Source organism: Diabrotica virgifera, chromosome 1 (assembly GCF_917563875.1).
Source record: "Diabrotica virgifera virgifera chromosome 1, PGI_DIABVI_V3a".
Classification (NCBI taxonomy): domain Eukaryota; kingdom Metazoa; phylum Arthropoda; class Insecta; order Coleoptera; family Chrysomelidae; genus Diabrotica; species Diabrotica virgifera.
The window spans coordinates 157,484,614-157,772,971 of record NC_065443.1 but is presented as its reverse complement, the minus strand read 5'-3'; the positions used below and the strand labels follow the sequence as shown (position 1 = coordinate 157,772,971).

At 33.7% G+C, this 288,358-nt stretch overlaps 2 protein-coding genes and 1 long non-coding RNA gene across 5 annotated transcripts; 2 read left to right on the top strand and 1 right to left on the bottom strand.

Moving 5' to 3' along the window:
* The first annotated feature begins 52,380 nt into the window (after positions 1–52,380).
* On the top strand, positions 52,381–90,476 carry LOC126878796 (histone-lysine N-methyltransferase MECOM). The gene is made up of 5 exons (XM_050641691.1): positions 52,381–52,560; positions 70,889–71,186; positions 79,685–80,040; positions 84,355–84,659; positions 90,239–90,476. Exons 1-5 carry the CDS (start codon positions 52,390–52,392, stop codon positions 90,399–90,401), a joined length of 1,293 nt encoding a protein of 430 aa, XP_050497648.1. The 5' UTR covers positions 52,381–52,389; the 3' UTR covers positions 90,402–90,476.
* A 21,618-nt stretch (positions 90,477–112,094) lies between these two features.
* Positions 112,095–252,508, top strand: LOC126878793 (UDP-glycosyltransferase UGT5-like). Of its 3 annotated transcripts, none has more exons than XM_050641688.1 (6): positions 112,095–112,448; positions 119,410–119,841; positions 124,994–125,166; positions 126,582–126,801; positions 139,300–139,519; positions 143,382–143,693. In XM_050641688.1, exons 1-6 carry the CDS (start codon positions 112,229–112,231, stop codon positions 143,665–143,667), a joined length of 1,551 nt encoding a protein of 516 aa, XP_050497645.1. In that variant the 5' UTR covers positions 112,095–112,228; the 3' UTR covers positions 143,668–143,693. The 3 variants fall into 3 exon arrangements, with proteins under 3 accessions (XP_050497645.1, XP_050497646.1, XP_050497644.1); XM_050641689.1 differs by lacking the exons at positions 119,410–119,841; positions 124,994–125,166; positions 126,582–126,801; positions 139,300–139,519; positions 143,382–143,693 and adding exons at positions 193,059–193,490; positions 217,518–217,690; positions 218,720–218,939; positions 231,052–231,271; positions 252,209–252,508 and having other exon boundaries at positions 112,126–112,448; XM_050641687.1 differs by lacking the exons at positions 112,095–112,448; positions 119,410–119,841; positions 124,994–125,166; ... (1 more) ...; positions 139,300–139,519; positions 143,382–143,693 and adding exons at positions 179,785–180,061; positions 193,059–193,490; positions 217,518–217,690; ... (1 more) ...; positions 231,052–231,271; positions 252,209–252,508.
* LOC126878795 (uncharacterized) lies at positions 181,732–182,292 on the bottom strand. The gene is made up of 3 exons (XR_007695784.1): positions 182,226–182,292; positions 181,966–182,135; positions 181,732–181,865 (listed from the first exon to the last, which is right to left on the bottom strand). It is a non-coding gene; the product is annotated as an uncharacterized LOC126878795 (long non-coding RNA).
* Positions 252,509–288,358: the final 35,850 nt, after the last annotated feature.

Here is a 288,358-nt window from a genome sequence, read left to right as displayed (position 1 = left end):
ATTATTCGTTTTCTAAGGGGGGTTCTCCCTCTCCACTCCTTCCGTAAACTAGGGCTCTGTAGGCTGAACAGGCCGTCCTGTCCATCCTGTGCCCCTCCTCCTTGCACACTAAACAAAAGGCTTTGTTTGTGCAATTTACTGCCGTGTGTCCATTTTTCAGGCAGTTGTAACAACAAGCTGCTCTACTTTCTTCTTTGCAGTCATATGTATTATGACCGAACTTAAGACACTTGTAGCACCGTATCGGGTTGTGCCTCTCCATGACTGGGCATATCACCCAACCTACCTTTATCAAGCCGTACTTCCTCAACTCCTCTGCTTTGGAGGGTCGTACGGTTATTGTGGCTACTTGCTCCCCATATTTATTTGTTCTAAGGACTCTTACATCAACTTCCTCCTCTGGGATGCCCGTGTAGCTTCTTATGGATTTTTTTAGGCTTTTTTCACTAACCCCCGGATCTAAACGCGTTATCGTGAAATACGTTTCTTTTCTACGTATTGCGGTGTCCATACCAGTCATTTTTTGATCCAACTCTGTTCTTAATTTTTGTGCTGCCCCCCTCCCGTTTAGTTTTACTAGTAATCTCCTCCGTTTGTTTTCTTTAATTTCTCTACCTGTAGGCCCATTTTCCCTATATCAATTTTTTCTCTCATCTCCGTTAAGACTTCAGTGTACTTCCTCCCTCCCATCTTTATTAGGAGGGCTTCCTCTTGCTCTCCTTTCCTCTCTACACCTATTTCCTTACCTCTTATAATTATTTCCCAGGAAATATCCTCGCTTTGTCCTGCGTACTCGAGTGCTTTTCTTACTGTTTCTTTGTTCAGATCGTTTCCAATTACCACTCGTACGACCGTTGGGATTTCGCTTACACGTTTAATTGCTTTTATTGCCTTCTCTGCCATGTCGTATAGGCTTCCTCCCCTCTCTTTCCCTATCCTGACCACAAAGGTGTACCAGGTTGTCTTTTTGTTATCTCTTTTCTTGGAGGTCTCTAGTGCTCTATTTCTCCTTCTTCACCTTTTTCTAACATATCTGCTAGGTCCTCCCCTGTCTCCTTTAAAATGTTTTCGATCCCTTTATCTTTAGCATTTTGTTGGATTATTATTAAGCTAGTTTTCTTTTCAACTGACTCCAGTAGCCCCCCTTGTTCCCATTTTGTTTTCGTAAATACCTTTTCCTCCCATTTACTATCGCATATGCTTAGGAATATTCTTTTCCCTCCCCCCATATGTAGTGCCTTTGTAATTCTTTCTTGTTCTTCTTTCTGTTTTTTTCTTTCAACTTTTAGTTTACATTGTTCACATTTTGTGTCTTCATGGGTTTTGTTGATTTCGTCTATGCTGTCGTCTATTTTATTGTTGGTAGATTTTATAATCCCAAACAGCTTTCTTATTTCAGTATCCATTCCCTCCCCTAGTTTATTGCTTACTTTCTCGAATAGTTCCTGCAATTTTCTATTTATTTTTTCTTTTCTTGTTTCGTTCGGGAATTTTATACTTTCCTCTAGTCTTTCCCTCTTGAGGTCATTTATCCTCTCTATGCTGTCCCCCTTTCTTTTCTTTGTGTTTATACTTACTCCATTTCTTTCTTCTTCAAGCAAGATGGTGGCTAGCACACTCTGTTGAAGGGCATTTCGCCATCCTTCCTCCATTTCTTCTGCATCCGCCTGCGATTTTTCCTCTCCTATATCTTCCTTGTCGTTCTCGCTGTCTTCTAAATCGATTGTCTCCCCGACTAATGTTGACTGCTTTTGGACAGTCGACCTATTCATTCTCCTTCGTTCGCTGTGTGTGCTTAAAAGTTCTTTTTCGAAACTGTTCATTTCTTCTTCTTCATCCTTTCTAAAGTCGTCTAGCGACTGTTCTCCCCCATTCGGTTTTGAATCGTTTTCCTTCTCATTTTCCTGTATGTTTTGCCTGTGTTCGTCTTCTTTGTCCCCCATCGGTATTTTTTGTGTTGGTCTATCCATGTAGTTCCCACGAGTCGGGACGTGCTACACGTCCGACGCGGCAGTGCGCCCTTACCGCGTTAAGGCTAGGTTACTTCGGGAGGTCGCCAGGTATTCCGAAGGGATCCACACTATACTACTTAATCTACATACGAGATTTTCTTACCACTAACAATAAAACAATCGATGCATACTTATCCCCACATTGCAACTGACGTGTATGGATTAGGTGACTAGCGTCATCTGGCAATTGAAAGGTTAAGTTTTCAATCCTAATAGCAACATTAATATTATTGAAAGATATTAAAAATATTACTAAAAGATTTTTAAATTGAAAACTTATCGGTCCATTTCCCTGGTGACACCTCCAAGGCTTCTACAATATGCAAGCCAGATGGATGCTGCAGTGAAGACAAAAGGGAAGGAATTCTACACTATGCAATTCACAACCCCCGTCTGGGATTAGTGGAGTTAGTGGATTTTCCCAGTACACCCACGATATATACTTCTGGTTTTTATATCACTTTCGGTTAAAAATGTGTAACCGGAAGTGCCATATTATAGTCGCAAGAATAGTACATATTTTAATCATCGCGCATTAAACAGTCATGCTCGAATTTGTATTTCCGGTTAAAAAGTTATGACCGGAAGTTTGGTAAAAATGACTCAAAATTAATGATTAGCTTTGATCTGATTTCAAGTTAAAACAATATGAAGTTTGGGAAAAAGTGAACACTAGGACTTACGAAGTTCAGTTGCTTGTTAAGAATATTAATTTTCTGTATTTTATATTAACCAACATATCTTTGAACATTTATATTTTATAAATCCGCATGTGAATAAAATTTCAAAAACACTTGCTCGCCCTGCATCCACCACAAACTTCTATAATCAGTAGATTTATTCTTTTATACTCGCCGCCCGGATCATACCAACTAAATAATAAAATATGTCCCCTATAAGCCACTCGCTGACGCACATCTGCATAACTAATTTGATTTTTTTAATCAAAATGCCGATCTGAAACCCAAACAACCAAACAATAAAACCCTCTACAATGCCCTGTAATTATTCAGATCCAAATCGGACTTGAGAGGTCAGCAAACCATGAAAATATCTCTTTAGGTTAGTTTTGATAAGAGACGCACCTGTACTTTCAGAACTGGGTGAATCCCCACTGATTTTTTATTAGATTAACACATAAGTAAGTAAGGGTGTACCTACAATCAATTATAGCAATCAAAGGTATTCAGATTCGATAATTATACTTTGTTTATTGTATTTATTATAAAAATAATGAAAGATATTCGAAAAGACATACAGCAACATAACATGAGAAAAGTGACAAGGGTGATAGAGGAAAATAGAAGTCTGAAAGTTGTAAGACACGACATGACATGTCCACAGGAAAAAAGAACATACATAAGTTAAAAAATAAACAAGACGACTTTGTGACTGATAAGGAAGAAATAGTGAGGACAGTATCTAGTTTCCCATCTTAGATTATTTTGTACAATATGTGACTCTCCAAGCTTAAATATATTTAAAAGACAAAATTACAAATTGATCAAAAAATCTAAATTACTAAATCAAGTTACTAAAAAACTAAATGACAATTTGCCTGTTTTCATCGAGACTTATGATCTATTAACTAAAAATGACGGCAAACCGGACTGTCTTATGAAAAAAATTGACGAGATCTGCAAACTAAACAACCTGCTGAATCCTGAAAAGGTGTTAAAATCGCTAAGGCAGATAGAACACGACATTTTCAATATATCGTCAGATTTTTTCAGCTCTTCAGATGAGACTATCAAGGTTGAAATCCAAGACACAAATTCAACTGAGATTAAGTTGGGATTAGAAAGGCTCTCTTCAAATATCGCTGAAATTTCAAATCAAATGAGCAGTCTTACTAAAAATCTATCTACTATACCAACTAAAAAAGAGATATTGAAGAAAAATACATCTTATGCCACCGCAAGTACCCAAACTGAAGAGCCCCGACATTTCGAACCAAGTCCAGAGCAAAAGCCAAAAATTACAGATGATAAATGTCAGTTTGTAGTTATTAGTAACTTGACCCCAACGTACACCCCTATACAAGTGGTTCACTATATTAAAGAGAAGCTAGGCATTAAAGAATATATTAGATGTTACGCACTCCTTAAAGATGCCGACACAACAACTGACTCTTCGTTAAAAATAGGTATAAAATCTAAATCATCTATTAACTTATTATTTAATAAGGAAATTTGGCCACCTGATGTTAACATTAAATGGTCTATAGAATCTTTCTATTCTGAACCAAAGCTTGCATCTGAGTCACATAAGAATCCGAAGAATCTCAGGAGCCCTGTCACCTTGGAAAATCCAATTAGCAATTCTCGCAAGAACAAAGATGAAGTAGAAAATACAAGCATACGTACAGACAAGCAAGCCATCGAAGTTTGTGAATCTAACAATCCGTTCCATTCGCCTATAAATTTCATTAAGAAGGATACTTTAGAAACATCGATAAATCTGGATCCTTTGACCCCACCAAGAGTTAGATTAACCAATAACTCGAATAGTCGATATCTTGTAGCCAGATTAAGGGAACCGGATATCTTAAAAGCCATTAAACTTCATCTTTCTTATCTACATGACCAACCAGCTTCAGTGTTTTACGATGGATTTACCAACACAAGCGTTAAACTCTTTTTGGCTTCCGAGGGACTTCCCACTAAGACTGATGATCTACGACAAATTCTGCTAGAATTTAACAATGCCTATGGAATTGGTCCAGATGAGGTGGAAGCTGATCTTGATGCTTATAGGTCCTTTCTCACTTCTGAAAGAATTATACACCTGCAAAAATCAAGAGAATGTCACCGAAATTACTATTCCGCTGCCTCTCCAAAACTAAATTTCTAAACATCACGACGTGTTCTGAGGGACTAGAATCCTCAAATTGTTTTAGTGATAACAACTTTAGCATGGTTCTGATTAATATTCGTTCTATAAGATACAAAACTGATGAATTATTTTTGTTCCTAGAGGAATTAGGATTTCCCCCGGTAGTTGCGGTTACAGAGCACTGGCTTGAAGTCAACGAGCCTTTTTTTGTAGATAAATATACCACAATTGTTAGGTATTATCGTCCAAGCTCAGCTTATGGGGAGACACTAATTCTGTCTACGAGTAATGATTTTTCTTTGGTCACAAAATATGACTTTTTGTTAAGTGAAGCCTTCTTTGAGTTTTCCTTAGTTTACAATAAGAATCTTAATCTTTATATTATTTGCATTTATAGATCACCTGACTCTTCCGTGAAACTATTTTTTCAGAACCTGCTAAATTTGTTAGATGACCTGCCCAATAAAAGTAGAAAAATTTTATGCGGGGACTTTAACATTGATTATGCCGCTGCTTGTGCTACACAAATATCCTTGGTCAACATATTTGAATCGTATGGTCTAACAATGCACGTTGATTCTCCTACAAGGATTACAAAAACTTCATCTACCATAATTGATTATACTGTCTCAGATTTCTCTCCCCTTGATGTCCACTCTACACTCTACAATTATTAATGCTGGACTATGTGATCATGAAGCACTTTATACGAAGTTTAATATCTTCAGCAAACCCTCCTCGAAAACCCGACGTTTAGGCAGATTTTTTTCCACCCGGAACTTTCGTAAATTCCAAAATTTATGCTTAACCTCTGAGTGGCGCTTTCCTGCTATGGACGTGGATAATAATTTCAGTGATTTTTTAGATAAGCTTGTCTGTATCTTCAATAAAGCATTTCCTTTAATTGCAATTAAGCCGAAACATCGCAACCCTGGACTACTAAAGGTATCCAAATATCTTCCAAGAATATGCGTTCTCTTCTCTATATCAAGAAATTTACTACCAACGTCTCTATCACTGAATATATCACCAAGTACAGGGCAACCTATCTTAAACTTATAAAATCAGCTAATAAAGTCTACTACCATAACCGTCTGGGAAGCTCCAAAAGTATTGCAAAAGAAACTTGGTCCATAATAAACGATCTTCGAAATAAAACCCACACTGCTCAAACAGTTTCCCTTCCAGACCCTGAAAATCTAAATGAATACTTTGTTAATGTGAGTAAAAATATTACATCAACTATTTTGCCACAACAAGATCCCATTTCCTATCTCCTTAATTCAAGAAAGGTCTCGAATTCATTCTTTATAAAACCAGTCAATAAATCTGAACTGATCCAAACAATCAATAGTATCAAAAGCAAATCTGCCTGTAGTACTGATGGTCTATCGATAAAAATGTTTTCTAATCTTCCAGAAAATGTTTTGGAAGTCCTCATCTCACTAATTAATGATTTTTTTGAGAAAGGTAAATTTCCAGAGTGCCTGAAGACATCCATCATTATTCCTCTTCATAAGGGTGGTGAAATATCTAATACCTGCAATTATAGACCTATTGCACTACTACCGGTACTCTCCAAAATTATTGAGAGACTCATAAAAGCCTGACTTATGTCCTTTATAGTTGAAAACCACATTTTATTACAAAATCAGTTCGGCTTTTTAAATAATAAATGCACCACTGATGCCATGTTTTCTCTACTACATGAGGTTTATCAAGCACTGAACATTAATCTTCACACTGCCACCGTTTTACCACCGTGACTACGCCAAAGCTTTTGATTGTGTAAATCACAACATTTTGATAAAAAACCTAAATTCCTACGGAATTCGAGGTATTCTTTTAGATTGGTTCCAATCTTACTTGGATGATAGAAAACAACTGGTTAGAGCAAATGATACAGACTCTAGTCTCAAAAACATATTGTATGTGGGGTACCTCAAGGTTCAGTATTGGGTCCTCTACTTTTCCTTATCTTTACTAATGACATCACTAGTTTAAAAATCGATGAAAAAATCTTTCTTTTTGCTGATGATACCAGTATCACTTGGAGCAACTCAAACATTACAACTCTTCTTGCTACTATAACTTCTGATCTACTTACAATAAAAACCTGGTCTGACTCTAACTTACTCTCATTTTTTAACGTAGATAAAACAGTAGCATTGTCTTGTAAAGGAGCTCTTCAACCCTTACCTCTTAATAACAGCCAGATCAGTACCGTTGATTCTGTAAAATTTCTTGGTATTTTTTTAGACAGCAACCTTAAATGGTCCCTCCATATCGATTTGTTAAGAAAGAAACTATCTTCAGCTTGCTATGCTATAAGATCTGTTTCGAATGAACCCAATCTAGCATCTTCCAAAATAACATATTTTTTTTGTTCGAGTCACATCGTCGTTATGGTCTTCCTTTTTGGGGTTCTGGTACAGCTGCCCAATTCGATGTTATTTTCAAATTACAAAAAAAAATAAGGTATCTGTTTGGCCTCAGAAGAACAACACATTGCAGAAGTTACTTCAAAGATCACGGAATTTTAACCCTTCCATCTTTGTATATTTTAGAAACTGTTTGCTTAATTCGTAAACATCTACATGTCTTTCCACCAAGACCTAATCATGACTACTTCACGAGAAATTCTACGTTTAACGTCTATTTGCCGACCCCGTCCTCTACAACCATCTCCCTCTACAACTTAAATCTGCAGCATCTTTCCCCAAATTCCGTAAACTGACAAAATCCTACCTATCTGAAAGACCATATTATTCAGTAGAAGATTTTCTTAATCAATAACTAAGAAATTACAGTACCGTTTGCACAAGTAGTATTTTTATTATTTTTTTATCTATATTTGGGTGTCATATGCAGCAGCTTAACTCTTAAAACTTTTTTTATTAATTACTAGGTAGACTATGCATTTGCAATTTATTTTAAATTTTGCAATTGATTTTGTGTTTTACTTCATTATTGTTATTATTGTTTTAAATATATTGACGATTTATATAATTTTAGTAAATTGGATGGTTATTGTTTGGTTTTCTTGACTTTTATAAGCTTTGTCGATAAAATTGTAAAATTTTTCATGACAATAAAGCATATTTCTATTCTATTCTATTCTATTCTATTCTATTCTATTCTATTCTATTCAGTATAAGATTTCTACAGACAACTCTATGAAACAAGTGACTCCGATGAAAAACTCCCCTTACCAAAATTAGAGAATCAAGGCTCAGAATTAATGCCGAACATAACTATTGACGAAATTACAAATGCGCTTCAAAAGATAAAGAACAATAAATCCCCAGGTGAAGACAAAATAATGACTGAAAGCCTAAAACTAGGAGGAAATAAACTCTTACTGGCACTTGCTAAATTATTAAATAAATGTCTGTGCGAAGCTATAACACCAAACGGAGTGGAATAACGCGGAAATCACCTTAGGTACTTCATAAGAAGGGAGATATCAGCGACCTTATAGAAACCACCGTCCCATTAGCTTGTTGTTACAAGTATATAAGTATTATATAAGCTCTTCACAAGAGTTATTACCAACAGGCTAGGAGGTAAGTTGGATTTTTATCAGCCAAGAGAGCAAGCAGGTTTTAGAGCGGGATGGCACAAACGATCATCATTTACAATTGGTTAAGAACTTGATAGAAAAAAATGTTGAATACAACAAGCCATTAGTCCTGATATGTGTTGACTATGAAAAAGCTTTCGACACAATAAGTCATCAAAAAATGTTAAAAGACTTAACAGAAGGCCGTATAGATCATCGCTATATAAACATGATCAAATACATGTATCAAAATGCAACAGCAAGCATGAAACTGGCAGATAAAAAGACCAACGTATTTAAAATAAAACAAGGAACGCAACAGGGAGACACAATTTCGCCAAAAATGTTTACAACCTTATTAGAGTATATGTTTAAAAACGCAAATCTGAGTGAAAAAGGAATTAATGTCAAAGGAGAAATGCTTAGTCATTTTAGGTTCGCTGACACCATCAATGAAGCAGTATCGCAACTGGAGAAACTATACCTAGCCTCCCTACAAGTTGGATTAAAAACCAACCACACAAAAACACAAATCATGACAAATCTTGTGTTAAGCGAAAAGATGTCAGTAAATGACATGCATATCGAAAAAACCACCTCTTAGAAGTACTTGGGGCATAAGATACGCATAGGAAGAAATAATCAAACGTGCGAACTAAGGGCTTGTCCATATGAGGGCGGTTTGCCTATTTTCTCCTGTTTTCCATGGTAACTTCAAAGGCGGCATTAGGGTGAGATCAAGTAAAACAGGTAAACCGCGCAGTGGACGTTGGCAAACTGCCCACATATGGACAAGCCCGAAGCCGCCGCATAGGTGATAGGACTCACTTGGGTGGCATTCGGAAAGATGAGCTATGTCCTGAAGTCAGAACTGCCTACGTGTCTCAAAAGAAAAGTCTTTTTCTACAACCACTATTCAAAGTGCACTTGCACGGTTTTATGTTAGCAAACTTGATATTTTCTCACAGTATAAGATATTTGACATTAGTGTGCAGAAAAGTGACGTTTCTGTGCCGCAAAGTTCTTTTCTGCACAGTTGACTACCTCATTCTGAGTAACGTTATATTCTGTTTACATCCGTGGACTACCGCATTCTGCAGTGAATAAATAAACATCGTACTTCAACAGCGTAGGTGAGAACATCGTTAAAGTATAGAACAATTATTAATAGTGTAGTAGTAATATTAATTATTATTTAATAAATATAGTTAGAGTTATAAGGATATTGTGAGTTCCTAGTGCATTTATATGGAGGTGGATACTGAGGGGAAACCCCCTCCTCAACCAGATCCTGGAGAAAATATAGATCCTGTAAATCAGATAAGTGGTTCAAATAATTTAAATTTAGTTATAGATTCTCCTTTAATAAATAAACATGCAAATGAACAAAACAACAAAAATCAGTTTGTATCGAAAGAAAAGTTTGTAGATTCTAGTTTAAATCCAACACCGAGTTTATCGGTTTCTAATGACAACGATAAAAAAGATAAAACAACATTATTTTATCAGTCTACGGACACGGCTCCTTTTCAAATTTATATTGAAAACAATACGGATAATTATACAGGGCAGTTAAATGCAATAAAAATTGGAGAAATAATATTAACATCATATCCGCAATTAGATAATAAAATAAAACAAATACAGTCTATAGGGAAAAATCGTATTCGGGTATTGTTGAAAGATTATTTAAGTGCTAATATATTAATAAAATCACACATTTTAAAAAATAAAAATTTGTCTGCATACATTCCTAAATTTTTAATATTTCGTTTGGGAATTATTAGACACATTGATAAAGATTTACCAGTTGATTATTTGAAAAATAAAATTAGGGCCTATGATTTTCATCGTAAATTTGAAGTTGAATTTGTTAAAAGAATGAATCGAAAAATAAAAAATTCAAATAACGAAATAGAATTAATACCCACAAGTACCATTTTGGTTTCTTTCAAAAGTCAAACTCTACCTAAGTATGTAGAAATAAATAAGGTTCTTTACGAAGTAGAAGTTTATAAACAAAGGGTTGTAATGTGTAATAATTGTTATCGTTACGGACATATTGGTAAGCAATGTCGTTCTAAAATAAGATGCTTGAAATGCTCTCAGAATCATGACACAGTAACCTGCTCATCAGAAGAAGTTACAGTAAAGTGTTTTTCTTGCAATGGAAACCATTTTACAAACGATTTTAGTAGATGTCCAGAATACAATAGACAAGAAAAAATTAAACAAATTATGTCACAGTCAAATTGTTCCTTCAAGGATGCAAATAGTAGTGTTCCTAAAAAAAGTTACGCTGATATAGTATCTAAGCATTTAACTACAACCACAATTGATAATAAAATAGTTAATTCTAATCTAGAACAAAATTCATTATTAAATTCAGTTAATGTTCATGTACCGTCTACATCGTCCAAGTCATTTCCACCAATATCGTACCAGTCCAATACGCGACCCATTTCTCAACGATCAAATCCACATTCATATTCTCAAGCACAATTAAATAGCTTTCCAAAAAAAAGTAAAAGATCGTATCCTTTATCTCCCGATCCTACATTGTCAGAGCACCAGTCCATTGTTAGTTCAGTCAACCTTCCGTTTAAAAAAGGAGGAATTTTGAGCACAGAACAATATCTTTCCAATATCCAAAAAGAAAATAATTCAGAAAACGAAGGTAACGAAATTTCAAACTTAATTTTTCAGATAGTTTTATCAACCATAAATATAATAAAGAGCAAAAATAAATTCGATATACAAGAAAACGAAATTACAAATATTATTAAAGCTAGTTTAAATAACCTTTTTGAACATGGATCAGATAACTCTTTGTCAATGGAATCTTAAATCGGCAAATTCAAATAAAGAAAACTTACAATATTTGTTAAATGAGAAAAACATTGATATAGCTTGCTTGTCAGAAACTAGATTTACATCCAATAAATATTTTAATCTTCCAGGCTACAATATTGTGAGGGATGACCGTTTGGACCGCAGTGGTGGTGGAACGGCCATCCTTATTAAGTCGAAACTTTTGTATACGGAACTACCGATCTCTGTTCTCCTACCTAATTGTAATCAAACATCCATTATTGTAAAATGTAATGATAAAAAATATATTACTATTGTATCGCTATACGTTCCACCAAAAACTAAAATTTCTTTGCATATTTGGGATAAATTCTTCAGTTCTTTTAAGCCACCTGTAATCTTTACAGGAGATTTTAATTCGCATAATATTGCTTGGGGTGGGCCAAACACAGACTGCTACGGCATAACACTTATGAAAGCCCTAGATCGAAATAATCTTGTCTATCTAAACGATGGAACAGCTACATTTATAGGAAATTATTTACAAACTCAGTCAGCTATCGATTTGACAATTTGTTCTCCTTGTATAAAACATTTACTACATTGGCAAGCATTGAAGGATCTTTACGGGTCTGATCATATTCCATGCATTACACAAATATATATGTCTCCCAAAATTAATAAATCATTATCTTGTAGAAAATGGAATATTAAAAAGGCTAACTGGGATCTATATTATATGGAGTCCCATGAACAGTTTAGTAAAACAGAAGTTGGTGATTACAATTCTTTTATACAAATTGTAGAAACCACAGCAAACCTTTCTATACCTAAATTTAAATCCAATCAATGTTCAAATAAAAATAAACAATGGTGGAATGAAAAATGCCAGTATTTAGTACAGAAACGAAAAAATAGTTTTCATAAATATATGAATAATCCCACATTAGATAATTTGTTAGAATATAAAAGAACTGATGCTATAGCAAAAAAAACTTTTAAGCAAACTAAAAAAGATAGCTGGATAAATTATTGTAAATCTCTCAATAGATCAGTACCCCTTAAGACTATATGGAAAAAGGTAAATAACTTTAAAAATCGCAAAATCTCTAATCAAACTCAATCAGATCAAGAAGAATGGCGAGCGGAATTTCATAACATTTTAACTCCTCCATATGTATCACCTGATCCAATATTTCTTGACTGTCCAGGGGTGACAGAACATCATAGTAGTGTCAATTATCTCACCAATCAGTTTTCAAAACAAGAATTAGATATGGCATTTAAAAAGTCTGCCAATACAGCCCCAGGTTTTGATAATATGCATTATTCTATGTTGTTTAATCTTTCTAAACCAGGAAAAATTTTGCTTCTAAATCTACTAAACGATATTTGGTTAAATAAAATCGACATACCTTCACAATGGAAAAACTATATTTTAGTTCCCATACTTAAGCCAGGAAAACCAAAAAATCAAGCATCGTCATATAGGGCCATTTCTTTATCATCATGTGTTTTAAAAACATATGAAAGAATGATAAAATCACGACTAGAATTTTTTTTAGAATCTAATAACCTTATTCATAGTTCTCAATTTGGGTTTCGAAAAAAAAAATCGGCATATGAAAACCTGGCCAATATTGTTACAGATATTCAACTATCACTTTCCAATGACCAGTCAACATCAGCTTTATTTTTAGACATAAAAGGGGCATATGACAACGTAAAATTAGATATATTATATTTAAAAATGTGTCAAATGGGAATTCCTCAAAGTCTAGCTAAACACGTATATATTCTATACAACAACAGAAATCTATTTTTCAGAGAAAATAACTCATTCTCTGAATGCAGACAAACATCTATGGGGCTGCCACAAGGTGGTATATTAAGTCCTATATTATATTTAATTTACTCAAGTGATTTAATTGTTGACATCCCACAAAATGTATCTATTTTGCAATATGCCGATGATATTGTTATTTACACTCGTCACAAATCCATTGAAATAGGCCATAAGCAACTTAATTATGCAGTAAAAAATTTAGACAATTGGACTTTCAATAATGGCTTATCAATTTCCGAAGAAAAATCAGTATTAGTTACTTTTACAAGAAAAAGATTTCGTTGTCCTTCTCAAATAAAGTTATCAAAATATGTATTTCCTTACAAATCTTCTATTAAATTTTTAGGAGTAATTTTAGATTGTAAATTAAATTGGAAAGAACACATAAATTATGTAATCAAAAGAACAGAAAATAGTGTAAATTTATTAAAAACTTTCAGTCATTCCTCCTGGGGAGGAGATCCAAAAATAATGTTACTGTTTTATAAAACACTTGTCAGATCTATTTTAGATTATGGTTCTTTATTTTACCATTCAGCAGCGGAATCAAATCTTAAAAAAATAGATCAAATAAAAAACAAATGTCTTCGACTCAGTATTGGATACTTGGGAAGCACGCCTATAGACGTCATGGAAGCTGAAACATGTGAACCACCACTGAACCTGCGTAGAAGATTTTTGTCTGACAAATTCGTATTAAAGTTAAGTTCTCAGAAATCTAAGGTGTTGGCTAAAATATCCAGTTTAGCCAGTATGGTTTTGACATATAAATATTGGGAGAAGAAAAAAACACCGTTATTAGTTGAAAGTTTTATTACCAATGTACACAGATATGAACAACTTTATCAATCCAATGGTATCCCTTTATGGAATTATCCCTATGAAATGTTTCTATATCCAGTAAAGACTCATATTAATGTTAGATACTTGTGTCAAAACAGTGATATTATACAAAAAGAACATTATCGGGAATGTACAGTTAAGTGGAAAGAGTATGGAAAAATTTATACTGATGGATCGAAATCGGAACATGGAGTTGGTTGTGCCGTTTGTTACCCTTCTAAAAATATTAAGTTAATATACAAACTACCAGAAATGTTGTCAATTTTCAGTGCAGAGCTTATTGCCATAAAACTAGCAATTAGTATGTGTTTAGAACAAGAAGATGATAAATTTGTTATATTCACAGACTCTAAAAGTTCTGTAGAAAAACTTAAAAACCTTTGTTTAAATCCTAATTTAAATTATATACTTCTTGATATTTTGGAATTGTATCACAATGTATTAAGTATGGGAAAACAAATTTATATTTCATGGATCAAAGCCCATTCAGGTATAGAAGAAAATGAAGAAGTGGATTCTTTAGCAAAAAATGGTGCGAAAAAGGGAAGAATACTCGGATCAAAAATACCAGAGTCTGACTTTATTCCAATTTTTCGAAAGGAACTAAAGGAAAATTGGCAGCTAAAATATGAATTAGGAGAGAAGGGACAGTTTTTTAAGAATATACAACCAAAAATAAGGGACAAACCATGGTTTGAGAATATATGTAATCGTTCAATAATTCGGATTATAAGTCGAATGCGCTGTAATCATGCCTTATTTCCCGTGTATAAATGTAAAATAGGTTTGTTAGATAATAATAAATGTCTTTGTGATGAAATTGCCGATTTACAACATATTATTTTAGAATGTCCTTTAAAAAAATTAGAAATTGACAAGCTTTATCAAAATTTAATATCTTACAATATGAAATTTCCAATAAATGTTTCAAATCTATTGACATTAGAGGATAATAGTATTTATAATATTATATATCAGTATGTAAAATCTACTAACATTACATTGTAAGCAGTATTGCGACAGACAAAAAAAATTTTTTCATTGTAAGCCTAAACCGAAAAAATAATTAAAAAAATAAATAAAAAAGACAAACAACAAAATAAAATATGTACTAAAAAATAAAAAAATAATAATAATATAAAAAAACAAAACAATAAAAAAATACATAAATCCTAAAAAAACGAAGAGAAATAAAAAAATTAAAAAAAAACCAAAAAAAAAAAACAAAAAAAATACATAAAAAAATAATAAAAATATGCACACAAAATCATTAGGCATTTACTAACATACCAATATTGTATTGTATACAAATTATTGTTACTCAATGTACCACGTATATAAATGTAAGTATAAGTAAGCAATGGTTGATAAAACTATAAGAAAACATGACTGGCCTTTTGGCTACGCCAGTGCCATTAACTTAGTTAAAAAAAAAAAAAAATACCGCATTCTGAGTAACGTTATATTCTGTTTACATCCGTGGTTAAACTTTAGACAAATATATAACCTATAAGACAATTATTATATTTAACTATAGCATAGAAACTAAATTATGGATGTTACAACTGTTTTATTTTACAATTTTATTCTCATTAAACATTTTATAATTATCAAATAACCAATAAGGATTTAGAAACCTGTGCAAGAGACGTCGAATGAAGTAGGTTTTGTGTAAATCCGTGACTGCATAAATATAATGTCAATAATGTGTAATAATTGTTTAAATTGAAACAAATTAAGGCAGTGCATTAATTTTTTAACTGATTTCTGTGCAATTTATTAGGTATAAGGAATTTAAATTGATTAGTAGGTATTAATTAAATACAGTTTAAAATTTATCACATAGGTACCTATTATAATTAATCGTCGTTTGGAAATTGTGATTTTTATTTTTAGGAAAAACTGTGCTTGTAGAAAAAGTATAGTGTGAAACACGTGCAGAAAGGTAATTTCTCACTCGTTTGAATTGCGGCACTCGCTTGCGCTCGTACCGCAACTTTTCAAACTCGTGAGAAATTAGTACCTTTCTGCACTTGTTGCACAATATACTATTAATCAGTGCGTGTTGCTAGTATTTACATATGGTGCAGAAACTTGTTGCGTTGATTCCCGTCTTTAGTTTTTATCTTTTTCTATTGCATATTTTCTATTTCATAATACAAGATAAATATTTTAAAGATAATATGATGGCCAAAATTGAATGTTTATGGTTGATTAGATAGGTAGCTCTGGCAATTTGTTTATCAATAAAATACTGTAAAATTGTATCTCTTCGTCTGACATCCAAATAACTATGAAATAGGTATAAAAAATCACGAAGTCGGTGACTGTCGCCAAATAGTTTTACAGTAAAAAGAAACGGTCCTACAATTATTATTCTTTGAACACCGTAATTGAAGTCACAGTCGTGGAACGTAAAATATATGTGGTGTGTAAATAATCATAGATCACGTGACAAATTTCGAACTGAAAAATTTATGAAAGCCATCCTTACGTAAAGTGAGTACAGGAATCTATTAGAAACCCACATAACGCTAACAACATCCATTGTTTGATGTAATTGTTACATATTTTTATTAACAATAGTATATCGTTTAGCAAGAAGGTTAAATAAATTTACAGATTTTTTAATATTGCTTTACAACAGATTTATATTAGGCTTTATAAAAGTGGTGTAAAAATATTTGACACACTTTGTATTGTTATGAAATTAAATATGTGTCATATTTTGGACAACTTTCTTAATTCAATGAAAAACAATTTTTAACATTTCGAGAAATAAAATAAAATCCCAGGGAATGACAGTTCCCGTTAGTGGCGCAAAACCCCCCTACATGCGACACTATATTATTATGTACGCGAATTTTTCGATTCTGTCAACCTGACTGAATGGAAAAATGGGCCAAATACCCTTTATATGTTTAGGACACCACCCGCCAATTCCATATAATAATGTAATATTATATGTCAACCATTCATTTTGGTCCAAGGGTGTGGGTTTTAGGGCCCTCCCCATTTGAGGTTTGTTTTTTGTCCTCGTCCCAAAAACTCCCAAAAATTTCGATAATTTTTGCTAAGTCCGACCTCTATGGCTTCTGATAGTAGTGATCAATATCTTTTCAACTCATGTCTAATTTTGAAAATCGGTTATACCATTCAAAAGTTACGGAGCTCGAAATTTGACACAATGTCTATTTAAATAGGGGAAGCACCTATTTAGGGCAGCAACCCCTAAAATGATGTTATACCGACAATGAAAATCAACTTTGAGGTGAATGACGCTTTTTGGTAATTTTTTGTTTTCGAGGTTGCTGAATCCGAATATGAAGTTTATGTTTATCTACAATTGGTGGAACATGTTATAAAATGAAATTTTATGCAAAAATGCAAAAAACAAATTTAGATGATTTTTCAACTTTAACTTGAAGTATTTAAATAAGAATGAGATTTTTCCGACATGTTTTAACTTATTAAAAGAGGAGTTGTTAATTTTTAAACATTTTGTCGTCAGATTTCGTTAGTTTCATGTTTACTTAAAAAAGATGGGTGATAAACTTTTTAGTTTATAATTTTAACCAACACAGCAGTAAATCATGTAATGAAAAAGTTTTCTGGAAAACTTTAAGTCCAAATATGCAATATGAAAAAAGTTATGTGACTTTACAGACGAGTGGCACTCCCCCAAAAAAACGCTTATTTCTCGAGATACTGACCCTGTATGTGAACGGCTAATTTTGGCCCTACTTTATGTTTTTGAGTAAAACGATGGTGCTGAAAACGAAAATGAGGTATATTTTGAATTTTAAGTGGGGGAACATTTAGACCTGGATCCCGCGTACCAAAAAAAGATTAATAGCAAGCTGAAAATTTGTCAATACCTTAACGGTGTCTAGTCGGACAAACTTTGATGTATGGGAACACTGGAACAGGAAAAGTTTTAATTGTGGAACAGGTTAAAAATTTGGAACGTCAGACTACGAAAACGTTCCATGTATTTTGTCGGACAGAACTTCCAATTTATTTGTTACCATTTAATCAAATTCTTATGCAAAAATCAGACTGGTGTTTATCACCAACTGGGGATTTTAATAAGTGGAACACGAAGAACATGTCACACGACAGGAAGTATAAGTATGTTGGTTAGTAATAGCAGTCTGATTTTTGCATGAGAGTTTAATAAAAGGGTAACAAATCAATTGAATGTTCTGTCGGACAAAATACGTGAGACGTTTTCGTAATCTGACGTTAAAATTTTTTTTAAACTTTTCCACAATTAAAACTTCACTTGTTCCAGTGTTCCCATACATCAAAGTTTGTACGACTAGACACCGTTAAGCTATTAACAAATTTTCAGCTTGCTACTAATCAACTTTTTTTTGGTACGCGGGATCCAGGTCTAATTTATTTTACCCTAAAAATGAAAACAAAAATTAAATTACGTTTTTTGGCGTTTAACTCGCTACAACTCTGTTCCATAGTAATTTTTTACTGAAATTATGTAGTATTATATTTCTCACCTCTCTGAACACAATGGGACCTGTTTCAATCTTTCAGTCTTATTATAATAAAAGTTATGAATTTTTTAAAGTAAAAGGAGTTCCTGAATTGCAAAGATTAATCGCAAAAGTTGAGTGACAAAATTTGAAATTTAGCTTTTTAATCAAGTTTATGCTGAAATATAGAGTACAGAGAACAAAATGTTTTATGTTGTTCTGAAGCTATTTCCTTGTGGCATTTTTATGATTAACTATTTAGATGGGAAATAAGCCACAATTAAATTGAAAAATTAATTTTATTAACGTTTCGGGTGTCGTTGTCAAAATACAAAATACTACTGAAATATATAATTATATAAAATACGAAACGTTAATAAAATTATTTTTTCAATTTAATTGTGGCTTATTTTCCATCTAAATAGTTAATCAAAATGTTTTATAGAAAAAAAAATGGTGCAACTTTTATCTAATTTTAAGAAAAACGTGATTTCATTTTTTTATTTTTAGGGTAAAACTCCGATTTTGACAATGTTCCCCCACTTAAAATTCAAAATAAACCCCATTTTTGTTTTCAGCACCATCAAAAACATAAACTATGACCAAAATTGGCCATTCACCACACCGTCGTCAGTATCTCGAGAAATAAGCGTTTTTTTGGGGGAGTACCACTCGTCTATAAAGTCACATAACTTTTTTCCTGTTGCATATTTTGACTTGAAATTTTCCAAAAAACTTCTTCATGACATATGTTTCAATGCTGTGAGGGTTAAAATTATAAGCTAAAAAGTTTGTCACTCAATTTTTTTAAGTAAACATGAAACTAACGATATAGGAGCAAACGCGGACACATACCATTTTCTATTAATAGGAGAAATCAAAATGAAGATAATTAAAGCAGAGAGAACAAGACAAAACAAAAGAAGATGAAATCTGGAGAAGTTAAAAGTACAGGAACTAAGATAACAATATGAGACAACCCTAAAGGAAAATCTAATAGAAGCAAATAACACAGAGGACATATGGAAAAATATAAAAGAATCCATTCTGGATTCAGCTGAAGAGGTGCTACGACTCAGGGAAATAAAAAGAAGGAAAGAGTGGTTATTTGATGCAGAATGCGAAATCAAAATCAAACAGAAAAACCAAACAATAGATAAATGGATATCAACTAAAGAAGAACATCATCGAAAGGAATATAAAGAACAAAAGAAAGCAGCTGATAAATGTTGCAAAAACAAAAAAAAACTGTGGATGGAAGAGCTGTTAAAGGACCTAGAAAAGAATAGTAACGACAGCGCCAAACTATTTAGATACCTAAAAGCTCAACAAAGAAAAGGCAGACCAGTCGGTAAAATTGACAATAGATCATGGGAAACACACTTCACAGAACTATATAGATGCAAAGAAAGCCCTGAAGAGGAAGTAGGCGCAATGGAAGACATTAGAGATAATGAAATAGAGATACCAACATATGATGAATATTTAGACATCATCCAAAAAATGAAACAGAAAAGAACACCTGGCCCAGATGAAATTCCCAATGAGCTAATTAAAAACCGAGGGGAAAAGTTATTAACAAGCATCTATAACCTAATAGTTAGAATGGGCATAGGTAAATTGAGTCCCGTATACCTGAATTAAGAAGGGTCAAAATATTTAGATGGTCGAATTGAGTCCCGGGCATCGTAATCCTTCTAGTTACCTTTTAGTAGCTTTTTAATTTGTAAGTATTTTATTGGTTCTGCATTTATGGTAATCCAATACACAAAAGTATCTAATATGTACCTACACCACAAAATATTTATTAGAGTGCAATGTATCTGTACATATACGATACGGTGTTAAGTTGATTGTCAAAATGAGTTATGTGATAATTGTTCTTAGTGAAAAAGGAAAACAACAACATTGATTATGTTGAATGGCTTGGCTTCAAATATCGTTTTCACAAATCTTTAAAAAATGACGGCAAGCGTTGGATTTGTTGTGCGCAGACGAAAGAAAAATGTAGAGCATTTTTAAAACCCAAGGGGACAACTTAGTGACGGAAATTATGAATGACCACAATCATAGTGAATTAAACGAAGATGTACTCAATTGTCAAATGTTAAGTAACTTCTTGAAGCGAAAGACCGTAAAAGATATCAGTGAACGACCTATAAAAATAAGTGATATGAAAATTTTGCATGAGGAATTACGAAATGGCGATATTAGTACGTTGACTACCAAAGATGTGGAATTGGTCCGAAAAATATGTGTATAACGCCCGACGATCTCTTCTGTTTAAATTGCCAAAAAGTATGGAAGAAGCTCATGAACATTAAAACATCTCCAGTGAAAACCAACAAAAACGAGGATTTTCTAATGGTAAACGACATAGAAAACCGAATTATTATGTATTCCTGCAACAACAATTTACAATTTTTAGCAGGTTTGGACATCATTTATATACTTAGATGGAACTTTTGAATATTACATTACACATTTATTTGAAAACAAAAACATACATGTACATAGATTGGCAATTAAATACCTTACTTAGCATGTAAATGTATGTTATATTGTTTACTGTAAATATTTTAGGTATACATTTTTGTAATAAAATTATATGTTATAAAATAAATTATTATTTTCTCATTCCTACAAATCATTACGTACACCGACTAAGCCCCAGGTAGACACGGGATTCAATTTACCCATCTTCGGGACTTAACTCGGCTATTGGAAAGACGGATTATAAATTCTGGGACTCAACTAGGTTACTCCGGTTAGAATATGGGAAGCAGAAGAAATGTCCGAGGATTGAAAAGAAGGCAGAATTATACCAATATTTAAGAAAGTAGAAGTAACAACTATAGAGGAATATCTCTACTGAGTACAACATATAAAATTCTAACAGCCCTCATCAAACAAAAACTCGCTCAATTCACAGAGAAAAAAAATTGGGGATTATCAGCAAGGATTCAGAGAAGGAAGATCCACTACAGATGCGATCCACATAGTTACACAAAAAATCGAAAAATGCCACGTACACAACATAGAACTCCACATCCTCTTCGTAGACTTCAGACAAGCCTTTGACTGTATTGGAAGAAATAAATTATTTATTGAAATTAAAAATCAAGATATACCAGCAAAATTAATCAGATTAACAAAAATGACCATGGATGGATCTCGAGCTAAAGTAACAACAGAAGAGGGTAGCACAAAATCAATTGCAATAGAAACAGGAGTGCGACAAGGCGATTCCCTGTCAACCACATTATTCAACATAGCAGTTGAAGGAACAGTCAAGTCCAGCAAAATTAAAGGAAATATAGCCCACTCCTCAACACAAATAGTGGCATATGCAGATGATTTAGTTCTTATAGGAAGAGACAAGGAAATATTAAAAGGAGCAGTAACAATCCTGGCAAAAGAAGCACGGAAAAGAAGTCTAGAAATTAACGAAGGAAAAACAAAATATCTACTCTGCTCTAGAAGAGAAGATAACAGGGCGGAAGAAATTAAAATTGAAAACTACACTTTTGAAAGAGTCCAACAATTTAAATATTTGGGAGTAATAGTGAATGGCAAAAACAAGAGAAGTGAAGAAGTAACGGAACGAATACTAGCAGGCAACAAAACATACTGGAGATATCATAGGCTTCTGAAGGACAAGAACTTATCCAGAAATACAAAACTGAAAATATACAGAGTTTCAATCAGACCAGTAGTTACGTACGCAGCTGAGACAAATGTGCCTCACGGAAAAAGATGAAGAAAAGTTGAGAATATTCGAAAGGAATATCCTCAGACGGATTATGGGCCCGATAAGAATGGACAACGGAGAAATGAGAAGAAGAATGAACCATGAACTAAGAGACATAATGAAGGGAGAGGATATAGTTAGATTTATTAAAGCACAGAGGCTGAGATGGCTGGGACACATAGAGAGAAAGAAAAACGACCTACTGATTGAGAAGATCACCAGATGGAAACCAGAAACTGAATGACCGGGAAACTGGAAGACCCAGAGAGAGATGGGAGGACCAGGTCATGAGAGATATCAAAATTCTAGAAGTGAGAAACTGGATGGAACTATGCACATATCGAAATGAGTGGAAGAAAATTGTAACGAAAGCCAAGTCATACAACAAACTTTGACAACATACAAGTGGAATTCGGAGTGATTTACCGCAATAAGCGAATCAGAGAGCTCTAAGTAAGAGCGGCAAACATTCCACCCGGAATGAAAAGCTCTGATGATGATGATGACACTAACGAAATCTGACGACAAAATGTTTAAAAATTAGCAACTCGTCTTTTAATGTTTTTAAACATTTCAGACAAATTTAATTATTATCTACATAATTCATAGATGATACAGTAAAATTCTCAAAAGGAAATATTTACAGCGACCAAAGATACCTACAGTGAGTTAAACTTGAAAAATCATCAAAATTGATTCTTTGCATTATTGCTTAAAATTTGATTTTTGAACCTGTTCCAGCAATTATTGTAGATAAAAATAAACTTCACATTCGGATTCAGGGACCTCGAGAACATAAAGAATGATAAAAATTTGCCATTCTCCTATCATGGTCGCTTTTTCGATTTCTAACCGTCAAATTAGGGGTGTGCCGCTCGCCTATTTGTGGATGTGTACATATTTATGTATATGGAAAAGTGACACCGTTCTGACATTTTTTTCTACGTTTTATTAGGGTGTCGGTGGCGATTCAGAACCGGTGTGGATTGTGGCATTTGACCACCCATAAGCCAGGTCTGGATCATACGACTGGATAGGTTCAACAGGATATATTTTTGGGTGAATGTATCTCAGGTCCAAAGAGAGTTAGGAAAAACGGAAATCAGTAGCTCTTGAGTGCAGCTTTCAAACGGTGACCAATTGGTCAGGATCGGGTACATACACTACTTAGTATAGCCGAAATTGTAGTAAAAATTTAAGTTTGCGGTGTAAACATTATATCTCGAAAAATTACTGTAAGTCCCATTAATGTGATCAAATCCATTTGCTATAGGATAAAACTGTTTTTTAAGCTCACTAAATCCTCTAATACCTTCAGACATCAAATTTGATCTTATCTTCACCAGACACTACTTGTCAATACCTATCAAACGCGTCTTTAGTGATCAAAGTCGGTTAAACCGTTTAGAAGTTATCGAGCTCCAAAATTTACCCAAACTTACGACGCTAAACTTGTGATCGGGCAATCTGAGTTCATTTCCCAGCCATCAAAACACAATGATGAACACAAATACGAATAAGATTGAAAAAATAAACGTTGGGATGGCTGGGAAATGAACTCGCATTGCCCGATCACAAGTTAAGCTTCGTAACCACTAGACCATTTCAGCGATAATAGTTTAGCGGTTTATAACGTTTAACGTGTACTCGAGAAACATTACTTTCAAGTTCATATATTTAATTAAAAAAAAAACTTAGAAAAACTCCTGATACAAGAAAAATATTACTAAACGCGATAAAAATGTTACGTCATGTGTTAAAATATTACGTCGCGCAAAAATGTATTTTCATTTCGATGGAAAATACAATTCAATTTTCGTTTTGAACGATTTTTCCGTAATATTTGTTAATTTTGAAGTGTCTCAGATATAGTTTGCAGTTTGAGGCTCTTTTGCAACGCGTTTTAGTTTAAATTTAGCAAAAATGTTAAGGAAAAATCCCTCAAAAGAAAACTAGAATTTTATTTTCCATCAAAATGAAAATAAATTTTTGGGACACGTAATATTCATATCAGATATTTTGCAGCTGAAATATTTTATTTAGCGGTTTTTTATTCTTGTGCTAAAAATATAGAACCTAGGTACTTTTACGTTCTGTCAATTTCAATAATATAGTACGAGTTTCTCGTTAATAGAACCATTTTGCTCAGGCGTGTACCGAGCGGTTAACATCTGAATGATTTAGTGTTCTCTTATAATCTTCCTGACGTCTTCATTGCCGAATTCTCCACCATTGTCACTAAATAGTTCCTTAATCTTATGTCCTTGAGGTTTAGCATGGGCGATCATAGTTTTCAGAGCAAAGTTTGCTTATGATTTTTGCCTTGCCAGACATTTCAAATGGATCACAGATGTCGGTTGACATTAATTCTCCAGGTGAAGTTACAGCATCGCTTGTACCAAAAGGGATACGGTGGGCTTTACCATAAATGCAGGGCTCGCATGCGTATCTTTCAAACTTGGCGTTTATCTTATGCCGGATTTATACTTAGCCATTGCCACTGCTAATGCCGCTGTCGGAAATATTTCGAGAAATACGATATCGACGTGAGTGAGGTGTTCACATCAGTTCCTCCCCAATGTCCTCACAACTCATTACCGAACGACTCACAAGAATGGAACGTGACGACAGCGTCGTCTTGCTCACTTACTCACTTGCCGCTTTGCCAGCGGCAAGTGAGAGGGAGAGTAGTTGAATGTGAATACCCACTCGCGCTCGCGCTGCCAGTCTTTTGGCTTCCATCTCAAAAACCGACTTTTGAGAGAGCGCCGTGCAATGGCATTAGCATGAGGAGCAGCAGCGCGAGTTAGCTATTTACACATTCACGCTGCCCACTTCCTTGCCCAATTTCCTGTCCAACAGGACTGAGTATAAATGCGGTATTAAGGTTACTCTTGAGATTTTCTTGCACATGTTTCACATCTTGATGTCCCGATCGCTCATGACACCGCTGCAGCAAAGAACTAGCATTGACTTCTTCAATGTTAATCTTATTCAATATACAGGGTGTCCAGAAACTCTACCGACAAACGAAGACAGGAGATTCCTCAGATAATTTTAAGACAATTTAACCCAATTCACCTAGTTCGAAAATGCTTCTGAAGGGAGCTAGAGGTCTTTGAAGATGGCGTCATGAAATTAATTTTTCTTAAATACCTCCAGAAGGCTTCTATTTAGAAAAACGAAAATTGGTATGCATATTTACTTTTCAGAGATGAATCGATTCCATTAATTGCAAATTTCTAGTACTGGTCATAGGCGTCCGTTTTGGTAGAGCAACGGGTATTTTATCGTATAACTTTTTTGTCCTTAACTTTTATGCATTTTTGACACCGGATTATTAAATTGTGAGGTATTCTAGTACTAAAAGGTGCTCTTGCTTTAAGTCGGTAGGATGCACCGTTTTCTAGAAAAATCGATTTGAAAGTTTTTCGTTTTTGGAATTTGAAAAAAAATTGAAAGAACTTTTCAACAAAAAACGAAGTATTTTACCAACATAAAGTAAGAGTAACTTTTAGTACTCGAATACCTCATAATTTAATAATCTAGTGTCAAAAATGCTCGAAAATTCAAGACAAAAACATTATGCTATAAAATAACTGTTGCCCTACCCAAAACGGACGCCTATGATCGGTACTAGAAATTTGCAATGTATGGATTAGATTTATATCTTGAAGATAAATATGCGTACCAATTTTTGTTTTTCTAAATAGAAGCGTTCTGGAGGTATTTAAGAAAAACTAATTACAAGACGCCATCTTCAAAGAGCTCTAGCTCCCTTAAGAAGCATTTTCGGACTAAGTGAATTGGGTTAAATTATTATAAATTTACCTGAGGAATCTCCTGTCTTCGTTTGTCGGTAGAGTTTCTGGACACCCTGTATATGTGTTGTACCGGGTGTCCCAATAAGAATGGCTCTCGGCCATATCTCAGGAACGGTTTATAGTAGAGCTTTGAAATAAAAAATTTTATAACAAAAGTTGCCTCAGGAAAAGCCTGGAAATTATTTTCATAATTGTGGGTCTACCGCTAGAGGGCGTAATTGAATATCAAAAATAAAAAAATCTAAATTTTACGAAATTTTCCTAATGAAGGGGCACTGGAAATCCGATTATTGTATTCTTCATCAAATTCTGCGCATATTTGATTTAACAAGTTTAACTCTACCTTTGCAAATAAGAGGTGGGGGTGAGTGGGAACCTTGTTATGAAAAAATGGCTGTAAGTCCGGTTCTGCTAAATCAAATTTTGAAAACTGGGTCTTGTTGAAGACAGATCTTTTTCTTCAATGTAAGCGTGATAATTTTGAACCATCCTAATAAGTAATAAGCCAGCTGGGAGGCGTTATTTAATTTTTTTCAGAAATCTAGTTTTCTTTGGAAAATATTAAATACAAGTATGCATTTTAATCATACTTTATAAAATTAGATTAAATTAGCAATAGAATAGCGAAAACCGCATGTCGATACCTTTTGTCTATCTCAAGATATCTCGAGAAACGTGTAAATTTTATACATAACTGTTACTATCACCGGTAAACTAAGTTAATGAAAAGTAGTGTGCTGTGGAAAAAAACAAAATAACATTTTCCAGATGTCAACGTATAAAAATATAATTAATTAAAACAACAATATAAAGAGAAACAATACTATTCAAATTAAATATAACACAGAACAAAAAGAACTACTTAGTGACGACCTAAATATTCAAATTGTTGCCCATCATACACTACTCTAGAATACATTATCCAGAGAATACTAAACGCCATTCAAAGCATATCGAGAGCAGAAATTGAGACTGCTGTTCAATCTACTCTTGAAAGAGTAAATGTTTGCAACGAAAATGATGGGCAAAAATTTGAACGTTTATGTCATCACTAAATAGTTGTTTTTATTTCTTTGTAATAGGGCTTTTCAACGCTTCTCATTTGTTTCGAGCCTCTGTCATATGCCGTATAATCCGTGTATAATATTAATATACGAGATATGCACGAGGCTCGAAACAAATGAGAAGCGTTGAAAAGACCTAATATACGTTGACAGCTGGAAAATGTTTCTTTGTTGTTTCCATAGCACACTACTTTTAATGAATTATTTCGTTTACCGGTGACAGTAAGAGTTATGTTTTTAAATTTACACGTTTTGTAAGATATCTCGAGATAGAAAAAAGGTATTAACATGCGGTTTTCGCTATTCTGTTGCTAATTTTGTCTAATTTTGTAATATGGTATTAAAAATGCATGTTTGTATTTAATATTTTCCAAGGAACACTAGATTTCTGAAAAAAATTAAATAACGCCTTCTAGCTGGCATATTACTCAGTAAGTTGGTTCGAGATCATAACTTTTACATTGACGAAAAAGATCTGTCTTCAACAAGACCAAGTTTGCAAAATTTTATTAAGCAGAACCGGACTCACAGCCAGTTTTTCATAACAAGGTTCCCACTCACCCCCACCTCTTATTTCCAAAGGTAGGCCTAAACTTGTCAAATCAAATATGCGTAGAATTTTATGAAGAATACGACGATCGGATTTCCAGTGCCCCTGCATTAGGAAAATTTTGTAAAATTTAGATTTTTTAATTTTTGATATTCAATTACGCCCTCTAGCGGTGGTCCCACAATTATGAAAATAATTTCCAGGCTTTTCCTGAGGCAACTTTTGTTATAAAATTTTTTATTTCAAAGCTCTACTATAAACGGTTCCTGAGATATGGCCGAGAGCCATTCTTATTGGGACACCCGGTACCTACAATAATTTCTGCTTAAATGGCACATATGAATAAAGTGTCTCATAATTCTCTTGTTACAGTAATAACAATAATTTCTTTATTATTTTCCAGTTGACAGTTTGCAACAGTAGATCTAAAAACATCTTTTGGATTTTTGTCTTCAGTTGCTAGTACTGAGAACAGATTTTTAGAAATTTGAGGAACGTACCAAACGTCATTGTGTTTAATGATTCGTTATTTATGATTAGGAATGAATGATTTCATTTCAGTAGTTCCTTTTCCTATTGCTTTAAGAACTCTTTGTCAGCTGCTTTAATATTAGTAAAGGATTGAAACTCTTCATAACTAACACAATATTGTGGTGAATTGGTTAAGTACATGTCTTGTTACTCCATTGTCAAACCACCAAGCATATTTTTCACTTACAATATAAACCTTTCTTCTGAAACTATCATCAGGCTTATTTTGTTAGCGTTTTCTTGGCTGAATTCTAATATATTACATAGTAGATATCCATAATCCAAGAAGATAATATTTTCTTCATGGACAACATATTATTATGTCACAAAGTTGCAATAAAATTAATTTAACTTTTAACCGACACCATACTATTACCAGAGAACGGCGGTTCTCGTCAGTGGCGCAGAACCCCCCTACACGCGACACTATACACGAAAATTTTGATTTTATAAATTTGACTGAATTGAAAATTGGGCAAAACTCCCATCTTAAAGTTCAGGAAAAGACTCACTCCCATATGTCAAACATCCATTTTGGTCTAAGGCTGTGGATTTTACGGCCCTTCCTATTTATGGTCTGTTTTTCGTTCTCGTCCCCAAAACTCCCAAAAATTTTGAAAATTTAAGTCCGATCTTTACGGCTTCTGATAGTATTGATCATTACCTTTCCAATGCATGTCTAATTTTGAAAATCGGTTATACCATTCAAAAGTTACCGTGCTCAGAAGAATGAGTCAATTTTGATTTAAAAAGGGGAAAATGTTTGTGGATATGTATGTATGTATGTGTGTGGAAAAGTTACACCGATTTGATTTTTTTTTTCTGTGTTTGAAGAGGGGTGAGGGTTGAATTTTGGGGGTATATATCTTCGGTTCAAGAAGAGACAGGAGAACCGCAAATACACCAAATCAATAGTTTTGAGTAAATCTTTCAAATGGTGTCTAAGCCGCCAGGATCAGACATACACACGGCTTAGTAAAGCCGAAAAACTGAAAAATTAAACTTTGAAAATTTGGTTTTTCGACAATTACTCAAAATTTCAACCTAGGAATTGCGCCAATAACTGAGCGTTTGTAGAAGGACTCTAGACGAATCTAACGGTAATCATATCCGGGAAAATTCGAATTTTTAAGTTATGGGCTTCATAAGTATGATCAAATCTATTTCCTATGGGAAAAACGGTTTTTCAAGCTCAATAATTCCTGTAGTAGCTTCAGTTATCATACTTGACGTTAAATGCATAAGATACTACTTGTCAATACGTTTCAAACTCATGTTTAGTGATAAAAATCGGTTAAGTCGTTTGGAAGTTATTAAGCTGCAAAATTATAATCCAATTAATGATTATTCCCGAAATGGTTTATGTAGTTGTAGTGATTACGACGCTAAGTTTGATCTGGCAACGAGCAATTCGAGTTCATTTACCGGCCATCCCAATATTTTTTTTTTCAATCTATTTCGAATAGAAAAATAAACTAGGGTACATTCGATGGACACTAGATCATTTGGGAGATAATGCGACAAAGGCGACCATTTATAAAGCTTACCGTGTAATCGAGAAACATTGCATTCAACTTCATGCATTTAATTTATAAATAACTAATAAGAAAAACTCCTGATACAGGAATAAAAAAACCGCTAAACGCCGTAAAAATGAGTGGCGCATACAATATTCCAGCTACAAAAGATCTGATATGAATATTACGTGGCGCGAAAATGTCTTTTCACTTTGATGCAAAACAAAATTATAGTTTTATTTTAAAAGATTTTCCATAATATTTGCTAAATTTGAAGTAAACGCGCCACAAAAGAGTTTCAAAATTCAAACTGTATCAAAGTTACTCTTTTGTGGCGCGTTTTACTTCAAATTTAGCAATTATTATGGAAAAATTTTTTAAAATAAAACTAGAATTTTGTTTTGCATGAAAATGAAAATACATTTTCGCGCCACGTAATATTCATATCAGATCTTTTGTAGCTGGAATATTGTATGCGCCACTCATTTTTACGGCCGTTAGCGGTTTTTTTATTCTTGTAAATAATACATGGTGGTACCTAAAGCATCTTATTACTTATAATTTCTACTACGAACTATATTAATATCAAAAAGCCTCAAAATTTGCGAAAAACATATGCAACTGAATTGTATCCCTAACCTCCCTCCACATAAATAGTAAATGGCTTTCTGAATGTGTCAATTAGAAGCACTTATGACAACACTTGTTTCCAGCCAGGACACCTTGCACACACAAGCCGGTCACGTGCGCAGTTTCCCTAGCACGTGTCGGTTCCCACATCACTTGCCCATACAACAAAAAGGGCATTTAAAGACTCATTCTTCGCTGCCTGAGGCCGCTATGTAGTGGGGCTTATTAAAGGGCCCGAAATATGTATTGTGAAGTGAATGAGAATTATCTTTAAGTTATTTTGGGTTTCTGATTTTTTTTTATTTTTTTTTAATAATAAAGTTGGTTCGGAAGCTACTTTTTTGTGCCATTTTTATATCTTAATCTTTATTGGAGATCAACCACAATTTAAGTTGCAAATACGTTTGTATTATTTTATGTTTCGATTTCTACTTCAGAAGTTTTTATTCATAAAAAATAATTTTTCTACGGCTGTGCTAAAAGAGCCACTTTCACGCACGTATTTCGTTTCCGAAAGTTGCACTTTCCCGCACGGCGTGCGTGAAAGTAAATTTTCCCGCACGGCGTGCGGGAAAGTAAAATACCTTGTGATATGGCATTATAATATATTATAATACATGCAATAAACTCATATTTGGATATTATTTACTAATTTATTTCAAATTTATCTTATTGTGTTCATGTTTTAATGAAATTAGCGCGATAATTCGATGAAATAAAATTATTTTGACATAATATGTAAAAGTCAGATCAGTAGACAATTACAATGGTTTTGAATCGAACTCAGGTCTGAGGTCTGTTTTATTACTAAACCAACCAAAATAAAGGAAAAGTCAAAAAATAAGGGGTGCACGTAATTTTCCCCTTGTTGCTACATTCTAATTGAAAAAATAAATAGAGAATAATCAGACTTTTTTAACATGCCATGTCTGTTACAGCAAGCATTTCATTGGCTGGAGTTAGTGACGAGTTAACATGATATCATTATTACATTTGGTGAGATTGGAAATTGTAACTGACATGTGTCATAATGTAAAATATTGTTTTCAAATAATCGGGGAAGACGAACTACAGATACATTACTGTTTTAATACAATTCAATTAAAATATCCAACAATTTGAATCAAAATCAAATAAAGAAACTTAAGTAACAGCATTTAGTGTGTAAACCGTTTTAAAATAAGACAGTTTATATTTTAATGAACTTCTCCACATCTGTAAACACAAATCTAACATAACCTCCTATAATACAACATAAGTTTGACATTTATAGTACATATATTTATCTTTGTTTCTCACTCTTAAAGACAAAGAGAAACAGTATAGCCGATAGTTGCTGTGGTAAAAATAGATGCGTTTTTTACATAGAGGTATATATTAACATAGAGGGAACCTACCTTCCGTGCTTCCTGACGACAAGATCTCAGGGGACTGGTTTGCTGCATCTCCTTCTAACACATTGTATCGAGAATCTATAATGACATTCAGTGTGAATATAGGCACGGAAGAGGAGGACAACTGTAGCAGCTTTACTATGCGTAAGAGTGAAACAGCACTAATCCAAATAAAAAAGATGGTGTCGTCACTTCGCTCTGAATGACACTCTCTCTATGCTAATATTTAACTCTATGGTTTTTTATTAGATAACAGCGCTTTCCTGCTACTTGACAGTAGCGAAAAAAACTAATATAGTCGGTTGGCTAATCTTAGACACAACTGTCTAGTAATTTTAGTAATAATTTTTTGCGAAGTTAGTTACATTTTGACAGACTAGACGGGACTGGAAATTACTAGATATTACATTTCATAAAAAAAAATTTTTTACGGCCGTGCTTAAAGAGCCACTTTCACGCACGTATTTCGTTTTCGAAAGTTGCACTTTCCCGCACGGCGTGCGTGAAAGTAAATTTTCCCGCACGGCGTGCGGGAAAGTAAAATACCTTGTAATATGGCATTATAATATATTATAATACATGCAATAAACTCATATTTGGATATAATTTACTAATTTATTTCAAATTTATCTTATTGTGTTCATGTTTTAATGAAATTAGCGCGATAATTCGATGAAATAAAATTATTTTGACATAATATGTAAAAATCAGAACAGTAGACAATTACAATGGTTTTGAATCGTCGTCATGGAAACCAATATCGTCATCGTGGTAACCCATTATATTGAAAGTTTGGTTTTGACAACCTTGTCAAAGAATTAATTTGTGTATTTTCACTTCTAAATAAAAATTGACACAACTCTATTTTTTGTGGCTTTTTTCCACACGTACGGCCCTAGAAAAAATATTGTTCCTAACTCATGCGAAAAGTCTCTTCCCCGCACTCGACTGCTTGCCCGAACTCCGCTATCGCGTCGTTCGGGTCAACGGCAGTCTCGTGCGTGAAAGTATCACTTTCCGCACTAGTTAGGAAAATAACTATTTTATGAAATGTTAGCCACAAATTATACAGAGGAATCGCGGAAAAAATGTGTGTATGATAAGCTTTCAATAAAATGATGCAAACTGGTAATCAAACTTCACAGCAAAGTATTCAAATAGTCAAAACTTCACAGCAGACATTCGAATTAAACTTTTGAATTGTTTTGCATTCTTCAACCGCAACTCAATTACGAGAGCTTAACCGAGTCCCAAGTGAATCCGATGATCCGCCCATTTTCTCATCCAACACTTTTTTTTCACGTTTTTTTTTTTCGTTTCTGCGCATTTATAAAAGCTAGTATACGCAATTATAAAAGCTAGTGCGTGACGCGAATCCATTTTGAAGAATGAAAATATGTAGGTATGTCCAAAGCTGTGGGTGAAAAATAGGTTGATTTCAGCATATAATTCAGGAATTTTTGAAACCTATCAGGTGTTGTTAAGGACGATGCCAGGAATAACTTCTACTAAAATGTAACCAAAAATTTTTGGAGCTTTTTTATTTATGACGTTTTTCATTTGTTAAATTTGCAATTTTTAAATATTTTTCACTTTGCACCTTAACATATACATTTTAGAGAAAAACTTTTAAATAGAAAGTTATAGTAAATGAAAAAATCTACAATAATTGAGCCATGGCAAGTTTATATTCGTTAATTAGTTATTGCAAAACAGCCTGCTAAAGGTCCAAAATGGCCGTTTTTGCAATTGCATTATTTATTGTAAAAGTAACTTTCTTTTATTCTTTATACCTTTAAAAAGAAGACTCTTCAATTCCAAACATAAAAAAATTGTAAAGCCCGATTGATGTGATTGTTGCTTAGATATTACAAATTGTTTATCTCGAGAAGTCAAAGGTCGAAGGCTATAACTGATTGAAAAAAAAAATCGTAGAGGGTCATTTCTAGATCCATTCTCCTTTTAAAGACTTATATTTTCATATTCGGATGTAAATAAATGCATAAAACATTGTTCAACCTCTTATTTCGGGTTTGAAAATAAGGGGGCAAATTTCGTTATAAATATTTAGACCGGAAGCGGCCCCTGTACAATACTGCACATCCGAGTTTCTAACTTACAGATTACTCTTGCTGAAGACAAAACGAAGATTTAAAACAAAATAAAAATTTTATACGACCAACTGAAGAAGAGATAATGGTTTTTGTTTTCTTAAATCGTAGTGACTTTAATTATAACAATTAAGAAATTATTTCTCAGTCATTGACTAAAGAAAGACTTATATTATCGTAAAATAAAAATTATTTTACAGAAAATTACATTTAATTATTAAAAATTATTTTTATAGTGGAGGTACGATTTATTTTTCTTTACGATTGTGATTTATTGTGTCGTTTGCCCTTAGCAACTAATAGTACATTGAATCACAGTGTTTGCTAAACATTTTAAAGAACCGCTTAGATTGACATGAAATTTGGCATACACATACATAACATGTCAAAGAAGAAAAGTGATATTGGGCCGATGTGTACTTTTGCCCTGAAGGTGAGTTTCATCTCTTATGGGTGATGAAAAAATATACGTTTAAAATAAGTCCGGAAATAGATAAACTGAGTAATTCTAAGTATCTTTTGTTCTATAGCATTTTTTCACCAAGATAATACTTTTCGAGTTATTTGCGAGTAAATATGTTCATTTTTAACAAAAGAAAATACGTTTTTGGACGATTTTTTGCAAATAACTCAAAAAGTAAGTATTTTATCGAAAACAAAATTCATAGCCCATAAAAAACTGAAAAAAAAATGGTGTCTGTATGAGATCCCTAGACCCACTAAAAGAAGAATTCTATGTAATGAAAAATAGGTTCATACCCGCCAAGTTCTAAATCGAATATTTCAACGTGAAATAACTATAAAATGAAGCACTTTTTGAAAAAAATTCAACTTTTTTAAAATTATTAAAAAATATTTATTTTTGTTTTTTAAAAAAGTTTCTAGCATTAAATGTTCTACGTCCAAAATAAAGTTGGTCCCTTTTTTTGTCAAAATATCGTGAAAATCACCCCATAATTAGCATCCCAAATGAAATTAATCGTTACCACTTCACAAGTTGCTTTTCTCGTGTATGTACTATTGTTTATATGATCTGTAAGTTTCATCGGTTCAAAGTGATTAGTTTTGAAGGGGCTGTAATTGATAGGACTTGAAGTAGTTAATAATTATGAGCGTATGCAAATTTTGAACAGACATATCTTCACCAATTTTTATCTTACAGAAAAACAAAACATCCAAAATATTCAGAAAGGAAAAATCTACATTTTTTTACTCTTTGCGATTTTGGTATAACTAATAAATTTTAAGTCATTTTGAAAAAAGCATTTTTTTCAAAACTTAAAATTAAAAAAAATATTTTAAAATCAATTTTTTTTAATAAGCCCTTTGAACCGATGATACTTACAGGTCATATAAATAATACACAAGTAAAGTAACGTGTAAAGCGGTAACGATTATTTTGATTTAAGATGGTAATTGGGGGTAAACTTTTCGTATTTTTTTGACCAAAAAAAAAGGACCAACTTTATTTTGAACGTAACTTGTTTACTTTTGATGATAGAAACTTTTTTTAAAAACAAAAATAAAGCATTTTTTAATCACTTTAAAAAAGTTGTAATGAGTTTTCTACAAAACGTGTATCATGTTTTGGTTATTTCACGTTGAAATATTCACTTTGAAATTTGACGGATTTGAACCTATTTTTCATTAGCTACAACTTTGCTTTAAGTGGGGCTAGAGAGTTCGTACATCCACCACTTTTTTCAGTTTTTAATGGGCAATATTTTTGCTTAGATGTTTTATGTTTTTTCGGTAAAATACTTACTTTTTGGTTTATTTGTAAAAAACCGCATAAAAACGTGTATTTTTTTGGTGAAAATTTTTGTTTTTACTCGCAAATAACTCGAAAAGTATTAACTTGGTGAAAAAATTATATAGAACAAAAGTTACTTAGAATTAGTCAGTTTATCCATTTCCGGACTTATTTTAAGCGTATATTTTTTCATCCCCATACACATTAAGGGCAAAAGCACACATCGGCCCAATATCACTTTTCTTCTTTGACATGTTATCTATGTGTACGCCAAATTTCATGTCAATCCAAGCTGTTCTTTAAAATTTGGAGGAAAAACCGTGATTCAATGTACTGTTAGTTGCTAAGGGCAACCGACACAATAAATCACAATCGTAAGGAAAAATAAATCGCAACTCCAATTTAAAAATCATTTTTATTAATTGACTATAATTTTCTTTAAAATAATTTTTAGTTTAAGATAATATAAGTATTTTTTTAGTCAATGACTGAGAAATAATTTCTTAATTGTTATAAATAAAGTCACTACGATTTAAGAAAACAAAAACAATTATCTTTGCTTGAGTTGATCGTAGAAAATTCTTATTTTGTTTTAAATCTTTGTTTTGTCTTTAGCAATAGTAATCTGTAAGCTAGAGACTCATAGGATGTACAGGGGCCGCTTCAGGTCTAAATGTTTATAACGAAATTTGACCCTTATTTTCAAACCGGAAATAAGAGGTTGAACAATGTTTGCAATGAGGCATTTATTTACATCAGAATATTAATGAATTTATGCATTTATTTACATATAATATGAAAACATAAGTCTTTAGAAGGAGAGTGGATCTAGGAATACCTCTCACTCTCACATTCACTTATCGAGATAAACAATTTGTAATATCTAAGCAACAAGTTGACCAATCGGGCTTTACAAATTTTTTTATGTTTGTAATTGAAACGTCTTCATTCTAAAGGCATACAGAATAAAAGAAAGTTATTTTTACAATAAATAATGCAATTGCAAAAAACGGCAATGTTGGACTTTTCGCAGACTGTTTTGTAATAACTAATTAACAAAAATAAACTTGCCATAGCTCAAATTACAGGTTTTTTCATTTAATACAACGTTCTGTATAAAAATTTTTCTCTAAAATGAATATTCTAAGCTGCAAAATGAAAAATCTTTAAAAATTGCAAAATTAACAAACGAAAAACGTCATAAATAAAAAACCTCCTACAATTTTTGGTTACATTTTAGTAGAAGCGTTGATTGAGGTATTAGATATCTCAATCAACGGTAGAAGTTATTCCTGGCATGCATCGTCCTTTAACACTAAAAAGTCGGGTTTAGCTTACCTACCTAGAAAGCCGGAAGCGATCATTTTGGCCCCACATTATTTAGTCAATTAAAACTCAGTTTAAAAGAAATTAAATCTACTCTAGACGATAGAATCTGATTTTTTTTACTTTCATTGTTTAACACATTCGCTGCCTATCAAAAACATTCGAAACACCATACAGTTTGCAGTTTTTGATATTTGCCACACATTGCCTTGTTACAGCCGCGGCAATGATTGGAAGTACGATTTCCTTTATAAAATATGTTCAACTGATATTTTTGTCGTTTTTGGATAGTAACAGTGATAGTTGTTGGTAGACCTGGTGTTGCTAGGCGTAGTTCCAGATTTCGGGAAGCAAGGTATAGGGCCCATAATTCTTCACACAGCCGAAGAATAAACTTACACAGACTGAGTCTACTTATCTATTATCCATGCATTTATTGCTTCCAAGTCAAGAGTATTATAAAATACGTACATAGGCCGTCGTCTTGAAGTTACTTTTGTAGTAAAAAGACGCGTCATTTGGTCCTCTACACCCACAATTGTATCTTTGTGTTCACTACTTGTGTTCACCAACAATTTTAACTTTATTACGTAGATGGTCAGTACCAGTATAATAGTAACCATTTACAATAAACATACATAAATATAATTTTACCCATCCGACAGGAATTTAAAAGAAAAGCCGAATTTCCCAGAAAACGATAATAACTTACACAGGGCCAATTTGGCCCCTTTAGACTTCTATGGTAGATTTGTTATAAAAACCATTTAATAAATTTAGTAAACAATATTTTTTTGTGCTAAATAAGTCTTTTTATCAAAACATTAAAAGTCATAAAATATGAAATTATTATTGCCTCAAATAAAAAAACTACAATAACTTCAAATCGCAACAGGGGCCAAATTGTCCCTTCCGACTTTCTAGTGTTAAACACCTGATAGGTTTCAAAAATTCCTGAAATATAACACGTTTTTTCACCCAGCCTGGGGTAACAGGCGATACGTGATGAAGTCACACAGTAGCCTGTGGGCTGACTCTCTAGTCGACACGAAATTGTCTTGGTCTCCAGACTAAAGTCACCAGCAAGTCTCCCATGCCGATCTCGAGACCGCAAGTGATCTCAAATGAACAACATCCAACATCTTGAGGCTAATCTCAAGATTTTCTCTCGAGATTTTATCTCAAGTAGACAGTTAAGGCAGAAAAGCATTAGAGAGTCACGGAAGCGACTCGTCGCGAACAAGACAGTAGACCACTTGAGATTCTCATTAAAGATAGAATCAAGTCCAAATGCATTCATTAAGATTAAAAACAGCGTAAAGAATCTGAGCTAGATTAGTCCGCGACGAGTAGAGTCGCGTCCGCGACTCTCTAGGTGCATTTATTTTTTGACTTTGGATTTATTATGTTTTTCATTACTTAAATTTCATTAACACAATGACATGGAATTAAAAACACAATTATGATAATAATTGCTGTAAATTAGGTATTTATGGTAAACCGAGCAGATTAAGAAATAAATTAAGTAATCAATCAAATTACTATCATACACCACAAATTCTATAAACATCTTACAAAAAATGGAATAACTGTTTAAATAAAAAAAAATGTAAATACTATTTTTGTGTAAAAATAAGAACAATGTTAATTAAGTTACATTCCTGCTTGATTACGGTTGGTTCAAAGACGATCCGTTTTACGCAAGATAATATCCTTCAAAAGTTTTACTTAATTTTAATTTTTCATCAAGATTATACCACCAATTTTCCTTGTTTACTGTTTGTTGTGTTTTCACTTTTATTATTACTTTCTCTATTTATATATAAATAAGTTCTATGCATTTTTTGTAACTGTACGTGTGGCATGTAATTTAAAATCTTATAATCTGAATAATCTACTAAACATGTATTTGGTGCTATGCATGAGTGGAGTTTCTTTTCAAGGTTCAAGATGTCTCCCTAAGAAAAAAAAAGGATTGTTGAATTAGTTGAAAACTGAAAAATGTTAATCATTGCACAGAAAATAAAACAGAAACATTTTTGGTTTTAGAAAAGTTATCTTTTTTAACTTTAAAGCTTAGTAGGTACCGGATGGTATTGAAGATTAAATATGAAAGTTCTAAGAAAAAATGTTGTTCGAAACGTTAATAAATTCATTTTTTAGTAAAATTGTGGCTTATTTCCCATAGAAAATACTTAACTAAGAAAAAATGTTTTCATAAGAGAAAAGTTAATAAATTTTTTTATTTTATTTTTCTATTACCGTTGGCTTTTTTTTATTTTTCTATTCACCGACCGGGGCTTGAACCTCGATCGCATATCCTCTAGATTTGTCGATCGGGCGCCTCAGATCACTATTCTATCTGACCGAGCGAAAACTATGTTATTTTATAAAAAAGTTTATGTAAAAAGTATAAGACTTTTTAATTCAATATATAACACCGGAGTCATTCCCATAGATTGGCCCAAATCCAGCTTTGTCGCAATACCTAAAAAACACAATGCGAGAAAATGCTCAGAATATCGATTAATTAGCCAAGATTTTCCTAAGAATACTTCACAACAAAATTAGACGCAAATGCGAAGAAGATCTCGAAGATTTTTTTTAGAAATGCTTTGGGAACCAGGGAGGCACTTTTTGCGCTTAACATCCTATTACAAAAATGCCGTGACCAAAAAAAATATGTATTTGCATGTTTCGTGGACTTCGAAAAGGCATTCGATAAAGTACAGCATGTAAAATTAATGCAAATACTGAAAAATATCGGAATAGATGACAAGGATATTCGTGTCATTAAAAATTTGTACTGGAATCAAACTGCTATCGTAAAAATTGGAGATAACTACACCGATGAAATCTCCATACAACGAGGAGTCAGACAAGGTTGCATATTGCCGCCAACATTGTTCAATGTTTACGCGGACCAGTTATTTAAAAAGGCACTTGAGAGACAGCCATATGGAATAAAAATCAACGGGGAACTACTTAATGTGATTAGATATGCAGACGATACAGTAATTCTGTCAGATAATATTGAAGGTCTCCAAATTCTGCTTGATCGTATTCACGAGGTAGGAGAGGAAATGGGCATTAAAATAAACTCAAACAAAACCAAATTTTTAGTGTTTAGTCGTGACCCACATCCCGATGCCAAGCTTTAATTAAACGGAGTCTAAGTTGAGAAAGTTCACAAAATGACATACTTGGGAACTGTGATAACGGACCAACTAGATCCAGACAAAGAAATAAAACGTAGAATAGCAATGACTAAAACTACTTTTATGAAAATGAAGTCATATCTTTGCAATAATAATCTCAGTTTAGAACTAAGACAAAGTCTGGTTAAGTGCTATGTTTGGTTCGTACTTTTGTATAGTGCAGAAGTGTGGACGCTAAAAGTATCGATCATGAATAGAATTAAAGCATTGAAAATGTGGATTCATAGACGGATGCTGAACCGGACAACAATAAAAACTAATGAAGAAGTACTAAGGAGGGTCAACAAAGATAGAGAACTGCTAAAGACTGTTAAACATCGAAAAATGTCTAATCTGAAACATATAGTGAGGGAAAGTCCATATAAAATATTACAACTGATCCTTAAAGGCCAAATAGAGGGCGGTAGAGGTGTAGGAAGCAAACAAGTTTCTTGGTTAAAAAACATTCGAGAATGGACTGAGATATCAAATGCAGGACAAGTATTCCATATTGCAGAAGATCAGGAAACCTTCGCAATGGTGATCGCGATCGCCAACGTCGGATACTGCTGATATGGCACGTGAAGAAGAAGAAAAAGTCTATAATAATATGTATAAAAGTATAAATATGTTTTATAATAGTATAGGTGTATTGAGATTTGGTATAAAAGATGCAATAAAATAAAAAGCTATAGCCACGTACGGGTGTATATATTTTAGGCTATATCATAGCTAATTAGTGAAATATACTATACAGTATGGTGCAAAAGTATGGAATATGGTATTATTTCAGAAACAGACAAGAATTTTAACTTTTAAATTGCTATACGTATGTTGGACATTAGGTACGTCATCAGTGTTGGCATAATGACGAACTATTGCTATTTTTTAAACAGTAAACATTAAACGTTCAATTTCTAGCTAGTCAAATATTATGTAGGTAAAATTGAAAAATCATAGTACAAATAGATGGAGAAAAAACATACTCGTTCAAAAGAGCCAAAGAAATTATTTACCTGGGAGCCAAAATAGATGAAAATGGTCATGAAGAAGGGGAGATAAAGGCAAGAATAGCTAAAGGAAATAAAAAATATGGAGCATTACGCACATTATTGAAATCCAAATACGTATCAAGAAAAACAAAAATAAGAATTTATAAAACTGTTATCAGACCTACAGTAACAAACGCATGCGAAACATGGGTGCTCAAAAAGTCAGAAACAGACCTTTTAGAAAGATGGGAGAGAAAAATGCAAAGAGCAATATATGGAGGTGTGAAAATAGAAGGTCAGTGGAGAAGAAGAACCAATAAAGAATTGGAAGAACTATATCAAGAGCCAACGATCACGACGACGATCAAAGCACAGAGAATACGATACTTGGGGCACATCGAGAGAATGGGAAGTAAACGAATGCCAAAAATGGTACTCTCACGAAGACCAATACAAAAGAGGAGGAAAGGCAGGCCAAGCAAAAGATGGAAGGACAGTGTGTATGAAGACTTGAAGAAAAGTAACTTTGAGAGATGGAAAGAACTAGCATTGGACAGGAGGAGATAAAGAGAGGTGGTGAAGGAGTGTATAAAAAGACTGAAGTGTAATTAAATAAAATGTGTAAGTTTTATCAGTTATTTAAGTTATATTAAGTTATTTATTTATTTATGTAATCAGAAATGTAAACATTTTAGCCCTAGGCCTACAAGGCCTGTTGCGCTGAATATATATAAATATAAAATTGAAAAACGAAACTTTTATTGTGTACCTATAATTTTTTTATAGATATAGATATTTGTTTATATCTCTCGAGTTATAGGCGAAAATATACGGGCACAAAAAGCAACAATTTTTATCAAAAAAGGGACTCCTATGGAAAATGTCCATTACCTATGGTTTGATTTTCGACAGTTCCACCCTGGACTATTATAGGTCTGGATCTCGCGTTTAGAAAAAAAGTTTATTAATAGCAATCTGAAAATTTTTTAATAGCTTAAGGGTGTCTAGTCGGACAAACTTTGATGTATGGGGACGCTGGAACAGGGGAAGTTTTAATTGTGGAACAGGTTAAAAATTTGGAACGTCAGACTACGAGTGTGAAGCCACGAGTAAGTAAAATCAGTAAGAAAAAGTGGATTTCCCGCTTCAGTGCTCTACATTAGCCTTATTGTATATGTGATATTATACATAAATGATACCTACTTAAGTCTATTACCCGTTAAAAAAATGATAAAAACAATATAATTTAATAATAAAATAAGAGCGATGACATAACTAAGTTGTAACCTAATCTGCAATCAACAAAGCCACCCCAAAAATCAAAATCCAAATGGTCCGCCCCACGTGCTACCCACCCTCTATTGTACCCTCTATTGCACCCTGTATGCACAACAAGTGTATATTCACCGTAGGCCTTGCATTAAAGACGCATTAACATGGGGCGGAGCGATTTAAACACTGAGTTTATTTTGCAACCTGATAAGGTCACACACTTACATTGCAAACAGGGCCGTACTCTTAATATGAAAGTTAAAAAATAATTGACAAAAGAGACGTGTACTAACAGCAGCAATATCTAGTTTGTTATCTTCTTCTAGAGCGCAGAGTTCGAAGATATCTTATACCGACCATGTTACTTATCAGAACGTTTTATTAAGAATACAAAAAGAAAAAGAGCTGTTAACCACAATAAAACAGCCAAAATCGAATACCTCAGTCACATCATGAGGAAGAGCGAGAGATATCGATTACTGCAACTAATTTTACAGGGAAAAGTAGAAGGAGGACCAGGAAGACGAAGGATTTCCTGGCTGAAAAACCTAGGTACGTACGTGATGCAACACAATCACCACAAGTTTTTTCAGAGCAGTATGGTGTAAAGTACATATTTCCATGACCAACATTCGAAACGGATATACAATACAAGAAGTAAGGTAGTTCTATTTCTCTACTTCAAAATCGTTTACTTGTCAATTCTTCTTTTGCTACAACTTCTTTTTTGAGCACAAATATTAGCATAAACAGAATAAAGCCAAATTTAAATATTTATCATGTAAATCATGACAAACAGGAATAAGAGAAGATCTATGATAACTAGTGTGTACATTGTACATACTAAAGAAATGATATAAAGAACAGAGATAAAGGAGTTCAAATAGGATAAAAGTCATATGGATAGTCAAGATATCTAGAAGAGAAATGATATTTTGTGCTTTGTGTAATGTTAATGTTTTGTTACCATGAAAAGACGACATAATCAATTCTTTTTCTTGATGTGCCTATCTGTGACGAATGTTGGTTCAACACAACATCTGTGCAGCTTTTCCGCGCTACTGCAGATAAGATAAAGATTGCCATGACGATTGTTGGCGATCATCATGGCAATCTTTATCTTATCTGCAGTAGCGCGGAAAACTGCACAGATGTTGTGTTGAACCAGGTTCTAAGGTTCTTCAACCAGGATGTTCTTCATTTTTTCAGAAAATTTTTACTTGCATAATGGCTTGTAGAAGAATTCAATAGAATTTGGATTCATTTCGCATAATTTGTCTGAAGTATTGTAACTTTCGAGATTTGATTGTGGTCAGTACTTTTCGGTTTTTATTCATTCTTCTGAGGACCTCCTCATTTTTGACTTGGCCAGTCCACAGGATTTTAAGTATTCTCCGATATAGCCATATCTCAAATGTTTAAAATATTCTGCACATATCTTCGTTCAAGGTCCACGATTCAACACGTAAAAAGGACAGAGAAGACGTATCATCGCAGCTATTTTACTTTTATGCTGCTACTAAGAGATGGCATTATCAATAACCAGCTCAAAATTTTAGTATTTATTTGCTTGCTACTAATCTATATTATCTATTTAAACACAAATAAAATAAAAATCAAAAGAGGCGTTAGACAGGGCTGTGCACTGTTTAATGCATACTCAGAAGAAATATTCAAAAAAGCATTAGAAGAGGAAGTAGCAGGCATAAAAATAAATGACCTACCCATATGTGAAATTAGATACGCCGATTACACAATACTAATAGCAGAAACTATTACAGATCTACAAAGAATTTTAGATAAGGTTGTTGCAACGAGTGAAGAATTTGGTCTGTCACTAAACATAAAGAAAACGAAATTCATGGTTAGATCAAAGAAAAATATTAGAAACATAAATCTACACGCAAATAATAAGACGATAGAACGAGTTCAGAATTATAACTATTTAGGGACAAACATTAGTGAAACAAACGATTATACCAAAGAAATCCGAATTAGAACAGATAAGGCTAGAAGTGCATTCACTAATATGAAAGAAATATTATGTAGTAGAGACCTCAGCCTAAATCTTAGAAAGCGAATACTAAAATGTTATGTATTTTCTGTTCTTTTCTGTGGTGTGGAGACATTGACTCTCAATAAATAATGCCCCAATAGATTGGAAGCATTTGAGATGTGGACGTATCGAAGAATGCTGATAATCTCCTGGACAGACAGACTAACCAATGAGGAAGTAGTAAGAAGAATACAGAACAGCAGGGAGATACTGGATTTCATTAAAATAAGAAAACTTCAATACTTGGTCATATAACACGTGGTGAAAGATATGAACTCCTAAAATTAATTATGCAGGGAAAAATTCAAGGAAGGCGCAACATAGGTAGGAGAAAAATGTCCTGGCTGAGAAATCTCAGAGTATGGTTTGGATGCAGCTCAACTGAACTCTTTCGGGCTGTAGTATCAAAAGTGAGAATAACAATGATGATTTCCTAGCTTCGTCGCGGAGATGGCACGTAAAGAAGAAGACTAATCTATTTAGTTTCGTTGCTGTTTTTGTAAATGTTTTTCTAAATATTAGTTAGAAAAATATATTGCTGTTCCTCCTCCTAAGCGCCTTCTCTATTGAGGTTGGCGATCAATATGACAAATTTCTCTCTGTTCTGGGTTTGATTAATTAAGTCATTCCCTGTTGTGTGGGTCCAATCTCTGATGTTTCGGAGCCAGGATTTTTTCTTTCTTCCTTTACCCCTTTTACCTTCGAATTTGCCTTCTAATATTACCTGGAGCTGCTCATATTCTCTATTAAAAGGTAGGGGAGAGGCTTGTACCTTGAACCGGACTATTTCAAAGCTCAATTACTTTTAAGATTTTAAATTTTAAGAAAAATTTTTTAGACTATCTTGTAGCTTATACAGCATAGTATACTATATTCAAAGGTTATTTTAATTAAACAAAACCAAACACATTTTTTAGAATTTTATTTATTAGAGTTAATTTGGTCCAAGGTACAAACGAGTCCTGTACCTTGAACCACGTAGTCTTGAACGTTGAGCCACCCTTAAATCTTTCAAAATATGTATATACAAAAAATAATTATGTTATTCAACATTGAGAACCTCTTAAAATCTAATTGAAACACATGTACTCCTTTTTGCCTTTCAGACAACCCAGCCTCACTTGGTGGTTTAAGTTTGAGCAAGACATCTTCAATGTCAGTGTCAAATTGTTGATCACTTGGGCCAGAAAATGTGTTGTTGTTCAGAATTCTCTTCACATACTAGACCATTAAATAGGGACTTACAGCAGTTACTTGTGCAACATAAAAATGTGTCTTCTTTTTTCCCATTAATTTTGTACGGCCTAACGTACAAGACGTGATAGCAGTCCAAGGTACAAGACTTGGCCGAAAAGAAACAAATGTGAATTTCACCTAATAAAACGGTTTTGTTATATTTCTCACTATGTTTTTTAACTACCTGTTAGTATAGGCATACACACCCTGTGATTTAATTTAAGATATCTGTTAACACAAAAATTAAAAAAAAAATTATCTATCCTATAAATAGTTACTTTTCACGAAATAGAACATTATATTTTTACGATAACCGCAAATGATTTCTAATCACGTTCAACAACTAACTACAGAATGACAACGATTGTAGAAGAACTTGAGATAAGAAACACAGACAGTTCGCGCGCAAAATAAAAGAAAAATCGGGTGGCCCATGGTACAAGCTGGCCCAACGTACAAGCCTTTCCCCTATATTATATTAAATATCAAATCGATAAACCACTTAGACGACTAACAGGATGAATAAATAATCCAATATGTAAGAACGATCAAGTGTCCCAAAAAGATCGCAATAAACAGAACTACCATTAGGTCTATGATTAAGGTTTTTTCTCAGGGTATGCACAAGAATATGCACGGTTTTCCTTCTCTGCATTCCGTTCTATGTTCCATTAACTATTACATAAGTCCTCGTGACTTGTGTATCATCATCATCATTCAACCCGGATATATCCACTGCTGGATATAGCTCTCCCTCAGTATTTTCCATGTATTCCGGTTTTCTGTCGTTATCCGTTTTATGTCATTGGACCATCTTGTTGGCGGACGACCTCCACTCTGATATGCTCTTGTCTTGGTCTCTAGTGTATGATTCATTCTTCTGAGGTCCTCCTCATTAGTGACTCGGTCAGTCCACGGGATTTTAAGTATTCTCCGATATAGCCACATCTCAGATGTTTTTAGGCGTAGGGATAAGGCGTCTCCACCGCCCAAAGGTGTTTAACCGTTTAGCCTTTGCAGTCAGCAAAAAGTAGCAAGTAGATACTCTTCTATGACTCCGGTAGAAGACAGATCTGCTAAAGGGACGCAACCCTGCAAGTAAGCCTTGATTTTCTACACAGTCCCCTACCAAGGAGAAGTCATGTCCTAACCAGACTTTTCCATCAAATTCGTATATATCCATTTCACATCTTAACCCACTGCCACTACCAATACGCACTGGCCTGCGCAGTAGTGAAACGGCTAAACCCCCTTCCTCTGTTCATGTATGGACTTGAGCATAATATATCTATTATAATATGTAAGTTACCAGGCAGCACCCTTTAGATTTTTTATTTCTTCCAGTGGCGAATCTACGGGGAGGGAAAAAGAAAAAATTCCCCCCCTCTAACAAGGTTCAAAATTAAAGAAAAAAATTATTAAAACATAAAAATATATTAGCTGACATGAAACTTAAACCACAGACAGAAAAATGAAACCCAATAAACACGCTAGTTAGGAAAATTAAGAGAACTTAATGCATATAAGTTCTTATTTACGTCTTTTATGTAGTTTTGGTTTCTCTTTTTATGTCTTTTGGTTGGCGTTTCATTTGAAGTTCCCCCACCCCGAGGCAAATTTCCCCTCCCAAGGCAAATGTCTAGATCCTCCACTGATTTCTCCTGCTTTTATCCAACTCTCCTTTTATCCAACTTTTACTTTCTAAAGTAAGTGTATCCAACCTAAACCCTATCCAAGTTTATGCTCCTAAGTCCAAAGTACAAGAAGACGAAATCAAAGACTTTTAAAACCTCATGAAGACAACAATAGTTAAAATCTCAGATCGAGAAATTATTAGAAAATATGAGAAACAGGAATGAGCGAGAGGAGAAGAACTGCTGTAATTTTGCGATAATAACAACTATGTAATTACAAACCATATCATTCAAGAACATATACGAAGGCTGCAGACCTACCTATTACTTTAAATCAGTGTTTCCCAAAGTGTGGGTCGCGACCCACTGGGGGGTCGCAATGAGGTACTAGGAGGGTCGCCGGAAATTTCCAAAATAAGACAAAAACACTACTTTGTTAAATCATGTATTTTTATTTTAATAAAGCCGTAAATAAAAATTAACAATTAATTATCAAACGAAACATAAAACTAAATATTAAAAGTCCTTAAAAGTAAAAGAAAAAAATAAAGTCAAATATTACAATGTTAATGAGACCCATGCGCCTGTTTTTTTTTTTGAAACTAGTCTTTCAAATCTAGGCTTTGTATTGGAGACACACACAATTATATCGTTTTCAAGTACGAGACGATTTCTCACTTTTGTTTTAATGGCAGTCATAGACGAGAAACTTAACTCACATAAATATGATGTTACAAATGGAACCAAACATTTTACAGCTTCATTCGCCAACTGAGGGTATTCCTGCATCTTTTTGGTCCAAAATTCGTCCGGGTTCTGGGAAAAAAATTGGAGCTTCAACATTCCATCACTTGATATTTCAATAAGTTGTTCTTTCATGTTTATTGGTATTTCAGCATATTGGAAGGAATCGGCTAAAAACGGATTCAGTATCTATCTGCAACTGTCGTAACTGTTTTGAATTTCTTCGGGGAAATAATCACAGAGCTGTTGTTTTAAATTAAGTAAAGTAACTTGCATGGCTGCATAAACTTGTTCAAAATTTGTAGCACTGCAACATACATTTTCTATAATTTCCTGAACGCACTGGAATGAATCGAGCTGCTTTTTACCAAGTGAAGTTGACCATAAATCGATTTTTCTTATAAACCCCTTAATTTTATCTGTGGCTGTAATTATATTAATGTCGCGACCTTGCAAATTACTGTTCAAAATATTTAATTGTTCGAATATATCAGCAAGGAAACCTAGTTTCAAAAGCCAAATAGGATCGGAAAATTGATTTTCATGTGGGGACTTCTCATCTTTCAAATACATTAAAAGCTCTGCTCTTAAGTCAAATACTCTTTTTAAGACGTTGCCCCTTGAAAGCCACCTTACTTCGGTGTGATAAAGAAGATTTTGAAATATAGCACCCATGTCTTCGCAGATTTTTCGAAAAATACGGGTCTGTAAAGCTTTTCCTTTAATGGAATTTACAACTTTAATGATGGATTTCATAACACAGTCCATTTCAGGAGGTAAAGCTTTTGACGCCAGAGCTTCTCGATGTAAAAAACAATGTCTCCGTGTGGCATTAGGCATTATTTCTTGTAATCTGACGACAAGACCAGATTGATGTCCTGTCATAGCTTTAGCGCCATCTGTGCATAGAGCAATACATTCTCCCCAGTTAATAACATATTTACTTGTGCGTTTCACAAAACTGTCGAATAAACATTTTCCAGTGGTATTGGTCTCCAATGGGGAACAAAATAAAATATCTTCTTGAATGACATTATTTGTATCATATCTTACAAACGTAATAAATTGGGCACAGTTAGATATATCCGTGGATTCGTCCATTTGAAGAGAGAAGTACGTGCATTTATTAAGATTTTCCACAACTTGCGCTTGAATATCTTCTGCCATATCACTAATTCTTCTTTGGATAGTATTATTTGACAGAGGTATTGTTTTTAACTTTGCAGACTCTTTTTCACCAATCATTATATGTACCATTTCAACAGCTGCTGGCAAAATCAGATTTTCAGCAATTGTGTGCGGATTACTAGTTTTGGCAACGCGATAAGCAACTTTATAACTTGCTAATAATGCTTTTTCGTTAGTAGTGGTTGCCAATTGAAAAGTATCTTGCTGTTTGTGAAGGACGTTCAGCTTTCTTTCAAAGAATTCTACGGGTTTGTCTTTTTTATCTGGATGTTTGCTATTTAAATGTCGAAGTAACTTTGATGGCTTTATGCTTTCGTTTGACAATACTTCTCCACAAATAACACATTGTGGTTTATTGGAAATAATGGTAAAACCATATTTAAGATATTCATCACTGTAAAGTCTGTTTTTCTTTTTATTACTGCCACTTTCAGACGTATATGGTTCTGAACTTCTTTTTAAAAACTTATCCATAATTTGTAAATTATCGTAGACGTAAATACGTAAACGGGAATACGTAAGTCGCAAAATATTTACTCATTACTTAATACCGCTGCATTCGCCACAACGTGCTGTTTCGAACTGAGGTCTCATTGCACATCGCCGCTTATATAAAGCCAAAACGAGGCTACGAGAACGTTCCAGAGTGCCATCTAGTAGCGAAGTAAGTAGTAGAGCCTTCGCGAATATCATGGAAAAGTATTGCGATGTAGACACAAAGATGTCGCGGTGTACAATGTGCAGTCGACTTTTTATTATTTATTTTTATTGTAAATGCTACTCTGGCAGACGTACTACTAGTGTACTAGTGGGACAGATCGCAATTATTAAAATAATTGTTGAATTTTTTAAATGTATTTAGTTTGAATTTAAACAGTAAAGTAAAATAAAATTTGAGAAACCATCAGTTGTAAATTAGGCACGCTATTTTTGTCGCTATTTTGGTTTGGGTGATGAGTAGGGGGTCGTGAACAATTTTTTTAACAAAAAGGGGTCGCGCTTTAGATAAGTTTGGGAAACACTGCTTTAAATGGTCGTAAAAGAATCAAATGTATATTGTATTAGTTCAAAACCGATAGCGTATATCAATTAAGTCGTCCAAAAATAATGCAGTTTCCAATAGTGACCACAGATTGCTGCTAAGAGAGTATAAATCCAAACTTAAGAGGGTAAAGGTAGTAACCACTAAAAAACTCCCCAAAACAAAGAGTCCTTATAAACAATGTCGAAAAAACATGTCTCCCATATTTAGTCAGAAACGCCAGATTCCTTATCGCAAAGATGCTCTTATGCAAGCAATGAAAACAACACCAAACAAACATCATATAAGTGCTCCTTGATACCTGGAGAAACGTTATAATTAATAGAATTGCGAATCTCATTAAATGTATCCCTACCATATAAGGACTCTTAATACAGGGGCATGCGTTGGGGGCAGTCCCTTAAAAAAATCTATCCTTAGAACAAATCGAAAACGTCAGATTAAGACAAGGTAAGTATACGAAGAACAGTGTCTAGTTCAAAAATCTGACGATGAGAGGGGCGTAAGGAAAATGAGTCGGTCATAAAGTTTCACAAAAAAAGCGAATATTTCGCGAAATGAACATCAAATCGAAAAACTGAAAATTACGTGTTCAATATTTTTTAACAATCTATCGAATGACATCAAACACGACTCCTCATGGAGGTGGGGTGGGGTACTTTAAAATATTAAATAGGAACTCCCATTTTTATTGCAGATTTGGATTCCTTACGTAAAAATAAGCAACTTTTTTATTCGAGACAATTTTTCTAATTATGTACAGATGGCGCTATAATCGAAAAAAAAAAACGATTTTTGGAAGTGGAAAATTAAATTAAAAAATGGAAAATCGCCACTTGTACGGATATATTCCCAATATTTATATATGCCTCTGAAACGTGGAAAATCCGAACAGCAGATAGGAAAAAATTCAATGAATTTGAGATGTAGTGTTGGAAAAGAATGCTTCGAATATCTTGAACATCTAAAACATCAAAATATATGTCTTCGTGTCGAGGATTATAATCCAGAAGTCTCACCAGTTTTGTATTTTCAGAAATATTAACATTTTTCGGAGATATAACAGGTATCGATAATATGGAGTTTTAACTCGGACGAGCTAAGATGACATGTTGTCAGGCATATACCACCAAGGCTATAATCTCCCCAAGTTCGCATGCTCTTCACTTTCCTCTTTGTACTATGCATCCTTTTGGCAGGATAGTGCTATAATGTGTGTATTTTATTTTGTATATAACCATTAGGATGTCGGCATCACTAATCCGTTTTATCTTGTTTCGTTGATCTAAACAAATTTATCGATATTGGGTTAATTTACTCTCATACATCCTAAAGCCAGGAATTTGGTCATTTTTCCAGTTTCTCTTCTCCCAAATCTTTGATTCAACGGTGAGCTGTAAAAGTTTATATTTTTTATTTCTCATAATATGGTCGAAATACCTATTTTTTCTTTGTTTTTTTTTAAGCTGATTAGTTCTTAGGCTTTTCATTTGAAGCATTTTAAGTTTTAAAAAATAAATTTAAAGAAATATGCTATCCGTAAGGCTCGGTGAATTATTTTTAAAAATATTTCATTAATACATATTATACTCATCTTCTGTTAAAATTACTGCGTCTCCTGCGAAAGCTGGTTTTTATTTAATTCGTTCCGTCCTAAATAATTATATTGTATTACTATATTGTTTCTGTTTAATTTTGTATTAGGGATAGGTTTGTGTATTCTCTATTGCAACTGGCTGAATGACTAATGTCTATACCATTAAATAAAAAAAATTATATTTTATTGCTCAAATAAATATTAAATATCTGTTACAAATTGTTTTATTCTTTTAAATCCACAAGCGACAATCAAAAAATATAAACTGAAGGGAGGTTTGACTACCGAGTCCAACCCCTGCCAAAATCAGAACCGGTCCATCACACAAGTAAAGAGGGATGATGATATACGGGGTAAATCCTTATTTTAACCACCTATACATAGTGGTGGGTGGTTAATAGAGATGAACTTGATTTCGCAAATTTTTATCAGTCAGACCCTAACCAACTCCACTCACTGACAGACCAGTGACCAGTAAGTTCAAAAGTTATTATTACTAAGTTTGTAAAAACTATTTGCATAGAAACGTCATAACGACGTACGTCCTGCAGGTAAAAGTCAGGTGAAAATTGAACAAAATGATCTCGGGGTTTTATAGTGTCTCGTCTGCTAATGTTTCTTGTTACGTTACGGGATCCTCAGATTTGTTAGTGCCAGGAAGAGTCACTGCTGTGAGTAACATACCACAAGGTTCGGTTACTCAATCTATTGACCCTACAGCACTTGTGGGACAACCTGATGTTCAGCAGGTAAGGTTTTTGTTAGTTTTTTTATAAAGTTCAAAATCATTATTTGGCCTTTTTCCGTAGTTTGGAGATTTTAAATATTTTTAAGTCATATATGTATAATTGAATAGTACTGTTATTTTTTTATTAATTATATGTCAAAATAAACTACAGGTAAAAAATATTACCAGAGACCGGCAGTTCTCGTCAGTGGCGCACACACACACCTCGCTACACGCGACACTATATTATTATATACGAAATTTTCGATTTTCTAAATCTGACTGAATTGAAAATTGGGCCAACTCCCATCTTAAACTTCAGGAAAAGACTCACCATTCATATGTCAACCATCCATTTTCGTCCAAGGGTGTGGATTTTACGGTCCTTCCTGTTTAGAGTCTGTTTTTCGTTCTTATCCCCAAAACTCCCAAAAACTTTGAAAATTTAAGTCCGAGCTTTGCGGCTTCTAATAGTACTGGTCGTTACCTTTCCAACGCATGTATAATTTTAAAAATCGGTTATACCATTCAAAAGTTACCGAGCTCAGAATTATGACTCAATTTCTATTTAAAAAAGGGAAAATGTTTGTGGATATATGTATGTATGTGGCTGGAAAAGTTAAATCGATCTGAATTTTTTTCTTCTGTGTTTGAAGAGGGGGTCAGGGTCGATTCAGAACCGGTGTAGTTTTGTAAATTTTTACCAACCATAAGCCAGCTATAGGACTTGGTAAGTACAAAATGGCATATTTTTTGGGGGTATATATCTTCGGTTCAAGAAGAGACAGGAAAACCACAAATACACCAAATCAATAGTGTTAAGTTATTCTTTCAAATGGTGTTTAAGCCGTCAGGATAAGACTTACACACGGCTCAGTATAGCCGAAAAACTGAAAAACAAGCTTTGAAAATTTTGGTTTTTCGACAATTACTCAAAATTTTAACCTACGAATTGCGCCAATAACTGAGAGTTTGTAAAAGGACTCTAGACGAATCTAACGGTGTATACCTCATATCCGCGAAAATTCGAATTTTTAAGTTATAGGCTTCATAAGTATGATCAAATCTATTTCCTATGGGAAAAAACGGGTTTTCAAACTCAATAATTCCTGTAATAGCTTTAGTTATCATACATGACCTTAGATGCATCAGACACTACCTGTCAATACGTTTCAAACTCCTGTTTAGTGATCAAAATCGGTTAAGCCGTTTAGAAATTATTAAGCTACAAAAGTATAATCCAATTAACGATTATTCCCGAAATGGTTTATGTAGTTGTAGGTTACGACGCTAAATTTGATCTGGCAACGGGCAATCCGAGTATATTTACCGACCATCCCAATATTCTCTTCAATCTATTTCGAATACAAGTTATTAAGCTACAAAAGCATAATCCAATTAACGATTATTCCCGAAATGGTTCATGTAGTTGTAGGCTACGACGCTAAATTTGATCTGGCAACGGGCAATCCGAGTATATTTACCGACCATCCCAATATTTTTTTCAATCTATTTCGAATAGAAAAAAATCTAGTGTACATTCGATGGACACTAGATCATTTGGGAGATAATGCGACAAAGGCGACCATTTATAAAGCTTAACGTGTAATCGAGAAACATTGCATTCAACTTCATGCATTTAATTTATAAATAACTTTGAAAAACTCCTGACACAAGAATAAAAAACCGCTAAACGCCGTAAAAATGAGTGGCGCATACAATATTCCAGCTAAAAAAGATCTGATATGAATATTACGTGGCGCGAAAATGTATTTTCATTTTAATGCAAAACAAAATTCTAGTTTTATTTTAAAAGATTTTTTCATAATATTTGATAAATTTGAAGTAAACGCGTCACAAAAGAGTTTCAAAATTCAAACTGTATCAAAGTTACTCTTTTGTGGCGCGTTTTACTTCAAATTGAGTAAATATTATGAAAAAATATTTAAAAATAAAACTAGAATTTTGTTTTGCATCAAAATAAAAATACATTTTCGCGCCACGTAATATTCATATCAGATCTTTTGTAGCTGGAATATTGTATGGCCACTCATTTTTACGGCGTTTAGCGGTTTTTTATTCTTGTAGTAATTTACGTAACAAGTTCCGAAAGTGACATTTTACGAGACGAGTAGGAAGTTTCCAGGGCGAGTCGTAGGCGTCCTGGAATCCTGCGAGTCTCGTAAAATCACTTTTGGATCATGTTACATACAATATTTTTTCTGCAGTTGTTTTGTATGTTGAAAAGTATATATGTAATATGGATAAACTTTACTTATGAACTTTTAATCAAAACTTTAAAGTTACTCTCGTGAATTCAACATTAGAAAAATCTACTTATGAATATTAATAACACAGTTATATCAATTATTTACATTGATATTGTTAGGAATATTAACAGAAGTGGCAGTATTGAAATTGTGTCAGTACTTTTACTATTTTTTGAGATATTAACTAATATAAAACAGACACGAATCTTAAATGACAAGCGTTGTAATAATAAAATACAAAGTTAATGTTATTGTCAAATGTTTCGGTCGACAGATCAGAAGTTGTTTTCGATATGTAAAACCAAGAAATGAAATAGAGACTTTATTTTGCAATTATGTTTCCCTCCTAGCTACACGTAAATGATAAAATACTACGATACCACAAGGAAATAGTTAACGAACAATGAATTTGTATTACTATTTTATTATTGTAGTTTTCTGTTTATAATTTTCTTATTTCTATATTCTATTCCTTATTTTATGTTAGTTGTCTATCTTTCTTGTTATAGCGTGTCTTTAAAAAGGCATCTTCTAATCCTTTAAATTGTAAATTGCGTTTATAATCTGTAAGTTCACTGCTGAACATAGGCCTCTTCCTCGTGTTGCCAACCTTGTCTATCTTGCGCCGCTCACATCCAGTTTTATTTAGCCTTCTTCACCCTCTTTTGCCCAAGCAAAGAAATCCTAAAGCCATGATAATTTCCTTTTAGCATTTTATTGTTTTAGGGCCCAATTAAGCAACAATCATATTTAAAATTATTTCCGCCCTTCCCCACCCACATAATGCTGCCCAATGTGAACTGGAACATACATTTTATAAACGTATATTGCAAATAAACCAGAAAGTATTAGTGCTAAAACTTGTAAATAATTAAATTTAAATAACATAATAATAAGTCACTTAAATAGGTTTTCATAAAAAAAATTATTAGAAAAGTAACAGTAGGTAAACTGAATTACCGCTAGTGTCCGCTTGTGTTGATGGCTTGAAAAACACGCACACTCACAGAACAAGAAAATAAATCAGCATAACTTATAGTCCGGTCGCCAGTAGGGGTACAACGGCCTCCTTAATTCACATGGACTTACTCAAGTTTTCTTTATGTATTTTGACCCGTAGAACACGAATTTGTTGGGTAACAGTCGATCCGGATGTCGATAAGATTGTTATAAACAAAGAACTTGAGGAATTTTTTTGTATTTTTTTGGGTCATTCTAAGCAAAAAATGTTTTTACAAGTTTTTTCGTAGGATGCATAGTTTTCGACATAAACGCGCTTGAACTTTCAAAAAATCGAAAAATTGCAATTTTTGAACCCGAATAACTTTTGATTGAAAAATAAAATAGCAATTCTTCTTATCGCATTTGAAAGTTCAAGTTAAATTCTATCGGTTTTGATTATTTTCATTGCCAAAAATTAATTTTTTTATTGTTAAACAAAGCTATAAACACATAGTGATTGAATGATGTTTTCAATGCATTTCTAATTTGAAATCGAACGAGTAGGCGCGCATACAGAATTTCTACGTATATTACGTACATTAAAACGCATGCATTGGGCACGGGAAACACTCTGTGTTTATAGCTTTGTTTAACAAATAAAAACTTAATTTTTAGCAATGCAAATAATCAAAACCGATAGAATTTGACTTGAACTTTCAAATGCAGTAAGCATAATTGCTATTTTATTTTTTAATCAAAAGTTATTCCGGTTCAAAAATTGCACTTTTTTGATTTTTTGGAAGTTCAACCGCGTTTATCTCGAAATCTGTGCATCCTACGAAAAAACTTGTCAGATCATTTTTTGCTGAGAATCATCCAAAAAATACAAAAAAATGTTTTGTTTTGCCAAAAATTGCTGCTATGTAATTCCTCAAGTTCTTTGTTTATAACAATCTTATCGACATCCGGATCAACTGGTACCCAAAAAATCATGTTCTACGGGTCAAAATACATAAAAAAACTTGGTTAAGTCCATCTGAATTAAGGAGGCCGTTGTACCCCCCCTGGCGACAGGACTATTAATACTTTGAAACCGTTTAAATCAAACAAAGATAGCCAATTATATAGAGAAAGAACAGCTGATTGTGACAAACAAGGTTTGAACTATTGAAAAATCTCGCAATATTTAAAAAATCAATTACAAAGTCATGTATCTTGTGAGATACATTGGGCTAAAGAGGGTTAAATTCTCAGTCCATCGTGTTAGGTGGTCGACCGAAGATTTTCTTGTGTCTTCCTTTGGTTTCCATTCCATTCCATTCCATTACCTTATGCGTTGATTATGTTTAAGGTAAAGCTCGATTGTGTATTTTTGGTTTCTATCTTTCTGAAAGATATGGTTTTAATTTCAGGAATACATTTTTATATTGAAAATTATAAACCATTGTTATAAGTTTAACTATACCAATCAAATGCAAAGTACAGTAGAACAGCCATTGAGTATGTCTTGAGACTTATTTTATTATTTATTTTATATTAAAAATGTGGAACGTAGCAAGACATCTGATGAATTCTTGAATAACGTTTTGTAACATATCAGATTTAATTCCTTGAATTTCAGTTCGAATTCTCCCTTTAAGGTATTTAAAATTGGTGTAAAGTAAAGTGGACGTAAATCTCTAAACTAGATTATACACAATAATTACTAAAGTAATTCAGACACTACTAAGGTAGGAGAAACACGTCAATAATGCGGCCTCAACTTTATAATAAAGTTTATGATTTTTAGTGAAAACCATATTAGGCGAGCGGCAGCAACCCCTAAAATTACCTTATACCGACCGCGAAAATCAACTTTAAGGTGAATGAGCCATTTTGGTGATTCTTTATGTTTTCGAGGTCGCTGAATCTGAAAATGAAGTTTGTTTTTATCTAGAGTTTGTGGACAACTAAAATTAACCTAGAACTTTGATATTTCATCTAAAGTTGGATATTCGGGTACTTAACAAACCCTCAAAATGTATGACCGATCCATCAATTAGTTTAAAATTGTTCTATTTGTTTATCCCAGAAACATCTTATTTGCAATGACATAAGACTAGAGCAGTGGTTCCCAACCTTTTATGTCTGGCGACCCACTTTCTGATGTTTTTTCATATTCGCCACACATCCCTCACCCATGATGATACGCTATTCTGTACTCTGTACGCCACTCAGCTACTGTAAGAGCCACCCCACGACCCACCTGAAGTCTGTCCGCGACCCACTAGTGGGTCGCGACCCACCGGTTGGGAAACGCTGGACTAGAGAATAATAAAGATAGGATAATTTTGCCGGTGCCAATTGCAAAACAAGAAAATTAAAATATCTCGGACATATTCGTCGAGGTGTGCGTCAGGGTTGTGTGCTTTGTCCACTACTATTCAATATACAGTGAGCACGTAAAGGTTGGAATAAATTCATTTTCTCGAGAATGGACGACTTTGGAAAAAAAATCACGAAACCGGTCAATTTTTATTTTTAAATTACGACTTTTTGGCATATATATCATACTAGTGACGTCACCCGCCTGGGCGTGATGACGTCATCGATGAATTTTTTAAATGAGAATAGGGGTCGAGTGATAGCTCATTTGAAAGGTAATTTAATTCTCTATTCAGTAATATAAACATTAACATAATTGTTTATACAGGGTGTCCAAAAAAAAATTTTAATTAAATTTATTGACATAAAAAGAAGAATGTGTGTAATTTATTTAATTCTAAATACATTTTACTGCTATTAGAAAAAAGGAAAAAATGTTAATTTGATAAATAAATATTGTTTTTTTGCTTAAATTCAATACGGAAGCAGCCATCCACTTGCCTCTTGACAGTTTGAAATTTAACTTAAGCGAAAAGCAATGATTATTTTTCAAATAAACATTTTTTTTCTGTTTTCTGTGAGCAGTAAAATGCATTATGTCAATAAATTTAATTCAAAAAAAATTTTTTTGGACGCCCTGTATAAATAATTATGTTAATGTTTATATTACTAAATAGAAAATTAAATTACCTTTCAAATGAGCTATCACACGACCCCTATTCTAATTTAAAAAAATCATTGATGACGTCATCACGCCCAAATATGTGTTGTCACTATTATGATGTATATGCCAAAAAGTCGTAATTTAAAAATAAAAATTGACCTGTTACGGGATTTTTTTCCAAAGTCGTCCATTCTCGAGAAAATGAATTTATTCCAACCTTTACGTGCTCACTGTATATAGCAAAACAATATGCCAGGAAGCGCTCCTAGAGCAAAACATTGGTATGAACATTAACGGAGAGTTAATTAACAATATACAATACGCTGATGATACACTAATAGTAACAGATAACCGAGCAAATTTACAGTATTTGCTGGAAAACATAAACACTCATACCAACAAGTAAGTATGGTCTAAAATTGCACATCAAAAAGAGTGAATTTATGATTGTATCGAAGAAGCTATACACCAATGTGAACTTAACCATAAATAATAAGAAAGTGTTAAGAGTTACGTCCTGCATATATTTATTGGTTTGGTTCACTACAAAGACAAGAAAAATTAAGGGACGAATAGAAATAGCAAAACAATCATTTATCAAAATGAAAAAGTTCCTAGGCTGCCGGGACATAAATTTGAAATTAAGAACGAGAATGTTAAGGTGCTATGTTTTCTCCGTACTGTTGTACGGCATGGATGCTTGGACACTGAAAAATATAAACATCAAGAACATTGAGGCAAGCGAGATGTGGTGAATGCAGGAGAATGCAGGAGAATGCTACAGGAGAATGTGGAAAATACCATGGACAGATAGAGTAACAAATCAAGATATTTTGCTGAAGATGGGGAAGGAATGCGAAGTCATAAAAACAATGCAAATGAAAAAACTGGAATATCTAGGCCACATAATGAGAGGAGAAATGTACTCCCTGCTAAGGCTCATAATCAAAGGAAAAATCTCGGGAAAGAGAAATATGGGGCGTAGAAGGATTTCCTGGTAGCGAAATGTAAGTGAGTGTTACAGGTGCAGTTCAATACAATTGTTTAGAGCTGCAGCCAACAAAGTTAAAATTGCTAAGATCAACCTTCGATAGGAAAGGGGATTGCAAGCAAGCAAGCAATTTGATTCAACCCGACAGGACATTCGGGTGTAACAATTCATTGGGGCGAGGTGTTTTGGCCCAAGTATAAATACAGGGATCACCCCACCTCGCTCCAATGCCCCAGGCCATCCCTTTCCCCCTATAGCACGCTTATGCGCGATAGGGGCACAACTAACAGCCAAATGCTCTTCACAATGGAACCCTGGGTAATAGGATTCCAATGTGATACCCTAATCGAATGCAAAACTAGGCCAGCGTTAAGCGCTCTAAGCCTTTTATCCTCTTATTTACTTATCCGCGGGAACTAAAATTGCTTGCTTGGGCTCCAAGCCATTGTACTGAGTCCTAATGGGCTCCGTCCAATGGCTTGACGCTCTAATTTTATGTTGGTTTTTTTATTCTGTGTGATTTTTTTGGTGGCTTACGCCTTTTTTATGATTTTTTTTAATTGTATTGTGGTTTTACCTGATCGTCTGTCTGGTACCTTGGATGGTTTCCTGGACTACCTTGGTCACTATGTTGGTGACTAGTTTGACCAGGTATTCTTCGTCTGGGAGGATCGCTGTGGTGGCTTGTTGGTTTTCGCCCTGCGTGACTTTGGCATAGGAGACTCCGTTTGCCTGTTGTCGTCTGTAGATCTGTTGTTGTGGCCTCTGTTGTGGTGGTCTATACCAGGTTGGACTTCTCGGGCATCCTCTGTAGCTTGCGGGGGGTGACTTCCTTTGCAGTTAGCGCAGGTTGCCTTTGTTTCCCTGGGTCTTTTACAGGTCTTCGTGTGGTGGTCTTCTCCGCATTTCACGCATTTGGGGTGTTTGTGGCACGCGTTCTGCGCATGGTGGAAGCCTTGGCAGTTGAAGCACTGCGTTGGCTCTGTCGCTTTTCTTAGGTCTACTACATCTATCTTCATGTGACACAGATTGGTGATCAGCTTAGCCTTTTCTACGTCCTCACGATTCAGAGTCAGTACGAACATCGGTAACTGCCTTTTGGGACCGACTCTTGTGGTCATATTCTTGGCTGCTTGGCAGACTATTTGGTGTCTTGCTTCCATCTCTTCTTGGATTTCCTCCTCGGTGGTATTTGAGGGCAATCCTCTTAAAACCACTTTGGGTTTTTTATCCTCGTCTACTGGGAAGGCTACTCATTGTAGCCTTTTGTCCTTGTGTGCCTTTGCGTATTCTTCTATTACCCTCACCATTTTCTTGTAATCTTCCAGGTTTTTCGCCTGGATGAGTGTTTCTTTACCGCTCCTGGAGATTTTTTTAGTCGTATAGACTTTTAGTCTTTATGCTATGGTGAGGATACGCTCTGTCTCATTCACGCTCTGTAATTTAATTACAGGCGGCTGTCTGGGAGGTGTTGCCTGTTGTTCGGGCAGCACGGTGGTATCTTCGTTTGTTACCATGTCCTCTGTCTCTAAATCGTCAGATCGCCCCAAGGCAGGCGTCTCATCATCTGTGCTTGGTCTTCGTGACAGTGGTGGGAAGTCTTCTTTTGCCCTCGGTTTTTTAATCGGCGGTGGCTTATCGATCGCTGGGTTATTTTCTACCTTTGGTATGGGCTTTGCCTGTTGTTGGCGTTCTAGCATCAGGTTTTTCTGGGCTTCTCGTAGCTCTTTGGTCAGTTCGTTCATCTGGCTCTTCATCTTTATCATCGATTCTTGTAGTTCCGCACTTTCGGTCTTTTGTCGGGCTATTTCTTCGTCCTTTTCCTTCAATTTCTTCGCAAGCTGGTCTTTCGTCCTTCTCATCGATTCTTGTAGTTCCGCTCTTTCGGTCTTTTGTCGGGCTATTTCTTCGTCCTTTTCCTTCAATTGCTTCGTGAGCAGGACTGTTAGTTGCTCTGCCCTTATTCGATCTTCTTTTTCTCTTTGAAGTAGCATCTCGGTTGTCTCTAGGATGAGTTTGTCTGCCGCGATTGTTCTCTTCGCAATTTTTGTTTCCCAATCGTCTTCTGAGTCTTTCTCTGGTTTCATCTCGGTATCTTCTTCGGTTTTCTCTTCGCTGTCATCGGTTTGTTGTTCCTGTAAAAGGCTAAGATCCACTTTACGTGGATCTTCATATGTTGGCGGAGTGGCCATAGGGGGGGGGGGTGATCGAGACTTAGCTCGATCAATCGTCTGGGGGGGGGGAGAGCCCTAATCTTGACGAACCTTTTTTTCCGCCGACTGGCCCGACACCAGCTCGGCTTCAGGGTTGGTTTCCCTACCCCTATCGCGGTTGTTCACGTACCCAGACAGAACTGGGTACGGGATCCTCTTGATGTTCTCGTTTTTACTGACCTAGGGGCCGGGGCTGCCCGATGTAGGTTCCATAGAACTACACCTTGCAGTGTCTACCCTTACGGAGGCACAGTAAAAATCCCGTAGCGGGCTCCCGTCGAGCCCGCTTTGCTTCTTCTGCTAACCGATCTCTAGCTGTGGCGTCTCAGAGAATCCAATAAAATCAAATTCCCTAAGTTTCACCACATCCAGTCGATCGGCCTTTGCCTCTCCTTCTTGCCTAAGGCTTTGAAGTGCACGATTTCGCTATCACGCTTACATTCGTGATGGAATGAAAATTCCTGCTAGTCGTACAACTTCTTCCACCGTTGGCTCCTCGTCGTCTTCTCGCCTCTGAGAGAGTGAAAACGCTCAACTGCTGCCTCGCTTACATTCAAGGCAGGACTGAAAAGTCCACAGCCGAGCTATCCCCACTTCTCGTTGGTTTCTCTTCTCTGCTGCTGTTCCGCTCTGCTCGCACGCGTGTTACCAGTCCAGTGGTCGGCACCAGACACTAGGAAAGGGGACTGCAATAAGAAGAAGGACATATTACAGGCGGAGAGAGGTACAGCTTGCAATATCGTGGCTGCGCAACCTAAGTACGAGTGCACATCAAATGAACTTTTCAGAGCAGCCGTCTCTAAAGACCCTTTAAAGTCCTAATAGCTGCGATGATTGCCGATCTCCATTACGGGGATGGCTCTTCAAAAAGAAGTACAAAATCAAGAAAAAATATGGAAATAACGTGAAACTTTTTATTTTGAAATTTTGCTTGACGCGAAAAGTGACAATTTAATTATTTAATTAATATTTTGCAGATATGTTTGTACATGGTGAGTCATGAGGAACTGTACATACTCCTACCTCGTATAAAGGCTCCTATGGGGAATAACAAATGATCATTAAAAAGTGTCTGCTCCCATTGTTTAATAATATACTGGGCGAGTTTCGCATTTTGACGGAAATTTGTATTCGCCATAATTTTTGAACAGTCAGATCGATATGTCTCTTGTTTTGGTCAATCGTTACACTATTACCACCTTATCAACTGATTTATTCAAACTAGAAAAAAATCAGGTCCGGCTTCAAAAAAATTAGTTCGTTTGGGTCTTAGAAAAAATTTCACCCTGTATACGCTTTTTGAAAACTGTAATATGAATTTTATAAATTAGACAAATAAGCAATTAAAATGACATATTTATTTTTTCCCCACACGATTACTTAATTTTTTATAAAAAAATCAAATTTGACTATGAATTAAAAGTTTGGTAAAGTGAACCATAGATTAAAAAAAAAAATAACTTTTTTTACAAAAATTAATTTTTTTTGAACAAATATTTAATTTATGTTACCACCCAATCAACTAATTTATACAAACTAGAAAAAGATCAGGCCCGGATTTAAAAAAATAGTTCATTTTAGTCTTAGAAAAAATTTCACCCTGTATACGCTTTTTGAAAACTCTAATATGAGTTTTAGAAATTAGACAAATAGGCAATTAAAACGGCGTATTTATTTTTTCCCCACACGATTACTTAATTTTTTATAAAAAAATCAAATTTGACTGTGAATAATTAAAAGTTTGGTAAAGTGAACCATATTTACTAGAAACCAGATTTAAATAAAACTTTTATTACAAAAATTAATTTTTTTTTAACAAATGTTTAATTTATGTTACCACCCAATCACCTGATTTATTCAAACTAGAAAAAAATCAGGCCCGGATTTAAAAAATTAGTTCGTTTTGGTCTTAGAAAAAATTTCACCCTGTATAGGCTTTTTGAAAACTCTAGTATGAATTTTACAAATTAGACAAATACAAATACAAATATTTATTTTTTTCCCCATACAATTACTTATTTTTTTATTAAAAAATCAAATTGGTCAAAATCGGAATTTAACTTTATTTAATTTAAAGCTTCACCATTTTTTTTTCTATACCACGTCTAGATCTTAAACCTATAACACTTCTTTTTGGACTCTATAGTTTAACATAGACGTGATGAAATAGATAAATTTTAAATTTTTTCACTTAATTTTTGCGATTTAACTTTGCAATTAACGAATATGCACCTTTCATTTTTAAAAATTAGTAACTTTTATGAGACTATGTTGAAGACTGAAAGTCTACAACAATTTTCATGGTCTTCACAATGGTAGGAGATATGTGCTGTAAAAATTTCAGCAAAAAAAAATATTAAACCGGAACAGAGTTGTAGCGAGTTACACCGTGATTTCATTTTTTTTTCATTTTTGGGTTAAAATTCCGATTTTGACAAATTTGATTTTTTAATAAAAAATTAAGTAATTGTGTGGGGAAAAAATAAATAGGCCATTTTAATTGCCTATTTGTCTAATTTCTAAAATTCATATTAGAAATTTCAGAAAGCGTATACAGGGTGAAATTTTTTCTAAGACCAAAACAAACTAATTTTTTAAATCCAGGCCTGATTTTTTTCTAGTTTGAATAAATCAGTTGATTAGGTGGTAACATAAATTAAATATTTGTTCAAAAAAAAAATTAATTTTTGTAAAAAAAGTTATTTTTTTAAATCTATGGTTCACTTTACCAAACTTTTAATTCATAGTCAAATTTGATTTTTTTATAAAAAAAATAAGTAATCGTGTGGGGAAAAAAATAAATATGTCATTTTAATTGCTTATTTGTCTAATTTGTAAAATTCATATTATAGTTTTCAAGAGGCGTATACAGGGTGAAATTTTTTCTAAGACCCAAACGAACTAATTTTTTTGAAGCCGGACCTGATTTTTTTCTAGTTTGAATAAATCAGTTGATTAGGTGGTAATAGTGCAACGATTGACCAAAATAAGAGACACATCGCTCTGACCGTTCAACAATTATGACGAATACAAATTTCTGTCAAAATGCGAAACTCGCCCTGTATATTATTAAACAATGGGAGCAGACACTTTTTAATGGTCATTTGTTATTCCCCATAGGAGCCTCTATACGAGGTAGGAGTATGTACAGTTCCTCATGACTCACCGTGTATGTTTTTTTAATGTATAAACTGTTCTTTTGACGTGTGCAGAGTTGCAACATCAGAAAAAGCTAACAAAAATTAAAAAAATATATACAGGGTGTTTGGTAAAGAATGGGCCATAGCTTATCCTTAGATTTCTGGGCTTAAAATAGGTCGATTTAAGCTAACTTACATTAGTACAAAATTTGATAACCGAAATACAGAGCATCAAAGTTAACTTTTATTTTATTTTATTTTATTTTGGATACTTCCTGACATCAAGGGATAATAACACGAAATTTGGTAAGCGCGGGTTTTTTAGGACGAGAAATCTAAATTTACCACCAAAAATAATGTACTACCCAGAGGGCGCCACGTAAGTTTTCAACGCTCATTTAATACGTTCAATTTTTTTTTATCACCCACTCTACATACTTTTTGAATCGAAACTTTTATTCTCTCAGTATTTTTACTTAATAAAGATATACTACATTCATCTCCCTAAACTCAACCGTTTTTGAAATAAATGCATTTTAAGTCTGCGATGCAACACAATTTTTTGCATAATATCATTGTAGAACACCAGAAAAATAAAATTAAAACCATAGTAATTTCCAAAAATGTATCGAAAATTTCTTTAAATGGAATTTGCGATGCAATGACATAAACATGAGAACTTGCGCAATTATTATTGTTTCAAGTTTATTTTTCGGGTATAACTGCAATGATATAATGCAAAAAATTATGTTGCATTGCAGATTTAAAATGCGTTTATTTCGAAAACGGTTGAGTTTAGCGAGATGAATATAATATACCTTTTTTAAGTAAAAATATTCAAGGAATAAAAGTTTTCATTCAAAAAGTATATAGAGTCGGGGATTAAAAAATTGAACGTATTAATTGAGCGCTGAAAGACGTATGTGGCGCCCTCTGCGTAATACATAATTTTTGGTGACAAATTTAGATTTCTAGTACTAAAAAACCTCCGTTTACCAAATTTCGTGTTATTCTTCCATACCTGTCAGGAAATATTCAAAAATAAATGAAATAAAAGGTTAACTTTGACACCCTGTACTTTGGTTATTATCAACACCCTGTATATACTATACTAATATTTATAAGCCAATATAGCACCTATGTGCAGTATAAAATACAATAAATTGAAAAAGTCAGCTATAAATTGAAACATGTAGGGAAATTCTCAGATCCAGTTATTCATGAAACACAAAGCGGGATAACAGGATTACAAAAGAAATTAAACATAAGAAGCAATATACATAAACCTTGAAAATATAAAAAAAAAAATCAGAAAACTATAAAAACGATACGACGCTTTGAAGAACCGCATCGATTCCAAATGGATTCCAGATCCCAAAAAGAAAATCCTAAGATTTCAGAAGTAGACTTAGTGTGTATTCAATATTATAGGCAATAAATAGAAAATTTAGGTACGGCAAACAAGCAAAAAATAATTTCATACGACAGCCAATTTCTAAAATTTACATAAAGGATTTTAGATCACAATCACAAACATGCAAACATCATTTTATAATCTCACGTATTCATTTAATATAGGATGTTACCAGAAAGCATTCCAAGAAAAGTTAAGAATTAAATTGTTATTTATTATTTTTAATAAATTTTGCCTCTGGACTTTTTATCTTTTCATTAAGAGATGTCGCTACAGAGTCCTAATAGTTAATTACAAAAATGATTTTTATAATAAAATAAAATCTGCTTACATACACAGTTTGGTTTCTTTTGGTTTCAGATGTGTTCAGGTAGGTACTGAAGAAGTCTAGGGACAAAAACTAACAGCTGCCTGGGGATGCTGAATCGCCTCTGAATCGAAAGGAAACACAATCTGTCTTTGATTTTTATCTTTGCTCAGTTTTAAGTACTAGGAACTAACTTTCGCATCTTTTCCTAGACGGATGAAGTGAAATGTGACTGCATATTGTAGAGTCTTTTTCGTCTTCTTTATTCGTCGACTCTTGTCTTATAAATTGTAAAAGTGAGAGATTTAGGATGTTACCAGAAAGTAGTTTCACAAAAAGGACATCTGGACTTTTCATCTTTTCATTAAGGCTATGGGTACATAATTCGCAAATACTTTACGGCTATCCCTACTTTTTCTGTCTTTACACGGCAAATTACGTGTAGTAAAATTCTCACTGGTATGGAAACTGCAGATGTAAACATTAGGTTGACAGTGACATTGTCATTAGAAAGGTAAAGATGGCTATTTCGGTTTCGTTCAGTTTTTGAATGTTCTTGGATAACATTTACTTGTATAAATGATAGGATTATTTTTTCACTAATTATGTATTCAGTGGTTACCATTATTTATATACTATACAAATAGTCGAAAAAGAAAAAAAGTTGTAAAGTTATTTTAATAATGTACTATTACCATGGAAAGCTTAGATAAGGTTTGAACATGTGAAGAACTACGTTGTATAAATGTAGTATTACTCAATTAATTTATAAAGACTTTATTTATTTCTTTATTTGCGTAAATTAAAATATGGGACGTTGTTACAGGAAATGTGTTACTGAAAAGCGAAGAAATAGAAATAGAAATAGGCGAAGAATAGAAAAATGAACAATTGTTATTTGTTAATTTTCTTCAAAACTATTAAATTTTATTTAATAAAAGAATGACCCCAAAGATTAAGAATCTTCTTTTTAGTTTGTAAATTTTTCTATGACACATTCATAAATGATGCCATATTGTAACAAAAAATATCTACGCCGAAGACGTCCACCCACCAACTTCACTTAAACTGAAAAGCAAAATACTACTAAACAAGCACATACTTCAAAAGCGTAGTACATTCTTCTATGTAGGCTGGTAAATAGTAGCAAATACTACGGAGAAAAGCAAATGCTCTTTATGTGTAGTGAAATCTTCAAAAATGTAGTACGTACTTGAAGCATTAGCATTTACTACATTTTATGCCATCATAGACACTTTACTTTATAGCTAAACCCGTACCTATTTACGGTTATCGGAACAAACTCTTATAAAATAATACTTTTATTTGAACTTTAATGACTTGAAATACTTGGATTTTTCATAAATAATAAATAAACAATAAATAACTTTTTATTAATTGTACGCCTTAAACCAATTATTATTTTTCAAATACACTATCAATACTATTTAATATACAACTCTTTGATTGATTTTATTATCATCGTAAAAGCGTTAAAAATCAGTAGCAGAATGAACTGCTATATCAAAATAGCGGGTCGGACACATTTCTACTTGTCACTGTCTTGAGTCTTGTCATAACATTATATTCGAATGAGTGCGTTGTATGACAAAGATAGCGAATGTTCGATTTCCACGGACATGGTGTCCATTTTTTTCCGAATACTATAAAAACCAATACATATTTTTAAAAAATTTAAACACAAAATGAAAGACTAAATTATTATCGAGGGCCGAAAGTCCCTTAGAATATATAAGAAGTTTCTTTCGAATGAGATATTTGAAATTAAAAATCACACTACATTTTCTCTTAGTTTTTCACCCCTCTAACTTATTAAAATAAACATTACAGAAGTTCTAAGGGACTTTCGGCCCTCGCCAATAACGTAATCTTTCATTCTGCGTTTAAATTTTTCAAAAATACTTATTAGTTTTCTCAAGATTCGAAAAAAATGAATCTCCATTTGAATAGCATTGCAGCCGAAAATACGTACCGATCCTCTTAAGAGATGTTGTTACAGCAACATTTTATTTCATTTCATTTTAAGAGATGTTGCTACAGTGTCCTCATAGTTGATTATAAAAATTATTTTTATAATTCTACTTATACCGGGTGGACCAAAAGTCAGCTAACGCTATCAAAAAAGTCACGCGCAAAAGTCTCCAATAAAATATTCAGGGGTGGCCAAGCTCCCTGATAATCTGAGCCATTTTTCAAAATTTGAAATTTTTCGCGAGCCGCAATTAAACAATTCTTTAAATTGAGAAAGTGTAAAAAAGGTATAAAATTTTTCTCTCAGTGTTTGGATTTTACGAATTTTAAATTGAATTAAAATTGTTCAAATCGTTGTTTCAAATATGGAAATAATTCTATAAGCAGCCTTTACTATTTCAGTGTATTTAGATTCTTCATCATCCTTCCATCTTTTTCTGGTACGGCCTACTGACTTCTTTTACCGTCTCTCAAAAAACACTGTCTGTAACACTCTGTCTTCCTCTGATCTTACCACTTGACCTGCCCATTTTATCTTAGCTTTTATAAATATGTCTTACGATGTTTTTAGTACCATACAGTCACCAATTCAGTGTTGCGGCGCCTTCTCCACTCTCCTGTCAATTCATCTCCATGAAGGCCAAATATCATTCTGAGAATTTTGCTTTTAAAACCAGCAGCATATTTATTTTCCGCTGATGTAGAGTCCATGTTTCACTTCCATATTATGTAACCATTGGGCGAATAATTGGCATGTACAGTATTATTTAGAATGTCTTTTTAGCAACTTGGATCTTAACAATGATGATAGGGAGTAAGCTACTCTATTCACCGCAGCTATCCTTGCCGAGACCTCTATTTATATGTGGTTATGATTACCGCCCCCAGATATTTAAACTCTTTTACTACTTCGAAGTTGTAGTCATTAATAGTTATGTTCCGCTATGTTATAGTTATGTTGGTCTTGGATTTTTGGTTACTAGCATGTATTTCTTCTTCTCTTCATTTATTCGAATGCCAGACTACCTGTTTCTTCCTCGAGTTGTGAAAACACCTCTCTCACGTCTCTTGTAGAATAAGCAACTGCACCTAGATCACCAGCAAAGGCCAACAATAGTTTTGATCATCGATTCGCAAATACCTCTGTCATCTCAGATGATATTTTACTTATTACATATTCTAACGCCAAATTGAATAGCAACGGTGATAAGGGGTCTCCTTGTCAAAGTCCTGATGTTACACTTAGTGTTTTATATTTTTTGTTGTCAGTAATAATTACTTACTAAACTTATTTAAGACATTTTGAAAGAAAATGTTAAAAGTACTTCAGATATTTATTGAGAGCCACAAATAATCCTTCAAAGAGCCACATGTGGCTCGCGAGCCACAGTTTGGCCACCCCTTAATATATCATGCTTTGTGAAGGGCCGTACATATTCGATATTTTCAGCAAGACAGTGCATCGCCTCATTACGGATTGCAAGTTTGTGAGTTTCTAAATGACTAAAATGACCAGTTTAGTGATTGGATAGGGAGAAGAGACACAATTGAATGGCCCGCGCGTTCGCCAGATTTGACGCCCTATGATTTTGCCTTGTGGGGAGTACTGAAAGATAAAGTTTTTGCCAATTTGGAGTTCTTCGTGCCAACTTGGAAGTCTGTAGAAAGACTTGTTTTACTGTGTATAAACGTTGCCAAAAATGTATTGATGAAGGTGGTTTACATTTTGAACATAAAGTGTAAATCATGCACTTCTTTGCATGAAAACGTTTTTTTGTTACTTCAGTTATTTTTGCTTTAATTAATATACATAACGGTTAACTGACTTTTGGTCCACCCGGTATAAACAGTTTGGTTTCTTTTTGATTTAGAGGTGTTCAGGTAGCTACACTGAAGAAGTATAGGGAGAGAAACAGCTGTCTAGCGATGCTGAACCGCCTCTGAATCGAAAGGAAACATAATCTGTCTTTCACTTTCATATTCATTTAATAAGTACCTATTTAATTTATTTTTCTCTGTATATTATGAATTAATTATATTTTTAATTTCACAGATTTCGGTTAGAATATCACCTAATGGTACAATCGACCTGGATGATCGATTTAAGTCTATATGGTCACCAACAACTCATTGGATAAGAGCATTGCGCCTCTCTGATGATTGCCATAGTTATAACTTACAACTTAAGCTTTACAAAAGCTCAACTGTGAAAATAGATAGTAATGAACCACCAAAACTTATTTTACAAGCAATACGGCCCATTGAAATGGGCCAAGAATTATTATTGTGGTTTTCAGAAGATATTCTGGCGATGTTGCAGATGACTTTTTTAACTCCTGCTAATATACAAGGTACGTTATACATTTATTTCCTACTATGTTTATTTTTTACTGCTTACCAAAAAAAAAATAAGTTAAATTGTTTACATATTTATTTATATTAGCCCAGTAAATGAACGGGAAATACGGCGAGACCCTGTAAGTTTCGGGGTCAACTCCGAATTGCATGAAAATTTGGCTGTAGGTTCTACTTAACCTCCACTTCAATGTTGAACTTGTGCTGTTGGTTGCTTTTACTTGGAGAGTGACATTCACCCCTTCTCGGGGTTGAAAAAACGCGCGTTTAAAATAAGTCCTGAAATAGATAAACTGGCTAATTCTAAGCAACTTTTGTTCTAGAGATTTTTTTAAGTCAATACTTTTCGAGTAATTTGCGATTGAAAATGTTTATTTTTTGACAAAAAAAAAAACAAGTTTTTAAGCGGTTTTTCGCAAACAACTCAAAAAGTTAATATTTTATAGAAAAAATATTCTTATGAAAAATGTACCTTATAAAAAATGAAAAAAATTGTGAATTGACTTCATTAAAGTCCATAAACCTAGAAAAAGCAAAGTTATAGCTCATGCAAAATACGTTCTTATGCGTCAAATTCCAAATCGAGTATATCAACTTGAAATAACCAAAATATTAAGCAGTTTTCGGGAAAAGTTTATTAAAACTATTTAAAGTGTTCAACATAGTTATTTATGAAACAGTTCGTGAAGTATGCTTTTTGCGAACGCACACGATTTTTAGAGCACGAGCGACAACGGAGCGAGTGCTATAAATCGCGTAAGTTCGCAAAAAGTACTTCACGCACAGTTTCATACAATATTTTATCTACGATAAACAAATAATAAAAAAGCTGTAACTCTTCGTCACTGAAATTGAAAATGGTTATTAATTTTTGATTTACATTTACTCTGTGTGGAGTATGAAGGGAACCATTATTGTTGGAACTTTACCGCGCTGAGCAGATGGGACGTGAATTGCAAATTGTAGAATTCCCTCATCTTCCTTAGTCTCAGCATCCGTATGGCTTGCAAATTGTAGAAGCCTCGGAGGTGTAACCAGAGAAGGTTCCCATTGTTTTCATTCTGGTGGGGTGTAGAATAGCATTATGTTGTTTTATATGCCATTAGAGTGAAAACTTAGTCTTTTTGCTAGCAGTTGCCGCTAGGGCATCTATGCCATTTCGTTCGTTGCAATCCGGGACTGCACGCTGGGGTTTGTTTTGGTTGGATCGGGGAGAGCAGCATATGTGCCTCCTGATGAGAGACTAATAAGTTTCGAAACCGGTAGGGGTGCTTGCAGCACTCTCTGATTGGACTAGAATATGGTTCGGCTGTGTTTTCGTTTTGCAACGAAATTGAAAGTGGTTATTGATTTTTGATTATAGAAGTTCTTAGGGATTTCCGGCCCTCGCTAATAACGTAATCTTTCATTCTGCATTAAAAATTTTCAAAAATACTTATTAGTTTTCTCAGGATTCGAAAAAAATGAATCCCCATTTGAATAGCATTGCAGCCGAAAATACGTATCCATCCCCTTAAACAAGTCACTAATCACGAGTACATAGAATACAACCTTTGAACAGCCATATCTGAAACAATTTTTGTCTTACAGAAAATCAAAACAAAACTAGTTTGCTTATAAAAGCAAAATCTACATTTTTTACTTTTTAAGTTATTTTGAAAAAAAAAGCATTTTTCCAAAATTTGTAGAAAATTTTTTTCTTACTATAAAACCAATTTTTTTTTTAAATTAGCCCTTCGAACCGGTTAAACTTAGATATTATATAAATAATACACATCTACATATTAAATGGTAAATCTATAATGATTAATTTTATTTAGAGTGCTAAATAGGGGGAGATTTTCACGTTTTTTTTACCAAAAAAGGGGAAACTTTGATTTGAGCGTAACTCGTTTAGTTTTGATGCTAGAAACTTTTATAAAAAAAAATAAACAAGCCTTTTGTTTAAACAATTTCAATAATTTTAATATTTGTTTCCGAAAATTGCTTAATTTTTTGGTTATTTACAGTTGAAATATTCGATTTGGAATTTGACGAATAAAAACATATTTTTCATGAGCTACAACTTTGCTTTTACTGGGTTTATTGACTTCATTACTACACAATTTTTTTCGTTTATTTATAATCTACATTTTTTCTAGGATCATTTTTTCGATAAAATATTTACTTTTTTGAGTTATTTGCGAAAAACCGCCTAAAACGTGTTTTTTTGTCGAAAAATAAACATTTGCATTCGCAAATAACTCGAAAAGTTATTTGCGATTAAATAATTATTATAAAGTCGTTCCAGGAACGCAAATCACAAATATTGGCAATATTATTTTAATGTCTTTTACTTTAAAATGTATAGGTAATATATCTCTGAATTGCCGATATAAATGAGTTTTTTATTGAATAAATTATTAGAAGAATTTTTTACTAAGCAACAACATTTTTGTTTAATTCGACATCCGATTTGGACGTCGAAACGTTAATAAAATCATTTTTTTAGTTAAATTGTGGCTTATTTCCCATTTAGATTAGTTGATTATCTCAAAAAGTATTGACTTAAATAAAAAAACTCTGCAGAAAATGATTAAAACCACCCAGTTTATCCATTTCCGGACTTATTTTAAAAGCACTTTTTTTCACCCCCGAGAAGGGGTGATTTTAACCCTCCAAATAAAAGCAACCAACGGCATAAGTTCAACTTTTAAGTATTCTTTAAGAATGTTCCCTACACAAATCCGAGGGGTTCCTGGCGAAATTTTTGGTTAGAAGGTTCAACAATCACCTTTTTTGCTCCGGAAAATATTTTTTTTAGGTTTTTAGGTTATTGTGAACAGTTTCTTGTCATTTTACATTAAGACATTTTATTAAGAATGGCCCAAAAAATTTAATATTTTTTTACGGAGCAAAGCAAGGTTATTGTTGAAATTTATTTTAAAAAAATATTTAAACAATTTTTGCCGAAAAATTTCGTTAGGCGCCCTCCTGACTTGTTTAAATGGGACAGAGGGGAAACAGGAATCCGAAAATAAACCGGACTATTATCGATTAGAAGATATTATAATATGTGATAGACTACAAAAAAAGTATTAATAATTTCCGTAAATCTGAAAAACATTTTGATGAATAAATTCAAAATTGCCGCCAGACACAACAAAAATAAATATATAGAAATTTATAAACAAAACTTGACAAGTTAAACTCAAATATTAACATCAATAGAAAGACGAATAACTGTCTGATAGTTATGTTTACTATCTGATCATCTGATTAACAATTATTTAAAGTATTTTGCTCTTTAGTTTGACCAATAATATCGTCCGATAATATTGTTACCTATTAGCAAATAAATTATCTCAACTATAATTTTATACTGAATTACTGAATACAATAATTATTTATATTCAGCCTACTTGAAAAATCGTTACTTTTGTAATTTTGTTCATTATTAAAATAAATGTACTGTAACGTTCATGTTTTCTTTGGAAAAAATTTCTCACTTGTGTTCAAAATTTTTCTGATGGGTGAAAGGAGTGTGTAACGTTACAAACGTCACATCTTTGTTATTTTATTTTTAAATAATTATGTCAATTTATTTTCTTTAATTTACATTATCTTTACTGATATCCTTTTACTCACCGTATTATATTGATTATTATTACCTTACTTTAGGTACTCGTTATCTAGAGTCCCAACGTGGGGCGCCAGAGAAGCGAAGCACGATAGACTACCCCAGATAATTGAAATACTATTGGAAAATAATATTTCAACCAACCAAGATAGCTATCGCTCACCTTGGCCTAGCTCAGTCTCCCAAGGAGTGTGTTCGTCTTGTCCTAATCTTAAATACTTATGAACTATGAAAATTCAGAATGGAAGCAAACAAAACAATATTTTAACTAATCAAGTTTATTGTTCAATAAAGATATAATAAAAATATGACTTAGTAAATGCATTAACAAATATATTTAAATTCTTGCCAAAAACTAACAATTTCTGGATTATACTTATGGCGTTTGGTATTCAGTGGTAACTTCTTGATGTCGAATGGTTTAGCTGTCGACTTGGTGTAGACCTGGGCAGATGTTGTGGCCCTAGGTCACTCCAGTTCTAGTTTGATGGTTGTCTAGCTGTGGCAACTACAGATGGTGGATAGCTGCTGAATGCATCTTGTTGTCGTTCTTAGCCTTAAAGTGATAAAAATTTATTTATTCCCAAAAACTAGAAGATATACACGACAGAAACACGACCCGACACAGAGAGGACAAAAAGATTGCTCGAAACAGCGGAGATGAAAACCCTTCGAAAAATCGATGGTAAGACTCTATGGGACAGAGCTAGAAGTAGAGATATACGACGGAGATGCAAGGTGTATAACATTAATAACTGGGTAAGAAACAGAAAAATAGAATGGAATGACCACATAAGCCGAATGACAACAAATAGGGTAGTCAAGACAAAGAGAGACGGTTCCTCAATAGAAAGACGATCAGTGGGAAGACCACGAAAACGATGGAACGACAACTTACTAGAGGCACATTAAAAAACAGACAGAGTCATGTCTATATAAAAAGAAGAAAAAGAAGAAGAACTAGAAGACAAAACACATATCAACCATCAAGAAATAAAAAACAAAAATGTACCTCTGCCAAATAGTATCCAAAAACTAGCAATTGGCAAAGTAATAAAATAAAATTAATACTGACGGGACTAGTTAAATAATTTGATTACTAAACGCATATTAATAGATGAAAATGAAATATTCAAAATTAAGATATCAAGACACGTGGAGAGTCGAGGTTAAGTATAGAAACAAGAAAGGTTATAAAAAATTAATACAGGCTTAGAAAATTTTTTACAGTGATGGTTAAAAAATTACCCCGAGAGAATTAGTCTAGGCGCCAAATAGAGTTCACCGTGTTCTTTTCAATTCTGATGAACAAACTCAACGGTTTCATATGGATTTTTGGCTGCTGATTACGAATTTCGAGGGTGGAATTCGATCCGAGTGATCAAAAAATTGTTATAAACAATTTAATTGTTTATAAATGGTTTATAAGGCTCTGACTCATAAACTAAAAGAGATAAAACATAATGTTTTAAATAAAATTTGTGCGTTAATAAAAAACGAAGAAAAAAACGTATACTAAACTTAAATCCAACAATTAGAACTCAAGATATTGTAAAATTAGTGCACAGTGCAAATTGCAAAGTAAGTATTTTTCGAAGCTTTATCGATCGTAACTCGGCTTCTACGCATGAAAATGAGCCTTAGAAGGTCTCATTTTAAAGTTTAATGAATATGCTTCCAAACAAAGTTAGTTAAATTACTTTGTCTTCATTTGTTTTAAAGTTATATCCGTTTGAAGTTAAAATTTTCTTAAAAAATTGCACATTCATTTGTTTATAAGGGTTTCAAGCAAATTTGAACTGTAAACATTTATACTTTAATTAACTATAATGATAAAAGAACTCAAAAGGAACATTTTGAGCTTAAGAAAATGTTCGTATGTTTATTTTTGGCCAAGATATCGATATTTTAATAGCGCGCTCTGAGACGCGAGATGTGCTCACCACGTAAAGGTTCACGCGCTAACTTCTCGATGCAAATTATAATATCTATGTATACAGAGAGAGTCTGTAATTTGGAATAAATTCAATATCTCAAATACTAATTGTTTTATTGAAAAATGCTCAGACCCGTCGATTAGTATTTTAAATTGTCATTTTTGACATATAATAATAATGTATACAGGGTGTCCCAATTTAGAAATATGATGTCATCGTTGATTTTCTTAACTGGCAACACTGTCATTTTAATAGCTATTTTAATGGGGTGTGTAAAGTTATACATAACCGCAAAATATTAAATTTTTATTCTCTACCATTTACAAGATAATAAAAAATATCAAAGTTATGTCTTTAATTTGGAATAAATTCAATAATTCAAATACTAATTGTTTTTTTGAAAAATACTCAGACCCGTCGATTACTATTTCAAATTGTCATTTTTAACATACAATAATAATGTATACAGTGTGTCCCAGTTTAGAGATATAAGGTCATCGTTGATTTTCTTAAATAGCAACACTGTCATTTTGATAGCTATTTTGATACGGTGTGTAAAGTTATACATAATTGCAAAATTTCAAATTTTTATTCCCTACATTTACGTGATAATAAAAAATAACAAAGTTATGGAAAACAAGTATGTAATCAAATAATAATTGAATTTAATTATTTCAATTAAGAAAATGCTCATAATGTTGCCCTCATTTATTGTCAAATAGTCAATGGGCAACATTATGAGCATTTGCTTAATTGAAACAATTAAATTCAATTATTATTAATTTGATGATGTACCTACTTGTCTTTCATAATTTATTTTTTATTATCTTGTAAATGTTAGCGAATTAAAATTTGAAATTTTGCAGTTATGTATAACTTTACATACCCTATCAAAGTAGCTATCAAAATGACAGTATTGCCATTTAATAAAATCAACGATGACGTCATATCTCTAAATTGGGACACCCTGTATATATTATTATTGTATTTCAAAAATGACAATTTGAAATACTAATCGATGGGTCTGAGCATTTTTCAAAAAAACAATTAGTTTTTGAATTATTGAATTTATTCCAAATTACAGACATAACTTTGTTATTATTTATTATCTTTTAAATGGTAGAGAATAAAAATTTGATATTTTGCAGATATGTATAACTTTACACACCCTATCAAAATAGCTATCAAAATGACAGTGTTGCCATTTAAGAAAATCAACGATGACGTCATATCTCTAAATTGGGTCACCCTGTATACATTATTATTGTATGTCAAAACGGACAATTTGAAATACCAATAACTAAAAAGTAAGTTGATATTATTTATTAATACTATTTTTACAAACATTATCTTTCATGCATCTGCATCGAGATATACAGAGAATCTCAGCTTTTTTACATCTGCATAAGTTCTTAGAGCTATTTTTACAGTTACATGGTGGTACTAAGTCTGTTCTTGTAGGCAGTAAAACTAAAACTTTCTGAGCCTTCAGAGTCTAATTATCTATATGATATCTATATGAAGTGGATCTAGTTCTTTTGCAACATCAGAAGGCACGTAAATTGTGTGTATGCCGCCATAACATAAATGCTCGTCTTATATGCAATGATGATGCTGTAAAAGAACTCGATTTATTTTTATATGGATATCACATATTGGCTCATTTGCATGCGTAGAAGCCGAGTTACGATCGATAAAGCGTCGAAAAATACTTACATACTTGACTGTGAGCTAATTTTGCGCCTCATAGCGCGCCATTAAAAGATCGATATCTTGACCAAAAATAAACTTACGAACATTTTAAAAAGCTCAAAATGTTCCTTTTGAGTTTTTCTATCATTATTGTTAACTAAAGTATAAATGTTTACAGACCAAATTTACTTGAAACCCTTATAAACAAATTAATGAACAATTTTTTAAAGAAAATTATAACTTCAAACTGGTATAACTTAAAAAAAATAAAGATAAAGTAACTTAACAAACTTTGTTTGAAATCCTATTAAAGAAGCTTTAAAATGAGGCCTTCTAGGTCTCATTTTCATGTGTAGAAGCTGAGTTACGATCGATAAAGCTTCGAAAAATACTTATTTTGCAATTTGCAATTTGCATTGTGCACTAATTTTACAATATCTTGAGTTCTAACTGTTGGATTTAAGTTTAGTAAACGTTTTTTTATTCGTTTTTTATTAGCGAACAAATTTTATTTGAAACATTCTTTTTTACCCCTTTTAGTTTATGAGCCAGAGCCTTATAAACAATTTATAAACAATTAAATTGTTTATAACAATTTTTTGACCACTCGGATCGAAATCCACCCTCGAAATTCGTAATCAGCAGCCAAAAATCCATAAGAAACCGTTGAGTTTGTCCATCAGAATTGAAAAGGACACGGTGATCCCTCTGGCGCCTAGACTAAATATGAAAGTCTGGAAATAAATGAAGGTGCTATGGGCTCATCTCTTTAAATAAATTAATTTTACCACCTCCTACCTCCATTGTGAGAATTGTCACTGTCATCGAAATGACATTTAAAATGACGACCACATAGGTATGAAGTAATGAACACAGGACACATGGTTAGATGAGATTCTTAAATGTAAAGAGAGTTGCCTATAGAACGGGCGCCAAACAGGTTTTTAACGAGAAAACAAGTTAAACGAATACAGAAGATAATTATTAATGAAATATTAAAGAAAATGAAGTGAAATAATTATTTAAAAATAAAATAGCAAAGATGTGACGTTTGTAGCGATACAGTACTACTGAACTCAAAGAATTCAAGAACTCAAAGAGTAGGTACTTCTGATATTTCTGGTTGTGAAAAACATTTGAAAATAAATAGTTCGTTAAGTTTTGATCCTTATTCTCTGTATCAAATGTTAATTTGAAGTTAAAATACACTTTAAAAAAGTAATGTATGAAATAATTAACTTTTCAGGTCAAAAAAAGTATGTTTGCAACAGATGTTCCACGCTCTACGAATCTCCAAATCCTTTAAAACTACACATTACACTAGGATGTGGAAAGATGTCTATTTCAACTCTTTGGGAAAGACTTTCTAATGCTTTGAATGAATCCCGTCAGACATTTGAAAAAGAAGACACTTTTAACGTCCAGTTGAACCTTAAACATCAATCAGTTAAACAAAAGTCTGCTATTGACTTGACAAAATATGCAGAAAATGTGATGCCCTTGGAACATAGACTTTATAGACCTTACGAAAAAGAGCCGAGTGCTTTTAAACCATTTAAGAAAGATGAAAATTCCTCTCAGGCTTTTGATGAGTACTCCAAGGTAAATAATAGAAATAATATTGCTATATATTATTGTCGTAAGTAAAATTAGTAACGTGCCGTTTGCTGATCTAATCAAGATAGACAAGAAGTAATCAGATCAGTGTTGCCAATCGGCGGATAATTATCCGATTTGCATACCTTTTTGAGAGTTGTCGTATCTTCTTCCTATCTTTAAATAAATCGGATATTTGCGTATATTTTCAGTGTATCTACCATCTACTAAAACTTTCTCATCCATATATTCCCAACACCAACAACACAATAATTTTCTTTGGTTCCACCCAAATTTTTATACTGGATGAATGTTAGTGACATCCGATACTTTTCATCTTTTGACAAAAGGAACATATGCCAATTCTTTTGTTTAGAATTTAAATGCACAAGTGCGTCCACTTAAGGCATACTAATCCAATTCAAATTTCAAAAACCGTCTGCCGTCCGATGTTATTTATGAGTTTTTAGTTTTTAGTCTTTAAACTTATGAAAGCTAATTCAGGCACGATTTAGTTTTATTTTCATTTTCTGTAGTGCAGTGCTTAAGTAAACGTATGTTGAAATAAGTTTCGGTTTGTGAAAATACTTTCCGGCACAGAAACGTCACTTTTCGGCACACTACTCTCAGTTATTCTGTGAGAAAATATTAAGTTTGTTAACATAAAATTGTGCAGAAAAATGCATTTGGAATAGTGGTTGTAGAAAATTCTACTTATTTGAAACTAGTAATATCTAGATATCTACTAATTAACTCAAAAATTCTTCAAATTTTTTGCCTATAAAAATTATTTAGTCGGGCATTAAACGTTGAACGCACCACGGGTATTATGGATAATAACCTTGATATCTTAATAACTGTCAAATACATTTCTATTGTTTTAGTTGTAATAAATCTTTAGTTGTTAAAAGAGCGTAGGCGCAAAATTTTGGACCAATAATCTTTAAAAGTATTCATTTTCTTCGAATCCTGAGAAAACTGATAAATATTTTTGAAAAATTTGAACGCAGAATGAAAGATTACACTATTACCGAGGGCCAAAAGTCCCTTAGAATAAACAAAATATTTCTTTTAAATGAGATATTTGAAATTAAAAATCACACTCAATATTCTCTTTTCCTTTCAGCCCTGTAACTTATTAGAATAAAAATTATAGAAGTCTTCAGGGACTTTCGTCCCTCGGTAATAATGTAATATTTCATTCTGCGTTTAAATTTTTAAATAATACTTATTAGCTTTCTCAGGACTCGAAAAAAATATTGCATTTTAAAAGCATTGACCAGAAATTTTGCGCCTATGCTATTAATGTAGCTGTGTTTTTTTTATATTGATTTATTTATTATTTATTTTTCTAGTACCTAGTTTTAGGTAGTTATTACGTTTTAATAAAATAATATTTAAAAGTGTTTTATTTAACTTAAATAATTATAATAAATATAACGATCCAAATAATGAAATATTTAGATTTATTTATTTATTTAGAAGTTAACACTTACGATAATACAAAATACGAATAATATAATAATTGTAAGTAAATAGTATTTACATACATGAATTAGGTAATCAGCTAGGATACGAGATTTTCATCTATAAACGAAAATTTTTAAACTGTGAAACAGAGAATCCAGTAGATTAAAGGGCCGGTTGTTCGAACGCTACTCAGAAATGGAATCAACTGATCATTATCAAATATTTAATTACTGTCAATGTCAACTTTGATTGGGTTGCTGAAAACATAATTGATTACAATTATGAGATTAATTGATTAATTAATAAATTATGATAAATGTTGTTACGTTAATTGATAATTAATAATTAATTAATCAATTAATTATGTTAATTATCATAATGGTAATTGACTACAGTCAACTGATTGGCGTACGAACAACGGATTTTATTATTTGATGGTTGTTAAGGGGACTAAAAGAATAACATTGGCAACATTGATTTTAATAACAGAATAATTTTTGATCTAGCGTACCTTTTCGCGACAAATCGGATATTTTTCGAGCGATCATCAGATAATCTAGAATCTAGAGAAATTCGATTGGCAACACTGAATCAGATAGACAAGGAGTAATTTTGTTCTAATCTAATTGAATTAAACTGAATTTTGCATGTTGAAGCAGCCATTGTTGTTAACTACTGGTCATTTTATTCTCAGTTTCGGTTAATAGTCTCTAGCAGCCATTGATGGTAACTACTAGTAATTTTATACTTATTCTGCTATTGACTTGATAAATAGTCTTGACTTGGTTAATAGTCTCTCCATTTAAAGGTGCCGATGTATGTCACTGTTAGACAATAATAGGGTGCATCGATGATTTTTCTTAGTACCTTTTTTTGAACTCTGTATAATTTCTCTCTTGGACTTTCTAGCATACCCCTCCAGTTTTGTGCTAGAGATTCAGATAGGCTTTAATATTTGTTTATAGAAGAGCAGATTATAATATGTTGTTAGGTAACTTTGAACAATCGGCACCAACGACAACATTTTCATTTCTAAACAAGTAATTGGACTTCGTAAGTCCATGGTTTTCACCCAAAGTGATCGAAAGTATAACCGGAAGTCGATATTTGAACTCTTCGTGTAACGTTGCGTCGATTGATATAATATTTCACTAATTTTGAGTCATTTTTACTAAACTTTATGTGATAATAATTGTTTAAACGGAAGTGACTTCAAATCCGAAACTTAATATTCAAGCTCGACTTTTCAAAAAGCTTCGATTGATATATCACATATGTTCTATTTCTACGACTATAATATGGCACTTCCGGTTAGAATTTTTTAACAGGATATGATATAAAAAACCAAAATTATACACTTGTTTTCATCTTGCTAAGGCAAGTCGAGTAATATGTCGCTTATACTATTTCGGTGACTTTAAAACAGTACTTCTGATTTCAACTCAAAAACCGGAAGTCCGCGGTCAAATTTCTCATCTTTGGGTAATAAGTTTTCATTTGACACCTCATTTGTCATTCTATCTGTATTAATAAAGGAGGAGTTATATTCGCGAACGGACGGACAGACTTACAGACAGTCATAAAACCGGAAGTGTATATTTGTTCTCGCCTTGCTAAAGCGCGTCAAATAATATATCGCTTGTACTATTCAGGTGACTTTAAAACAATACTTCTGGTTGCATTTCTAAAACCGGAAATCCGAGGTCAAATTTCTCATCTTTAATACCATCCTTGGATAGATGGACAGTCATGAAACCGGAAGTATAAACACATTTGTTCTCGTCTTGCTAAGGCGCATCGCTTTTGTACTATTTAAGTGACTTTAATACAGTACTTGCGGTTGTATTTCTGAAACCAAAAGTCCTAGATCAAATTTCTAACCTTCAGTACCATCCTTGGATTATAATCTTTCATTCGATACCTCATTTGTCATTCTACCTGGTATAATGATGGAGGAGTTGTGTTTACGGACAGACAGATAGACAGACAGTTAAACGGACAGACGGACTTGAAAACAATTCAAAGTTTTCACATTTTTTTTTTTCAAAATTGAGTGAAAACAAAAATAATAAAAGCCGTTCTGCCTGGGCTAGTATGCATCGACACTAGCTACTTAAAACAGGGTTAAACAAACAATTATTGAACTTCGACCTAGCAGCTAGTACATTTTTTTATTTAATTCCAAGTTCCCCACGTTACTTTTTGACTTGAGATTTCCAGCTGACTGACATCAAGGGCCACGTTCATGTGTTGTCATGTCCGATAATTAAACTTGTTTTATTAGCAAGTGGCTCACCTTAAATCGAAATTAATGGGTGGGAATCAAATCATTATCTTTTATTAGTGATTTTATTCCTTTGACAAGTAATTTTTCACAATGCTTCGAAATAGCTGGAAGTAACGAAATACGTCTGTCTATAAGATTCCCAGGAATAGGTCATGGGATGGTTTTTTCAGTTCTTCCTCTTATAGCGCCATGCACCTATAGTGCGTTGGCGAATTATCTTACTTTGCGGTATGACAGAGCTCGTCACTGTTATTTATGCCTTTCCAGTTCTTTATTTTCCGTAGCGACGACATTTATTGTGACTTACTTTCTTACTTATTTTGAGAACTTTTCTCCTCAGTTTTCCTCGGATAATTAGTTGAATGATTGCATATATTTTTTCTCTCAGGATATCTTGATCAAGTTGAGCAATCATCTTTTAGTGCTTTTAGTATTTGCATGACTTAAGAGTATGGTATGCGGAACATTCGTTACAAGATTCGAATTTCGAGAGACTTGTAACTCATTTTATTTTAATAAAAAAAATGTTCAGCTATTTTTTCAGTTTTACTATTTTCTTTCAGATTGTGGATTATAATGTTACGCCTCCACCTACAGTACTTCCATCTTGCTTTGATTTACGTCATCAAGGATATAGCGACGAAGCTCAAATTGAAAGTCTCGTTAGCAGTTTGGGAAAGTCACGACAAGGACACATTTGTCTTTACTGTGGAAAGTGTTATTCTAGAAAATATGGATTAAAAATTCATATAAGAACTCATACTGGATACAAACCTCTGAAATGCAAATTTTGTAATAGACCCTTTGGAGATCCGAGTAATCTGAATAAACATGTAAGGCTACATGCTGAAGGAAATACGCCCTATAGGTGAGTAATATTACAAGCTTGATTAATGTCAAGCTAGTAGGTTGCTTCTATATAATCCAGATTGCCCTAGTCTGCGAATAACTGCATGGTTGTGTATTAACTACCGTTATACGAAAAGGATTTCCTTACCTTGTCTTTCAAACAAGATCCGACTGAAGAGCTAAAAATACCGAAACACCTGTCACGGAGTGGCGAGTTAGACGAGGTGTAAATATTCCCTTTCGTATATTATTTATACATTGCTTTTATCATCGTCATCATCATCATTGGCTCTATAACAGATAGTGGATCTTGGCCTGTTCTAGAATGAATCTAGATTCATTCCATCCTATCCTTCGCCTTGGTTTTTCAATTTCGTACTCTTAATACTTGTAAGTCGTCTTCCACCAGGTCATTGAATCATGATCTGAGCTTGCCTCTTCTCCTCACTCCATCCGGTCTTTGGTTATAAATTTGTTTCGACTGCTTCATGTCATTTATTCTCTCTAAGTGGCCTAGTCACCGCAGCCTTATTTATTTTGATAGAGCTACTAATACTGGGTCACTATAAAGGCGGTAAAACTCAAAATTAAAGCGGCTACGCCATAATCCGTTTTCCTGCACGCCTTTATTAATATGCCTAAGGGTAAGAACAGAACAAGTGGGTCGAGGTGGAGGTGTAGGTCGCGGTGGATGCTACTAGTTATGTCGCGGTCGATATCGACAGCACATAGCAGGGAGGTCACCTGCGCTGTCAGTCGAGCAAGAACCACTATCAAGTGAAGTAGTTTAACCTTTAACTACCCGCGCATCAAGTTATAACATAACTACACGCGTGGCGTACTTTATACGCCACACGAAAATACACTTAAAAACAGCGGATTTGTTTATTTTTTTTTTTTTAAATACACAATACTGTAAATAATCAGATCCTCCTTCTTATTTCAAAAATTTACTGAATTTAATTACTTTAGAAATTCAAAAATAAACTGAATACAAAAAATGGATTATATAAAAAGTATCAACTCAGATAGCGCAGGTAATGACAACTTGGCTTCGAACGGACCAACCACAGGGAAGCATCCTTGTAGGCCGTGCAGTAGACATTCATGTAAAACAAACTCAGTTTGTTTTCAAAAGCATCGATGTAAACCTCCTGGATGGCATCGCGCTAAACCTCCACCGCGACTTACCTGCTCTGTTCTCTTCCATTCACTACAATGTGTTTGTTTTACATGGATATTGACATCGACCGCGACCGCCACCTACAGCTTCACCGCGACCCACTTGTTCTGTTCTTACCCTAAAGATTTTACGTTCAAAACAGCCTAACCGTTCTTCATCACTTTTTATTATCGTCCACCTTTATGACGTGTAAGTAAGGACGGGCTTGATTAGCGTTCTGTATATCAATATTCATTCTTTAAACTCTTCAAAAAATAAGCTTTAAATTATTCCAATTTGCTTGGTTGATCCATATCTAATCTGATCAGAGCGTAATCTGTATGTTAGTTAGTCCAACGTTGTGGTAACTGTTAATTCTTGGTCTGCTGGTTATATGTACCTTTTGAAAGTAGTTTTGTCAGTTTTTGACTGCCTTAGAGTTTTTTTTTCTAGTTTGATTTGATCAAATATACTTCCACAAATAAGAGTCGGTAACTACGGAGCTTCCATTTTATAAAACAGTTTGTAGTATAAGGTCTACCGTGAAAGCAATTGCAGCCTGTTGGCTACAGTAAATCGTTTGTGATATCGCTCATTTACCAGAACAACGTGATATCACGAAAAGTACAATTTTACAGGAGAGCACTTTTTATGTTTCAAAAAATCATAAACTGGTAGGTAATGACTAAATTAATTTGCTTGAAATTGTAATTGGAGTATAGATTAACTAGATTAACTATTAGCTTTGAATAAAATTAATCATTTTACCCAGATTTTATCAATATACTTATAGAATTTAGACATGCAAAAAAAAATTAACATATATACCACATTCTTTCGGAAAATGTAGAAAGAAAATAATGCAATAAATTAATTTGCAACATTGTAGATGATAAAATTTTCTGGTTTTAGGTAACTAAAATAAATAAAACACATGGTCCTTATTCATAAGTTTATTGAAAGTTATAAAATATTTTAAAATAAATTGTGATAACAATCATTCATGAATATTTTTTGAACACCAGAAGTAAAATATTGCTGTAAATGATCAATTAAGTAGATCATAGTAAGCATTATGAGTATTAATAATTAAATCAACTTTCGGTATTGCTTTTAGAACTCTCTAACTCCATTCTCCATGTTTTCATCGAACTTCTATGATTTCCACGGCAAAAACCTTCATCGAAGAAATATTAGTATTTTTATTCTTTTTTTCTAAAGCTGTTTTGATTGGACGGTTGTTAATACTGAAAGTGTTTTTAAAAAAGGTTTTGCATACTCTAGTTTTCACACCAGATACAGATAAAAATAGGCATTATTATTTTTACGCTTTGGAACAACACATCCATGAGAGTCAACTTTGACATAACGATATTTTGGGACAACTGTTTCGACGTTGTTTGCTAAGAATGGACAATAATTATTGTTTTTCAATGTCCCCCAGAGCCCAGTATTGTGCTAAAAGTTGTTGCCGCTGACTCTCTGTGATTTACTTGACATTTGAATGTGCAGGTATCTTTGCATGGTGGCTTTAAAGAGCGTTCCAGAAAAATTTTACTGGATTTTGAGAATTGGTATCCTTTTCCACTATTTCTTAATATTTTAACATTTTTCTTCCATTCACTTTTCTGTTTTATTATCATATTTTCCTTTTTCGTTACTGTTTCATAGATTTCTCTCGACTCATGCCGCGTAATAGCTACACTTTTCTCTACATTAGTTGAATGTACATTTTTTAAGTTGTCCTGCAACGTTTTATCTTCGTAAGTACATTTGTATGTATGAAGTGTCAATAGTAATCGATGTAGAAGGAGGAATTTTTGTGTACTTTGTCGAATATAAAATGTTGTCACAGCAGTTTTCAATATCATCTTACTTTCAGTCTTAGGTTCTGGCTCTTCTAGTCCATAATTCGGATTTCGGATCATTGACAGAATCATCACTATCTACAAAATAAAAAAAAATATGTAGACCAGTGGAAACAGTAACAAAAATCTACTTAATTCATATTGTTATGCAATATAAAAAAACTAATAACAAACTATACTATATTCACAATCAAGATGCACTAGAAGTAAACAAACCAAGTCACGTTAACTGTTACAAGAAGCACTCCTGAATCATGACTTACAATGTATATACATTGTAAATCCCAAATGATAATTGACAAAGTTTATACATTGTAAATCATTCGGGACTTCGGGAGTGCTCCTTGTAACAGTTAACGTGTCTTGGTATGTTTATTTTTAGTACATCTTGATTGAGATTGTTGTATAACTTTACCAATAAAGTACTTACCTTCGTGGAATAACGAGATATTCTTAGTAGAACTACTTAATGATCTACTAAATGAATTGCTGCTACTTGTCGATTCGCAGCGATAATGTTTTCTGGGATTAACGACATTAATTATTTACAAAATATTTATATCAATAGCAAATAATAAAATTTATAAAATTCTCATTTACCAAAAACATTTTAAAAATCAGAATTATTGTTTAATATTAACAACCTTACTACCTAACGATCCAGCAACAGCACTCTTATGTATTTCTAATGCTAACTTGAGAATTTTGTTAGTCCGCGATCTCATCTGCAAAAATAACGCTCATTATGAATTTTTATTAGTATGTATAACGTGATATACTGACATAATAGACTGTGAGATAATATAATTTTTCTGGAAAAAGTGCACAACAACAAATAATCAAAACAAAAATATCCAGTTTATCATCAACACTGGTTCTTCTTGTGATATTACCTATGAAAAATAATATTTTTACAACAAGAACGTGATATCAATGATTATTTTTTTCACCTGTCAAATTCTGACGTTTTTACTTTTTCAGCCAATCACCACGCGTCGTTCTAGCCAATCATTGAGTGTAATACTGATAAAACAGCCTCTTCTTTGATAAAACAGTATCTTCCCTGATAAAACTTAAGGTACCCTAAAGGACATCGCACACATCTTATGGAAAATATAATGTCACTCAAATTCAATAAAATTTATACGAATAGATACGTTTTAAATTAACGGTAAAATCTTATCATTGCGCCAACTCTATATTTTCAATAATAAGAGCAGAAATTGATATAAATAAATCTGAAATCAAATGGGTACGTACATAAGTTAGAGAGAGAAAAAATATTTTAAAATACCCAAATTGTCGGTACTCCATAAATCAGCCGATTAGTTTCACTAATCCGCTTAGGCCCAGCGGGGTTTAAGCTCCTTTTGAATAGCACCCAGAGCAATAGTGACACTTTTACTGACTCCAAAAATGTGATTTCGATAAACTTTAATTGCAATTTGCGCCGTAATTAATCATAATTAAGAGTTGGCGCAATGATAAGATTTGACCGTTAATTTAAAACGTATCTATTCGTATAAATTTTATTGAATTTGAGTGACATTATATTTTCCATAAGATGTGTGCGATGTCCTTTCACATAATACGTACATACCTATAACTATAATCTATAACCTACTTAAGACATTGATCCTAGTTGTCTTAAAAATATTTCACAGATGCCCGTATTTACTGATAATACATATTGGTTCACAAAATAATCTTTTCAAATACCACTCGTCCTCTAAATTTTGCTTGATAAATTTTTTCGTTTTCATACTTAAACTTCTTTATTTAGGGTAAAATCACTCAAACAAACCGAAATGGATAAAATCACTCGTCCTAGTTTTCGTGAAAACAAAAAAATGTATCGATAAAATTCAGAGGACTCGTGGTATTACCTTCGGTAAGACTACTTCACATGTTACTGAATTTTTTCTAGATTAACGGGTCAAATACCTTTGTTACATTTTAGAAATAAAATTAAACATTTGATTGCAGCTTACCTCTGCAATAACAGGGTGGTATGGTCGTGATGTCACGTTATTTGTGAAAACAGAGAGCACTTTACCCTACGCCAAACAGATCACAACTAATATGTCACACTATTGAAAATAACGAGGTGTCCAAAAGAAACAACGCTACAAGATGAGTTGTCACATCATTTCTGTCTTTGTCCCTCCAAAGCACACTTTACTTTTAATTTAAAGATGTCATGTTTTTGCAGTATATAGAATGAAATACGGCGGATTTATTTAACGGATAATACAAAAATCAGATATTTTGAAATATCACGTTGTTCTGGTAAATGAGCGATATGTAGTTATTTTCTGACCGGCAACTGCCATGTAGCTTTGGCCAAGATAAAATACGCTTTTACGTTGTTTATATTATATCGGTCTTTTGGCAACAGTTTACTTGGATCAAGCGCCATCACCATATCAAGGTGAAACAATTCGATGGACTGCGTCTAATCCTTTTACAAATTATTTAAAAAGTAGACCACAATTTAGCAATGCAAATTTAAACAAATTGTTTATATTTTATTTAACCATTTATATACTTCATATTTTATTTTTTTAGATGTGAACTCTGCGGAAAAATTTTGGTAAGAAGACGTGACTTGGAGAGGCATTTAAAATCTAGACATATGGTAGAAACCCACCCTGGCATGAATATCATTGTCGATTCAACCGATGAAATCAAAAGTGAACCAAGTGACGAAGAATCGAAATCTATGAAATGATATTATATTTTGATAATTTCTTATAAATGTGTTTATTTGCTGATGTTTATTTTTGAAAATATAAATGTTCTGATGTTTTGGAATTATAAGTGATTTCTCTTATATTCATTTGTGTTTATGGGCTCAAAATATTGATTTGACCCAAATTACTTAAGAGCAGCCAAAGTCCGAAAATTGAATTTTTTAAGTTTTTTGGGGTATGATGTATAGTTGAAAATTATTCTCTGAAATCTTCTCTTTCCAACGAAATATAACATTTTATAGTATAAAATATCCATGATTTTTTTTTTTTTCCCTGGAAGCCGTCTGTTGTGAACCGGTTGTACTGCAGCCGCTTGGCTTATTGTACATCTTCCATTGTTTATGAAACCCATTCCAGAATTCTGGAACCCTGTACCAGCTTGTACAGGTCTAGTGGGTGGGTGCCATATAATTTTGGAGTCATTTCGATGTCTCCGAAAAGTGTTTGCCGCCTCCGATCCAATGCCTCACAGTCATGCAAAATATGGTTGACTGTTTCAGGTTCTCTCTTACAGAGTCTGCAGCTCAAGTCTCCATGAAACAGCCCCATTGTATGCAGGTGACCCTTAACTGGCGCATGTCCAGTGAGGAAACCTGTTATGACTCTGAGCTGATTCCTGCTTGTTTTCAGCAGTAACTCAGCTCTACTAGCACATGTCCGTCCGATATACATCTTGCCATGTGTTTGACCGGGTACACTCTCCCAGTGTGAGTTGTGTTGGCTTCGGATCCAGGCTTTTTTTCGTTCGCGGACGGTGCTTTTTGGCACTCCCACGGCCGGCTCTGGACCCAGGTATTTTGTAGCTGATGCTCTCTTGGCAAGTGCATCAGCTCTTTCATTGCCGTATATGCCCCGATGACTTGGAACCCATACCAGTATAACACTGTTATGTTGTGCCAGTCTATCAAGTTCTTGTCGACATTCCCACACCAGCCTAGAGTTCACCTTAGGGCTTATAAGAGCCCCAATGGCTGCTTGGCTATCTGTGCATATGTTAACCCGCTGCAGTTCGAATGCCCTCAGGTTGTTTTCTCTTGCACACTGCAAGATTGCAAAAATCTCTGTCTGAAATACGGAGGTACATTCTCCCAGTGGAATAGAAATGTTGAAATTTCCACCACTATAGAATATTCCTGCGCCCGAACCGTCTGCAGTTTTAGACCCGTCCGTATACCAGGTGCAACCCTGCAGTCTGGGTCGAGAGTTTCCTCTGTCCCATTCGTCTCGTGGGCAAATGTCCACTTGAAAAGGTACTTCAGACATATATCTTGATGTCATATGGTCAGAAATCATCATCCATTCGGCATCATTAATTTCATTCGTTATTTTACTATGTCCTGATTTAACTGGTACGTTGCTCAGGTTTTCTCGCAGTCTATAATAGCCCATTCTCGCCTCACCTCTGATTGTTATATGTAAAGGAGGGAGATCCAGTAGTGCCTCCATAGCTGCCGTAGGTGTGCCCCTCATAGCCCCCGTGATCCCGAGACAAGCAAGTCTTTGCACCTTGCTTAATTTGATGATGGCACTTTTTTGCTGCACTTTTGGCCACCATACCACTGATGCATATGTAATTGTGGGTTTTACTACCATGTTATAAGTCCAATATACCATGTCTGGTCTCAAACCCCACATTTTTCCATGAGTACGTCTGGCTACCATTAACGTAGATACCGCTCTCTTCGTTATTCTTTCTATCTGCTGATTCCAAGTAAGTCTTGAGTCTAATATTATCCCGAGATACTTTACTTCACTCACCAGATTTAAATGTATACCATTTAGACTTAGAGGACCCAATTCCTCTGAATTCCTTCTTTTAGTAAATTTCATGATTTTGGACTTTAGAGGACTGATGTTAAGCCCTACATTTGAAGTCCATTCTGTAACTACTGTCAGAGCCTGTTGCATTCGATCTCTGACTGTACCATTAAATTTTCCGTGGGCTAAGATGACTAGGTCATCCGCATAGCCCAGGACGTGATGCCTATCGTTGTCGAGTCTAGCTATCAGGCCATCCATGACCAGATTCCACAATAGAGGAGATAAGACTCCCCCCTGTGGGCAGCCTCTGGCTACCTGAGCTGACACTGTATCCCCTAGCAACGTAGCATATATCACACGGCTTCTCAGCATGCAGTCTATCCATCTACAGCTTGTTTCGTCTATTCCTTTTAGACGGATCGCCCTTGTGATCGCTTCGTAAGAGGTGTTGTCAAATGCTCCCTCAATATCGAGAAATGCACCCAACATCACCTCTTGGTTTTCTAGAACGTACTCCACTCTCTGTACAAGATGGTGCAGTGCCGTTTCTGTGGAGACTCCCGCTCGATATGCATATTGTCCCCGATGTATCGGACTTTCAACCAATACACCATCCCTGATATGCCTATCGAGCAGTTTTTCTAAGGTCTTCAGTACGAATGACATCAGACTTAATGGCCGCAGAGACTTGGCCCTTTCCTGTCCGATTTTGCCAGGTTTGGGTATAAAAGCCACCCTTATCAGCCTCCATGCTTTTGGTATGTACCCCAGCCCTAAACTAGCCTGCAGTATCTTACACAATTTTTTGAAAAGAAGGTCGTTTCCCTTCTGTAGAAGTATTGGATAAATCCCGTCCGGACCCGGTGATTTATATGGCTCGAATGAGTTTATTGCCCATTTGATTTTGTCCTGGTTTATAACTTCTTTTGCCACATGCCAGTTTTCCCTAGAACCATAATTCATGATATCCAGTCCGGTTTGCCATGTGTCTAGTGGTATCAGTTTTGTCTCAGACTCAGGAAAGTGCACCCTGAAAAGCTCTTTCAGGGTGTCTTCACCATTCTGAGTGTATTCACCTGACTCTTTTTGGAGCGAGGGAATACTTATCTGAGGGTCCTTTGAGAGAACTTTATGGAGCCTTGCCATTTCTGAAGTCCCTTCTATCTCTTCACAATGCCTTCTCCACGATTCTCTTTTTGCCCTTCTCAGTTCCTTATTGTAGTCAGTCAGAGCTTTGCGATAATCGCCCCACTCGCCTGACCTTTTGGCGAAATTAAATTTTCGTCTAACCTCTGTCCTTTGATTTGCAAGATTATGATTCCACCAGGGAACTTTCCTGTTGGAATTCCTGACTATCTCCGGACAGTTGTCTTCGAACGCTGACGTGACAATCTCTTGAAATTGTTCGGCAGCCATGTCTAGGTCCAATGTATGCCTTATCTTCCCGTTAATCCTGCCTAAGCTATATTCTATGTCTGCTTGATATGCTTCCCAGTTTGTTTTACGAGGATTACGGTAAGTTTCCTTGATAAGCTCATTGCCTGTCATTTCAAAACAAATGTGTCGATGGTCTGAAAAGGACACCTCATCTGACACATGCCAGTTTTTCACAGTTCTAGCCACGTTAGTCGTGGCAACTGTTATATCAATCACCTCCTTCCGTCGTGAAGTCACGAAGGTTGGTTTGTTTCCTACGTTTAATATGTCTAAATTATGTTGCATTATAAACTGTAGTACTGACTCACCTCTTGCATTGGTGTTTGTACTGCCCCAAGTCAGATGGTGCGCATTCGCATCACAGCCAATGATCAATTGCAATCCATTTTTCCTGCAATCTCTCACTAGCTGCTCCAATTCCCTTGATGGTGGTTGTTCGGGATCATCATATGGGAGGTATGCTGATCCTAAAACTATCTGCTTCACCCCTCCTCCATCTATGATCTTCATCTTTACCGTGGTTAAATCCCTGGAACAGTGATTTATCAACGGCAGTGTTTTGATGTTTCGTTTGACTATTATGCAAGTTCGCGGGACATCGGCAGACCGGCTATATATAAGCTCTCCACCAATACCCGATAGACCTCTTATTTTGCCCTTGTAAACCCAGGGTTCTTGTATCAAGGCTACATCAAACCTTCTCATGGCGACAGTAAGTTCTGCCGAAGCTGACTTACTATGCTGGAGATTCGCTTGCAGGATTCTGATTGGAGCCATCAATGCCTCTGATGGTTTTGAAGGATATCTTTTCAAGTCTGTAATACGCCTTGAAATTTGCAGCCTTCAATGTTTTATAGGAGACCTCGTCGATCGTGTATACGAGGATTTGCATGTCCTCTCCGACCTTCCGATTTTTCAACAACCAGTCTTCCGTCTTAAGGTCTTTATTTTGCCTCTCTAAACGGGTTCTGACTGTTGATTCTTCAGCCTCTTTCTCGGGGATGCGGGCGAGGACCATAGGGCGTTTTGGCATGTGGCTGGGATCGACCACATTTAAGTCGACTCCTTCCCACAGGCCCTCCATAGTCCTTACCACCTCAGTAGTCCATTTTTTGGTATGTTCGTTAGCACAGTTTACCCACAGAGTACCTGCGCTAAACGATGTTTTATGGAACTGTAGCAGTTGATTTTGACTTCCAACAGGAGCCTCATCCACTGCTAGCTTTAGTTTGTTGATGATCAGGTCTGCGTGAGCCTGATCTAGTTGAGTATCCGGATGGTGCCTGTGTGCCACCGCTATCCTGAATACTTTTGTGACATTGCTGTATGACCTAGTCTGCTCATGAGAGCTCCTTGGTCTCTTAGCAACCCTTTGTTGCGGGGGGGTAATGGTATTCTCCCGCGGTCTCTTTTTACCCTCGGGTTTTACCAGTACTCCCGTTTTGTTTTTATGGGGATTTGCTGTGGTCCATGTTCCAGCAGCCATTTTTGCCTTTTTCGTCATCTTTCTTTTTTGAGCTCCAGAAAGGCGTTTTTTGCTACTTTGTGCAGAGTCTGTTCCGCTTGGAACAACTTCTGGCTCAGTATTTGGGACAGATACAGAATCCACGACTGAAGTCGCCTCTGTGTCCGTTCCCGTTTTTGTGTTTGTTTTTTCAATCTCGTTCTCCATATTTGTTCCCACGAGTTGGGACGAATTGCTGTCAGGCACGGCAGTGCGCCCTTACCGTGCTAAGGCTATAATCCCCCAGAGTTCGCCATCTCTCTAGGGCATCGCTTTAGATACACTTTACTCCCTGTACCATGCATCCCGTCGGCACGATGGTGTTACACCTTAGGATTGGGAGGATGGATCATTTGGCGTTACCCAGGGTGCACCACGTGGAGGCGATCCATCGCTACAACCCCAATATCCATGATTACAAAATTATTTGTTTTTTGAACGTCTGCACTGAACTTACCGTGTACCGGTAACTTTATAGCCTAGGGGTGTAATGCTAGTTCGCCTCCATGTGGTGCACCCTGGGTAACGCTAAATGAACTAGCAAAAATTTGGCGGCAGACGAACGAAAAACAAAAACAATATCCTGCCAACATCATAGATCACAAACAGAAATCTTATCTATACGTAAACATACGATGGGAACAAATAAAGGTTCTTCTCAGAACCAACTGACTAGAGATCTCGGACCGTGTATCCGAGTCTGTCACCTTAACATCGAGGGCATAAGCCAGGCAAAATGCCAAGTGTTGCAAAAAATCCTACACGATAACGACATTGACCTGGTTGCCATACAAGAGACCCATACTGAAGACAAAGTCCAGCTTAATTTAAGGGGAAAGATACCTGGCTACGATTTACTGGGAGCCACCTATGATAAACATTACGGCGTCGCAACCTACATTCGCTGCAATATAGAAAATGGTTTCCTACTTTCTGCTTCCAATGAAAATAATATACATGAAGTAGTCACCCAGATTGGAGATATTACCGTAGTTAACATATACAAACCTCCAGCCACTACATGGAACCCAGAAGTGCTAAAGACTCATCCACATCCTACTATATACATCGGCGACTTCAACAGCCACCACGAAATGTGGAAGTACACCACGAATGATGAAAATGGGGAGGCACTAGTAGAATGGTCCGAAGAGCAAAACACATATCTAGTTTTTGATGCCAAAGACAGAGGAATATTTAAATCAGCTGCATGGAGAAAAGAATATAACCCAGACCTATGTTTTGTCTCAAAAGATACCAATGACAGACCACTAACAACTGCGAGAAGTGTCCTTGCAGACTTCCCACATACTCAACATCGTCCGGTGCTTATCACCATCGGAATATCAATTCCAATAATTAGATCATATCCTCGACCCAGGTGGAATCTTAGAAAAGCAAACTGGAAGAAGTTCTCTGAACAACTAGACCGAACCTTGAGCTGGGTCCCTCCAACCAGTAAACATTATGAGAGGTTTGTGGGCGCAGTAATAATCACTGCCAAGAAAACCATCCCTAGGGGGTATCCCAAAGAATATGTGCCTGGATGGACTGAAACATGTGAAGACTTATACACGAAGTTTCTCGAAAGTGGTGACCGAGAAATAGCCGATGAGCTTTTACACAACATCGATACAGCTAGACGCCAAAAATGGATAAAGACTGTCGAAAACCTTGACTTCAAAAAATCAAGCCGGCAGGCATGGTCCTTGTTGCGGAAAATTGGAGGAGCTAACCAGCTGCAATCCAGAGAGTCTAAAATGTCTCCTAACAAGGTTGCCTCCCATATAGTGTCTCTATCCAGAGCTCCACGAGATCGAACACATACTACCAACGTGAAAAGAGACTTAAGGGCATTAAAACAAATGAACAGAACGAACTCCGAATATTCAGCAAGAATACTTATTTCTGAAATCACACATGCGCTGAAAGAAATGAAATCAGGTAAAGCACCTGGCTTTGATGGTATCCATCCAGAGTTCTTGATACACAGTGGTGCATACACGAAACAGTGGCTTGCAATGTTCTTTAATGATATACTTCAGTCAGGTAACATTCCTTTCTCACTTAAGCGAACAAAGATAATTGCAATTCCGAAACCGGGCAAATCAAACGATAAGCCAGAAAACTACCGCCCCATAGCTCTACTCAGCATGGTATATAAACTATTAGAAAAGCTTCTCCTCAACAGAATTAGTCACAGGATACTAGAAAATGTCCCCATTGAACAAGCTGGCTTCCGCCCTCATCGAAGCTGTACGGACCAAGTGCTGTCATTAACAACTTTTATAAAAGCTAGTTTTCAAAAGAAACAAAAGACAGCAACAGTATTTATAGATCTAACAGCAGCATATGATACTGTTTGGAGACAGGGATTAATATATAAACTGGCCCGCATTATCCCCTGCAGAAAGATAATTAACCTCATTGACAACATGCTGACCAACAGAGCCTTCCAGGTTATAATGGGAAAGGAGACGAGTAGACAGATGAAACTTAACAATGGTCTTCCACAGGGTTCTGTCCTTGCCCCTTTACTTTTCAGCCTCTATATTGCTGACATGCCTGAAACCGAATCTCGGAAGTTTGGATATGCTGACGACTGGACCCTTGCAACAAGCCACCAATCTTTAGAAACTACAGAAATCACTCTCACGAATGACTTATCCATCCTCAGCGAATACCTTAAGAAATGGAGACTACAGCCAAGTACTACAAAAACTGAAGTATCAGCTTTTCATCTAAACAACAAGTTGGCAAACAGAGAATTGCGAGTGTATTTTAATAACAAGCTGTTAAAACACAATAAATACCCGAAATACCTTGGGGTTACTCTAGACAGAACGCTCACATTCAGAGAACACCTGACTAAAAAAGCAGCAAAATTGAAAACACGCAACAATATAATACAGAAACTCTGCGGCACTACATGGGGGTCCACAGCATCAACATTAAGATCCTCTGCTCTTGGCCTGATATATCCGGTGGCAGAATACTGTGCTCCAGTGTGGCTAAATAGCAGGCATACCCACCTGGTCGACACCCAACTAAACCGTACTATGCGTATGATAACAGGCACAATTAAGCCCACCCCTACAATGTGGCTACCTACCCTTAGTAATATAGCACCACCCAACCTACGCTGCGAACATGCATTGGTTAAAGATTATAACAAAATAATGGACAGTCGCCAGCTTCTAGTCCACAACGACATCCCCGATATTCTTGGAAACCGTCTCCGATCCAGGTTACCCCCTCTACAATCTGCTCAAGCGCTGCAGCAATCCAACTTTGACTTAAATACCCGATGGAGAGAAGATTGGGAAAGTAGGACAGATCCGCATTACCATAGTCTACCGGACATCATAGGGAAACCTGGCGAATTTGAACGTCCCCGTAAGATTTGGGCAGCCCTTAATCGAATTCGAACAAACTGTGGAAGATGCGCCGACTCCCTCCACAGATGGGGTAAACTCCCCTCGCCTTCTTGTGACTGCGGCGCTGCAAGACAGACGATCAGTCACATTGTTCAGGACTGCCCACGCAGAGCATACACAGGCCACCCTATAGACTTTGTAATGGCAACCGAAGGGTCAATCGAATATATAAAAAAATTGGACATCTGTTTGTGATGCATTGTATAATGCATAAATCTAAATATATTCTGTGATATACTTAAGCCATACGCTAAATAAAATAAAAAAATAAATTTATAGCCTATTCGAGTGTTTTATGTTTTTGCGATTTCCCGAATACTAGGTTTTTAACTTTGTAGCACGACAGATTAAACAAACATAAAAATATATTTAAACAGTGTAATTAGGTCATAGGCATGACATTCTTTGTGCTACGTAATTTTTCGGGATGTCCCGGTAAGCTACTGTCCCAGAGATTGAAAGGGATCTTAAAATAACATTTAATATTAAAAAGACTCGTTTAAAATTGAACCATGCTCGCTTTCCATCTCACTTATATAAAATTGAAATACTTAACTCTCCTGTCTGTAGTTGTGACAATATATCCATTGGTGATCTAAATCATATATTTCTAGAATGTTCTCTGAACTCTCAATCTTCTTCAATTCTGTATCAAGAACTAATCAGGGCCGTAACTACCATTGGGGCAACCGGGGCAGTGCCCCGGAGCCCCCGGCCAATGGGGGGCCCCGCAGGTGCCCCTTTTTGACCGTGCAAAGAGTTTAACGAGGAAAATAAAAATATGTATTTTAAAAGCCGATCCTAACGAAATATTTTCAAATGACACAATTTTAAAAAGACCTTACAGGGGCACCCTAGAATTGAACATAAAGTTTTAATTTTTCACTGGAGAAATTACTATTTTCGACTAAAATGCAATTGGAACAGAACCCTTAGAAGGGGCCCCTGAGGCCTGAGTTGAGCTGGGGCTCCCGAGACCTTGTCATAAAATTTTAAATTAATACTTGGGAAATTAGTTATTTCGGCGTAATAAAACCTAAATTGCCATTGGAAGAGGGGCCCCCGAGACCTTTCGTATAGATATAAATTGTTACTGAGGAAATTAGTTATTTTGGTGAAATAAAAACTAAAATGCATCCGGAATAGCGGACCCCGGTCCCAGCTACTTTCTCTTAACCAATTTACCCCAGACCACATTTTGGTACCACCTGAACGGAACCACATGGTACCACATATTGAAAAGAAAGGTAAGGGTAAGATGGAATGAGCACATTGGAATCAGCCCTACCAGTACCACAGCATAATAAATCTTACAGCAGTGACGGTATTCGCCTTCGAGAGTGTCACTACTGAAGGTACTGGATATCGTTTTCTAATATCCTCGTCAAATATGATTCTGCTCTCATTATGTCTGTATACAATTACTTCCCAACGGTTTCCTCCTTTTTGACATTTTCCTATCTCCGTCAATTTTTCGTCCACTTTTTCATATCGAATTTTACCGCATTCTTGAATTTTTTTTCCACCTTTTCAGTTTTCTGTATCTCCTCAGCAATTTGATTTACCTCTTCCTGCATTTTCTCTAAATAAACATTCATATCTTCATATTTTATTTTTCCATTCGGTTTTCAAGTTTCAAGAAATTTTCTTTTTATTGTTTCATTATATTATTTCATTTTGTTTGACTATCTGTTCATTTTCTTGTTTTTCTTTTAAATTTTTTATAGCGAATAAAAAATAAGGTGATTTCAAATTTTTTTGTGATGGTCAACTAAAATAGCAACATATAGGTTCAAGAAACTTTAGTCATAGAATCCATTAAAATGCTTTTTCAAGGGGTTAAATATCATACATTTTTCCGGACTCCGCCTTCCGCTGGGGGGTAAACCCCCAGGCCCCCCTGCAGGGGGCCCCCAGATCATCTTTGCCCCGGGCCCCCTAACATCGTAGTTACGGCCCTGGAACTAATTCATCACGAGTGTCCATTACCACTAAATATTACAGCTCTCCTTTCTTCCTCAGATAAAGCGGTACTAAATTCCATCATTAATTTTATCAGAAAATCAAAAATAGCGGTATAGTTTAGAAATAGACAATATGAAATCATTTAATGTAATTAAGAATTTACATGTTTTGTGGCAAATAGATTTTGTCTGATGCCAGGATCTCTCTCTCTCACACACACACACACACACACACACACACACACACACACACACACACACACACACACACACACACACACACACACACACACACACACACACACACACACACACACACACACACACACACACACACACACACACACACACACACACACACACACACACACACACACACACACACACACACACACACACACACACACACACACACACACACACACACACACACACACACACACACACACACACACACACACACACACACACACACACACACACACACACACACACACACACACACACACACACACACACACACACACACACACACACACACACACACACACACACACACACACACACACACACACACACACACACACACACACACACACACACACACACACACACACACACACACACACACACACACACACACACACACACACACACACACACACACACACACACACACACACACACACACACACACACACACACACACACACACACACACACACACACACACACACACACACACACACACACACACACACACACACACACACACACACACACACACACACACACACACACACACACACACACACACACACACACACACACACACACACACACACACACACACACACACACACACACACACACACACACACACACACACACACACACACACACACACACACACACACACACACACACACACACACACACACACACACACACACACACACACACACACACACACACACACACACACACACACACACACACACACACACACACACACACACACACACACACACACACACACACACACACACACACACACACACACACACACACACACACACACACACACACACACACACACACACACACACACACACACACACACACACACACACACACACACACACACACACACACACACACACACACACACACACACACACACACACACACACACACACACACACACACACACACACACACACACACACACACACACACACACACACACACACACACACACACACACACACACACACACACACACACACACACACACACACACACACACACACACACACACACACACACACACACACACACACACACACACACACACACACACACACACACACACACACACACACACACACACACACACACACACACACACACACACACACACACACACACACACACACACACACACACACACACACACACACACACACACACACACACACACACACACACACACACACACACACACACACACACACACACACACACACACACACACACACACACACACACACACACACACACACACACACACACACACACACACACACACACACACACACACACACACACACACACACACACACACACACACACACACACACACACACACACACACACACACACACACACACACACACACACACACACACACACACACACACACACACACACACACACACACACACACACACACACACACACACACACACACACACACACACACACACACACACACACACACACACACACACACACACACACACACACACACACACACACACACACACACACACACACACACACACACACACACACACACACACTAAAGTATTAATCATTGGGCGCCATCAATAAATCAAATATACTGCCATATGCCTATTCAAAAATAAAAAAAGAATTACTGGAAATGCCATTCCATTAGATGTAATTCGGTACTTGCCATGGCGGTCATAGGTTTTCTGTATGCCTTTCCGACCATAAGGATCAGATATATATTGTTTATTTATTTTATTTTACGGGCAAGCCCAATTCTACAAAAATACATAGTGTACAGAAAAAAAACAATAACATAATATAATATAAAAAAACAGACATACAGAAATATAAATATAAATATAATATTAGAAGTAAATATGTACTATCAAATAATATCATAAAACCAAGTTAACAAATTACATACGCTTCACTCAAATATTGATCCCATGTAAGTTTCTTTTAAAACGACTGATGGAGTTGTCGAACAGTTGTAAATTGTAAAGGGAGTTTGCTAAATTCAAGACTCTGGGTACGAACGAAAAAAGTGAATAATTAAACCTGTGGAATGGTACATAAAATGTTCGCACTTGTCTAGTGGTGCGAGGTGGTACAAACAGTGCGATCTTATTAAGTAGTTGAGAACAACTGCATATACCATTTAAGATCTTGAATAATAGCAAAAGGTCCCTTTGTTTTCTCCTGCTTGCAAGAGAAGGGACCTGCAGTTGATGCTGCCATACAGCGTAATCTTGATAGGTATGAAGCTTAAAAGCAATGTAACGGAAGAAACTATTTTGGACTTGTTCAAGTTTCCTAATGTAGACCAAGTAGTGTGGGGACCACACTGAAGAACAATACTCGAGGTGAGACCTGACCAAAGAGAAGTAAAGAACTCTAATACTGGATATGTTTGTAAAATCACGAGTTGTTCTTTTTATAAAACCCAGAATTTTCATAGATGTTTGAATGACATTGATGATGTGAGTATTGAAACAAAGAGAGTTTTCCAGTGTAATCCCCAAGTCCTTGATTTTATTAACAGTGTTGAGCAATTGGCCATCAATGTAATAGTTTGATAATATTGGGTGGTGAGTACGGTTAAAGTTAATTACATGACATTTGATTGAATTAAGGTTCATACCGTTAAGTGAACACCATGCAGAGAGGTTATTCAGTTCTGATTGCAATATGGCAGCATCATAATGATTTTTTATAACTTTAAAGCACTTCAAGTCATCAGCAAATAGCAAGGCGTTACAATCGTGAAAACAGTTGGTAATATCATTAATAAATATATTAAAGAGTAATGGACCCAAATGGGACCCCTGTGGTACACCTGACTTAACTGGAAAGGTTTGTGAGTAAAAGTGGTTTACTCGAACTTGTTGAAATCTTTCGGTTAAATAACTCTGTAACCACTGCAACAAAGGTCCACTTATGCCATAGGAGCTATGCTTTTGAATCAGGAGTTCATGATTTACTCTGTCAAAGGCCTTGGAAAAGTCAGTATAAATTGAATCAACTTGAAGTCCCTCCTCCAAGGCTTCAGACAGAAAATCAACATAGGTCAACAAACTCAGTTCAGCAGACTTACCTGTAGTAAAACCAAATTGCTGAGAGTTTAGGATCCCGGAGCTATCGAAGGTGAGGAAATCAGTTATAATACTCTCAAAAACCTTTGGTATAACACTAAGAATAGATATAGGGCGGTAATTACTAATATTAGATTTATTACCAGATTTATATATTGGTGTGACATATGAAAGTTTCCAAAAGTCTGGAAACTGACCTACATCCAAAGATTTATTAAATATATGAAACAAAGGTCGCGATAGTACAAAACTGAATTCCTTAAGAAAATTAGGTGGTATACCATCAGGCCCAGGACCCTTGTTGACACTTAATGATGAAAGCTTTTCGTAAATTTTGGAAATCTGGATACGATATGATGAGATATTGAGTTGAGACTGAATATGGTCAACATTGCAATTTAAAGTAATATCACTATAAACTGATGAAAAGTGATCTGCAAATAAGTTGGCAATATCATTGCCACATGAAGCTACAGAGTCATTCAGGGACATTGAGTCAGGTATACAATTGTTTTCACGCTTGCTACCTACAAATTTCCAAAAATGCCTTGCGTTATTTTGTATAGAAAATTCGGTAAAACGTATGTAATTGTCAGTTTATGTATGTCAGTATGTATATATTGTGCAAAAGAAAAATACTTATATAAGTTTAAAACATAATAAGCGTTTATTTATAAAAAAAAATAGTTAAAAAAGCAAAACTGAATTGCAATGAATGAATAAAAAATTAAGTCCTTCACGAGCTCAAATGTTCAAAGAAAAAAAAATAAAATAGTTTATTACAAGTACCTGGTGATCTAGGATTGTACTATCGACTGGAGCTAGTGTAGGCCTTGTGAAGTTCGGCTGGAACTCTTGTTAACCAACATTTCACTAACACATATTTAAACATTGTTCACTTGAACATAGCAAAATTTTGTTTAAACAATTTATTTTTTGTTTTATTAAAAAGTTGGGAAACACATTTCGCGAACTTGTGTTAATTTATTCTTGAAATCAAACACAACAGAAACTGTTCCATCCAATTCGCAGGAACTAGACACCAAAACATACTGATATAGTATTCACTATAACCACATACTTTTCTTATACTGTCACTAAGATAACAGACTTTATCTATGCCTAACTTTGGCACAGAATCCAAAAAAACTGGAGTTCACTCCATAACTGATAACTTAACTCTCTGCAAGACAAAACTTAACTCTGTCCCGGATAAAACTTAACTGTCTTTCTATCGTCATAGACAAGACACTCGTCTCAAACACAGAAATTGCCCTCCCATTTGACGATCATCGGATCTTTATCCAATTAAAAGAAATCAAATATTTCTTCTACCAATAAAATAACCAGGGTATTTTCCAAAGTCACACCCTACCAGAAATATTAAATCTCCTTCGACCAATCAAAAAAATATAGCAACACCAGCTAGGGCTTTCGTGATTCTCACAAGACTGCAATCGTAAACATAATCACAGCTGTGGTAAGTTGATCTCATTGAGAACCATTATCAACAAAACTCAGACTCATAGTCGCAAAGAAACAATAAATCCTTTTGATAATTCGCCGCAATAAACAAACTCTCCACTTGACCAGGCAACGAAAAACACATCGTTGTGGGAAACCAAAAAAGGATTGCGCAATACACATATGTTTAATTTATTCATGACTACTGGGTCGGAACTGATATATTTGTACTGTCAATAAAAACACATTTATTGTGTTTTCTTTGGGACCGTTACAACTTTTGATGTCAAATATTTCTGGATCCTTAGATGATAGAAGGCAGAAGGTCCAAGTTTTTACAGTAGTTGTAGATATATAATATCAAGTCCCGTTGTCAAGTTTTATTAAAAAATGTACAAAAACAAGTAAAATAAAAAATAAAATCTAAACATTTTTGGGTTTTCTTGTAAGAGTATTTAAAAAAAAAATTTAGATAAATGTTTCTTTAACTTTAATTTTACAAAAATCTACACGGCATTAACAATACATCTAGTTTCAAAATAAAAAAATTACGTCTCTAAGTGCTTTGGTTAGTGACATAATGTTAACATTGTCGTTAAAGGGGACTTCGGGTACCCTTAAATAAAATGTTGCTCCTTACTGAGTTACAAGGTTCTTCTTCTTGTAGTGCCTATCCGTTTCGGATGTTGGCGACCATCATGGCAATCTGCACTTTGCACACTGCTGCTCTGAAAAGATTTGTAGTGGTTGTATTGAACCACGTTCGTAGATTTTTCAGCCAGGAAATCCTTCGCCTTCCTGGTCCTCGCTTTCCCTCTACTTTTCCCTGCAAGACCAGTTGCAGCAGTCCATATATCTCACTGTTCCTCATGATGTGACCGAGGTATTCGATTTTGGCTGTTTTTATTTTGATTAACAGCTCTTTTTCTTTTTTCATTCTCAGCAAAACACCCTCATTAGTAATGTGGTCGGTATAAGATATCTTCAGGATTCGACGATAAAGCCACATCTCAAAAGCCTCAATTTTCTTGCAGGTGGCGTCTATGAGAGTCCACGACTCAACTCCGTACAACAGTATAGGAAATATATAACATCGTAGTAATCTGACTTTTATGGGTATCGACAAATCATGACATTTGAACAACTTTGCCATTTTTTGAAATGCAGATCTTGCTTTCTCTATCCTACATTTGATTTCTATAGAATGGTCCCAATTTTCATTGACGTTCGTACCAAGGTAGGTGTATGTTTTTACTCTTTCTATTTGTTGACCATTCACACTGATTCGTCCAAATTGCTGTTCATTCTTAGAAATCATCATACATTTGGTTTTCTTAGTGTTTAGTGAAAGTCCGTATCTCTGACTGACTTCTGCGATTCTGCTCATTAACTCCTGTAGGGCTTCAGAACTGTCAGCGAATACCACAGTGTCGTCTGCGTATCTTATGTTATTGATACATTCTCCGTTAATTCTAATTCCGGCTTCAACATCATCCAATGCTTCTTGGAAGATTTCCTCAGAGTAGATGTTAAACAGCAGTGGGGATAGTATACATCCCTGACGGACCCCACGTTTGATTTTGATATCGTCGGATTCTCCTGCCTCTGTCCGGATAGATGATGTTTGATTCCAGTATAGATTGCTGATAATCCTTAAATCACAGGTGTTTATTCCAATATTGGTTAATATCTCCATCAGCTTGTCGTGCTTTACTGTATCGAACGCTTTATGGTAATCAATGAAACATGCATAAATATCGCAATTCACGTCTCTACATCGTTGAAATAGCACTTGTATACTAAATAGAGCCTCTCTTGTACCCACTGCATTTCGAAAACCAAACTGTGTTCGGCTGATTTTTTCTTCGCACAGTCTATATATCCTTTGATGTATAATTTTTAGAAATAGCTTTAAAATATGGCTCATTAAGCTGATGGTTCGGAAATCACTGCAGGATACAGACTTTGTTTTCTTTGGTAAAGCAACAAACGTCGACTTCAACCATGCTTTTGGTATTACTCCGCTTAAATATATGTCGTTAAATATTTTGGTTAGGCGTTGAGTACCGTCGGTGTCAAATAGTTTTATGAGTTCAGCATATGCATTGTCAGGTCCAGAAGCTTTGCCATCTTTTAGTTGTGATATTGCTCTTTCCACTTCACCTGATGTGATTGGTAAGTGGTCATCACATATGTAGGATGGAGGTTGTTCGGATCTAGTATCATCAAAAAGTTCCTGTATGTATTTTGTCCATATGCAGATTTCTTGATTTCTGTCTGTGCTGATATTCCCCTGTTGGTCTCGCAATTTGCTAGCTGTGTTGGATTTCTGAAGACCAGCTGCTTGTTTCACCTTTTTATGCATGTTAAACGTATCATGTTTTTGCTCTAACGACTCTATCTCTTCACACTGTGATTTTAACCAATTTTCTTTGGCCTTTCTTATTTCAGTTCTTATTTGTCTCTGAATCGTGTTGTACATTATTTTGTTGTTTTTTGATTTTCTTCTTTCTTCCATAAGTTGTAGTATATTGTCGTTCATCCAACAAGGTTCTACTTAAAAAAATGTAAAAACTATGTGTATCCTGTACTTTAAAACCATTTAACATATCTTTGTCATACTTAGCAGGAAGTGTAGGTACTGTAGGTATACCTTTCTAAATTATGTTAAATAAACGTTTATGGCTATCACCAGAGGCATACGACATACAGAGGGAAGTGAGTGGTTGACCCTTCCCAAATTCTACGCCGCTGGCGGAATTGCTATTTTACAGCAATTTTTGGATTCTCCAATACTTTCTACGTAAATAATATACTCTTCATTCGTAACGATAAACCCATTAGTTTTCGAGATATTTGAAGTTAAAAATGAAGCGATAGTTATTTTGATTAATGTATATGTGTTAATTATATCGGTGTTTTTGGGTCATAAGATTGCATTGATTACGTAAATAAATTTTTAATCGTTATTAACAAAAAAATATAATGTTATTAAAATTTATCGAAATTTCTTAAAACGAATAGATGCATTTTAAAATTTAAAAACTAATTAGGCTTCTTATAAGGAACTGTTTTGTTTTAATCTAAATGAAATAACAATTTTAATGTAACAACTAGTTTATAATAGGTTTGTTCTAGCAAATAGTCAAACTAGTCAAAAACCGTCAGCAAACAGTTGGTCAGTGAGAAAACATAATACAGTCACCCGTGCTATCCCCTCTACTCGCGCTGGTCCACTATTCGCTGATGGTTTCAAACCGTTTGAAACTGATGCTAGAACAAACCTAATATAACACAATAACAACTACATATATATTATCAAAAACTCAGTTACTAGTAGCCTATGAAATATCAAATTCCTATGTTTATATACATTTTATGACGTTTTAGACTTCATTAGATATTTCGAGATTTTTCGATGAAATGACGAATATTCTGGAATTTTCATACTCCTTTTTCGTAAAGGCACATTTTCTAAGTGAGATTAATCTTACGGAACGGTCATAGTACTGCTCCCTCCTTTATAGTTATTCGCCTCGAATAACTGGTCTATCAGGGACCGAAAGAAGCCAGCAGGGAGGCCATGGTATGGAGCTAAGTTCTTCATATAAACTTCCTTGGGTTTACTTCTATCTGAAAACTGGTTGCGATAGATTGGATCGTTTATTTTATGCAGGACGATGTACAAGCCTTCCCAGTTTCGTTGAAGTTTCTAACAAAGTCCTTTCTAGCGCGTGGGATTGTATAGCTATACTGAGTCACCTCTTTCGAAAGTTATTCCGGTAGCATGCATGTCAAACCTGGCCTTAGCTTTATCACTTTGAATCTTCAAACTTTTACGAGCCAATTCGTAGACCTTTCCAATTTTTCCTTTAAAGCGATGTACCTCAGGGATGAACGTTCTTCTTCGCAGGGAGGCAATCTTTCGAAAATAAGATATTGAGGAAGCTTCGTTTCTCTTCTCTCGATTAATAGGAATAGACGAACCAAAATATCCAAATCTTTTTGATTATCAGCAACAAACTTTAGAAGGCATTGACAAACATTTCTATTGTGTCTTTCGACCACTCCGTCTGATTGCGGATGTACAGAGTGCGAGTTTTCTTAATACCCAAGATTTTCATTAATTCTTGTGATAATTCTAATTCACAATTTCGTCCTTGATCAGAATTTAACTCTATAGGAACTCCATGTCTTGATACGACACTGTTGCTGCTTAATTAGAAAGGGCTGCAATATCGGGCCATTTTAAAGAATAATCCATCCAATAATCCTCTCTCATCGGAAGTGGACCGAAAATATCCCCTGCAAGTTGTTCAAAGGACTCTTCGGAAAGATATTGTGCCATTTTACCACGACTTCTTGTTCTAGGGCCTTTTCTGCCGTTACATAAATCGCATTTCTTACACTAATATTCTACATCTCGCTGACAATTGTTCCAGTAAAATCTGTCTCGAAATCTGGCCAGTGTTCTTTTGACTCCAAAATGTCTTCCAGAAAGGCTGCTATTAGATTTTTGCTACAGAGTTTTGATGTGTGATTTTGGCAGTACCACTTGTTGAACTATCTACCCTCTCTGTACTTTCCCACTTTCGATATAATTCTCATTGATTCTCAGAGAATCTCATTGAGCAGCCCAATATGTCTTTTTTTCACTGTATTTAGTTATTTCCTGCCAAAGAGGTCCTTCTCCATTTTTAAGCTATTCTTGTATGACTTTTGTCGTGATCTTTCTTTTAGCTCTTTAACGTTTTCCAGGGAAATCTAATCATTATCTTCTTCCTTTTTAACTGTGGTTACCTGGATAGATTCTTTTTCGGTTACGTTCTTTTTTCTTCAATTGTTTTACAGTACTGACATTTTCGTTCAAGTTTTTGAAATTTTTGGGAGTTTTGGGGACGAGAACGAAAAACAGACCCTAAATGGGAGGGGCCGTAAAATCCACACCCTTGGACCAAAATGGAGAGGTAACATATGGATGGACGAGTCTTTTCCTAAACTTTAAGATGGGATTTGGTCCAATTTTCAATTCAGTCAGGTTTCGAAAATTGAAAATTTCGTGTATATATAGTGTCGCATGTACGGGGGTTGTGCGCCACTGGCGAGAACTGCTGTTCTCTGGTAATTTTCATTTGTTTGACCTGTTAGTCTTTCATTTTTCATTTTACTGGAATAAACCACTGTTACCTAAATATTTCTGCGTTTCATTCCCTGGTATGTCAAATAATAGATACTACGAAGGCTGAGAACAATAGGGTTCCAAGTTCCAAGCGACAATTCCAATATTTTTAGAAAATCGATTTTTAAAGTTTGTAGTTTGATAATATGCGCTTTGATAGAGGAAATCGGATTAAAATGGATTTGAGTACGTTGTATAGGTATTTAACAATAAAATTATTCTCAGATACCCCTGTTTTAGATAATTTTAACACGTTAATCTGGCTGTTTTGGAAAAAGCTGGAGTTGTACTTGGAACCTTGTGGCACTGTAAGCGGTGTACTTGAAACCTTATGGTTCTGTTACGCTTTAAATTAATGTTTTCTTGGTGTGTAAGACATACAAAAACTAAAATTAATTGTAAAATAAATATTTCTGGTTTAAAAAATAAGTATTATTTTAAAAATCAAGATTTTATTTTATAAATAAAATGAAATCCAAAATTTTAACAAACAAAACGGATGCCAACGGCATCCACTTATATGCAAATTCTATTTGCTCAATTTTTTTCTTAGTTGCGAACTTTTCTTTAAAATTATTGGTAGGATATATTATTACAAAATCTATAGTATTAAAACTACACCATCCTTTAGACTTCTTTTTTCCCCGGTAGTTTAGATGTTGACTCTGACAAATTGCTTACTGTGATCGTCTACTTTATTTTGTACTTCAAACTGTTTCTCTAGGTAAAAAACGTAACTGACAGACTTTTGTATAGGGTACCTATTTTTCCGTACATACCTATTGAAAATTTGCAGCACTCTTTTTGTAGTTATTAAATGTGATTCTTGCATATTATTGACAGAAAATGGTCTTTTCCTATCAACTTTAAGCAAAAGTGATAAAAGAAAGAAGAGACCATATTATTATGTCTGTAATTCTTAATAATTTTGCTATACAACCGTCTAGATACAAAATATTTTTGAAGATTAGCGCCAGAATCAGAATCAGCTGATATTGAATTAAATACGTCTAAACATGCCGGCCTATAATAAGAGTTATATTATTATGTTTTTAAAATGCCATGAAGGTTATTATGACTTTAACTTACTTTTTTCTTCTACTATCATTTTCGAATATATATATTCGGAACCTCAGCTGAATAAACCTTCCCACGATTCACTCTCAGAAAAATATTTTGATATTTTATTAACTTTAATCACATTTACGTTGTACTTGAAACCTTATGGTTCTAACCTTAAAATGTAATGTGCACTTGAAACTATGTTTCCCTGTTTATTTTGACGCCATCTATTACCGTATTCAAGAGTTTCTTAAAGGAAACGATAGAAAATGTTTGTTACAATAGATTTGTGCAAAAAAGTGAATTTTGTAAATATTGTCAATTGGAACCCTTTGGTTCTCGGCCCTCGACTAGTCAAAACTTCTAGACTTAATACATTTATGCGATACTTTTTGCTACGAGTGTACCTATTGTATATAATAATATAACAATCTGATTTTAATCTACAAAGATAAAAATATAAATATTTAGTTCTCGAAATAACGTATATTTTTAACGAATAAAAGTTTTTTCAGTCTACGCAATGGTCCTCAAGGTTAATAAACTAAATGAAATGATTGGGTAAATTAAGGATGATTTAAAGAATCTTACACAGTCGTATTTTAATCATGAAGTTCGTGCTTATATTTTTAATACTGGTTGTAAACTATGTTCCATCATTTGCACTAAATATACTGTATGCATATGATGTGCCAAGTCCAAGCCATGAAATATGGAATTATGAGCTAGCGGCTGCACTAGTGGCAAAGGGACACAACGTGACGATGTTTAGTCCTCTTCCCAAACAAGGACAAGGTCAAAAAAATTACCATACAATTCAAATTGAAGGTATGTCAAAACTGTTAAACTGTACCTTATACTTTATAAGTTTTACACTTTATTTGACATTATAATCAACAATTTTATTTTTTATTTTATAATACACTTTTCAATATTTTTCTTTTCTTGACTGTTCTATTTTTATCTGATTTTCTTGAGCATGAAGATTATAGCATTGAGTATAAAAAGCGTAAAATCTTTCAATGTTTAGTACATTTATTTAATTTACAATTTATTGTTTTGTTCGATTATATTTCTCTTCTACTCAGTCTAAGTGTCGAGTATGTTGAAACCGTTCTAGTAAACTTTGAAAAGTTTCTCTTCTTGATTGTCGTCTATCAGAGAATTGCTGATGATAATGATGAATTATTATTACTAGTAGCACATTTTTGTTATACTTTCCTGGAACAAAAACCATGTTAATCAGTTCCTCATTAGAAAAATTCTTATTTATTAGTAATGGTAGCAAAGCAACTGAAACTTTAAAAATAGTATCACGTCAAATATTGAAGCAAATTTAGTGTCAAAGTTACAGCCAACTAGATAGAATATGGTATATTTTTATTAATATTTTACGAACCAACAATCTTAACTACGTAGGTATTGTGATATCTTAATCAATATTAATAATTGATTGATTATTTTTACGGCCGAACTAATATATTTGCACGTACTGTTTGTGCAATTAATTATTGGCTTAAATCATCACAAATAACTCACAAAGCAGTTAGATATGCTTAATTAAGAAATAAAAAAAGAAAATAACCCAAAAATCATTTCATTACAATTATAAACTACAGGGTGTTAAGTTTAAGAAAATTAAAAAAATTGCCATTTGGACAAAATCCAGGGATATTTTAAACATCACATATTTTAATTAACATAATGTAACAAATTGTAAACTTTATAACATTTAGAGGGTTTTTATTCAAACATTTTCGTGGCTCACGCATGTACTTTAACTTATAATTAAACACTGATGATGGAATTAGTATTCCGAATACGTTCTCTTCTGTGATGTCCCTTTTAGGGACTTTATAAATATACCTTTTACGCAGGAATTTACTATTTTTTGTGATTTATGGTATACATCATCCAGCTACAGGAATTTATTTTCCTCGTGGATTTCAGAAAATACTCATTGCATGTATGTATACTAACCTGTATGTATACTACAACCCTGTATACTAATATTAATCATTTGGCTATATTAATATTTTTTGCCAATTCGCTATATTAAAAATCATTTGATCATAAATAGAATTTTGAATGTCAAAAAACCCGTATAACATTACAAATTAATTTACTGGAGAGACATTTTTGAGGAAGCTAGGGCCCACACACTGTTATAAAGCCGGAATGATGATGGTTTTCGATCCCTGCAATGTCGTGTTTTATTTTTAACTCTCTTTATTCCTTTTATATCATTTTGTTTTTTGTATTATTTATTCCTTTCATTGTTGTATACCTATATATTTTATGTTCTCTGTGTCTTTTTATATCTTGTGAAAGGCTACTTCTTTCCTCTAATCGCTGGTCCGGAATAAGAGTGACGTAACTGCAAAAAGCCAAATTTCTCAGGAGAGCAAAAAACGATTTTTAAATATTTAAAATAGGGATTAAATGAGGAGTAATCGTCCAGGAGCATCGGTATGGCGTTTATTCTTACAATGGTGGCTTTAATTTTTCCCTAATGGTTCGAATTTCATTATCTTAATTTAATCCCCCATTTCAACTCTTTTACAGTTGCGTCATTCTTCATCTAAAAAAATTTAAATATTTAAAATAGTGATTAAATAAAGAGTAACCGTCTGGAGCATTCGTATGGCGTTTATTCTTACAATGATGGCTTTTAGTTTCATCCCCATTGGTTCGAATTTCATTATCTCAATTTAATCACCCCATTTTCAATCCTATCTACAGTTGCGTCATTCTTGATCTAAAAATTTAATTTTACAATTTTTTTTTTTTTTTTAATTTTTATTATGCTTATTTATTCTTACAGCGATGGCTCTTATTTTCATCCCTATCGGCCCGAATTTTATTATCTTAATATAGTCCCCCCATTTACAACCCTATTTACAGTTGCTTCATTCTTCATCTGAGACAAGGTCTAAAATGGTGCATATTTCAATAACAACGCAACTACCCTGTGGTGGCTTATCACATAGTTACAGTTCTGTCTCTTTTGTATCATTTGTATGCAGTATTTTAGAAGTTAATTACGCAATAAACAGGAATTGACAAAATTTGCAGTTACGTCATTCTTATTCCGGACCGGCGTTATTATCCTCTCCATTTGGATTTGTTATTCCTTAACCACGTAACGTTTTGGATTTAGTCTAGTTGTTTTAAAGTAAGGTACGTATTATGAACTAAAAGTTTTTCAGGTAATAGACAAGGCGGAAACGGCGGGTTCGTTGGGAAAAATATTCCCATGAGATATTTTTGCATAATCACATTCGTGAGACATCCCAGAATAAGGTTCAAGAAGTCGCCCACGTGAAAAGTGGGCCAATTTTTAAAAAAAAATTTTTTTAATCAAATTGCAAAAATCAATATTTTTGGCTCGGACTAATTTTTTTTTGGGTTTTTTGGACCATTCTGGACAAAAAAGGTCTCTTATAATTTTTCTCTAAAGTTTATCTTTTTCGAGTTATAAGCAATTTAAAATTTGAAAAACGCGAAAATTGCCATTTTTAAGACTTAATAACTCGGTTAAAAATTATTATTATGAAAGTCAGAAAGTGACTAAATCAAAGTTTAAAGTCTCCGCTACATGATCCTGAAGAAATCTGTGTCATTAATTTACTACTAAGCTGTTATTTTTAATTAATAAAAATGAGCGGTTAGATCGTATTGACGCAGTTGTAAATGTGAGTGCGAGTAAGATGCATTAATTGGACTGCTGGAATGGCTTCTCTCTCGCACTCAGCATTTACAGACGCCGCAGACGTGCATGGCGCTTATTATTATTACTTAAAAATAACAGGTTAGTAATAAAACAATGACAAAAATTTTTTCAGGATCTTGTAGGAGGGGTTTTAAACTTTGATTTAGTCATATATTGACTTTCATAATAATAACTTTTAACCGAGTTATTAAGCCTTGAAAATCGCCATTTTTCGTTTTTTTCAATTTTAAATTGCTTATAAGTCGAAAACGATCAACTTTAGAGAAAAATTATGAGATCTTTTTTGTCCAGAATAGTCCAAAAAATTAAAGAAAAAATTGTTCGGGCCAAAAATATTGGTTTTTGCAATTTGATTTAAAAAAAAATTGTTAAAAAAAATTGGCCCACTTTTCACGTAGGCGACTTCTTGAACCTTATTCTGGGATGTCTCACGAATGTGATTATGCAAAAAAATCTCATGGGAATTTCCCTTCGAACCCGCCGTTTTCGCCTTATCTATAATACTTATTTAAGTTGGTAGGGTGTAATTCTTCTGTATGAAGAAGTGAATTAAATACTTGGGAGCGGTTATTATTTGTTTGCCGCTTTCCCAAGACTACATTTGATTTTTTCCATTCTAGATAATTTTGAATGTGATTTTTTCATTTTGGTTGTTCAACTCTTTTATAGCCTTATTGAACATTCTTTTGTCTTCTGGAGCTCTGTATACTTGTCAGTATTTTTTTAGTTTCTTTCGTTTTTTTTATCTGGTAGTATTTGGTACTTTTTCTCATCTGTATTTCTTTTTCAAAAATTATGTGTTATCTTTTTTACTGTTTTGTTTTTAAGATATTTTATTCAGAGAAAGTATGTCTAGTTTCACTTTGTAGTTAATTCTTTTTCTTCTAAAGTGCCATCTCCGCGACGGAGGTCGGCAATCATCATAGCTATTCGGCCTTTAGAGACGGCTGCTTTAAAAAGTTCATTTGATGTACATTCGTACCATTCTCTCAGCTTGCGCGGCCACGACATTCGGCGTCTCCCTGTGCTTCTTTTTCCTTGAATCTTTCCCTGCATAATCAACTGGAGCAAGTTGTATCTCTGGGTAATATGTCCGAGATATTCTAATTTTCTTGTTTTGATGGTATTTATGATTTCCATTTCTTTATTCATCTTTTTCAGAACCTCTTTGTTTGTGACGTAATCTGCCCACGATATTTTCAGAATTCTTCTGTTCACCCACAGCTTGAATGATTCTAGATTTTTCATTGATGACGCATTCAAGGTCCAAGCTTCCATTCCATAAAACGAAGTCGAGAAAACGTAGCACCTATCCAACCTAACTCTTAGCTCCAACTTCAAATCTCTTATACAGAGCACTTTCCCATTTTGTTAAAATTTGCTCTAGCCTTTTCTATTCTGATTTTGATTTCCTGGAATTAATCACCTGTGGAGTTGATCATTGTTCCAAGATATACATATTGCTCGACTCGTTCGACATTGCATCCATGTATAAAGAGATTCTCGTTATTTCCTTCAGTTTTCGATATTTTCATAAATTTTGTCTTCTTGATGTTCATTGTTAGACTGTACTCTTGTCCAAACTCAGATATTCTGATCATCTGCCTCTGAAGATCCCCAATATTTTCGGCTAAGATGGCACCCTAATAACACCAAACATTCTATGTATGTTCCTAGAATGTACACACAGGATATTGAAAACATTCCTGGAATGCCCTCAAAAGCACAAGAATGTCCCCTAAATGTCCCAGGAAAGTCCTCTGTCAGCATTTTAAACATTCCTTGAATGTCTTGTTGGAACATTTCATGAATATCTACGAATGTTCTTTAGACATTCACAGTATATTTTTTATACATTCCCTGGATATAGTCGCTGATGTGACATAATATCTCCGATTTGTTTTTTCATAGAGTTTTGTAAGAAAAACTAAAAAGAAAACTTTTTTACAGTCACCTCATATTTTCATATGATATTTTTTGACATGATTTGTAGTAAATTCAACTATATATTTACTACAAAACATGTCAAAATTTACATGTGAAAACATGAGATGACCCTAAAAATGGTTTTTCGTCTCCTACAAAATTCATGAAAAAGCAGATAGGAGGTATTGTCACATCACCGACGATATACCAGAAGTATATTATGTGGCTATACCAAATAATACATCCTTGATAAATATAAACATTTTTATTGCACAAAATCTTGTCATATATTTTTTTTCATAATTATCACTACGATGATTATTCATTGTATTGAATTGTACATAATATGTACATTACAATTAAAATCTGGTCATAACTGACCAATGAGCAATTTTAATTTAACATAAATTACTACTGTTATCTCTATGACGCTATGACATAGCGTCTCTTATCTAATCTAACAAGATCGTGCACTATTGTAACATATACAGGCACACAAGCACTATGCTCTCCTTTTCACTATCACATATCACTCAAACTTGTTCAAAAGGCTTTGTCCTCTTCAATCTTCTAGTTTTCCCAGTAGTATCGAGGAGCTGAATTTCCTCAATATTCTTGTAGGTACTTATGAAGTTGTTGCTCGTGACTTCCAACTTTACTCCAACTTTAAAAACAAATCCAGCTGTAAAATATTTATATGCCTGAAGGCTTTTGTATGCTTTCATCTGCTGCTTAGACTAGTAACTGTGAGACTCCACCCGATATGTATAAATATCTATAATAGTGATTTGGTGGAATGCACTTTACTGTAAAATCCAATTCTGACTGAATTGTATATGGATCTAAATCCCCAATTTGGCGAATGGATTTAGTGTCCGCAGTTATATAAACCCAAATAAACAACAAAAATCCCCAATTATTTTCAGCTTCAATAACTATCTAAAAAAATAAAAGAAATAATGTTAATTATTGCTTGCAAAATTCATCAATATTGATAAATATCAGGGAAAAATGAAAAGTAAACAAAAATTGTTTCCCCTACCTTTCTCCAATATCTGGAGTTTCCAATAATAATTTCCTTAAATAATCACTTTGCATTGTGGTAAAGTTTATAAAGTTCACAAAATACAGCAAACGAAATCGAAATGAATCCAAAATAGACAAAATACGACGATAAACAATGAAAAATAGATATTACAAACATAACCTCTGTAACTTTTTGTATGCCAACCAGAAGTCACGTGGTTTGGATTGCCTAGACATAGATACACGCGCGGCAAATTTGAAAATGAGCGCAAATTAAATAGTAAATGGCCTCTCTTAAAATATATGACATTGGTAGTATGTTCATAGAATGTCTTGTGGTAACATTCCACCAATAATTTAATCAGATGTTTACCGAATGTTCCTTGAATGTCCAGGACATTCAAACATTAATAGAACTTTGATAGTACATTCCTGGAATGTTTTGTGATGTTAGGGCAGTGTCATCCGCATATCTAGTGTTGTTAATGGGAACTCAATTTACCTTTATTCCAGCTGCTTCTCCCTCAAGAGCTTTTTTCAAGATCTCTTCCGAGTAGGCATTAAAAAGAATTGGTAACAACACGCATCCCTGTCTCACCCACGTCTGATTTCACGTCATGTAGTTAATTAGTTCTGGCTAATTATTATTAATATCATATGCCAATTATTATTAACACAGATGGAATAAAGATCTTGCATTTAAGGTACATGCAGAAATTGTTTTAGTATTACTTAAATTTTAGTAGATTAGCTAGAGTTTATAGTAAGCAAGAATACTTCGGTTATATTATGAGACACCCTGAAAAATCTGATCTTTTACATCTGATAATTCAGGGAAAGATCCAAGGTAAACGTGGTGCTGATATAAGAAGAACATCATGGCTGAAAAAGGAAATGGTACGGAAAATCGGCTACATCGTTATTCAGAGCAGCTGTCAATAAATTCACGAGAGCGAATATGGTAGATAACATGATATCCAACATCTAACAATGGATAACGGTCATGGAACTAGAAGAAGAAAAACGATTCGTTTAATAAGAATTTATTACTTATTCATATAGACATTTATTTCTATATATATTTAAAAAATGTTTTGTTTTTAGGTCTATTGGATAGAGTAAAAGAAGTTTTTAATTTAAATGATATCATCGAAAATAACGATTTTGAAAATCTGTTATTGTATCACCATTGGGGAACTTTCACATGCGAACATACAGTACAAAGTAAAGGGTTCTCAAAGCTATTGTCATATCCGAGAGATTCTTTTGATTTACTCTTAGTTCAGTACTCCCTTAGCCCTTGTTTACTGTATTTGATACAAGCTTTCAATTATCCGCCGACAGTCGTAACAACACCATTTCTTTTGCCAGCATTTTTAGCTGAAACATTTGGAAGTGATGTTCAGCCTGCTTATATAGCTAGTTATGTATTAAACCACAATGGAAAATTTACATTTTTCGACCGATTGCGGAATTTTGCTTTGTTAAAGATGGACACTCTTCTGCGAGATTTCTATCTGAATGATAAAATAAAAGGTTTGTATGTTTAAGTAGGCTATTGATTATGCGTATTTCCAAGTATGCTTATTCAAAATATGAGAGGTAAAAAGAAATTATAACGTTAACGGGGTTTTATTGCTTCATATGGTCAATGGACCTCTAAATATGAAAAAACCGCGGAGTGCTACCATTTAAAGGGGTGCGTTTTTGAGAAAGGGGTGAATTAGTCTCTAGGCACAGGTTGCATTAGGGTAAGTTCTATGCACTTTTGATACAAATATCTCTACAGAAAAAATTGTTCCAGGTTAAATTTACTATCAAAATATTACATTTTAAAGTCAAAAATATTTTTTTTACAAAAATATATTCAAAAGAAAAAACAAAAAAAACACGAAAGAAAGCAATTTTGTTTTTTGTCCCCTTAACTTTTTTTCATGGGGATATAGGTATAGGCATTGCTTCACAGATTCTATCCGTCCTCTTTAAAATGACGTTTAGTAGAGGTCTTTAGGATTTATAATTACCGAAATATGATTTTTTTAAATTCGCCACTCACAGCATTTTTGGGTCATTTTCCCTATTATTTCGCAAACATTGTTCTATAACTTTTTTATACGTAGCTTTATGTGTACGCAATGCTACATTTAGTAGAAAAGAGAAGTCAATTGTCTTAAAAATGGTCTATTACAGAAGGTTTTATGACTATGTGAATACAAAAGAAAGCTTATTTGTTGTACTTTAAAATGGTGTATTGCAAAAAATTCTGGGACTGTTTTTAAACAAGATATGCTTTTTCAAAATGTGACATATAGACATGCAGTATACAGTGCGTCCATAAAGTAACGCATAAATTCATTATTTCTTAAACCGGCGAATTTAAGGAAAAAACCCGAAACAGGTCGATTTTTATTTTTAAATTTTAATTTTTTGGCATATATATCATACTAGTGATGTCACCCATCTGAGCGTGATAAAGTATTAGATTAATTTTTTTAATGAGAATAGGGTTCGTGTTGTAGCTCATTTGAAAGGTAATCTAATCCTATATTCAATAATATAAACATTAACATAATTATTTATACAGTGTGTCCAAACAAATATTTTTTTTAATTAAATTAATTGAGACAAAAAGAAGAATGTATGTAATTTATATAATTCAAAATACGTTTTACTGTTGTCAGAAAACAGGGAAAAAATATTTACTTATTTAACAAAAAAAATATTATTTTTCGTTAATTTAATGTTAAAGCTGCCACCCACTTACCTCTTAGCAGTTTGACCATTTAGTTTAAGCCAAAATCAATGTTTATTTTTAAATAATTTCTTTTTCTGTTTTCTGACAGCAGTAAAATTTATTTAGAGTTAAATAAATTACATACATTCATCTTTTTGTGTCAACTAATTTAATAAAAATAATCATGTTATTGTTTATACTACTGAATACAGAATTGAATACCCTTTGAAATGAGCTTTCACGTGACCTCTATTATTTTTAAAAAAATCATCGATTACGTCATTACGCCCAGCCTGATGACGTCGCTAGTATGATATATGTGCCAAGAAATTGTAATTTAAAAATAAAAATCAACGTATTTCGGTTTTTTTCTTAAATTCGCCGGTTTACAAAATAATGAATTTATGCGTTACTTTATGGACGCACTGTATGTCCCACTAAATTGGAACCATAATATGGAAAACTTTTTCATTATTAATTTTATTAAAAAAAAAATATTATTCTTCACAAAATGCTCTGCATATCCTAAAACCTGATATGCAATCATTAGATATCAAATTTTATCAATAGTATACGAGGTATCTCAAAGAATATGAATTTCTCTCAGGAGTAAAGTACCTTTATATTTCACAATATGAAAAAGTGTTATTAAGAAAAGTTATTTGGAATTTAAAATTATGTTTTAATATGCAATTATATTCTTGTACCTACTTGAAAAAAGAATATCAAAATTTTGGATATCCTACGGATATCTTGTTTAATAATAGTCCTAGAATTTTTTACAATATGTACACCATTTTAAAATGAAGAAAATAAACTTTCTTTTTATTCCACAATATATATACCCAAATATACTAGAAAAAAAGTTATAATGAGAAATTTAAAAAATAGTCATAAAAAATCAAAAATGGTTAAAAGTATAAAATTTTGAAAAATCATAACTTGCTTAAAAATAGTCGTATACAATAGACCATTTTAATGGTAATTATTGACTTCCCTTCCTAATAAATATACCATTGCATATACCTGGAGATGCGTAGAGAAAAGGTACAGAACAGAATATTTCGGAAACTATAAATCATAGAGACTTCTACCAAACGCCATATTAAAGAGAAGGGATGGAAGTTTTTTTTCTGTAAAGTAATGCCTATACCTATATCCTCGTGGAAAAAAGTAATGGGACAAAAAACGAAATTGTATTTTTTTCGGCTTTTCTTTTGCTTTTTTTTAATATATTTTAAAAAAATATATATTTTTGAATTTAAAAGGTGATATTTTGATAGTAAATTTAATGTGGAACAATTTTTCTTTGGACGTGTTTGTACCAAAAGTGCATAGAGCTCACCCTAATGCACCCTGTGTCTAGGGACTAATTCACCCCTTTCTCAAAAACGCACCCCTTTAAATGTTAGTACTCCGCGGTTTTTTCATATTTAGAGGTCCATTGACCAGATGAAACAATAAAAGACCGTTAACGTTGTAGTTCCTTTCTAAAGTGCATAGTCAATCGCCTAAAGTTGTAATAAGATTTATTGTAAGTTATATTTTTAAAATGTTTTCATTATTTGTTAAAGTAGCCAATAGAAGTCATAAACGAATTTTATAGATTTTGTTTCAGGTATATCTGCCGTATAAAAGGTTAAAGAATAAAGGAGCTAGCACTGAGCTTGAAGTAAGACGTTGTTACGTTTTCTAAAGTTGTGCTCACTACGGAGAGCAGTGGATTGTATCCTCGCTTCGACCCTTGCTCCCTGGTATTTATATTCGTTATATTCGTGAATTCTCGCATTTAAAATAAATACATTATTTTAAATGCGAGAATTCTCGAATATAAATACCAGGGAGCAAGGGTCGGAGCAAGGATACAATCCATTGCTCTCCGTAGTGAGCAAACCCTAACGCTACTCCGTGCATCACTCATACATATTTATCTGAAACTGTCTCAATAGTGTTACATATATTATTCTGTTATAAAAGAGTCGTTCTAGTAATAGTTTATAACAACAACTGAGTAAGGCAATAGGCCGATAATTTCAGGCAGCTTGTTTTCTTTGCCAGACTTTTGGATTGCGATATTTTTTTTCTTTTGAATTCTAGGGATAGCATAGTTGTAGTCACAATGTCGCTAAAGAATTTTTTGAGTCACTGCCGTGTATCCGTCGAAGCCAGTTGCTTTTCCTCTTTTGGTTTGATTAAGCGCTTGATTTATTTCATCCAATGAGAAGGCACGTGAATATTCTGATGTTGCTGGAGGATTTGCTTTAAGTTTTTTAAGACCTTGTTATGGCCAATGTATGAGTTTTCTCAGATAAAGCTCTCAAGATTCTATTACCTATCTTATTTAACTCAAATGTTGATTTGTTTGAGTGTTGTGCTCTGCTTGCTTCGCCCAGTTTGCGATCAGTCTTCATGCCCTCTGACTGAAACGAGAGAAATCAATATGTTGTTCGGTAGACTTACATTTATTAAGTGTAGTGAAAAGTCCAGTGACCAGTAAATTGTCACCAATTTCAGAATCTTCTGTTTTCAAAAATTATTCGTATAGTTTTTGGCTTTCTTTCGTCCAGCCTGGGATATACTCTTTTCGGAAACCTCGAGCCATATGTTTTTTAGCAATAGAAATAACCATTCCTAAAAAGCGGTGATAATTGTTATTGTTTTCCTTTGGGTCAATGAAAAGAATGCAGTTGTCCAGCTCTTTGGTACATTCGGGCAAATTTGCTTTGTTAAAATTCCAACGGGGACTTGGCGTAGATTTAACGATAGGAATTTGTATGCCTATGTCGATTATGATAGGTCGATGTTGGCTGTGAAGAAAACTAGAGAGCACTGTTCGGGAGCTTGGGAATGGTTGCATCTGTGAGTTACTTGAAACCAGCGTAGATCGGGGTTGTAGCCTTTGCGCCATCTCCTATAAAAACGGCAGTTTTATCTTTTAGAGTATGGATAAAGTGAATATTGTGATTTTCGGGCCATTCCAGGAGATTCTCCACATTTTCATTATGCTTTCATCTCATTCCTTATGGTGACTCTTAAAGACCCTAATGTAAACTGTAGGTAGGTTGGTTGTTCACAGCTTTGATTAGATTTATTGGCCATTTAGTTAATGATGGCTTGTAGATGTTCATTATGGTTATGCTATTTGTTTCTATAGAGATTATGGAAACACTATTTTCACAGATCCAGTCCGTCATATCGGCATTGGCGTATAAATGAAGTGATTATTCTTATACATATTACTAGACCTGAATCCCGCGTACCAAAAAAAGTTGATTAATAGCAAGCTGAAAATTTGTTAATAGCTTAACGGTGTCTAGTCGGACAAACTTTGATGTATGGGAACACTGGAACAGGGGAAGTTTTAATTGTGGAACAGGTTAAAAATTTGGAACGTCAGACTACAAAACTTTCCATGTATTTTGTCGGACAGAACTTCCATTTGATTTGTTACCATTTCATTAAACTCTCATGCAAAAATCAGATTGGTCTTTATCACCAACTTGGCATTTTAATGAGAGGAACACGAAGAATATTTCAAATGACAGGAATCGTGTTGGTTAGTAATAGCAGTCTGATTTTTGTATGAGAGTTTAATGAAAGGTTAACAAATCAATTGGATATTCTGTCCGACAAAATACATGGGACGTTTTCGTAATCTGACGTTCTAAATTTTTAAATTGTGCCACAATTAAAATTTCCCCTGTTCCAGTGTTTCCGTACATCAAAGTTTTTCCGACTAGACACCGTTAAGCTATTAACAAATTTTCAGCTTGCTATTAATCAACTTTTTTTTGGTACGCGGGATCCAGGTCTATATACGTATTTATTAAAATAAGAATATCTGGCAGAAGGGGCTTTTCAGAAATTTTGAATTATCTCAACGTTTATAAAATATATAGATTTTATTTCCACCATCTGCCTATTTAAAGTAATTTTTATTGTTTCTTTTTGCAGAATATGCAACTAAAGGATTCGGGAAAGACTTAGCACCACTGGATTCTTTGACTAATCATGTATCACTGGTTTTATGTAACACCATACCAGGATTTCATCCTGCGCAACCTTTGGCTCCAAATATTGTACCTGTAGGGGGATTACATATTACCCCGGCCAAAAAATTACCTGAAGTAAGACACAGTATCTTCTAAATTTCAGAGTGTAGAAACAAAAACATTTTAACAAATAAGTGATTATTCTTCTTTCATTGGCATGCATCAATGAAAAAGTAGAAATCAGCATACCCAACTAACTTAGCTAAATCGATAATCATCATCATCATAGCATCTACACTCCTAGCGGAGTGATTGCCGCCCTCTTTGGGCTCATCCGATTCAATTGTCGCCGTAATTCAGTCCGCATTAATATTTTGGTTTTATAATTGGTTGTGTTTGTTCCTGTTTTTGCTTGTGGTTACCCATTCTCTAACTTCCATCATTTTAAGGTCCTCGACAATCTGGTTCTTCCATCTGGTTTTTGGTCTTCCTCGTGGTCTGCCTGATACAGGTCTGCATTTGGTAATTTTCTTGATAACGGCTCCTGGATCTCTTCTTTCTATATATCCCATCCATCTGAGTCTCTGTGCCTTGATAAATCTGATGATGTCTTCTCCTTTCAAAAGTTCTCTTACTTCGTGGTTCATGAGTTTTCTAAATTCATTATTACTTAAGTTTATTGGGTCCGCTATCCTCCGAATTATTTTCCTCTCTAGGATCTTCAATATTTCTTCCTCTTTCTATGTCAGGCACATTACCTCAGCACCATATGTGATTACTGGTCTAATTGCTGCTCTGTAAATTTTCATTGTAGTATTCTGTGTAAGCTTCTTATCTTTGAGGAAGTTGTTATATTTTGTTATTATGCTTCTATCTTTAGTTCCATTAATTAAAACTCAAAGATATTTAAAGTGTTCTACCTTTTCAAACTCATATTCACGAATATTTAAATTTGTCATATTAACTGGATTTTTTCTTGCGCATAGTAGGTAGTTTGTTTTGTTTTGATTAATTGCTAAGCCCCTTTTGGATGGTTACTTACATAATTTCGTAGATTCTTCTTTTAAACTCTAGGTTTCTGCTAATTAATGCTATGTAGTCAGCATACCCTACAAGTTGCGACGTCGATGTTATATTTATTGTACCTTTTATTTCTGTAGCTCTTATTGTTCCTTCTGTAGCGACCTTAAGTAGTGTCGTTGATAGAGAGAGTGCCTTGTCGTACTCCAGTTGCTACTTCTATATTTTTGGTGATTCGTTTACCTGTTATTATTGCTGCAGTCGATCCTTCCATTGTCATTTTCGTAAGCTTTATAAGTTTAATTGGGACATCTAGGTTTTTCATGTCTTCTATTAGGTCGGGTCTTGTTAAGCTGTCAAAGGCTTGCTTGAAATCTATGAAAAGGATGTGTGAAATCGATAATACCTACTACATTATTCTTTTTTTGTTTTCTATGCACAACATAGGTATATATTAATGTTATCTTCTTTTATGATTTATTCTCTTATCTTATACAAACGTATTAATTGTAACCATTTTCAATTTTTAGGAATTTATGAATATAATGGACAACACCAAAGATGGTGTAATCTTAATGTCCTTTGGAACAAATATACATTCCGCTAACCTTAAAGATGATAAAAAGAACAGTATTATTAATGCATTGGGTCAACTGAAACAAACAGTTCTATGGAAATTTGACAAAGATCTGGATAACCTTCCCAAAAATGTTATCATAAGGAAGTGGGTGCCACAAAAAGAAATTTTAGGTACTTAAATATAATTTTAGAGTACCTACATCTTTTACCTCTGTTGAATCGATGAACATAGGAAAATCTCAGGTTAATTAATTAAGTAATAAATAATGGAATAAAAGGTATATGATTACAAATAAAATAGCAATTGGTCACACTCTACACTTTGCACAATTATCAACATCTCAGCCTTCTGTCGTAATTACAGGTGCACTCTTTGGACTTCAACGGTCTCTTAGCTGAGCCGCGCGTCGGGCCGTCTTGTTAAGCCGCGTCTCGGTGATGATGTGTTCCTTCGACGGATCGTTTGCTCGTTATCCCGAGAAATATAAAGTAACAGGTCTCTTTGTTTACAGACGAATTTTGGGTCGTCAAAAAACATATTAGAAAACTATTCGTTTGCAACTTCTATATTATATACTATCTAATCAGCCCTAAACATCAATTCTTGGATATAGGCTTCCTCTTCCTTCCTCCATGCCTCTCCATCTTGGGCACTTTGCATCCCCTTTGACCGGGCATGCTTCTTCAGGTCATCTGACCATCGCATTTGTGGTCTTCCCCTTTTTCGTTTGTGGTTTCACGGTCTCCAGTGTATAATCATCTTAGTCCAATGTCTAATCATCTATTGGGTTGACACAACTTTCACTTTTGTTTTGTTACGGATCCATTCGTTTCTTTTCGTGTTTGATAGTTTAATGTTCAGCATTTGTCTTGCCAACGATCTTTCTGTCTTTGCTATTTTTCCATATTTTCCTTTGTAAACGTCCACATCTGAGAGCCATGTACAGGGAGTATACATTTATTGAAGACTTTTGTTCTTAGATATTAAGGGTATTTTCTCTTCTTGAGAATATAAGACAATTTTCCTAATGATGCCCAGGCCAATCTAATTCTTCTGTTTATTTCTTCTGTCTGATTTTATTAATTTAATTAACTGATTTATCCTAAATATATATTATATAAGTATACTCTTTCACTTTTTATATTCTTGTTTGTGCTACTGTAATTAATAGTTCTTCTTTTTGATTGGTCAGAGTTTTTGTTTTACTGCAATTAATCTTCAGGCCTATTTTTATCGATTCTGCATCTAGTTCTTTCATCAGTCTTTGTAATTCTTTACTTTTTTTCTGATATTAATACAATATCATCAGTATATCGTAAATGATTCAGATATTCTCCGTTTATGTTAATACCACAATCATCCCAGTGTAATTATTGTTTGAACACATCTTCTAGAACTTGGTTGGTTGAATAGCTTGGATAAGATGGTATCTTCCTGTCTCACTTCTCGGTTTATTTTAATAGGTACCGTTTGTTTCATTAGCTTAATAGTTGTTGTTGCCTTCTTATATAATTAAGTCGGTATATCTGTAGTCTATTCTACTGTTTTGTAGGGAATTCCTTACTCTCCAGTGTTCCAATCAAATGCCTTTTCAAAGTCTATAAATGCCGTGTATAGCGGAATATGATATTCGTTATTTTTTTTCTTCATACAGTGTGAGTCATGTGGAACTGTACATACTTCTACCTCGTATAAAGGCCCCTATGGGGAATAACAAATGACCATTAAAAAGTGTCTGCTCCCATTGTTTAATAATATACAGGGCGAGTTTCGCATTTTGACAGAAATTTATATTCGTCATAATTTTTGAACGGTCAGATCGATGTGTCTCTTATTTTGGTCAATCGTTACACTATTACCACCTAATCAACTGATTTATTCAAACTAGACAAAAATCAGGTCCGGCTTTAAAAAATTAGTTCGTTTGCGTCTTAGAAAAAATTTCACCCTGAAAATTTGAGAAATTTGAAATTTCACACGATTACTTAATTTTAAAAAAAATAAATTTTGAATATGAATTAAAAATTTGGTAAAGTGAACCATAGATTCAAAAAAAATTAACTTTTATTACAAAAATTATTTTTTTTAAACAAATATTTGATTTATGTTACCACCCAATCAACTGATTTATTCAAACTAGAAAAAAATCAGGTCCGGCTTTAAAAAATTAGTTCGTTTGGGTCTTAGAAAAAATTTCACCCTGTATACGCTTTTTGAAAACTCTAATATGAATTTTACAAATTATACAAATAGGCAATTAAAATGGCATATTTTTCCCCACACGATTACTTAATTTTTTATTAAAAAATCAAATTTTTCAAAATCGGAATTTTACCATAAAAATAAAAAAAAATAAACAACGTTTTTCTTAAAATGGAGCCCAACACCGAAAGGTACAAATGGGTCTACTGATTAAGTAAAGTTTTCTTAAAATTAAAAGTGTCACCATTTTTTTTTTTCTATAACACGTCTAGATCTAAAACTCCCCATAACACTTCTCTCTGGACTCTATAGTTTAACATAGACGTGATCAAATAGATAAATTTTAAATTTTTTCACTTAATTTTTGCGATTTAACTTTGCAATTCACGAATCTGCACCTTTTATTTTTAAAAATTCATAACTTTTACGAGAAGAAGACTGAAAGTCTACAACAATTGTCATAGTCTTCACAATGGTAACAGATATGTGCCGTAAAAATTTCAGAAAAAAAAATTAAAATGGAACGTTGTAGCGAGTTAAACCGTGATTTCATCTTTTTTTTTTATTTTTAGGTTAAAATTTCGATTTTGACAAATTTGATTTTTTAATAAAAAATTAAGTAATCGTGTGGGGAAAAAAATAAATATGCCATTGTAATTACCTATTTGTCTAATTTGTAAAATTCATATTAGAGTTTTCAAAAAGCGTATACAGGGTGAAATTTTTTCTAAGACCAAAATGAAAAAATTTTTAAATCCGGGCGTGATTTTTTTCTAGTGTAAATAAATCAGTTCATTGGGTGGTAACATAAATTAAATATTTGTTCAAAAAAAAATTAATGTTTGTAATAAAAGTAAATGTTTTTAAATATATTGTGCACATTACCAAACTTTTAATTATTACTCATAGTCAAGTTTGATTTTTTTATAAAAAATTAAGTAGTCATGTGGGGAAAAAATAAATATGCCATTTTAATTGCCTATTTGTTTAATTTGTAAAATAATATTAGAGTTTTCAAAAAGCGTATACAGGGTGAAATTTTTTCTAAGGCCCAAACGAACTAATTTTTTAAAGCCGGACCTGATTTTTTTCTAGTTTGAATAAATCAGTTGATTGGGTGGTAACATAAATCAAAAATTTGTTAAAAAAATTAATTTTTGTAATAAAAGTTAATTTTTTTAAATCTTTGGTTTACTTTACCAAACTTTTAATTCATATTCAAATTTAATTTTTTTATAAAAAAATAAGTAATCGTGTGGGGAAAAAATAAATATGCCATTTTAATTGCTTATTTGTCTAATTTGTAAAATTCATATTAGAGTTTTCAAAAAGCGTATATAGGGTAAAAATTTTTCTAAGAACCAAACGAACTAATTTTTTAAAGCCGGACCTGATTTTTTCTAGTTTGAATAAATCAGTTGATTAGGTGGTAATAGTGTAACGATTGACCAAAATAAGAGACACATCGATCTGACCGTTCAAAAATTATGACGAATATAATTTTCTGTCAAAATTCGAAACTCGCCCAGTTTATTATTAAACAAAGGGAGCAGACACTTTTAATGGTCATTTGTTATTCCCCATAGGAGCCTCTATACGAGGTAGGAGTATGTACAGCTCCTCATGACTCACCCTGTAGTTACAGAGCGCTAATTGAAAAAACATGACTTGGAGCGGTTATAAATTTGTTTACAAAAAAAAAATAGCACACTATCTGTGGAATTTGTCTACTAATTTTATTAATATATACAATCATAAGATTCGATTCCAGCAATAAAATTGCTGGTAAATAACTTTTCCTTGTTTTTTTTTCTAATTTGCCCAGAGTATGAGATATTAATATAAAACCAATCGTGTAATTGTTTACAGAAGACATCCATCTAGTATTAGTTGAAGTTAGCAATTTTTTAATAAGTATCTACACTGCGAGGCATAAGTTAAGGATATAGAAAATGTATGCTCATTTTCATAGTTGATTTTTTCGTGAACGGATTAACGGATTCCGCTAATTTTTTTTATTATTTTAGATATTTCTTTAGTATTTACACAGTTGTGGAGTTGTGCAACGATTTATTCAAACTTCGTTTTTGTACTTATACCGGGTGTAAGAAAAGAAATATTTTTCTTTTGTTAAGTTTGATACACCCTATAGGGAGGGCGAGGTACACATCTAAGTATAAATCGAAACCGTATTGTAGTCTTATGTTTTGTGAACATTTTGTTTTTTGAATCTCCCTGATATTTTTAGAAACAAAGAAAATATGTGGTTTTACCTTTGTCATCTGTTGTAACTGAAACAAAACTAAATTAACAATAAAAAAATAACAGTTAACAAAACTTTAAAAACAGAAAGGCACATAACGCAAACAGTTCTTATCGACACCTATAAGAGTTATTTGTCCACCCGGTAAGCGGTATGCACAGCGCAACATAAAAGAGACGATATTGTTTAATGGAGGCTCTGTGATGTTTGGGATGGGATAGTAATACTAATTTGGTGTCTACGTGGAGGCTCTTTAAATAGTGGGAGGTACATTGCATATATTTTTTTCTCTGAACACTCTTTTTTTTTAGAGCTATATATAGGAAATAATTTCATCTTAGTGGTATGATAAGACATGGCCTTGTATTGGGATTCACAGCATCCATTATTAAGCATCCAATTAAGAGCAAGACACACTCTTTTAAAATTTAAATGTCCTTGGTAAACAAACACATGTTTGTTTATTATACATATTACGTGACCAAGATTACTCCACACAAGTGTACCAGTTGTCAATCCTGCGGTGTCAGCGATTCAATATTACATATTTTTAATTCAGGGCCAAAGCCGACTCAGCATAAATAATATCAACACTTTCTCTTTTATTTATATACACAGAAAACATCGGGAGGCATTCTAATTTCATTGCGTGATCAATCATCATTGATAATTGAGATACATCAGAGGGTGAATGAACTTGAATGAACTAAGTCAACGCGATAAATAACGGATAAGATGCTGGATAATTGATTACAACGTGTGAAGAATATTGACTTTATTATCTTTAAGGCACTAACATTAAACAGTAAAATATAAGATAAGTCCGTTACACTTGAACTGTCTAAAGTTTTTGATAAAACACGAACGACACTTTGAATAGATTTGCACGATAAGATGGGATTGTTTCGCCCAAGCCGTGGTGTTTTGACGCGTATGCCCTTACGAACCTTTTCTTGTGCGAATGTGCTTTGCCGACTGCCTGTAGGCGACTCTCCCTATCGTAAGATGATATGTGGATATATTGGTATAAAACTACCACGTTGCCACGTCATAAAAAAGGCAAAAATAAAGGAATTAAGAGGGCATAAACATGGCCCCCGCCTTGGCAAACACTGCCAACAAATACCGCTAAACAACTGTTCAAATGTCTTAACTAACCTAGTCCGAAATAGGCAACGGACACACTTTGGCGAAGGAACGAGTAATAATACCATTGTTTGTCTGTATCTTAAAAACTCTTGCTACACCGTCGCTGCCGCGAATCAGCTCAATCACGCGACCTAACTTCTACCTTAATGTAGGCAAATTGTCCTCTTTAATAAGCACTAACGCGTTTTCCGTCACTTCACCATGAGCAGTAGTCCACTTGGTACGCTTCTGTAGTTCGGAGATGTATTCCTTGTTCCAGCGTTCCCATATGTGCTGGGAAAGCTGCTGGATATGTTGAAATTCGAGAGACGATTAACTTGGATATGACGAAGATCTCGATCTGAATTGGTAGTAAGTGGTCTTCCGATGAGAAAATGTGCAGGAGTCAAGGGGGAGAGGTCACTAGGATCACAGGATAAAGGATGAATAGGTCGGGAATTTATTATGGCCTCAATTTGTACAAGCAACGAATAAAATTCCTCGAACGTTAGGTGGGCATTTCCCAAGACTCTATGTAAATGATGCTTAACTGTTCTTACCCCGCTTTCCCACAAGCCGCCAAAATGAGGAGAATACGGAGGTATGAAAGACCACGAAATATTATCCTTTAGCAAGGATTCTCTTATTGCTGGAGTGTGCTGCTCTAAAAACTCTTTCAAAGCTCTCAATTCCGAACCAGCTGCTATGAAATTGGTCCCATTATCGGAAACCATCTTTTGAGGCTTGCCTCTACGCGCAATAAATCTTTTAAAAGCCAACACAAATGATTCCTTAGATAATTCTGTAACTAATTCTAAATGAATGGCCTTCGTACAGAAACAAATGAACAAACACATATAACTCTTTATCAATCGGCAACCTCGACCCTTTCTATCGCGAATTAAGAAAGGTCCCGCATAATCCACACCGGTCACGATGAACGGTGGACCACCTGCGATGCGCGACGCAGGTAGATTTCCCATTATTGGCTGAATGGGCTTAGATTTCAAACGAAAACATTTCACACATTTATGCACGGTACGTCGTGCTAAATTTCTACCCGATATGGCCAAAAGTTTTCTCTTACTGTAGAGAGCAAAAGTTGAGGACCCGCGTGCATTAAGTCCTTATGAAAATGATTAAATATTAAAACCGTAACTACATGATCTGCCCCTAAAATGATTGGGTGCCTTTTATCATACGCAAATTCCGAATGTTTTAAACGACCGCCTACTCTCAGAATGCCCTGACCATCAAGAAATGGAGATAAGTTTATGAGCTTACTGTTTTTCTCCAGAGGCCTTTTCTGACTCAAAAGACCAATTTCGCTAGAGAACGTTTGTGCCTGGCATATTTTTAAAATTCGATTAAAAGCGGAATTTATTTCTTCTGCCGAAAGGGGATCAGAAGTCTTTTCTTTGCTTTTACAAAGGTGAATAAATCCGAACACATACGCGGCGGTTCGCTTCAATCGCAAAATATTGGAAAAGTGCTCAAACGAAAATACTTCCCCATTGTGTGTTGCGTCCAGCTTGTTGACAAAAACCTTTATGTTTTTTCGCTCTTCGCTTATTTTAGTAGGCGCAACTTGTAAATTTGGCCATTTATCAGATTCTTGCAGGAGCCACTGGGGTCCATGCCACCATAAGTTGCATTCCATTAATTTTTCTGGCTCCACGCCTCTGGACACTAAATCTGCAGGATTGTCTTTACCAGGAACATGCCGCCATTGCGCAAATGACGTGGTTTCTTGTATTTCGGCTACGCGATTGCTCACAAATGTCTTCAATAAATTAGCCGGGGTTTTCAACCAGCTAATCACTATTGAGGAGTCTGTCCAGAGGTAGCATGCATTAAATTGTACATTTAATGACATTTTGACCTTATTGGTCAAACGCGATAAAATTATTGCTCCGCAGAGCTCTAAACGCGGCAAAGTAACGGGTTTTACGGGCGCAACCTTGCTCTTCGCACACAATAAAAATGAATGTGATCTACCTAACGTATCGGTAGATTTTACGTATATGCAAGCGTCGTATGCTCTTTCAGATGAATCACAAAATGCATGCAGTTCAATATTGACCTCACGAGAGCATATGACGTGCCGCGGTATTTTTAACTTATTTAAATGCCGTAGTGCGCTCCTGAATTGCAGGTTATTTTTCGCTAAATGCTCGGGTATGGGATCATCCCACGAAACACGCTCCAGCCATAACCTTTGCAGCATAATTTTCGCGGTAATTGTACACGCGCCTAACAGACCCAAGGGATCGAAAATTTGAGCTATTTCCGATAATAAAATTCGCTTCGTAACGATACGACATAGAGACGAATTTATGCTATAAAATAAAGTATCCGATTGAGGTGAATATAACTAACCTAAAGTTTTTGCGTTTTCATTTTCGCCGAATTGAATAACCGATCCCGCTACAGTAGTATCCTGAATATCTCTTAATATTTCCGGTTCGTTTGAATAAAATTTACGCAATGTGAATCCTCCTGTCTTGAGGATCCCAAAAAGTTGCTTACAGGTTTCGTGCGCCTTTCGTTTTGAATTAAAACCCGTTAATAGATCGTCTACGTAAAAATCGTTCTTTATAATGTTAGCAAGGTCCGGGTTCTTAGCTTCTAGCTCCTCACCCAATGTCATTAGACACTTTATCGCCAAATATGAAGAGCATTTCATCCCATACGTCACTGTTTGCAATTGAAAAACCTCAATAGCCCCTTTTGGGACGATTTCGCCACAAAATGCATTGCAAAGATTTCTGCTCGTCTTCAACCAATACCTGGCGGTACATCTTTTCTATGTCGGCACTCACCACATATAGATGGGTTCGGAACCGCAATAAAATGGAGAGTAGATCATTTTTCAGGGTTGGCCCAGCCATTTGAATATGATTTAATGAGACGCCGCTTGTTGTTGGAGCGCTACAATCGAACACGACGCGCAAACGTGTGGTCAGAGAACTTTCCTTTAGAACTGGATGATGTGGCATAAAGTAAAATGTACCCTTTTCGCTAAGGTCTGTTACCGCTTCCACAATTTTACACAAACTTTTCATATGACCCAATTCTTTATATTCTTCAATGAATGTGCTATAAAGAGTTCTTAAATCAGCGTCTTTACTTAATTTTCGCTCGAGATTTAAAAAACGATATTTCGCTTGCCGAAAAGAATCTCCGAGTGAACTTATCGGTTCCTTGAATGGTAAGGATACTATGAATTTTCCCGCCGCGTCGCGTTTTACGGTATTCGCGAAATGTTTCTCGCACGCAACTTCTTCGCTTGATAAGGCCGGTTTTTCGCTAAAAACCTCCTCTAGCTCCCAGAACTTACTTACCTGCTCTGTGACTTCCATAGTTTTGGCAAAATTACACTTGGTTTTTCCGTTTCCTGCTGAGTTGTTTCGGGTAGAGTACGGCCCTGCTATGATCCAACCAAATGAAGTTTCCTGCATAAATGGCTTGTTCTTCCCTAAACTGATTCTATTCGTGCCAAGAATTTGCCAGAACAGATCACTTCCTATTAATAATTCGACCCGTTGTGGTTTATAGAAGTAATCATCCGCTAATTGCAAATGACTGGGTATCCCTAGATCGCTAATATCTATTTTAACCGCTGGTATGAAGCCTGTAATTTCCGGAATTACGAAACAGTTTAACATTGTACAAAAGCTCGTGTTGCTACGGGATTGTACTTTTATTGCGCACCTGAAACGAACGGGAGATGACGCGTTGTTTATCCCTAAGACAGAGATGTTCACTCTGCTTCGTTTAATTCGAAGCCGATCGCATAAATTCTCCGTGATAAATGAACTCTGCGAGCCGCAGTCTAGTAGCGCTCGCACGGCGTATGAGTTGCCCTGGCCATCGACAATATTGACCAATAATGTAGATAATATGCTTTGTTCAGGGCTGGCCTTGCTGCTAACAGCAGAAGCTGTCAAATTGGTAGTATTTAGAGTGCCTTGTAGGTCATCTACCGCTTGATTTTCGCTCGCGTTTACTACAGGTTGTCGCATTGAAGGTGTGTTTCGCTCGCTTGACCTATCGGGGTGCAAATACGTGTGATGCCTAGAAGAACATCTCTTGCACGTTGATTGTTTACACCGCCTGTAGTAGTGTCCCCCCTTAAGACAGTTCGTGCAAAGGTTCATCTTTCGTACTTTATCGAATCTTTCCTTCGATGAAAGCCTTAAAAATTCGCCGCATTGATAGATAGCATGTTCCCCCTTGCACATAGGGCAACATCTCGCACTATCTGTATTTTTTGGAGTGTCTTGCGATGAGTATAGACGGCGAGTATTCTGCGAATTTTTTGTATTCCGCGGATATGCGCCCCCTTGCGAATTATTTCGCGCATTCTGTTTTTCCGCTTGATTTGCCTCAATTGATTCAAAGAGGTCCGCTCTTGATTTTAAAAACGTCTTAAAATCGTCGAAACTAGGTATTTCGTTGCTCGTCTTGCTGTTCTCCCACGCGCGTAAAATATATGTGTCAAATTTGCTCGAAATAATATGAATGAGGAGAACATCCCAATATTCTGTAGGTAAGCCTAGTTGCTTTAATGCGTATAAATGTTTTGAAAAAATGTCAACTAGTTGCCGCAATCTACTAGATGACTCTTTATTTATCGGTTCTATATTGAATAACGCATTGACGTGATTGGATATTAATAATCTATTATTATCGTACCTTTCCCGAACTAATTTCCACGCAATCTCGTATTTTCCGCAGTGAATTCCAAAGTTCGTATGATTTGAGCCGCGCCGCCTTGTAGAGAACTTCCTAAATAATGAAAGCGCCTGATATTATCTAAGTACTCATTCTTGTTGACTAAGGACTCGAAAATATTTGCATAATCGAGCCAATTATTCATATCCCCGTTAAAATGTCCTAATTCTATCGGTTTCAGCTCGATACAGTGACCCGCGTATGAACTTTTAGAGCGCTCACTAGCTTTATCGCCCCCATAATCGCGGATGATTTTTCGCGCAATCGCCACTAAAGAAGAGTGCTTGTTGTAAAATTCTTCCCGCTCAAGAATTTCCGTAGCTAACTGATCCGCTTTGACTAAAGTTTCAATTTGATCTTGAATTTCATTAAATTCAACTAAGCTTTCAATACTGTTCAACATTTCGACCGTCTGTAACACCTCTAACTCGGAAATGCTGTCACCCTTTTTTATTCTGTCATGTAATGGAGAGATGTATTTGCTAAAGATTGTAACCTTGGCTTTCTGAGAACCTCGTCTACGACTAAGACCTTCCATATCGCAAATGATTGTTTAACAAATTGTTAAAGTAATCTATTCAAAATAAAAACCCAAAATGATCATTCAATAAAATGATAGTATACCTAATTTATTCAAAATAAATCCGCCAATGATTAATCAATGTAATTTGTTCAAAATAACCCGCAAAAATTATTATTCGACAAAATGACAATATAATTTATTCAAATAAATCCGCAAATGATTAATAAATGTAATGCTAAATGTAATTTGTTCTAAATAACCCGCGAAAATGATTATTCGACAAGATGACAATCTAATTTTTTCAAATAAATCCGCAAATGATTAATAAATGAAATGCTTGTAACTTATTCTAAATTGCCCACAAAACGTTCATTCAAATATCTTCGTTGACTATACAAACAAAAACACGCAATAGATGTCATAAATTATGGTAGGTAATAAATTTAAGGATAAAGGAGTTCTCACCAAATCTACATAGCTGTCATCAGTTTTCGTCAAAACCACAACACAGATAACGCAAAAATGTCTATTTACACGCTTGTCCTTTGAAATGAAGAAATACGATAAACACTTAAAAACATCTGGCTTCGCGTCGCCAGCGCTCGCTACTCGCAACGCTGCTTAAGATCTGCAGTCGGCCAGTTGTATACTGTTCTTGTCGCACTTAAAGGGCCCGTTCGAAAAGTCCTTTATCTTCTTCTTTCACGTTGAATATTTAATTGGCTTAGAAGGCCCATGAACTTGACTGAAGTCAACGCGATAAATAACGGATAAGATGCTGGATAATTGATTACAACGTGTGAAGAATATTGACTTTATTATCTTTAAGGCACTAACATTAAACTATAAGTAAAATATAAGATAAGTCCGTTACACTTGAACTGTCTAAAGTTTTTGATAAAACACGAACGCCACTTTGAATAGATTTGCACGATAAGATGGGATTGTTTCGCCCAAGCCGTGGTGTTTTGACGCGTATGCCCTTACGAACCTTTTCTTGTGCGAATGTGCTTTGCCGACTGCCTGTAGGCGACTCTCCCTATCGTAAGATGATATGTGGATATATTGGTATAAAACTACCACGTTGCCACGTCATAAAAAAGGCAAAAATAAAGGAATTTAGAGGGCATAAACAGTGAATGTACATTAGCACACCAACTCCGAGTTGATAATAAATGAATATACTTTGAGCAGTGTTTACTTCATCAACCCCTATCGTAGGGGTAACTACCCCCAACCACTCTGAGATAGTCCAGATGATGTAGAACTAATATATGGCGATCCTGCCAGGCACTCTAATATAGCCTCCTCACGTATCACAGGTTTAAAAATTATGAGACTACAACATAGTATCGATACATAACCACCTTTTTACCTTTTCCTCCCTACAGGTTGTTTCAAACTTTTGTTTCGGTTAAAACATATGTTAAACTACAAAACCTTTTATTTTCTTTGTTTCTAAAGATATCAAGCACATTCAAAAAACAAAATGTTCACAAAACATAAGACTACAATACTATTCCGATGTCTACTCAGACTTGTACCTCATTCTCCCCACAAGATGTTTCAAACATAAAATAAGAAAATCATTTCTTTTCTTCCACCCGGTATAAGTAAAAAAAAAGTTTGAGTAAATCTTTGCATAACTGCGTAAGTAGTAAAATATCTAAAATAATAAAAGAAATTAGCGGAATCCGTTAATCTTTTCACGAAAAAATCAACTATGAAAATGAGCATACATTTTCTATATCCCTAACTTATGCCTCCCTGCCTCGCAGTATATTTGATTTTTAGATATTTTTTTTTTATTTTTAGCCCATCCTAACCTAAAGCTCATTATAAGCCACGGAGGAGCCTTAAGTAGCGTAGAAGCGTCTGCCATAGGTGTTCCTGTCTTAGGAATACCATTTTTATTAGATCAAAATGCAAATATACAATTGTTGGTAGAAAAAAAAGTTGCCTTAAAAGTAGATTATACCACCATGACTTCAGAGGTGTTACTGGATAATATTAACGAGATTTTAAATAATCCGGTGTAAGTATAAAATGTGTATACGTTGATTTTTTCGATCTCGTGAGAACTGTTTAGGAATTTCTGTATACTTCTTCTTTGCCTTCTAAATTTAAAAGTTTAGCTGGCATGAAGGGAACTTTGATTTTCGGGTGTCTGGTGAGTATGACTGGGTAACGGTTAGATACTTTTTTGCGTTCCCAATAGAAGATAGATCTTCTTAAGGAATGCGACCCTGTCTACGTGAGCCATAACTTTTTCCCAATCTCTTGGTACCTGGGAGAAATTCTGTCCTAGACCCATTCTCCCACCTAATTACCAAAGTTTTCCTTCCCATATCCTACTCTGACGTCGGGCAGCAAGAGCATCATTGCCAACATAGATCGTAAGGGAAATGATCCTGGATCGGTCTATTATTGGATACTAGAAGTTTTAAATTAACCGAACGATTACGCTATGAGTGGAAGAACCAACACTTGGTAGGATACTTCATTGCCCTGGAACTCAGAAATTAATTAGCGGAAGAGCTAAATTAGCTAAATTTGTCAGTGGCGTTGAGATGTGAAGAGCAACGGCGTGACAACTATATCAGGCAAAAGTTCATCCCTAGGTAAATTTAAATCTAATTTTCTAACATTTTGCTGAAGTCTGTGTTTTTGAAAACGCCTCCGTCAGATATTCGACCTTGGCAGCCGATGTTGACATAAATAAAATTGTAGTTATTAATAATAATAATAATACTGTCCACAACTGCCACGAGCACAATGCTATGGGTACCTTTATGGTTGTCAAACTCAGCTACTGTATTTTTCTGGTCGTTGTATTAAGATGTGCTTGCCATCAAAAACTCTAATACAGTTTGTAGAGTTGCTATCACATTTCTCTATTAATGGCCTAACTATATACAGAATTATAACTAACCAGAAGTAACCAGATTGTCAAAGTTGTTTTATGACATCCTTGTAAAGTCTTTAAACAACACATTGTCGTTGCCTTCTAAATGGTTTGGTTTAGAATACAAAAATTACAAATTTTAAAATAACTCTTCATCCAAGTTGTTCGGTTTAATATTTTGCGTTTTTAATTTTATTTAACACCCAATATGCAATACTTAGTCCTACAAGAAAAATATCGTCACTTTCATCCATCGTGAATAGAGTGAAAGGCACTGTATGTGGACAGGGAAAAGGAATAGATACGCTTAGCGCACACCGCAAGACATGCCTTAACTAAAGTTGAATTGAATATTGAAAAGAACGTTGAAACGCATGTCGAAAGTGAAAGCGCACCAGTGAAGACATAGCTATTGATGTAATGGTTTAACTCAATACATCAGACTGACACAATCCCCAGACAATAGCTGCAATCAACCTTTGTAGTAATTTCCAAAAAGTCAAATGCAACAAGCTGCTCAGACTATAGAATAATAATAGCTTTAATGAGTCAGACACTTAAAACATTTTTCAAAATAATACACAGTTAAATTGCTAAAACTTTTGAATATGAAATTAGTGACACAAAATTTGCCTATAGAAATAGTATGGGCAAACGGAATGCTATGTTCGGCTTGAATGTGCTAGACCACAGATGCATAAACATTAATCAGGGCATGTTCTTATGTTTTGTAGACTTTGAAAGGAATTTGATAGGGTTTAAAAAACTTAATGATAATTTCAAATAAAAAAATATTGAAAGTCGTGATATGAAAATTATAGTCCACAGTACATTTTCATTTTCCCTTTTGAAAAAATGATTACAAAAGTCTTAAAAATGATTTTAACTGCTTCGTTTGAGCGAGTCTAACACTGTCTGAAAATTTTCAGAGTGAAGGTTGGACGCGTTGCCGCGTCCCGCGTCGTTAACATGTTTACGTTGTCAGACTAACGAAATGGGGCTGTAAATTTGTCGGACAACAGATCGACAATCTTTATTAATTAAGTATAAGTACTCTTAATTGAAAATTAAGAGTTTTGTAATAACAAAACTACCGCGCTAGAGTGACATCTTGCAGGTGTCAGACTCTACGATCGCGCCCTCTTTTTTGTCCGACAAAAATAATTTATTTTACTTTAACGTATAATCCTTTTATTAATATTAAAATTTTTATAGTTTTGCAATAACAAAACCTAGAGCTACAGGTTTAGGCGTGGGGCGTGCGGAAACGCCAACCTGTACTCTGAATTTTTTCAGAAAGTGGTTGACTCGCTCAAACGAAGCAGTTAAAACCATGTTTATGACTTTTGTAATCATTTTCCAAAAAGGACGATGTACTGTGTACTATTATATTTAATCTATATTGAAATTAAACTATCAAGGTGACAGTTGGCAAACAGAACACCTGAGATATTTAAATCCAGAGAGGAGTGCGCTAGGTTGCGTGATGTCCTCACTACTCGTCAATATCTACAGTGAAGCGTTTCTTAAAGAAGCGCTCTCAGATTCAATAGAGGGTATATCTATCAATGGAGAAGTTTTAAATATCTTGCCTTTTGCAGACTATAAAGTAATAATAAAGGATAATAAATAACAATAAATTTACAGTACGTAATGCAACGGCTTATTGGACGATCTGATGAATACGGATTGGAGAAGAATTTGAAGAAAACAAACAGTTAATTCATGATTGAAGATAATGTAATTAAGAGTGTAGATACCTACAGATACTTAGAAACATGAATAACATCAAATGTATAAAAATTAAGACACCTATTGAAATAGCCCGTGCATTATTCATTAAACTTCAGGGATGTAAGGTTACACTGCATCCCTGAAGGTTGCAACTACACCTAACGATGCTTCAGTGTTACATATTCTATACTCTTCTTTATGGTTTGGAAGCGTGGACACCAGAGTGCATCTGAATGAGTTGGTCCCCTTTAAATTTTGGTGCCACAGAAGAATCTTACGAATATCATGGATTCAAAGAATGTCAAATGTGGAAGTGGTTAGAAGGATGGGAAACGAAGTGATGGGAACTATCAAAAGACGAAAACTTGAGTACTTAGATCATGTCATGGGAGGACAAAAATACTCATTATTACAACTTATTATGCAAGGCAAAATTCGAGGAAAGCGAAATGTGGGAAGACGAAAAATATCCTGGCTTAAGAACTTAAAGGGATTGCTATGAATGCAGTAGGGCAGAAGTATTTATTGCAGTAAACAGGATATGAATAGCAATGATGATTTCATGAACATTCCATCATTGAACATTCAATAGAAGACGGCACTTAATGAAGAAAGAGGCGAGTCCTTCGACGATTGCATATCGTTTTAGAACCACCTTTGCTCTGCTGCCTGAGCTTATAACTTATCTTTTCTTCAGAGGTTCAATCTTGGAATTGAGAAGATTTCTCAATTTTGGATGGTGAGGATATTGATTAGTCGGTGAGTCAGTGCTGATTAACTATTTATATGGGAAATAAGCCACAATTAAATTGAAAAAATAATTTTATTGACGTTTCGACGCCCAAATCGGGTATCGTTGTCAAAATACAAAATACTACTAAATTAAACAAAAATGTTGTTGCTAAGTAAAATATATATTCTTCTAGTAATTTATTTAGTCTGACTCATTTATATTGGCAATTCAGACATATATTATACATTTTAATGTAGAAGACTTTAAAATGATATTGCCAATATTTTCAGTGCTGATGGATAATTAAGTCTTTTCCAATAATTCTCCTCAGGATTTTACTCTTGGTTGCCATGATTTGATTCATTCATCTTACATTTGAGTGAATAAAGCCCATGACGATTGTATAATATAGTTATTAATACACTGAAAACTTATACCTACTAAATGATAGTATATGATGTTCTTTGAAGATACTTTTTAGTAATGTCAAAATATGTAGGTAGTAATGCTTTTAATATTTTTTAGATACGCTAAAAATGCAAAGAAAATATCAAAAATGATAAACGACCAGCCACAAAAACCTCTTGAAAGGGCTGTATTTTGGATCGAATACGTAGCTAGACATAATGGAACTCATGCTTTTGATCCAGCTTCCAAGTACCTACCCTTTTATATTACGTCTTGTTTGGATATATATTTGTTTGCGTTAATTATATCTGTGATTGTTTTTTATGTGTTAAAAAAAGGTTTTAATTTTATTAAAAATACAGTTTTTACTAAGAGACAGTCAAAAAAGTTAAAAAAGAAATAAAGTTCTTATACTAACATGGATTAAAATATATTTTATTTTTTCTACTGCAATATTAATGCTTATTCAAAGATCTTATTTGACTAACAATACGGTGATCATGGCGGATCCACGGAAATTCTTAGGAGATTGAACCAGAAAACTATTTGTAGTTGGTCTCAAAAAAATTGGCATCTGGGCAGGGCCGCGCCAAGGCTTTCAAGCGCCCCGGGGCAAGTAATTTTAGGCGCCCCTTTCCTCCTCTCTTTGTAAGTAGTTTTTTGCAACTTATAGTAAATAAGTGCATTTACTCACGGTTTTTGCTCCGGATTTTAAAGCGCCGCCGCTTGGATTGACATGAAATATTTAGCATAGCTAACATGTCAAAGAAAAAAAGTGACATTGTGCCGATGTGTGCTTTTGCTCTGGGAGTGAATTTCACCCCTTCTCGGGGTGAAAAATTATACGTTTAAAATAAGTCCGGAAATAGATAAACTGACTAATTGTAAGTAACTTTTGTTCTAAAAAAATTTTTCACTAAGTCAATACTTTTCGAGTTATTTGCCAGTGAATATGTCCATTTTTCAAACAAAAAAACACGTTTTGAGCAAATAACTCAAAAAGTATTTTATCGAAAAAAATTCTAAGCAAAAATATAGCCTATAAAAAAGTGAAAAAATGGTGTATGCATGAAGTCTGTAGACCCAGTAGAAGCAGAGTTGTAGCTAATGAAAACTAGGTTCTTATTCGTCAAATTCCAAATCAAATATTTCAACGTGAAATAAACAAAAAATTAAGCCCTTTTCGGGGAAAACTCATTACATCTTTTTTAAAGTGTTTAAAAAACTTTATTTTTGAAGTTATACGACTTTAGGCGCGATTGGGAAAAATGTTGAGAGTGAATTTTTATAAAAACGACAGTATTAGATAGACGCGTACCGACAGTATGAAGTTAGTTGCTAAATTTTTAAAGTTACGTATGTATCAATGCAAGGTGTTTTTAGTAAATATATTTATATTTATATTATAATTTTTCTATCTTTGAATTTGTCTTCGTTGGTAAAACGATAATTAGTATTAAAATATAATGAAACGAAAATTAAAAATTTGTGAAGAAAATCCGACGGTTTTTAGATTTTCTACGATTCATCAAAAGAAAAGTAATTGCAGGGAGGTTACAGTTTTTAAATTAAAAAATGGCGTATTTTTAACGTTGTTTTTAATTTTTGGTATTATTTTAAGTATTCAAATTAGTTTAATATTTAAATAAAAATATTTATTATAGCAAAAATATAGATACATATATATTAATGAATATTTATTGTTTAAAAAATATTTATTTCGCTGAAATCACAATAATAGGAGTATAACTTTTTACGTCCATACAAAGTACACACATTCTTTTTTTGTTTTTTAAAAAATATTCCAGCATCAAAAGTAAACAAGTTACGCCAAAATGATGTTAGTCCCTTTTTATTGGTAAACAAAAATCGTGAAAATCACCACTTAATTATGGTTCGTTTTTAAACCAAGAGGAGTAACTCAAATTTACCGCGCCGTAATGCTTGTTTGTAATTGGTCCAACCTCAGGCAAGTTTACTCCACGGTTATGAAATTTTGACAAGAATGACATGTATGCACGACCGGGTGGTAAAGTCCATATTATGTATACATTTGGCGGGCGTAAAGTGCCACTTTAGCGCCCGTGGGCTTCTTTATCGCCCGCCGGACGGTAATGTTAGATAGCGGGTGTAGTTATTGAAACACAAAGTTTTTTATTTATTGTATTTTATTTTAATAAAGAAATTATAACTTTAGCAATCAAACATAAGTTTCCTACATCTATAGTTTTATATTTAATCGGTGGGCTAAAAAGTTCGTAGGCTAACATAGAAAAAAATTGTTTTTGATAAAATTGGATTTTATTATTCTATATAGTTATCTTCGAACACGGTACAACGATTATAGCGGTCATACAACTTTAAATACCATTTTAATAGTACAATTTGTCTTTACCCTCAAAATAAGCATCAGCGAATAAGTTTCGGTGATTACCTCTTCATTGGTGCTAATTTTTTTTTTTCAGCGAGCATTCTCTTGGGGTCAGTGAACAGGTGGTAGTCGCTGAGAGTCATATCTGGTAATTACGGGGGCTGCGGAAGCAATTCTATGCCAAATTCATGAAATTTTGCAATCATTTTCATTGATTTGTGATACGGTGTGCGTTATCTTGATGAAAAGGCACTTTCTTTTTCTTGAAATAGGGCCGTTTTTTCGCGATTTCGTCATTCAAATGCTCCAGTAACGCAAGGTAATAGTCGCTGTTAACGGTTTTTCCCTTTTCAAGATAGTCGATAAATATTATACCACCCGCATCTCAAAATACTGATGCCATATCCTTGCCAGCCGACTGTTGCGTCTTTCCAGGCTTTGGAGTCGGTTCGTCACGTGCAGTCCACTCGGCGGACTGTCGATTGGACTCCGGTGTGAAATGATGGAGCCATGTTTCATCCATTGTAACATATCGATGCAAAAATTCGGTTTTATTACGATTAAAAAGCTTCAAACACTTCTCAGAATCATCAATTCGTTGTTGTTTTTGATCGATTGAGATCTCGCGGCCCCCTTTTTGCACAGAGCTTTCGCATACCCAAATATTCTAGCACAATATATCCAACACGTTCCTTTAATATCTTTAGAGTCTCAGCTATCTCGAACAATCTCACTTTATGGTCATCCAAAATTATTTTGTGGACTTTTTTATGTTTTCGTCCGTAACAGCCTCTTTGGGGCGTCCACTGCGTGAATCGTCCTCGGTGTTCATTTCGTCTCGTTTAAACTTAGCAAACCATTTCTCAACGGTTGATTTTCCTGATGCATAGTCCGAATAATGTTTATCAAGCCAAGCTTTGGCTTCAAAAGTATTTTTTTCGCCAAAAAGTAATACTTTATTAAGACACAAAACAAAGGAATTATTCCTTTTTATATATATATCAATCGGTTTTAAAACGTCTTGCGACGTTGTCCGATGCCTAATTTCCATGACACTCTATCATCCCATTGGCCCTCTCTAAGATCTCTTGCGCTCATCGCCTTCGTTACTCCCTCTCTCCAAGATTTCTTGGGTCTTCCTCTATTTCTGCGGTTTGGTGGTACCCACTGCATAATTATTTTAGGGAGTCTTGAGTTATTCATCCTCTGGACGTGTCCGTACCATATCAGCTGTTTTCTTTCTATGTCTGTTGTTAGAGAGCCGTCAACCCCCATTCGCTGTCTTATCTCATCATTACGTATTCTCTCTCTGCGTGACACTCCTACTGATCTTCTAAAAGCGTCCATTTCTACTGCCTCCAGTTTTCTTCTGTTGTTTTCGGTTATCCGCCAAGTTTCTGCTCCGTACAATAGACTGCTTTTAATAAGAGATTCGTAGATATTGTGTTTTCTTCTTTTTCCTATTTCATGATTCCACAGTACGCTGTTTAGACAACCTATTGTTTTTCTGGATTGTGTTATTCTTCTCTTTATTTCTTTATCATCTTTCCCCGTTGTGTCAAAAACGATTCCTAGATATGTGTAATGGTCGCAGGGCATGATGATTTCATTATTTTCTAATGTGATGTTCGATAGTTCGGTACCTATTGGCAGGTATTTTGTTTTTTCTGTATTCATTTCTAGTCCCCACTTTCTATATTCTTCTTGTAATTTCCTTGCCATGTACTCTAAATCATCTTTATCGTTTGCTATAACAACCTGGTCATCAGCAAACTGCAATGTATATAAGCAAATCTCTCCAAGGTCTACGCCCATGCCTCTGCATTTTCGTTTCCACTCTTTCAAACTTTTGCAACATATATTTTAAATAAGGTCGGTGATACACAACACCCCTGACGTAGACCTTTATTAACCAGGAATCTTTGCGATAATCTGTTTCCAGTTTTTATTTGTGATGTTGATCCTTCATACAAATTTCTTAAGGCTTTTATTAAGGTGACACTAATATTCGTCTATCGTAACACGTTCCAGAGTTTGTTTACAGGAACTGTATCGTACGCCTTCTGCAAGTCAATAAACATGAGGTGGGTTTCTTGATTTGTGCTTAATTTTTTTTCTATTAGTTGTTTGAGGCAGAAGATATTATCAGTACAGCTTCTTCCTGTTCGAAAACCGGATTGTTCTTCTTCCTCTTGGTCTTTGTACTCCTTCTCAATGCGGTCTCTAATTATTCGTCCATACAAACGGCTGAATGTACTAGTCACTGATATCCCTCTATAGTTTTCACATTTAAGCTTATCTCCTTTCTTATGGATCGACGAAATATAAGCAATTTTCCACTCGTCGGGTACGGGAGAACCATTTATAAATTGATTTATGCACCAAGTGACGGTTTCAAACAATTTTTGTGATCCACATTTTATTAGTTCGGCTGGGATATCCCCTGGTCCTGGAGACCTACCGTTTTTCAGTTCTTTTATAGCTTTTCTAATTTCTGTCACTTGTATTGTTATATCTTCTCCTTCAATGTTAACCTCTGTTGGTGATTGAGTTAAGTATTCGTCCCTATTTTCTGTCAGTAGTTCCCCATAGTACTTTTCCCATTTTTGTGTGGATATTAATTGAATGTTTGTGCTCTTCCTTTCGTTAGTTCTTATTTTATTGAGGAACTTCCATGTTTCTGTACATTTTCTGCCTCCCTTCCTTTTTATCCATTTTTTAAAAACTAACACAAGTTGCTTCACTCGAAATGCTATATCTCATAAACTAATAGTTCGACAGCTGTCAAATTTATACACGCATCCTTTGAAGGTTAAGGCTGAATAAAAAGCATATGAATTTAATAACAGTAGTGCCATCTATGTGTCAGCCTACGAACTTTTCATCCCACCTAGTATAATACAATTTGAACAATTATTTATAGAGATGTTAGGATTTGCTACTTTATAATATAAATACAAATGATTCGGTGAATTGTTATACAGGATGAGTTTTAATAAATTGAGCTATAAAATTCATGCAACTTTTGAAACGGTATTAATTTATAATAAATTGCTCGCAAAAGGTGGAAAGAAAAAGAAGCATTAAAAAATAATCACTAAGACAATCGTGCAAGGAATTTTGTATATTTATTAATAAATGATCATTAAAACAGTCGTGCATAAAAATGTGTATGTATTTCGGGCGTAAACAGCGTTTATGGACCTTACGTGTTAATAGCCCTCGCCTATTGGCTCGAGCTCTTACTTGCACGTCGCGGTCCATAAACGCCTGTTTTACACCCTTGATACATAAATAACTATTATGAAATTATGACACTTCTGGCATTTCATAGGTTAATTAAGTTATATTGGCAATTTTTTATGTTTTCTGCGTTATTCCTTTAATTTTTAGATTTTTAGTTTGCTTTTATATAAAAAAACAATTTTTATTAGAACTCTTTAGCGACGTATTAGTATAATATAATATTTATGGACTATCGTCGAAGGCCGACATGATCAACCAAAAAAGAACATGTATTTGGTGATTTTCTTGGGTATTAATGATTTTCTTGGGTATGAATCTGTCTTTTTAGTTTACTCCTCCTGGTTTAAAAACAAACGATATTATCTCAATAGTTAGCAAATTAATGTCATTTTTTTTCAAAAAAATACTTTAAAAATTATTAGTGATACCAAAAATCTCAAAGCGTAAAAAAATGTACATTTTGCTTTTCTGAATATTTTGGATATTTTGTTTTCCTGTAAGACAAAAATTGGTTAAGATATGGCTGTTCAAAATTTGAATACTCTCGTAATTAATGACTCGTTCAAGCCCTTTCAAGTAGGTACAGCCTACAACCCTTTCAAAAATAAGCACTTTGAACCGGTGATACTTAAATATCATAGAAACAATACATACAGTCGGAAAAATGAAAGAATACCCATGAACGATCATATCAAGCACATATTTTAGATTTGCTGCCTTTTTCTATAAATAACAAACGAGAGAGATAGATTATTAAGTGTTGTCTACTAAGCAAAAACGTTATTCAAGACATACGCAGTTACATATTTATAATTGACAGAGACGGCGATACAATTGTTCAACGTAGTTATATTAATTTAGTAGAAAATTTAAACTCACACTTGACTATTTCTGTACTTCTAATGTCATTCTTAGAAAAACATTTAACATCAGTAGAAATAGTGATTGTATAAACTACTATTCGAGTATCGTGCTGGTCAACTATAATCTGGCAGATTCAATTTCTGTCACTTTGACAATGAAACTTACTTACTTACTTACTTACTAGCCAACGCCCACCCTTGGCATGTTAGCCATTTGGCGGCGCGCTGACCAGTATAGACGAGCCGTTTCTCGTAGGCGATCTTCATCCTCCTCGGGTGGGTCTGTCATCAGGGCTGGGCACTCTGGGAGGTGAGCAGCATCCATCTGGGGCTGATTACATAGTGGACAGTTGTCATTTTCACGGACGCCGATGCGATGTAGATGGGAGGCCAGGTAGTCATGCCCCGTAGTTGTTCTGAACGCGGCTACACTGATGGGTCTGGGCAAGTTATGAGGGATTGGTGACTCTATTAGGTGGGCCCAAGATTTTCCAGCACCGGCTTGTATTTGCTGGTCTTTTATCTTCGCTTTGATTCCTCCTTTAATGGTGGACTTTGCTGATGTGTACGATTGTTGCTGTGAGACGTTTGAGCAGTCGACATCTCTTTGTGGCTTTCTCTGCAATGTCGTCGATTTGAGGTTTCCACGTAATTTTCTTATCTATGTACATCCCCAGGTATTTTGTTACATCCTCTCTTTCCAGGTCGACTCCTTTGTATGTCAGCTTGACAGCAGTCTGCTTTGTTGAAAGGGTAAGTACCTACTTGATATACGGTTTGGTTGTACTGACAGTTAGGCAGTTTTATCCGCCCATTTTTCTAGATTTTTGAGAGCCTGGTTCATTACTCCCTCGAGCGCTTTCAGACTGCTACTTGATGCCCATATTAGGAGGTCATCGGCATACAGGAGGGCTTCAACACCAGGTGTCTTTCTAATCATTGCGAGCACATCGTTTATCATTAGGTTGAACAATTGACAGCTGATGACAGCTCCTTGTGGCAGCCGTTGTCTTTGTAGTCTGAATTTGGAACAATGGTTGTGAAATTTGACTCTCTGATACCTTTCCCCGAGAAAAGATTTTATCCAATTGAACAGTTTACCGTCAATTCCAGACTTCGCTATCTTGTGTAACAGCAAACCTCTCCATACTGTGTCATATGCAGCTTTGAGGTCTACTAGCACTGCAACTGTTGACATCTTACGGTGGAAAGTATCCTTGACTTTTTGAGCAAACTCGACTACATGGTCCATGGTGTTCCTGTGTTTCCTTCCTGAAGCCAGCTTGTGCGTCGTCAATCAGTTCAAGATGGGTTATGGCTCGGTTCAGTCTGTCCAGAACCATTTTTTCGGCTACTTTGCATAAGGAGCTTGTGAGGGATATTGGCCGGTAGCTATCAGTCAGGCTCGGGTCTTTTTGTTTCTTTAGGGTGGGTATGACCTCGCTCTTCCTCCATTGACTTGGGACTCTCGAATTCCATGTTAGGTTAATAAAGTTCAGAATGGTGTTTTTGGCTGCGGCTCCCAGATATTTAAGCATTTCCGGGTACAACTCGTCAATCCCTGCTGCCTTTTTCGTTTTTGTGTCAGAGAGAGCCGCTTCCAGCTCTGATATCGAGAAATCTTCTGTACAGATGTCCTTTATACTTTTGCTCATCCGCCGGGGAGGGGGATAGCGCAACAGTCTTGCTCTCTCCCTCTTATTTATCTTAATATTACTCACTTTTGTGTAGTGTTTACAGAGTTCGTTTGCTATATCGGCATGTGTAGTGAGTTCTCTAGCCATGCCTCTCATTGGCATTTGCTGTTGCTTGTTTCCATCATTGTTTAGCGTAGTAACGAACCTGTGCGCTTTGACGCCGTCTTTTCGGAAGTCGAGCTTAGCAAGGAAGGATTTGAAAGCTTCTCTTTTCCCTGACTTAATGGCTTGAGTTAGGATCGCTTGTCTCTTTCGAAGCTCTACACAATCGTTCATTTGCCTGGATTTTTCAGCTTTGCCCCTGGCTTTATTTCTGGCAGCTTTCAATTTGGATAGCGTTGGGGACCAGAAAGTTTTATACCCCTTAATTTGACCTCGCGGTATGCACTCTTTTGCACATTTAAGTATGGCCTCGGTTACTTTCTTTGTTGCTTCTTCTGGTGCTTGTAGTGTTAGTTGGGTAAGGACTTCATCTGTGCATTCCCTGTACTTTTTCCAATCCGCCTTTTTAAAATTCCAGCGCGGGGCGCGATTTTGGGCTTTTTTGTCCTTTGCCAGTTTGCATGTCACTAGCAGAGCGCGGTGACCGCAGCCTGCTGCGTCGTCCAGGAGGGTTACACTGGTCTTCCCTGTAATGTGTGGGTGTGTTACGACAAGATCGGGCCTTGATTGACTTCCTCTAAACGATAAGAACGTAGGTGGGGTGTTCACTACATCAAGATAGTTGTTATCCAAAAAGTCCTCGAGGTGTTTCCCAACGTTGGTGGTTCTAGAGTAGCCCCATCTCGTGGATGGAGTATTGAAATCTCCAATTATGATGGTACTTGGCTGGATTTGTTGCTCTACCAATTCCAATGCAGGTATATTATCTGGCGGATTTTATAGTAAGAAAAGGGTGACATATTTTGAGTTTTTCCAGACTTCGACCTGGAACATTTCCAGTTTATCTCTATCCGGCATCTCGTGGATTATGTTAGTCTTGCATACTAGAGAGGTTTTGATTTCGATGATAATTCCTGACGCTACTTGTCGACTCCGCTTCAGCACATGGGTTGAATAGCCAACTGTAGAGTAGAGGTGAGGTGTGTCTGTAGCGGCTCCTGCCTCTACAATGACATATATATCAACGTTCTTTTCGAGAACGCTTCGTTTGAGTTCTAAAAACTTGCTGTTGCTTAGACCTCCAGCGTTCCAGAAGATGACTTTGAGGTCTGCGTCGCTGCCCTGAGAAGGGCCGTTTCGAGTAGGGATTCGTACACTCATGGATCAGCGCGCGTAACGACGAATCGCTGCTGCTCATTTAGCGTTACCCAGGGGACACGTGTGATCGTACCTTACGATAGACCACGGACGCGAGCAACTCTGTCCCCCTTGACAATGAAACTGGGTTACGTTTATAAATTTACGTACTGGGTTATGTAGAGTTTATAAATTTTAATAATCAGTCGTATTTACTTGAATAAACTCACTTCTTGTAAAAGCTATTTTGATATGATATTGTATTTTTGGTTTGGTAAGTATTAATTTGTCGACTTTGCAAAGTAACAAGACACTTACTCAACACACACTACACATTACCCCCCTGACTTAGTGATAAGTTATACAATTACGTGGCTAAAGGTTCTAGTTCTAAACCAAAGCCAGAATCAGAGAAAAAAAAAGTATTAATTTAATTAAAATAAGTCAATAAAATTTCTAAGTAATCATCTGTCAATATGGTTAACTTCTGTCTATGAGTTTGCCAAACATGTACATATTACTCTGACTTTTCAATCATAGTGTATAAAATTACAGATTAGTATATTTTTACGAATGTACATTTATTTGCAGATAATGTCTGGAAAATGATCTGAATTCCTGTTACTATTTATAGTCTAGGCGCCAAATAGAGGTCACCGTGTCATTTTCAATTCTGATGGACAAACTCAACGGTTTCTTATGGATTTTTGGCTGCTGATTACGAATTTCAAGGGGGGATTTCGATCCGAGTGGTCAAAAAATTGTTATAAACAATTTAATTGTTTATAAATTGTTTATAATGCTCTGGCTCATAAACTAAAAGAAATAGAAAAAAATGTTTCAAATAAAATTTGTTCCTTAATAAAAAACGAAGAAATAACCGTTTACTGAACTTAAATCCGACAATCATAACTCAAGATATTGTAAAATTAGTGCACAATGCAAATTTCAAATTGCAAAATAAGTATTTTTCGAAGCTTTATCGATCGTAACTCGGCTTCTATGCATGAAAATGAGCCCTATAAGGTGTCCTTTTAAAGCTTAATCAAGAGGCTTCCAAACAAAGTTTATTAAATTATTTGATCTTCATTTGTTTTAAAGTTATACCCGTTTGAAGTTATAATTTTCTCAAAAAAATTGTACATTAATTTGTTTATAAAGGTTTCAAGAAAACTTGAGCTATAAACATTTGTACTTTAATTAACAATAATGATAAAACAACTCAAAAGGAACAATTTGAGCTTACGAAAATGTTCGTAAGTTTATTTTTGGCTAAGATGTCGATATTTTAATGGCGCGCTGAGGCGCAAGATTGGCTCACAGTCAAGTAAGTATGTATTCTTCGACGCTTTATCGATCGTAACTCGGCTTCCACGCAAGCAAATGAGCCAATATGTGATATACATATAAAAATGGATCGAATTCTTTTGCAGCATCATCATTGCATATAAAACGAGCATTTATGATGTGGCGGCATACACACAATTGACGGGCCTTGATGATGCTGCAAAAGAACTAGATCCACTTTATATGGATATCATATAGATAATTAGACTCTGAAGCCTCAAAAAGTTTTAGTTTTACTGCCTACAAGAACAGACTTGTACCACCATGTAACTGTTAAAATTTCGCTAAGAACTTATGCAGATGTAAAAAATCTGATGATATTCCCTGTATATCTCTTTGCAGATTTGCAGATGCATGAAAAAAATGTTTGTAAAAATAGTACTAATAAATAATATCAACTTACTTTTTAGTTATACTTCTGAAATATTAGTTTTTAATGTTTTGTTTCTCATTTAGTGCAAAAAATAGAAGACAAAGTAAATATAATGAAAGGTGATACGAGGTACAGTATGATGATTTAATTATAAGAATTATATGATAAAATTTTATTAGGATCTTCAAAAATGAAAAATGAAGATAACGTATGTATACATAGAAATTATAATTTGCATCGAGAAGTTAGCGCGTGAACCTTTACGCGGTGAGCCGATCTTGCGCCTCATAGCGCGCGCCATTAAAATATCGACATCTTGGCCAAAAATAAACTTATGAACATTTTCACAACCTCAAATTGTTCCTTTTGAGTTTTTCTATCATTATTGTTCATTAAAGTATAAATGTTTATAGCTCAAATTTGCTTGAAACCCTTATAAACAAATGAATGTACAATATTTTTAAGAAAATTGTAACTTCAAACGGGTATAACTTTAAAACAAATGAAGATCAAGTAATTTAATAAACTTTGTTTGGAAGCCTGTTAATTAAGCTTTAAAGCGACACCCTCTAAGACTCATTTGCATGCGCAGAAGCCGAGTTACGATCGATAAAGCTTCGAAAAATAGTTATTTTGCAATTTGCAATTTGCATTGTGCACTAATTTTACAATATCTTGAGTTCTAATTGTTAGACTTAAGTTTAGTAAACGGTTTTTTCTTGGATTTTTATTAAGGAACAAATTTTGTTTGAAACATTTTTCTTCATCTCTTTTAGTTTATGAGCCAGAGCCTTATAAACAATTTATAAACAATTAAATTGTTTATAACAATTTTTTGACCACTCGGATCGAAATCCCCCCTCGAAATTCGTAATCAGCAGCCAAAAATCCATAACAAACCGTTGAGTTTGTCCATCAGAATTGAATATGACACGGTGACCCCTCTGGCGCCTAGACTATTACGTCCGGCAACTTTAACATGTAGAAATTAATAATACTATATTTGCTTACTCATTATTTTTGTATTATTAATCTATATCAAATAATTAATTACGGTAGTAAAAGTAACATTTATTACCAATAAATATATAGGTATTATCAGAAAAAGAATAACATCACAAAAATTTTTTGACACATTTACGTAGCGACAAATCGTACGGTGGGGTAGTAGTCACATCCGTTTCCCACACACCTGCATAAAATTCGTGTTCTCGAAAATGATCGATGTCCAAATTGTGTTAAAAAAGGTGATTTAGATCATATTTTTTTTGAATGCCAAAAATATAAGAATGAAACAGATCGATTTATTCAGCAGCTACATAGACTTAAGATACCAGCTCCGTTTAATATCCTTAGTATCTTAGCCAATGGACAAGAGACTATGTATAATGCGTTGGTGATGTTTCTGTCAAGTACCAAAATAGACTTGTAGTGTCAAGTATTAAAAGTATATGTGTATGTATGTAAAATATAGTGAGCAACTTGGACAGTCCATAGCAAGGCGGCTTTCGAATTGAGTAGGGAGCCGCACAAGATAAAAACAAAGAAAAAACTTGCTATGGAACTTTGAGGACCTCACAGTCTTGTTTATTATTATTCTTATTTTATTATTCTTATCTTATTGTTATTGTTATTAAATTTTTGTAGATCGTTTTTGAACACACCTATTATGATGTTGAAAGGATGCTACAATTAGCTTACCTTAGCTTAGTACCATCTCTCTATTTCAGTACGTACATAAATCACCTCTGAACAACTATTGAACTAATTTTTCTTCGTTATTGATATTTTATGGACTTACGGTCTTTAAATATTTAATCTTCTTGATATAGTAGTCATGTTGTTACTGGCTGATTGACATAAAGTCCATGCCATAACAAACAAAAAAAAAACTTAGTTTAGACCACAGTTTAGACGTTGTTTTGACTAGAAATTTTTTATTTGATTCGTATGCATATCATCGATGACGCATGGGTATTCTTTCATTTTTCCTACTGTAAGTAAAGTAACTTGTGAAGCGGTAACGGTTAATTTCATTTAGGATGCTAATTAGGGACCATTTTTTTACCAAAAAAAGGACCAACTTTATTTTGAACGTAACTTGACTTTTGATGGTAGAAACTTTTTGAAAATCAAAAATAAAAATGTTGTGATGAGTTTTCCCCGAAAAGTGCTTCATTTTTTGGTTATTTCGCGTTGAAATATTTGATTTGGAATTTAACCAATAAGAACTTACTTTTCATTAGCTACAACTCTATATATTTGCTAAGAATATTGTTTTTGATAAAATACTTACTTTTTGAGTTATTTGCGAAAAACCGTCTAAAACGTGTTTTTGATTGTTGAAAAATGAACATATTCACTCGCAAATAACTCGAAAATCGAAAAGTATTGACTTAGTGAAAAAACTCTCTAGAACAAAAGTTGCTTCGAATTCATTAGTTTATTTATTTCCGGACTTATTTTAAACGTACATTTTTTCACCCCCGAGAAGGGTTGAAACTCACCCTTAAGACAAAAGCACAACTCAGCACAATATCAGTTTTTTATTTGGCAGGTTAGCTATGCATAATATACCAAACTTCATGTCAAGCCAAGCGGTTCTTTAAAATTCGGAAGTTTTGCAATATTTTATTGTGAGTGAATGGACTAGAATCGGTATTCGGTATTCGCTCCGTGAGTGAACATGGTGGGGGTACCTTGAAACGATGCCAGCGTGAGTAGTAGCGATATATGACATTATTGGAGCTATCTTTGTAATGTCATTGCCATTGTTTGTATAACAAATTTGATAAAAAATGGTATATAAATAATAAATGTTACCTATTTATTATGCTTAACGTCAATTTGTGAGATCTAAAAATGTCAGGTAAAGCTAGGTATTGCGTCAGTCATGCACGGAGCGAATACCTACAAAATATTTGTTATGTGTTTGGGAAAGGATTATACCGATTATTTCATTCATAGGCAGTGGCGACGCGTCACTTTTTCTAAAGTGTTACCAAAACTAGATGTAAAAAAATATTATTTAAAAAAAATATTTTGAATCTCCCAAATATAAGTTTTTGTTTTCAATCCTGTGGGATAAAATTAAACAAATCACTATTCCCAAATTATATGTATGTAATTGTGTATATTTAACAGGTATAGCAATAAATAATAAACAAACTAAACATATTATTTTACCATAAAATTAACATAAAAAAATGAATAAGTAGGAAAAAGAACAGATTTTGAAAACTATTGTTTATAATTTAATTCTTCCATTTTAAATAATATCATTTTTTTCTTTAAAATAATATATGTACAAAAAAATATACAAGTAGAATGACTTTTCAAGTAGTTGATCAATTACGCAATACGTAGCAACACTCTTCCATGTTTAAATGCATGCACACTGTAATCTGTAATAGGTACTAAACCAACGTTACCAATCTTCAAAATGGTTACAATACTGATATGCACAGCGTGCCCGCGCGCCGTCTCTAGACCCGTCGGTCCTTCAAAATTTTCAGAGCTAGTCCCGAGCAATAGCGAGGTTTCCCCTGCTTTACCGTTACCAGTGCCAGTATTGGTAACAGCATATGATAACCTGCCATGGATTCACATATCTCGCCAATATTTTCGTGCGTCTAGTTGGTTATTTACTGAATTAGGTACTATTAACAAGTATTTCTGTTGGTAAAAAATATAAATGGAATTATTTCGTAGTAGTCATAAAATATTTATTTGCAAGATTTGTAACTGTTACCAATGGTAACAGTGGTTACATGGACGCTTCGCCACTGTTCATAGGAGATTCTGACCAATAGGAAGCTACAGAAATCTAAATTAAATCGATTATTTTTTAATGATTTTAACTTCCAATCGTATAGTAAGATATTTGATCACGTGTTTAATTCTGTCCAATCAGATTAAAATTATACTGAGAATTATCTACTGTAGAAAATTACCGAGAGAATTTTTTTAAGTAGATTTCTGTTTAATGGCAACCAGTTTCCTAGTTTTGACAACTGTCACATTTAAGAAAATATCCATAATATACGTATTAAAAAATAATCTTACGAATATCACACGACAGTAAGAATAAATAAGAAAATAATGCTTCATTTTTACTCAAATTTGTTGTCATTAGGCAATACAGGGCTCTCGTGTCTATTGCCAGACAAAAATTTTTCGAAAAACTGTCGCATTATTTTCAATTTATTCTCACTCTCTTGTGATATTATACCCGATAATTTTTGATAATTTCCCGTCGTCAAGTATATTACGTCAGATGCCCTTCGTTGCTACGAAAAAATACATTCAGTGACATAAATGACAATTAATGTTTTAAACATTATAAAAGTGATGACTTTAAACCGTCAAATTAATATTTATAACAACTGTTTGTTTACTTGTACTAATTTGTACTTACATAAATAAATTACAATAAAATTTTGGTTTTGAACAGTTTTATTCATGAAATAATCGCAACAAATTGCACTCGATCTCTAAAATTAATATAGAATTTTAGAGCTCTTGTGCAATTACTACTGATAAATTATTATGAATACTATAAATATTTACAAAAAAACAACGATTACACTATCAGAAAACAAAAATATATAGTTCAGTTTAATAAGAGAAATAAGGATTCGTACAATTATGGGATTAAAGTAATATTAACTGTTATTTTTATATTTACCTACGATTAGTAAGTTTTCATTTTTACAAAATACTAAAATAATACTAATATTTCTGGTAATTTCGGTATTGTCAAAATTTTTTTATGGCACCTACTGGCGCCTTTTGAGTACGGCGCCGGAGGGCAACGCCCCCCTTCGTCCTTATGGACGGCGCGGCCCTGCATCTGGGGCACTTAATGCAATAAACTCACTGAATTGAGATCAGCACAAGTAAATGATAAAGTAGTCTTCTTCAGGTGCCGTCCTCGTTCCGAAGTTTGGCTATCATCAAGGCTATGCGTATTTTTGATACCGTAGATCTAAATAATTGGCAGCTGCTACACTTGTACCAATCTCTTAAATTCTTCAACCATGAATGTTTTCTTCTGCCAATGGATCTTTTACCTATTATTTTTCCCTGAATAATTAATTGTAGTAGCTGGTACTTTTGTCCCCTCATTATATGTCCCAAGTATTGCAGTTTGCGCTTTTTAATGGTAAGCGCAAGTTCTTTTTCTTTCTGCATCCTTCGCAACACTTCGATGTTTGTCACTCTCTCTGTCCACGATATATTCAGTATCCTGCGGTACATCCACATCTCGAATGCTTCTATTTTCCTTGTATCGATCTTTTTCAGTGTCCAAGCTTCCATTCCATAGAAAAGAACTGACAGCACGTAGCATCTCATCAGGCGAATTTTAAGATTTAAACTTAGCTCTCTTCCGCATAAAACTGTTTTCATTTTGGTAAAAGTAGCTCTAGCTTTTTCTATTCTGATCTTGATTTCTTCAGAGTTGTCGTTGTTTTCATTAATCACAGTTCCCAGGTAATTATATTTTCTAACACGCTCAATTCTTTGATCATGTACGGTTATGTCAGAAAAATTTTGTGGAGATTTCGACACCATCATTATTTTTGTTTTTTTGATGTTAAGTGATAAACCGAACTTTTCGCTGCACTCTACTATTCTGTTTATCAGTGTTTGGAGATCTTCCGGGGTTTCTGCTATTAATACTGTGTCATCAGCATATCTCAAATTGTTTATTAAAGTGCCATTTATTTTAACTCCTATATCTTGGTCAGCAAGGGCTCTGTTTATAATATCTTCTGAATATAAGTTAAACAAGGTTGGTGAAAGTATGCATCCCTGCCTTACGCCTTTTTTGATCTCGAGTTCCTCGGTTGTTTCCCGTTCTACTCTAATATTCGCCTTCTGGTTATAGTAAATATTGAAAATAATTCTGAGGTCCCTTTTATCCAAGTTTTTCTCTACCAACAGTCTCATCAGGTGTTCGTGGCGAACTTTATCGAACGCCTTGTTGTAGTCAATAAAGCACTTATATATATCCTGGTTAACATCCAGGCATCTTTGGCACATGATATTAAGTGCAAATAGTGCTTCCCTTGTTCCAAGCCCGTTTCGAAACCCGAACTGAGTATCACTGATGTCAGCGTCTAGTTTTTTGTGAATTCTTGTATGTACCACTTTAAGAAATACTTTTAGTGTGTGTCCCATTAAGCTTATTGTGCGATGGTCGGTGCACAGTTTTGCGTTTGTTTTCTTTGGAATAGTCACAAAGTAGTAAGTATTTCTAAATCAGCTCTAAAAACTGTCAATGATTTATTTGATCTAGAAACTATCAATGGTTTTATCTTGATCCAGTGACTATCAATACTTATTATTAGAGAGATTTTGCACCTCTTATTTTGCAATTCCGTTATGGTTATCGTTATACTACGTCTGCACAGTAGCGAATATATGGTCCGTTATCGTTATTAAACATAAGGGATTCCGTAATTTACGGAGGTTTAAAGTAGTGCTTATCGTTATCGTTATAGTAATGGTTAAATTGCTTTGTTGCCAGAATGTAAAAAAATCAGTAAAATTACATTTATATAGATTCTAATTTTCATTACCTATAAATTAAAATATCAAAAACTGTTCAAGCATATGCCTAAAAATACAATAACGTTGTGAAGTGAGGTTATGTTTAAATAACGATAACGATGACACGAAAAACCTACTTGACAGGCTGCAAAAACTCTGCTTTTTAACGTTGCCGTAATCGTTATGCTTATAAAGTTAACCATAGCGGGGCCAAAATCAGCGGTTACTTTAAGAGGTGCAAAATCTCTCTATTGACCTGTATATCATTAATACTCGGTCGGTCTTGACGGTCCCTTAGCTGGGGCGCAGTCGATCGACAAGTTTAGTGGATTTGCGATTTGCGATCGCTGGTTCGAGCCTCAGCTAGGTCATGAAATTTATAAAAGGCCAACGCCTTAGTATAAAACTCAATAGAGTCTACGGCTTGGTCTGGATAAACTGGCGTCGGATCGGCCTATGGAGGAGCCGTACGGCAAGGGATAAGGGCTTGCGGCTTGGTGATACTCCTCCATAGATCCCTACCGAAGGGCGTTGACGCCTAAATACGGTGTATATATATAATATTATTACTTATTGGATCACCTGGTTAATTGTCAATGTAATTCTTATATCAAATAGCAAACTGTAAGCTCTCCTCTTTCCTGTAAGGAAACATCCCCATATAAACGAGTGTCATAATAAAGTGGAAATTATTATAGAAGGTATAGTCGAATCGCTAATCTGAGACACAACTGTCTACACTACAATCACAACAAAAATGCTCTAGATGGAGTGATGATTTGGGAGTGCTCCTCATGCTTGATTATTTCTAGTGCATCTTTATTGTGATGTAGTGTAGACAGTTGTGTCTCAGATTAGCGAATCGACTATATAATAGATTTTCTCGTACATTTATACAGTAGTAAAGAGCAAAGATTTGCCGTAGAACGTAGAAGAATAATTACTAATGTACCTTTTAAAAAATGTGAATTGTTTTTGATTTCGGAATTTAAATTTTCACATACATATATAGAAAACATGTGAATTATATATCGCCGGTCCGGAATAAGAATGACGTAACTGCAAAAAGCCAAATTTCTGAGGAGAGCAAAAAACGATTTTTAATTATTTAAAATATAGATTGAATGAGTACTAATCGTCCAGGTGCATCGGTATTCTTACAGTGATGGCTTTTATTTTTATTCCGATTGGTTCGAATTTCATTATCTTAATTTAATGCGCCCATTTTCAACTCTTTGTACATTTAAAATTTTTTAAATATTTAAAATAATGATTAAATATAGAGTAGCCGTCCGGAGCATCGGCATGACGTTTATTCTTCCAATGATGGCTTTTAGTTTCATCCCTATCGGTTCGAATCTCATTATCTTAATTCAATCCCCCCATTTTCAACCCTATCTACAGTTGCGCCATTCTTGACCTTAAAATTTTTCTGTACGTTTGTATGCAGTTTACAAAGTCTAGCAAGGTCTAAAATGACGTGTATTTCAATAACGACGCAACTACCCTGTAGTGGCTCAGCACATTGTTACAGTTCTATCGCTTTTTTATCATCTGTACACAGTATTTTAGAAGTTACTTACGCAATAAACAGGAATTGATAAAATTTGCAGTTACGTCATTTTTCTTCCGGACAGGCGATATGTACATATCGCTCATCCGGAAGAAAAGTGACATAACTCAAAAAATGCATAAATCGAGTTATAGTCTTAAATTGACTCCAAATATTCTATACTTTTATCAGGAAAAATGTCACATAGATATTTACTTCCAACTTCGAAAGATGGCGGTATTGTCATTATTTATTTGATGGTTAAATGCATACTTTTATTTCGGAACAACGACACTTTTAATTTTAAAAAAATTGGCCAGTATTTTAAATGAAAAGTGACATAACTCAAAATTCTGATCTTTTTCCTTTGTTAAATCAGATGTCATATTTTTTTTGGTTTTGCCTCTTACACAATAGAAACATTCACTTATCAACATTCTTCGTTTTTAATTTGTAAATTTTAGCAGTTACCGTTTAAAACTTATAGTTAAATTAAGATCTAAAAAATATATTTTTGTCTCTGTTAATTATTAACTTTTCTCCTTAAACGAAATAATACTCTGATAATACGTTTCATTTAAAATTCACATTTGTTACTCTCGTAATATACGAAGCCAAATGTATAAAATTTTTTCAGAAACGCTTTTCTTTAGTTAGGAGTGACTAAAATTAATAATATAAAAAAAATCAACTAAAAAGCAAAAAGTAAAAAAAATTGAAAAAATCTAACACATTCGTCAAAGAAAAGCGTGGCGCGTCTTCATCGAATAAACGGTTTTCGCCCCACGCTTTTCTTTAACGAATGTGTTAGATTTTTTAAATTTTTTTTATTTTTTGCTTTTTAGTTGATTTTTTTTATAATATTTTTAATTTTAATCACTCGTAACTAAAGAAAAGCGTTTCTTATTTTTTTTATTTTTTACTTTTTAGTCTTACGCTTTTCAAACATTAAAATATATCGTCATGTTTCTTAAAATATGTATAAAACATATGATGTACTAACATGAAAAGTAGTCGGAATCGGCAAAAATTTTTGAAACTTTATTGTTTATTTATGAAGCATAACGTAAACAATTAACGCAAAAAGTGAAATTATGTATAGTTCATATCATTAGCTACAATTCGTAAAAGTTTCAAGTTTTTACATTGTAAAAAACAAGAGAATTTAAGCATTTTCCATTAAAATCGTTTTTTTTTTATTTAAACAATTAATAAACATAAAAAAAATTTTATTGATTATTCGTGTATTGTTCCCTCGAATGCATATGTCTGCAAATTTTCATTCATTTGCATTGGAGAAAAGGCACTCAAATTAACGTCTAAAGATTTGACGCAAACTATTGAACTAAATAAAAGCGTTTAATTAATGGCCTTTTTTCAGTCTTTACCTAAATCCCTTTTCAGTTTTTACCTAAATCCCTTTTCAGTTTGAAAATACCAGATCTAATTTTCCAGTTAGAATAGTTGTTTGCCAGATCTAATAAATTACATTAGCCAGCCTCTTTATGTCAATAAATCAGCTTTAAATGCATTCGAGCCTTCAACTTCTTAAACCACATGTGACAACATACATGTTTTTAGTTCATTTCGGTCACCAGTCACAAGCTAGCAATCATCGGAAAAGGTCAATAACACACCCTCTCGAGATATAAACAAAGCACGCTCTTCTACCGAAATAAATATTTTATTGACAGTTGTTTTAAAATTTATTTACTTTTACTATATTTTTCGTTTTCGTGGACAATAAGTTATCACACGCATCCCACCACACCACCGAACACATTTATACAGCGGAGTTGAAAAATCATTAAGGGAAAAACGAGGTGTGTCTATTGCCGTGCATAAAAAACTCAAAAAAATATTAAGAGTTGGGAAGAGACAGACGAGCAGATCATTATGATGGATATTGAGAAACATGAGGAGACGATAGTTATAATAGCAGTATATGCTCCTAATGACGATTGTAATTAAAAAGATAAAGATGACTTCTATGACAAATTGCTTGACGTGTTGACCCATGTAAGCCGTTCCCAAGAAATATACCTGTTAAAAGATTTCAATACTAGGGTAGGCAAACAACTACAAGACAACGTTGTAGGAAAATATGGTGAAGACACAATGAACAACAACGGGGAGCGCCTTATTGATTACAGCTTAAAATAATGAACAGGTTTTATCAACAAAAAGATATACATACATTTACCTTGGAACAACCAAAGAAAAAAAATCTATATCGATTATATCATTCAACCGGAAAACAGGTACCAAACAAATGACGTAAGATTGTGGTGCCGAATGCGGATCTGACCACTACATATAAATAGTGGTCGCAAAAATAGCTATACCCTACATAGACCAGTAAGGATCTGCGAAAAAACATCTATTTTTGGATGTGAGAGGTGGCATTCGGATTTTTGCAGATAAAGTTAGGTGACACCTTCAGTAATAATAATTGACTTATGCTCTTTTTCAAATATACCCGGAACATTAATAAAAAAATTAAAATATTTAAAAATTTCGAAAAACATAGATTTTTTTCTGTTTTCTTTGCTTATAACTTTAAAACGATTCGTTTTGGAACAAAGTCGTAGAGAAATAAAATAAAGATAATTGAATTTTGTATGATATACGACTGGTAAAAAATGTCTTAAGGTATTACCTTTTCTGAAATATAGCAATAAATACAAAATAAGGGGGCAAAATAAGTCTGTTATTCAATATTTTTTAACCACTTTGGTGGCACTTGGAACCTTAGTAATTCGCTTAGAAAATTCTTTGTAACATACTTAAATCGTGTAGCAAATTTCATTAAAATCGACCTAATAAATTTTGCATAATAAATTTGCAATCTAAATGTTTTTAAAAAAGTTCAAATTTTTTAAAATCTTTCTGAACAAAAAGTAGACCATTTAGAAGTTGGCTAATTTTTTACATATAAAGAGGTGCTTTACCTTTTTAATACACTTTACAGAATTAAAATCGGATTATTTAAGGGGCCCCACCAATGTTTTAAATTTATAAACAGTTTTTTTTTGCTTACAAACAAATAGCTTTGTTTAATAATAAAAAAATTAATTTTTAGCAATGCAAATAATTAAAACCGGTATAATTTGACTTAAACTTTCAAATGCTATCAGCAGAATTGCTATTTTATTTTTTAATCAAAAGTTATTCGCGTTCAAAAATTGCAATTTCTCGATTTTTTGAAAGTTCCACCGCGTTTATCTCGAAAACTATGCATCCTATGAAAAAGCTTGTAAGAACATATTTTGCTTAGAATTACCCAAGAAATACAAAAAAACGTTCTATTTTGCGAAAAATCGGTTTTATGTAATTCCTCAAGTTCTTTGTTTATAACAATCTTATCGACATCCGGATCAACTGTTACCCAAAAAATTCGTGTTCTACGGGTCAAAATACATAAAAAACTTGGATAAGTCCATCTAAATAAAGTAGCCCGTAGCACCCCCTCCTGGCCACAGCACTAATTTGTTTATAAGCCGAAAAACTGTTTATAACTTTAAAACATTGCTGAGGCTGCTTAAATAATCCGATTTTTCAATTCTGTAAAGTGCATATTGGATAGATGGAGTACTTCTTTATATGTAAAAAAATTGACAAATCTTTGTATATTCTAGTTTTTGTTGTACAAGATTTTAAAAAATTTTAATTTTTTAAAAAATGTTTAGATTGAAAAATTATTATGCAAAATCTAGTAAGTCAATTTTAATGAAATTTGGTGTACGGTTTTAGCACATTATAAAAATTTTCTAAGCGAATTAGGAAGGTTCCAAGTGTAACCTAAGCGATGGAAAATCATTGAATAAGGACAGGCTTGTTTTGCCCCCTTATTTTATATTTATTGCTATTTTGAAGCAAGGATGATAAATTAAGACATTTTTAACCAAACGAATCTGATGGAAAATTTAATTATCTTTGTTTTATTCCTATAGGACTTTGTTCTAAAATGAATAGTTTTTAAGTTATAATAAAAAAAAAGTAGAGAAAAAGCGAAATATTTTGAAATGTTTAAATATTTTATTTTTTTTTTATTAATGTTTCGGGCATATTTGAGAAGGAGCATAAATCAATTACTTATTATTAACGAAGTTATCACCTAACTTTATCCGCAAAAATCTGAATGCCACTTCTCACATCCACCTAAAAACAGATCCTTACTTGTCTAACAGGAAATTAAACAATAATAAAAGTAAACAGGAGAAGGTAGCAGCTGAGACAATGGTGAAATATAATCTTGATAGTCTAACTAAAGTCTAAAGCAATAATCAGTACAAACTCAGACTAGCAGACTCTACAAACTCAGACTAGCTTCAAAACTAGCTCAATTAAGGGGAAAGGCGCAAAATGTCGCCTGTCGAGATTTTCAATGGATTTTAAATGTATTCATTTTTTTTTTCGAATACTAACAAAACTAATAAGTATTTTTGAAAAATTTAAACGCAGAATGAAAGATTACGTTATTACCGAGAGCAGAAAGTCCCTTAAAATAAATAAAAAGATTGTTTTGAATGAAATATTTGCAATTAAAAATCATTCTAAATTTTCTCTTTTATTTTCACCCCTGTAACTTATTAAAATAAACATTATAGAAGTTTTCAGGGACTTTCGGCCCTCAATAATAATGTAATCTTTTATTCTGCTTTTAAATTTTTCAAAAATATTTATAATTTTTCTCAGCATTCGAAAAAAGTGAATACATTTAAAATACATTGAACTTTTTGAAAGGCCACATTTTGCGTCCATGCTCTTATCGAAAAGAAACAGCCCAATAAGAATATAAAGATATAAAATAATGCATTCATCAGGCGGCCAAAGAGGCATTGGGGTACCAAGAAGCAGACAAAAGAAAAAATCCTAAGTGGTGAAACGAAGAAGTAGAAAAATTAATTAAAGACAAGAAAAAGCCTATCAAACAAAGGCATGAAAGACTCAGAAGACCGTAAAATTTATAGGAGACTCAACAGAGAAACGAACAAAGAAGTCGCTAAGAGAAAAACGAAATGTGAGAAGAGAAATGCGAAGAGGTGGACCGCTGTTTAGGGGGAACCAAAGTGACACAAGGTTGGAAATTCATAAAAACTATTAGAAAATAAAGAAAAGATCAGGGAATTATAAACCTGATTCAAAATAAAAAGCGGGAAAAATATTACGAAACACTATTAACAGAAGGTAGGTACGAATTTATGGAAGGACCTGACACACCTTGGGGGGAAATTCCAATGAACAGAAGACATAAAAAAGATAAACTCAAACTACTTACATAAAAGACAGAAATAATAACTTATATGCATTAAGTTCCCTTGTGATGGTACACGACAACCCTCACGGAATTTTCCTAATTTATTTGTTATAAAAATAAGGTCAATATTATAGTTGCAATTTGTATAATTCATTACGACAGTAGCAAAGTTCAAAGTATTCAACTCATTCGAAAGACTGCAAACAAAGCACACGTCATTATTGAAATACGTATAGTATAACCATATATGGTGATACATATGGGCATTGTTTTTAATATAATAGATATAAATAGGAAGTTCGAGTACCTGAGACATCTTTTGTGTTCGTTGCACTCTGTCGCGCGTAGTCAGGGGATATAGTTACCGAGATATGGGTCACCTTGACCCAAGGTCCCTATACCATAGGTTGTATGGTAACTTTGACATTGACAAATGAAATATTATCATCGTGACGTCACCCAGACGATCAATTTTACGAATTCTTTGTAAACATAATAGGATACGTGGTTTGGAGGCTATATTTTGTTATTAAATATCGTTAGTGTTTTAATTTGTGTTTATATCTTGAGATATAATGTATCTATAGATATCACTAAGTGTTTTTAGTATAATAACTTAAACCCAAATCTCTTTTACAAGTGTTAAGATACATTTTAATGTGGTTGTATGATTAAGTACCTACTTACTTACTGGATTTTCTTTCTGTTGTATTGTATAGTAAAGGACATTCTTGTATAGAGACATTACAGTTCTGTAATGTCTCTTGCAGTTCTTCACATCAAGTTTACATCATCTGTGTAGGTTACAATCTGCTTAGACTTATTGAACAATATATCTAATTAAGTCTATAGATAATAGATCTATTATATGTAATTGTTTCATATAAAATTATAACCAATATTGCAGCCATCTGAGGATCGTTTGAATAAACAATTATAAACTAAATGAATATATAAAATGGGGAAAATTCCCTTTATTGCACTGAAATTGTATTTTTTTTTTTTAATTTACTGTTAATGTAAAACTTCACAGGTACCTATTGAATGGAATCATAATGTTTTAATAGTTTTAGATATATTAATCCAGTACCTAACGTAATCAGATGCTCTTATGTTAAACTTAAGGGAAAAACTACCTACTAATTTTGATACATAAATCTTTAGTTGAATCTCTTTTTCACCATGGTTTACATGTTAGGAGGAATTTATAATAATGTACTACATGCATTATCCCCAATTCAAAATTATTATATACCTACTCAAAATCATTTAAAAAAGTAAATTGTATTCAACCCATTATTAATATACCTAAGATATTTGAATGATTTAGTCCCATATATACACAAGAAAGAATCTCCTTCTGCTTTAATTAAGTAGTAATGCTATTCTACTGCATATATTTAATTGCAATTATATTCTATGATTTTTGTAACTCTACAGGTATCTACCACATTTTTTAAAGAATATATGAAATAAATAGTCATTAAAAATCCACACGTATTTTTTACTACATAATACATTCCTACTTTCCGAGTTAATTTCAATGAGTGAAGTGAATGAATTTGAATGCAGCATTCTGGGTGACGTCACTCCCGCCATTAGATTCTCGACGCTGATTGGTGGAAAGTTACCATGCAACCTGTCTATTTATGAACCTTGACCTTGACCTATCATAACGATAATGTCGGTCGACGTAATTGTAATTGTACCTTTAACCTTATAAGAATAAAGTTTATGAAAAAAGTTTAAGTTTGTCTGTTCGGGGTAGTGTCTTCGTCCAGCAACCCCCAACTTCACATGGCGACCCGGCCTTAAGTTAAAGAATGGAGTTTTCTGGTTCGCATATAGATTGAGGTATGCAGCTCTACACGTAAGATGGGAAACAACCAGAACAAAGAAAAAGAGGAACAGATCTTCATAAACCAAGCAGACAAACAACTCAAACGCGGCACTAATAACCGATATTAAAGAAAAGTTTCTAGTAAAACAATCTATCCCTGTTCCGTCAGCGGAGATCAACTCAGCGAAACAAGCGAATAGGTCAATAGAAAAATTTGGAAGAAGTTTAGAGGAGCTCATGGCAAAATTAACAATAGCACAAGCAGAGGGAAACAGAGATGCAGAAGAAGTGCTGGCCAAAGTAAACGAAAAAATTGCAATAAGCGTGTTTACTAACGGTTTAAAAAATGACGAGATAAAGACAATTTTGAAAGCCAAGAACTTTAGCACCTTAGCGGAAGCGATCACAAGCGCAAAGAACGAAGAATCGCTAACTCGAACGGAAACTGCAGGAATGTACCACATGAATAAAACATATAAAGGCGGAAGAAGAAATACAACAAACGGATACAAAAATAGTTTTGACAGGAGAAAAGAAGGTAACAAGACATATAATAATAGAAATACAAATGGAAACGAAGTAAGACAATATCATAACAGAGGTAGGTCTCAAAGAAACAGAGGAGCAGGAAATGGTCAACGAGGGAGAAATAATAATTGGTCGCAATGTAGAAACCCCAGCAACAGAAATTCACCAGGAGCATATTTCGCAACAGAGGAGCAGCCCCGCCAAGAGCAGCCACACACAAGCACAATACAAGAAGTAGATTTTTTTCGTGGCCCATAGAATGGAGGCAGATAATTCCACAGCAAGTGGATTAAATTATATTAATGTTTATTACAGAAGAAAACGCAAAAAACTATTAATTGACACTGGCGCAACAGTCAGCGTTTTATTTGAAGAATGTTTAGATAATAACTACACCGACATAAACAAAACCCGACGTATTAGCTTGCGAGGCGTTACCGGAAAAACTGTATATACAAGGGGAACCTTATTGTGTGACCTAGAAATATTATATAACTCAGAGAAGATAACGTTGACACAGGAATTTGCAGTTATGAAGAGTTTCACAAATAAAGTCAATGGAGTCATTGGCAGCGATTTTTTATACCAATATTTTGCTACAATAAATTACGAAACCTTAAAATTATCGTTACATGTAGAAGGAATGAGAAGATATTTGGAAATGCTATCTATGGGAGAAATTTATACGATAATAATACCTAGGAGATGTGAAAAATTATTTTTTTTCGAAATCGGGACACACTACGGAGATTTTGTAACTATACCACAGGAGATAGCCGAAGGAATTTTCTCGGCAGGAACAGTCTCAAAACCAGTCGACGGAAAAATACCAATAAGGATATTAAATATCAATGATAGAGAAATAATTGTTAAGAATTTTAGACCGAAGGTCGAAAGATTAGACAAGTTCGACGTTTTCCACATGGGAGAATCAAAACAATCGGTGAGTCGTGCCGAAAGACTTTTGAATATAATAAACACAACAAATTTACCGCTAGAGGAAAAAAGAGCAATAGAAAAAATATGTGTAAAATATTCCGATGTGTTTTTCTTAGAAAACGATCCATGCGCAACGACGGACGTATACAAAGCAAAAATAAAATTGCAAAAAGGAGTATCACCTGCTTATACAAAACCGTATAGATTACCACATGGACAAAAAACGGCAAGCAAGCAAGCAATTTGATTTAACCCGAACTGTGGGAATGTCCACCCTCTCGAAAGAGTACATTCGGGTGTAACAATTCATTGGGGCGAGGTGTTTTGACCCGAGTGTAAACAGGGATCACCCCACCTCGCTCCAATGCCCCAGGCCATCCCTTTCCCCCCCCCCATAGCACGCTGATGCGCGATGAGGGCACAACTATCGTAGCCAAATGCTCTTCACAATGGAATCCTGGGTAATAAGATTCCATGTGGTACCCTAATCGAATGCAAAAATCTTAGGCTCAGCGTGATGCGCTCTATGCCTTTATCGTCTTACTTACTTAACCGCGGTACTAAAAATTGCTTGCTTGGGCCCCAAGTCATCGTGCTGAGCCCTATTGGGCTCCGCCCAATGACTTGTTGGACAAAAAACGGAAATTAATAGACAAGTAGACAAAATGTTAAACGACGAGATTATTGAAAATGCAGTATCAGAATTCTCATCTCCACTACTTATAGTGCCAAAGAAAAACGATGAAAATGGAAACAAGAAATGGAGAGTTGTGATAGATTACAGACAACTAAACAACAAAATTGAGAATGACAGATTTCCATTACCATGCATAGAAGAAATCCTAGACGCTTTATCAGGAGCAACATATTTTTCACATTTAGATTTATACCAAGGATATTACCAAATAGAACTCGATTCTAAGTCCAGACCGTACACAGCATTCGCAACCGATAGAGGTCAATATCAAATGACACGACTTCCGATGGGGTTAAAGACAAGCCCTGGATGTTTCTCACGAGCCATGACTATGGCAATGTCAGGTTTAAATTATGAAAACATGTTTATATATCTTGATGATTTGATAGTCTTTGGCAACAGTCTACAACAGCATAATCAGAATTTAGTGAAGGTATTAGAGAGACTAAGGAAAGTAAATCTGAAATTAAATCCAATTAAATGCGAGTTTATGAAAAAAGAACTATTATATTTAGGACACAAGATTTCGAATAAAGGTATATCACCAGATCCGGAAAAGATAACCGCATTGGAACAATATCCAATACCACAAAATGCAAAAGAAGCAAGATGATTCGTAGCCTTTGCAAATTATTACAGAAAACATATCAATCATTTTGCAGAAATAGCCGCACCGCTAAATAGACTATCACGGAAAAATGTAAAATTTGAGTGGCCAACAGAATGCCAAAAAGCTTTTGAAAGCCTCAAGACGTCATTATCAAACCCCCCCCCCCCCGTAATGGAATTCCCAGATTTATCTCGGAGGAGAACACGTTTATTCTGCGGACAGATTCATCTGGCATCGCACTAGGAGCAACTTTGTCAAACGGGAATGACAAACCGGTAGCATATGCCAGTAGAACACTTAATAAAGCGGAAATAAATTATCCTACGATAGAAAAAGAATTACTGGCAATAGTATGGAGCATTGCTAAATGGAGACATTACCTTCTACAGAAACAATTTATTATTTTGACAGACCACCGACCATTGGTGTACCTATTTGGTATGACAAACCCTTCCAGCAGATTAACCAAATTTAGATTGAAGTTAGAAGAATACGACTTTACAATTAGATACGTGAAAGGAGCTGAAAATGTAACAGCTGACGCCTTATCACGAATAGAAGTTACATCAGAAGAACTAAAGCAACTAAATAAGGACTCAGAGAAAAGTATATTAGTGATGACGAGAGCACAAACGAAAAAGCAGGAGGAAATCGCCGATTCGAAGAACGAATGGACTGATCAACCAGACGTAGTCGAATTGTTGAAATTCCCGAAAAGTGCGGTAGAGGTAAAACTGATAGACAAGGACGATTGCAAAGCAATGAAGCTAGATTCTGCTTAAGAAAATACAGATAGTAGTATATTGTATAACGAAGAAGGCGATATTATTTATCTGATTCGAGATTTTCGATCAACGTCTGCGCTACGAGCATCGTTGAGAGCCTTGATTCAAATGTGCGCACAAAAGAATATAAAGGAACTAGTACTAGTAAAGAATAATAAGAATCAGCCAATTATTGAAGAGATAAGAAAGGATCCTAAAATATTTAAAGAAAAAGATATCAAAATATGTATAGTACAAGACAAACAGAATATAGCAGATGAAAAATTAAGAAGAATTATAATTAATGATTTTCACATGTTACCAACAGGAGGGCATGCTGGAATAAATAGAATGTACAAAAATATAAGGAAATATTATTTTTGGAATAGATTACGAAAAGATATCGAGGAATTTGTGAAGAGATGCGACGATTGTCAAAGGCATAAGCATTCTATCATAACCAAACAACCTCTAACTATCACATAGACTGCCACCTGCGCATTCGACACAATATTTATAGATCTAGTAGGACCATTTGAGATGGATGACAGTGGGAATAGATATATATTGACACTGCAATGTGAGCTAAGTAAATACATAGAAGGATATGTAATAAAGAACAAAGAAGCCGAAACAGTAGCCAAGGCATTGGTAGAAAATTTTATTCTGAGGTATGGAGTACCCAGAAGAATAGTCACAGACCAAGGCTCAGAGTTTATGGCAAGATTATTTAAGGAAACATGCTCATTATTGCAAATAGAGAAACTAAACTCAACAGCATATCACCACGAAGCAATAGGAGCTTTAGAAAATACTCACAAACATTTAAATGCGTACCTTAGGATGCAACTATCAAAATTCCCTACAAATTGGAATACATGGGTGCAATATTTCTGTTTTTCGTATAACATTTCAGTACACTCAGCAACGGGTTATACACCGTTCGAATTAGTGTTCGGAAAAATATGTAGACTGCCGACAAATGTTCAAAACGAAATAAAACCTTTGTATAATTTTGACGACTATCCCATGGAACTGAAATATAGACTACAAGTAGCTGCAAAGGAGGCCAGAGAAACACTAACACAGACAAAACACAGCAGAAAAAAGTATATGATGCCAAAACGAGTAAAATAACTTATAAACCAGGAGATAAGGTATTAATAAAAAATGAGCCAAACTCAAAACTTAACTCTTTGTTTTCGGGTCCATATACCGTAATTAAAGATGAAATGCCTAACGTAATTATTGAGAAAAAGGGTAAACAAGTAGTCATACATAAGAATAACGTTAAGCTGTATACTATTTAAAAAGAATAAGTACTGAAAAGTGTTATAGTGTAAAAGTGTAATAATAGTCCACCATAAGACTTTTACTAGTACTTAAGATTCCGTGTAAATATTTATATATCTCATTTTTTTTTAATATGTTTGTTTAATTTTCTTATAAAGGAGAGACGTCAGTCAACATAAATAATATAAAATAGAGATGAAAGGAAATTGTTGCTGAAATTCCCTTTCATCTTTTCCCCGCCCAGAGAGATGTGATGGTACACGACAACCCTCACGGAATTTTCCTAATTTATTTGTTATAAAAATAAGGTCAATATTATAGTTGCAATTTGTATAATTCATTACGACAGTAGCAAAGCTCAAAGTATTCAACTCATTCGAAAGACTGCAAACAAAGCACACGTCATTATTGAAATACGTATAGTATAACCATATATGGTGATACATATGGGCATTGTTTTTAATATAATAGATATAAATAGGAAGTTCGAGTACCTGAGACATCTTTTGTGTTCGTTGCACTCTGTCGCGCGTAGTCAGGGGATATAGTTACCGAGATATGGGTCACCTTGACCTATCATAACGATAATGTCGGTCGACGTAATTGTAATTGTACCTTTAACCTTATAAGAATAAAGTTTATGAAAAAAGTTTAAGTTTATTTTTCGGGGTAGTGTCTTCGTCCAGCAACCCCCAACTTCACACCCTTAATTTTCCTAACTAGATTGTTTATTTTTGTTGGAATTGTCTATCTTGGGTTTAAGTCTCATGTCAGTTAATACATTTTTATCTACCAAAAATTTTTTTCTTTAATTTTGGACCTTGTTGAAAAAAGAAGAACTGAAAAAGGAATTGAAACAAATTAAAATGGAAAAACTTCCGGACCTGGAGACATTCCCACCAAGTTGGTAAACCACGGACCGGATGCTGGACCGGAAAATTTGACGTGTTTTTCCATATTTTTAGATTTCTTATAGGAACCAATTTCTGGTGGGTAATTGATAAAATATCGATCTAACTATTTACGGGTACAATTATGTTTCAATCATTATTCAATTGTTAACAGCATCTTGCCGTATTCCCGGTATCCTTTGCCAAACCTTTCTGTCCAAGTCATTGTCTTATTGTAAGTTGCGGTCATACATTGATCTCCTGACGCTCTCATTCCACGACCTTCGCGGTCTACCCTGCTTTCTTCTTTCTGGTGGTCTCCACTGAAATATTTGTTTAAGCCTACGTTCTTCAGGCATTTTTAATAGGTGTAAAAACCATTTCAATGATCGTCTTTCTATTTTATCTACTACCGTTTCCTCGGAGTTCATTCTTGTTCTTACTTCTTCATTAGTTTTCCTTTTCCATCTTGAAATTCTTACACTTCTTATATCGTGCATTTCTACGGCTTCTTTTTAGATCTGTGTTGAGAGTATGGAACTTCTGAGCCAAAAGACAATACCGACTCCACTATTGCTCTGCTCACCCTTTTGTTGTTTAGATTAGAAATATTTTTATCCCGCCAAAATGAATTCAAGCTTTCCACAATTTGCCTGCCCTTCCGGATTCTCTGCTTTATCTCTACTGCCCCAATCCGGTCTTGTCAAACAATGCTCTCAGGTATATTTAAATGTTTCCACCTGGTTAATATTAACCCGGGAGCAGTCGCGCTCACTTCTGTCACGTAAGTAGTCGCGCGTAGAGAAAAAATCTCACAATACAAATTTAAATACGAATTTAAAACAAATTTCTATTTTATAATATTTTTATTTACTTGATATGTTAAAAATATCTATTTTCAACAATTTTAAAGCTAATTGGTTCTCACTAAAGCCATAAATTCCACAAAAAAATAAAAAAAAAATTTAATTTCCACGCATTACTACGATCTTCATCGAGGCACTTACGAGTGGAAAGTTATGTTTCAAAATGTTTCATCAAGTTATCACGAAAAAGGATAAAATGTGAGATTTTTCTCACGGAGCGACTGCTTCCGTGTTAACTTCATCATTTACAAGGACTTCAAACCGAGCCTCGCTGTTTACTACCAAATACTCTGTTTTTGTTAGACTCACTTGCAATCCTCACTTTTGATACTGATGATACGACCTTTTCATCATAAATTCCTAAGGGCTGCTTCAACATACAATTTAAACAAAAGACGACACATACTACAACCCTGTCTATAAGGCCTTTTGTGACATTAATGGAGTGCGACAATGGGTGAATGCATAAAACGTAGTATATCTGCTAATGCTTCAAGTATGTACTACATTTTTGAAGTATTTACTACACTTACTAAGCATTTACTTTCCTCCGTAGCATAAACCACTATTTACCAGATACATAGAAGAATGTACTACGCTTTTGAAGTATTTGCTAGTTTCGTAGTATTTGCTTCAGTTTAAGTAAAGTTGGTGGATGGACGACTTTGGCCTAGGTGTTTTTTGCTACAACATGGCTGTATTTATGAATGTGCGTCGTAGAAAAATCTACAAACTAGGAAGAATATACTTAATTTTTGGGGTCATTCTTTTATCAAATAAAATTTGATAGTTCTCAAGAAGATTAACAAATAATAATTGTTCATTTTTATCCTTGCGTAACTCTTATGTCGCTTCGGAATCTGAGTCACTCGTTTTTACATATGTACAATTCTAATAATTTGGTACCTACGTAAAAATGTGAATATTCACAAATCACAAGCACGTAGGGCTGGCGCTACGTAGATACTTCAGGTCAGTAGTAGGTACTTCTGTTGTGTAGTATGTTCTTCCATACTTTTATGTAAAAGAAAATGCGACAAAGTAAGTATTTACTTTGTAGTACAGCAAATAGTGCTGAAGCAATAGCATCTACTACGTTTTATACATTCTACCCAATATCTCTAACTCTCTTTTCTAACTTGTACTGTATTATTCCTGTACATTTCTATGCTAATCTGCAAAAGCCGGTTGTCAATATTGAGGTCTTTCAAGGCTTCCCACAGCTTTGTTCTAGGAACCGTGTCATATGCCTTTTCTAAGCCAACAAAAGATAAGTGTAATTCTTTTCCTACGGATACAAACTTTTCTGTCAGTTGTTGCAAAACAAAAAGGTTATATGTACAAGGTCTGTCTGGTGTGAATCCAGGATTCACACCAGATTGATAAAATATACTCCGTCTATTTATCAATCAACGCTGTAGGTCCAAATATTATGTAGGTCTATATATGTATAAAATAACCCGGTGGCGCCCAAAATCCCGACAGCCAAATTCCCAACAGCCAAAATCCCGACGGCAAAAACACCGACACGCCAGAATCCCGACACGCCAGAATCCCGACAGACCAAAATCCCGACATGCAAAAATCCTCGCATAAGAAAAAATTCCGACCTCTACATTTTAAATATTTATTTAATGGTTCCTTTTCAAATGCAATACCAAATCATATTAGGTATAGAGTATTGAAATTGAAACATTATTACTTACTAATAAGTACGGGTACCAATTATTATGTATTTTAAAAGAAAAAATTATTTAAACACTTCATTTTATAATATAAAAGCTATACATACTGAAATGGAAGGTTGTAAGTGACATAATGATATCTATTATATGAAAGTAAACTTGAAATCGATAAAAATCTTCGCAATGAACAAGCGGGTTTTAGAAGGGGAAGATTCTGTATTGACCAGATTGCTACATCACGTATCATCATAGAAGAAATTAAAGAAAAGAATGCAGCACTGATAATGACGTTTGTAGACTTTGCCAAAGCGTTTGATAGTATAAAACACAAAGCTCTTTGGAACATCTTAAGCCACGCGAAAATTCCACTTAAGATCATTAGAATAATACAAATGATGTATAACCGAACAACATTCCAGGTATTACATAAGGGTCAAATGACGGACAAAATAGAAATAGAGAAGGGGGTAAAGCAAGGCTGTATACTCTCACCTCTACTCTTCAATATATGTCTCAACTACATTTTACAAAAAACTGGCTGATATGGAATATGCAGATGACATATGCCTGGTATCCCATACAATAGATGATATGCAGAACATGCTAAGTAAACTGGAGAAAGGGGCGGCAGAAATTGGTCTCCGAATAAATGTCAATAAGACAGTTGAGATGAGAATAGGTCAACTCCGACAGGAAAAATTATATATCAGTAAAGAAGAAGTAAAACAGGTACAAGAATTTTGCTACCTAGGAAGTATACTTGGCGTACATGGTGGAATCGAGGCGGACATTAAACATCGACTTAGAAAAGCACAACAAGTATTTGGAACACTCTCAAACATATGGAGGTCAACACAAATTAGTCAAAACACCAAAATAAGACTGTTTAATAGTAATGTTAAAACAGTATTACTGTATGGATGCGACACCTGGGCAATAACAGACGGAACTGTCAAAAAACTCCAAGTATTTGTAAACAGGTGCCTCCGAAAAATTTTGGAAGTATATTGGCCCAACATCATAACATATCAAGAACTCTGGAAAAAAACCAAACAAGAGCCAATTGAAATTGCAATTAAAAGGAAAAGATGGAATTGGCTGGGACACACCCTGAGGAAGGACAACTCAGATATAACAGAGAAAGCTCTAAAATGGACAGTAGCAGGACGAAGAAAGCAAGGACGACCCGCAACGACCTGGAGAAGAACAATTGAAGCTGACTACAAAGGTATGAGAAAGAGCTGGGGAGAGGTAGCAGCTATGGCCAGAGACAGAGTCCAATGGAGAAGCTTCGTGGATGCCCTATGCTCCTTTACGGAGTAACAGGAAATAAGTAAGTAAGTAAACTTGAATTTAGGATTTGATTATACATTTATTATTGTACTATATATTGGCAAAAAAAAATAATTTAATTCATATACCCATGTTAGAAATTTTATTTAGAAAATTAGTTCATGTTAAATGGTAAATACTTTTGTTTAGTAACAAAAAATAAAAAACAGATGACCATAAACAAAAAACAAGAAATAAATGTAATTATATGTTAAAAAGAAACTTATCAAACCTGTCGGGATGCTGGCCTGTCGGAATTGTGGCCTATCGGGAATCTGACGTGTCGGGATTTTGGCCGTCGGGATTGTGGCTGTCAGGATTTTGGGTAGACCCAAAATAACCAATCTAATTTTAATTTAAAAATTTACAAATAATAATATTTTCTCGAAATAACCCTGATGCAGAGTATGTTTAAACAATATAAAACCTGTTAATAAAAAATAATGATTCACAAACCTGGATTTAGCTTATATTTATGACTTTTAAATGTTTTTCAGTCTACGACAATGGTACCTCAAGGTTAATAAAATAATCGAAATGATTCATTAAATAAATGATGATTTGTTGATAAATGTTGATTGATAAGGGGAGCTGCATATGTACTCTATCTTATACAGTCGTATCCTAAGCATGAAGTTCCTACATATATGTTTAATATTGCTTATAAACTATGTTCCATCATTGGCTCTAAATATACTGTATGCACACGATGTAGCAAGTCCAAGCCATGAAATATGGAATTATGAGCTAGCGGCTGCACTAGTGGGAAAGGGACACAACGTAACAATGTTTAGTCCTCTTCCCAAACAAGGACAAGGTCAAAAAAATTACCATACAATTCAAATTGAAGGTAGGTCCAAATTTTATATACATACATACTTTAGAAGTGTGACACTTTATTTCATATTATAATAAAGCATTTTTATTTTTTTATACATTTTTCTTGACCATCACTTTGTCTTTTTTATCTGATTTTTGAGCATGAAATTCCTATATCTATTCCAAAATATCTTTCAATGCCTTGTATAGGTATTTATAAACTTTTTTATTAAACATCTATGTGGATAAAGACTTGATTAATTGTGTAGTTAAAATATCTCCAAAGTTAACCAACCCTATTGAGTTATCAGTTGCAAGTGCCTCAATGTTGTAGTTTGAAGATCATTACATTATCTTCTACAGATTTAAATATTGTTTTTACATTCGCTGTTAATACTTAATTGTTGCTGCACTGAACCAAAAAAGTACGTAAATAGAATGAAAGAAACATTGATTCAAAAACGGGGAGCATTAATTTTCGTCCAAAGATCAGTATCGTTGGTCCAATGTAAGTAGATACATTAACTAATGCTTAAAAACATTAACTTCTATGAATTAGTACGTTCATTAAATGTAATTTCTAGTTAAGAATTAATGTACCGATACATTAATTCAATGTACCGATCCATTGATTCAATGTACTTTCTAGTTAAGAATTAATGTACCGATCCATTGATTCAATGTACCGATACATTGATTCAATGTACCGATACATTGATTCTTTACTAGAAAGTACATTGAATCAATGGATCGGTACATTGAATCAATGTATCGGTACATTAATTCTTAACTACAAAGTACATTGAATGAACGTACTAGTTCATAGAAGTTAATGTTTTTGAGCATTAGTTAATGTATCTACTTACATTCGACCAACGATACTGATCTTTGGACGAAAATTAATGCTCCGCGTTTTTGAATCAATGTTTTTTTCATTCTATTTACGTACTTTTTTGGTTCAGTGTAGATACTGCCGACTGCAAGAGTTAACAATATTTTTCAATTATTTACGGTTTAATCATCTAAAGATTTAATTTACTAATCTTTTTTAAGATTATACCATTTAGAAATATTTTCAAATGGTTCCTATTTTATTTTACCTATTTGAATCGCTTATTTATGAAAGGCCTCGTGTCACTTTTTTTCAAATTTTAGTTTAACTTAGAAAATGATAACCCATATATTCGCACATCGTTTATTTATGAAAAGCCTCATGTCGATGACAAGGGGCTTTTCATAAATAAATGCCCTATGGCCTACAGTTGCAACCAAAAAATGAGCAAAAATGTATAAAATGGCATTTAATTTTAGCTAGTTGTATTGTCTTAGAACTGTTTTAATAAAGTAATATTAATTATAAATAAACACGGTGTACATTCAGCCACCAATTAAAATTTTCCCGTAAAACAACACTTTTGTTTATGAAAGGCCTTTTGTCAGCTATTTTCAATAATAAAAAAAAAATACAGTATTGATTTTAAAAAGTGTAACTAACATGATTTATTTTGAGTTTTAAGGTCCTTAAAATGTTTCGAAAAATCAGAAAAGTATAAAATCGTTTTTTATAAAACTAAACAGTTTTTTCTTGTTTCCCAAAATTTACATTTTGTGACAAGAGGCCTTTCATAAATAAGCGATTCATTTGTCGAATTAGCTTTTCAAAAAATTTACAGAGAACAAAAATTAATTACTCACCGGAGGGACAGCAGACGTTCGGATACAATTAGCGTCTCTTTGCAAAGACAATGACGTCGACTTTTCAAAGTAACAAGACACTTACTCAACACACACACTACACGTGACACTGGGTACCTGACTGAAAAAATGCACCGTACCTACCATGCCAATGGCCATTAGTTGTCGAGGCATCAGGTAAATAAAAAAAAATTAATTAATACTAGATATGTAGCATTGAATACTGAAATAGGTACTTACATTCCGTAATGTCTTCATGGGCAGGTAATCTTTTCAAATAAAAATTTATTTGTTTTATCCTTGATATGACTTTCACACTAAAGAAAGGAGATAATTCTTTCGAAATTGCTGTCCCGTCCATCAATAAGTCCATTTCCATTTCCAAATGCCACTCCAAAGTCCATATCAATCTGCAAAAGTGGAAATAGAAGTACAACTTTTTTTTATAGAAATCCAACAAAATAATTTATAAATAGTTAAAAATATATGTAAATACATACCTTAGAAAAATCAACCAAATCACTAGTGCCAAACACCGCTCTTCAGAGTCTGAAGCTGCAGGGTAACTGTCTGCTAGGAGGTTACAACTGTTGTCACGTGATTTTTTACACCAATAAAAACACTTATACCAGTTTTAAGAAATGTATCGGTTTATGTACAAGATTGTTGTTACGATGTATTAATCATTGATTCAGGTATATTACGTTAATTGTTGTTACGATGTATTAATCATTGATTCAGGTATATTACGTTAAGACAATGATTGCGTTACATCAAAACAATGTATCGAGTTATTAATCAAAGTCGAAAACATTAATTTAATGTACGAAAACATTAATTTAATGTAGGAAAACATTAATTCAATAAACGAGTTCGTAATTTAATGAACACTGTACATTAGTGCAACGTTTTATATTCATTAATTGAACCGCATAATCCTGATGCATAGTTTCGTATAGACAATGAACAAATTATTAGTATTATGAAAAAAGTCATTGGATAGATAAAACGATTCGTTGAATTAATGATTCTATTCATTATTTTTTAATGAATAGAATTACATTGTAGTAATGAATATGGTCATTACTTAATGACTACGTGTTTATAGTATTAACGAAATTTTCATTGAATCAATGTAAAAAAATTCAATGATTGGCGTTCATTGGTACTATGTACAATATTTTTTTCAGTGTGTTTCTAATTTTTTGTTTCAAAAATGTTAATCAATATCATATTATGGGGGTAGGCGCAAAATTTCGGCTCCAATACTCATTACATGCATTAACTTTTTCGAATCCTGAGAAAACTAATAAGTATTTTTGAAAAATTTAAACGCAGAATGAGATTACGTTATTACCGAGGACAAAAAGTCCCTGCAAACTTCTATGATTATTTTAATAAATTACAGAGGTGAAAGAAAAAAGCAAATTGAATGTGATTTTTAATTTCGAATATTTCATTCAAAAGAAACTGTTTGTGTATTCTAATGGACTTTCGGCCCTCGATAATAATGTAGTCTTTCATTTTCTGTTTAAATTTTTCAAAAATACTTATTATTTTATTTTTCTCAGGATTCGAAAAAAAATGAATACTTTTAAAACACATTGAACATTTTGACAGGCGACATTTTGCGCCTATGCCCTTAAACATTTAGATTAATTTGAATTTTGAACTAGCGTTTTGAATCACCTTGTATACTAAATATTATTTTATCCACAAAATGATAAAGTTTTATTAAACTGGGTACATAACCTCTGAAAAATTTGGACTACAGAAAATGTTAATTTTGTCCTTTTTATACGATTTATTTCCTTCCTTCTGTTTTTCCTTATAGCGGCTTAGATAATTGCCTTTCCTAGTAGCTATCCACTTATTTTTAATTTTTCGTTCTATCATGATTAATTCTCTAATACTTTGTTTTATTGTTAACTTATTTTCTATGTAGAGTTTTTTAGTAGGTACCTACATACTCCTATTTTATGTTATGTTCGCGTAGCTTTTCAAAGTTCCATCTTCCTTTATTTTGCCTTTTGTATATATCTTTTATTACCAAAAAATGATCAGAGAATGTACGCATTTGCACCGGTGCGGTAGAAGATTTTACGTCATGTACTATCGCTTTTTATTCTTTGAATATTATAATAATAATGTATTTGGTTCTCACATGTTGTGCCAAGCAGCATGCATATTACTTCGTATTGTCCGTTGTCCCTTGTGTTCAAATTTTGTGTTCAAAATATGACCATTTGTCATTGCTGAGAGTGGCGGCTCGTGACCTCAGTATGCGGGTAGGCTACACATATACTTCGGGTAGGCGACAAAAAAAATCCTACAATTTGTAATACATTTTGAGCCGTCTTGCAATACTAAATGTAATCTATGAGCGCAACAATGTGTAAAAATTGCTTTTGGAGCATCTACTTTAATTTTTGATTGTATCCATTTAAAGAGCCAGCCATTACACTTGCACCATCGTAAAATTGAGCAATTTATTTATTTTTGTAATCATATGGCTCAAGCACGTTTGAAATTATACTATATAGAGCGTCTGCAGATCTATTCTCGCTAACATCAAAAAACCCTAAAAATCTTTCTCTTACCTGACCAACTTTTTTAACAAAACGGATTGTTAAAGTACACTGTGATTTTTCGGTTATATCAGTACTATCGTCCGCTAGTATAGAAAAAAAAAACTTTCATTAATTTCTGTTGAAATTTCGTTTTTTACGTAATCGGCAAGGCAATCTATTAAATCATTTTGTATTGTTTTTGACAAACCCGTGAACACCCCTTCTATTTTTTAACATGATCCTGGATTTCCTGATCGCGTTTAATTACTAAATTAAAAATTTCTTTAAAATTACCCATGTTTGAAGGATTAGGGCTCTCATCACGACCGCGAAATAGAGGTTCTTGTTTTACTAACAGAATTTTAACATCAATTTCTTCAACTTCTTCAATCTTTTTCAACTTCTTCATTATATATCTTATTAGATAGAGAAATTTGTCCAGCTAAAGCACTGTCAATAGTTTGTTTATTTTTTTCTAACCGTTTAAACCTAAGCAATTGTTTAAATGGTCTTTCGAAGATTCATGTTTTTTTACACTAGCTGATAAATTTTTCAAATCTGAATATCCCTGACTCACCCAAACATTTTGCTTCAAATTTGAGAGCAACAGACAAGGCCAACAGAAAAGTGAATTTTTAAAATAACTTCCGCTTAGCCATTTATGATTTTCATACCATATTGTTTTAAACGATCTAGAAAATGGTCGATTGTCTTTTGTCTTATTTGTGGATAAAATTGTTAAATTTGGTAAAGGCCGGCCCATTGAAATAATTTCTGACCTTTCTTGATTTTGGCGCCTTGAATAAGGCGTCTCGATCAAACTGCATATTACATCGTTTAAAATATTCATATTCGATGACTAAAGTTTTTCCACCAATAAAACTAACACACCTACGTTTCAACAACGTCAAATATTACTTATTTTATTTATGTATCAAATAATAATTTACTCTCCGAATAAATTGATAAGTTAACAATTAGCCTCGCTTTAAATGTTTAATTATCTATATAATCTAATAACACAATTCGTCAGTTTAACTTTAAATTATGCAAATTGTATTGAAACACAATAAAAATATAATGGACGACTGACAAATAACTATTCACAGATTTATTTGTCGTTAGTGAATTATTACTAAATTAATATAAAATTAAAATGCCCTTCAATAGACCGATCTCAAATTTACCTGTTTATTATTCAGTTTTCATAAACAAATTTAATTTGTCCTACCTAGTTTTATTCAATGCTTAACCTACTAATTACAGCCAAAATCAAAAAACAATTATTAACAGTTTCACAAGACACAAGAGAAGCAACTGATAAAATTTTGGAGGTCCGGCTATAAGACTCTGTGCCTATGCGCCCTTTCAAAATCGTAGAATACGCGAGACCTGCAGCAGGCCTGCTCGCGTAAACAGAGAGAGATCGCACGTCAATTCGGTGTTGGCGTCGTTCTATTTCAGGCTACGTTTTCAAGTGCCTGACCCAGGAAGAATGTAGAATCTTATACAGTACTACTGATACTACAAGGAGCGTACAATAATTATAACTACGGAGAAAATTTTTTGGATATTTTTAAAAATAATTTGGATAATTTTTGCTATTTTATTGTAGGTATTGTGTTAAAATTTATAAATTACAATTTTGAAATAAGTAATTTATATTAATAATTTATATTATTGTACTACATTTGAAGAGGGTAGGCGGCGCCTACCTTGCCTACCCCGACGGGCCGCCCCTGATTGCTGATAGGTTGCCTAACTGTAGAATGTTCAGGTTTTTCGTTTTCTGGTGAATTTTCCGTTGAAACGTATACAGGGTGTTTCATTAATAATTGTCCATATAGTAACTGGAGAAACCTTAGCACAAAATACGAAAATTTAACCTAAAACACTTAAATAAAATGTGGTTCCTTACTGAGTTACAGGGTGTTTTATCTAAAATATTAAAAATTATTTTTGCTCGGCGTTTTAAAACTATTTCACGTATCCTTTTCATACTTGGCAGAAAGTGCTACTACTAGACACCCTACGAAATTATGATAAACAAACGTTTCTAGCTGCTACCAGAGGCGTACGACAGGGGATGGTGAATGGTTTACCCTTCTCAAATTCTACACCACTGGAGGAATTAGTGTTTTAGTACCATTTTTAGATTCTACAATACTTTCTACGTAAATAATATACTCATCAGTGGTAACGATAAAGTCATTAGTTTTCGAGATATTTGAAGTTAAATATGAAACGGCACAGTTATTTTGATTAATTTATGATATGATTCATATGATTAAAATTTAGAAATTATTTGTACCCAGTACTTTAAAACTATTTGGCGTATACTAATCATACTTGGCAGAAAGTGTAGGCACTGTACACCCTACTAAATTAAGATAAATAAACGTTTCTAGCAACTACCAGAGGCGTACGACAGGGGATAGTGGCTGGTTTACTCTTCCCAAATTCTACGCCACTGACGAAATTGCTATTTTAGTGTAATTTTTTGATTTTGCAATACTTTTTATGTAAATAATATACTCTTTATTCGTAACGATAAAATTATTAGTTTTCGAGATATTTGAAAATAAAAATGAAGTGACAAAATAAATTAATCAAAACAACCGTGTCGTTTTATTTTTAACTTCACAATATCTCGAAAACTAATGACTTTATCGTTACGAATGAAGAGTATATTATTTTCGTAGAAAGTATTGGAGAATCCAAAAATTGACTAAAATAGCAATTTCTCCAGTGGCGTAGAATTTGGAAAGGATCAACTCTTCACTTTCCCCCGTCGTACGCCTCTGGTAATAGCCACAAACGTTTGTTTGACATAATTTAGTAGTTTGTACAATACCTATACTTCCTGCCAAGTATGAAAAGGATATGTCGAATAGTTTTAAAATGCTAAGCAAAAATAATTTTTAAATTTTAAGATAAAACACCCTGTAACTCAGTAAGGAACCACATTTTATTTAAGTGTTTTAGGTTAAATCTTCGTATTTTATGCTAATGTTTCTCCAGTTTCTATATGGACAATTATTAATGAAACACCCTGTATAGTAGGATAGGCTTGGATGCTACATTTGCAGTTACTAAAGCGTCATGTGGACCTATTTGGTTGTGAAGATTAGGTCCTAAAATCAAAAAAGTTAAGTTAGGTTTTTCATTTTAGTGGGGATTTTCCATTTTTTAATTTTATTTTCCATTTCCAAATATCGTTTTTTCCGATTGTTGCGCCATATCTATTCACAATTCGAAAAAATGTCTCGAATAAAAGTTACTTATTTTTAAGTAAGGAATCCAAATCTGAAATAAAAATGGGGTTCCTATTTAAGATTTTAAAGTAACCCTCCGTGGGTTTCGTGCTTGGTATAATTCGATAGATTTTTGAAAAATATCGAAAACGTATTTTTCAGTTTTTTGATCTGATGTTCATTTCGTAAAATATTGCTGGGTTCCTATTCAGATAATATTTTAAAGTTCCCCCACACCCTCCGTGGGGGTCGTGTTTAGTATCATTGGATAGATTTTTGAAAAATATTGAACAAGTACAAGGGTATATTTACAGGTTATTTTTATTGAACAAGGGTATATATACAGGGGAAAAAGTTTATTATTGTAATATTGGCTCGTTTATTTACAATCGTTTATAATACAATCTTTAAATTGTATTACTTTATTCATTATTTTATTGTTAACCTTAAATTTTGTACCGTTTTTTCCGTGGTGTTTTCTTCAGACTAATGTCCTGTTCAGTTCTCTTTTTGATGATTCCATCTTACTTAAGATTTTATTTCCAGTAGAGCTAGAAAGCCAATATTGTATTTTTCTATTATTTATTTTACTAGTTACTTTCTCCATTTTTCTCGTTACTCCTAGTTACTTTCTCGAACCATCTTCGAGATAACCGACCTCAAAGTCGGAAATTGTGACGTCACAAGCCTTCGAGTATATTCGTTTCAGCCGACCAAATAAACGTCAAAGCGAAATCGAAACGTCAAATAAATAAATGTTTGTTTATTAATGTTAATGGAATGTTAAACAGCAGCTTACTATTTTTTTAATTGAGCTCTCTCATCATCATCATGCAACCTCTTCTGTCCACTGCTGGACATATATCTTTCCCATTCTTCGCCACTCTTCACGGTTCTGTTCTTCTTGTTTCCATTTCCATCCAGCGTGTTGGTGGTCGTCCTCTGCTGCGTTTGTCTTCTCTTGGTCGCCAGTCAATTAGTTTTCTGGTCCATCTTGAGTCTTTAAGTCGCGCTATGTGACCTGCCCAATTCCATTTCAGCTTGGCTATACGTTCAACGACATTAGCGATACCTGTTCTTTTCCTTAAGTTTTGGTTCTTATTTTGTCTTTTTTTGTCACACCGAGAATCGATAATTCCATGCGCCTTTGTGCCACGTGCCACTCGCATTTTTAGTGCTGTTGTTTTTGTGAGTGTGAGAGTTTCTGCTTCGTATGTCATAATAGGAAGAACGCATTGGTCAAATGTCTTCCGTTTCATAGCTGTCGGGATGTTGCTCTTAAAGATGTCTCTTAGTGAACCATACGCCGCCCAAGCAAGTGCTATTCGTCGTTGAAATTCCCAAGTCTGATTGTCCTTGCCTATTCTGATTTTATGACTGAGATATATGTATTTTTCTGTCAATTCTACCACTTGATTTTGGATGGTTAGGTGTTCGCTGGGAATTAAATTTGTCATAAATTTGGTCTCACTGATGTTCATTTTTAGACCTATTGTTGAAGATACGTTTTCTAATTCTAGTAGCATTTGTTGTGCTTCACTCAGATCTTTGGCAATAAGTACTATATCGTCGGCAAAACGCAGATGGTTGAGCATTTCTTCATCTATTTTTATTCCTCTATTTTCCCACTTTAGCATTTTAAAGGCGTATTCGAGGACCGCTATAAATAATTTAGGTGAGAGAGTGTCTCCCTATCTCACAACTCGTTTGATATGAATTTCTCTGGTAGTATCATGTAGTTTTACACGCATTGTGTCGTTTTGGTATAATGTTTGCACTCACTTTGTAAACCAGTAATCTATTCTACTATTGTTCAGAGCAGTTACAATGCTGTCTAATTCCACAGTGTCGAAGGCTTTATGAAAGTCTACGAAGATAAGTACCAGTGGTCTGTTATATTCTATCGACTTTTCTATTAAGATTTTTATTGTTTGTAGGTGATCGTTTGTTCCGAATTTTGAGCGGAATCCAGCTTGTTCTCGGGGTTGGTAGAAATCTAACTTTTTCTCTAGTCTTGTCGTAATTATTCGGGTAAACATTTTATAGATGTGGTTCAATAAGCTGATTGGTCTATAGTTGTCTAGGTGCGCCTTTCTTGGGTAGTAAAATTGTTACTGCATGGTTCCATGTTTCTGGTATGCAACAATCTGTTAGAAAAAGGTTAAATAAAATTTTTATTTGGTTAAGAAGGGCACGTCCACCCATCTTTATAGCTTTTATTACGACTCCATCTTCTCCTGGCGCTTTGCTGTTTTTCATCTTTTTTATTGAGTCCTGGATTTCGCTTAGTATGATCTCTGGCATGAGCTCTGAACCCTGGTTGATAATTTTGCGTGATGCAGCGGCTTCCAAATTCTTTTGGTCTTCTCTTTGGCTTATGTATAGTTATTGATAGAAGTCTTCAACTATGTGTAGTAGTTGTTTTCTATTTGATGTGGGGACTCCTTCTTTGTTCTTTAGTTTATGTATTTCGCATTTTCCATTGTTTAGCCGTCTTCTCAGAACTTTCAGACTTTTATTCTCTTCTATAGTTCGCTGGACTTTTTCATTCTTAAATTTACTTAAATCTTTCCTTATAGCTTTTGATACTTCTTTGTTTATTTTTCGCAGTTCTTCTTCTTTGAGCTCTCTACCCAATAATATACATAACATACACTCACCGGCACGAAAAACCCTTGTCATCCCTTGAATTTTGTATAAAATTACCGAAATACACTTTTGTTTTATTGTAACTTTATTCATGTTTGCCATGCTCTGATAGAGGGTTTTAAGGTATGTTTAAAAAACAGTGTGTCGCTGTTAAGATGAAGACAGCCCTATATTTTGCCTATCGAAATAAATATAGACTACACAAACAGGGTAAAGTTTCGACATTTTGCTTCGCGTTAGAGATATCGGAAAAAGTTATTTGAAAAAGTGATTCCAAATATTATTCTAGCCTCACATACCAAATTCCATGACAAAATTCGTACTTTTAATTTTTTCATTATTTGTAGTCAGGTCCATAAAACTTCAAATTGGCTGGCCAGAGATGCATCTCGGGACAGCTGAGATGAATTTTAGGGCCCCGACTACAAATATGTACCACTGAAAAAAACTAAAACTGCGAATTTTATCATGAAATTTGGTATGTGGGGCTAGAATAAGATATTATACTTTTATATACTTTTATACTTTTTCAAATAAATTTTTAAAATCATATTTAGGGTCCCGAAAATGGTGTAGTGCCTCGGGCCTGATTTGAAGTAAGAAGGCTCTGTATGTAAGCTTTGTCCAAAAAATTGTAAAAATTTTCAGTGACAATAAAGCATATTTCTATCTATTTCTAAGAGGTTGCAAGATGATGATGATGATGAATTTAATAAGATATGCGGTGTAATTTGTCCCAGTAGGTACCAATCCGAAATAAATGTCAGAAGTATCGGAGAAATCGATGAAGAGAGGTGCAATCAAGATTTTGGACTTAAGCTAATTCGAGAAATTGCTTTAGTTACACTTAGTTTTTAGTAGGTTCATACATCAAGCCCTTTGCGTCCACTGCTGGACATAAGCCTCCCTTATTTTTGTCCATTGTGCTCTATTTTAAGCACTTTGCATCGAATTTCTTGACATTTTCTTGAGATCGTCAGTCCAACGAGTAGGGGGTCTTCATCTACTTCTTTTGTCTAATCTCGGCCTCCAATCAAGTAATTTCCTCGTCCACCTCCCGTCACTGATTCCGGCGACGTGTCCGGCCCAGCTCCATTTCAGGGTGGCAATTCGGGAAATTACATCGGTAACTCATCTTCTTCGTCTTATGTCTTCATTTCTAACTCGGTCACGAAGCGATATACTCAGCATTGACCTTTCCATTTTCCTCTGAGCTATTTGCAGCATTTTAGAAGTTGTAGCAGTCAATGTCAAAGTTTCGGCACCATAAGTCATCACAGGCAACACACATTGGTCAAATGTTTTACGTTTTAAAGAAATTGGTATATCGCTTTTAAAGATGTCTTTGAGTTTTCCATAGGCTGCCCATGCTAGGTTTATTCTTCTTCGTAGTTCGCATGTTTGGTTGTTTCTTGTGATCTTTATTTCGTGTCCAAGGTATATGTATTTTTCCACTAGCTCTACTTCGTTGTCTCCAATATTGATATTTCCGCTAGGTACTAGGTTTATCATGAATTTTGTTTTGGAGATATTTATTTTAAGACCTACACTGGCACACACGAACTGAAGTTCATGTAGCATTGTACATATCTCCTTGAGGTTTTCAGAGAACAAAACTTTGTCGTCTGCAAATTTCAAATTTGTTAATCTTCTACAAGCATACTCTAGTACTGCGGTAAACAGTTTAGGCGATAAGATATAGCCCTGTCGGACTCCTCTGCCGATTGGGATATGATCCGTGTTTTTCTGTAGTTTCACCGAAACAGTAGCGTTCTTGTATGTATTGTAAATTAACCTTGTGTATCGGTAGTCAATGAGGCATGGTTGTAGTGCTTCTAGAATTTTGTCAAATTCTACAGTGTCAAAGGCTTTATGGAAATCTACAAAAGCCAAAACGAGTGGTCGATTGTATTCGATAGTCTTTTCTATTACCGGTTTAACGCTCTGTAAGCAATCATTTGTTCCAAATGTGGCACAAAATCCCGCTTGCTCTATTGGCTGGTAGAAATCAAGTATTTTCTCAAGACGATTCGTTACTATTCTTGTAAGGAGTTTGAATAAGTGAATAAGAAGGCTTATAGGTCTGTAGTTTTCTAATTCATGGGATCTCCTCTTTTGTACAATAGAATTATTCAGCATTGTGCCATTTGTCGGGTATATTACTATCCAAAAGGCACATGTTAAAAGGTTTTTTATTTTCTTAAGAAGGTAAGTGCCTCCGATTTTGAGTGCATCAGTAACTACACAAACTTCGCCTGGAGATTTGTTATTCTTGGCTAGTTTTATTTCGTCTATTGTGATTTCCGGTAGTAGTTCTGATCCTTTACTTGTTAATATTTCTGGTCCTTGATCTTCTTTGCTATTTACTTTGTGTTGGCTTGTGTACAGCAATTTGTAGAAGTCTTCAACTATTTTAAGGGTTTCCTCTCTGTTGGTTGTAAGATGACCATTTTTATCTTTAATCTTTATTATCTGCCTTATCTCCGTTTTTAGTTTTCTCAATACTTTCATACTTCTATTATTCTCAATGGTATGTACGATTTGTTCTTGGTTGTATTTTCGAGTGTCTTATCTAAATCTAACAGCTTTGGATATTTTTATTTATTTAATTTTTGTAGTTCGTCGGGTTTCGTTTCCGTCTCGCTTATCCTTTCTCTTCTTTTCTGCATTAGTTGCCTGGTATTTTGGCTGATCTTCTCTTCTTGTTGAGTTCTAGTACATAATTAGTTTTGACTTTCCAGTAAGGTGTTTGTTAATTTATTTTAGTAGGTTAGCACGAGTTTAATAAGAATTTATTTACCGCTTATGCATAATATGTTCATTGCAGTATATATTTATAAAATGTTTTTTTTTATTTTAGGTCTATTGGATGAAATTCAGGAAAATTTTGATTTAGATGATGTCGTCGAAAATAACGATTTTGAAAATCTGTTATTGTATCATGATTGGGGAACTTTCTCCTGCGAACATACAGTACAAAGTAAAGGGTTGTCAAAACTATTGTCATATCCGAGAGATTCTTTTGATTTAATATTAGTTGAGTACACTTTTACCCCTTGTTTATTCTATTTAATTCAAGCTTTCAATTATCCGCCGACAGTAGTAATAACACCATTTCTCTTGCCAGCATTTTTAGCTGAAACATTTGGAAGTGATGTTCAGCCTGCTTATATAGCTAGTCATGTATTAAACCACAATGGAAAATTTACATTTTTCGACCGATTGCGGAATTTTGCTTTGTTGAAGATGGACACTCTACTGCGATACTTCTACGTGAATGATAAAATAAAAGGTTTGTATTCCAAATTGTAATGTATGATTTTATTCATAATAAGATTTAGTATAAGTTTATTCGTACATTTTTAAAGTGTTTTCACACCCTTTCAAACTTCTATTTAGAGTACTACTTAGTGGCAAAAAAGTTTATAATAAATACTCTCTCCAAACTTCCAAACTCTCATCAAACTAATAAATTTTTGATAGTGATTTATAGGTCTTAGGCCCACATATAAAATTGTTATTTATAACCATACCGTTGAAACTTTTGTACTTGTTATTTGGGCGGAGTCGGACAAATTTGGAGCTTAGAGCATTATGGCAGTGGGGCGTTTGTCTGTCAAGCGGTCACGAAGTTGCCAATTTTATGCAAGAAAAAAATTTATAACCACATTGGTCATTTTATTTTAATCAATGGTTTTTATCATATAAACAGCGAAAACAATTTTGTCGAACAAAAATATTGGGGCATATGACGCGTCGGACACGCTAAATATGTCAAATTTATGAAAATAATAAATTTATTACCACATGGATAATTTTAACGGTATCTATCATAAAACCTTTTTACAATAATGTGGTAACCTTGTCGGACAATTTTCACGGGGCATATGCGCAGTCAGATGCGCCGAAGATGTCAATTTCCTGGAATTTTTTATTTATAACACAGATGTTATTTTTATTTTGTACTTTTTTTACATGTGTAATGCATATTGGATCACTTGTCGGACAAAAATAATGGGGCGTTTTGGTACAATTTAAAAAAAAGTGTAATTTTTATACATTTTTGACTTCACATTATATTACGTATTTTTCGGCTTATATTACCCGTATGCGCGCCAATGGTGAATATTAAATTCTTAACTGTAGTTAAAAAATGTGCAATAACTACCTCTTAAAACCCACCAAATTTCATTTGCATATCTCAACCGGTTTTAAGGCAATAAATAAATCGTCAGTTTGTCACAAAAACTTCAACACCCCCTATCTCGGAAACGAAGCATTTGTGGACATACGTTTTTCTCGTAAAGCAAACTGATTTTATTTTGTCATGCAAAATTACTCCTTAAAGTTTGCCATACTTATTTAAAAGCACCCTGTGTCCAGGGCAGCTTTATCCATTAGGCAATATAGGCAGTTGCCTAGGGCGGCACATTATGAGAGGGCGGCAAGAATACTGTACAAAAAATATTTGTATATAAAAATTATGGATCTGGGTTGTATCATTAGAGTATAAAGCTCTTTCAAATTACTTTACCGCAAAGAAAGCCAAAAAATTGTGCCCAAATGAAACATATAAAGAAATAAGAAAGAGAAAAAGAAAAATTCAATTTGACGAGGAGGCCGATGATGAACTAAACTTTTCAGCTAGTGATGAGATGAAAATCAACACATTCTATATTATAATCGACACTCTGATAAGACACCTGAATAGACGTCTGGAATCTTATCGACTTATTTATCAACGTTTTCGTGTTATTAACAGATTTGCCAAAATTAAGCAATGAAGAAATTATTAAAGAAGCTGAAAATCTGATACAAAATAAAGACGACCAAGACACATCATTCAAACATGAATGCATTCACTTCAAGGGTCATTTGGATATCACAATAAAATCACTAATTGACATAAGAAGAATTAGTGCAGTCACTGAATGTGGATATGAGCTATTACCTCCGATTTCGTTGAACCTCCATCGATTTGCATGAAAATTGGTGAGTGGTTAGAGAATATCTCAAGGAACAAAGGTAATATGGTGTCAACTTGCGCTTTTACTCTGGGGGTGGATGAAACCCCTTCTCGGGGGTGAAAATTATTTTATTAAAAATATCCCCAAAATTAGATAGAGGGACAAATTCTAAGCAAAATTTGTTACATAAAGTTATTAAAATAAATCAAAATTTTTTGAGTTATTAAAGATCAAAGATTTTAAATTTTTGTGAGAAAAATACATGTTTTTAACCGATTTTTCATAAATAACTCAAAAACTATAAGATTTTACCAAAAAGTTATTATTACCAAAGTTGAAGCTAATAAAAAATGAAATAAACTCCTTACTGGAAAAACCTTTTAATGTTAACTAAAAGTGAGTTATAATAGGTAATTTAATGTATATTTTTTTCGGCGAATACACAATAACGGTAAAATGATACATTTTATAACATAACCTTATTAAACATTAATTTGTCAAAGTACTTAGAAATATCTATAAGATGAGCCCTCGAACAAGTTGATAGCATTAAAATTTATGAACCAAATATTTTTCAAAATCTATCTTTTAAAAAATTTTCCAAAAAAGTTATTGTTTCTTTTAATAACTCCGTTAATTTTTACGATATCAGGTTTGCCTAAAAACCATTTGAAAGTTAATTTTAATGGCTATTAAACCACGTTGAATTTAATCTTTTAAACCCCTTACTTTTTTTTTTTAAATAAAAGGTTAAATGGCCCCGGTTACATGGTTCTCGCAGTAAAATTTAAGCTTTAAACGTTTTTATCTCGGTTAATTTTTACCCTACAGAAATACTAAAAAGGTAAAACATTTGATAAAGAAAAAACTAAAATTTGGTTTTACATCTATCACTTTTTACGTATATTGAGTATTTTTAGAGTTATTATCAAAAGAAAATGAAAATTATGATAATTTTAAAAATTCTAATTTTTGAAGTTATACTTCTTTAGGCGCCATTGAGATTGAGGGTGAATTTATATTGATCTGCGCGCATGCGCACACCGACAGTTTGGTATTAGTCTTTATACGGGCTCTGATTGGGTGTTGAAATGATCTGTCAATAATTTTTCAATATGGAGGTTATCGGTAAACAAAAATGTTGTATAATATATTAGTTTTTATTGTTGTGAGGACAGAAATAAAATCAAATTATAATTATAGTGACTTTTTAAATAGTTTTGAAAAGCCACAGGTACGTAATTCTAAATGTTTCAGTTGTATTCCAATAAAAAATTATCTTCATACCTATTTGGAAAGTGTAAAAAAAATAATGTACTTACCTAGTACTTGCTATGCTATACCCCTAGTAGGCAATGCTTTAATTTACATTATCTGATTACGAACAAACTTTCTACAAATTTTCATCTAATGTATCGTTTTCTTACTCTATATATTGCTGTATTTTAATTCGACAAAAATCAAACTAATAGAAATTCATATAAACAAAATGTCAAAAAGTTGTTCAGTTTGTGTATATTCCCACATGACGTATACGCGGAGGTGGTGCAGTTTGAAATCGCTTCGACTCTCGTACGGCGGGATACACGGGAAGTAGGTTCAAGCCCAATGCAAGTTATATCATTTTTTATTTTTTTTATAGATTTTATGATTGTAAGTATATTATTATATAACTTTTTTCAGAAAATACGTATTTAATTAAAATTTTTTGCAAAAATTATTGTTCAGAAATCATTTGTGGCATTTTACAATGTGTTTGTGAGTGTTTTATTCTTTTATTTTTTTTTTAATTTCTGGTATTGTTTTAATAAAAATTTTTGGAAAGTAGTAGAGAAACTGTTTAAAGTATATTGATTTCGTTGAAACCATATAATAGAAGTATAACTTCTTACGTGCGTACAAAGTACACACATTCTTTTTTTTTAATTATATCTTTTTTCAAAAATATGAATTCTAAACCCGTCAAAATTAATGAAATCATATTTTACAGGTATATTTTATAAAATGCATCGTTTTCCCGTTATTTAAGCTTGAATACTTAGATTTGCGTAGTTACTCGTCGAAAAAAATATACATTCAATTACCAATAACTCACTTTGAATTAACATTAGTTTAGTTCTTTAAGTGAGGAGTGTATTCAGATTTTTATTATCTTTAATTTTGGTAATAACCACTTTTTGGAAAAGCTTATAGTTTTTGAGTTATACGTGAAAAACGCTTTAAAACATGCCTTTTTTACGAAAAAATAAAATCTTTGATCTTTAATAACTCAAAAAGTATTGATTTATATTAATAACTTTATATAACAAATTTTACTTAGAATTTGTCTCTTTATCGATTTATGGTATTATTTAAAAAATAATAATTTTCATCCCTGAAAAGGGGTGGCATCCACCACCACGGTAAAAGCGCAAGTCTGCATCATGTCACCTTTGTTCTTTGAGCTATCCTCTAACTACTCACCAATTTTCATGAATTTGGAGGTCAAATAATTAATCGATGGAGGTTTAACGAAATCGGAGGTCAAAACCTTCAGTGACTGCACTATGTAAGTGGATTGAAAGATATTTTCCCTAATTTTGACATTGCTTTGCACATTTATTTGTGCATCCCAGTTGCCAACGTGTCCGCTGAAAGGGCATTTTCGAAAATAACAAGAATTAAAAATAATTTCCCATCAAGTATGACGCAAGAACGTGTTAACACTTTGTCGATTTTGTTAAGAAAAAAAATTTTTTTTAAAGTCTTTTTTTGAACAGAATTCTCTGATGTGATCGAACTGGAGTGACGATTTTTTCTGTTATAGGTATATAAACATCGTAGTTTAAATCCATTTTTAGTGTATTCTTATTTAAATAAAAATTTCTGCAATTTTTTCGCAAAAATAGTAGGTACATGTTTGAAGGGCGGTTACTAGAGAATTGCCTAGGGCATCAATTGATCTAAACGCGGCCCTGCCTGTGTCTATGAAAAACATGGTTAATTGTTAAAGTCCTTAAATTTTTTACTATCCAACATAAATGAATGAATGAAAAAACAGAATGTTGCGAAGACATGAGGCTATAGTTAGGTTTTAATTTTAGTATTTTATAGATACTAGAATATTCCACAGGGTGATGCGAACTTTGAGAAAAAAATACAGTTTGATTCATACGCTAGGTTTGCAATGAAAAATTATGTGTGTACCAACAATATTATTACAGGGATATTGCTAATATGGTGGCTCCTGCCTTCTGTGCCACCCTGGATACTTAGGGGTGGTTACCCCGAAGATGAGGGTTGATGTAGTAAATATAGTTCGTTGTTAAGTCATTTATTTACACGTTAACTATATCACAGAAAGTAACTGGTGGTATGTTATTTACTTGAATTCGATGTTACCCCGTCGAATCTCAACTGCCCATTGATTTATCTGTTCTCGTAAAAATATAATTAAAGTCGGTTATTGTTTATTTACTGTTTTGGTAAGCCGAGGTGACCGTGATTTAAAGTGCTGACTGTTAATAAACACCCACTGAATATTATTGCAACTCGACCTTGTATCAAATACTAGCATGCAAAACTAGGTTACTCGTATTTATTAAACAAACATTACCACGGGCATTTAATTATTAAAAGGTTTATTTGTAATATGATGTTTATTGAGATGCTGTGTATCCCAATTCATCTTCCCCTTCCCCCGAAAATTTTCTGACTACGGAAAAGGAAGAAAATTTTTCTAATAGTACCACTAATTACTTGCTGCGTTTTATGAAGTACAATATATACATTTTTCCTATAAATACTAATTAGATACAAAAAATAAAAGTGAAAATGTTCGTTATCTAGACTGTTCCCGTTTCACTTGTCACTCACGGTGTTCTCGGATTGTAAGCATAGAGTCTATTCTTATGTATTTCCTTGATTTTATTGTTTTCCGATCTGATCTTACAATTAACATTATTTACCTCTGTTATTGTGAAAGGGCCTACATAAAGACTATCAAACTTACCATTCTCTTCCCTTTTTACCAGGACTAGGTCTCCTATTTTAAATTGTTGTGGTGTTGCTTTGAGCTTATTCTTTTCTTGTCGCTCTTTTTTGTGCTTTAGTAAGAAGGTTCTAGCTCTCTCGTGTGCGCTTTGTAGTTTGTAACGTAACTCATTGTAGTAAGCATCTATATTGTAACATGGTTGAACCTCCTGTGTAAGGTCTTCTGGTAGGTTAACCTTCCTGCCATATAATAGTTCAAACGGTGTGTAACCATGGTACGCGTTAGGGGTTGTATTGTAGCAGTATGTGAACATCCTGCAACACACATCCCAATTTTCTCTGTCTTCATCTATGAATGCTCTTACGTACTCGTTTAATGTTCTGTGTAGTTTTTCGCAACTTCCAATGGACTGTGGATGGTATGCCGTTGAGAAGTTGTGCTCTATTTTTAATAGCTTTGTTAATTCCTGCATTACTTCATTTTTATATTCTGTGCCTTGGTCTGTTCTTATTTGCTTCATGAGTCCGTATGTTGGTATGAAATGATCAAAAATTCCTCGGGCTATTGTATCTGCTTCTTTATTGCACACGGGTATGCTGACCGCGTATTTAGTAAGTTCACATAACATTGTTATACAGTATCTATTACCTTCGTTACTTTTAGTGAATGGACCTATCGTATCTATATATACTATGTCCCATGGTTTGGAAGAAGTGTCCGATATCACGAATTCTTCGACATGTGTTTTTTTCGGTTTATTAATTTGACATTTATGACATTGTTTAACGTATTTTCTTACGTCTTTTTCCAAATTTTTCCATCTAAATCTTGCTTTTAGCTTCTTTATGAGTCTGTTATTTCCTACGTGTCCTCCAAACATCGGAAGATTGTGATATTCCTCTATTAGCCTGTGTTTTTCTTTGTCTTCTTCTATTGTTTCTGGTACTTCACATATGTATATTTCAACATTCTTTAATATTTTGTTTCCTTGTTTAATAAATTCCTCAATTGTGCACACTTTAAAAATAATATCGTTTACGTATATTTTTACTTTACGTACTGCATTCTCTACCGCCAGCTTATCAAGCTGTGCCAACATTTGGTTTAAATCGAAATGATTGAATCCTGTGGCTATGCTCTTGCTGCACTTTATTTTGTTTTTGACCCTAATGCTCAGCCTTGGTGAGATTAGTTCTGCTCCAAAAGACAAAATTGGTAGTCTATGCGCCTCTAAATTATTTAGTACCTTTCTTACTGTCTGTTTGTGGGCTTCTGGCTGTAGTGCGAGTTCGCTTTCTGCCTTCGTTTGCCTTGCTTCCTTCTTATTTTCTCTTGCTTGAGCTCGTGTTATAGCTAATATATGGGTATTGTCTATGTATAGGTTCTTTAGTTGATGTAATGTTATTCTTGAAAGACTATCTGCATAGTTATTTTTCCCTGTTATGTATTCTATTTCGAAATCGTATTCCTCTAAATCTAATCTGATTCTTGTAAGTTTCGAAGTTGGTTCTTTCATTGCAAATAAATGTGTTAGTGGTTTATGATCCGTTTTTACTAAAAATGTTGGTGCTCCATATAAATAACATTTGAAATGATTAATTCCCCAATGAATCGCTAGTAATTCCTTAACGATTATAGGTTTATTACATTCTCCTTTATTAAAACTTCTTGATGCGTATGCTATAGGTAGGTCTATTCCGTTATAATCTTGACTTAAAATTGCTGAACAACTCTCGTTGGATGCGTCTGTTGTTAGGATGAATTGTTTATTGAAATCTGGATATTTTAGGATCGGTGGCTTCATCAGAGATGATTTAAGCTTATTGAATGCTTTTTCACATTCTTCTGACCAAAAAAATTCTACTCCTTTTCTTGATAATCTGTTGAGTGGTCTGCATATTTCAGCAAAATTTTGAATAAAACGTCTATAATAGTTACAAAATGCTACGAATCTTTTTGTTTCTTCCGCTGTCTTAGGTGTCGGGTATTGTTCAATCGTTGCATATTTTGCTTTGTCTGGGGATACTCCTTCCTGAGAAAGATCATGTCCTAAATATGTTACTTCTCTTCTAAAAAATTGACATTTTCCTGGGTTAAGTTTCAAATTGAATTTTCGACATGTCTCAAATGTCTTTTTCAGGTTGTCTAGGTGATGTTTTTCAGATATTCCTATCACTACTATATCGTCCATGTAAAGAAATGCTTTGTCTGGTGTTAATCCCGAAAATGCTATTGACATTATCCTTGAAAAGCTGTTTGGGCTTACATTTAATCCAAAAGGTAATCTGGTAAATTGAAATGCTCCATTTTCTGTGCTAAACGATGTGTATTTTCTCGATGATTTTTCTAATGGTATCTGGTGAAAACCTGACATTAAGTCTATAACTGAAAACCATTTTGCTCTTCCTAGTTGATCTAGTATCGAGTCTATCCTTGGTAAAGGAAATTTGTCTGTGACTATTTTCTTGTTCAGTTGTCTAAAATCTATGCATAATCTCCATGCTTTATTTCCATCTATCGCCTTTTTCGGTACCAGTACTACTGGGCTGTTGTATTCTGATGTAGACGGTTCTATTATTCCTTGGTCTCTCAGTTTTTGTACTTGCCGGTTTAATTCCTCTGTTTGTGCATGAGGTGTCCTATAGTTTTTAATGTATACTGGAGTTTGGTCTTTAACTCTCAGTTTCTGCTCGTAGAAGTTGTTACATGTTAGCATGTCGTGCCTTAGGGCGAATATATCTGAATAATCTTCACATAAAGATACTAACTTATCGCGTATGTATTCTGGAATGTCTAACTTCAATGATTCCCGTAATTCCTTTTTCCTATCCTTGCTGTCGTTGATCAGTCTATATATGTTGAATAATTTAATGTCTAATGTTTTGATTTCGTTTGTCTCTACTTTTACTGTTTCGTAGGTTGTGTTCAAAATTTTGATGTACAGATTATTACTTGAAATAATTGCTCTCGCTATGAATATTCCTGGTTGTATTTCTTGTTGTTCCACTATCCTGTCGTTCTTCAGCGTTTGAAAAATTTTTACGATTCTGTAAATTTCACATCTGGGCGGTATTATTATCGTGTCATTATCTATATTATCTAAAATGTTTGTACTAATGTAACAATCGTTGTCCTCTTTAATGTGCATTTTAAGGTTAGCATAGTCTAGTATGCATTGAAAATTTGAAATGAAGTCTCTCCCAATGATTCCGTCGGTTGGAATAGGAAAGCTAGGTTCCACTAATTGAAAGATATGCTCAAATCGAGATCCTTTTACTTCTAGTGTTGTTTCAACTTCTCCCATTGTTTGTAATTCTCCTTTAGTTACTCCTTTTATTTTCGCTTTTGTGTTTGGTTTCACATGTTCCTTCATAAAATCTTGTGAACATTTCAGTATTGAAATATCAGCTCCTGTGTCTATGATAAAGGTATTTGTGTTTTCTAGGATTCCTGTTTTCATTCGTACAAAATTCGTTAGGTTTAAGTCGAAGTTGTAAATATTATATTCCACTTCTGACTGTGTACTTTCCTTGTTTCGTTCATTCAAAACCCCAACTGCTGGTTTTCTGTTTCCTCTTGGCTGTCTTCTAACTCAAGTAGCCTTACGTTTCTGTTTCGTCCTCCTCTCTGGTTTCCTCTGTACGTTTGGTTGTTGAATTGTCTATATCCTCTGTTGGAATAATTCCGTTGGTTTCCTGTTTCTTCTCCTTCGTTCCGTTGTCCGAAGTTATTTCTTCTTCCTCTGTCGTATTTGTTGTGGTATCCTCTTCGGTATTGATGTTGTCCTCTCCTATTTTCATAATTCGTCCTATAATTGAACACTCTTCCCTGTGTGTTCTCCTCTGTCGTATCAATCGATAAAAATTTAGATACTACTTCCTGCGGTGTTGTGAAATTACCTGCCTCCAGTATTAACTTTGCTCTATCCGTATTAACGTTTCGCTTCATTGTTGCTACAACTGTTTCCGTTGTGTATTTTTTCGCTAGCTCCAATGGCATTCCTTCCGCTATGTATGCTACTTTCAACTGTTCCGCTAATTCCTCTACTTCGGATGCGTACACTGCTGCATCTCTGTTTCCTTGCCTTTTCTTTGCTAACTTGTCTATTATCGTTTTCGGATTGTCACCTCTTAATTCTTTCTTCAGTGCCGCTGCTATAAGTGGGATCGTATCCTCTGTAGTTATCAGATTTCTAGCCTTATTAGTCAGTCTTGTTTTTATTAATGTTATTGCTGTTTCTTCATGTCCTTCTGCTATTTTTCCAAGTAACTCTAATGCGTCTAAAAATGGTTGTAATTTCCCTGCGCTTCCATCAAACTCGTTGGGCAATACCTTGCTTGCAATATTCAAAAATTCGTTGATTGTCAGAGCCATGTTTAATATTTTTATCTCTTGTTTTATGTCGCTTTTTCCCTCTTTTATTTCCTCGTCAATTTTTTCCTCTATCTCCTCGTCACTTTTTTCCTCTTCTACTTCTTCGTCGCTTTGTTCTTCCTCTATTTCCTTGTCGATTAGTTGATGTATTGAACTTGGAACTACTGTCGTTAAGTTTACAGCTTGAAATGAGCGGATAACTTTATCTCTTATTTTTCCGAAATATTTGTTGCACGCTTCTCTTTGTTTGTCCGATAACGCTTCCCAATTTTTCTTCGTTAAATGTGTGAATTTGTTATACAATTTAATTAGCTGTGTCGTTACTTCTTCTTGTATATCCTTAGATTTAGGTACTTTCTTCTTCAAGAACCTTCTACTTTGTCTTGTTACTTCTTGCGTAATCTCCTCAACTATTTTGATGAAATCTTCCCAAGTAACTTTGTTGCTACTCATTTATTCATAATTTTCTTATTCCTGTACCCGTAACGAACGCATAAATTTGACAGTCTTACGCGGTATAGTAAATATATATGAAAAATATTATGTCAAAAATAGTAAAAATATAGTAAATTGCCATAAAAAATCAGTATATCACTCAATATAAATCACCATTAAAAAGGGATCTACTGCTTAGCCAATAAAAGTGTAATAAAAATCAGTAGTCCCATAATAAATGGATAAGAATCAGCAAAGATAAAATATGTTGGTAAATATATAAAAAAATCATATAAAAATCAGTATCAAATAAAATGTATCATTACGTCCTATAATAACTAATATCAGGGTTAAAAAAAATTCTGTATATTTTGATAAATATTGGTATCATAAGGAAATTAAAATAGAATAATTAAGTAAAAATAGGTAAAACTTAAAAGGTAATGTGCGTCTTAAATGATAATTACGTTAATATTACTTTATACTTTATATTTTATATTATACGAATCAGGAAATACCATAAAAATAGATAATATGGACTTACCACTTTAAACGTCTTTGTTCGTATCACCCAAAAGTTCTCGCTGCACGTTCCATAGCATTGTCCCACGATGTTCCATATGGTAGTTCCGTCTCCATTCCATTCCATTCAGCTCCACGTCGGCCTGATGTCTCCATTATTTCCATGTAGGTACCACACTGTTGTCTAGGGTGGTCGAGGTGCCGGAACATTAACGTTTTTCTCCATTTCTATACTCGTCCCGTCTACCAGTCCTGTTTGTTCCCTACGTTCTCGCCTGGTCTTGGATCGCCATATGGTGGCTCCTGGCTTCTGTGCCACCCTGGATACTTAGGGGTGGTTACCCCGAAGATGAGGGTTGATGTAGTAAATATAGTTCGTTGTTAAGTCATTTATTTACACGTTAACTATATCACAGAAAGTAACTGGTGGTATGTTATTTACTTGAATTCGATTATTTACATTATCTGATTACGAACAAACTTTCTACAAATTTTCATCTAATGTATCGTTTTCTTACTCTATATATTGCTGTATTTTAATTCGACAAAAATCAAACTAATAGAAATTCATATAAACAAAATGTCAAAAAGTTGTTCAGTTTGTGTATATTCCCACATGACGTATACGCGGAGGTGGTGCAGTTTGAAATCGCTTCGACTCTCGTACGGCGGGATACACGGGAAGTAGGTTCAAGCCCAATGCAAGTTATATCATTTTTTATTTTTTTTATAGATTTTATGATTGTAAGTATATTATTATATAACTTTTTTCAGAAAATACGTATTTAATTAAAATTTTTTGCAAAAATTATTGTTCAGAAATCATTTGTGGCATTTTACAATGTGTTTGTGAGTGTTTTATTCTTTTATTTTTTTTTTAATTTCTGGTATTGTTTTAATAAAAATTTTTGGAAAGTAGTAGAGAAACTGTTTAAAGTATATTGATTTCGTTGAAACCATATAATAGAAGTATAACTTCTTACGTGCGTACAAAGTACACACATTCTTTTTTTTTAATTATATCTTTTTTCAAAAATATGAATTCTAAACCCGTCAAAATTATTGAAATCATATTTTACAGGTATATTTTATAAAATGCATCGTTTTCCCGTTATTTAAGCTTGAATACTTAGATTTGCGTAGTTACTCGTCGAAAAAAATATACATTCAATTACCAATAACTCACTTTGAATTAACATTAGTTTAGTTGTTTAAGTGAGGAGTGTATTCAGATTTTTATTATCTTTAATTTTGGTAATAACCACTTTTTGGAAAAGCTTATAGTTTTTGAGTTATACGTGAAAAACGCTTTAAAACATGCCTTTTTTACGAAAAAATAAAATCTTTGATCTTTAATAACTCAAAAAGTATTGATTTATATTAATAACTTTATATAACAAATTTTACTTAGAATTTGTCTCTTTATCGATTTATGGTATTATTTAAAAAATAATAATTTTCATCCCTGAAAAGGGGTGGCATCCACCACCACGGTAAAAGCGCAAGTCTGCATCATGTCACCTTTGTTCTTTGAGCTATCCTCTAACTACTCACCAATTTTCATGAATTTGGAGGTCAAATAATTAATCGATGGAGGTTTAACGAAATCGGAGGTCAAAACCTTCAGTGACTGCACTATGTAAGTGGATTGAAAGATATTTTTCCACCTACCTCTACCGAAAGTATACTTTTCCGGACCTGATTGTAGGGAGCAAAGTTGTACTTTTCCTCCCTAGGGAGGAAAATATTTTTCCTCCCTAGGGAGGAAAAGTAAAAGTGACGTCATGGTATTTCATTCATGAAATATAACTTATTGACGCCCTGTATAATATCTATTTTCTATTACGAAGTATCTATACATTTTAACGTTTATTTATAAAACATCCTGTATTTTGCAGATTGGTAAAAAACATTAAATTGTTATTTTGATTTAACAATGTTTACATTAATAATTTGACTTATATTTGACAGTTGACAGTTATAGTGTACCTACTTGTTGTTTTAGTTCTAATAAATTTTGTTGGTTAGTTACATAAATAAATTAAGTAAAAATGAAAAAATTACTTGTTATTTGAGGAAGGTGGAAAACCCATATGTATAACATGGGAGTAAAGTGCCTTTTCCTCCCTTGAATGATTACTGCCCTCCGCTACGCGTCGGGCAGTAAACTTCATTCTCGGGAGGAAAAGTTACACTTTCCTCCCTTGTTATACAAATAGCTATTTCCACCTACCTCTACTGAAAGTATACTTTTCCGGACGTGATTGTAGGGAGCAAAGTTGTACTTTTCCTCCCTAGGGAGGAAAATATTTTTCCTCCCTAGGGAGGAAAAGTAAAAGTGACGTCATGGTATTTCATTCATGAAATATAACTTATTGGCGCCCTGTACAATATCTATTTTCTATTACGTAAGTATCTATACATTTTAACGTTTATTTAAAAACATTCTCTATTTTGCAGAATGGTAAAAAACAGTAAATTGTTATTCTGATTTAACAATGTTTACATTAATAATTTGACTTATATTTGACAGTTGACAGTTATATTGTACCTACTTGTCAGTTTTAGTTCTAATAAATTTTGTTGGTTAGTTACATAAATAAATTAAGTAAAAATGAAAAAAGGAGGAAATTATTTGAGGAAGGCGGAAAAACCATATGTATAACATGGGAGTAAAGTGCCTTTTCCTCCCTTGAATGATTACTGCCCTCCGCTACGCGTCGGGCAGTAAACTTCATTCTCGGGAGGAAAAGGAGCACTTTCCTCCCTTGTTATACAAATAGCTATTCCCTAATTTTGACATTGCTTTGCACATTTATTTGTGCATCCCAGTTGCCAACGTGTCCGCTGAAAGGGCATTTTCGAAAATAACAAGAATTAAAAATAATTTCCCATCAAGTATGACGCAAGAACGTGTTAACACTTTGTCGATTTTGTTAAGAAAAAAAATTTTTTTTAAAGTCTTTTTTTGAACAGAATTCTCTGATGTGATCGAACTGGAGTGACGATTTTTTCTGTTATAGGTATATAAACATCGTAGTTTAAATCCATTTTTAGTGTATTCTTATTTAAATAAAAATTTCTGCAATTTTTTCGCAAAAATAGTAGGTACATGTTTGAAGGGCGGTTACTAGAGAATTGCCTAGGGCGTCAATTGATCTAAACGCGGCCCTGCCTGTGTCTATGAAAAACATGGTTAATTGTTAAAGTCCTTAAATTTTTTATTATCCAACATAAATGAATGAATGAAAAAACAGAATGTTGCGAAGACATGAGGCTATAGTTAGGTTTTAATTTTAGTTATTTTATAGATACTAGAATATTCCACAGGGTGATGCGAACTTTGAGAAAAAAATACAGTTTGATTCATACGCTAGGTTTGCAATGAAAAATTATGTATGTACCAACAATATTATTACAGGGATATTGCTAATATGGTGGCTCCTGCCTTCTGTGCCACCCTGGATACTTAGGGGTGGTTACCCCGAAGATGAGGGTTGATGTAGTAAATATAGTTCGTTGTTAAGTCATTTATTTACACGTTAACTATATCACAGAAAGTAACTGGTGGTATGTTATTTACTTGAATTCGATGTTACCCCGTCGAATCTCAACTGCCCATTGATTTATCTGTTCTCGTAAAAATATAATTAAAGTCGGTTATTGTTTATTTACTGTTTTGGTAAGCCGAGGTGACCGTGATTTAAAGTGCTGACTGTTAATAAACACCCACTGAATATTATTGCAACTCGACCTTGTATCAAATACTAGCATGCAAAACTAGGTTACTCGTATTTATTAAACAAACATTACCACGGGCATTTAATTATTAAAAGGTTTATTTGTAATATGATGTTTATTGAGATGCTGTGTATCCCAATTCACTAAAGAATAAGGCGCTAATGTATTGAAACAATCACTTAAATCGGACAAGAAGTTTATAAAATACAAGCCATCAAAATGACCCATTTTTAGGGTGGGCGATTAATTTTCGTCCAGATTGTACACATACAGGGTGTTTGGTAAAGAATGGGCCATAGCTTAACCTTAGATTCCTAAGGTTAAAATAGGTCGATTTAAGCTAACTTACCTTAGTACGAAAGTTGATAATAACCGAAATACAAGGTGACAAAGTTAAACTTTTATTTTATTTATTCTTGAATATTTCCTAACAGGCATGGGATAATAACATGGGATTTGGCTAAATTTTTTCAATTCAGTCACATTTAGAAGATCGAAAATTTCTTGTATATATAGTGTCGCATGTACGGGAACAGCCGTTCTCTGGGATATAAAAAAATAATAAGCCTCAAGGAGGCCAAAGCGAACTATAAACAATTTTTCTCGGTTAGCTCTACATAGAACAAACTGAAAATTTGTAGAAATACTCCTTATAATATTTATAAGGGGGGTAACGTAGAGAACTTTCCAAAATATTAGAAAAATTTTCCGAAATTTGGAAATTTTTTTAAAAATTCGAAAAAAAAAGCTACAGAACGATGTTACCCTTTTAAATAGCGGTCAGCTCTACATACCTCGGTTAGCTCTACATAGATCAAACTGAAAATTTGTAGAAATGCTCCTTATAATATTTATAAGGGAGTAACGTAGAGAACTTTCCAAAATTAAAAAAAAAATTCCGAAATTTTCCCTCTTGTCGGAAATTTTTTTAAAAATTCGGAAAAAAAACTACAGAACGATGTTACCCTTTTAAATGGTACCACTATACGTCATACCCTTTTAAATGTACTTAGTGTGTGTACCAATTTTCAGCTAAATCGATTCAAAAATAACCGAGAAAAACTGTTTTAAAATTTTTTTTGACAATACCTCTTCGTCGATAGCCTAAAAGAATTAAGTTTTCTGTACGTTTGCCCCAAAATTTTTGTCAGAAAATTACATTTTTTGTTTAAGAATGTAATTACTTGTAACCTACTACTTTTGTCGGAAAAATGGTCGTGAATATAATGGATGCACGAACCCAGCATAGTTTAAAAGTATAGTTTACTAATAAAAATTAAATTTTTTGTCCGACTGTCGATTTGCCCCAATATTTTTGTCGGTCACTTAGATATTTTTATTTAGAATATAACTTATAACCTCCTACTTTTGTCGGAGTTTGTTTTAATTCGAGAAAAAAACTACAGAACGATGTTTGTCATTGTTCAAGGAGCATGTACACACATTTCCAGATCACAATTTTTCCAAAATTTTCCCCGTTTTTGGAAATTTTTTTTGGAAAATTTTGGGTACAGCTCTACGTCATGCTCTTTTAAATGTTGTACTTAGTGTGTGTACCAATTTTCAGCTAAATCGATTCAAAAATAACCAAGAAAATCTGTATTAAATTATTTTTTGACAATACCTCCTCGTCGATAGCCTAAAAGAATTAAGGTTTCTGTTCGTTGGCCCCACGTTTTTGTCAGACAATTACATCTTTTGTTTAAGAATATAATTACTTGTAACCTACTACTTTTGTCGGAAAAATGGTTGTGAAGATAAGGGATGCACGAACCCAGCATAATTTAATAGTAAAGTTTACTAATAAAAATTAAATTTTTTATCGGACTTTCGATTTGCCCCAATATTTTGTCAAGCACTTAGATTTTTTTATTTACAAGATACATAACTATCCTCCTACTTGTGTCGATTTCTTTTTACATTCGAAAAAAAATTGCAGAACGATGTTTGTCATTGTTCAAAGAGTATGTACACAAATTATTAGATCACAATTTTTCCAAAATTTTTCCTCCTGTCGGAAATTTTTTTGGAAAATTTTGGGTACAGATCTACGTCATGCCCTTTTAAATATTGTACATAGTGTGTGTACCAATTTTCAGCTAAATCGATTCAAAAGTAACCGAGAAAAACTGCTTTAAAAATATTTTTACAATAGCTCCTCGTCGATAGCCTAAAAGAATTAAGTTTTTTGTTGGTTTACCCCAACATTTTTGTCAGACAATTACATTTTTTGTTTAAAAATATAAATATTTGTAACCTACTACTTTTGTCGGAAAAATGGTTGTGAAGATAAGGGCTGCACGAACCCAGTATAGTTTAAAAGTATAGTTTACTAATAAAAATGAAATTTTTTGTCCGACTGTCGATTTGCTCCAATATTTTTGTCGGGCACTTAGATTTTTTTATTTAGAATATAATTACTTATAACCTCCTACCTTCGTCGGATTTTTTTTTAATTCGAAAAAAAACTACAGAAAGATGTTTGTCATTGCTCAAGGAGCATGTACACAAATTTCCAGATCACAATTTTTCCAAAATTTTCCCCCTTGTCGGAAAATTTTGGGTACATCTTTACGGCATGTTCTTTTAAATGTTTTACTTCGTGTGTGTACCAATTTTCAGCTAAATCGATTAAAAATAACTGGGAAAAGTGTTTTAAAATTTTTTTTGACAATTCCTCTTCGTCGATAGCCTAAAAGAATTAAGTTTTCTGTTCGTTTGCCCCAACATTTTTGTCAGACAATTACATTTTTTGTTTAAGAATATAATTACTTGTAACCTACTACTTTTGTCGGAAAAATGGTTGTGAAGATAAGGGATGCACGAACCCAGCATAATTTAAAAGTATAGTTTACTAATAAAAATTAAATTTTTTGTCATACTGTCGATTTGCCCCAATATTTTTGTCCGACACTTAGATTTTTTTATTTAGAATATAATTACTTATAACCTCCTATTTTTGTCGGAAAAATGGTTGTAAATAAAAAAATTTCATGAAATTGACATCTTCGGCGCATCCGACTGCGCATAATATGCCCCGTGAAAATTGTCCGACAAGGTTACCACATTATTGTAAAAAGGTTTTATGGTAGATTCAGTTAAAATTATCCATGTGGTAATAAATTTATTTTTTTCATAAATTTGACATATTTAGCGTGTCCGACGCGTCATATGGCCCAATATTTTTGTCCGACAAAATTGTTTTCGCTGTTTATATGATAAAAACCATTAATTAAAATAAAATGACCAATGTGGTTATAAATTTTTTTTGCATAAAATTGACAACTTCGTCACCGCTTGACAGACAAACGCCCCACTACCATAATGCGCCAAGCTCCAAATTTGTCCCTGACTCCACCCAAATAACAAGTACAAAAAATTTCAACGGTGTGGTCATAAATAATAATTTTATATGGGGGCCCAGGACCTTTTAGATGACTAAATAGACCACTATCACCCGCCAGACAGGAAAATCAAACAAGTTAAATCAGACAATATGAAAACTTTAAGACATACTTAAATATCTTTATCATCATCATCAGCAACAGCTATTCCATCTATCGTGGGATGGAAGCCTCCCTTAGGTGTGTCCATTCATATCTATTTGCTGTTTTTTGAATCCATTTGTGGCCAGCCATTCGCTTGATGTCATCAGTTCATCTTGGGAGTCCAAATATCTTTATAGGGGAGTCAATATAGATTTTGACTTCGGAAAAAACCAAACAAGATAAATTTTCAAGTTCTATTGAAGAAGTGGCTGCTTCATTTTTATTAAACAAATGAACTGCGAAATTATTTGTTTTTTTTTTAAATAACTCCGAAAATATAAATCTTAGAAAAAAACTGACTTAACCGTTGAAAAACTCAGAAAATTTTACAAAAAAAACTTATTAAAAGATTTTTCTAAAATTAAATCTATACCTTCTATAATTTTTTAACCCGTGTTGAGCTGCCCCCCCACTTGTAAAAATCAAAAGACAAATAGCCCTGATTTATGAGCTATTTATGAGCTCTCATATTCCGCAAACTAAAAATTTTGAGCTCGTTACACTGAGCAGGAATTTGATACTGTAGTGGGGGGGGGGGGGCTGAGTCAGCCGCCCCACTACTTAAAAATAGGAATATTGAATTGGTTTTTGCGGCAGAATTACGAGCTATTTATGAGCTCTTGAAATTATATAGTTTCGATTTTTGAGCTCATCCCCTTCACCCCCAAACAACCCTTTAATTGATTTAACTTAAGAGAAAAATGCTGAGGAAACTTAAAATATATCGTATTGCGGATATAATTCCTATAGCTTATATACTCTAAGAATAAACTATTAAATCACGTGCATTTCGATTATTGAGCTACAACCCCTTCGCAAGAAAACCACCCTATCTTCCCGGCTTAAGAGAAAGTTTTACTTAAAATGCATTAAACTAATTATTTGGCGACTACATATCATTGAATAATTTATAAGCTTCCAAATTACGCGCATTTAGATCAGTAAATTGCAATTTATTTTGTATAGTGCAGTCACTGAAGGTAAAAATCAACGATTACCTTCAATTTCGGTGAACCTTCATCGATTTTCACGAAAATTGGGCAGTTCTTAGAGGATACGTCAAGAAACAAAGGTGACATGGTACCACCTTGCGCCTTTACCCTGAGGGTCGATACCGCCCCTTCTCGGGGGTGAAAATTATTTTATTAAAAATAACTGCACAAATCAATAAAAGAACAAATTAAAAGCAAAATTTATTTTATAAAGTTAATAAAATAAGTCAATACTTTTTAAGTTATTAAAGATCAAAGATTTTAATTATTCGTGAAAAAAATGCATGTTATGAAGCGGGTTTTCGTAAACCACTGAAAAACTGTAAGTTTTTACAAAAAAGTTAATAGTAGTTTAATTCGTATAGCTTATATTCTAAGAATAAACTCTTAAATCACGCCCCTTTCGATTATAGAGCTACAACCCCTTCGCAAGAAAACCACACCATATTCCCGGCTTAAGAGAGAGTTGTAGATACTTAAAATAATTTAAATTAATTATTTGGCGACTATATATCGTTTAATAATTTATGAGGTAAACCTTCGATTTCGGTAAATCTCCATTCATTTTCACGAATTTACAATAACAACTTGGGGTTTTAACCTGGGGTATATGTCACCCCTTCTCGGGGGTGAAAATTACTTTATTAAAAATAACCCCACAAATCGAGAAAGGGACAAATCGTAAGCAAAATTTGTTATATAATGTGATTAAAATAAATCAATACTTTTTGAGTTATTAAAGATCAAATATTTTAATTTGTGTGAAAGAAAATGCATGCTTTAAAGCGATTTTTCATAAATAACTCAAAAACTGTAAGTTTTTACAAAAAAGTGTTCATCACTAACATTGAAGCAAATAAAAAATATAATAAATTGCTTACTTGAAAAACCCTTTAATGTTAATTTAAAGTAAGTAATTGGTAATTAAATTTATATTTTTTTCTGTGACTGTTTAAATCTAAGGATTCAATCTTAAATAACGCGAAAGAAATACATTTTATAACACTTAGGTACTAAATACTTGTCAAAGTACTTAGAAATACCTATCAAAAATGAGCTCCAGAAAAAGTTGATAGCATCAAAATCCGCTCACCAATTTTCGTGAAAATGAGTGGAGATTTACCGAAATCGAAGGTCATAGTTGATTTTTACCCTCAGTGACTGCACTATAGAAAGAAAATGGCAATTCAATAATTGAGATGCGTATATTTTGCGAGCTCATAAATTATTAAACGATATCTAGTCGCCAAATAATTAATATAAATTATTTAAGTACAACTCTCTCTTAAGCCGGGAATATGGGATGGTTTTCTTGCGAAGGGGTTGTAGCTCAATAATCGAAAGGCGCGTGATTTAAGAGTTTATTCTTAGAATATAAGCTATACGAGTAAAACTGCTATTAACTTTTTTGTAAAAACTTACAGTTTTTCAGTGATTTATGAAAAACCGCTTCAAAACATGCATTTTTTTCACGAATAATTAAAATTTTTGATCTTTAATAACTTAAAAAGTATTGACTTATTTTAATAACTTTATATAATAAATTTTGCTTATAATTTGTTCTTTTATAGATTTGTGCAGTTATTTTTTATAAAATAATTTTCACCCCCGAGAAGGGGCGAATTTCCACCCTCAGGGTAAAGGCGCAAGGTGGTACCATGTTACCTTTGTTTCTTGAGGTATAATCTAACCACTGACCAATTTTCGTGAAAATCGATGAAGGTTCATCGAAATTGAAGGTAATCGTTAATTTTTACTTTCAGTGACTACACTATACAAAATAAATTGCAATTTACTGATTTAAATGCGCGTAATTTGGAAGCTTATAAATTATTAAATGATATGAAGTCGCCAAATAATTAATTTAATGCATTTTAAGTACAACTTTCTCTTAAGCCGGGAAGATAGGGTGGTTTTCTTGCGAAGGGGTTGTAGCTCAATAATCGAAATGCACGTGATTTAATAGTTTACTCTTAGAGTATATACGCTATAGGAATTATATCCGCAATACGATATTTTTAAGTTTTCTCAGCATTTTTTTCTTAAGTTAAATCAATTAAAGGGTTGTTTGGGGGTGAAGGGGATGAGCTCAAAAATCGAAACTATATAATTTCAAGAGCTCATAAATAGCTCGTAATTCTGCCGCAAAAACCAATTCAATATTCCTATTTTTAAGTAGTGGGGGGGGCTGACTCAGCCCCCCCCCCCACTACAGTATCAAATTCCTGCTCAGTGGAACGAGCTCAAAATTTTTAGTTTGCGGAATATGAGAGCTCATAAATAGCTCATAAATCAGGGCTATTTGTTTTTTAATTTTTGCAAGTGGGGGGGCAGCTCAACACGGGTAATTTTTTATTTATAACGCTAAAGTCACTCTTCTCACAAACATTGGCGCACTGTAAACTAGCGTCGGGCGAAGTGCACGGTTGAGTTATTTTAAAAAATACTAGGTTTTTTGTAAAAGGTATATTTATTTAAAATACCCTAAATAAGGGTCACAATGAGACAAAACGTTCTCAGATTAAGAAATCCATCATCAGTGTTCTAAAAGCCAAAAATTGCATGCCTGAGCCACCAAAATGTGTTGGGTAAAAACCCTTTAAATGTAAATGATTATGTTATATTACATATTTATATAAAATTCAAATGATGTTATAGATATGCCTGGATGTTACCCAGGGCAACACAGGACTCTTCCCACGTGGTTGGAATTTTTTATGGAGAAAACCTCACATATTGGATTTCAATGGCCAACTGTCAGTTGCAAACCCAAGATATCGCCAAAAAATGAAAACCCCCTTTTTATTTTGTTTTTTGAGGTTATGAGTGGGACTAGGGCTATAAAAATGTTTTTAGTCGAATAATTTTTTATGTAGAACAATAGTCGGAGAGATAGAAGCGGATGTTGTGCGTGTTAAGTAATATGGAAAAACTATACGGGGATATGTTAAATTAATTGTATACATGACTTTCCCCAACGTGCGGAAACCAGAGTGGGGGACGAGGGTAGTTATCAGGGGTCAAAGTCGCGGTTTTTATTATTTTTTGTGACGCTCATGATCGAGATAGTGCACCAGAATTTGGGAATAAGTAGGTCATGACGTAACTAAGTAAAATCTCCATTGGCGGAACGCTGCGTGGCCGAAAAAGGGGTGGGGTAGGGGTGAATATAAAAATTATAAGGGATTTTTTGTGACGTTCATGATCGAGATAGTAAACCAAAATTTGGGAATAAGTAAACCATGAAATAATTAAGTAAAATCCCCAGAAGCGGAAACCAGAGTGGGGGACGAGGGTAGTTATAAAGGGTCAAAGTCACGGTTTTTATTATTTTTTTGTGACGCTCATGATCGAGATAGTGCACCAAAATTTGGTAATAAGTAGGTCATGACGTAACTAAGTAAAATATTCAGGGGCGGAACGCTGCGTACCCGACAAAGGGGTGGGGGCAGGGATGAATATAAAAATTATAAGGGGTTTTTTGTGACGTTCATAATCGAGATACTAAACCAAAATTTGGGAGTAAGTAGATCATGACGTAACTAAGCAAAATCTCCAAGGGGCAGAAACTAGAGTGGGGGACGAGAGTATTTATGAGGAGTCAAAGTTGCGGTTTTTATTATTTTTTTGTTACGTTTATGATCAAGATAGTGTACCAAAATTTGGGAATAAGTAGGTCATGGCGTAACTAAGTAAAATCTCTAGGGGCGGAACGCTGCGTGGCCGACAAAGGGGTGGGGCAGGGGTAAATATAAAAAATATAAGGGGTCTTTTGTGACGTTCGTGATTGAGATAGTGCACCAAAATTTGGGAAAAGGTAGACCATGACATAAATAAGTATAATCCCCAGAGGCGGAAACCAGAGTGGGGGACGAGGGTAGTTATAAAGGGTCAAAGTCACGGTTTTTATTATTTTTTTGTGACGCTCATGATCGAGATAGTGCACCAAAATTTGGTAATAAGTAGGTCATAACGTAACTAAGTAAAATTTCCAGGGCGGCACGCTGCGTGGTCGACAAAGGGGTGGAAGCAGAGGTGAATTTAAAAATTATAAGGGATTTTTTGTGACGTTCGTGATCGGGATAGTGAACCAAAATTTGGGAGTAAGTAGATCATGACGTAACTAAGCAAAATCTTCAGGTGCGGAAACCAAAGTGGGGGACGAGGGTAGTTTTAAGGAGTCAAAGTCGCAGTTTGTTTTTTTTGTGACGCAACACAACATTTGTCTCCCACGCAGCGTTCCTTCCCTTAAAATTTTACTTAGTAATGTCATGATCTACTTATTCCCAAATTTTGGTGCACTATCTCAATCACTAACGGCAAAAAAACCCTCATATTTTTATACTCACCCCTGCCTACCACCTCTTTGTACCCCAAGCAGCGTTCCGCCCCTGGAGATTTTACTTAGTTACGTCATGACCTACTTATTCTCAAAATTTGGTGCACAAATCTCGATCATGAGCGTCACAAAAAAAATAATAAAAACCGAGACTTTGGCCCCTTATAACTACCCTCGTCCCCCACTCTGGTTTTCGCCCGTTTGGGGAAAGTCATGTACACAACTAATTCAACATATCCCCGTATAGTTTTTCCATATTACTTATCACGCACAAAATCCGCTCCCAGCTCTTAAACTACAAGAAGGTATTTTTATTTTTGGGGTATCGCTGAGGGCATTTGTCAGTATCTTATCCGGCTAGACCATTTGACTTTAACTGTTCCACCATACTGTACATCTAAAGTTATTTTTATTATTTCTTTTTGCAGAATATGCCACTAAAGCATTCGGGAAAGACCTAGCACCACTTGATTCCTTGATGAATCACGTATCACTGGTTTTATGTAATACCATACCAGGATTTCATCATGCGCAACCTTTGGCTCCAAATATTATACCTGTAGGGGGATTACATGTTACCCTGGGCAAAGAATTACCTGAAGTAAGACACAGAGTATTTTAAATTTTAAAGTGTAGAAACAATAACATTTTAATAAATAAGTAATTATTCTTCTTTCATTCGCATGCATCAATGAAAAGTTGAAATCCACATACCCATAATTGTCCAACCAACTTACCTAAATTGATTGAATTACAACATATTATTATCATTTTTTCGATTTCTATGCATGACGTAATATATATTTATTTATGTCATACCGGTTTAATATTGTGTATTTATTACTTAGTTACGAACCACATAATGGTATACTTTATGCCCGCGCGGGCATAATATACTTTATGTCTCCAAAGTATGCCAGTAGTATTATTATTATTTTCGTATTATTATAGTATTATTTATTATTAGTAGTATTATTTTCTGCCATCCATTGTAGAAATTTAGCGTATTCCTTGTCATACGTTTCTTTGTATTTTTTCGGTAAGAGATTCTCAGTCGCATTCTTGGCTTTTTTAACTATTTCTTCAGAAATATGGAATTTCTCTTGCATTCTGACTTTTTTGACAATGTCACATAGAAAAACTTTGTTTATGTTAATAACAAATTGCGAACCAACATCACTTTCCTAGCAACGGTACTAAATACCTGCTGCGATACAACAGGTTTGTTCTAGCAAGCAGTTGGTCAGTGAGAAAACATAATACAGTCACCAGTGCTATCCCCTCTACTCGCGCTGGTCCACTATTCGCTGATGGTTTTAAACCGTTTGAAACTGATGTTAGAACAAACATAATATTACTTTTAATTAATATAAAATAAAATTAAAACTTTAATTAATGCAATGAACCGGTATGACATAAAGTTTTGTATGCACCACGTGCATTATTAGATATTTATACCCTCGGACGACATATAAGCTCTCGGGCCAGAGGCTCTAGAGTTTACAACCTTTTCGCCGTTAGGGTATAAACATCTATTTAATGCCCTTGATACATAAATAACTATTTTTTCTTTTATGAGTTATTCTCTTATATGATATAAAATTCTTAATGACAACCATTTAATTTTTAGGAATTTATGAATATAATGAACAACGCCAAGGATGGTGTAATCTTAATGTCATTTGGAACAAATATACATTCTGCTAACATTAAAGACGATAAAAAGAACAGTATTATTGAAGCATTGGGTCAACTAAAACAAACAGTTCTATGGAAATTTGACGCCGATCTGGATAATCTTCCCAAAAATGTTATCCTAAGAAAGTGGTTGCCACAAAAAGAAATTTTAGGTTAATATTATTTAGAGTACAACTTTTACCTCTTTATTATATTAGGTATATATCTGGTTGGTCGATAATGCCCTTATGTTTCTCATAACTACATAGGGACGTCGCGCGTCGATGGCAGTTGAGGAGGCGTGCCCCGGTCATACAAAGAGTTATTACAGCCTAACAACAACCAGAAGTGAGTCAAACAACAACAAGAACTTCACTCGTTAAAGGTGTTGCGCTAGAACATCATCCGGCGGCGCTCACTCAATCGGGACGACCGAGGCAGCGCATGAAATGGTATGTGTCCATGAACGAAAACCTTTTGCGCTTTTATTATAAGGTGACAAACCTCGGTCAGGAAACCTATCCTCGGTCCTATCCAAACATATCGGAAACCTATCCAAACCTCGGTCAGGAAACGTATCCTCGGTCCTATCCAAACATATCGGAAACCTATCCAAACCTCGGTCAGGAAACGTATCCCGAATAAAGTTCGTGCCTCCTAGTGGCGGAATACGGGCAACAATACATTGGCTTATAGGGCAGTCCTTACAGTAGGGATCCTGGCCTATACAGAAAAATGCAGGCGGGTGTGGGGTAATACTGCACTTTGGTTGCATTGGTGGTGTATTGGCTAAACGTGCAGGGCAGGGTATGGTGCTGATAGAAAAGGCATTCAGGCATGAAATATCCAAACAAAATCTTTTCAGGTCATAATAATGAAAAGACCTTCTCCAATTATATAAAACAAAACTTATACTGAAATGATGGCATCTCCTGAGGTAAAATGTGCTGGAAGTAAAATGAGCCTCCGTTCGGATTTCCGGGTGAGGACTATCTCAGGGGGAACACCATTGCAGGTTAGAAAAATCAGGATAGGGTCGTGGAATCTTGGTAGTCTTACAGGTAAGAGTCTGGAGTTAGTGGATGCGCTCAAACGAAGACGAGTTCAAATTGCTTGTATTCAAGAAACTAGGTGGAAAGGACAAAGGGCGAAAGAACTAGGTGAAGGATACACATTGTGGTATGTAGGGAGTAGTAACACTAGAAATGGAGTTGGTATAATTGCTGATAGTGAAATGAAAGATAACGTAGTAGAAGTTGTAAGAACGAGTGATAGAATGATGTCAGTGAAATTTGTAATTGATAAAGAGGTATTGAATGTTGTGTGTGTGTATGCTCCCCAAACAGGTCTGGGTGAGAATGAAAGAAGAGCTTTCTATGATCAATTAGGAGACGTACTGAGTGATATTCCAGCAGAGGAGAAAGTTATAATAGGAGGTGATTTCAATGCACATGTGGGCCAAACCAAGACAGGATATGAAACAATACATGGGGGATTAGGCTTTGGAACTAGAAATGAAGCTGGAGATGATATGCTTGAATTAGCAACAGCATTGGATATGGCGATTTTTAACACATTCTTTAAAAAGAGAGAAACTCAACTTATTACCTACAAAAGTGGACAACATCAATCCCAAATAGACTACTTCATGATAAGGAAAGAAGACATACGTGAATGCAAGGACTGCAAGGTAATAGTTAGTGAGACAGTAAGCCAACAACATAAGCTGCTTGTTCTGGACATCGAAGTAAAAAGCGAAACTAAACAAAAATATCGGAGAGGACCACAAAAAATCAAGTGGTGGCTGCTGAAAGATGAGAAAGAAGGTCTATTCAGGAGAAGAATAGTAGAGAAAATATGTTGGAACATGAAAGGAAGTCCTAATACAATTTGGAGAAAAATGGCCAGTAGTATTAGAGAGACTGCTATTGAAATACTTGGGAAAACGTCAGGAAAACGTAGATCAACAACAGATGCAATTTTCATTATAAGGCAGTTGATGGAAAAATACAGGAGTAAAGAAACAAACGCTCATATGATATTCATTGATCTTGAGAAAGCATATGATAGAGTTCCTCGAGAGATTCTGTGGTGGGCACTCAATGAGAAAGGAGTCCCTAGTGAATATGTAAAGATTGTGAAGGATATGTATGAGGGAGTAACGACTAGTGTTAGGACAGGTGTGGGAGAGACTGATAAATTTCATGTGAAAGTAGGATTGCACCAAGGCTCTGTGCTTAGTCCGTATTTATTCTCATTAGTTTTGGACCAGATAACAGCGAAACGACAGGGTAACATTCCATGGTGCTTAATGTATGCTGATGATGTCGTGTTAGTAGGAAATAGCGAAAGAGACTTAGAACAAAAACTGGAACAGTGGAGACAAGCTCTGGAGGAAAAAGGTTTAAAACTTAGTAGGACAAAAACAGAGTATTTGGAATGTTCATTTAAAGATGGAGCTACTACAAATAAAATGGTATCTTTGGATGATGAAAAGCAATAGTTTTAAGTACCTAGGATCGGTATTACAAAGTAATGGAGAAGTAGATGGAGATGCATGCAGTAGAATTAGGGCTGGATGGATGAAGTGGAAAGAAGCGAGTGATGTGTTGTGTGACAGAAAAATTCCAATGAAGCTGAAGGGAAAATTCTATAAAACAGCCATAAGACCGGCTATGATGTACGGAACTGAATGTTGGGCAGTGAAAAAGAAAGAGGAAAAACGAATGCATGTGGCGGAAATGAGAATGCTTAGATGGATGAGTGGAGTGACAAAGAAGGATAAAATTAGAAATGAGTATATTAGGGGAAGTCTAGGTGTGGCACCAATTGATGCCAAAATGAGAGAGCATAGGTTAAGATGGTTTGGTCATGTTCAACGTCGAGACGTTAATCACCCAATACGAAGAATAGCTGAAGTGCAGATTCCTGGAAGGAGTAGGAGAGGAAGACCAAAGAAGACCTGGGGGGAGGCGATAAGGCAGGACATGTTGGTAAAGGGGATTAACATTGATATGACCCAAGATAGAATTGTGTGGAAAAATGCAATTAGGGAAGCCGACCCCGCATAGGGATAAGGCAAAGAGAATGATGATGAAACCTCGGTCAGGAAACGATCGGCTACTGCTACTGACAACAACTCTATGCCGAATTTTGAAGGAAATACCCAAATATTCAAGCATCTGAACAACGAGCAGTAGACCAATACCGGGTAATTAAAAGAAATAATCTTATCTCAGAGACTAGACGCGATGCCATCAAAAGCAAAGTGCGAAGTCGAACGGGAGATTAATAGTCAAGAGCTAGTTGACTAACAAAACACATGAGCAGATTCCTGAGCTTCTCATACAAGAATCTCGATCTAAGAACACACAGGAGGACAACAAGGATTTTCATGATAGTCTGTTACGAAATTGCACTAGCCGTATAAGAGTTTAGTGGAACAAACCCACTTAAAAGACCACCGCTACTAAGAATAAACTGTCGGAAGAAACTAGGTGTACTGTTACAAATTATTATGAACACCGAAGTCCTGCCCATTTATGGCGTAAAATCTTACCATTAGAATATTTGCATATGTTGGTCTAATGTGCAGCAACAGCAATCGCTACTGTAATGGGCATTAAGATCAGAATACAACGAGATGCTAATAATGGAAGGTCTAGTTACATCATTGCAACTTGGGAAAAACGGCTGCTAAGAAAAATTGAATCATTACGTAGGGATATTGGTCAAGTAACGGAATATGTTCGAGGAACAACGAGTCGAAAATTAATTACAAGAGCTGAAGAAATAATGCGAAATACTCCAAAATACTGACAACATGTTCAAGAAAACAACACAACTCAACATTGCCTGGGCACATTAAAACAAAAACGCTCCGTTTATTCAGACCGCCTAAGGAGATACAAAGTTAGTAACAACCGGAAATGCGATAATAATATACTCTTTGAGCATGCAGAGAAGACGTTTTATAAGAAACTTAATTCCACTGTAGAAAATGAAAATAAATCATACCCAAGTCAAAAAGAAATTCACGAGTTTTGGGGAAACCAACTTTCAACGCCAACTATTTATAACAATGCTGGATGGATTGAAGACACGACGAACAACTGTCAACATTACAACAATATTCCTTACGAAACCTTCACCACTGAAGAAGTCTCGAATACTATCAAAAAGCTTCAAAACTGAAATACTTCTGGCTCAAGAAGTTTTGGTGTGTTCATAAGCGTTTGTCAATTTTGATTAATTATTGATTAATAGGATAATTTGCAATATTTGCTTATATAAAGAAATTCACCTACACTTACCCGCAAAAGTAACCGGACACGTGAAATTATAAAAATATTAGCTGCTTTTATACATTAATTTGTTATTTTAAACAGTTAAAAAGTTTGTCGTTTTTTGTGATTGAAAAAATTTTTGTTAAGATGCCCTCGATAAATCGAATGTTTACTTGGACTAAGGCTTGTAAGAAAAGTATTTTTAAACGCTTTTCTTTAGTTCAGTCGTTTGGGTCAAATCTTTAGACGTTAATTTGACTGTCTTTTCTTCAATGCAAATGAATGAATATTTGCAGACAAATGCATTCGCGGGAACAATACACGAATAGTCAATAAAAAAAAATTTATGTTTATTAATTGTTTAAATAGAAAAAAAAATGATTTTAATGGAAAATGCTTAAATTCTCTTGTTTTTTACAATGTGGAAACTTGAAACTTTTACACATTGTAGCTAATTATATGAACTATAAATGATTTCACTTTTTACGTTAATTGTTTACGTTATGCTTCATAAATAAACAATAAAGTTTCAAATTTTTTGCCGATTCCGACTACTTTTCATGTTTGTACATCATGTTTATAAACATCCTAAGCGGCGACGATTTTGAACGCTCATATCTTTGTTTATATAAACATCGGCGCTTATTCGTGTCAAATTTCAATACGATACGAAACAAAACTTCAACCAAAACTCGAATTCAAAAAATTAGTGTTTTTTTATGTAGTCTTAGAAAAACCACAGATAGAGACGTTTCGTGCTACAATTAACATTAGTGTTCGTTTTGGCATATTAACTTAAAGTTTGTTACGAACCCTTAATGGATGGAGTGGAAATTAACAGGGTCTACACCGTGCAATAGTAAAGCATTAGAAAAGACGGAAAGACTGAGACAATTGTAGTAGGTGTAAATAATGATTTTGATTTAAGAAACGTATGAAGAAATTACAGAAAATGTACAGTATATGTATCAAATATTGAAATAAATGCAAAAAATGTGTCTATCATATACATCCTTTTTTTAAACATGACGATATATTTTAATGTTTGAAAAGTGTAAGACCAAAAAGTAAAAATAAAAAAAATATGAAAAAAAAATTTTTAAGAAACGCTTTTCTTTAGTTACGAGTGACTAAAATTACGAAGCATTATTCGAAAAAAACTGTTAGAATAATTAAATATACAAAAATCTCACACATTCGTTAAAAAATTGAAAAAATCTAACTCAATCGTTAAAGAAAAGCGTGGGGTGCGTCTTCATCGAATAAACGGTTTGAGGATAGATACTTTTTTACTTTTCGCGCCCCACGCTTTTCTTTAACCAATATGTTAGATTTTTTCAATTTTTTAACAAATGTGTGAGATTTTTGTATATTTAATCTGTCAACAGTTTTCTTCGAAGAATCCTTCGAGTTTGAATTTTTTTTTATTTTTTGCTTTTTAGTTGATTTTTTTATAATATTTTAATTTGAGTCACTCGTAACTAAAGAAAAGCAGGAAGAGAACAAGGAAATAGTTTGATAGAGAATGCTAAGAAAAACTACAAGACAGACAGAAAAAGCGAAACATTATTCTTCAACAAGAAACAACAGAAAGTAACACCTCTCCTAGAAGACAAGGGAATAATTTCATCTCACCACTTTGGATCCAACCAGAAACATTCTACCATACAACAAGTACATCGAATAGTAAACAGAATCCATAAAGACCTCGAAGCATCCAGATATTGCTCCGCCCTGTTCATACACATAGGACAAGCGTTTGACAAGCTATGGCACCATGGGTTGCTCTATAAGCTGAAGAGTTGTTTGTCTCTAAATTATTACACACTACTAAAGCCATGTCTTACTAATAGACGCTTTAGAGTCAAATACGACAATGAAATATCAGAACTCCAACCCATACAGCGGGTGCCCCAGGGAAGTGTACTGGATCCTGTCCTGTACTTACTCTACACTGCCAACCTCTCAACATCATCTGGTACAACAACAGCTACATTTGCAGATGATACTGCGATCTTATACTTCAACAAGAATCAACACATCGCATCAGAACTCCTACAAAATAACATAACTGAAGTTGAAAAATGGTTACAAAAATGGAGAATTAAACCAAATAAGCAAAAGTCGATACATGTAACATTTACAACCCGTAGAGGAACCTGTCTACCTCTATGTATTAACCGCAAACAAATACCACAGAAAGATGATGTAAGGTACCTTGGGATTCACCTGGATAGAAAACTGACCTGGAAAAAACAGATATTTTCCAAACGAAAACAACTGTGCGCAGGTTAAAACGTAAAGTGCCTAGTGATCTAGTGTAGTGTAGAACCAAAAACAAGTGTAGTGCTAATTCATGTTTTCCCAGAACCAATAATAGTTTAAGATTAAGAGCGGCATATTAATGGGTATGTTCGCCACATTTCAATAGTTTAGCCGCTATAAATATCACTTAATGCTTATTACTTTGTAAAAAACGGCAGATTGTAATAAATTGGGATATCAATAAAAAAGGGATCAGATGTGGAATGCAAAGGCAGAAATTTCAGTCCCAAAAAAACTTATCCAGCTTGTTAAAATATGCGTAAATGGCTGTAGATCCAGAGTACGGATAGGTAACAAACTCTCAGAATCGTTCGAAATAAACAGTGGCCTGAAACAAGGAGATGCGCTGTCACCTCTTCTTTTTAATATAATCCTGGAGAAAGTAGTAAGTACAGCACAAATTAGAACAGAATTATTGACAGTAAATGAACCAAAATTGACATTGTTGAAAACATAGTCACCAATCTGAAGGAGATTTTCAATAAATTGGAGGTGGAGGCAAAGAAAACTGGTTTAAGGTAAATGAAGAAAAAACCAAATACCTGTGCATCAACCGACAAAACAGACGAGATAGAATAGACCCATATAACTTTGAAAGAGTGGAGAGTTTTAAATTCCTACCTCGGAGTAACAATCACTGCAGATAACGATGTCGCGGAAGAGATAAAAGGGAGAATTCAGGCAGCAAACAGATGTATGTATAGCCTCCCCAATACTGTTAAATCTAAGAGCCTAACACGAGCATCAAAGATCAAAATATATAAATCAGTGATTAGACCGGTGCTCATGTATTGGTGTGAGACGTGGACTCTAACCAAAGCAACTGAAAGAAAACTTAGATGTTTTGAGAGAAAAATCCTCAGAAGAATCTTTGGACCTTGTCATGACTCTAATACCTACCAATACCGAATGAGAACAATTGCTGAGGTCAAGCAGAAGCATAGGGCGAGCGATGTAGTCCAATAAATTAAATCTCAGCGCCTAAGATGGGTTATGATGCTTATGTCCATAGACTCCCTAATAACCTCCTTGCCAAACTGATCTGGGACGAAGCCCCCAAAGGAAGAAGGCCCTTAGAACGCCCAAGAATGCGATGGAGAGACAATATATGGTCAGATTTAAGAACAATAGGGCTACCCACTGACCCAACTATCATGGACGACCGTTCGAGATGGAAGCGAGTTGTGCAGTCAGCCAAGACCCACCCCAGGTTGTAGTGCAACCAGAAGAAGAAGCAGAAGTATCTAAAGATAAGCGTTTCTTAAAAAAAATTCAATTTTTTTTATTAATAACGAAGAATAATTTCGAATGATTCAGATCAAGTGTCAGATCAGCGCAACAATCAGTAACAACAAACTCCATGGATGATCGGTTTCTGAGACTTCAAGTGCTTCTAAAACGGACAGTTACTGCTACACATTTGACTAGGAGACTGGTAGATATTCATGGTACAATAGTTTCACCTGACACCGTACGTCGAAGATTAAGAGAGCAAAATTTATCATCTTATGTGCCTGCTGCAAGCCCTTTATTCGAGTTCTCTCGTGCTCATGCAGATTGATACAGTGCGCAGGAATAAGTGTTACCCCCCCATATTAACTTATTTATCACATAAACAAAATGCTCGGACAGGTCGATTTTTAAAATAATCATAGTATATTATAGCATCAACCTTTCGAACTTTACGCGATTCCCCTTCACGTGACTGTCATAACTTTAACTTTTTTAATGTTGTTCTGAAGCTATTTTCTTGTGACATTTTTACAATTTTAACTATTTATAATGGGAAATAAGCCACAATATTATGTATTTGACAACGGCACCCGATTTGGGCGTCGAAACGTTAATAAAAATCATTTTTAATAATATTGTGGCTTATTTCCCATTATAAATAGTTAAAATTTTAAGTTTTTTAAATAGGAAAGTACATCATGTGACACCTCATTTAAAAGCTTTTGAAATACCGATTACAAAAATTTGTGATACATATGAAATACTGATTACAAAATACTGATTACAAAAAAAAATACTTCTGGGCAAAATTTCGGACATGCATTTCGGACAAATTTTAAATGCATTCATTTTTTTTTAATCCTAAGAAAACTAATGAGTATTTTTGAAAAATTTAAACGCAGAATGAAAGATTACACTATTATCAAGGGCCGAAAGTTCCTTAGAATAAAAAAAGTTTCTTCTGAATGATATATTTGAAATTAAAAATCATACTAAATTTTCTCTTCGTTTTCACCCCTGTAACTTATTAAAATAAACATAATAGAAGTTTTTAGGGACTTTCGGCTTCGGTAATAATGTAATATTTCATTCTGCGTTTAAATTTTTTTAAAATTCTTATTAGCTTTCTAAGGATTAAGAAAAATGAATGCATTTAAAAAGCATAGGACCGAAATTTTGCGTAAATATTATACATTTTTGTAATCAACATTTCAAAAGCTTTTAGATGAAATGTCACATGATTTACTTTCCCATTCAAAAAAATCAAAGTTATGACTGTTACCTGAAGAGGTATCGCGTTAAGTTCGAAACATTGATGCTATAAAATAATATACTATGACTATTTTAAAAATCCAAGTTAATATGGGGTGGTAACACTTATTCCAGCGCACTGTATATGGAAGATTAGAGGAACGTTCTGTTTAAAGACGAAACTCGTTTTAACAGATATTTAGCTGCCTTGAAAGAGTATGAAGAAAGCCTGGAGAACGCTATGCCTAATGTTGTTTAGCTCCTAAAGTACAATTTGGAAGTGGAGGTATAATGGTATAGTATAGCATTTCTTTGGAAGCACATACAGATCTTATTATGTTAGGGGCGTTAGATTTTATTATGTTAGGTGGCCATAGTGCTGATATGTAAAGTAGGTAATGTCTGGAAGAACACGTGTTACCTTATATGCATTTTGTATGTGAAGGTATTCTTCTATTACAGAATAATGCTCGGCCGCATATAGCCAGGATAACAATGCAATAATTTACAGATGTATTCAGTTACTAGAAGTCTTCTAGAAGTCCAGACCTCAACCCGATAGAGCATGTTTGTGACAACTTGGGAACGGTAGTTAGGTACAATTGGACGGCGTTATGCAGAAAGCTACCAACCCTCAATAGTGGCAAACTGAGATAATCAAGTTTAAAGTTTTTATTGATTTAAAAAATCTGTAGGATATGTTGCTACTACTTTGTAATTTTTTTGACTGTGGATAAATATTTTGGTATTTTCTACATGTTTAAATATTTTAATTGTAAATTGAAAAGAGAAATGGCAAATTTTTGTGGATTGGTAGGTTTCTGCATTTTGCAAAATGGGAAATTAATACCAACAATATTAAATAAAAACAACAGTAAAATTAGAAAAATTATTTTTATTTACAGGAAAGTTAAGGATATGAATATTTAACGTATTAATTTAATAAATTTTAATATTAATCTACTTCATCCACTTCAAAATCTAGATCTTCAACATTGACATTGTAACCCTCAACATCTTCAGTTACATTGGCACCCTACAAATTTTGATAAAAAGTCGATGCATTAGCAGGAATAAGGTGCATCATTTCCTTTAAATTTTGTAATTTCGCCTCAGCGATAGGTGTTCCGTTAGGCCACAGTGTTATTAAATCGCTAAAGATATCTTCGTTAGCAGTTCTATCTCGAGAAGATTTTTTTATATAAATTTTTTGATACGGTTGTGAAAAATCGTGTTGTTTTTCCATTAGCCGAAATGGGTCAAACTTTTCTATTTTGATTGACCTAATCTTCAAAAAATTAATTTTTTATTTATCTTCGGTCACTTTCCGATTAGTAATTTTTTTCTCAATGTCTATTACGCCTAAAAAATCTTCGACGTGCATTTGGGTTACTACCAATGGTCTCTGCTTTCTACAAGAACGCATTACCTCGATATAGTCATTTGGGGTATAATCTAATATTTGCTGTCGTTTAAGAGCCGACTCAATATCACTGAAATCAGTGTCGTTGGGCAAAAAACTATGACCAGAACAGAGATATTTTACGGTAATGCTTTCTAGGTTTGTGCGTGTCCCATGCAAAATTGATTTAAGCATAAGTATTAACTTAATATTTCGATTTTGCCCACCGCAAGAATCCCACTATTTCTTGGGCGCCCCTTCCAGCTGAACCTTCTACCCAAACGTAGCAGTATCATCTATTTTCTTTAGCACTGTGCATTCCTGCATTATACACCCACAACTGACGCTTATAAAATACGATGCCTGTAGGTATTCTGGGAAGCGGTAGGGTTTTTCCAAGTCAAAACTTAAACACTCTTGATCTGTTTGTTCAGTCGCTATCTTGAAATCATCTCTTCTCATTTCCTGTGCCTCCTCTGCAACTTAGAAATGCTTCGTATGTTCCTGCTTGAACTCTTTTTTTTCTTCGTCCTTTTCATTATCTATTTTCATTTTAAGAGTATCGCCAACATTGCAGGTGTCTTTTTTTAATGGCTTAATTTTCAAATTAAATTTCGTGTAGAATATGTTCTTGTATGACATTAAGCTTACGGGATTGGTTTCTTCCTGCTTAAACATTTTAAGTAAACAATTTGATTACCTAATTTATTTAGTCTAGTTTGTTTAGTTACAATCCGTCAGTAAGCTTTTGTACCAAAATTTGGAGGATAAAAATTAAATATTATAATAATACAAGATACTTGCCTGAATTTTCCTGTATTGCAAGAGCAGCCTTTAAAATCCTAACACTTCGATTACTGTACATTATGCTAAATAAAAAGTGTACTTTCAACCACTTTTTCGCTGTATTCAAAGTTCTTTTTAACTATCTAGACAATCTAGACCACTACTAAAACACATTAAACACGCCGGTAATCCGGTAAACCACACACAAAACAGTACATAAAATTATTAGGTTAGGTTATTATAACTGTAGAGTTGTAGAGCCCACTATTTGCAGAAAGCTACCAACCCACTTGGATGCAAGTGGCGCTTTATTAAAATTCTACCGAGTGGGTTGGAAGGTTTCTGTAAATTAAAAGTATACTACCAAGTGGGTTGGTAGGTTTCTGCAAATTAGAATATCAGATAAATTTAATGTGTGGCTTAGCATTTTTATAGTTTTATAAGTTATATATTAATCTAGAGGTGGTAGGTTTTTACAGAATGCAGAACTCATATTTTGTTGTTCAAATATGCATCCAACCCAATATCTGATATATTGAGGGTTGGTAGCTTTCTGCATAACGCCGTCCAATTATGGCTTTGAAGCAGTGGTACTGTTAGAACAGGCGCTAATAAACGAGTAGAAATAAATACCGCAAAATGGCATTGCTGCTTTGGTCCAGTCTGTCAGAAAGAATAAGAGCTATTATTAGAGCTCGGGGAGGATAAGCTCGATTTTAGTATCCATATTTTAGAAATATTTTATAATTTTGATCTGAAAAATATCTTACTTCGAAATAAACAAATTTTTGGAATTTGTTTTTTATTTTATAGTTTGTTGTTGAACATACAATAAAAATAATTTATTGGAATTAAATTTCTTCTAAAACTGTTTTCTTTTTACATTACTTTACTTAATTTCAAAATAAAGTTAGTGTCCAGTTACCATGCGGGTCAGTGTACTTTAAGTTGAATTTATCAACTTTTTAATATCTCTGTTTCAAACATTTTTTTATATTTTAGCCCATCCTAACCTAAAACTCTTTATAAGCCACGGAGGAGCCTTAAGTACCATTGAAGCGTCTGCCTTAGGTGTTCCTGTCTTAGGAATTCCATTTCTATTAGATCAAAATGCAAATATACAATTGATGGTAGAAAAAAAAGTTGCCTTAAAAGTAGATTATACCACCATGACTTCAGCAGTGTTAGTGGATAAAATTAACGAGATTTTAAATAATCCGGTGTAAGTATAAACTGTGAATACGTTGAGTTTTGCGATCCCGAGGTTTAAGAATATCTTTATACATCGAACTGTCTAGGGTATTTTTATTTACAAATGTAAATGTAGTAAAACTTCTGCATGCTGACACCGTAGACTTCAGATGGTAAGGTTTCTTGACCTTACCATGATCAAATATTCGTTTTATGTAATGTAATTTTTCGTGTGAAAGTCCTTTGTGCTTGTAATAGATGTTTTTAACTTCTCCGACCTTAAAACAATAGCTGGGTTGAGCATTTTTCAACAATCAGACAAGGTTTTTTTCCAATTTTTTTCCATCAATTAAAAATAGAAGTATTTTATATCATACATGGGATCCATCTCTCTTCATAGTGCTATTTTGAACCTTTTGACCATAGCTCTGAAGATGGCTTTATAAGCCAAAAGCGCTCAGCTAGGAAGTATTTAAGTTACACACTTCAAAAGTACACTTCTCCCTATTTACCTGTATTTTTATTTAGATACGATTTTTTCTACAACCACTACTCAAACAGCGCTTTTCTGCGTAATTTTATGTTAACAAACTGGATGTTTTCTTACAATAATAATTGAAATATGACATTAGTTGGCCGGAGAGTGACATTTCTGTGCCAGAAACTTTTTTTCTGTGCAGTTCTATGTAACATTCTATACAAATAGCATATTATACAACAAGTGTAGAAAGGCACTAATTTTTCACGAGTTAAAAAAATTGCGGACCGAGCTTACTAGACTGGATACGTAATGACAACCTTCTTTAGGCTTTTGCCTCTTGAGAAATGGCTGCATCCTCTTTTATTACGGGGTCTGAATTGGGTAATTTTTCTACAAATATGCTTTTTTTGGCTACTGTAAGTTGTTATCTGCGATATATTTTGGGAGTTGATTCAAGGGAGTTAAAGCACTCATCAGAAAGTTCTCTGCTTGCTAAATTTAGAAGTTTAGCTGGTAGGAAAGGAACTTTGGTTTTAGGGTGTCTGGTGAGTATGTCCGGGATCCGGTGGATATTCTTTTACGTTCCTAATTAAAGATAAATTCTTCAGGGATGTAATCCCACCCACGTGAGTCCTGACTATCTCCCAATCTCCCGGTACATAGGAGAAACTATGTCTAGGAAGAAACTATGACCCTCTAATGAACAAAGTTTCCCTTCTTATCGATTCTGATGTCGGGAAGTAGAAACATCAATACCAAAATAGAAAGTAAGGGAAATTATCCTGGACCGGCCTATTATTGGATACTAGAATTTTAAATTAACCGAACGATTAAGGGTATAAGTAAGGGTATAACTCACTTGTTGGTACACAGCTACGGTTAAAAGGACCGACACGTGGTATGGCACTCCATTGCTCAGAGCTCAGAAATAAATTCAGAAGGCAAAAGAGCTAAATTAACCAACGGCATTGAGATGTGGAGTAAAAATCAATCATGTACCCACTAATCGATAATTTACTTATTATGGAGCTCGGAATCCAAGATCCGGCAGGCAGGGGAGGACAATCAGATTTAGATGATATGACCTTTAAGTCATCAAGGTAAATCCCTATCAAACGAATAACAATAACTTTGTAAATTGAAACATGGAACGTAATAAGTTTATACTAATCAGGCAAAGTGTGTGTCGAGAATGTAAAGAATAAATATTAACATACAGGAGTTTATCGACATACAATGGCCTAAATTAAAAAAATATACACCAGAAATGGAACTGTGTACTATTTCGGCAAGAAAAACTCCAAACACAAGCCGGAAGTTGGCATTATAGTTGATAAGAATTTTTAAAAAGCTGTTTGTAACTCACTGGCGAAGCGTCCATGTAACCATTGTTACCATTGGTAACAGTTAAAATTTGTAAATAAATATTTTATGACTACTATGAAATAATTCCATTTATATTTTTAAAAAATAGAAATATTTGTTAATAGTATCTACCTAATTCAGTAAAATAGCCAACTAGACGCACGAAAATATCAGCGAGTTTATGTAAAATCGGTTGCACCTTATTATAATACGCCCTTACCACAGGATAAAGAGGTTCCATATTTATTATACTGTGCCCTTACCGTGCGCCGCGCCGTTTACCACTTCTGTGAGTGGCAACGATAGTAGGATCTTTGACTGGATCTTCTCTGAAAATTTTGCGGGGACGATGGCTCTGAAACCGCGTATTGGTGTTACCAAATTTTAATTTGGTGACGCTAGGTAGGGCCGGTGTCTATCGGGACAGAAAATACCGACCGTAAGAATATCAGACTTAATAAATGCAATTTTAATTACTATTATAATTATAGGTAATAATTATAATTCCATTTATGAAGTCTGTTATTCTTAGGGCCGGTATTTTCTCGATTAAACTCCGGTTAGTTAACCGTACCGGCCCTTTGGATTCGATTATTGCATAATATGCATTATTAATTATTAGTTTATAACTTGTAACTGTACTTGCTTATTATACAGATAATATATCTATACCTTTTTATTCTATATAAATCATATTAATCGATTTTAATTACTTGTCGAAATATATTAATTAACAACAACATTATTATAATATGACATATAATAATATTGATTATACAGTACATTGTAGTGTATAATCAACAAGAATAAAAAACCGCTAAACGCCGTAAAAATGAGTGGCGCATACAATATTCCAGCTACAAAAGATCTGATATGAAAATTACGTGGCGCGAAAATGTATTTTCATTTTGATGCAAAACAAAATTCTAGTTTTATTTTAAAAGATTTTTCCATAATATTTGCTAAATTTGAAGTAAACGCGCCACAAGAGAGTTTCAAAATTCAAACTGTATCAAATTTATTCTTTTGTGGCGCGTTTACTTCAAATTTAGCAAATATTATGGAAAAATCTTTTAAAATAAAACTAGAATTTTGTTTTGCATCAAAATGAAAATACATTTTCGCGCCACGTAATTTTCATATCAGATCTTTTGTAGCTGGAATATTGTATGCGCCACTCATTTTTACGGCGTTTAGCGGTTTTTTATTCTTGTATCAGGAGTTTTTCAAGTTATATACAAATTAAATGTATGAAGTTGAATGCAATTTTTCTCGATTACACGTCAAGCTTTATAAATGGTCACCTTTGTCGCATTATCTCCCAAATGATCTAGTGACCATCGAATGTATACTAATTTTTTTTTAGTCGAAATAGAATAAATAAAAATATTGGGATGGCCGGTAAATGAACTCAGATTATCCGTTACAGATCAAATTTAGCGTCGTAACCACTACAACTACATAAACCATTTCGGGAATAATAGTTAATTGGATTATACATTTCTAACTTAAGACTTCTAAACGGCTTAACCGATTTTGATCACTAAACATGAGTTTGAAACGTATTGACAAGTAGTATCTGATGCATCTGAGTTCAAGTATGAAAACTAAAGTTGTTACAGAAATTATTGAGCTTGAACTGTTTTTCCCCATAGGAAATATATTTGATCATACTTATGAAGCGTATAACTTAAAATTTCTAATTTTCCCGGATATGAGGTAAACAACGTTAGATTAGCCTAGAGTCCTTCTACAAACGCTCAGTTATTGGCGCAATTCGTAGGTTGAAATTTTGAGTAATTGTCGAAAAACCAAAATTTTCAAAGTTTAGTTTTTCAATTTTTTGGCTATACTGAGCTGTGTACGTCTGAGCTTGATCGCTTAGGCAACGTTTGAAAACCTAACTCAACCCTATTGATGTGGTTTATTTGCGATTTTCCTGTCTCTCCTTGAACCTAAGATATATACGCCCAAAAAATTTGCCATTTTGTATCTACCTAGCCCTATAGCTGGCTTACGGGTAGTCAGAAGTCAAAAATTACACCGGTTCTGAATCGGCCCTCACACCCTCTTGAAACACAGAAAAAAAATTCAGATCGGTGTAACTTTTCCACATACATAAATACATACATACATACATACATACATACATACATACATACATATGTACATATCCACAAACATTTTCCCCTTTTTAAATAAAAATTGAGTTCTAATTCTGAGCTCGCTAACTTTTAAACGGTATAACCGATTTTCAAAATTAAACATGCGTTGGAAAGGTCATGATCTATGCTATATCAGAAGCCGCAAAGGCCGAACTTAAGTTTTTGAAATATTTGGGAGTTTTGGGGACGAGAACGAAAAACAGACCCTAAATAGGAAAAGCCGTAAAATCCACAGCCTTAGACCAAAATGAAGAAGTAATATATGGATCTAGGAGTCTTTTCCTAAACTTTAAGATGGGATTTGGCTCAATTTTCAATTCAGTCAGGTTTAGAAAATCGAAAATTTCGTGTATATAATATATAGTGTCGCATGTAGGGGTTGTGCGCCACCGGCGAGAACTGCCGTTCTCTGGTAATTTTCAAAATTAGATGTGCGTTGGAAAGGTAATGATCAGTACTAGCAGAAGCCGCAAAGGTCGAACTAATATTTTTGAAATTTTTGGTAGTTTTGAGAACGAGAACCTTGATCGCAATCTCTCCCAAATGATCTAGAACTTACGACACCAGTGATAAGACAATCCGAGTTCATATCCCAGCCATCCTAATAATTATGTAATTATGGCCGGCAAATGAACTCGGATTGCCCAATCAAACTAGAATCGTAACCACTACAAGTACATAAACCATGATTGATTAATAACATTGATTTTTTCGATATAAACTAAATTTCGATAACCAATAAATCGAAAACTATTAATTTTATCAAAAAAATATAAAACATTTTTTGCTTACAATTAATGTTTTTACCAACATTTGCGGTCAAAATATAATAAAAAATTTCCACCCTCGAGACGGGGTGGCAACCACCCCATGGTAAAAGCGTCTTTCGGAATCATACAGATTTTGATCCTTAGACTCTCCACTACTTATTCTCAAATTTTCAAGCAAATCGATCCATTCTGTAAAAATTGCGAAGTGAAAAGTTTCAGTTCCTGGACTAATTATACTTTTGGAGCTCTATAACTTCTGAACGGCTGAACTGATGTTGATCACTAAATATGAGTTTAAAACGTATTGACAAGTAGTATCTGATGCATCCAAGATCAAGTATGATAACTGAACGTATTACAGGAATTATTGAGCTTGAAAAACGGTTTTTCCCATAAGAAATAGATTTGATTATACTTATGAAGCCTATAATTAAAAAATTCGAATTTTCCCAGATATGAGATATACACCGTTAGACGCGTCCTGAGTCCTCCTACAAACGCTCAGTTATTGGCGCAATTCGTAGGTTGAAATTTTGAGTAATTGTCGAAAAACCAAAATTTTCAACGTTTAATTTTTCAGTTTTTCGGCTATGGTTAGCAGTGTGTATGTCTCAGGTTGATCGCTTAAGCACCGTTTGAAATCTTAACTCATCCCTATTAATTTGGTGTATTTGCGGTTTTCCTGTCTCTCCTTGAACCCAAGATATATACGCCCAAAAAATATGCTATTTTGTATCTATCTAGTCCTCTAGCTGGCTTACCGGTAGTCAGAAGTCAAAAATTAGACCGGTTCTGAATCGGCCCTCACACCCTCTTGAAACACAGAAAAAAAAATTCAGATCGGTGTAACTTTTCCACACACATACATACATACATACATCCACAGAGAAAGGCAGTTCTCACCAGTGGCGCACAACACCCCTACAAGCGACACTATATATACACGAAATTTTCGATTTTCTAAACCTGACTGAATTGAAAATTGGGCCACATCCCATCTTAAAGAATAGGAAAAGACTCGTCCATCCATATGTCGTATCTCCATTTTGGTCCAAGGGTGTGGATTTTACGGCCCTTCCCATTTAGAGTCTGTTTTTTGTTCTCGTCCCCAAAACTCCCAAAAAATTCAAAAACTTAAGCCCGACCTTTGCGGCTTCTGATAGCACAGATCATTACCTTTCCAACGCATGTTTAATTTTGAAAATCGGTTATACCATTCAAAAGTTATCGAGCTCAGAAGTATGACTCAATTTTTATTTAAAAAAGGGAAAATGTTTGTGGATATGTATGTATGTATGTATGTATGTATGTATGTGTGTGGAAAAGTTACACCGATCTGAATTTTTTTTCTGTGTATCAAGAGGGTGTGAGGGCCGATTCAGAACCGGTCTAATTTTTGACTTCTGACTACCGGTAAGCCAGCTAGAGGACTAGATAGATACAAAATAGCATATTTTTTGGGCGTATATATCTTGGGTTCAAGGAGAGACAGGAAAACCGCAAATACACCAAATTAATAGGGATGAGTTAAGATTTCAAACGGTGCTTAAGCGATCAACCTGAGACATACACACTGCTCACCATAGCCGAAAAACTGAAAAATTAAACGTTGAAAATTTTGGTTTTTCGACAATTACTCAAAATTTCAACCTACGAATTGCGCCAATAACTGAGCGTTTGTAGGAGGACTCAGGACGCGTCTAACGGTGTATATCTCATATCTGGGAAAATTCGAATTTTTTAGTTATAGGCTTCATAAGTATAATCAAATCTATTTCTTATGGGAAAAACCGTTTTTCAAGCTCAATAATTCCTGTAATACGTTCAGTTATCATACTTGATCTTGGATGCATCAGATACTACTTGTCAATACATTTTAAACTCATATTTAGTGATCAACATCAGTTCAGCCGTTCAGAAGTTATAGAGCTCCAAAAGTATAATTAGTCCAGGAACTGAAACTTTTCACTTCGCAATTTTTACAGAATGGATCGATTTGCTTGAAAATTTGAGAATAAGTAGTGGAGAGTCTAAGGATCAAAATCTGTATGATTCCGAAAGACGCTTTTACCATGGGGTGGTTGCCACCCCGTCTCGAGGGTGGAAATTTTTTATTATATTTTGACCGCAAATGTTGGTAAAAACATTAATTGTAAGCAAAACATGTTTTATATTTTTTTGATAAAATTAATAGTTTTCGATTTATTGGTTATCGAAATTTAGTTTATATCGAAAAAATCAATGTTATTAATCAATCATGGTTTATGTACTTGTAGTGGTTACGATGCTAGTTTGATTGGGCAATCCGAGTTCATTTGCCGGCCATAATTACATAATTATTAGGATGGCTGGGATATGAACTCGGATTGTCTTATCACTGGTGTCGTAAGTTCTAGATCATTTGGGAGAGATTGCGACCAAGGTTCTCGTTCTCAAAACTACCAAAAATTTCAAAAATATTAGTTCGACCTTTGCGGCTTCTGCTAGTACTGATCATTACCTTTCCAACGCACATCTAATTTTGAAAATTACCAGAGAACGACAGTTCTCGCCGGTGGCGCACAACCCCTACATGCGACACTATATATTATATACACGAAATTTTCGATTTTCTAAACCTGACTGAATTGAAAATTGAGCCAAATCCCATCTTAAAGTTTAGGAAAAGACTCCTAGATCCATATATTACTTCTTCATTTTGGTCCAAGGCTGTGGATTTTACGGCTTTTCCTATTTAGGGTCTGTTTTTCGTTCTCGTCCCCAAAACTCCCAAAAATTTCAAAAACTTAAGTTCGGCCTTTGCGGCTTCTGATAGCATAGATCATGACCTTTCCAACGCATGTTTAATTTTGAAAATCGGTTATACCGTTTAAAAGTTAGCCAGCTCAGAATTAGAACTCAATTTTTATTTAAAAAGGGGAAAATGTTTCTGGATATGTACATATGTATGTATGTATGTATGTATGTATGTATGTATGTATGTATGTGGAAAAGTTACACCGATCTGAATTTTTTTTCTGTGTTTCAAGAGGGTGTGAGGGCCGATTCAGAACCGGTGTAATTTTTGACTTCTGACTACCCGTAAGCCAGCTATAGGGCTAGGTAGATACAAAATGGCAAATTTTTTGGGCGTATATATCTTAGGTTCAAGGAGAGACAGGGAAATCGCAAATAAACCACATCAATAGGGTTGAGTTAGGTTTTCAAACGTTGCCTAAGCGATCAAGCTCAGACGTACACACGGCTCAGTATAGCCAAAAAATTGAAAAACTAAACTTTGAAAATTTTGGTTTTTCGACAATTACTCAAAATTTCAACCTACGAATTGCGCCAATAACTGAGCGTTTGTAGAAGGACTCTAGGCTAATCTAACGTTGTTTACCTCATATCCGGGAAAATTAGAAATTTTAAGTTATACGCTTCATAAGTATGGTCAAATCTATTTCCTATGGGGAAAAACAGTTCAAGCTCAATAATTTCTGTAACAACTTTAGTTTTCATACTTGAACTCAGATGCATCAGATACTACTTGTCAATACGTTTCAAACTCATGTTTAGTGATCAAAATCGGTTAAGCCGTTTAGGTTAATCCAATTAACTATTATTCCCGAAATGGTTTATGTAGTTACGACGCTAAATTTGATCTGTAACGGATAATCGTGAGTTCATTTACCGGCCATCCCAATATTTTTATTTATTCTATTTCGACTAGAAAAAAATCTAGTATACATTCGATGGTCACTAGATCATTTGGGAGATAATGCGACAAAGGTGACCATTTATAAAGCTTGACGTGTAATCGAGAAAAATTGCATTCAACTTCATACATTTAATTTGTATATAACTTGAAAAACTCCTGAAACAAGAATAAAAAACCGCTAAACGCCGTAAAAATGAGTGGCGCATACAATATTCCAGCTACAAAAGATCTGATATGAAAATTACGTGGCGCGAAAATGTATTTTCATTTTGATGCAAAACAAAATTCTAGTTTTATTTTAAAAGATTTTTCCATAATATTTGCTAAATTTGAAGTAAACGCGCCACAAAAGAGTAAATTTGATACAGTTTGAATTTTGAAACTCTTTTGTGGCGCGTTTACTTCAAATTTAGCAAATATTATGGAAAAATCTTTTAAAATAAAACTAGAATTTTGTTTTGCATCAAAATGAAAATACATTTTCGCGCCACGTAATTTTCATATCAGATCTTTTGTAGCTGGAATATTGTATGCGCCACTCATTTTTACGGCGTTTAGCGGTTTTTTATTCTTGTACATACATACATACATATCCACAAACATTTTCCCTTTTTTAAATAAAAATTGAGTCATACTTCTGAGCTCGATAACTTTTGAATGGTATAACCGATTTTCAAAATTAAACATGCGTTGGAAAGGTAATGATCTGTGCTATCAGAAGCCGCAAAGGTCGGGCTTAAGTTTTTGAAATTTTTGGGAGTTTTGGGGACGAGAACGAAAAACAGACTCTCAATGGGAAGGGCCGTAAAATCCACACCCTTGGACCAAAATGGAGATATGACATATGGATGGACGAGTCTTTTCCTATTCTTTAAGATGGGATGTGGCCCAATTTTCAATTCAGTCAGGTTTAGAAAATCGAAAATTTCGTGTATATATAGTGTCGCTTGTAGGGGTGTTGTGCGCCACTGGTGAGAACTGCCGTTCTCTGTGGATAAAATAAAAATTATTTAATATTTTAGGCTAAAAATGACAAATTAATGTACTGATTAGTATACTAATTATACAATTTGGATTTTTTAATAAAGTATAAAAGTGATATAATACATATTTTACCTAAAAACAACAAATATGTTTTTAGTTTGTAGATACTTTATATAATTTCTTAAATTTTAAATTTTTTAATTTTATTTCATCTATTTTTATAATAGACCTGGATCGCGCGTACCAAAAAAAAGTTGATTAATAGCAAGCTGAAAATTCACGGTGTCTAGTCGAACAAACTTTGATGTATGGGAACACTGTATATATAAAAATATTTATAAAATACATTATATATATATATATATAGATAATATATAATATATCTGGTATATATTTAATATCTGGTTTTGGTAACACTTTGGAAAAAGTCACGCGTCGTCACTGTTGTAACTTTGTTCCCTATATATGATACAGTTGATCCAAAAAAAGGCATAACCCAGATATCCAAAATGAAAGTTATCCTTCAACACCAAGTTGTTCTATATGGTCCACATATTGTTCAGTAAAAAGTTACACCATTCTGAGTGTCGGGTTTAAAGGGGAGGTGAGTGAAAAGTCGGTAAATTAGAAATTTTTTACGTTTTTCGTCAATATCTCTAAAACTATGCAGTTTAGGGTGAACAATGTTCCATACAAAAATGTTCTACACTAAATTCTAAATAAAAAAAGTCCTATGCATAATTCTTCTAAAATGAACGGTTCCAAACTGACGGAGGTAATATAGTATAATTGGTCCAAAAAAAGTCCTAACCCCTTCATCCCAAATTAAAGTTTTCCTCCAACACCAAATTGTTCTACATATTATTATTTAGTAAAAAAGTTAGACCAGTTTGAGCGTCGGGTTTGGAGGGGAGGGAAGGGGAAAAGTCGGCAAATTAGTAGGTTTTTACGGTTTTCGTCAATATTTATAAACCAAAGCAATATTTTACAAAAATGTTCTACGCTAAATTTGAAACGAAAAATGTTCTATGCATAATTGTTCTAAAATCAACGGTTCCGGAGTTACGTAGGGTGTAAAGTGGAGATTTTCCATATTTTTTTATATTGTTTGGACAACTTATAATATTATTACTGAAGAAACTAATTTTTTTAACAGTATGGTGCTTTCTAACTATAATTTGTTATTTCATTGGCCGGTGATATGCTATTGATAAGCCCTTGAAGGAACGTCAATATCACCAAGAGGTTTCTACAGGCCTGGTAAGGAAAAACCCAATCTGAACTTTTTATGGAGAATGTCGCATAAATATCTTTCCAACAGTAAAATTTTCGTTACAAATTTATTGTAGAACATTTTTGTATAGAATATTGTTAACGCAAAACCGCTTAAGTTTAGAAATATTGACGAAAATCGTAAAAAAATACTAATTTCCTGACTTCCCCAATCCAGCTCCCCCAAACCCGACGCGCAAAATGGTGTAACTTTTTACTGAACAATATGTGAACCATATAGAACAATCTGGTGCTGGAGGAAAAGTTTTTTGAATTTTTGAAAAATTTTTGATGACGGGATTAGGCGTTTTTTGGACCAATTATACTATACTACATTTGAAACTTTGGAACCGTTCGTTTTAGAAGGATTATGCATGGGACCTTTTTTGTTTAAAATTCAATGTAGAGTATTTTTATATGGAACATTGTTCACGCTAAGCCGCATAGTTTTATAGATATTGACGAAGAACGTAAAAACTCCTAATTTACCGACTTATCCCCCACCTCCTCCCAAACCCGACGCTCAAATGGTGTAACTTTTTACTGAACAATGTGTGGACCCTATAGAACAATTTGGTGTTGGAGAATAACTTTCACTTTGGATGTCTGGGTTTGGGTCTAGTTATACCATACTATTACTAGGATCGAATATTGATACTACATCGCAAACGATTCAAAACAGCTTTCTTTGAACGTATCATTTATTAAAAAATTTTAATCCAATTTTGGATGGTGGGGATATTGGCTAGTTGGTGGATCAGTACTGATGGATAACCACATCTTTTTCCCATAATTCTTCTCAGGATTTTCCTCTCGGTTACTACGATTTGTTCATGGGTCTTACATATTTGATTCATTAAATTATACAGGGTGTTTCATTGGGAAAGTAACATACGTTAACTGTAGAAAGAGGACACTTAGGCGGTCTCAAAAATACCATACTTAATGGGTCATACTTCATTAATAATAAAGATACTGGGTGTTTTATCTATTTTGCCATTTTCTTATTTGGTTCATAACTTTTTAACCACACCGCATATTTATTATATATTTGGTACGCCAATATTATTTAAGCTGTATAATCAATTAATTTATTTAAAATTGTAAAAATCCAGGTCCGGATTAAAAAATATTGGAAAAATATTCCAACCCAAAAACAACACCCTGTACATTGAATTTTTTAAAATAGATTTTGCATTTGAAAAGAGGATGAAAAATTAAATTTAGTGGTATACTTTGAATATTCGGCAAAATGATTTTTCTGGTCAAATTTTGAATTTGAATTCTGAAATTATGTGAATTGCAAAAGCCCGAAGTAGAAAAAAAATTGAAATACGACTTACAACTTTCTAACCATACTTTATTTTTATTTTATATTTATCACTGAATATTCTTTAAGGTGTCCAATCATTTAATTTATTTAGAATTATAAAAAAATCCAGGGCCGGATTATAAAATATTGGGAGAATGTTCCGATCCAAAAAAACATCCTATGTATTAAAATTTTCTAAAATGGATTCTACATTTGAAAAGAGGATGAAAAACTAAATTTAGTGGTATACTTTGAATTTTCGGCAAAATGATTTTTCGGGCAAAATTTTGAATTTGAATTCTGAAATTATGTGAATTGCGAGAGCTCGAAGTAAAAAAATTAAACTGTGACTTAATTTTAATTAATACCAATATTTAATGTAAATTGTTAAAATGTTAACCTTTTTGTATTTTTTTTTTATTATGGCGACAAATAATAATGGAAGTTGGACAAATGCCAGACGAATGGAGCAGCAGTATTCTGGTACCTGTTTACAAAAACAAGGGAGATATACAACAATGTACAAACTACAGGGCTATAAAACTGCTTAGCCACACCATGAAAATATAGGAAAGAGTAATTGATAGACGGATACGTGAAGAGACCGAAATATCCGAGAATCAATTTGGCTTTATGCAGGGTAGATCAACAACAGATGCAATTTTCATTATAAGGCAGTTGATGGAAAAATACAGGAGTAAAGAAACAAACACTCATATGGTATTCATTGATCTTGAGAAAGCATATGATAGAGTTCCTCGAGAGATTTTGTGGTGGGCACTCAATAGGAAAGGAGTCCCTGGTGAATATGTAAAGATTGTGAGGGATATGTATGAGGGAATAACGACTAGTGTTAGGACAGGTGTGTGAGAGACTGATAAATTTCATGTGAAAGTAGGATTGCACCAAGGCTCTGTGCTTAGTCCGTATTTATTCTCATTAGTTTTGTACCAGATAACAGCGAACCTACAGGGTAACATTCCATGGTGCTTTTTTTTTTTTTTTTTTTTATTTTGGCTTAGACTTACCGTCATACTGCCAGACACATAAGGAATACAAGTTATCAAGTTATACAAAACAGGTTTAAAACAAAGAACTAAAAGGTATTAAGTAACACTAAGCTTAACAGCTAAAACTACTAACTACCAAAGGTATTAATTAAAAATGTTTAAGGGAATTATAATGATAATTTGCTTTCTTTTAAAAAGTTAATTAAAGAGTTGTATACATCTACAGAACCAAGTGATAATAAATATAGTATATTCCAAGGAGTTGCTACTTTACATTTTAATAAATCATTTATTAATTTAGATCAGTAAATTGTATTTTTAGAACAACCAAAAAATATAAATATGATCTAAATCACTTTCCTCTTCACAATGCTCACATTTATCATTATCCAAAACCTGTATTTTAAATAAATGCTTTGGATAACATGCGTGCCCGAATCGTACTCTAATAATAGAAGTTATGTACTTTCTAGAAGCTCTACAAGACTTGTACCAAGGAAATTTGGGAATATCGGGCTGAATTAACGAGTATCTATTTTGATTCACAAAAGAGTATTCCTTCCACTGGTAGCTCCACTCCCGATGCAGTGTTGACTTGAAAGAGATTATACTATCAGTCAGTGTTATTTTATGTAGAATACTGGTATCGGATGAAACGCTTTCTTTGGCTAATAAGTCGACATACTCATTATGTTCAAATCCTGCGTGTGCTTTAATCCAGATAAAATGTACATTGATTCCTTTGGTTAAAAGATTTTGTTTAATATGTTTAATTTTATAAATGTATGGGCAGTCTTGGATGTTTGGGGGTCCATATTTACCAAGAGATTTCAATACTGCTAAGGAGTCAGACAAAATTATAATATGGGCGAAATCAAATTCAGCTACATATAGTAAAGCTTCATATAGTGCAATAGCCTCTGCTGTATAAATCGAAGTCTCCGGTTTCAGTTTGAATTTCTTTTCTATATGTCCCGATGGTATAAAAAAGGCGCATCCAGTTCCATCTGCAGATTTAGACGCATCTGTATATAGAGCTATTGACTCATTGTAACTATTCGTTATGGATAAAAGAATATTTTTATTTAAATATATGTTTTCACTATAATTTGGTACAATAATATCTGTAGGAGAAAAGAAAGAAGAGTACGCGTAGTTTTTGAAGAAGTCGTTCGTTTTATCTATATTTTTTAAGAGTACTATATTTTGATTATAAGCTTCACACAGTAAGGGAGATTTCTTTTTTTGCCAATATTTATTGGTTAGATCATGGCAACTTAAAGTCACTATTTTTTGGTATAGAAGAGGGTTAATTAAGTATACTTTCATTAAATATTTTTTGGACAAAAAACTTCGTCTTAGATTTAAAGGAGGTTCCAAGGCTTCCAAATTTAAAGCTTGTACTGGAGTGGATCTCATAGCTCCTAGACATATTCGTAAGGCTGAATTCTGTAAAACGTTGATTTTGTTTAGTAGTGCATTACTTGCTGATCCATACAAAACACTGCCGTAATCGAAAATAGATCGTATGTAAGCTTTATAAAATAATAAACTTACTTCAACATCCGATCCCCACCAAGTTCTATTAATTGATTTAAGAAAGTTTATTCCCTTATTACACCTGTTCAACATGTCGTCAATATGTAACTTCCCGGTCAATTTTTGGTCGAGTATCATTCCAAGATATTTAATTTTATTTTTAAAAGAAAATTTATGCCCACCTAAGGTGATTGTGCTAATATTAGGAAAGTTATGTCTGGTAAATAAACAAACTTGTGATTTACTGCATGATAATTCAAAGCCATTTTCAATAAACCATTTTTTATGGAGACCATAGACACTATTCAAGTTTTCAATGGATTGCTGATATTTCTTGTGTTCTGTGTACAAACAGAAATCGTCAGCATATTGTACAACATTAAATGCAATATTGTTAATAGTGATGTTGTGTAGATCTGCTGTGTAAATGTTAAATAAAATAGGGCTCAAAACGGAGCCCTGAGGTAATCCTTTATTATTAAGTCTAGGGCCTATAAGAGTATGATTATTTTTTAAATAAATTATTCTATTTTTATACAGGTTTACAATGTTAGAAGCAAACTGTGATGGAATATTAAAAAATGTAATCATTTTTTCTTGGAGAATTGAAAGAGAGACAGAGTCATAAGCACCTTCGATGTCTAAAAATAAAGCGGGCACATAACTGTTCCTGGAAAAACTGTTCTGAATGTCTACAACAAGAGTTGTTAAGGAATCTAAAGTTCCATAACCTTTTTTAAAACCATGTTGGTTAGCGGGTAAAGGATTTTGATCCCTTAGCCACCAATCCAACCTAATCTTAACCATCCGTTCGAGAGTCTTCAATATACATGATAATAATGATATCGGTCGGTAAGCTTCAGCTAATTTAGGGTCTTTCCCCGGTTTGGGAATAGGAACGACTATAATACGCTTAAAATCTATTATGCTGTTGCCTTCAATAATTATCTGGTCAAATATATTTAAAAGTAATTGTTTTGCGTTATCTGGTAAATGTTGTATCATAGGATATTTGATTGCATCGTATCCTGGTGAGGTACTAACGCGATTATCAAGGGCAAATTCTAATTCAGTTCTCGAAAAAGGTGTAAGGAGAAAATGATTCTGATCAGATGGAAGCGTTTTAGAATTAATAACATCTAACTGGTTATTTACGTAAGGTGGAGCTATTTTATCGAAAAAATCGTCTACCCATGAATTACTTAGAGGTAATGAAAATTTAACTTTTTTCCTATTCATTTTTCTTGCTTGATTCCAAATAAGACTAGATGGAGTTTGTTTATTTAATTTTGAACACCATGCAACCCAACTTTGTTTGGCCTTTAATTTCAGGAATTTTTTGACACGAGCATTTACTTCTTTGCATTTACAAAAATTTTCAGGAGAAGAATTGTTTTTATAGTTTATTAATGCCTTCTTTCTTTCTGCAACGGATTGATCACATTCCGAATCCCACCACGGAGGGGGAGTCCGTTTGCATTTAAATGGTTTATATTCAGAAATAGATTGTTTAGAAGCTTCATTAATACAGTCAATAAGGAAATTATATTTTTCTTGGGTATTTAAGGATGTGTGAGGTTTTTCGTTTAATAAGGTATCAACAAGCTGAGAGTATAATGACCAATTTGCTTTTTTAATGTTCCACTTAGTACTGGGATAAATGGTATTAGCATTAGTTCCCAAGACATCGATCACAACCTTTATAACGAAATGATTTGATCCCAAGGTATCAAGATCTACAGACCACGAAGTTTTATCAAAAAGGGATGGTGAGCAAAACGTGACATCAATCATGGAATCTGAGTTTCCTGGACTCGTTTGGCAAGTTGGTTGTCCATTATTCATTACTACATAATCTAAATTCTGAATTGTCTCCACAATTTGATGGCCTATATTATCATTTTTATATGAGCCCCACAAAGAATTATGTGCATTCATATCTCCTCCAATGATACAAGGGTGTTTTAGTTGAGAAAATAGCTTATCCCAATCTTCGGTTTTGGTTTTAGTTTTTGGGCACCTATATACAGAGAGTAAACTTAAATAACTTTGTTTATAGTTGATTTTAATACCACAAGCAAGCAAGTCTTGAATATAATTTTTTTTAATTGTTATGCGCTCAAAAGGAATACCAGTTTTAATTAAAATAGCAACTCCAGAATAGCCGTCATGGCGATCTTCGCGTATCACATTATAACCTCTATAAATATATACAACATCCCGTTTAAACCAAGTTTCACTTATTAAATCTATGTCAATATCTTCGGTTATTAAAAAGTTAATAAGGCTGTTTTTGTTAGCAACAGCTGATCGAGCATTCCATTGTATTATTTTGAGTTTAGATTTGTTCGTCATTAGATGAGTTATTTTTTAAAATATTATCTAGAACATTATTAATACCTTTGGCTAACAAATTCATGTCAAGTGATTTTGCCTCTTCTAAACAATTAATATTTTGAATAAAACTTGAGAAAAGAAGTACTAAGGAATCTACTAACTTATTTTTATCATTGTCTGTATTAGGAAAACTTTCCTTATTTAAGGGAGGTAAAGGTTGAGACGGTCCAAATCTGAAAGGGATGAGATATGGTGTAGGATCTTCGGAAGTTGGAGATGATACTTTTCTTTTTTTATTTGCACTATACTCAGTGCTTGATGTACTACAGCTTGGTTGGCTAAAACTTTTGGGTTTCTGTAGGTGAGGCCTCAATGGCTTGAAATAAGGAGATGTACTAACTTCAGAGGAGTTAGTTAATTTTGGAAATTCTTTGTCTGAATTTGACAATATTTCAAATCTGTTATTAGAAATAAGACCAGAAAATTATGAGTCACTCAAATTTTTTGCCTCCAAATATGAGATTTTATGTTCAATCATGATATTTTTTATTTTTTTTTGATGTTCGAAAAAAGGACAGTTTTTAGAGATCGATATATGCTTATCAGTTTTACAGTGTATGCAATACTTTTTTGTTTCATCACATGTATGTATGTCATTTTTAATTTGTCCACATTGTATACAGTATTCCTGTGTACCTTTACACTGTCTAGAAATATGTCCATATTTGAGGCATTTATAACATTGCGTCACTTTACCCAACAATTTTTCCACTTGGAAAAATACATAATTTATCACAACATAGTTTGGCAAACAATTGCCTTCAAAAGTAATTATAACATTACGTCTAGGGACGTATTCTGTATTTCCATCCTTTTCTACTTTCCTGTGCATTCTTTTAATATCAATAATTGGTGAACTAGAGCTCATATATTTTTTCAAATAGTCAATATTATATTTGGTATCAACATCGCGTATCAGTCCTTTGATTTCCAAGAGGTGATTTGGAATGTACGCTTTTAAATTATCGTCCTTTAAGTGACTATTATTGACTAAATTGTTTGCATCCAAAATAGATTTGAGGATTACTTTAACACGGTTTCTTCCTATACCTTTAATTTGCTTAATATTATTAATCTTTAATTTTTGATGTAAAATATCTGCAACAACCATTGGATGCAAACGGGAAATATTCTGATCATTGGTCTTCTCAACATAAACACAACAATTTTGAAAGTCGTAACTATTACAATTAATATTAAAAAGTTTTACCTCCCTTGTAGCAGAAGAATTTGTGGTGATAGTTCCTGTATCCATGTCTTGATTACTATCACTAATAACTTCAGCAGTATTTAGTTCGCACACTGGCGTCTTTTTTATATTCTCCCCCATCTGGGGAGAATATTTTCACTTTTGTATCACTATTCTACAATATGTAAATGTTTTTACCCACGATGAAATTTAAATGTTTTAATTGTCACAAAAACTGCGAGCTGAAAGTCAATATTTAGGTACGTTTAACCATGGCCAAATTTTAAACTGTTCACACAAAAGTTAAACACCGTGAAAAGAAGCCTAGGCTGTTTAACCCATAGGACTGAAACTTCTTATCAATGATAATTAAAACCACTATAAAATTAATTTAAGTTAAACTACTAAAAAATTAATTTTTTCTGGAGCTATTTTAGATGCAACCGTATTTGACGTTTATTAATGTCAAAGTGTTCCATGGTGCTTAATGTATGCTGATGATGTCGTGTTAGTAGGAAATAGTGAAAGAGACTTAGAACAAAAACTGTAACAGTGGAGACAAGCTCTGGAGGAAAAAGGTTTAAAACTTAGTAGGACAAAAACAGAGTATTTGGAATGTTCATTTAAAGATGGAGCTACTACAAATGAAATGGTATCTTTGGATGGTGAAATGGTTGTGAAAAGCAATAGTTTTAAGTACCTAGGATCGGTATTACAGAGTAATGGAGAAATAGATGGAGATGCATGCAGTAGAATTAGGGCTGGATGGATGAAGTAGAAAGAAGCGAGTGGTGTGTTGTGTGATAGAAAAATTCCAATGGAGCTGACGGGAAAATTCTATAAAACAGCCATAAGACCGGCTATGATGTACGGAACTGAATGTTGGGCAGTGAAAAAGAAAGAGGAACAACGAATGCATGTGGCGGAAATGAGAATGCTTAGATGGATGAGTGGAGTGACAAAGAAGGATACAATTAGAAATGAGTTTATTAGGGGAAGTCTAGGTGTGGCACCAATTGATGCCAAAATGAGAGAGCATAGGTTAAGATGGTTTGGTCATGTTCAACGGCGAGACGTTAATCACCCAATACGAAGAATAGCTGAAGTGCAGATTCCTGGAAGGAGTAGGAGAGGAAGACCAAAGAAGACCTAGGGGGAGACGATAAGGCAGGACATGTTGGTAAAGGGGATTAACATTGATATGACCCAAGATAGAATTGTGTGGAGAAATGCAATTAGGGAAGCCGACCCCGCATAGGGATAAGGCAAAGGGAATGATGATGATGATGATGATATGGCGACAAATAATTCATAACAAATATTCACCTTAATTAAATAAATAAATAATACAGAGTCCACAAAAAATACATAACTTTAATCAACAAACTATCTTAAACATTAAAAAAACAGAAAAAGATTGCGGAAAAATAGCTTTTGGATATCTTAAATCCAAAGTTTATAACGAGGAAATAAATAGTAGGGAAGAACTTCTTGAACGGATTCGAGACGCCTTCCAATAAATGAAGAATAACCCTGACGATATTAGGAAGTCAGTCAGACAAATAACAAAAAGAGCAAGACTTTGTCTTCGACAAGGTGGTGGTCATTTTGAACAATTACTATAGTTTTGATAAGTTATTTTTTGTAAAAATTTTTGTTTTTTTTTAATTTGTAAGATAGTTCGTTGTTTAAAGTTATGTATTTTTTGTGGACTCTTTTATTATTTATTCATTAATTAAAGGTGAATATTTGTTATGAATTATTTGTCGCCATAATAAAAAAAACACTAAAATGGTAACATTTAACCAATTTAGATTAAATAATGGTATTAATTAAAATTAAGTAACAGTTTAATTTTTTTTACTTCGAGCTCTCGCAATTCACATAATTTCAGAATTCAAATTCAAAATTTTACCAGAACAATTATTTTGCCAAACATTCAAAGTATACCACTAAATTTAGTTTTTCGTCCGTTTTTTAAGTGCAAAATCCATTTAAAAAAAAATAATGTACAGGGTGTTTTTTTGGGTCGGAACATTTTTCCAATATTTTTTAATCCGGCCCTGGATTTTTTATAATTGTCAATAAATTAATTGATTGGGCACCTTAAATAATATTCTGTATTAAATATAAAATTAATATACAGTATGGTTAACAAGTTTTAAGTCTTATTTCAATTTTTTTTCTACTTCAAGCTCCCGCAATTCACATAATTTCAGAATTCAAATTCAAAATTTTACCAGAAAAATTTGCCGAAAATTGAAAGTATACCATTAAATTTAGTTTTTCATCCTCTTTTCAAATACAAACTCAATTTTAAAAAAATTTAATGTACAGGATGTTGTTTTTGGGTCGGAACATTTTTCCAATATTTCTTAATCCGGCCCTGGATTTTTTATAATTTTAAATAAATTAATTGATTGTACACCTTAAATAATATTTCCGTGCCAAATATAAAATAAATATACAGTGTGGTTAAAAAGTTATGAACCAAATAAGAAAATGGCAAAAGAGATTAAACACCCAGTATCTTTGTTATTAATGAAGTAAGACCCATTAAGTATGGTATTTTTGAGACCGCCTAAGTGTCCTCTTTCTACAGTTAACGTATGTTACTTTCCCAATGAAACACCCTGTATAACCGATTGTATAATATACCTAGTGATTGATACTCTGAAAAACTATACTACGTGATAGTAGATGATTTTCTTTGAAGATGTTGTACTCTTTAAGTAATGTCAAAATGTATAATATGTAGACACTAATGCTTTTAATATTTTTCAGCTACGCTGAAAGTGCAAAGAAAATATCAAATGTGATAAACGACCAGCCACAAAAACCTCTTGAAAGGGCTGTATTTTGGGTCGAATACGTAGCTAGACATAATGGAACTCACGCTTTTGATCCAGCTTCCAAGTACCTACCCTTTTATATTACGTCTTGTTTGGATATTTATTTGTTTGTGTTCATTATATTTCTGATTGTTTTTTATGTATTAAAAAAAATTTTTAATTTTGTTAAAAGTGCAGTACTTACTAAGAGACAGTCAAATAAGTTAAAAAAGAAATAAAGCTTTTATACTAATATGTAGTAAAATACATTTTATTTTTTCTACTTCAACCTTAATGCTTAAGCAACGATAACTGAAATTCCTGAAAGTTCTCATCTTTCTCTTCTTCGTCTTATTTTAGTGTAGCGTACTTTGACTTACAATACCGCAATTATGGCAGGTCCACGGAAATTCATGGAAAACTGAACCATAAAACTTGTACCTGCTCCTAAATAAATTGGCATATGGAGAAAAAAAAAACTCAATGAATCGAGATCAGAACAAGTAAAAAATAAAGTAGTAGTCCTGTCAAAATCTATCAACGATTTATCCTGATCTAGAAACAATCAATAATTTTTCCACCTACCCCTACCAAAAGTATACTTTTCCGGACCTGATTGTAGGGAGCAAAGTCGTACTTTTCCCCCTTAGGGAGTAAAAGTACTTTTCCTCCCTAGGGAGTAAAAGTAAAAGTGACGTCATGGTATGTCATTGATGAAATAACTTATTGACGCCCCATACAATATTCTATTATCTATTACGTAAGTATCTATACATTTTGACGTTTATTTATAGAACATCCTGTATTTTGCAGAATGGAAAAAACAATAAATTGTTAATTTGATTTAACAATGTTTACATTAATAATTTGACTTATATTTGACAGTTGAGAGTTCTGCTGTACCTACTTGTTAGTTTTAGTTTTCTAATAAATTGTGTTAGTTAGTTGCATAAATAAATTACATAGGAAAAGTAGTACTTTCCTCCCTTGTTATACAAATAGCTATTTAAATAGTTGCTTATAACTTCGTTTTTTTTAATGGGATACACAGTATATTTTCACATGTTTGAATTCTCCTTGATTTCTTCTTTCTTAAGATATGAGGTGTTGTAATATTATATAGGTAGTTTAAAAGATAATTACGTTTTTTTTTATTAATTTCGCACACCTTGTAGGATAGTAGTAGTTTGACATCAACAACTCATTCAGTCGTACTTCAACAGCGTAGGTGACAACATCGTTAAAATATAGAACAATTATTAATAGTGTAGTAGTAATATTAATTATTATTTAATAGATATAGTTACAGTTATAAGGGTATTGTGAGTTCTTAGTGCATTTATATGGAGGTGGATAGTGAGGGGAAACCCCCTCCTCAACCAGATCCTGGTGAAAATAAAGATCCTGCAAATCAGATAAGTGGTTCAAATAATTTAAATTTAGTTATAGATTCTCCCTTAATAAATAAACATACAAATGATCAAAACAATAAAAATCAGTTTGTGTCGAAAGAAAAGTTAGTTGATTCTAGTTTAAATTCAACGTCGAGTTTTTCGGTTTCTAATGATAACGATAATAAAGGTAAAACAACATTCTTTCATCAGTCTACCGATACGGCTCCTTTTCAAGTTTATATTGAAAACAATACGGATAATTATACAGGGCAATTAAACGCAATAAAAATTGGAGAAATAATATTAACAGCATATCCGCAATTAGATAATAAAGTAAAACAAATACAGTCTATAGGGAAAATCGGATTCGGGTATTGTTGAAAGATTATGCAAGTGCTAACATATTAATAAAATCACACATTTTAAAAAATAAAAATTTGTCTGCATACATTCCTAAATTTTTAATATTTCGTTTGGGAATTATTAGACACATTGATAAAGATTTGCCAGTTGATTATTTGAAAAAAAAAATTAGGGCCTATGATTTTCATCGTAAATTTGAAGTTGAATTTGTTAAGAGAATGAATCGAAAAATAAAAAATTCAAATAACGAAATAGAATTATTACCCACAAGTACCATTTTGGTTTCGTTCAAAAGTCAAACTCTACCTAAGTATGTAGAAATAAACAAGGTGCTTTACGAAGTAGAAGTTTATAAACAAAGGGTTGTAATGTGTAATAATTGTTATCGTTACGGACACATTGGGAAGCAATGTCGTTCTAAAATAAGATGCTTGAAATGCTCTCAGAATCATGACACAGTAACCTGCTCATCAGACGAAGTTAGAGTAAAATGTTTTTCTTGCAATGGAAACCATTTTACAAACGATTTTAGTAGATGCCCAGAATATAATAGACAAGAAAAAATTAAACAAATTATGTCACAGTCAATTTGTTCCTTCAAGGATGCCAATAGTAGTATTCCTAAAAAAAGTTACGCTGATATAGTATCTAAGCATTTAACTACAACCACAATTGATAATAAAATAGTTAATTCTAATATGTTCATGTACCGTCTACATCGTCCAAGTCATTTCCACCAATATCGTACCAGTCCAATACACGACCCATTTCTCAACGATCAAATCCGCATTCATATTCTTAAGCACAATTAAACAACTTTCCAAAAAAAAAAGTAAAAGATCTTATCATTTATCTCCCGATCCTAAATTGTCAGAGCACCAGTCCATTGTTAGTTCAGCAAACCTTCCGTTTAAAAAAGGAGGAATTTTGAGCACAGAACAATATCTTTCCAATATTAAAAAAATAATAATTCAGAAAACGAAGGTAATGAAATTTCAAATTTAATTTTTCAGATAGTTTTATCAACCATAAATATAATAGAGAGCAAAAACAAATTCGATATACAAGAAAACGAAATTACAAATATCATTAAAGCTAGTTTAAATAACCTTTTTGAGCATGGATCAGATAACTCTTTGTCAATGGAATCTTAAATCAGCAAATTCAAATAAAGAAAACTTACAATATTTGTTAAATGAGAAAAACATTGATATAGCTTGCTTGTCAGAAACTAGATTTACATCCAATAAATATTTTAATCTTCCTGGCTACAATATTGTGAGGGATGACCGTTTAGACCGCAGTGGTGGTGGAGGCCACCCTTATTAAGTCGAAACTTTTGTATACGGAACTACCGATCTCTGTTCCCCTACCTAATTGTAATCAAACATCCATTATTGTAAAATGTAATGATAAAAAAATATTACTATTGTATCGCTTTACATTCCACCAAAAACAAAAATTTCGTTGCATATTTGGGATAAATTCTTCAGTTCTTTTAAGCCACCTGTAATCTTTACAGGAGATTTTAATTCGCATAATATTGCTTGGGGTGGGCCAAACACAGACTGCTATGGCATAACACTTATGAAAGCCCTAGACCGAAATAATCTTGTATATCTAAACGATGGAACAGCTACATTCATAGGAAATTATTTACAAACTCAGTCAGCTATCGATTTGACAATTTGTTCTCCTTGTATAAAGCATTTACTACATTGGCAAACATTAAAGGATCTATACGGGTCTGATCATATTCCATGCATTACACAAATATATATATATATATATATATATATATATATATATATATATATATATATATATATATATATATATATATATATATTCTCTATTTTTGGGTATAGAAGTCAAACTGGGGCCTTAAAGTACACTATTATCCAATATTCAAGCTTTCGGAAATGTTTATTTCCTTTCTCAAGAATTTCTACAATGCAATAAGATAAAATTTAGAACATATGTATGAAAGAATAAAAAATATTAATGAGTAACTTACCAGAATTTAGATTATAAAAGAATGTTGATTACAATACATAATTAAAAATACTATTACTAAAACGGCTGTTTAACATTTCAAAAAACATAGAAACAATAAAAATTCTTCAGAAAACATTTTAGAAAAGATTAAAAAATTGATTAATTTTGAAGCTTTGATCTAATTTTGATTGACTTTTTAAAATTTATTTATAAATTCTAAATACATGGCTGACAAAGACTAAATGTAACTATGGTCATAGCATATCGGTGTCTACATCTACAAGGAATTGAAAACATTTTTTGATAATAAAAATAAGGAAATGTTTAAAAGCAAAAAAAAAAATTAATTTTAAATATTGGTGATATTAATTAATTTTGTTAACATTTAATGCCAAATTATAAAGTGTAGATTATAAAAAAAAATAAAAAAAAATTATGATTTGATATAACTATGATTATTTTTCAAAAGAAAGGATGTAATTATAAATTTTGCTAAGATTGTCAATTTCAGATTTTTTGTTCATTGTGTTCGAACCTTTGCTGATCTGAACCATCTCAAGAAAAGTACGTTTATGTTAGAAAGGTTTATTTATGTTATTTTTTTTAGGTTCGAACACAATGAACAAAAAATCTGAAATTGACAATCTTAGCAAAATTTATAATTACATCCTTTCTTTTGAAAAATAATCATAGTTATATCAAATCATAATTTTTTTTATTTTTTTTTTATAATCTACACTTTATAATTTGGCATTAAATGTTAACAAAATTAATTAATATCACCAATATTTAAAATTAATTTTTTTTTTTTTGCTTTTAAACATTTCCTTATTTTTATTATCAAAAAATGTTTTCAATTCCTTGTAGATGTAGACACCGATATGCTATGACCATAGTTACATTTAGTCTTTGTCAGCCATGTATTTAGAATTTATAAATAAATTTTAAAAAGTCAATCAAAATTAGATCAAAACTTCAAAATTAATCAATTTTTTAATCTTTTCTAAAATGTTTTCTGAAGAATTTTTATTGTTTCTATGTTTTTTGAAATGTTAAACAGCCGTTTTAGTAATAGTATTTTTAATTATGTATTGTAATCAACATTCTTTTATAATCTAAATTCTGGTAAGTTACTCATTAATATTTTTTATTCTTTCATACATATGTTATAAATTTTATCTTATTGCATTGTAGAAATTCTTGAGAAAGGAAATAAACATTTCCGAAAGCTTGAATATTGGATAATAGTGTACTTTAAGGCCCCAGTTTGACTTCTATACCCAAAAATAGAGAAATTCGTATTTCCTAATAAGTCAATTAAGATACTATTTGTATATATATATATATATATATATATATATATATATATATATATATATATATATATATATATGAAAGACGAAGCAAGTTTTCAATCCTAATAGTAAATTAATAATATTGAAAAATATTAAAAATCACTAAAAGATTTTTTTTTTTTAATTGAAAACTTATTGGTACATTTTCATGGTAACACCTCTAAGACTTCTATAAGTTGCAAGTCATATGGATGCTGCAGTGAAGATGAGAGGGAAGGAATTCTACACTTTGCAATTCACATCCCCCGTCTGCAGCCGGCAAAGTTCCAACTGAAAGATGCACCTGGTTACTCTACGGAGTAATACGAAAATAAAATAAAAATGTGTACCATTTTTATTCGGTTGCGATGCGAAGGCAAACCAATCTTACTTTTTAATTAGAATACGGAGTGCAGTCCAGTTCCTTTAACCGCGATTTTCTGCTCTTATTGGAGCTTCATCAGAAGAAACGTAGGCACTGTTCTTCATACTCCAACTAAATTGCATCGAGAGGTTTTCCCACACATCGCAACCAAATGGATGATCCAAATGGAGAACAGTGCCTACGTTTCTTCTGATGAAGCTCCAATAAGAGCAGAAAATCGCGGTTAAAGGAACTGGACTGCACTCCGTATTCTAATTAAAAAGTAAGATTGGTTTGCCTTCGCATCGCAACCGAATAAAAATGGTACACATTTTTATTTTAAATATATATATATATATATATATATATATATATATATATATATATATATATATATATATATATATATATGCAAAAAGAATAAAGCTTCTAGCAAAGCTGGCTATTGCTTTTATGAATTAAAACGCCGTAATACATGGCATTGGAGCACAAATTCGTCAAAACTTCCGTGATTTAACTGGCACCAATAGACTGATATATCGATATTTCAAGGTCTCCCTCTTATCAGTCAGTCGAGCTGGTACTACAAATTAAATCACGGAAGTTTCTCTGAACGTCTCCAAAAATTTCGCCACTCTAGTGGCAGCTTACAGAGGCGCCATCTCTTTTGATGGCAGGGAACGAAGACGATTTAATAATACCGTCTCCTATCCTCTGAGCTATCGGAATGTGCAAAAAGAATAAAGCTTCTAGCAAAGCTTGCTATTGCTTTTATGAATTAAAACGTCATAATACATGGCATTGGAGCACAAATTCGTCAAAATTATTATTTGGTAGCACGGTATTATTTTTGGAGCACGGTATTATTAAATCGTCTTCGTTCCCTGCCATCAAAAGAGATGACGCCTCTGTAAGCTGCCACTAGAGTGGCGAAATTTTTGGAGACGTTCAGAGAAACTTCCGTGATTTAATTTGTAGTACCAGCTCGACTGACTGATGAGAGGGAGACCTTGAAATATCGATATATCAGTCTATTGGTGCCAGTTAAATCACGGAAGTTTTGACGAATTTGTGCTCCAATGCCATGTATTATGGCGTTTTAATTCATAAAAGCAATAGCAAGCTTTGCTAGAAGCTTTATTCTTTTTGCACATTCCGATAGCTCAGAGGATAGGAGACGGTATTATTAAATCGTCTTCGTTCCCTGCCATCAAAAGAGATGGCGCCTCTGTAAGCTGCCACTAGAGTGGCGAAATTTTTGGAGACGTTCAGAGAAACTTCCGTGATTTAATTTGTAGTACCAGCTCGACTGACTAATGAGAGGGAGACCTTGAAATATCGATATATCAGTCTATTGGTGCCAGTTAAATCACGGAAGTTTTGACGAATTTGTGCTCCAATGCCATGTATTATGGCGTTTTAATTCATATATATATATATATATATATATATATATATATATATATATATATATATATATATATATATATATATATATATATATATATATATATATATATATGTCTTCCAAAATTAATAAATCATTATCTTATAGAAAATGGAACATTAAAAAGGCTAACTGGGATCTATATTATATGGAGTCCCATGAACAGTTTAGTAAAACAGAAGGTGGTGAAGCAAACCTTTCTATCTATCTATCTAATTAGCCTTCTTCGGTCCATCTTTGGACATAGGCCTCCCCAATCCTTTTCCATTCTTCTCTGTCTGTCGCTACAGTTATCCACCTAGAGCCCACGTGCTTCTTGACATCATCTGTCCATCTCATTTGTGGTCTTCCTCTGCTTCGTTTATATTGCCACGGTCTCCAATTTATGAGAATTTTGTTCCATCGGTCTTCCTTTTGTCTTATAGTGTGTCCGGCAAATCTCCATTTCAACTTTGCAACTTCTTGTCTAACATCCCTAACTTTGGTTTTCTCTCTTATCCACTCGTTTCTCTTTTTATCCAATAGTTTTATGTGCAACATTTGCCTTTCCATTGCTCTTTGCGTCTTTATGATCTTGTCCATGTTTGCTTTTGTAAACGTCCACGTTTGGGAACCGTAAGTGAGAACAGGGAGTACGCATTGATTGTATACCTTGGTCTTAAGATGTTGTGGATATCTTTTGTTTTTAAGGATGTAGCTTAGTTTTCCAAATGCCGCCCATGCCAGTCTAACTCGTCTTTTGATCTCTGCTGTTTGGTTTTCCTTGTTAAGTTTTATAATTTGACCCAGATATATATAATCATGAACTTGTTCTATTTCATCTTGTCCGATCCTCATTGTGATGTCCTCATCTGTATTTGTTATGATTTTGGTCTTGCTGTAATTCATATTAAGGCCTATCTTTCCGGCTTCTATGTCCAGTTCTTTCATCATTTCAAACAATTCTTCTTTTTTATCGGTTATCAATACGATGTCATCGGCGTACCTTAGATGGTTCAAGCGTTGTCCACAAATTTTTATACCTTTTTCTTCCTATTCTAATCTTTTAAAGATATCTTCCAGAACCTGATTGAAAAGTTTCGGTGATATTGTGTCACCCTGTCTTACGCCTCTATTTATTTGAATTGATTGTGTTCCTTCGTATACTTTAATTGTTGTTGTGGCATCTTTATATATATATATTGGCTATTAGGTCTGTATATCTGTGGTCAATTCTGCTGTTAATCAAAGAACTTTTCACTGCCCAATGTTCGACACTGTCAAAAGCCTTTTCGAAATCTATGAACGCTACATATAGAGGGATGTTTTATTCATTTGCTCGTTCTATAAGGATTTTCATACTTAATAAATGATCACTTGTGCTAAATCCCTTTCTAAAACCAGCTTGTTCTTTCGATTGGTATCCGTCGAATTTTGTCGTCAATCTATTGGTTAAAATTTTTGTTAGGAGTTTATACATTACATTGCGGAGTGTTATAGGACGGTAGTTTTTTATATCTGCTTTGTCCCCTTTCTTGTGTAAGATAATGGTTACGGATTCCTTCCAGTTGTTTGGGATTCTTTTTTCTTTTAATATTTTGTTAAAAAGGGAATAGAGAGTATTAATTACCACTTTTCCACCATATTTAAGCATCTCTGTAGTTATTCCATCTTTTCCAGGCGATTTGTTGTTTTGTTGGAAGCAAACCTTTCTATACCTAAATTTAAATACAATCAATGTTCAAATAAAAATAAACAATGGTGGAATGAAAAATGCCAGTATTTAGTACAGAAACGAAAAAATAGTTTGCATAAATATATGAATAATCCCACATTAGATAATCTGTTAGAATATAAAAGAACTGATGCTACAGCAAAAAAAACTTTTAAGCAAACAAAAAAAGATAGCTGGATAAATTATTGTAAATCTCTCAATAGATCAGTACCTCTTAAGACCATATGGAAAAAGGTAAATAACTTTAAAAATTGCAAAATCTCTAATCAAAATCAATCAGATCAAGACGAATGGCGAGCTGAATTTCATAACATTTTAACTCCTCCATATGTATTACCTGATCCAATCTTTCTTGACTGTCCAGGGGTGGCAGAACACCATAATAGTGTCAATTATCTCACCAATCAGTTTTCAAAACAAGAATTAGATATGGCATTTAAAAAGTCTGCCAATACAGCTCCAGGTTTTGATAATATACATTATTCTATGTTGTTTAACCTTTCTAAACCAGGAAAAATTTTGCTTCTAAATCTACTAAACGATATTTGGTTAAATAAAATCGACATACCTTCACAATGGAAAAACTACATTTTAGTTCCCATACTTAAGCCAGGAAAACCAAAAAATCAAGTATCGTCATATAGGGCCATTTCTTTTTGATCATGTGTTTTAAAAACATATGAAAGAATGATAAAATCACGACTAGAATTTTTTTTAGAATCTAATAAACTTATTCATAGTTCTCAATTCGGGTTTCGAAAAAAAAATCGGCATGTGAAAACCTGGCCAATATTGTTACAGATATTCAACTATCACTTTCCAATGACCAGTCAACATCAGCTTTATTTTTAGACATAAAATGGGCATATGACAACGTAAAATTAGATATATTATATTTAAAAATGTGTCAAATGGGAATTCCTCACAGTCTAGCCAGTGGCGTAGCTGAAGATTCGGGGCCCCCCCGCGACAGTTTTTGTGGGCCCGCGTATTATAAACATAACGACAACTAATACCAGTATAATTACTTAACTATATGTAAATGACAATATTTGGCCTTTCCCTAATAAGTCTTGATCAGTTAATGTTAATAGATTTTTTAGAAATAGACATGAAAACCTATTATACATTCTCTTAATGCGACAAACCTCTTAGTAAGTTGTTGCAATATTATGTATATCCATGTATATCAAAATTTTCATTGAAGACATTAACTTCAAAACTGTTTTTGTCGCAGCTGAAGTTAGTTTTTCGTCGCAGCTGAGCTCATCGTAAAATGTTTTATACATTTTATCCGTTTATTTTTAAACTCCGGTATAGTACCCCACTATTCTGCTACTCCTGCTGCTTTTGCTAAAGTCTCGGAAAACGAATTTCGAATTTCTCGAAGATTAGCACGAGTTTTTTCAAAAAGTTGAAGGCGACCGTTAACTCTGCCGTTTCAGACTGCAAAAATTTTGATGTTAGATTAGTAAAGTTAAGTATTTTAGATTGAATGGTAATCTTAACGGCAAATTCAAAATTATTCATATGCTCTTATAATGTATTAGCTTCTAATTTTTTATCGTTTTTTTTTAGATAGCAATGAAATTTTCGTTAAAGATCTCATTTTTTTCGGAAAGCTCGAAGCAAAGCCATAACAGCATCATGTCTGGATGACCACCGGGTTTCACATAACCTTTTAAGTGTTGGCAAACACGATGAATCCAAAGTCGCAATAGTACATAGTACATCCCATCTTTTAATATTTGCGCTAAAAAAATCATATAATGTCTTAATCATACCGTAAAAAACTTTACAACAGCAAGTATATCATTTAACAGTATGTCTATTTTTAAACCAAGAGGAGTAATTCAAATTGCCCGCGCCGTAAAGCTTGCTTGTAACTGGTCCAACCTCAGGCAAGTTTACTCCACTGTTATCAAATTTTGACACTAATGACATTTATAAAATTTTGACACTTCTAACATTTCATAGGTTAATTAAGTTATATCAGTGATTTTTTGTATTTTCTGCCTTATTCCTTTAATTTTTATATTTTTAATCTGTTTTTATACAAAAAAACAGTTGTTTTTAGAACTCTTTAGTGACGTATTAGTATAATATAATATTTATGGATTACCGTCAAAGGCCGATATGATCAACCAAAAAAGTAGATGTATTTGGTGATATTTCTAGTGACTTTCTTGGGTGAAAATCTGTCTTTTTAGTTTACTCCTCTTGGTTTAAAAGCTTAGGTTCAGTTATGGGATGGAGAATGAACATAGGAAGTTGTTTCAATGTCAGTTATGCGCCTTTTTACGCCTGAATATACACCACTCATAACCCTTGCCCCATCATACCCCTTTCCTCTGCAGTTGTGTACAGAAAGGTGCTTTAATTGTATAAATTTTAAAATTTCATTTACGAGACCTGCACTTGGGTCTAAAATGCGAATAAATCCCAAAAAACTTTCAACAACTTCTGCTTTGGAAGGTAAATTATTTTCATTGCAAGTTATTTTTACATACCCAAAAATAAACTAAGCTGATCGCGTTTTGAAATACCTAACTATCTTGAGTGGTGTCAAAAATGATTGAATAAAAACAACTTTTTTTAATTAAAATAATCAATGTATTTTCAGTTTCTTGAGCCAGCAAACTTATAAATTCGTTTTGTATTTGGGAGCCCAAGTAATTTGGTTTTAAGTTATTGTTTTTATCGATTAATTTAGCTAAAACAGGATCATATTTAGCTAAATAATAAAAGAACCACTAACAAAAAATTACTTTTTATGACTTTACTTTGATCTAAACTACCAACATGTCCACGAAACGCTAAATTGCACTCGGAAACAGTAAGAGTTAGGTCAATTACCTTTCATTACTTGCTTCCAAATTGCCTATTTTGATGCTTATTGGGAAAATATGTTTTGGTCCCCAATTTAAAAAAAGTAAGTATTAAGCTTGAAGGCTTTAAGGGGCCCCTCCTAACGTCGGGGCCCCCCGCCTTGCGGGCCCTGCGGGCCTGCCAGCTACGCCACTGAGTCTAGCTAAACACGTATATATTCTATACAACAACAGAAATCTATTTTTCAGAGAAAATCACTCATTCTCTGAATGCAGACAAACATCTATGGGGCTGCCACAAGGTGGTATATTAAGTCCTATATGTACTATATTTAATTTACTCAAATGATTTAATTGTTGATATCCCACAAAATGTATCTATTTTGCAATATGCCGTTGATATTGTTATTTACACTCGTCACAAATCCATTGAGATAGGCCATAAGCAACTTAACTATGCAGTAAAAAATTTAGACAATTGGACTTTCAATAACGGCTTATCAATTTCCGAAGAAAAATCAGTATTAGTTACTTTTACAAGAAAAAGATTTCGTTGTCCTTCTCAAATAAAGTTATCAAAATATGTATTTCCTTACAAATCTTCCACTAAATTTTTAGGAATAATTTTAGACTGTAAATTAAATTGGAAAGAACACATAAATTATGTAATCAAAAGAACAGAAAATTGTGTAAATTTATTAAAAACTTTCAGTCATTCCTCCTGGGGAGGGGATCCAAAAATAATGTTACTGTTTTATAAAACACTCGTTAGATCTATTTTAGATTATGGTTCTTTATTTTACCATTCAGCAGCGGAATCAAATCTTATAAAAATAGATCAAATAAAAAACAAATGTCTTCGACTCAGTATTGGATACTTGGGAAGTACGCCTATAGACGTCATGGAAGCTGAAACATGTGAACCACCACTGAACCTGCGTAGAAGATCTTTATCTGACAAATTCGTGTTAAAGTTAAGTTGTCAGAAATCTAAGGCTAAGGTATTAGCTAAAATTTTCAGTTTAGCCAGTAAGGTTTTGACATCTAAATATTGGGAGAAGAAAAAAACACCATTATTAGTTGAAAGTTTTATTACCAATGTACACAGATATGAACAACTTTATCAATCCAATGGTATCCCTTTATGGAATTATTCCTATGAAATGTTTCTATATCCAGTAAAGACTCATATTAATGTTAGAGACTTGTGTCAAAACAGTAATATTATACAAAAAGAATATTATCGGGATTGTACAGTTAAGTGGAAGGAGTATGAAAAAATTTATACTGATGGATCGAAATCGGAACTTGGAGTTGGTTGTGCCGTTTATTACCCTTCTAAAAATATTAAGTTAATATACAAACTACCAGAAATGTTGTCAGTTTTCAGTGCAGATCTTATTGCCATAAAACTAGCAATTAGTATGTGTTTAGAACAAGAAGATGATAAATTTGTTATATTCACAGACTCTAAAAGTTCTGTAGAAAAACTTAAAAACCTTTGTTTAAATCCTAATTTAAATTATATACTGCTTGATATTTTGGAATTGTATCACAATGCATTAAGTAGGGGAAAACAAATTTATATTTCATGGATCAAAGCCCATTCAGGTATAGATGAAAATGAAGAAGTGGATTCTTTAGCAAAAAATGGTGCGAAAAATGAAAGAATACTCGGATCAAAAATACCAGAGTCTGACTTTATTCCAATTTTTCGAAAGGAACTAAAGGAAAATTGGCAGCTAAAATATGAATTAGGAGAGAAGGGACAGTTTTTTAAGAATATACAACCAAAAATAAGGGACAAACCATGGTTTGAGAATATATGTAATCGTTCAATTATTCGGATTATAAGTCGAATGCGCTGTAACCATGCCTTATTTCCAGTGTATAAATGTAAAATAGGTTTGTTAGATAATAATAAATGTCTGTATGATGAAATTGCCGATTTACAACATATTCTTTTAGAATGTCCTTTAAAAAAATTAGAAATTGACAAGCTTTATCAAAATTTAATATCTTACAACATGAAATTTCCAATAAATGTTTCAAATCTATTGACATTAGAGGATAATAGTATTTATAATATAATATATCAGTATGTAAAATCTACTAACATTACTTTGTAAGCAGTACTGCGACAGACAAAAGAATTTTATTGTAAGCCTAAAACGAAAAAATAATTAAAAAAATAAATAAAAAAACAAAAAAATAAACATCAACAAAAAAAATATGTTCTAAAAAATAAAATAAATAATAATAAAGAATACAAAACAAACAAAACAATCAAAAAATATACATAAATCCTAATAAAACGAAAAGAAATAAATAAATTAAAAAAAAGAAAAAAAAAAGAAAAATACGTAAACAAAATCCTTAGGCATTTACTAACACACTAATATTGTATTGTATACAAATAATTGTTACTCAATGTACCACATATATAAATGTAAGTAAGCAATGGTTGATAAAACTATAAGAAAACATGACTGGCCTTTTGGCTATGCCAGTGCCATTAACTTAGTAAAAAAAAAGACATCAACAACTCTATTTATGTTCAAATGATTTAATATTTGGGCAACGTGGCATTGGAACGCAAATAAAGTGTTTAAATTTACTCCTGCATTTTCCCCGAATATCGCGTGGTGTAGTGAAATTTAAATACAAAGCAAGTGCGAAACGTAAATTATAAAAGTGAAGACGTTCTATTGGGACAAAAAAAGTGGAAATAGACAAACATAAACAGAACAGCGTTTTTTTATAAGGTAACGATTGTGGGTGATAAATAATAAACATTGGAACACTACAAAAAGCTAAGCGGTCAAGCAGATAAGAAAACCAGTATACCAGAAGTTCTGCTCGAATTTTAAGCAGTGTTGCCGGATTTAAAATAAAAAGAACAATCTACAGTAAATAAAAATAAGAATACTTTCGAAAAATAAGAATATTTTTGGTGCGTGGATAAGTGGACACACCTCCGCGTGGTTGAAACGGGTGTGGCTCATTTTACGCTACGTAACAAAATAGTAAAATTCTAATCTCTGAGATTGGATAAAAGCAAAATCTTACTAACCGTCGAAGTGAGAAAGATTCTAACGCTAGCCTAGAGATTTAGAAAAATAATCCATAGTCGAAAAAAAGATGGAGGAAATGATGAAAAAGATGAGTGAAAAATTAGATTGTATGGATAATAGAGGCATAAGAATAGAACAAAAACTAAATGAAGTGCAAAATGATTTAGAGCTCATGAAACTGGAAATCGCAGAATTAAAAGCTGAAAATATAGCATTAAAATCAGAAAATAAAGTACACGAAAAAAGAATAGAAGATCTAGAAAGAGAGGTAAGAAAGAAAAATATTATAGTATACGGTATAACAGAGAAAGAAGGTGAACAAGAAAATGATATGATAAAAAGTATACAAAATATGGCAATTAAAATCCAAGTTCCACTAAATGAACACACAGACATAATAGACATAAAACGCGTTGGTATACAAAGACAAAGAGATCCCCTAAGACAGTTACCGAGACCTATACTACTGGAACTTAAAAGCGGTTCCAAAAGAACTGAAATATTGAACCAATCGAAAAGACTAAAAGGAACAGACATTTACCTAAGTGAAGATTATTCCAAGGAGATACAAGACCAGAGAAAAATACTGAAACAACACTTAAAGGAAGCAAGAGAAAGGGGTCAGAAGGCATCGCTAAATTATAATAAGCTAAAAATAAACGACAAAACATATACTGTGGAAAGCTTAGGATACAAGAGGACACAAAGCGAAATGATGAATACTAAAACACCTCAAGGAAAACCCAGAGGAAGAACATATACGGAAAGATCACCAGGAGATGACGAAAATGAATCAGAAAATATGGCGAAAATAACCAAGACTGCACATAATTCCGGCACAAAGCCAAAAAACTGAGATTGTATGTAAAAGTAGCACATAGTAAAGAACAAACGACTAGTATCACTAAAACATACCGGCAAACGAATATGGAAAACGCATTTATGGAATGTAAAGAGACTGTAAAGAAAATGAATGAAAACCTGAAAACGAAACTAGCACGGAAAAAGAACAACGAATCAAACATAAGGAAAAGAGATAGAAAAAGAAAAACCAAGAAGAAAAATAGAGTTAAAGTAGGAACCTGGAACGTTCAAACATTATTGAGACCAGGAAAAATGGAAGAGGTAGTAAGAGAAATGCAAAGATACAGAATAGACATACTAGCACTACAAGAAGTACGATGGAAGGGAGAAGGAAATATCAAAAAGAAAAACTACACAATATACTACTCGGGAGAAAACAAGCAAGGAAAAAACGGTACAGCATTCATGGTTAACAGTAAGATTAGGGACAAAGTTATAGAATTTAAAGCGATAAATGGACGAATGTCGTATATAAAAGTAGAAAACAAACAAGCCAATATGACAATCATAAACATATATGCACCCACAGAAAATGCACCAGAAAATGATAAAATTGAATTGTATGAACAACTGGAAGAATTATATGAAAGATTACCCAGAAATGATATAGTACTAATGGTTGGTGACTTCAATGCAAAAGTAGGCAAAGAAAACCAGTATAAGGAAGTAGCAGGGAAATAAACTATTCATGACGAGAACAAACGATAACGGAAGAAAATTATGCCAACTAGCAGCAATAACAAACAGTTACATTATAAGTACAAACTTCATGCACAGAAGAGAGCATAAAGTAACATGGTTGATACCTGGCACAACAGATGGCAATCAGATAGATCACATACTAATATCCAAAAAATGGAAAGCAATAATGCACGATGTCAGATCATATAGAGGAACAAACGCGGACACAGACCATTTTCTAGTAATAGGAGAAATCAAAATGAAGATAATTAAAGCAGAGAGAACAAGACAAAACAAAAGAAGATGGAATCTGGAGAAGTTAAAAGTACAGGAACTAAGAGAACAATATGAGACAACCCTAAAGGAAAACCTAACACAAGCAAATAACACAGAGGACATATGGAAAAATATAAAAGAATCCATTTTGAATTCAGCTGAAGAGGTGCTAGGACAGAGGGAAATAAAAAGAAGGAAAGAGTGGTTTAATGCAGAATGCGAAAACAAAATCAAACAGAAAAACCAAGCAAGAGATAAATGGATATCAACTAAAGAAGTGCATCATCGAAACGAATATAAAGAAAAAAGAAAGCAGCCGATAATTGTTGCAAGAACAAAAAAAACTATGGATCGAAGAGCTGTTAAAGGAACTAGAAATGAATAGTAAAGATAGCGCCAAACTTTTTGGATACCTAAAAGCTCAACAAAGAAAAGGCAGACCAGTAGTTAAAATTGACAATAGATCATGGGAAACACACTTCACAGAACTATATAGATGCAAAGAAAGCCCGGAAGAGGAGGTAGGCGCAATGGAAGACATTAGAGATAATGAAATAGGGATGCCAACACATGATGAATATTTAGCCATCATTCAAAAAATGAAACAGAAAAGAACACCAGGCCCAGATGAAATTCCCAATGAACTAATTAAAAACGGAGGAGAAAAGTTATTAACAAGCATCTATAACCTAATAGTTAGAATATGGAAAGCAGAAGAAATGCCCGAGGATTGGAAAGAAGGCAGAATTATACCAATATTTAAGAAAGGAGAAGTAACAAACTGTAACAATTATAGAGCAATATCTCTACTGAGTACAACATATAAAATTCTAACAGCCCTCATCAAAAAAAAACTTAATCAATTCACAGAGAAAAACAGACTACCAGCAAGGATTCAGAGAAGGCAGATCCACTACAGATGCGATCCACATAGTTACACAAACAATCGAAAAATGCCACGAACACAACATAGAACTCTACATCCTCTTCGTAGACTTCAGACAAGCCTTTGACTGTATTGGAAGAAACAAATTATTTATTGAAATGAAAAATCAAGATATACCCGCAAAATTAATCAGATTAACAAAAATGACCATGGATGGAGCTCGAGCCAAAGTAACAACAGAAGAAGGTAGCACAAAATCAATTGCAATAGAAACAGGAGTGCGACAAGGCGACTCCCTGTCAACCACATTATTCAACATAGCACTAGAAGGAACAGTCAAGGCCAGCAAAATTAAAGGAACTATAGCCCACTCCTCAACACAAATAGTTGCATATGCAGATGATTTAGTTCTTATGGGAAGAGACAAGGAAAGATTAAAAGAAGCAGTAACAATCCTGGCAAAAGAAGCACGGAAAAGAGGTCTAGAAATTAACGAAGGAAAAACAAAATATCTACTCTGCTCTAGAAGAGAAGATAACAGGATGAGAGAAATCAAAATAGAAAACTACACTTTTGAAAGAGTCCAACAATTTAAATATTTGGGAGTAATAGTGAATGGCCAAAACAAGAGAAGTGAAGAAGTAACGGAACGAATACTAACAGGCAACAAAACATACTGGAGATATCATAGGCTTATGAAGGACAAGAACTTATCCAGAAATACAAAACTGAAAATATACAGAGTTGCAATCAGACCAGTAGTTACGTACTCAGCTGAGACAATGTGCCTCACGGAAAAAGATGAAGAAAAATTGAGAATATTCGAAAGGAAAATCCTCAGACGCGTTATGGGCCCGATAAGCATGGACAACGGAGAAATGAGAAGAAGAATGAACCATGAACTAAGAGACATAATGAAGGGAGAAGATATAGTTAGATTTATTAAATCACAGAGGCTGAGATGGCTGGGACACATAGAAAGAAGGAAAAACGACCGACTGATTAAGAAGATCACCAAATGGAAACCGGCAACTAAAAGACCAAGAGGAAGACCCAGAGAGAGATGGGAGGACCAGGTCATGAGAGATATCAAAATTCTGGAAGTGAGAAACTGGAGGGAACTATGCACATATCGAAATGAGTGGAAGAAAATAGTAACGAAAGCCAAGTCATATAACAAACTTTGACAACATACAAGTGGAATGCAGAGTGATTCACCGCAATAAGCGAATCTGAGAGCTCTAAGTAAGAGCGGCAAACATTCCACCTGGAATGAAAAGCCCTGATGATGATGATGATTTAATATTTATGAGTATAGCTAAATTTTTAATTTTAGTATACAGGGTTGGTCAAAACTCGGAATGAGTATTTTCTAAGTTTTCTTAAATGGAACACCCTATATTTCAGTATTGTAATGAAATTATATTTTATGGTACTTTTTTACTTCTTAAGCATTCCCTATAACTAACTGCTTTAATTTGTGCTTAATTGTTAATCGCACCAATAATCTTAACTACGTAGGTATTTTGTTATTTCCAACCAATATTCAACCAATATTGGCAATTTTAAGTAGCAGTCTAGATTAAGATGTATTTAGTTCCAAAAATGTATTTGTGACTAAATATTTTCACGGCCAACCTAATAAAATTTCATGTAATTTGTGTTTCAATTATAGTGCAGTCACTGAAGGTTTTCACCTCCGATTTCGTTGAACCTTCATCGATTTTCATAAAAATTGGTGAGTAGTTAGAGGATACCTCAAGGAACAAAGGTAACATGATGCCAACTTGCGTTTTTACCCTGGGGGGTGGATGCCACCCCTTCTCGGGAGGGAAATTATTTTATTAAAAATAATACCATAATTCGATATAGGGACAAATTATAAGCAAAATTTGTTATATAAAGTTAGTAAAATAAATCAACACTTTTTGAGTTATTAAAGACCAAAGATTTTATTTTTTCGTAAAAAAATGCATGTTTTAAATCGGTTTTTCACGAATAATTCAAAAACTATAAGTTTTTCAAAAAAGTTATTATTACTGAAATTGAAGATAATAAAAAATTGAATACATTCCTCACATAAAGAACTAAACTAATGTTAGCTCAAAGTGAGTTATTGGCAATTGAATGTGTATTTTTTTCGACGAGTACTCAAATTTAAGTATTCAAGCTTAATATCGGGAAAACGATGCAATGTATAGAATATTCCTGCTAAACATTTGCCAAAGTACTTCGGAATACCTATCAAATGAGCTTCAGAACAAAGTAATAGCGACAAAATTAAGGAAGTTATAATGAAAATAAAAGAACCGTTTCGAATTTTTTACGAAAAAGTGAAAAATAAAACATACGCCATTTCCACAAAAATTAAAATTTATAGTAATCCTTACAAAAACTTCTTTATATTAGCATAAGTAATGTTTTCGATAATTTTGACGGGTTTATAATGCATATTTTTGAAAAAAAGATATAATTGAAAAAAATCATAATTTTTAAAATTACTGTAATTCTCATATTCTTTTTGATTCAATAAAATTGTGTTTTGACTAGGAAAGTTTTGGGGCAGTTCTGATTTCTTTCATTATATATGGATTTTGGGCTGCTGAATCCGAATATGAGGTTTGCGGACAAAATTTCGTGACGGAACATTGAAAAAATCGCGAAAAAAGCGAAAAATTTCTACTTTTTCTCGCTTTTTTGCTTAAATCTCGAAAACTATTAACTTTTAGTAAATGATCTGTTAACATAAATTAAAGTACTTAAAATTCTCTACAAATATCACTATTTACTTTTTTTTTCAGACGAACCGTTCGGTCTTAAGTGCAAATTGAAAATTGCGAATTTTGAATGGTCTCTGCAAAACCCACTTTATTTTTTATTAGAATGCTGTCATTTGATAAATTTCTCCCAGATTCTTATAAATACATAATACATTTCTACTACTTATAAATAAATAAGAATTATTTCCAATATTTCTTCTTTTTTTAATGACAGAGTAAGATTAATTAAGCTGTTAATAGCGTGAGGTCGTAAAAATTACAATGATGTAAAAATGATTAACGCTTACTTGAAGAAAGTTGAGGAGGATAGGGAGCAAGTTCAAAGACATTCTGCACCACCTTTTAATTTAAAAACTCAATGTTTTATGTGTGGTCTCGTCATAACACTTGAGTTTATAGAATAGCAAAGTAAAAAGACAACCAACCGCAATATGGTGTATAAGGTTCGAGTTTTAAAATTTAAAGAAGCTGTTATAAAACTAGCAAAAGAACGTGATGATCAGTATGGCAAAGCCATAATCAAACGCCTTTTGCCTGTCTCAGACTTAGTAGCCTCTTATTGCCGGTATCATAGTTTATGCATGAGAAAACTGTACAATCGCCCAATCACTCAAAAAAAGATTAAAAAGTCGGGTCCATTTGCCGATGATGTTGAAAGAGCAATGCAAGATGTTTACAATTATTTAGAGAATAGGGATGGGGAGTGCCAATTTTTGCTCGATGAGTTGATAGACCAAATCAAGGGTAAATATCATCCTGACAAAAAGACAGCCAAAGCTCATCTACTCAAATAATACGGAAGCGATATAATTATTACCATGTCCCGAAACAAGAAGTCGGTCGTTTGTTTCAAAAACACAGGTTACAAAATCTTGAACTTGGTACCAACAAGCGTTAAAAAATAAAAAAGAGGAAAGACTACGGATTGTTCTGACGGCTGCTGCCATTATTGGTGAGGATGTCCGGAGCCAGGTTTATGAGACACAGGAATACCCCCCACCGGATAAGTTTTTAGAAGGAAATGAAGAACTAATTCCTGAAACACTACGTACATTTATGGAAAAAGTTGTACTTCATAAAATACGTGGGAAGTATGATAACTGGAAGAAGAAAGCAACGCGCTTGCTCATAGTCTTGTAGCGGCGGTAAGGCCCAGATCATTCGTCTCACCAGTCCTTGTAGGGTTGGCTGTGTTGCTCTACAAAAAGTACGGATCAAGAAAATTGGTTGATGTAGTTTCCTCTTTGGGGTTTTGTTCATCCTATAAAGAAGCTATTTGTCTGAAAAAAATCAGCAATCGCAGGCGATCCGCAGAAAATTGACCAGCCGTGCTTTACACAGCAGGTGTAAGATAACACTGATTTTAAAGTAAATACAATCGACGGATACAACACTTTTCACGTCATGGGTGGCATTTCTTGTATTGCACCAAAACATGCAGTAGCACCTAACTAATCCATTCCTCGGTTAAAAACGAAACTCACGCCTGAGATTTATGCAAGTCAGGGATCTGTTCAACTAATTCATTATGAAAGGACAAAACCTCAAGGTTTATCAGAAATCAAGATAATAGATCCGAAGGGAATGTTCACACCAACTGAAACTGTGACTTCATCTGTGCCTAATCTTCTGTGGCTCTTTGGGAAAAGTAGAGATATTACCGGCCTCTTAGGATGGAATGGATTCATGGAAGCTGTCACAAGAAACATGACATATGAACTAATATTTATTGTTTACCAGCTATTTATCAACGCTCCTCCAAGTGATTATGATACAATATTTACAGAATTGTTGAACGGAGTAGAGAAAACTAAATCCTTGAAGCAAGTTACATGTCTGGTGATATTTGATCAACCCCTCTACCTCAAGGCAAGAGACGTCCTTGCTAGTCGTCCCGATGATCCTGATCTGTCAAATGTTGTTATAAGTCTCAGTGGATTTCACTATTGATGTCCTTCATGGGGGCAATTGGTTACATTATGCAAGGTGGTGGATTGGCTGAACTTTTCAATACCATATATGCGCCAAAATCAACCGAAAAAATTATGTCTGGTCACGCTTACACAAGGGCAGTACGAGCTCATATGTTGGGTCACAGATCTCTGGCCAAAATAGTGATTAAGTCAATGGCCCTATCATCAACAGTGGTGGATTAATTAGAGGAGATCTTGTTCAACTTAGACAGAACAGTGATTCTTTCTAATAATTAAAAAAATATTGTAAAACATGTGCCAGAAGAATTTAAATCCAAGCTTCAACTGTTGACAGAACGTGGCACCCTGTCTGGCCTGTTGTGATACTGAATTTGTACAATTTCGACTTTTTTTATTTTTTTAATTACTTGTGCAGAAAACTAGCAGAAATGGATCAAATGACAGCATTCTAATAAAAAATAAAGTTTTGGAATGTAAAAAGTGGGTTTTACAGAGACCGTTGAAAATTAGCAATTTTCAACTTGCACTTTAGACCGAACGGTTCATCTGAAAAAAAAAAGTAAATACTGATGTTTGTAGTGAATTTTATGTACTTTAATTTTTGTTAACACACCATTTACTAAAAGTTAATAGTTTTCGAGATTTAAGCAAAAAAGCGGGAAAAAGCAGGAATTTTTCGCTTTTTTCGTGATTTTTTCAATGTTCCGTCACGAAATTTTGTCCGCAAACCTCAGATTCGGATTCAGCAGCCCAACATCCATATATAATGAAAGAAATCAGAACTACCCCAAAACTTTCCCACTAGGGGGCTCGTAGAGTACAAATTCACTGAATCATTTGATAATAACTCCAAAAATACTCAATATACGTAAAAAATTATATATAACCAAATTTTAGTTTTTTCTGTGCCAAATATTTTACCTATTTTACTATTTCTATAGGGTAAAAATTAACCGAGATAGAAACGTTTAAATTTTAAATTTTGCTGTGGGAGCCATGCAACCGGGGTCATTTAACCATTTATTTTTAAAAAACTTAGGGGCTTAAAATATTAGGTTCAACGCGCTTAAATAACACTTGGAATTAACTTTGAAACAGTTTTTAGATAAACTTGATATCGTAAACACGAACGAAGCTATTAAAAAAAAATAACATTTTTTGGAAATATTTTAAAAGATAAATTTAAAAAAAAATGGTGCATAAATTTTAACGCTATGAACATGTTCGGGGGCTCATTTGATAGATATTTTTAAGTACTTTGACAAATATTTAATAAGTTTATGTTATAAAATGCACCAATTTCCCGTTATTTCAGCTTGAATACATAGAGTTTTTTACTCGCCGAAAAAAATATACATTCAACTACCTATAACTCAGTCTTAGTTAACATTAAAAGGTTTTTTTAGTAAGGGCTTTATTTCGTTTTTTATTAGCTTCAATTTTGATAATAATAAGTTTTTTGTAAAAACTTACTTTTTTGAGTTATTGATGAAAAATTTGTTAAAAACATGCATTTTTCTCAAGAAAAATTAAAATCTTTGATCTTTAATAACTCAAAAAGTTTTGATTTATTTTAATAACTTTATATAACAAATTTTGCTTGAAATTTGTCCCTCTATTGAATTATGGGGTTATTTTTAATAAAATAATTTTCACCCCCGAGAAGGGGTGGCATCCACCCCCAGGGTAAAAGCGCAAGTTGGCACCATGTCACCTTTGTTCCTTGAGATATCCTCTAACCACTCACTAATTTTCATGCAAATCGATGGAGGTTCAACGAAATCGAAGGTAATAGCTCATGATTAATTATTTATATGGGAAATAAGCCACAATTAAAATGAAAAAAATAATTTTATTAACGTTTCGACGCCCAAATCGGGTGCCGTTGTCAAAATACAAAATATTACTAAAATAAACTAAAGTGTTGTTGCTAAGCAAAAAAATTCTTCTAATAATTTATTTAATCTCACTCATTTATATTGGCAATTCAGACATATATTATACATTTTAAAGTAGAAGACTTTAAAATGATATTGCCAATATTTATGAGTTGCGTTCCTGGGACGACTTACTGAAAGATAGTTCATTCGATTACATGAAATTAACCCCAACTCAAGAATATCCGTCATAAAAAATTATAGCATGTGATATGTCTTTAAAAAGACAACCAAATGCAACGACAGTAAAATTCTCGCGTTAGAGACTTCATAGTAAATCACAAGGGAAAACCAGGAAAAAACCCTGTGATACTATCCCGACATCGTAAGTATTTGGTCTTACATTAATTTACTCTCAAAAAATAATACCAAATTCTGACTTGTAACATGTTTAAATTATAAATAATATTAATAATACTAGATATATAAGTAATACTAAAATATAAAATATGTACTAGCTCCATATTATTGACTTACTAATCTTGGTATTTTCTTTCTATTGACTTCCTCTTTCAGTATGGGTAACCACATCCTACTGCATTCTACCGAGGAATTTGCGACACAATTGGTTTCATTTAGCATAATTAGAGCCGCTTCTTTGATTTTTCTCTTTTTACTATCTGATTCTTTCAGGACTATACTTGAATCTCTCCACTGAACTCTATGTTCATTATCCCATGCGTGTTGACATATTTGAGATCTCTCAAATTCTCTATTTTTAATATAAGATTGATGTTCACTTATTCTAACGTCTAATGGTCTTGATGTCTCACCTAAATAAAATTGTTCGCATTCACAAGGTATTTTATAAATGCAATTCTTTGTTCTTTCTTGATCATTGTTAGGTTTAGTTTTAGATAGAATAGATCTCAATGTGTTTGTTGTTTTGAATGTTGTTAAAATGTTGAATTTATTTCCTATTGTTTTAAGTTTCTCGGATAGTCCTTTTATATATGGTATTGATATTTTCCTCGTATTATTTCTGGTGAATGTTGTAGGATCCCGTTCTAAGTTGTTCTGTTCCATTCGATCCAATCTTGACAATTCCTTATTTATAAACGATAAAGGATAATCATTTTTTAATAAAACAGATGTTAACAATTGTTTTTCTGCTAAAAAGGAATTTTCGTTAGAACAAGTAATTTTGGCTCTATCATATAAGGATTTAATGATTCCCTTTTTAACGTTGATGTTGTGATTTGACTTGTAATTGAGATATCTGTTGGTGTGTGTTGGTTTTCTATACACTTGAGTCTCATATCCAATATCCTTCTTTGAGATCAAAACATCGAGGAAAGGTAGGCTGTTATTGTATTCCTTTTCCATTGTAAATTTTATTGTCTCTTCTTGATCGTTTATAATATTCAGGAACGTATCCAACAATTCTGATCTATGAGGCCATATTATTTAGGTGAGACATCAAGACCATTAGACGTTAGAATAAGTGAACATCAATCTTATATTAAAAATAGAGAATTTGAGAGATCTCAAATATGTCAACACGCATGGGATAATGAACATAGAGTTCAGTGGAGAGATTCAAGTATAGTCCTGAAAGAATCAGATAGTAAAAAGAGAAAAATCAAAGAAGCGGCTCTAATTATGCTAAATGAAACCAATTGTGTCGCAAATTCCTCGGTAGAATGCAGTAGGATGTGGTTACCCATACTGAAAGAGGAAGTCAATAGAAAGAAAATACCAAGATTAGTAAGTCAATAATATGGAGCTAGTACATATTTTATATTTTAGTATTACTTATATATCTAGTATTATTAATATTATTTATAATTTAAACATGTTACAAGTCAGAATTTGGTATTATTTTTTGAGAGTAAATTAATGTAAGACCAAATACTTACGATGTCGGGATAGTATCACAGGGTTTTTTCCTGGTTTTCCCTTGTGATTTACTATGAAGTCTCTAACGCGAGAATTTTACTGTCGTTGCATTTGGTTGTCTTTTTAAAGACATATCACATGCTATAATTTTTTATGACGGATATTCTTGAGTTGGGGTTAATTTCATGTAATCGAATGAACTATCTTTCAGTAAGTCGTCCCAGGAACGCAACTCATAAATATTGGCAATATCATTTTAAAGTCTTCTACTTTAAAATGTATAATATATGTCTGAATTGCCAATATAAATGAGTGAGATTAAATAAATTATTAGAAGAATTTTTTTGCTTAGCAACAACACTTTAGTTTATTTTAGTAATATTTTGTATTTTGACAACGGCACCCGATTTGGGCGTCGAAACGTTAATAAAATTATTTTTTTCATTTTAATTGTGGCTTATTTCCCATATAAATAATTAATCATAAAAATGCCACAAGGAAATAGCTTCAGAACAACATTAATAGCTCATATTCACCTTAAGTGACTCCACTATTAATGTTTAGCTTGAATCACCAATAACTCACAAATTAAATCAGTTACAGTCGGAAAAATGAAAGAATACCCATGAACGAACATATAAAACACGCTGTATTTTCCTGTCACCGTGTCACAAAGAAAATTGTCCAGTGCAAGTACATGTACCAATAATTATTACATGTACTTGCGCCGGCCAATTTTTTGTCTGACACGGTGACAGGAAAATACAGCCTGTTTTATATGTTCGTTTATGGGTATTCTTTCATTTTTCCTACTGTAGGTATATTGAAAGCTTAAGAAATTAAAAAGTGCCATAAAATAACATTTCATTACAATACTAAAATACAGGGTGTTCCATTTAACAAAACTCAGAAGATACTCATTCCGAGTTTCGACCAACCCTTTATACTAAAATGAAAAATTTAACTGTACCAATAATTCTTAACAATAGTAACTATATTAAAAATCATAAATAGAGATTGTTATGTCAAATTACTTCAATTCTACAGGGTGTGAATGTTGCTACGAAATTAATAAGAAAACGTAATTGTCTTTTAAACTACCCTGTATAATACTACAAAACCTCATATTTTAAGAAAGAAGAAATCGAGGAGAATTCACAAATGTGAAAATATATAGGATGTCCCATAGAAAAAATAAAGGAAGTTATACGCAACAGTGGCGTAGCTAGCCCCACTGGGGCCCCATATTAAATTTTGTCACTGGGCCCTTTTCCCCCGCGACAAAAGAAGCAAAAACTCTTGTATAGAATAGAATAGAATAGAAATATGTTTAATTATTACTAAAATTTTACAATTTTATGGACAAAGCTTATAAAAAGTCAGAAAAACAAAACAAAAACAAATACAGTTTACTGAAATTACATAAATCGTCAATATTAGTACAAAATAAAAGATAATGAAATACCTAAAACAAAAAAATATATATTGCTAAAAAATAAATTGCACACTACATAATACAACCGTAGGAACTTATAAGTTCTGCGTATAACACCCAAATATAGATAATAATAATAAACCTAATAAACTCTAATAAACCAAAGTAGAAAAATAGATTTGATTGTCGAGACTAATTGTTTGAAAACAGATTCAGTTTTATCAATCCAAGGAAGAATGGACATTGAAAATGAGCTTAAACAAAGTAACCCTGTTCTTATGGTATAACGGCGAGCCGCGGACAAATACACTTCTCAAAAAAATTAACGTATCAACTTAAAAATGAGTCATTTTTGATATCTCGAATTTTCTAAACCTGTTGTTCGAATTTAAGTGATTTTTTAATGTGGTATAGCCTTATTCTTTGGGCATTGTAATGGTATACCGGGTGGCATATTTACAGATGCTTGCGTGTGTAGACACCAGGGTGTTGAAATCAGTTAGGGTTTGGAGAAACGGTACATTTACAGATGCTAGCGCGTGATGACACCACGGTGTTGAAACCAGTTAGGGTTTGGAAAAACAGTACGTTTACAGACGCTAGCGTGTGTTGACACTAGGGTGTTGAAATCAGTTAGGGTTTGGAAAAACAGTACATTTACAAATACTAACAGATTTGGACACCAGAGTGTTGAAACCAGCTAGCTTTTTTAGTGCTTATACATGCATAGATGCTAACGGCTATTGACTTTGATTTTATATACAGTCGGAAAAATGAAATAATACCCATGAACCAACATATAAAACACGCTGTATTTTCCTGTCACCGTGTCACAAAGAAAATTGTCCAGTACAAGTACATGTAACAATAATTATTACATGTACTTGCGCTGGCCAATTTTTTTTGTGACACGGTGACAGGAAAATACAGCGTGTTTTATATGTTCGTTCATGGGTATTCTTTCATTTCTCCTACTGTACCTACTGTTGTGGAAAAATATTTAAGTGATTTAGGTATTAATAAATAATTAAACGTTGTTGGGATATAAACAATAATATATTAACACAAAAAACAACATAAAAAATAATGTTGTTCTGAAGCTATGTGCTTGTGGCATTTTTATAATTAACTATTTAGATGGGAAATAAGCCACAATTAAATTTAAAAAAATAATTTTATTAGCGGTTCGACGCCCAAATCGGGTGTCGTTGTCAAAATACAAAATACGTACTACTAAATTAAACAAAAATGTTGTTGTTCAGTAAAAAATACTTTAAAATGTATAATATATGTCTGAATTGCCAATATAAATGAGTCAGATTAAAAAAATTATTAGTAGAATTTTTTACTAAGCAACATTTTTGTTTAATATACAGGGTGTTTGGTGAAGAATGGGCCATAGCTTAACCTCAGGTTCCCGAGGTTAAAATAGGCCGATTTAAGCTAACTTACCTTAGTACAAAGTTTATAATAACCGAGATACAGGGTGTCAAAGTTAAACTTTTTTTTTATTTATTATTGAATATTTCCTGACAGATATGAGATAACAACATGAAATTTGGTATGTCGGGTTTTTTTGGGTCGAGAAAACTAAATTCCCTACCAAAAATTATATATTGCCCAGAGGGCGCCACATACGCCTTTCAGAACTTATTTATTACGATAAATTTTTTTTATCCCTCACTCTGTATAATTTTGACATTAAAATATTTATTCTCCTATTAGTTTTACTTAAAAAGCTATACTTCTTTCATCTTTCTAAACTCAACGGTTTTCGAGATAAACGCATTTTAAATCTGCGATACACCATCATTTTTAGCATAATATCATTGTAGTTACACCCGAAAAATAACTTAAAACCATAATAATTGTGCCAGTTCTCAAATTGATGGCATTGCATCGCAAATTTCATTTGAAGAAATTTGCGATACATTTTTGGATAATTTTATGGTTTTAAGTTATTTTTCTGATGTAACTACAATGATACTATGCTAAAAATTATGTTGCACCGCAGATTTAAAATGCGTTTATCTCGTAATCGGTTGAGTTTAGGGAGATGAAAGAGGTATACCTTTTTTAAGTAGAACTAATAGGGGAATACAAATTTTAATGTCAAAATTATACGGAGTGACGGATAAAAAAATTGAACGTATTAAATGAGTGCTGAAAGGCGTATGTGGCGCCCTCTGGGCAACACATAACTTTTGGTAGGGAATTTAGTTTTCTCGTCCCGAAAAACCCCCACACACCAAATTTCGTGTTGATTTCTCATGCCTGTCAGGAAATATTCAATAATAAATAAAAAAAAAGTTTAACTTTGACACCCTGTATCTCGGTTATTAAAAACTTTGTACTAAGGTAAGTTAGCTTAAATCGGCCTATTTTAACCTCAGGAACCTGAGGTTAAGCTATGGCCTATTCTTTACCAAACACCCTGTAGTAGTATTTTTTATTTTGACGACACCCGATTTAGGCATCGAAACGTTAATAAAATTATTTTTTTCAATTTAATTGTGGCTTATTTCCCATCTAAATAGTTAATTATACAAATTCCACAAGCAAATAGCTTCAGAGCAACATTATTTTTTATGTTGTTCTTTTGTGTTAATATATTATTGTTTATATCCCAACAACGTTTAATTATTTACTAATACCTAAATCACTTAAATATTTTTCCACAGCAGTATGTATATAAAATCAAAGTCAATAGCCGTTAGCATTAATGCATGTATATTAATTGGACCGCATTATGTAATAACGGATTAACCGCCAAAAGTCCAAAATCGAGATATTAGTGCCATCTTGCAGCTAGGGTGCAAATCTATGTATAAAAATATGTTTTTTGTAAAAAAATTTAAAAAAAAGTTGTTTTTAAATGCCTGTATTAAGCGACATTTTTTATTTTATTAAAAAAAATCTCACATTATGATTTGTAATATCGAACTAAACGCCAATAATGGTACATAATCCATTGTCATAAACAAAAATCCGCATCTTTGTAAGTGTAATAACAAATCAAGCGCCACGAATAGTCGGTTAATTCTTTATTACAAAACATAACATATGTACCAACGTTTAAGATATCGAATTAAAAGACATCCTTTGTCAGGTAACATCAGATTATGCGCCAAATATGTCTCTTAATCCGGTATTCGGATCTTAACTCATGCATATCTTAAAAAATCATTAACGAATTAAGCGACATTTGATCGAATAACTTTTAAAATATAAATTATTTTTAAAAAATTTTAAACACATGTAAAATCTATTTACATTTGCATTAATATATTAAATATGAAACATGTCAGTACTATATTTTAGAAATAGTACCAAAAACAAGTTTAAAGTCTTTAAACCGATTTATCTCAAAACTACATTTTGGCGCTTAATCCGCTATTACATAACGCGGTCCAATTATGTACTAAAAAAGCTAGCTGGATTCAACACTCTGGTGTCCAAATCTGCTAGTATTTGTAACTGTACTGTTTTTCCAAACCCTAACTGATTTCAACACCCTAGTGTCAACACACGCTAGCGTCTGTAAACGTACTGTTTTTCCAAACCCTAACTGATTTCAACACCGTGGTGTCAACACGCGCTAGCATGTGTAAATGTACTGTTTTTCCAAACCCTAACTGATTTCAACACCCTGGTGTCTACACACGCAAGCATCTGTAAATATGCTACCGGGTGTACCAATCAAACTGTGATCTTTTCTCTCAAAGTTCGCGTTACCCTGTGCAATATTTTAGCATTTATAAAATACTGAAATTAAAACCCAACTACATAATTATAGCCTCATGTTTTATTAACATTCTGTTTTTTTTGGTTCATTCGCTTTTGATTCATTCATTCTTATGTTGGATAATAAAAAAGTTAGGTAATTTAACAACTAGCCTTGTTTTTCATCAATATAGGATGTTTTTAAATAAGTATGGCAACTCTAAAGCGGCCCATAAATTGCGTTCTTGCTCGACAGTTTTGTTCGATGAGCAAGTCTGTTCGAACAAAAATGATTATTGCATCATTTTTGCAAGCGAGCAAGAACGATAGTTTTCAACCCACACACTTCCGTTTTGCATCATTTTTGTTCGAACAGACTTGCTTGTCGAACAAAACTGTCGAACAATAACGCAATTTGTGGGCCGCTTAAGGGGTAATTCTGCATGAAAAAATAATGACAGTTTGCGGTTGATTTATAAACGTATGCCTGCAAATGCTTCGTCTCCGAGATAGGGGTGTTAAAATTTTACAATCTAGGGTAATAGGATAGGGGGTGTTTCTTACAATCTGACGATTTATTTATTGCCCAAAACCGGTTAAAATATGCAAGTAAAATTTGGTGGGTTTTAAGAGGTAGTTATTGCGGGTTTTTTATATACAATTAGGATTTATTATTATATATAATTATTCCCATTTGAATATACTTGAATACAATTAGGAATTTAATATTCACCATTGGCGCGCATACAGGTAATATGACCCGTATGTGCGCCAATGGTGAACATAAAATTCTTAATTGTATGTTAAAAATGCACAATAACTAGGTACCTGTTAAAACCCACCAAATTTCATTTGCATATATATCAACAGGTTTTAGAGCAATAAATAAATCGTCAGTTTGTAAGATAAATCTCAACACCCCCTATCTCGGACATACGTTTATAAAGCAAACTGTCATTATTTTTCCATGAAGAATTAACCCTTTAAGTTTGCCATACTCATTTCAAAACACCATGTATTGATCAAAAATAAGGCTAGTTGTTAAAGTATTACCTAACTTCTATATTTACCCCAGTTAATAGGGAAAAAAACATGCAAAAATGTTAAGCAGGGTTTTGAAGGTGCTAAACGGTAGATGAGAGATAACTGATGATAATTCCGTGAAGACGTACAGCTAATTTTTCTTCTTCTTTTTTTTTTTAACAGGTACAAAGAATGAAAAACTCAGTTTTTTGACTATAAAACGTTTCTTGTTAATTTTAGAGAAAAATGTTTTAAATAAATGTTGTAGATCTTAAAAAGTTCTTTAATTTGATAGTACTCATATTAATATACCTAAACAATTGACCGAGATAATTGCAAACAACTCTCATTTTTGCACTAATTTTTAAATATTAATAGCTTTACTGTTTACATAATGATATATAATTTAACTACTTTAAATTATGCCACTTAATAGTTTATTCAAGTGCACTAAATTTCAACCGGATTGACCAAATAGTTTATGAATTATTCAATTTGTTTATCCCAGAGAGCAATTGTTTATACAACTGTTCTTGCCCTAACAGTGAATCTAGAGATATTTAACAAATCGCAATCAATTATTCGAGACTCTACTTCTAAGATGCATTAAGAAAAAATTAACATTTTATTAAAATTGTTATTAAAAAACCCGTTTAAAAAAGACCCTACTTTCTAGGTTATAAACAATTTGAATAACTTTGACAGTTTTTATGGCACACGCTTGCATGTTGGCTCACTGAAAAGCTGGTGAAAAAATATATATTAAAGAAAAAATAATTTATATGACAAATAGAATTTTTTTTTATAAATCAAATTTTGCATTGTTTATAAACATTAAGAGCTGAAAATTTAACATATTATATATATATGGAAATCTATATTTTACGATCCAGTTTATAGATTGCATATGCAATGAAATAATAAAAACTTATGACCTGTTAAACTGATGGTACTCGTGAAACACCACCAACGAAAGTGAAGGTGGGAACTGTTCGAGCTTCGCTTCCTTTTTTGGAGAAAAACTGCAACATATTTATCACCTTCCATAGCACGCACAACCTTCTTTTTTAACTGGAGTAGCTCAAGAAAATACTAAAAACTGTGCAAATTTTACCTTACATAATTGAAAAATTGAAAAATCCCGTGAAAATCAGTTGATTCAATTTTACTATAAAAGTTATTGAATTTTACAAGTATTTTTAAAAAAATTTTTAAATTATTAAGTAAAGTATATTTTTTATATAAATATAAAATAATTATAAATTAGTACAATACATTATTTATTTTTTTTATTTGAAATAATTAAAAAGTATTTAAAAGTCCTTAATAGTTTTTAAAAAACTAATTTTTGTTTTATTTGTGTTTTTGAATTGTTATGAAATGTTATGTAATTTAATGAACCTTTTAATATTTGTTTAGGTATGCATCTAATAAGTATAAATATGTAATATGTTTGCATTATTTAATGATGTATGTTTAAGTTTAATAATTAGAATAAAATTCAAATATTGGTTTTGCTAGTAATATATATATTTTAATAATTTTTATAAAATATAAAATTATAAAAATAAAAAACTTAAACAACTTATTCAATTTTCAGCTCTTAATGTTCATAAATAAAGGAAATAAGATTTATTGAAAAAAACTTCTAACTTGATTTCTATTGGTCATATAAAATCCTTTTTACTATTTTAATGTGTATTTTTTCACCAGCTTTCAGTGCACATCATACAAGCGAGTAACATAAAAACTGTCAAAGTTATTCTAATTGTTTATAACCTAAAAAGTAGGGTCTTTTTCAGACGGTTTTTTTAATAACAATTTTGATCAAATTTTAAAACGTTTTCAATACATCTTAAAATTAAAGTCTCAAATAATTGATTGCAATTTGTAAACTATCTCTAGAGTCACTGTTAGGGCAAGAACAGTTGTTTAAACAATTGCTCTCTGGGATAAACAAATTGAATAACTTAAAAAATATTTGGTCGATCTGGTTCAAATTTAGCACACTGAAATAACCCATTAATTGGCATAATTATCGTTGTGCATAAAATACAGTTATTAATATTTATAAATTAATGCAAAAATGAAAGTTTTTTACAATTATCTCGGTCAATTGTTTATATATTTTAATATTTTTTCCACCAAATTGAAGAACTTTTTAAGGTCTACAATATTTATTTGAAACATTTTTCTCTAAAATTGATAAGAAACGTTTTATAGTCAAAAAAACTTAGTTTTTCATTCTTTGTAACTGTTTTAAAAAAAGAAGAAGAAAAATTAGCTGTACGTCTTCACGAAATTATCATCATGTATACCTCATCTATCGCTTAAAACCTTCAAAACCCTGCTTAACATTTTTACGTGAAATCGATGATTATTTTCCCTATTAACTGGTGTAATTATCCAACATAAGCGAATGAATCGAAAAACAGAATATTAAGAAAGCCTGAGGCTATAAACATGTAGTTGGGTTTTAATTTCAGTATTTTATAAATGCTATAATATTCCACAGGCTGACGCGAACTTTGAGAAAAAATCACAGTTTGGTAAACGGCCAGTACACAATGACAATTTATCTGTCTAGCAACAATATTATTACAACAATATCGTTCAAGAATACGGCTATAAGATAGGTATTAAAAAATTACTTAAATCGGAAAACAGGCTTAGGAAATATGAGACATTAAAATTACCAATTTTTAAGGTGGTGCCTTAATTTCTTGGAGAAACGTAAAATATACCCAAACAATACATACTGTTTCAAATATTCGAAGAAAAAGCGATTACAAAAATTGCTATTTGGCATATGTATGTACATTTTAGATTATACAATAACTCACACACAGCCAACGAAATTGACAATGAGAGGTAGCTTGAAAACAAAAAACTCTGTTCTTATGGGGCAGAGAATAGATAATAGATAAATACGATTTACATAGGTATAGATAAAGAATCCACTACACCAAATGTTGATATCCAAGCAACATACACTGTTTCACAGCGTTTTAATAGTGAAATAATTGTAGAACACTTTGTTGAATTTTTGTAAATGGAATTTTGTTTCGACATGCCGTGCTGGGGCCCCTGAATGTCGGGGGCCCCGTATAATTGATACGGCTTATACATCGGTAGCTATGCCTCTGATAAACAACTTCCGGTATAACCGGAAGTAGCAAATATATGAAAAAATTTTCATTAAATAGATCAGTCTTCAAGACCCCTTTACTTCAATTTTCATGATTCAGTTGGCTTTAGTTCTCGAGATATTTGTAATAGGCCCTTTATCTGCCTCATCCTGCATAGTTGATGTTCTTTAAGAGTTTTAAATACGGTGAAGTTGCTCACACTCAATAAGTTTGTCATTTTTTCGAGTACTTGTTTCAGGTGATTCCGCAATTAATTGGAGAACTGCTTCTTCTAGCACAGTTCATATTATTCGATTGCACCTGTAATCAGCCGTTTGTTGCTTAAATGTACCATGTTGGCACAAACTTTTATGAAGACGTGCATATATTGTGTGATAAGATACTCTACATCCTGGATACAACTCAGCACACAATCGTCGAGCTTGTGACTATTTCCATTGATACGACCATAGGCACAATGCATGTCTGATAATTCCACATTCGTAAAATGTTCTATTCTTTTCGATGAAAGAGAACAGTCACTAACAATAATGTTTCAACAAACTAAGCTTAACTTATTCACTGCCAATCTAAGAGAATGGAACTCGGCTAGAAGCCATTCTGTTGAACGGAACCTGATTGAAGTATTCATATTACTCGCTGACGCGTGAACGGTACCTGACTGAAGTAACCATATCACGCGCTGGCGCGTGATCGGCAGCGAATAGGTTAATAATGAAGAACCGCTAATTTGACATTTCTTATTTAACATTAGATACATGTTGACAGTGACCGGAGCTGAATAAAATAACTGATAAATATTGCCAGTAGCATAATAGTAGACAATTTATATTTTATAAAGAAATGAAAAATGCAAGTTAAGATGTTGTATTTTTTGCTTAAAAACGGCAGATCGTGTGAGAAAACGAAACATAAAATTTTTTGTCACAGATTAAGCGAGGAATTAAAAAATGATTTTTAATTTGAAATATCTCAGTGGCGTACTATTTTCTTCGTTAAAAAATTCAGACCATTACCCGTATGTGCGCCAATGATGAATATAAAATTTCTAATTGTATGT

Coding starts and splice junctions, on each gene's coding strand:
- LOC126878796 (XM_050641691.1), top strand. CDS start 52,390: ATGATCTCGGGGTTTTATAGTGTCTCGTCTGCTAATGTTTCTTGTTAC. Junction 71,187..79,684: donor AACTCCTGCTAATATACAAG/GTACGTTATACA, acceptor TTAACTTTTCAG/GTCAAAAAAAGTATGTTTGC. Junction 84,660..90,238: donor GAAGGAAATACGCCCTATAG/GTGAGTAATATT, acceptor TTATTTTTTTAG/ATGTGAACTCTGCGGAAAAA.
- LOC126878793 (XM_050641687.1), top strand. CDS start 179,809: ATGTACTCTATCTTATACAGTCGTATCCTAAGCATGAAGTTCCTACAT. Junction 180,062..193,058: donor CCATACAATTCAAATTGAAG/GTAGGTCCAAAT, acceptor TTTTTATTTTAG/GTCTATTGGATGAAATTCAG. Junction 193,491..217,517: donor CGTGAATGATAAAATAAAAG/GTTTGTATTCCA, acceptor TTCTTTTTGCAG/AATATGCCACTAAAGCATTC.